This window comes from Oncorhynchus clarkii, chromosome 12 (genome assembly GCF_045791955.1).
Source record: "Oncorhynchus clarkii lewisi isolate Uvic-CL-2024 chromosome 12, UVic_Ocla_1.0, whole genome shotgun sequence".
NCBI classification, from domain to species: Eukaryota; Metazoa; Chordata; class Actinopteri; order Salmoniformes; family Salmonidae; genus Oncorhynchus; species Oncorhynchus clarkii.
The window spans coordinates 42473497-42761854 of record NC_092158.1 but is presented as its reverse complement, the minus strand read 5'-3'; the positions used below and the strand labels follow the sequence as shown (position 1 = coordinate 42761854).

The 288358-nt window shown below is 42.5% G+C and overlaps 2 protein-coding genes across 3 annotated transcripts in view; both read left to right on the top strand.

Moving 5' to 3' along the window:
• Positions 1-77427: 77427 nt before the first annotated feature.
• On the top strand, positions 77428-264248 carry LOC139422042 (protein turtle homolog B-like). Its single transcript, XM_071173178.1, has 22 exons — positions 77428-77629; positions 128856-129047; positions 140325-140471; positions 174897-175048; positions 192517-192634; positions 201973-202114; positions 207904-208049; positions 217651-217793; positions 218850-218990; positions 219141-219260; positions 220144-220294; positions 224962-225085; positions 236904-237079; positions 237500-237726; positions 245337-245421; positions 246304-246306; positions 248779-248943; positions 249098-249143; positions 253424-253510; positions 258124-259776; positions 262987-263117; positions 263946-264248. Exons 1-22 carry the CDS (start codon positions 77566-77568, stop codon positions 264158-264160), a joined length of 4428 nt encoding a protein of 1475 aa, XP_071029279.1. The 5' UTR covers positions 77428-77565; the 3' UTR covers positions 264161-264248.
• Positions 264249-281537: 17289 nt separating this feature from the next.
• Positions 281538-288358, top strand: part of LOC139423207 (Rho GTPase activating protein 32b) — a 210845-nt gene continuing 204024 nt past the window's right edge. For both annotated transcript variants that reach the window (XM_071174949.1, XM_071174950.1), the window contains exon 1: positions 281538-281980. The gene's annotated coding sequence lies outside the window, so the exon portion shown is untranslated. The remainder of the gene's footprint in view (positions 281981-288358) is intronic.

The window sequence follows — 288358 nt, the reverse complement described above, 5'->3', positions numbered from 1 at the left end:
ATGGCAAGCGGTACCGGAGTGCCAAGTCTAGGTCCAAAAGGCTTCTTAACAGCTTCTACTCCCAAGCCATAAGACTCCTGAACAGCTAATCAAAGGGCTACCCAGACCCCTCTTTTACACTGCTGAAACTCTGTTTATTATCTAAGCATAGTCACTTTAACTCCACCTACTTGTACACATTACCTCAATTACCTCACTAACCGGTGCCACCGCACATTGACCTTGTATATTGCCTCGCTATTGTTATTTTACTGCTGCTGTTGAATTATTTGTTACTTTTATTTCCTTTTTTTTTACTCAACGCTTCTTTTTCTTAAATCTGCATTGTTGGTTAAGGGCTTGTAAGTAAGCATTTCACTGTAAGGTTAATTCGGCACATGTGACAAATACAATTGGATTTGATTTGATTTACAGTGACATGGCCTTAGCAAAAGGCAGGGCATTCAAACTTCTTGCGCATCACGGAGCATTGCAGAGCTGTTGTCAAGGAAGTGAATTTGTATTTAAACAGGATGTACCGCCCCCACCTACCGTCAACCAATCATGTCAATGTGGAGCTACACAGAGCCCTCCGGGTTCGTACAAAATCCGCAATTGCAAATGCGTCACACCCTACATATGGACCACATTTTCGGATCAACAGTCTAGGACTCCGCAATGGATTAGTTCAGTGAGATGGACCCAAATATATATATATATCGACTTAAACAATCTCGGTCGACCAACAGCCTAACAACCAAACAATCGACCATTCGACTAATTAGGGTCAGCCCCAAATGGAACTAAGGGGCCTAGCCCAAACCATTATTCCTCCTCAAACTTTACAGTTGGCACTATGCATTCGGGCAGTTAGAGTTCTCCTGGCATCCACCAAACCCAGATTTGTCCGTCTGGCTGCCAGATGGTAAAGCGTGATTCATCACTCCTGAGAACGTGTTTCCACCGCTCCAGAGTCCAATAGTGGGGAGCTTTACATCACTCCAGCCGATGCTTGGTATTGCGCATGGTGATTTTAGGCTTGTGTGTGGCTGCTCAGACATGAAATCCATTTCTTGAAGCTCCCAACGAACAGTTATTGTGCTGACATTGCTTCCAGAGGCAGTTTGGAACTCGGTAGTGAGTGTTGCAACCGAGGACAGACTATTTTTACTCACTGTCCCGTTCTGTGAACTTGTGTGGCCTACCACTTCGAGGCTGAGCCGCTGTTGCTCTTAGACATTTACATTTCACAATGACAGCGCTTACAGTTGACCGAGGCAGCTCTAGCAGGGCAACATTTTTACGAACTGACTTGTTGGAAAGGTTGCATTATATGACGGTGCCATGTTGAAAATCACTGAGCTCTTCAGTAAGGCCATACTGCTGTCAATGTTCGTCTATGGAGATCGCATGGCTGTGTGCTTTCTACACCTGTAAGCAACAGGTGTGGCTGAAATAGTCGAATCCACAAATTTGAAAAGGGGTGTCTATATACATTTGAAAATATATTGCATCTGAGGTAACCATACCAAACGTAACAGTGACCCGGATTTACATTTGCTATGTTACATCTAGTCTATGAGACCAGTCTGCAAACACAGTCACACACCAGCCATCATCATTAAATACATCTACCCTGCTAACCCAAATTTCAATGGGTCTTATTACATTGTGTCTCTCACTGTTGTCCAAGTCTCCTAACCTGTAGTTAGTTGCCATTGCCGATATGTGTTGCCAGGCAATGCAATCCCCCTGGATCCCACTGTTATGAATAGAGACTTATGACCTTTCTCTCTGGGGAAGCGAAGTCTTCAACTACACACTTGTTGTGAGAACAACGTTGCCACTTAGTAGCTCCGAACAAGAGTCTCTTCATGTTCTCCATTGTTTTCCACGGGGCTACAACGGCTCTCAAAGGGGAACACTATCAATCCCGACAAGCCCCATTGTTCATTCACTGTCAGCCTCCATCCAATCATCAATGAGGCCTTGAACAGATCAATAAGCTCAAGTGCTTAGTAAAGCAGTTTGTGTGAATCGGGGCTTTCTTCTGAGCATGGCGCTCACGGCTCACATGGCTCTCCATTGTTAATGAAGTTCAAAAGCGTTGACTCATCACTTTTTAGGAAGCACACCTCTCTACACATTTTTCGGGCTGATTGTATGAAAATAGTAAGAATGTTGTAATTTGTATAGTGTTTATACAATTGATGTTCTTAGCTGGGTTTTTGCTAAATGCTTTATTAAGACCACTAATATGTGGACTCAGAGAGAATAGTGAAAAGAAAACTGCATGGAAAGTGACTCTTTCATGTGTCATTCCTCACTATGACTGTAAAGTGCGTAGGTAGAGTTGAGTAGAGTCTCCAACAGTGTGACAGTCATGGCCTTTACCTCCATGTCATCGACAGTGGGCCCGAGATTATTGACACCCTTGACAAAATTTGCAAAAATAATAAAATAAATTATTCACATAATGCGCTATATTGTAAGCTCCAACAAATGGGGAAATTACACTAAAATATAAATGCAACATTTATAGTGTTGGTTTCATGTTCCATGAGATTAAGTAAAATATCTCAGAAATGTTCCATACACACAAAAATGGATCTCAAATTTTGCACACAAATTTGTTTACATCCCTGTTAGTGAGGATGTCTCATTTGCCAAGATAATCCAGGTGTAGCCTATCAAGAAGCTGATTAAACAGCATTATCATTACATCTGTGCACCTTGTGCTGGGGACAATAAAAGGCCACTGTAAAATGTGTAGTTTTGTCACACAATGACACAGATGTTTTGAGGGAGTATGCAGATGGGATGCTAACTGCAAGAATGTCAATGAGAGCTGTTGACAGATAATTGTATGTTAATTTCTCTACCATAAGCTGCCTCCAATGTCATTTTAGTGAATTGGGCAGTACATCCATCCAGCTTCACAACCCCAGACCACGTGTAACCATGCCAGCCCAGGACCTCCACATTAGAGGTCGACCGATTAATCGGAATGGCCGATTAATTAGGGTCGATTTCAAGTTTTCATAACAATCGGAAATCACTAGTTTAGGACGCCAATTTTTTATTTTTTATTTTTTACACCTTTATTTAACTCGGCAAGTCAGTTAAGAACACACTCTTATTTTCAATAACGGCCTAGGAACGGTGGGTTAACTGCCTTGTTATGGGGCAGAACGACAGATTTTTACCTTGTCAGCTCAGGGATTCAATCTTGCAACCTTACGGTTAACTAGTCCAATGCTCTAACCACCTGCCTCATGAGGAGCCCGCCTGTTACGCAAATGCAGTAGAAGCCAAGGTAAGTTGCTAGCTAGCATTAAACTAATCTTATAAAAAACAATCAATCAATCATAATCACTAGTTATAACTACACATGGTTGATGATATTGCTAGTTTATTTAGCGTGTCCTGCGTTGCATATAATCGATGCGGTGCGCATTCACGAAAAAGGACTGTCCTTGCGCCAACGTGTACCTAACCATAAACATCAATGCCTTTCTTAAAATCAATACACAGAAGTATATATTTTTAAACCTGCATATTTAGCTAAAATAAATCCAGGTTAGCAGGCACTATTAACCAGGTGAAATTGTGTCACTTCTCTTGCGTTCATTGCACGCAGAGTCAGGGTATATGCAACAGTTTGGGCCGCCTGGCTCATTGCGAACTAATTTGCCAGAATTTTACATAATTATGACATAACATTGAAGGTTTTGCAATGTAACAGCAATATTTAGACTTATGGATGCCATCCGTTAGATAAAATACAGAACGGTTCCGTATTTCACTGAAAGAATAAACGTTTTGTTTTCGAAATGATAGTTTCCGGATTCGACCAAATTAGTGACCTAAGGCTCGTATTTCTGTGTGTTATTATGTTATAATTAAGTCTATGATTTGATAGAGCAGTCTGACTGAGCGATGGTAGGCACCAGCAGGCTCATAAGCATTCATTCAAACAGCACTTTCGTGCATTTCTCCAGCATCTCTTCGCAATGCTTCAAGCATTGCGCTGTTTATGACTTCAAGCCTATCAACTCCCGAGATTAGGCTGGTGTAACCGATGTGAAATGGCTAGCTAGTTAGCGGGGTGAGCGCTAATAGCATTTCAAACGTCACTCGCTCTGAGACTTTGAGTAATTGTTTCCCTTGCTCTGCATGGCTGCTTCGAGGGTGGCTGTTGTCGATGTGTTCCTGGTTTGAACCCAGGTAGCGGCGAGGAGAGGGATGGAAGCTATACTGTTACACTGGCAATACTAAAGTGCCTTTGAGAACATCCATAGTCAAAGGTATATGAAATACAAATCGTATAGAGAGGAAATAGTCCTATAATTCCTATAATAACTACAAACTAAAACTTCTTACCTGGGAATATTGAAGATTCATGTTAAAAGGAACCACCAGCTTTCATGTTCTCATGTTCTGACCAAGGAACTTAAACGTTAGCTTTCTTACATGGCACATATTGCACTTTTACCTTCTTCTCCAACACTTTGTTTTTACATTATTTAAACCAAATTGAACATGTTTCATTATTTATTTGAGGTATTATATTAAGTTCAAATAAGTGTTCATTCAGTATTGTTGTAATTATCATTATTACAAATACATTTTAAAAATCGGCCGATTAATCGGTATCGGCATTGAAAAATCATAATCGGTCGATCTCTACTCCACATCCGCCTTTTCACCTGCGGGATTGTCTGACACCAGCCACCTGGACATCTGACGAAACTGTTGGTTTGCACAACCAAATAATTTCTGCACAAACTGTCAGAAACTGTTTCAGGGAAGGTCATCTGCATGCTCGTCATCATCTACTGGGTCTTGATCTGACTGCAGTTCGGCGTCGTAACAGACTTCAGTGGGCAAATGCTCACCTTCGATGGCCACTGGCATGCTGGAGAAGTGTGCTCTTCACGGATGAATCCCGATTTCAGCTGTACCAGGCAGTTGGCAGACAGCGTGTATGGTGTTGTGTGGGCGAGCAGTTTGCTGATGTCAAGGTTGTGAACAGAGTGCCCCGTCGTGGCAGTGGGGTTATGGTATTGGCAGGGATAATCTACGGACAATGAACACAATTGCATTTTATCGATGGCAATTTGAATGCACAGAGCCACCGTGACGAGATCCTGAGGTCCATTGTCGTGCTGTTCATCCGCCACCATCACCTCATGTTTCAGCATGACAATACATTGCCCCATGTCGCAAGGATCTGTACACAATTCCTGGAAACGTGTTCCAGTTCTTTCATGGCCTGCATACTCAGACATGTCACCCACTGGGCATGTTTGGGATGCTCTGGATCAGCGTGTATGACAGCATGTTCCAGTTCATGCCAATATCCAGCAACTTTGCATAGCCATTGAAGAGGAGTGGGACAACATTTCACAGGCCACAATCAAAAGCCTGATCAACTCTATATGAAGGCGATGTGTCACACTGCATGAGGCAAATGGTGATCATACCAGATACTGACTGTTTTTTTTTATCCACGCCCCTACCTTTTAAAAAAAGTATCTGTGACCAACAGATGCATATGTGTATTTTCAGTCATGTGAAATCCATAGATTAGGGCCTGATGAATTTATTTCAATTGACTGATTTCCTTATGTGAACTGTAACTTAGTAAAATTGTTGAAATTGTTGCATGTTGGGTTTATATTTGTGTTCAGTGTATATTATTTTAGACCAATACAGTTGCTCAGAGAAGAGATTTGTTGAACAAGTAATATATCCTCGCAAGGTGAGGTATTGAAAGGTATTGAAAACAGGGGGGTCAATAATTTTGACCCCTACGTTTTTGAGAGAAAATAAAATATTACTTGTTAAACAAAATCTCTTTCTCTGAGCAATTGCATTAATATATAATAATGTAATTTCTCAATTTCTTGGAGCATAAAACATACAGTTTCTTCTGAAAATATTCAAACCCCACATTTTGTTACATTACAGCCTTATGCTAAAATGGATTAAATAAATAAATTTCCTCAGTAATCTACATACAAAATCCCACAATGACAAAGCTAAAACAGGTTTTTAGAAATGTTTGTACATTTATAAAACATAAAAAATATAATTAATTTACATAAGTATTCAGACCCTTTGCTCTGAGACTCGAAATTGAGCTTAGGTAGTTAATGTTTCCATTGATCATCCTTGAGATGTGAGATGTTTCTACAACTTGATTGGAGTGCATATGTGATGAATTCACACACCTGTCTGTCTATATAAGATCCCAGAGTTACAGTGCATATCAGAGCAAAAACCAAACAATGAGGTTGAAGGAACTGTCCGTAGAGCTCCGAGACAGGATAGTGTCGAGGCACAGATCTGGGGAAGGGTACCAAAAAATGTCTGCAGCATTGAAGGTCCCCAAGAACACAGTGGCCTCCATCATTCTTAAATGCAAGAAGTTTTGAACCACCAAGACTCTTCCTAGAGCTGGCCACCTGGCCAATCAGGGGAGAAGGGCCTTGGTCAGGGAGGTGACCAAGAACCCAAAGGTCACTCTGACAGTTCATCTGTATTTATTTTTTTAACCTTTATTTAACTAGGCAAGTCAGTTCAGAACAAATTCGTATTTGCAATGACGGCCTGCACCAGCCAAACCCAGACAACGTTGGCCCAATTGGGACTTCCAATCACGGCCTGTTGTGAAACAGCCTGGATTTGAACCAAGGTGTCTGTAGCGACGCCTCAAGCACTGAGATGTGTTGCCTTAGACTGCTGCGCCACTCGTGAGCCCCAAGTGGTGAGATCAGAGAACCTTCCAGAAGGACAACCTCTACTCCTCCAATCAGGCCTTTATTGTAGCGTGGCCAGACGGAAGCCTTACTCCTCAGTAAAAGACACATGACAGCCCGCTTGGAGTTCACCAAAAGACTCTCAGACCATGAGAAACAAGATTCTTTGGTCTGATGAAACCAAGATTTAACTCTTTGGCCTGAATGCCGAGCTTCACATCTAGAACAAACCGGGCACGGTCACTACAGTGAAGCATGGTGGTTGCAGTATCATGCAGTGGGGATGTTTTTCAGGGACTGGGAGACTAGTCAGGATTGAGGCAAAGATGAACAAAGCAAAGTACAGAAAGATTCTTGATGAAAACCAGCTCCAGAGCGCTCAGGACCTCAGACGGGGGTGAAAGTTCACCTTCCAACAGGATAACGACCCAAAGCACACAGCCAAGACAACAAAGGAGTGGCTTTGGGACAAGTCTCTGAATGTCCTTGGGTGGCCCAGCCAGAGTCAGGACTTGAACCTGATCGAACATCTCTGGAAAGACCTGAAAATAGCTGTGCAGTGACTGCTCCCCGTCCAACCTGACAGAGCTTGAGAGGATCTGCAGAGAAGAATGGGAGAAACTCCCCAAATACAGGTATGCCAAGCTTGTAGCGTCTTACCCAAGAAGACTCAATGCTATAATCACTGCTAAAGGTGCTTAAACAAAGTACTGAGTAAAGGGTCTGAATACTTATGTAAATGTGATATTTCTTTTTTTTATATACATTTAAAATATTTCTACCTGTTTTTGCTTCATCATTATGGGTTATTGTGTGTAGATTGATGAGGGGGAAAAACTATTTAATCCATTTTAGAATAAGGCTGTAACATAACAAAAATGTGGAGAAGTCAAGGTGTCTGAATACTTTCTGAAGGCACTGTATACACTAATCTTCCTTGGGTTGAAAAACTGAATGTGGCAATTTTCAGAATGACTCAAACCACAGTTTTCTTAACTGTTAAACCTAGACTGGGTTTCCTCTATAGTAATCGCTCCTCTTTCACCCCAGCTGCCAAACTAACCCTGATTCAGATGACCATCCTACCTATACTAGATTACGGAGACATGATTTATAGATCGGCAGGTAAGGGTACTCTCGAGCGGCTAGATGTCCTTTACCATTCGGCCATCAGATTTGCCACCAATGCTCCTTATAGGACACATCACTGCACTCTGTACTCCTCTGTAAACTGGTCATCTCTGTATACAAGACCCAATGGTCGATGCTTATTTATAAAACCCTCTTAGGCCTCACTCCCCCCTCTCTGAGATATCCACTGCTGCTCTCATCCTCCACATACAACACCCGTTCTGACAATCACATTCTGTTAAAGGTCTCCAAAGCACACACATCCCTGGGTCACTCCTCTTTTCAGTTCGCTGCAACTAGCAAATGGAACGAGCTGCAACAAACACTCAAACTGGACAGTTTTATCTCAATATCTTAATTCAAAGACTCAATCATGGACACTCTTACTGACAGTTGTGGCTGCTTTGCGTGACGTATTGTTGTCTCTACCTTCTTGCCCTCTGTGCTGTTGTCTGTTCCCAATCATGTTTGTACCATGTTTTGTGCTGCTACCATGTTGTGCTGGGTTGTCATGTGTTGCTGCCATGCTATCTTAGGTCTCTCTTTATGTAGTGTTAAGTTGTCTCTCTTGTCGTGATGTGTGTTTTGTCCTATATTTATATATTTTTATTTTTAATCGCAGCCCCCGTCCCGCAGGAGCCCTTTTGCCTTTTGGTAGGCCGTCATTGTAAATAAGAATTTGTTAATAACTGACTTGCCTAGTTAAATAAAGGTTAAATAAAATAAAATAAAGGCTGTAGTTTCACGACTCAGGATATGACCCAGATGCAGACACAGGATGCAGATAGTACAGTTCTCAGATAATTTATTATAAACACGGGCCAGGCAAAGGGCAGGTCGAGGACAGGCAGAGGTTCGTGATCAGGTCAGAGTCAGGCAGGTACAGGACGACAGGCAGGCTCGGAGTCAGGGCAGGCAGAGGTTCATAATCAGGTCAGAGCCAGGCAGGTACAGGACGGCAGGCAGGCTCGGGTCAGGGCAGGCAGAATGGTCAGAACCGGGAAAAATTAGAAAACAGAACTCGAGAAACAAGAAGACGGGAAAGCACGCTGGTAAGACCTGGCAAGAAAAGACGAACTGGCAACAGACAAACCAAACAGAGAACACAGGTATAAATACACAGGGGATAATTGGGCAGATGGGAGTGGGGTGGATACAAGAACAAAGACAAGTGAAACAGATCAGGGTGTGACATGTAGGCTATTTACGCCAGGGATAAGAAGCACTGGTTGACTTGGGCAGGAGCTCACTGGAGCTGAGTACCGACACCTCAAATGTTCTATTGCTTGAGCTCCTGTTCCTCTTATAGAATATAAGCTCAAAAGTATTGTGGAGCTCCTGCACCTAAATATAAACAGTACCAACACCCAAAATGAGTACCGTAACCTATTTCAGTCCAAGTCAAGCACTGATAAGAAGTAATCAGGTAGGCCAATTTTATGACGTTTCCACTGGATCAGGGCATGGAATTTTCCCTTTCATGCTGAGTAGTTATGGAAAGGGAGAGAGCTGGAATGACTTTTCAAATGCATTGAGAAACTATTGTAATTCTCAATGGATGTAAAAACAGACTTTGTTTGCTTGCTGTTTTGAGGTGAAGAAAACATTTACCCTGAGAAGCTCCACAGGTCATTAGTGGTGGTGCATTAAGCCAATCAGAAATACTATCAGATCCTCAAATGGGCACATTCATATGCCTATTTTAACACGCAGGCCAGGTAGCCTATAGGACTACTCCTATGTGTGCGCATCCAAACAAAAGACAATTACTAAACTGACAAAACTAGTAAACAGAATTAAATAAACCAAAACATGTTTCTCAAGTGTATTATAGGTTGTGCCCCTTGCAAACAATGTGTCCACTCCGACAATGAGATTGGGAAGACTGGAATAATAATATCAAATACATTCAAATAAATTACCATAACCAAAGTAACAAACATTGTAGATTAGAAATTATAGGAATTAATGTTAAATGTAGGTGATATATGTAATGGGGAATTGATATCCATTAGCAATCAAACGCAAACAATTCACACAATAAAGTTATGAAACAATGAATGTGCACAAATTGGCAGTTTAGAGTGCATTCTGGAGAGTGAAGTACATTGTGCATCTGGGCACATTGACAAACCGAAGTCTGCATTGGCCTAGGGCAGCAGGTAGCCTAGTGGTTAAAGCGTTGGACTAGTCACCGAAAGGATGCAAGATTGAATCCTGAGCTGAGAAGGTAAAAATCAGTTGTTCTGCCCCTGAGTTAAATAAAGGTTAAATAAAAAATAAATATGGCCTTAGTAATACGCAGGGCACTCATGCTTCATGGAGCAGTGCAAAGCTGTTGTTAAGGAAGTGAGTTTGTATTTACACAGGATGTACCGCCCCCACCTACCATCAACCAATCTATACAGAGCCCTCCTCAATGTTACAAAATCCTCAATTGCAATTGCGTCACAGCCTAATGTTACAAAATCCGCAATTGCAATTGCGTCACAGCCTCAATATGGAGCCTCTGACCACATTTTCAGATCAAGCATAAATTGGCTTATAAGTCTAGGTCTCTGCAATGGATTATTTCACTAAAATGGACCCAAATATATATATATATATATCTGTTACTGCTCGACTAAAACAATCTAAAACTAAAACAATCAGCCAACGCTTGTGTGCTGCTGCTCGGCCATGGAAACACATTTCAAGAAGCTCCCAATGAATAGTTATTGTGCTGACATTGCTTCCAGAGGCAGTTTGGAACTTGGTAGGGAGTGTTGCAACCGAGGACAGACAATATTTACTCTGTGAGCTTGTGTGACCTACCACTTCGCAGCTGAGCTGTTGTTGCTCCTTGATGTTTCCACTTCACAATAACAGCACTTACAGTTGACCGGGACAACTCTAGCAGGGCAGAATTGACGTGCCACGTTGAAAACTCGCTTAGCTTTTCAGATAGATGAACATTGCCAGTAGAATGGCCTGTGGAAATTGCATGGCTGTGTGCTCGATTTTATAAACCTGTCAGCAACGGGTGTGGCTGAAATAGCCAAATCCACTTATTGGGGTGTCCACATACTTTTGTATATATGGTGTATTTACAGTTACAGAAGTTTACATACACTTTGGTTGGAGTCATTAAAACTGTTTTTTCAACCAATCCACACATTTCTTTTTAACAAACTATAGTTTTGGCAAGTCGGTTAGAACATCTACTTTGTGCATGACACAAGTCATTTTTCCAACAATTGTTTACAGACAGATTATTTCACTTAGAATTCACTGTATCACAATTCCAGTGGGTCAGGCGTTTACATACACTTAGTTGACTGTGCCTTTAAACAGCTTGGAAAATTCCAGAAAATTATGTCATGGCTTTAGAAGCTTCTGATAGGTTAATTGGCATAATTTGAGTCAATTGGAGGTGTACCTGTGGATGCATTTCAAGGCCTACCTTCAAACTCAGTGCCTCTTTGCTTGACATCATAGGACAATCTAAAGAAATCAGTCAAGACCTCAGAAAAAACATTGGAGACCTCCACAAGTCTGGTCCATCCTTGGGAGGAATTTCCAAACGCCTGAAGGTACCACGTTTCTCTGTACAAACAATAGTACGCAAGTATAAACACACAAATATTGTACTTTTTGGAGAAATGTCCTCTGGTCTGATGAAACAAAAAGAGAACTGTTTGGCCATAATGACCATTGTTATCATTGGATTTAAAAGGGGGAGGCTTGCAAGCCGAAGAACACCATCCCAACCGTGAAGCACGGGGGTGGCAGGATCATATTGTGGGGGTGCTTTGCTGCTGGTGCAGACTGGTGCACTTCACAAAATAGACGGCATCATGAGGCAGGAAAATTATGTGGATATATTGAAGCAACATCTCAAGACATCAGTCAGGAAGTTAAAGCTTGGTCTCAAATGGGTCTTTCAAATGGACAATGACCCCAAGCATTCTTCCAAAGTTGTGACAAAATGGCTTAAGGACAACAAAGTCAAGGTATTGAAGTGGCCATCACAAAGACCTGACCTCAATCCCATAGAAAATGTGTTGGCAAAACTGAAACAGTGTGTGTGAGCAAGGAGGCCTACAAATCTGACTCCGTTACACCAGCTCCGTCAGGAGGAATGGGTCAAAATTCACCCAACTTGTTGTGGGAAGCTTGTGGAAGGCTACATTTGACCCAAGTTAAACAATTTAAAGGGAATTTTAACTTGGATTAAATGTCAGGAATTGTGAAAACTGAGTTTAAATGTGTTTGGCTAAGGTCTATGTAAACTTCCGACTTCAACTGTTTTTCACTACATAAAAGCTTTTCAACCCATTTATAAGAAAAGTCATCCTATATAAAGGGTGATATAGGCATTACATTCTTTCACATGTCCAGTCCTCTTAAATGATGTATGTACAATTGACAACGATGTGGTGTACAGACCATATCAAGCATGCAGGGAAGATTTGGACATAAAGTATGGACATGATAGATTGGAGACTATATCATTTGATCCGGTTCTCATGCAATATTTCATAAATGTATTATATTCTAACTCTTTATATCAGTATGTAAAAATGAATTCAGAACCTAATTAGGCCTAACATAAGTAATATTTCCTCTAAAATGTCAAAATAAATCAAAAAGAGGCTTGAGATGATATTGTTGGATAAAGCTGTTATCAAAGTTATGCTCCGCCCTGTATGACCTTCACCTATACTTCATAAACAGTGTCAGAGGATGTGTTTGGGACCACCTGTGTAGACGTACCCTTCATATACAGAGCTGTGTGTAAGTCCTCTCCCCCACACCGCTTGCTGTGGAGTCAGCAAACACGTAGACTGAGAGGGAGGCAGAGTTTGAGTAGGGAGCTTCCCGCACAATGCAGTGACGAACACGCTGGAAACCATGGCAACGCCGGGGAACAAACGTCAGTCATTCTTCATTCTCCATGTGACGCAGCCATACATTGACGGCGGGGCTGACCACCATGTGCCGTAGGTAGGTGGGTGGGCAGGGCTGCCGACTGATTCACCGTTGGGGGCTTCACGATGAGTCCTTTATTCCTACACCTCCTCTGTACACAACAAGGGGGTTGAGGGAGTATGGAGGAGGGGTATAGTGAATCACTCCTTGTGGATGGATTATAGTCCGAGCACATTACAGTAGGAGGCCGTCTGTTTTATTATATTTCATGTAGGAACAGATGGATTCAGTGGGTGGCTCACTATAAGACGTCAGGTAGAGTAGAGTACAGTTCACAATGTAGTGTGTGGGTGGGTGGTGGATACATGACGGGTTAAGGGAAGGCTCGTGCTGTAAGAGGTTTTGAAAGACAATGTCTGGCGTCGTTGTTATTCGGTGTGGCTCTGATGAAAAAGGCCATTAGTCTTCATCACTCATGGTCACAGCCCACTCATCAAAATATCATCCTTTGAGTCAAGGTACGTTTCTAGGAGGCTGCTATTTCAAATGGAGGAATACAAAATGTATTCATGCCCATGTGTTTCTCTGCACTAATAATGTAAACTTTTTTTTCTTAAGTAAACAACAAATGTACCTATTTGTTAATAGATGATGTACTGTATGTATTTATCTATTTCATAATGTAAACCTATAGTATTTATCTCCTACAGGATGAAAGCCTTTACAAGATCATTCCACAGGCTCAAGAAAGAAGTAATACAGTACCCAGACATGTACATCTTTTGCCAGAGAAAGAGAGCTGCAATTGGGACTCACACCATGGCTACTACACATGTATATTGTGTTACAGTATTCCCCTTCAAGAAAGAAGCCGACACTGCGCCTCAAACTCGTACAAGTGCACGCTCCCCAACTTGTTGTGGAATGATCCCTCCGCTGCCACCAGTGTAGCAGGAGAGAAAAAGCTGCAACAGGAACTCGAGGCAATAGTCCAATAGACTGTTCCACAAAATTCCAGGCCTCTGGGCAGAGGCAGTACAACTAATACATACTTTGTGTTACACAAGCAACTGAAAATTAAGAAAAAGAGCAAACATGGCATGACAGAGCTCACCCTCCTTGTTATTTTGTCTGCCCCCCAGGGCTCCATGTTCTACCACATGCCACCCTCCCAGAATATCAGAATCTGTCCCTCCTCTGAGTCCAGCGCGTTGGGGTATCCTGGAGTGTGCATGAGTGGGCCCTCCAGCATAGGTCAAGACCATGTGCTGGGGGTGGAGGAGGCCCGTACACTCACCCAATGACTCATGGGTATGGTGAATGGCAGTGCCTCTGACTCCCTCTACCAACCCCACTTTCTCCCCAGTTTTGTCCTTCAGGACTCATGCTGGCTGTGGTAACCGTGTGCCGAGGGCAAGACGAGGAGGAGGAGGTAAATCAATGCTCACCTGACATTCGCTTCACTGTGGAAAATGTACAGTATCCATGTAGAGTGGCATTACCTGGAATGGAAGAGAGGTATGCATAAGAGCATCTTCTAAATAGCTAAAAATGCAAATGTGTGAGGAGAAAAAAGATTAAGGAGGTGGTTTGTTGTCACAATTATAAAATGTAAACACAACTAGAGACAAGCTAGCAAAAAAAAAGTGTGAAAACAGTTCCTAGCTAACTGTAAACAACTTTGACTAGACAACCATTTTGTCTAACTGTGAGGCGAAGCGATTCACTTTTTTTTTTATTTTTTTTATTTTATTTTTTTAATATTTTAAATTTTACCCCTTTTTCTCCCCAATTTCGTAGTATCCAATTGTTGTAGTAGCTACTATCTTGTCTCATCGCTACACCTCCCGTACGGGCTCGGGAGAGACGAAGGTTGAAAGTCATGCGTCCTCCGATACACAACCAACCAAGCCGCTGCTTCTTTAACACAGCGCACATCCAACCCGGAAGCCAGCCGCACCAATGCGCCGGAGGAAACACCGTGCACCTGGCCACCTTGGCTAGCGTACACTGCGCCCAGCCCGCCACAGGAGTCGCTGGTGCGCGATGAGACAAGGACACCCCTACCGACCAAGCCCTCCCTAACCCGGGCGTCGCGGCCGGTTACGACAGAGCCTGGGCGCGAACCCAGGACTCTGATGGCACAGCTGGCGCTGCAGTACAGCGCCCTTAACCACTGCGCCACCCGGGAGGCCCTCGATTCACTTTTTTAATAAGCAGCAGCACCACCAGTCTTCGCTAGCAAATGTGATGCTAAACTGCAAGTTGTCTCCAGTAATGTTTACCTTTTATGACGTCGATTGTCACTCAAATGATACAATTCTCAACCAAATGTTAATCCTACCGGAATCAATGTGAGGAATTATCCACACACCTCCAATATGTAGCTATGGTACATTCCGCTGCTAGATTATCTTCTAAAGATAATAGAATGGTTCTGCCCTCCATTATCGTAGCTGTTCCTTTAAGATCAGCTGGCAAAGGAATGAATAGTTATAATGCAACACAAACCATGTCTGAACAGAAGTGGAAGTCATAAATTATTGCACCCTGTTTGCTTAATAACCCATTCAGGCATGTTTGAGACGGATTTATTTAGATTTATTCCACCCCAACTATGCTATTTACCCAGTGTTCAAAAAAATAAATGACATGCTTCCCTCGAGACTGACACAGCACATGGTGGCTAATAGAATATGGCATTACCATAATCACTCCAAGACAGCATTACTGTACAGCACAATACAACAACAAAAACAATTTGGCGTTCTACATCTCCCTGGTGAATATTCAGGCATTCAAATGAAGTGTGAGAGTTTAAGTTGCATTGGCCCATTTCAGTTCAAATGAAAGTTGAGTTGCATTGATCTCTGCTGTTCAAATGAAAGTTGAGTTGCATTGATCTCTGCTGTTCAAATGAAAGTTGAGTTGCATTGATCTCTGCTGTTCAAATGAAAGTTGAGTTGCATTGATCTCTGCTGTCCAAATGAAAGTTGAGTTGCATTGATCTCTGCTGTCCAAATGAAAGTTGAGTTGCATTGATCTCTGCTGTCCAAATGAAAGTTGAGTTGCATTGATCTCTGCTGTTCAAATGAAAGTTGAGTTGCATTGATCTCTGCTGTTCAAATGAAAGTTGAGTTGCATTGATCTCTGCTGTTCAAATGAAAGTTGAGTTGCATTGATCTCTGCTGTTCAAATGAAAGTTGAGTTGCATTGATCTCTGCTGTTCAAATGAAAGTTGAGTTGCATTGATCTCTGCTGTTCAAATGAAAGTTGAGGATTAATTCTTAAATGTTTAGGGCTATATTATCTTCTCAGATTCAGCCAAATGCTTCAAAACTCATTGGATGGCGCTTCACAGTGCAGATGGACAATGAAGAATCCTGCAAAAGCAACCCTGTACCTTTTTAAGGCAAATAAGTGGAATGTTATGCAATGGTCAAGTCAATCACCTGACCTGAATCCAATTGAGCATGCATTTCACTTGCTAAAAGCAAAACTGAAGGCAAACTCCCCAAGAACAAGCAGGAACTGAAGACAGCTGCAGTAAAGGTCTGGAGTATCACCAGGGAAGCAACCCAGCATCCAGTGATGTCTATGGGTTCCAGACTTCAGGCATTCATCGACTGCAAAGGATTTACAACCAAGTATTTGAACTCCCAATTTCATTTATGATTGTTAGTTTGACCAATTACTTTTGATCCCCTAAAATTGGGGGGACCACATATAAAAACTGTAATTCCTACACCGTTCACCTGATTTGAATGTGAATACCCTCAAATTAAAGCTGAAAGTCTTTCAACTCATCAAAGATGGTTCCCTTTCAAATCCATTGTGGTGGCGTAGAGCCAAAATAATAATAACTTGGTCAATGTCCAAATATTTATGGACTCGCCTGTACGTATGATATGACATGCCTTTTGCCTGAAACACAAACCTAATTATTCCCTCCCTGGTATCCATTCATTTTTCATTGACCATTAAGAACAATCATCCAAAATTTTAAACATTTATGGATTGTACTCGATAAAAGTGACAGGGCGATATTGTGGTCTAAAAAGAGCCTGGGTGGGAAACCAGAATGGCCGTAATGTTGAGATTTTAACATGGGGCATAATCTCCTTTAAAACAGTGGAATCCCTTATTGAGGGTGTGTCTCTGTTTAGGGAGAAATTAGATATATTCTCTCTTAGCAAGGTCAGACTGTACACTGGCTTTCACTTAAAAAAGGAGATAATTTGGTACAGTAGGCCTAATTGAGCAGTTTGTGCGATCTGACCTATAAGGACAACTGTATTCCCTCTCCTCAACCTGTCCTGCTCTGAATGAGAGAAAAGCAGTAGTGATAGTAAACTTTTTTTCTGATATGAAAATGACTTCTCTAATCATCAATACCTTAGGTCTCATCTCATATTTACTGTTGTGCCTTGTCAATGAAGCTGTTATTTTGTATTGTGTATTTTGGGGGTAAACAGTGGTGATCTCTCTGGGCAAAATCTCAAAGATCAACCTATTCCCTAAGTCATCATCACTCATGGTCATATCATTCTTGTCAGTGTTGAATGCTCTAAGTTGGAATATGTGAACTGTAATCGAATACTTCATTGGTTGACCTGTGTAGCCAACACTAATGTAACAATAAACAATAATACGTTTTTATTTTGTAATTTTATTTTCATATGCAAACATTGGTAATAGGCTACACTTAATGAAATGCCTTATCTTCTTACAGGAAAAAAAACATTGTGGCCCACCTCTGGCTAGTGATGCCTCCTACATTCCCTGACACTGGAGATGGTCCCAAATCGCCAGTCCCCTTACTTTTCTCTTGTCTGCACTTTTATTTTCCTTCAGCTCCCATCCCTTTATGGTAATACATGTGGACAGGTCTATGATTAGATTTGAAACTCTTAGCTCCAGCACCCCTACCCCTCTCCTCTTTGGTCAACCTGTTCTCAGAGCATTTAGTATTATTCTTTACGTAAATCCGAGACACTCCATTTAGTATGCTATGTTACGTTTCAGATTTACGTTTTATGTTTATGTTACGTCTAGTCTGTGAGACCAAGCTGCTTTGGTACATTTCTCCAATTCTCCCAATATAACTACATGGGAGCTGCGTCCTGTGCTGTGCCCTCCAATGCATCCATTCCAGAGAATGACAGTGTAATATTTGCACCTGGTTTGCCTGGGCAGCGGCGTCCCTTCAAGGAGGCGCCGATGGCCTCGTTGATATTCTGAGTCTTGCCTCGGATCAGCGAAGGATCAGAGGAGATTGAGCGGCCCAACTTGAGGAAGTGACAGGCAGGAAGCGGGCTCTGCTGGGATAATGAAGATGACTGCTCTCCTTGAGTGTCTGTCCTACCCTTTACTGCCCCAGGGGAATTACGGTAACCATTTTTGTATCCCCCCCTCAGTGCAGTGGTGTGTTCTGGTGTGTCCAGTTTTTCAGAGAGCTCCTATTGGAGCAGACGTCATGTCGACCCTCTTCCCCTGAGAAGGCCCTGAACCATGTTTGATGATGTCATGTATTACAGTGGGAGCATAGGTATCACATAGGTATCACATAGGTATCACATAGGTATCACATATAATAATTTGGTTTAGATTTGTCCTATTTCACACATGTACGAGAGACGCTTAGAGAGTGGGGTCACAGCCAGGGTCTGACATTATGAACAGCGACCCTGGAGCAATTAGGGTTGAGTGCCTTGCTCAAGGGCACATCATGGATTTGAACACTCTAACCATTATCATCAAGAGGTGGCTGATGTACATCTTTACCCCTTCAAACAACCTTAAAAAGGGCTGCAGAGTAGGGTGTATTTCAGTGCAGTTGACGTTGTGCATGCATTAACATCCTTTAACATTTGGAGAGGTATCCATCAATGTCACTATCTCAAGACTAATTGTCTTGGGAGCGTTGCACCTCCGAGTGACTTTGCAAAATTGCTTTGTTCACAAAGGTTCTCTTATCATACATTTCACAACACATTGTTCTTTATAAGATGAAGACTCAGGCCAGCGTAAAGGCATGGCTACAAAATTGCTGTAATGTTCAAGGTGGAATCAGTGTGATAGTCTAGTGGATATTGGGGATAGAATATTCCTACTGTTGAAGGTAGATACTTAATGCCTGCTGCACCAATCTAGGTATTTGCATTTGATAATTGCATTACTGAATAATTTATTGGACAGTCACTGTGTGATCCACGGCGTTTCGACACATTCTCAGTGTCATTACGGTGTGCACAGTTTGTAACAGGTTGAGGCTACAGCCACACAGAGATTAAGTGTCTGAAAAAGAAGGATTGAGATAATGGCTTTGATGATGGACAACCATGACCATTGTCCTTTTTAAACAAGCACCATATGTCCGGCTTTTGCTTTGGCAGCTCATCCGAATAGAGTTCACTCGAGTTCAGCTTTTTACAGACAATGATGAATGGGTCATCCAATTTCATACTGTACGTCTTCATTTGGGTCTGTGTGGCCGTGGTCTTTCAAAACCTAGCTGACATACTGACATACAGGATCATCCTCCATCCAGACGTTTCAACCGATACGGTGGTTGAACCCCAGTGAGGTAGATCTGTATCCTTCCGCGTCCACAGAGAGAGCTCTGATAATATCACTTAGGATCTATTAATGGAGAGTCCCAAAGTGCCCATATTTCATTTAGGATAAGTCACATTAGTCTTGTGGTTTGAAGATAGTGTGACTGTTGTCTTTGCAGGCGATCCAGTAGTATTATCAGTCTCATCCGTATTTGTGGAGTAGCGCATTGTCTGATTCTGAAACAAAACAAATGCATATTTTTGTGGATTCACTTTCAGCTCAAGAAATTGAGGCCGATTTTCAACCTCTTCGGCTCTTTCAAGTTTGATTAACTCACACAATCTGAGAATTAATTAGCTCGCTCAATCAAAGCCATCTCCCTCTTGACATTCTTTGTTAGCACTTAAAAGACAATCGTATACTGGAGAGGGTACCTCAGAACCACAACCACAAACCACTGGGCCCTATCCTACTTTGGTGATAGATTAACCTGACTGGGTGACAGTGCATAGCTACTCTAGTTTACCTTCCATTGAGATTGATGGTGTGCTGTAATAAACCGCTCCTCCACTAAAATACATAATTCCCACCCCGTAAACAAAATGGCTTCTTCACAGCCACTCTTAGCGTTGCCATGAGAGATGAGAGGACCCAGTGGCTCTTGAATGGAGATAGAGCACGTCAATTAGTCCCCAGGTAATTACTGAAGGAGATAGCAGCGCAAGGCCACAGATCATTCACATACACACTCTAACACGCACACACGCAAGCACACACACACACACACACTGCAACAATCCCGCTGCTGTCAAACGGTGTGTGGGGAGTTTGTGAGTAATAGAGTTTGTGGGAGTGTGGAGAGAATGTGAGTCAGCGTGTTGTGTGGATGGGTATTAGTGTTTGCATGAAGAATGTATGTGTATTGATCATCTGTTGAAGAAGGTGTGGTCCAACGTGCAGCGTGGTAGGTGTTCATACTTTTATTTCAACTGAACACGAAATAACAAACATCACAATGAACGAAAACCGAAACAGTCCTGTCAGGTGCAGAAGCACAAAACAGAAAATAACTACCCACCAAACCCCTGTGGGGAAAAGCTACCTAAGTATGGTTCCCAATCAGAGACAACGATAGACAGTATGTGTAAATGGGTGTCATAATAATGAATGGTCTTTCTCAATTCATGGCCTCTCTCAATTCATGGTCTCACTGTCTTATCTATGACTTGTGAACTTTCGAACCACTCATCTGTTGGTCTTCGCTTTAGTTTCAGCCCGTGTTGCCCTTCATGCCTCACAATCCTCCTGGTTCTATACAGGATTGCTTTGCTCAAACTCATGGTGCATATACCCACTGCTCCATTGCTTCTACTGTACAGCACAATACAGTCGTGTGCGATGAAGATTGTGAGTGATCCTACCAAGAGATGAGGACTGGTCAGACTTTGACGGAGGGGAAAGAAGAGGTCAGCTGCACATCCCTAACATCATTGCCTCATACCCGTTCAGAAGCCTCACTGTCAGAAGCAGCACCTTGAATTTGGGTGACAACACCGAATCGTTACGATTAGCAGCTTTAAGATGAATGAAATTCAGCCTCTCTGCGATCCCGCTCAGCATCTTGATGTAGCCTCATGGTAGCAGCTGTCAACAAGGCCCGCTCATCTCTTCTCCTGCCACCTTTGTTTTGTTTCATAAAAAAAGGAGGTAGAGCTTCAAGGCGTATGGACAGGTGGCAGAACATGTGAAGTCCAGCCGCCGATATTGGTCTGTGGCTGGACAACTGTCCTTGAAGATTGCTTGTCAAGCAGATTAGACGGTTTGGTAAGTCCGGTTTAGTGTTTGTCTGCGGTAAAAATCCTCATTGTAACACTCCAAAACCAGACTTCCTAGCTAGAAATAGCGTGCAAGGAGTTTTACTATAATTTCGGCAATGCATGACCAGACGAACCAAGTCTCGGGCCCTGCAAAGGAACATTTTAAAGGCCACACCACTTGTCATCGGAGAGAAAATGTAGCAGTTTTCAAGCTAATCTCCTGCAATTCTACATGCCTCTCTTTTTGGGGAAAAAGGGATGGGCTTGGAAAAATGTAACCACTTTCAAATTCATAGACGGAGCTTTGCATGCAAGGACTGATCATCCATGGCATCAACATTATCGTTTTGACAATGTTTTGAGGCTATATAGTGTTTGTTTACACTGTTTACAAACATTGGAGTAAAACAAATGTATATTTAGGATTCTGATGGGTACCCCAGTAGAACAAAGCAAATTTTATGACACCCTCTAAACTTATTCCACTGATTTATATTTGAGATCTGGCCGAGGACCCCCTGCAGTACCTCCGCGGACCCCACTTTGAGAACTCCTGGACTAGAGGACAGCCTCCTTAGTCCATAGCACATATGGACAAGAGCACAGCGTGGACTGACAGGGTAATGTTAGCCCGCTGTGTCTCAGGATCATCTTTTAAGCACTGTTTGTTTTTCTGCATAATTAAGCAGAGCGTTGCAACTGCCCGACGTTGTGGATCATGTGGAGTCAGTCTGTCAACACTCCATCTCTCACCAAACCATTTTGCCCTCCTCTAACATTGGCCATCTGGCCCAGGGGCCATTTGTCCACTTTAGTGTGTCCACTGCCAGACTGTGGACCTTCATTATCAAACTTTTGATATTAGTTGCTGGAAATGAATGTACTTTTCTGTGCTTTTAGGCAACTGTCAGAGATGACATATGATGTTTTCTGACTCTGACTGTCCTGGCTATACATAGACATATTGTATGATCATCATGACCATAGGGTTTGCTTACGTGCCATAACCAAAACCCTCTCTTGGCTCTTCGCTGAGCATGTCAACAATTCTGTGCATTGAGCATTTTTCAAAAGACACAACTTCCCACTTGTACGACCAGAATCACTTGAAGCTTGGCTGTGTATCACCTGCTTGTATTAGCTTGGGAAGTGTTATTAAGAATTATGATAATGTTATTAACCTACAGATACCCTGCATAAGAATATCATAACTACCCTGACATTGCCACCATAAGCTCTGGGCTTGGGACCAACGTCATTACAGGCATTACCTGTTGAAACAAGGACATGCACTCCATTCGCCCTGCTTGTGTAGAAATGCATTACCTTAGACTGAGTAGATACAGCAGACATTATATTTACAGTGCAAACAGAATTCCCATTTAAGCCATATCAAGGTTTTACTATCAACTGTTGGGACAGGGAGAAGCTGCCGTCCACTTTTGCATACAGTATTTTGTACTGCTAAATCTGCTAAATCCTCTTCCAGGCCATTAGCCTGTGACGAGACAGACACTGACATATTTCTCCTCCGCTGATTACGCATCGAAACTTAAGTAACTGATTCCATGCCAAGCCACTGCCAGCGATTAAGCCATAGTTCTGCCTGTCATCAGGAAGGACCTAGTTGGTTGGCTGTCTTATAACCTTGTCATGGTGGTCATCTGACTTGAGATCAGCCAAGATGATGAATGGCACCATTAGAGAATTATTATTTTTAAACCATCAATCACATTGGAAAGTATAATGCAAGAGTACGGTGACACAACTTCCATTAGCACACTTCCTAATATGGACACTGTATGAGAGTGAATATTCCTTTTGTGCTGATAGAAAGACTATAACTCAATACCAAATATTTTAAACTGTTTCAGGTCTTGAGATGTCTTCTGTTAAAGCTTAACTATGAGCTTAATTAACTGTATCAGTTATTTTTATGTTTTAAAGTCACTTTGTAAATCTATGTGATTTCTTGTATTCTACTTATACAGTATAATAAGATATCCTTCCTTTCAACTGTCAGCCATTTCTGTTGAGGGGACACAGTGGTAATGCTCACATTTAATAATAAGTCATTTTAAATTCTCTACTCCTCTTCACTATGAGACAGCTCACTGTCACCAAAACATATCACGAGCAGTGTGTGTGACCTATGCAAGACATTTATGTATTAGAAAATAGAGCTGCTCACAGACTGTGCAAAACAAATGCACCTGAGTTGTCCAGAAATATCTAATCGTGATGACATGTACAAAATATATTCAAAAGTATGTAGACACCCCTTCAATTGATTGAATTTGGCTATTTCAGCCACACCCATTGCTGACAGGTGTATCAAATCGAGCACACAGCTATGCAATCTCCATAGATAAACATTGGCAGTAGAATGGCATTACTGAAGAGCTCAGTGACTTTCAATGTGGCACCGTCATAGGACAAGTCAGTTCATCAAATTTCTCCCCTGCTAAAGCTGCCCTGGTCAACTGTAATGGTTGTTATTGTGAATTGGAAATGTCTAGAAGCAACAATGGCTCAGTCCTGAAGAGGTAGGCCACACAAGCTCACAGAACGGGACCGCCTGTCCTTAGTTGCAGCTCTGCCTACCGAGTTCCAAACTGCCTCTGGAAGCAACATCAGCACAAGAACTGTTCGTAGGGAGCTTCATGAAATATGTTTCTATGGCCAAGCAGCCGCACACAAGCCTAAGATCACCATGCGCAATGTCAAGCGTCAGCTGGAGTGGTGTAAAGCTTGCTGCCATTGGACTCTGGAGCAGTGGAAACACATTCTCAGGAGTGATGAATCACGCTTCCCCATCTGGCAGCCCGACGGACAAATCTGGGTTTGGTGCATGCCAGGAGAACGCTAACTGCCCGAATGCATAGTGCCAACTGTAACGTTTGGTGGAGGAGGAATAATGGTCTAGGGCTATTTTTCATGGTTTGGACTAGGCCCCTTAGTTCCAGTGAAGGGAAATCTTAATGCTACAGCATACAATGACATTATTGATGATTCTGTGCTTCCAACTTTGTGGCAACAGTTTGGGGAAGACTATTTCCTGTTTCAGCATGACAATGCCCCTAGGCACAAAGCGAGGTCCATACATAAATGGTTTGTCGAGATCGGTGTGGAAGAACTTGAATGGCCTGCACAGGGACCTGACCTCAACCCCATCGAACACCTTTGGGATGAATTGGAACTCCGACTGCGAGCCAGGCCTAATCGCCCGACATTGGTGCCCGACCTCACTAATGCTCTTGTGGCTGAATGGAAGCAAGTCCCCGCAGTAATGTTCCAACATCTAGTGGAAAGCCTTCCCAGGAGAGTGGAGGCTGTTATAGCAGCAAAGGGGGGACAAACTCCATATTAATGGCCATGGTTTTAAAATTAGATGTTCGATGAGTAGGTGTCCACATACTCTTGGTCATGTAGTGTATGTTGCCATTTAATCTTTTCCAAACTATTTTGACTGTTCATAACTTATGGAACAGGAGTGTTTTGGAAAATCCTAAATATACTCCAGGAAGTTGTGTTATCGAGGATTTTGAAAGGACAGCCTTTAAAAATCGAACACAAAGTATTTTTTTGCCCAGTAAATCATTTCTGCTTTGTTTGTTACATTGCTTTTATCTACCGACCCAATATCCATCCCCTTGTTTACCAGCCCCAGTCCCTCCACTCCTGTTACTATCATCACTGCGACCCTTCGGCTGTTCTGCACGGAAGTTCCCTCTCAACAAAAGGGATTTCTTAAATTAGTCAATGAAAATCTCTGGTCTGCTGCGATATCCCTCGCTATCCCTCCGATGCAAACGAGATGGCCACTCCAGCTTTCCCCACGGTAGCAATTAAGCCTAAGCACTGCCATAAAACATTAATCGTGGCCGCAAAGCATTCTGGGCCCTGATTTATAGGGCCGCTCTCCATTGAGAAAATGTGAATATTTTTGTCCTGGAAGTCCCCAGCTAAGATCCTAATAGAAGGCACTCTAGGGCTCTTAGCACAATGTTGACTATGACAGAGCTCCATCTCTTATATATTGTAAAATAATGTATATAAATAATGATGTTGTTGGGTCCAGAGTGATGTGTGGCTCCATTGTGCTGTGTAGGTTTTCTTTTATATTTTATTGAACCTTTATTTAACTAGGCAAGTCAGTTTAGAACAAATTCTTAGTTACAATGACTGCCTACCCTGGACGATGCTGGGCCAATTATGCACCGCCTTATGGGACTTCCAATCACGGCCAGATGTGATACAGCCTGGATTCAAACCAGGGACTGGAGTGATGCTTCTTGCACTAAGATGCAGTGCCTTAGACCGCTGCGCCACTCGGGAGCCCTGGGGGTGGTGTGCCAAGGGGTGGTGTGGGGTGTGGGTTGGGGAGGAGGGGGGTTAGGGGATGATGTGCATATAAGCACATACAATATGTATGTCTGTGGTGTACACAGTGTTCACGTATGTGCATACAAGAACACTGTGTACGCTACAGACAAATAAACTGATACTGCATTCATTCATACACATTATATGCTATCCCTGGTTTATTATATTACCATGCTAACAGAATATATATGGCACAGCGATTGTAGTGATAGATTTTTATATCAAATGTCATATATTGCAATGTGCAACCCTCTCACGGACCACTGACGATTGCGTTTAACATTTCTGCGATATGTTAAGGGTCGCCCACTGTCTCTGCCTTACTCAATTTATCTGGAAGTCGGAGAAATATAGTGGAATCCAATTATGTTTTCTGGGCAGTGTATTTATTGAGGAACCTTGAACACATGCTAACTACATGTCCGATTCGGTCCTTATCGGGAGTTTGCATGTGAAATCGCATAAATCCATGAAGTGTTAGCCGAAGGGGTCTGTCATTAATCACTTTGTTGTGGACCCCCAAGGGGACACACACACACAGCCCCTGACAGTGGAAGACAACTTAAACTGGCTGACTGGCATTCTGAGTCTGTCTGTAAGCTGCTTTGCAGTACAGGTATGCTTAGCTTGGACCTGCTAACATGGAGTTCATTCATGAATCCCCTTATCTTTGGTGTAAAGCATTGAGGCTTACACAAATCCATATCTTTCTAAGGTTTTCAGTACTTCCCCCAGACAAAATAGCCCCTACATTGAACTAAGCCACATTTAATTATGCTGCAAAGTGCACTTTGGGCTTTACAATAGCTCAACCAAATGGTGGTTTTAGTACCTATGAGTGAAAAGTTTTGTCAGGGCCAAATAAAACACATACTACATTAAACTGTAATTATGCGCTGGAGACATTGTGATAGTGCCTTCCAATACAGTGGACTGCAATGGTAATCACTCACGAAGAGCCAATGATAAACAGGCAGACAGCGTTATCAACTTTGCTGGTATCACAAGGCAGACCAACAACGGGAAAAAAAGGAAGGAGTGAAGGAGAGTACTAAACAAGGGATAGGTAAAGGAGGGAGGGAAAGGTGGGATGATTTCTATGCACAGGTGTTCTTAGCTCCAGGCACTACTTCTGAATTCCAAATCGACCCCTAAACCCTACCCCATAGGCACTCCTGTAGATCTGAAAGCGTATTGAATAGGTTTTATACAATATGTAAATTGCTTGCCTTTGCCTTATATGGGCTGGGTGTAATTTTGTGCCGTGTTGCTTCCATCTATCCAATTGTTTTAGATCTTCCAAGATGAGTAACTGGGAGTTGGAGTAAATTTGCAATTCTGCATATCGATATCAAAGATAGATGTAGATAGAAGCTGTTAGTAATAATCCATAGCGTTTTACTTTTCATCATTATAGGGGAATTCCAACCAAATCCCTATAATCCTGATAAACCAAAGAGACCCCATAGGGTGTGCATACCTTGGTCCTAACCAAGTAACACACTTGGTTCAGAAAATTGAGATTATTGAATCATTCAGCTTTTGATCCCAGCCCTTGATGAGGTGAATCAGGTGTGTTAGTTAGTTAGTTATTTATATTAGTCCCCAGGACTGAAAAACTCTATCCTCACTATCCTCAAGGCTGAGAGTTCAGCGGGTCCAGCAGAATTGAGATGTGCTGATAGTGCATCAGTAGCAGGGTGCTTGAGATTCACAGCAGCACTCGTCTGCCTCAGACACTGCCCCAAATGGCCAGCTGGGCTAAGGCAGCAGACTCACGTGTGATGAGAGAACTGTAATTACAATACCAAGGGCAGGGTGCGTCGTCACTCTCTCTGCTGGTGACCACTTTTGTCAACTCAGCACAACTGGAGGGTGGAAAATAAGAGAGGGAGAGGGCTCAGTCTGTAGGCTACTGTACAGCAGCAGTCTGGTGGTGCATATATTCCATCTCACTCTCCTTGCCGAAATTCCTTGAAGTGGTGAGAGTACTCACTACACACATATTGCTACCACCCTCTCCTCCTCAAACACTGATATTGTCCCCACGTGTTGATATGTGAAAAGGTAAGGTTAGAAGAAAGGTTCATTAAAAAAACGTGTGGTCAGGTGTATTTGTCGACTTAATTTTGCGCTTCAATGCAGTGTTAGACTACCATACGGTTCCTGTAGGACTTGACACAGTACTGCACAGGGAAGATGAATTGATTGGTTAATTGCATCATTCCAGATGCCTTTGTTGCAAACTTGCAAGGACTATGACAAACGTTTTACCTATTGAATTCGTCAGTGTTTTGAATTGTGGCGCCCAAAACCTTACAAAATCAAACAAATGTTGGTGTCTGTCAAAAAAAATAATATTTGGTCTCAAACATTCCTCAAAATATCTTGTTTGGTTCCTGATAATAGTATTTTGACAACAGAGTTTACACTTAAACGTTTTGTTTGTTACAAGTAAGTAAGACAGACAGACCAACAAGGACAGGTTCTGTAACCTACTGTTCGGAGTGCTGCACTAGATTTGGAGTGTGTGAAGTCCCTTTCTCCAGTACTGCAATAAGAACACCTGCCTCTCCCTATGGTATTTCATCCTTGAGCTACAGTTTGGTTTGCTTTAACATGGTGGCACATCACACAAAACATCAAGTTCTGACTCTACAGGGTTACTAAAGTCACATGGCATCCAAAGCAATGTTTTTGTTGTGCTAGAAAACAACACTGTTGAGTGCCTAACTTCTCACCCGGAATATAAGGGAAAGAACAAGCTTACTCGCATAACTTCATTCTTGCATTTTTAACAACATAGATAGATGTCTAATATTAGTTGTAGATTCAGCTCACACATAGTCAATTGTGTATATTAAGTAAAAAACGAAATATTTTGTTTCATCAACATATCAGTTGTGTGAAAGGAGACATTTAAATAAAATATAATCTGCTTCAATTCTGGGCAACTGTGACTCCAATGTAGCATGTCAGAGAGGACTTTATATCCCACAAGTTCCTGCCCCAAAACAGGAATCACCAGGTGTGAACGTTTAACAATCATCCTCATGCTCTGCTGCGGTCCACCCTGGTGAAATTGTTGAAAGAGCAAAAGCTTTCTGGATCAAGAACAAGATAGTGAGAATTGTTATTTAGTAGTTGAAGCATAAATAATTCTAATCACTTAGGTTTTGCAACTAACAAACAGAGATGATGTTTTTCCGAAATATCCAAATGATGCATACTTAAGTGATAATGCCAGAGAAGCCAGTGTTTTGAGGATATATTGGCATGGGTGTTGTTAGGCCCGAGACGAAGTTGAGGGCCGTCAAACCGTGCCAATATATCCTCCAAACACCGGCTTTGAGGGCATTATCACTTTTATACAATGAGTTACCAACATATTCAAATAATGATTGACATATTTTCATTAAAAAAACATTATTTTGATGAATTAATTCATACTATTTCATCCTTCCACAAGATATAGTAAATCTAGGTTTGCTACCCAAGCCAGAGACGCGACCCAGTCGTTCATACTTTTTGCTCTGTATCTATGGACGCGATCCAGTCGTTCATTTTAAATGTTCCATTGCCATATTGGCTGGTAATATTCTTATCCCTTGCTTGTTAGCTAGCCAACTACGGCTAACTTAGAGTCACATCTAACAGTGCAGCCAGAATAACAACGAGGTAGTTAAATTTGCATTTGTTTAAGCTGTTTTCTAGTGACATTTATTTGGATACATCCATTACAATGAGCTAATGATGTGCGATTTCACCTGGCATAGAAAATGTGCTCTCGTTAGCACACTGTTGTTCAGGGGAGCTGGCCAACACAGCTAACACTGGAAAGACTTCAAACTAGCTGCACTTAGTTTCGTTTGACCTGTTTTCTATTGATAGTTCTTTGTATACAGTGCCTTGCGAAAGTATTCGGCCCCCTTGAACTTTGCGACCTTTTGCCACATTTCAGGCTTCAAACATAAAGATATAAAACTGTATTTTTTTGTGAAGAATCAACAACAAGTGGGACACAATCATGAAGTGGAACGACATTTATTGGATATTTCAAACTTTTTTAACAAATCAAAAACTGAAAAATTGGGCGTGCAAAATTATTCAGCCCCCTTAAGTTAATACTTTGTAGCGCCACCTTTTGCTGCGATTACAGCTGTAAGTCGCTTGGGGTATGTCTCTATCAGTTTTGCACATCGAGAGACTGAAATTTTTTCCCATTCCTCCTTGCAAAACAGCTCGAGCTCAGTGAACAGCAGTTTTCAGTTCTTTCCACAGATTCTCGATTGGATTCAGGTCTGGACTTTGACTTGGCCATTCTAACACCTGGATATGTTTATTTTTGAACCATTCCATTGTAGATTTTGCTTTATGTTTTGGATCATTGTCTTGTTGGAAGACAAATCTCCGTCCCAGTCTCAGGTCTTTTGCAGACTCCATCATTCTTCCAGAATGGTCCTGTATTTGGCTCCATCCATCTTCCCATCAATTTTAACCATCTTCCCTATCCCTGCTGAAGAAAAGCAGGCCCAAACCATGATGCTGCCACCACCATGTTTGACAGTGGGGATGGTGTGTTCAGGGTGATGAGCTGTGTTGCTTTTACGCCAAACATAACGTTTTGCATTGTTGCCAAAAAGTTCAATTTTGGTTTAATCTGACCAGAGCACCTTCTTCCACATGTTTGGTGTGTCTCCCAGGTGGCTTGTGGCAAACTTTAAACAACACTTTTTATGGATATTTAAATGGCTTTCTTCTTGCCACTCTTCCATAAAGGCCAGATTTGTGCAATATACGACTGATTGTTGTCCTATGGACAGAGTCTCCCACCTCAGCTGTAGATCTCTGCAGTTCATCCAGAGTGATCATGGGCCTCTTGGCTGCATCTCTGATCAGTCTTCTCCTTGTATGAGCTGAAAGTTTAGAGGGACGGCCAGGTCATGGTAGATTTGCAGTGGTCTGATACTCCTTCCATTTCAATATAATCGCTTGCACAGTGCTCCTTGGGATGTTCAAAGCTTGGGAAATCTTTTTGTATCCAGATCCGGCTTTAAACTTCTTCACAACAGTATCTCGGACCTACCTGGTGTGTTCCTTGTTCTTCATGATGCTCTCTGCGCTTTTAACGGACCTCTGAGACTATCACAGTGCAGGTGCATTTATACGGAGACTTGATTACACACAGGTGGATTGTATTTATCATCATTAGTCATTTAGGTCAACATTGGATCATTCAGAGATCCTCACTGAACTTCTGGAGAGAGTTTGCTGCACTGAAAGTAAAGGGGCTGAATAATTTTGCACGCCCAATTTTTCAGTTTTTGATTTGTTAAAAAAGTTTGAAATATCCAATAAATGTCGTTCCACTTCATGATTGTGTCCCACTTGTTGTTGATTCTTCACAAAAAAAATACAGTTTTATATCTTTATGTTTGAAGCCTGAAATGTGGCAAAAGGTCGCAAAGTTCAAGGGGGCCGAATACTTTCGCAAGGCACTGTATATCCATAAAAATGATGCTGATTCCTTATTTCGACTGGCTGAGAAAAGCTGCCTGCCTGTGTGTCTCATCCCGACTCCCAACACATTCATTACTATGGGACAGCTGGAGATCGAATTTGAATATTGAAACAATGTTGCAGATGTCGGAGAGACAAACAGCAAGGATCGTTACAAATATCTGCTGTTGAAAACTAAATGTTAGTCTAAAAGAAATGAGACAAAGTCTAGATGCTTTTTATAGTGGAGATAAAGTTTATAAATTGCCTGGCTGGTCTGATGAGGCAGTGGATTGCGCAGTCAGATGGAACAGAGTCAATAGGCATTTGGTAGTATGACAAGCTAAAGAAAATATAAACGTTTATGAAATGTTTGTTTACTTTAAAAAAAAATAATATTAATGGACCAACACATCTCAAAATTGATAGGTAGATGCAAAAATGTAATTTCAGCCTGTGGTGCCTGGCCTTAAAGTGAAAAATCTGAGTCTCAGTGTCACTCTATTACCGTGGATTTACCCTTATTGAGACTCACACCATCGCTCTCTCTCGACGTTCACAGCTGCTGAGGAGGTGGGCAGCTGACGTCCTTTCTCATGTTCCATTAGCAAGACAGTTACACCATCAGTCACCGACACAGAATGAGTAACAGGTAAGAGTGGAGTACGGGCAACTTATTTTCATTAGTGTCCTTAACAGTTGCATTCCATGATGTCCGTGAGCGAATAATTTCCAGTGTCATCCATCATCATTGACAGTTGGCTGATATCAGAGAGCAATGTGACATTGGGACTTTTACGTTTAAAGACTGTATTCCGTTTAAAGAATGCACAAGCATTTCGCTACACTCGCATTAACATCTGCTAACCATGTGTATGTGACAAATAAAATTTGATTTGATTTGATTTGATTTCATATCAAGCTGCACCCTTTTTGATGTCATTTATCTTTTAAACTGTATTTGAACCTTTATTATAACCTCTTGTCATGTGAAGGTGTGCACTAAACCATTTCCATGTCAGTTTACAGGAAAATAACCACTTCAGGTCAGTTTTATTGTCACGGCCGTTGAAAGAAGAGGACCAAGGTGCAGCGTGGTAAGCGTACCTATTCCTTTTATCATTATGACGCCGACAAAAACAATAAACAATCCAAAAACCAACCGTGAAGCTAAAGGCTATAGTGCCAACAAACAAAGACAACTTCCCACAAAGAAAGGGGGGAAAGGGCTACCTAAGTATGGTTCCCCATCAGAGACAATGATATACAGCTGTCCCTGATTGAGAACCATACCCGGCCAAAACATAGAAATACAAAATCAAAGAAAAACAAAACATAGAATGCCCACCCCAAATCACACCCTGACCAAACCAAATAAAGACATTAAAAGGCTCTCTAAGGTCAGGGCGTGACATTTATTCTATTCACTGTAACAGCCAATCTGAAAACAGGCGGCTCATTTGATAGATTTTTCTATTGGGTTATTGACTGTACGTTTGTGTATATGTAACTCTGTGTTGTTTTTGTCGCACTGCTTTGCTTTGTCTTGGCCAGGTCACAGTTGTAAATGAGAACTTGTTCTCAACTGGTCTACCTGGTTAAATAAAGGTGAAATAAAAAAATTGTAAAAATGGCACCCTATTCCCTATATAGTGCACTACGTTTGACCAGAGCCCTATAGGCCCTGGTCAAAAGTAGTTCACCATAAAGGGAATGGGGTGCCATTTGGGACAAAACCAGTGTAGGAGATGCCCGAGATGACTTAACCCCTGATGCATTTATGAAGACAGAGGGGTATAGTACGAAGGAAGGTAGTGTTTTCTAAAGCTAGCCAGCTTCAGTTAGCTTCACATTCCAGCTTCGGCTTTATCCGTACTATAACGGTGGATATTGATTTTTCGTCTTCCACCAACTCTAGCAGGCTTGTAACTGCACATTCATGTTACACATGGCTATTCGATTGCCGAAATCTTAATTGAGAAAATGCTGAAAGATCCATCCATGGGTGAGTCAGTGACACATTTTTTGCCAAAATCAAAATGAAAGAAAAATGTCATTTCACAAGTGTCGTGTTTATTTTTATTACTTATCCGTTAATGGAGTCTTTGGTATGCTTATCAATGCACAGTCATCTTTTCTTTCCATTCATACAAAAGTTGTAAATGCATTCTGTCATTGGTAAATGTGTAATGTGATAAGTATTTTAACGTTGCTATTTTTTACACACAAAAAAATTGATTAATAAAATATTTATTCAGTCGTCTTCCTCAAATTAAGGGGATGATGACCAATCTTTGCAAGAGGGTGGGATTTTCACTTCATTCAGGATAAATGGATTTAGCCCAAAGTTAGCCTGCAGGTTAGTTCTGAAGGATTTGTTGCAATAGAAATGTACCTGGCTAAAAGGTGAGCCAATTTTGTGGTACTGGTTATCCCGAGTTGAACTCAGAGTTGACCAAGGTTACCTCAGTAACTTCTGAAACCTGATTTGTAGTATAGGGTCAATATAAGGTAATTTCCTGTGTTCACGGTAACACAAAGCGGTATCCAACCGTATGGACCACCATCGTGACGCCACAAGGGAGCTGCCAGATGACGGTGGGTGCAGTGCCAGAGTTGCCGGTACCTCTCCTAGTGGGACGGGATTGTCCTCTGTTCGTGGCCCTATGGGGGCACGAGTTGAGGAAGAAGGTACGAGCCGTCCGAAAAAGAGAGCGGGGACGACCAACAGCCTGTGCGGCCCGGAAGCAACCGGTTAACCAGCATGGATCTATGGCTCTGGAGTCGGAGTGGGCACCAGAACCCGAACCTCCTGGGGAACCCCTGGCTCCTCCTCCAGGGATTCCCCAGGGGGTTTGGATTCCGGCGCCCCACCCGACTCCGGATCCCTAGACCCATGCTGGTTAACCGGTTGCTTTCGCTGGTGGTCAGTTGAGGGGACAATTCGGGACAGCCCAGTGGGAGGATCCAAACTTGAAAGCCGCCGCAGCCCAAGTGATAGGGGTTGATGTATAGCTACTTCCGGGGGTAAGTGACTGGCGATACCCCCATTTCCAAATCAAGAATAACCTTTTGTATCAGGTGTCATGCCAACAGGGGGAACTTCAAGAGGTATTGTTGCTGCCCTGACGATACGTGGGAACTCTTCTTCAGCTGGCCCACACCCACCTGTTGGGTGTGCACCTGGGAATGGAGAAGACCCGGGAACAGATCGCCGCCCAGTTTCACTGGCCCGGGATGAGGAGGGCCGTGGAAGACTACTGTCGCAGCTGCCCGGAGTGTCAACTCATTGCCCCGAAAGCCCACTTCCGAAGTTCATTGGTCCCCCTACCGATCATCGGGGTGCCCTTTGAACACATTGCCATGGACATAGTGGGACCCCTGGTAAAAACAGCACAAGGACACCGGTACATCCTGGTGATAGTAGATTATGCCACCCGGTATCCTGAGGCCATTCCCCTATGGGCAGCGGTCTCCAAGGGAATCGCCCGGGAGGTGTTCCACCTCTTTAGCCGGGTGGGCATCCCGAACGAGATCTTGACAGACCAAGGTACGGAGTTTATGTTCCGCCTCATGAAAGATGTTGTGTGCCCTCCTGCAGATCCAGACATCCGTTTTTCACCCGCAGATGGATGGGCTCATCAAGCACTTTAATAAAATAAAAAAAACAGATGCTGCGGAAGGTCATTGAGCAGGACGGGAAGAACTGGGACCAGTTACTACCCCACCTAATGTTCTCAGTCTGAGAAGTACCCCAATCCTCCACTGGGTTTTCCCCATTCAAACTCCTCTACGCGAGGAGGCCATGTGGCCTACTGGACCTCACAAAGGAGGTGTGGGAAGCCCAACTGACCCCATGACGCAGCGTGATAGAGCACGTGGAGACGATGAGGGAGCAGATGACAGCCATATGGCCCGTCGTGAGGAAACATATGGAGAAGGCCCAATGCACCCAAGCCCAGGTCTACAATTGGGGAGCCCAGCCCCGAAAATTCCAGGTGGGAGACAGGGTGCTGGTCTTAATCCCCACGGCCGAAAGTAAGTTCCTGGCAACATGGCACGGACTATACGAGGTGGTTGAGAAGATGGGACCTGTCAATTACCGCGAACAGCAACCGGGGAGACGGAAACCTCAACAGATTTACCACGTGAACCTGTTGGAGAAGTGGCACGAGAGGACAGCCTTGGCCGTGTTATGGTCGGGACCCAGGACGCCAACAGGGACCAGTAGTGGTCCCGAGCTATGAGGACCTAGGACCGGCCCAGAAGCAAGAGCTCAGGGAGCTTGTAGATCGGAACACGGCAGTGTTCTCCGAGAAACGGTAAGAAAGAGGCCATATTGGATTCCGGAGGCCTGAAGGAAGGCTGTGAAGCAGGAAGTGGAGGCTATGCTGAGGATGGGGGTCGTTGAAGAGTCCCACAGTGCATGGTGCAGCCCCATCGTGTTGGTGCCCAAACCGGACGGTAGCCTCCGCATCTGTAAAAATTTCCGGGGGGTGAACGACATCAGCTTGTTTGACGCATATCCCATACCGAGGGTGGACGAGCTCATCGACCGATTGGGGAAGGCCCGGTACATCAGCACCCTTGACCTGACCAAAGGATATTGGCAGGTACCGTTGGCAGCCTCCTCCCGGTAGAAGACAGCGTTTTTGACACCAGAGAGGTTGTATCAGTACCGGGTGCTCCCATTCGGTCTCCACGGAGCCCCGCCCACATTCCAACGGCTTATGAACAAAGTACTTCGACCCCACCATCAGTATGCAGGGGCCTATTTGGATGACATCATCATCAACAGCCAAGGTTGGGAAGAACACTTGACGCGCCTCCAGGCGGTGCTGGATGTGCTCAGACAGCCGGGTTGACCGCGAACCCTAAGAAGTGCAAACTAGGTTTCGAGGAAGTGGAGTACCTGGGGTATTTGATCGGACAGGGGGACGTCAAGCCAAAGGAGAGGAAGGTTCACACACCAAGACACAGGTCAAGTGGGACTGGCAGGATACTATAGCCGATTTATCCCCAACTTTGCGGCTATAGCTTCCCCCCTCACCGATCTAACCAGGGCCCGCCTCCCGAAAACAGTGAAATGGACAAACGAGACAGAAGCAGCGTTCAGCCGTTTGAAGGAAGAACTGTGCTCCCATCCAATTCTCGTAACGCCCGATTTCCGGGTGCCGATGGTGGGCCAGACAGACGCGTGTGATATGGGACTAGGCGCCCCTCTGTCCCAGATACACGATGGGGAGGAGTACCCCATCATGTACATCAGCAGAAAGCTGGTTCCTAGAGAGAAAAAGTACTCCATTGTGGAGAAAGAGTGTCTTGCGGTGAAGTGGGCACTAAACACTCAGGTATTACCTGTTGGGTACCCACTTCACCCTGGTCACGGACCATGCTCCCCTGGTCTGGATGGCCAGGGGAAAGGACAAAAAAGATTGGGTTACCAGGTCGTTCTTGTCCCTTCAACACTTTTTCTGTTGCGCAGGAGGTCAGTGGCAAAGCATGGAAACGCAGATGCCCTATCGAGAAGGGAGACGTACGTCGCACTGACGACAGTCCCCTCCCAGACAGAGCTAAGGGGGGTGTGGCATACAGCAGGTCAGCCACCAGGGGGAGACTCGTCGAGGCCTGGTGACAGACGGAGTATACATCACGAAGCGATGGCTCCATCTGCTGGACATGCCAGGTCTCGACGGGCTCTCCGCCTAGGACTAATTGGGGCTGATTGGGGAGTTGGTGAGTAATCAAGGGCTGATTGCTTACCAGCTGTACAAGCCCCATAAAGCTGCTAGAAGGGCAGCACACAGGAGAGGACTGGGGAAGTATGGGGACTTCCGTGTAGTTGGAGACGGGGGCGCGAGCTAAGACGTTTGAGTTTGTGTGCCAAACAGGATACAGCAAGACCCGGAGCCCAGAAGACGGTATCCTGGAGAGGGTCTCATGGGGAGACCTATCCTTTTCTTCTTTTGATTTATTATTTAATAAACACCCTTGAAACCGAGCTAATCATACTCTGTCTGTGTCTGATCTGTGTAAACGTCTTGACCAAACCCCCTGGTCTGCCACAATATATATATATTTTACCTTTATTTAACTAGGCAAGTCAGTTAAGAACAAAATCTTATTTTCAATGACGGCCTAGGAACTGCCTTGTTCAGGGGCAGAACAACAGATTTTTACCTTGTCAGCTCAGGGATTCGATCTTGCAACTTTTCGGTTACAAGTCCAACATTCTAACCACTAGGCTACCTACCGCCCCAGATTGCTTTGTAGGTGACATTTTTCCTGTAGTCCTTTCGTCATTATATGCAGTAACACTTTATTTGGTTAGTCCATGTTACCTTATATTCTTTAAGTCATGAATAGTGTTATTCTCTTGTCCTTTCCTTCATGATCGCTGATCTGAAGGGTATATTTTTTACCTATGTCCCTTTCCTTGAATGACCAATCAACAGATATGGAAGTTAAAGGACAGGCTTCCATCCTTCTACTGTATGTCCATAGCTTATTGTGTAAAGTCTTGGACGTGGACGCATCACGGTCCTGTCAGTAACACATAGGCCTACTGGTGCACAACTCAGTCTGTCGACAGTATGTCAACGCCACACGGCCAGCTGCGACCTTTTGCTTGTTACTCATCCACCTCCAACCACCCAGTCAGCAGTGTGGGATCCCACCTTCTGGCTCAAACTGGCACCAAATATCAACCATATCAACTGACATGTATCAGCACCCATGCGTTATTAAATACTACTGGATGATTTGAAATGGGAACCAAGTGCACAGTGTCCATATTAGGACAGCCTCGGGTTAACATAACGTATATAATCATTGAAGCACCATTTTAAGATTTAAAGAGAGCAATCTCCAAAATAAATGGAGTGAATGAGCGTCTCAGGTGGACGGCAGTGGATTTGAAAGCAAACATTCTTTGTCACTGACAGAAAACCAGATATTTTGACTCCTAGTTGAGAAACTTAGCTTTGGTATATAAAAGACTTTACAATCGCAGTCCATTCTGGGTCACAGTATTCTCATTAGGCAACTGCGTCATGCAAGAATGATTGTCGGAGTTCAGTGTCTCAGACATCCTCAAATTAAACACAAGCTTTACCTTTGCCATGGTTTAGAAATGTCACTACTGAAACGAGACAGACCCAGATCTCTAATCTCAATAAGTTTACCCTGTTTCTCTGCGAGAGAAAACAAAATCAAGCGGCTTGCCTGACGACAGAAGAACAGCGGCTAACACATTGAACAAACTCATTTAAAACAAATCTATTCATGTACTATGAATGCACGAATGTGCAAATTGCAGAAATAAACAAGTTGTTGTGTACGCCTGGGGGAGGTAATAATTTCAATATCTTCAAATAACAACTGCAAGTGGGACAAAGAGGGCCACATGAAGCCTGTTTTGTTCCAAGTTAGGCCTGTGTCTGAAGAGATGGATTAAATTGGCACTGGCTATAGTCAACGTTGTGTGCTGCTCCTCTGTGATAACATGGAGTTAGAGGAAAGACACATGTTGATAGATATTACCATCCACTGTTGGTTTGTAAGGAAAGGATGGGGTATGAATAACACTGCAATTCAATCCAAAGAGCTCAACTCTGATGCTAGTGTATGTACTGTATTAGAAATGAAGGCTGTACTTCCAACAGTCTCTCTAAATTGCACTCAGTGGAGTCTAACAAACTACAGGAAATGTCCTATTTTGGGTTGGCCCTAATAAACTATGTCAATGAGTTTGTGTAAAGCTTGAGATTTTGGCGAGTTTCAGTTCCAAAACTCAGTTGGAACAGACTTGAATTTGTCGTAACTGTTACGTAACCAGGTAACTCAATATTTTCTCTGAGTTTTGTTTTTCTATTAGTTTCTACATTCTATTCAGTCCTTCTACTTTTTCAATGGGTTTGCCACTTTGATGCTTGTTTTGAAGTTCCAAGGGTGTCTTAATCACGTTCTACTGTAAATAGGGAGCTTGGCTGATCCCTTTTAAGGGGCCTAGTTGGCTGTGTTTAGACTCCTCAAAGTCCTCTTTGGCACTCTCTCCATTGCTGAGGCCAAAAGACAGAAACAGCAGTGCTGGAATTAATCAGCAGTGGGAAAATGCGGCCACTTGACCAAGGCTGAACATTATTTCTAGTACAACTAACTGGCAACCTCATTTGGAATGGCTGGAAGTTCTCTTTCCATGCTCTGTGAATTGTCCATCCAAGAGGATTTTATGCTTGATGGTGAAGTAAATTGAGCCAGTAGCTAAGTAGTTATGTTTCCCATTTTGAGGCCCAATGACAGTGTAAGAGGTTTTCTCCAAACAGCCCCAAGTCCAGTGTGTCTTCCTGTGAGGGGACAACTACCATGTGTATTCTACTCCCTTCCATACTGAATCATGGTTTGTCACAGAGAGCTCTCCAAGGACATTGCACGTCATTACAAAACCACTCGAGAACCCGACACACTCTAGTTAAAAAGAAATTGAAGACAGGTAATCCTATGCTCAGGGGCATAGCACTGCATGGCCATTTCCAAAGAGCAGGGCCGTTGGGGAATGAATGTGTCAGCGTTATTCAAGATAAGCAACAAGGAAATGGCAATATTACATGCTTCTTCACCTGCAAGAATATACTGTAGATATTATGGTGAGAGCGGAGAAACGGCTTGACAGGGCAGAGCCTGGACCGATTGCTATGAGTAAATCCTAAAGGTGAGCGGAGAAAGTCCATCTTGGGAAAAATACCATCTAATGCCACTGCTAGCACAATGGCCGCCGATGGCAAATCCCCTTGAAATGGGCTGAGAAAAGGTATCTTATCACCACAGAGACAGACATGGACTAATGACACAAGGGGAAGGAGGGGGAATTTTGTCCAGAAAATGTATTATTTATTAACTGAAAATCCACAGGAGAGGTCTCAGACCGTCTCAGACACATTATACTGTATATATATTTTTTTGTGGACTGATGGCCTGCATCTGCGTCTGAGGGGAGGGAGGTAGCAGGGGTGGGGCTGCCTCTCACCTGACTAACCATCCCTCCGCTCTCCCTCCATTGAGAAATGGGACACCGGCTGCATTCCAAACACTTAAAAGACACACCCTATCCCCTCAGCCCTCAAATTAAGTGGATACTTCTGATGACGTATCATGACGTCTGACGAGTATACACTTGCAGGGCAAGGGGCGAGGGAGGAAGGAAGGATTTTTAAAGGGACCTCCCTTGCCCGGATATTCGTCACTCGTTCATCCCGCGATGATTGTGTTTTCAGCCACCGGTGCTTTATATGCGCTACAGTCCATTATGATTGCATGTCTACTTACATAAACTATATAATTAATAATATACACTTACTGTATGATAGCTAGAAAATGAATTAGCTAACTGACGTTAGCCTGCCTAGCTGGAACTTCTGAAGAAGGAACATTTTTTATTTCTACAATTTCCAAAAACTAACCAAACAAAAACATCATTACTTTTAAGAGACGTGTCTGTGCCGTCATGTGCATTAGTAGCACAATTTCTTACCTTTTTACATTAGTTTTTACTTACACTTGTATGTTGACTTATCCATATTGACATGGTTTTAAGTGTCGGCCGACTTTTCTTAGCGGATGTACAATCATCGCTAATTGAATTATGGGGTCAGACCCCAAAGTGAACATAATTGTACACTCACAAACTCGATCAAAAACGAGGGCTGAGGGGCTTACATTGCGAACTTCCCTTGTTTGGCTAATTGTTCGGACCGACATCCAAGATGGTGACGGGGATTCCCCCAAGAGCATAAGGTGAGGGTAAGTAGACAAGGTTGTGTCTTTTATGAGTTTGAAACGCAGCCACTGTCTTCCAGCTGATGGTGAAACTCAAGTCACACTGCATTATTTCTGCCTCATGCACCAATTCATGTGGTTACTCCTATGATCAGAGAAAGTGAAATATTCCTTGATATTAAAAAAGACACACGCCGCCAATAATAACAAGCTTATCGGAACACTTTGCTAAACTCATTCATTGCAGCTGCAGTGCTGGTTGTAGGGGGAACGCGCATTTTATGGCTTATAAAAGTGTTGAACAAATTGTTGACAGTGCTGAATAACAACTTAAACATGAACTTACTCATAAAAACAGCAGCTCTTTGCTGTATTCGTTGACTCGCTCTCTAGCCATGGTTTTAAAAAACGTTTGAAATCTCACAGTATCAACTTTGATGTGTGTTTGAGGCTTCTTTTTACAGTCTACAGCTCGAGGAAACTGTGCAAACACGGTGATCTGAACAATCTGAAAATTATTCTGACAATTGCTATAGAATCGCTGGAATTTACTGATATAAGTTCATAAAGGAACTTACTGAATTGTTTCTAGAAAGTATTTAAATAAGCCGCCGAGCTTAGTACAGACTTTGTTTGACAGACGCTAAAAGCTACACACTGATTTTTGGGTTTTTCTATTCTATCCATATTTCCTAAAGATATATAATTATTCTGACAATTGCTATAGAATCGCTCGAATTTACTGATATAAGTTCATAAAGGAATTTACTGAATTGTTTACAGAAAGTATTTAAATAATTCACTGAACAACTCTTAGTTGTCTAGACATTCTATCTATATTTCCTAAAGGGCTAGAATTACTCTGAAAATTGTTATAGAACCGCATATATTCACTGATATATTGTTCCAAAAGGAAATCGCAGAATCATTTATAGAAAATACCTAAACGAATCGCTGAACAAATTCAAATAAAATACCGGTGAAATACACACATGGCGGGCGTCACATACTGATAACCCCCTTTGTCTCGACCAGGGACAGGCTAAGCATACAACGATAGAAATAAACACCACATAGTAAGGATTGAATATACCTAAATAACGCATTATACACATTATCAGACGAACTAGATAAAATGTCTGCAGCTACCACGCCCAAACTAAAATTCAATGAATATTTAGATCAGAGTATGATTGATAGAGCGGGAGGTAAAAAACAGTATGGGAAAGTGGAGAAAGTGTGGAAAGGATTACGGATAAGATGGACACAAGCAGGTTATTTTAGCGGAGGACCACCTACAGGGGGGAAACTCAAAGATATGCAGACAGAATTAGAGGACGCAGTAGAGCATGCAAAAGCGAGTGAGGCGGAGAGAAACAAGATACACAGGTTCAAAAAAGTAGGTACAAGAGAGAGAGAGAGAGCAGAGGGGGAGCTCAAGATAGGTACATGGGCCATACAGGAGAGTAGGAGGGTGCTGCCCAAAAACACACCAGACATGATGGGCGTGGCTATTGTGGCGTCGGGGGATGTTAAAGCTCCGCCTGAGAACTTGCCCACGGCTCCCCCAGTGGCCGTTTCTCCCTCACTATATCCACAATTGACAATGGAGGCAGTTCAGCCCCAGCCATACTCAAAGGGACAAAATCACCGGAGCCCGTCGCACAACCCATTCCTGCCCAGGGCACCTCCCACAATACAGGCTCCAGTTCTGAGAATAGACCAAGGGGAGTTAAAAGGGGAAATTACCCTGGGGATAACGGATGGCCATATGGTATGTGAACAGTTCGAAACTGGGATTCCAGGAGCAGGAGACCTCCCCCAGGAACGGAGGCCGCAATGCTCCTCTGTGATTGGCCAGCGGTAGGCCTATAGGTGCACTTGATTTTCTCTCTGGGCCTTCCGGGTATGCAGAGTTCTACCTTCAGATACATGAAATGGTTCAAAATGGGAACACTTTGCCTTCCCGGCACTAAGGCTGCTGAACCAAGTGCATCTACAGCCAACAGCGCAAAATTAATAATAAAAATAGGAACGTTAGGCGTTCTTTAGCGTTTTTTATTGAAATGTATGATGATCGACTAGGAATGCCTTGGAGATTGACCAGTAGATCAATATCGACAGGTTGGTGAACACTTCTATTGTCATTCACAGCCGATATAGATACTGTACCTATCAGCATTTTGTCTAGTGGTACATGTTAGTCGTTATCCCTTTGTATAGTGTCCCATATAAGACAGTCCCCTGACATGTTTGAAGAATACACAGGGTATCAACCACAGGGTATCAAGTATTTTAGTCAGGGGACTCCATGACAAACCTTCTCTCCTGTCCTCCATCTGTAGAAAATCAAGGTAGAGTTGATACACACAGCACTGCTTACATTATCAATGGTTGTTAGGTGAATTCCAAGAGAGACAAGTGATAGAATTTTGATCTATGACCAGATCAAATGTGACCAACATGAAGTGGGACTGGTGGCTGGCCACGTACTGCCTCTGCCTTCTGCTCCTGATTGTAAGGGGGTCCACAATGCTGCTGAACAACAAATCCACCAGGTTTTGTAAGTATCCTGTGAATTGTAAGTATCCTGTGAACAAAAATATAAACGTAACATGTAAAATGTTGGTTCCATGTTTCATGAGATGAAATAAAATATCACACAATTGTTCCATACGCACAAAAAAGCTTATTTCTCTCAAAATTTGTCCACAGGTTTGTTTAAATCCCTGTTATTGAGCATTTATCCTTTGCCAGTATAATCCATCCACCTGACAGGTGTGGCACATCAAGAAGCTGATTACAGCCTAATCATTACACAGGTGCACCTTGTGCTAGAAACAATAAAAGGCCACTCTAAAATGTGCAGTTTTGTCACACAACACAGATGTGTTGTGTCTCAAGTTTTGAGCGTGCAATTGGTACGCCAGGGCCTGAGTTATCGAGAGCAAGTGCTAAGTAACCCAAACAACATGCCTGTTCTCATAAAAGTAGCTAACTACCAAACTTGCAAGTCAGCAATAGTTATCAATTTGTGTAATTTAAAAAAAATTCAGAGTTGAAATTAATTGGCTAGCTAGTTAACGTTAGCTCGCAGAGATTTTCTTAGTGAGCCAGTTCGAGTTGAAACATTAACGATAGCAAGCTGGGTAACGTTACGTTCTATCAAATCTTCTCGTCAGGTGCAACGTTAGCGATACAAATCTTCATCTCTATGACATTCCATCTCATTACACATTAGGGAGAGGATACAGTATGTATTTATCTAGTTGCATCACAGTATCATAGTATCATAGCTAGCTAACTAGCTAGCTACTCAACACACACCAGTCACAGCCATCATGTCGTATGTTTATTGTATGTAATCCATTCCTTGCCGTCTTGCACAATATTGTTGAAGCCCATTTTCACTCCTATGCCGAGCAAGTGTGCGTGCGTTGCAGACTTGACAACATGTTCACAACACATGACAGCTGGGGGCAGACCACATCTTTTTCTCTGGGCATTCGTACATCCTTGGCAAAGTGGGCATGTAAGTAATCTATACCCAACCCATCCATACCCATCGTGACGCACACATACTCACTCGTTTTGGACGAGACTGACGTTATGACAGACATTATTCTATTAAACTGAGCAAAAATATACACACAACATGTAAAGTGTTGGTCCCGTGTTCATGAGCTGAAATAAAAGATCCCAGAAATGTTGCAGTTCGGCGTCGTAACCGTCTGCAGTGGACAAATGCTCACATTCGATGGCCACTGGCATGCTGTAGAAGTGTGATCTTCACAGATGAATCCTGGTTTCAACAGTACCGGGCAGAGTACCCCATGGTGGCAATGGGATTGTGATATGGGCAGGCATAAGCTACGGACAACGAACAAAGTTGCCTTTTATCGATGCCTACTTGAATGCACAGATATACCGTGACGAGATCCTGAGGCCCATTGTCGTGCCATTCATCCAGCAACATCACCTCATGTTTTACCATGATAATGCACGGCCCCATGTTGCAAGGATCTGTGCACAATTCCTGGATGCTGAAAATGTACCTAGCCTGCATAATAACCAGGCATGTCACCCATTGAGCATGTTTGGGATGCTCAGGATCGACGTGTATGACAGCGTGTTTCAGTTCCTGCTAATATCAAGAAACTTCGCACAGCCATTGAAAATGATTGGGACAACATTCCACAGGCCACAATCAACAGCCGGATCAAATCTATATGAAGGAGATGAGTCTCACTGTATGAGGCAAATGGTGGTCACACCAGATACTGGCTGGTTTTCTGATCCACGCCCCTATCCACGCCCCTCAAGTTATTTGTGACCAACATATGCATATCTGTAATCCCAGTCATGTGAAATCCATAGATGAAAGCTTAATGAATATATTTAAATTGACTGATTTACTTATATGAACTGTACAAACTCAGTATAATCTTTGAAATTGTTGCATGTTGAGTTTATATTTTTGTTCAGTGTAGCACTTCGTAGTCACAAATTCATGTTTCTGACTCATATAGATGCCACATAGGGTGTTTATAACCAGAGAAGTTGGCTCTAGGAGGCAGTTCCCCATTGAAGGGTTCAGTTTCTCATGTATTCAATCAGTATAGAAAGTTGTAAAAGCGTCACTTATCTGATATGTAGCTGGCTTCTGTGCTTTGGCAGTAAGGCCAATTCACTTTGCCTGTAAATTCAGCTTATTCTTGCACTAAAGTCCCTTGAATTCAGCCCCACTATAGGCATATTCACTCTGACCATTCCTTTGTGATGAAATCATTTGAAAGGCAATGCAGTATTTCATACATCCTCTGCTGGCACAGCCAAGCAATTACACTGCTGTAGTGATGGAGGGGAAAATATATTGGGGAATAGGAATACATACAGAGCATAGAGTGCCTTCGGAAAGTGTTCAGACCCCTTGACTTTTTCCACATTTTGTTATGTTACAGCCTTAACTCTAAAATTGATTAAATTGATTTTCTTTCTCAGCAATCTACACACAATACCTCATAATGACAAAGAGAAAACAGGTTTATAGATTATTTTTTGTTTGTTGTATTATTTACCATAAATTAGTGTGGAAGTACCCGGTCTGTCCACTAGATGGCACTGTTCCTGTTACTGCCGCTACGCCGTTTTACACAGAGACACACATACACAGACACAGCCACAAGGCAGTGCACAGACATTTCAGGGGGCAGGTGCAAAGAATATATATACAAAATAAAGAGTACCCACCATTTTTGAACATAGGCCTATTTATTTCTGCAACAACACACTGATTGTGATCTTCGATGCTCCTAAATAATAGTTTCATAATATAATATTCGGAATCTTCTAACTCATTATACAGAGCCTTCGGAAAGTATTCAGACCCCTTGACTTTTTCCCCACCAGGTTTGCCTCCGACTGGTGCTTTGGGCCTCATCAAGCAGCACTTTAGAAAGACCAGAGTGAACACTTTGTCTGAGATTGCTGGTGTTGTGAAAGACAACACTGTGACAAGGGTCAACATCCCACAGCTGGTTGGACTGGAGGATGTTACGGGGCTGGTGGAAAGCTATGGCTGGCAGCAACACCTGACTCCGTATTTCAGGCTGCTGCCACAGTTCAAGCAGTACCAGCACTTCAGGTGAAAATCATTTTCATTGCATTGTATAAGGGTCTTCTGCTTATCTAAACTTGGGAGATGAATTGATGTTGTGCAGGGTTGTAATGTCTTAATTGTTTGGGTTATTTCCTGTTTTACAGCTTCGATGCTCTTGAGCCTGGTGTTGTTGCCGCCAGGAAGCGTTCGGACTCAGTTCGGACCAAGTTTCAGCTGCTGCCCATCGCTGACATCCTTCATCCCATAGATGGTCTGCTGGTACAACAAGCACCACCTGGACTGAACACAGCTAGACAGAATTATGTTTTTGAGAAGATCAGGGAGTTTTGCGACGAAGAGGCTACGGACATCACATGCCCTGCACCAAAGTCAAGGGCAGGACAGAAACAGTCTCTCCTAATATAGATTCCCTTGTTCATGCGTGCTTCAGACAGACCAGTCATCAGCACTGTCAGCAGTGCCTCTATTCAAATGACTCTCTTCTAACACACACGCCACACATTGCTGCTACTTTTTTTTTATCCTGTGCTCAGCTACTTTACCCCTGATTGTATGCATATAACTACCTCATCTATCACTGACAGTGTTATTGATGTTGTTCTTGTACATGCTGTATTTTATTTTATTTATATTGACACTATCTATTTCTGATATTGCTACTATGCAAGTAATTATTTGGCGGTACCGTTTTCACCTTCTGTAGAGACCCATCCACTAGGCAATATGTGGCTGGTGGTTATAGTGTTTCTTTGACATGACCCATCAATTTAGACAAGTGTGTCTGTGTAAGCGTCATGTATTATTTCTGAAATATTTTTATCTGGACACTTTCTGTTTAGCTGGAATTTTTCCTTATTGTAGGCTACTACTTTTACCACTTTTAGTCTTAATCTTTACTACACTACTCACTGTTTAGCACATGACCTCATATGGGAATCCTTAAAGAGATGGGTGGGGCTAAAGCTTAAGAGGGTGTGAACAATGCTGAAATAGTGTAGACAAAGGAGAGCTCTCCAGTTGGTACCAAAACATTCAAAGGCGATTATCTTAAAAGTGAGTTTACAAGTTTGTCAACTTTCAAAGCAGAATTACTTTCCCATTGTTCCTTAAATGCAGTGTATGATATATCATTTAGTAGCTCTGTCTCTACTTTTATCCAATGTAAAAAATACAATTTCTAATTTTGGTACATAAGACCGATTGGAGCCGGTCGGTCACATCTTGTTACGTTAAAGCCTCATTCTAAAATTGATTAAATACAAAAAATTCCTTGGCAATCTACACACAATACCCCAGAATGACAAAGAGAACAAAGGTTTTTAGATATGTTTGCACATTTATTAAACAGAAAAAACAGAAATACCTTATTTGCATAAGTATTCAGACCCTTTGCTATGACAATCAAAATTGAGCTCAGGTGCATCCTGTTTCCATTGATCATCCTTGAGATGTTTCTACAACTTGATTGGAGTCCACCTGTGGTAAATTCAATTGATTGGACATGTTTTGGAAAGGCACACACCTGTCTATATAAGGTCCCACAGTTGACAGTGCATGTCAGAACAAAAATCAAGCCATGAGGTTGAAAGAATTGTCTGTGGAGCTCCGAGACAGGATTGTGTTGAGGCACAGATCTGGGGAAGGGTAGCACAATATTTATGCAGCATTGAAGGTCCCCAAGAACACAGTGGCCTCCATCATTCTTAAATGGAAAAAGTTTGGAACCACCAAGACTCTTCCTAGAGCTGGCCGCCCAGCCAAACTGTGCAATCAGGGGAGAAGGACCTTGGTCAGGGAGGTGACCAAGAACCCGATGGTCACTCTGACAGAGCTCTAGAGTTCCTTTGTGGAGATGGGAGAATCTTCCAGAAGGACAGCCATCTCTGCAGCACTCCACCAATCAGGACTTTATGGTAGTGGCCAGATGGAAGCCACTCCTCAGTAAAAGGCAGTCCGCTTGGAGTTTGCCAAAAGGCACCTAAAGACTATCAGACCATAAACAAGATTCTCTGGTCTGATGAAACCAAGATTCAACTCTTTGGCCTGAATGCCAAGCGTCACGTCTGGAGGAAAACTGGCAAAATCTCTACAGTGGAGCATGGTGGTGGCAGCGTCATGCTGTGGGGATGTTTTTCAGCGACAGGGACTGGGCGACTAGTCAGGATCTAGGCAAAGATGAACGGAGCAAAGTACAGAGAGATCCTTGATGAAACCTGCTCCAGAGCGCTCAGGACTTCAGACTGGGGTAAAGGTTTACCTTCCAACAGGACAACAACCCTAAGCACACAGCCAAGACATCGCATGAGAGGCTTCGGGACAAGTCTCTGAATGTCCTTGAGTAGCCCAGCCAGAGCCCGGACTTGAACCCAATCGAACATCTCTGGAGAGACCTGAAAAGAGGTGGAGAGGATCTGCAGAGAAGAATGGAAGAAACTCACCAAATACAAGTGTGCCAAGCTTGCAGCGTCATACCCAAGAACACTTGATGCTGTAATCGCTGCCAAAGGTGCTTTAACAAAGTATTGAGTAAAAGGCCTGAATTCTTACGTAAATGTGATATTGACGTTTAAGTTGAATAAATTAGCCAACATTTCTACAAATCTGTTTTTGCTTTGTCATTATTGGGTATTGTGTGTGGATTAATGAGGAAAAAAATATATTTAATACATTTCAGAATAAGGCTGTAACGTAACATTTTTGGGAAAAAGTCAAGGGGTCTGAATACTTTCCGAAGGCACTGTATAGTAGGCCTATGTACAGTGAAGAGAGAGTAGAGGACATGGTTGGATATCTGTTAACCTGTGCATATAGCATGGAGGCATGGAGACCTATGACAGTTTGAGATTGCCATACATTTGTATATCCTCTCATGAGCTCCTCAAGCCAGAATGTTGAATACAATTGAATTTCAACTTACTCTACCAGTTTTCTGTGCAGTTTGTCCTTTTGTGGGTAGGAATCTGAGAATAAATATCCACAGGAAAGTATTGTTAAACCGACTTTGCGTGCATTCCATGTATGTATCCCCGTCTTGTGTGTGTGTGTTTCAGGTGATGAGCAAACAAATCATGATAGTGACACACAGAGAACCGCGTTTTGCAGAGGTTTAATAATAATTTTCCTATGTCAAATGTCTACCCACAAAAGGGCTAAATCAGCTGACACCCGGTAAAGTCAGCTCAAATGGAATTTGGGGTTTTCGTCAATACAAATGAAAGTGATTATGTTGTCCAAGGGGCAATGCAGGCTTGCCTCGACGTACCTATGTTATGAGCAGGTGTAACATCAAAATCATATGCATTTTATGCATTCTTTAGTTATCCCTTACGGTTACTGCGCCAATGTTTAAAAAGTATGTTGACTAGTACGGCCTGTCAATCTCATTGACAGCTCTATTTAAAAAATGTATTGGGGTTGAAAACTTGAGCATTAAATACATTGTTGATACTGACACACATATTTCTAGCTGAGTGGAGAGAATTCCAATCTTCCGTGCAGATATTGGCTTTCTTCCTGTTCAAACAGATTAGAGAGAGATATTATAAACAATTAAGAATGTGTTGCTTTCTGCACAGCAGGAGACATCACTTTGTCATGCACTTGGATAAAATGATCTAATAAAGTCCAACGACAGCTTGATATTAGGTTTATCCCTCCACCCCAAAATAGAAAGCTTAAATCCTCTTTCGGCATGTTTCAACAGCTTTTTATGATCACTGATATTTGCCAAGTGATAGATCACGACCCAGGCTTACCAGTGCTAACCTCCCTACCCATGATTCCCCAGATTACTGCTTTCTAATACTCTGCAGTAAACATCAAGAAGCCCTTTAACTCTGGTGGGGGAGAAGGTTGGGGTGGCCGTTTTTTTTCCCAGTTGTCCTTTTTGGGGAAGTGCTTGAAGCCAAAAAAGCCAGAGTCAGCCACTCTACACTGTTGTTTTGGCTTCTCTGGGTATGATGAATGAGGTAGAGATGTATTTGTTAGACTGATTCTTTGAGGGAATTACCACTGACAATAGAGTCCACCTTATTGCAATATTCATGATACTATATCCCATCCAGAGGCATCTCAACATAGTCAGAAATATTATGAGTAGCCTACAATGTTACAAATAAATAGACCTACTCTCTATAGACGGGTTGGTTGTGCGCAACTATAGGGAAAAACAGACTGGGTTGGCTTAGATTGTTGGCAACATGTAAACTATATTGTCTCCAAATGTTTATTTGAAACATAAATACATTTGCACAATGAGCACTTGTCTCTCAAATACATTGTTACATTTGTTGGATAGCTAGGTAGCACATTTTTTGCCATATTAACATATTGTGAAGTTGGATGGGGAGTGACGGTGAAGCGCAAACTTCAAGTCTTTCCACAGATTTTAAATTGGATTCAAGTCCGGGCTTTGGCTGGGCCACTCAAGGACCTTCACATTTTTGTTCTGAAGCCATTCCAGCGTTGCTTTGGCTGCATGCTTAGGATCATTGTCTTGTTGGAATGTACAGTGGTATTTGATACACTGCCAATTTTGCAGATTTTAGATTCCGTCTCTCACAGTTGAAGTGTACCTATGATAAAAATTACAGACCTCTACATGCTTTGTAAGTTGTAAACCCTGCAAAATCGTCAGTGTTTCAAATACTTGTTCTCCCCACTGTATATCTTCCCCCCAGTCTGTCGTTTGCACTGTAAAGCAGGTTTCATCAAGGATCTCTCTGTACTTTGCTCCATTCATTTTTCCCTCGATCCTGACTAGTCTCCCAGTCCCTCCATCTGAAAAACATCTTGAGAATCTTGTTTCTGATGGTCTGAGAGTCCTTTAGGTGCCTTTTGGCAAACTCCAAGTAGGTTGTCATGTGCCCTTTACTGAAGAGAGGCTTCCGTTGGCCACTCTACCAAAAAGGCCTGATTGGTGGAGTGCTGCAGAAATGGTTGTCCTTCTGGAAAGTTCTCCCATCTCCACAGAGGAATTCTGGAGCTCTGTCAGAGTGACCAAGGCCCTTCTCCCCCGATTACTCAGTTTGGCCAGTGGCCAACTCTAGGAGGAGTCTTGGTTATTCCAAACTTCTTCCATTTAAGAATGATGGCGGCCGCTGTGTTCTTGGGGAACTTCAATGCTGCAGACATTTTTTGGTACACTTCCTCAGATCTGTGCCTCAACACAATCCTGTCTCGGAGCTCTAAGGACAATTCCTTCGACCTCATCGCTTGGTTTTTGCTCTGACATGCACAGTCAACTGTGTGACCTTATATAGACAGATGTGTGCCTTTCCAAATCATGTCCAATCAATTACATTTACCACAGGTGGACTCCATTGCACTGTATATATGACTAGTAATAATGTGACAGTAAACAGCAGCAGCAGCAAATGTGATGAGTCAAAGTTAGTTCAAAAAGGGTCAATGCAAATAGTCTGGGTTACTATTTGGTTAACTATTTAACTTACTATTTATCAATCTTATGGCTTGGGGGTAGAAGCTGTTCAGGGTCCTGTTGGTTCCATACTTGATGCATTGGTACCGCGTGCCGTGTTATAACAGAGAGAACAGTCTATAGCTAGGTTTTTCGTCAAATTGGTGACAGATCTTTATGCAAATGTTTTAATATATGGGTAATATCTGTGCATTTTCCTACCAGAGTTGAGTTTACATTAAATTGACTTGTTGTGGATAAATGGCTGTGCGTGATGACGTAGTGCACATAGAAAGTCCTAGTGCGGTTATTCCCATCTGCTGAATTCCCATCTGCTGAATAAAAAATAGTTACAGAAAAAATAATTAGTTCAAGTTAAATGGGTTTCCATTGTATTTTCAACTATCATGATGGTTTTCTCACAAAATAAATTGCGTTATACACCTGCTCTTTCCATGACATAGACTGGCCAGGTGAATCCAGGTGAAAGCTACGATCCCTTATTGATGTCACTTTTTAAATCCACGTTTGAGTGTGTCAAGAACTGCAAAGCTGATGGGGTTTTCACTCTTAACAGTTTCCCGTGTGTATCAAGAATGGTCCACCACCCAAAGGACATTCAGCCAACTTGACGCAACTGTGGGAAGCATTGGAGTGAACATGGGCCAGCATCACTGTGGAAAGCTTTTGACACCTTGTAGAGTCCATACCCCAACGCATTGAGGTTGTTCTGAAGGCAAAAGGGAATACAACTCAATATGTTTTGTTAATTCAGTGTCTAGCGGGTGTGCCCATTTTGGTATTGGCACATGCACTCTAGCTAACAGCTCGCATATACAGTGTGGGTATAGCCTACATTAGAATATTATGGACAAAAGCAAGATTATTTTATTTGTCAAATGGCAGCCAAGCCTCGATGATCATGTCACCAGAATAAGACCCTCAAAATGTATTGGAAAGGAGCATCAAGCTCATCACCTTGCACTTTCACCACCCTGTGAAGTTCATCATAACTTATTCCATCTGAAGCCTAATTGACGAGTCCTAGTTAGAGGACCACACAACATGTCATCACGTAACTCCAAGTTTACGTCAATATGATGGTTATTATATCAATATTTGCGCATAAAAGCATTTCCACTGACATTTCTTGCATAACTAATTTTACAGAAACCTAAAGATCCCACCTTATCTTGCATAATTAGTGTTGACGACATTTAGAAAGTTTACAGACACATTTTCTGTTTCCATCTGGCCTGTCATGACATGTACTTTACTCACATAAAAAGGATAGATGAAAACCTGGTTGGTGACATGGCAGTTTCTTGTCATTATTGCTAGCTATCTGACCGTTCAGAATCATAACACCACACATCCTTCTGCCTCATCGATGCACACACATCATTTTTGTGATGTTGTCAGCCAACCCAAAATACCCCAGGTTAATATATGTAGCTTAAGAAACAAGGTTCATTAAATTAATAACTTGCTAGTAACAGATGGCATTCATATTCTGACTATCTCTGAAACTCCCTTAGATAATACCTTTGATGATACAGTGGTAGCAATACAAGGTTATAACATTTACAGACAAGACAGAAATGCCAATGGTGGAGGTGTTGCTGTTTATATTCGGGAACAACACATTCCTGTGAAGCTTAGAGAGGATCTCATGCTAAATGCAGTTGAAGTAATATGGCTACAGGTTCATCTGCCTCACCTAAAGCTCATTATTGTGGGAAGCTGCTATATACCCCCAAGTGCTATCAATGTGATATCAACAGAAATGTATATTTTCTGGATGATTAAAATATTGACTAGCTTTCTTCAAGCTGCCCACTCAAGAAAAAGTTTCAAACTGTAGTGCCAGCAACCAGTGCCTGCAACCTGGTTCAGGTTATCAGTCAACCTACCAGGGAAGTTAAAACCAGCACAGGAATTAAATCATCAACATGTATTGTTCACATCTTTACTAATGCTGCAGAAATTTGCTTGAAAGCAGTATCCAGATCCATTGGATGTAGTGATCACAATATAGTAGCCATATCTAGGAAAACCAAAGTTCCAAAGGCTGGATATAGTGTATAAGAGGTCATACAATAAGTTTTGTAGTGATTCCTATGTTGTTGATGTAAAGAATATTTGTTGGTCCGTGGTGTGTAATCTGGAGCAAACAGACACTGCACTTGACACCTTTATAAAAGTGCTTATCCCAGTTACTAATAAGCATGCACCCATTAAGAAAATTACTGAAACAACTGTGAAATCCCCATGGATTGATGAGGGATTGAAAAATGGTATGGTTGAGAAGGATGAGGCAAAAGGAATGGAAAATAAGTCTGGCTGCACAACCAATTGGCAAATGTACTGCAAATTGAGAAATCATGTGACTAAACTGAATAAAAAGAAGAAGAAACTACACTATGAAACAAAGATAAATGACAAAGAAAGACAGTAAAAACCTCTGGAGCACCTTCAATTAAATGTTGGGTTAAAAAGGGAAACTCGGCTACATCATTCTTCATTGAATCATAAAAAACGTATGTGTTATGGCTTTACACCCCCTGCTATATTGTGGATAAAGAGTTATCTGTCTAACAGAACACAGAGGGTGTTCTTTAATGGAAGCCTCTCCAACATATTCCATGTTGAATCAGGAATTCCCCAGGGCAGCTGTCTATGCCCCTTACTTTTTTCAATCTTTACTAACAGCATGCCACTGGCTTTGAGTAAAACCAGTGTGTCTATGTATGCGGATGACTCAACACTATACACATCAGCTACTACAGCTACTCAACACTTAACAAAGTGCTGCAGTTAGTTTCAGAATGGGTGGCAAGGAATAAGTTAGTCCTAAATATTAAAAAAAAATAAAACCATTGTATTTCGGACAAATCATTAACTAAACCCTAAACCTCAACTAAATATTGTAATAAATAATGTGGACATTGAGTAAGTTGAGGTGACTAAACTGCTTGGAGTAACCCTGGATTGTAAACTGTCATGGTCAAAACATGTTGATACAACAGCAGCTAAGATGGGGAGATGTTTGTCCATAATAAAGCGCTGCTCTACCTTCTTAACAACACTATCAACAAGGCAGGTGCTACAGGCCCTAGTTTTGTTGTACCTGGACTACTGTTCAGTGGTGTGGTTAGGTGCCACAAAGAGGAACTTTGGCTCAAAACAGGGCAGCACGGCTGGCCCTTGGATGTACACAGAGAGCTAACATTAATAAAATGCATGTCAATCTCTCCTGACTCAAAGTGGAAGAGAGATTTACTTTATCACTACTTGTATTTGTGAGAGGTATTGACATGTTGAATGCACTGAGCTGTCTGTTTGAACTACTGGCACACAGCTCACCCATGCATTACGCCACAAGATATGCTACCAGAGGTCTCTTCACAGTCCCCAAATCCAGAACAGACTATGGGAGGCGCACAGTACTACATAGAGCCATGAATACATGGAATTCTATTCCACATCAAGAAACTGATCAAGAAACTTTTATTTAAAAAACAGATCAAATACACCTTATGGAACAGCGGGCAACAAAAACATAGGCACAGACACATGCATACACACAAACTATAACATACGCAATATACACACACGTAAACATGGATTTTGCGTTGTAGATATGTGGTAGTGGAGAAGGGGCATCAGGGCACACACTTAGTGTGTTGTGAAATCTGTTGTGAATGTATTGTAATGTTTTTAAAATTGTGTAACTGCCTTAATTTTGCCAGACCCCAGGAATAGTAGCTGCTGCCTAATTGGGATCCATAATAATTACAAATACAAATACAAACCTGTCTATGTATTGTTACATGTTTAGCAGATGGCAGTTAAATGTGCATACACCGCCACACCGTATTCAAATTACCACAAAATTAATGTCCATGTCAATGGACAATAAAGTATATTGTATCGTATTACACTTCAAGTCTATCGTGGCCTCTATTCATTGGATGTATTTAGTTAACGCTGCTCCCATTGATTTTCCAACAGCCCTGCTAAAGAGCTCTCCGCTGGTGTTAAAAGAGATGAGGGGAGTGTTCACATTTCTATTTCATAGGCCTTTTTCTCCTTGGTGTGAGGTCACAAGAGAGATGTTATCTTGTTCTGCCCCAGATTCCGCGCTTTAGGCTCTCATGAGGTAATCGCACTGCTTTATGCTTGCCAACCCCCTTCCTCTCTCTTTATGCCCTCTCTCTCACTTTCTGTCTCTGTCCTCTCCCTCCCCCTCTCTCCCTCTCTTTTCTTCCCCCTCTCTCTCTTGCTCTATATTGCAACCTCCCACGCACGTGTGCTATGTATCTCAGCCCCCCCCCCCCCTCTCGCTCTCCTCTATTTGTCCCGTCTCTTTCTCTCCTCTCTCTGCCCCCTTCTCTGTTCCCCCCTCTCTCTTTCTCTGTCTGACTTTTCATCCCCTTCAATGTGTCTACAGGCCCCTCTCTCTCACTTCCCCTCTTTCATGTTTCTGTGGCTCAGCATTTTTTGCGTTTAAAGATCCCTTCCTAAATAAACTCCAATTAGTGGTGCCTCCTCCAATAGATATATATAGGCCAGTGAGCTGGGAACCACCCATTAATCTTGGACTGGTGACAGCTCACTTCGTCCTGCAGCTGATTCGTAAAGTGCTCAGGCCAGGGGTGGGAGGTGTAAGTGTGGGTGGGGTGGGAAGTGTGTGTGTGTCGGTTATGGGTGGGAGTGTCAACAGAGAGACTAACGCTGCACTTCTCTAGCACAATGGCCACAAAAACAGGGAGGGACTACCTGGACTTGTCCAATAAGAAACACACATTTTCGTTTCCTTTTGCAAAACGCTTTTAATCATTTTCCGTTGCTTGTCCTAATGAACATGACCCTGGTCTACTCTCCATCATGACCACTGATCTGAAAGCACCTGATGACTGACAGCTCTATGGTTATAACCTATCTGCTTCTTTCATTTAACAGTGGATTTGATATCAGTGGATTCAATGCAAGGAGAGCAGGATTGTCCAGAGGAATAATTTTACATTGGGTAACAAGCTAGCTGAGAATTTGTAGGGTAAATAACAGCTTGCTTTTCCCATAAGGGACAGACTGCCGAGATATACTTTTCCAAAGGTTTCTGCCACGCAGTGTATTATTTCCATGTGAGCAGGTAAAGGAGGCCTGTGCAGAAGTGACATTGACATCCCTCCCTGTGCACTTTATCTTCCCTGAGCCATCATGTACAGTGCCTTCAGAAAGTATTCACACCCCTTGACTTTTTACACATTGTTGTTACAGCCTGAATTTAAAATTTATCCAATTTAGAGTGTTTGTCACTAGCCTACACACAATACCCCATAACGTCAAAGGGGAATTATGTTCTTATAAAATGTTATAAATTAACAAAAAATAAAAGCTAAAATGTCTTGAGTCAAGTATTCAACCCCTTTGTTATGGCAAGCCTAAATAAGTTCAAGAGTAAAACTTTGCTTAACAAGTCACGTAAGTTGTATGGACTCTGTGTGCAGTAATAGGTTTTCCAATGCTTCGCAAAGAAGGCACCTATTGGTAGATGGGCATAACTCAGTCCTTCATAACTCAGTTGCTGGAGAGGAAGGAAACCGCTCAGGGATTTCACCATGAGGCCAATTGTGACGTTAAAACAGTTACAGAGTTTCACCTGTTGTATTCGGTGCATGTGACCAATAAAATTGTATTTGATTTGAATACAAAGCGTTATGTTTGGGGTAAATCCAACACTACACATCACTGAGTACTACTCTTCATATATTCAAGCATAGTGGAGGCTGTATCATGTTATGGCTATACTTGTAATTGTTAAGGACTGGTGAGTTTTTCAGGATAAAAAAGAAACGGAATGGAGCTAAGCATAGGCAAAATCCTAGAGGATAACCTGCTTCAGTCTGCTTTCCACCAGACACTGACATATTCACCTTTCAGCAGGACAATTACCTGAAACACAAGGCCAAATATACATCGGAGTTGCTTACCAAGACGACATTGAATGGTCCTGAGTGGCCTAGTTACTGTTTTGAATAAGTAAAGGGGTATGAATACTTTCTAAAGGCACTGTATATGGTTTGTATACTGTATGTATACTCACATACAGCTTTCTCACTCTCTCTCACTCACACAAGAGAGACACTCATGGCTGTTAAGCAGTTTATACTCTGTCACGATACGTGTTCCCACACGCACACACATACACACACACACACACACACACACACACACACACACACACACACACACACACACACACACACACACACACACACACACACACACACACACACACACACACGCACGCACGCACGCATGCACCCAAGGAAGCATATGCGAACAGTCATGCAATACCCACTCGACAACCCTCTATTCCAGTTATCTGCTTGTACAGTAATGGCTTGGCCCACATTCTGTTGTCACAAACTAATAGTCCTCTTTTCCCTTGTCATTGTGACTTAACACAACATAATGCAGTGATGCTCGGGAAACCTCCAGCCCACATAACAACTAACCTGGGTCAAAATACTATTCACCCCATTTCACAAGAACCAAACATTTTTACAGAATCCTTTGGTACGGTTTCCCAGACACATGGTCTAGTCCAGGACTAGGCTTAATCTCTGTCCGGGAAACCGGCCCACTGTGTCTTTCTTGTTCACTATCTGTAGCTGGCTTCTGTGCTTTAGCCAACTCCTGTGACTTTTGTGGCTAAAGCACACACGGTTCTAGGACCAGTGGTGTCATAATAGCGCTGCCTTGGATGGTCTTTGGGGCATAATCTCTGCTCTGTCAGGTTGAGGGAGAGTGATGAGGCAAGGTTGTTGTTTTTATGTCTGGACTGATGAATATAGATTTTTGTAATATCTAGACTAAGTTTCTGCTGTTCCAACCTGGTCTTTTAGCATTTCGTATTATTCTGTAAGTAAATCCGAGACACTCCATTCAGTATGATATGTTAGGTTTCGTATGGTATGTATTCATTTGTGGATGTCCATCATCCATTTCGTACGATATGTTACAAATTACAATTAATATTATATGTTACGAATATGCAAAACGTACAATATCGCAAAACGTATATGTTACGAGTAAGTAACCACCTGTCTTATGTAACCATACCAAACGTAACATATATTACTAATTTGACTGTGATGGATTTACATTTACTCTGTTATGTCTAGTCTATGAGACCAGGCTGGCTGTTCTATATTATGGACTGGGCCCAAAGGGCTCTGTTCCAAAGGAGTGCACTATATAGGGGATAGGGTGCCATTTGGTATGCCGACACTGTTGTCAAAACAGACAGTAGTGTCTGTGAGAAGGGATAGGAGGCCTTTTTGACAGAACACTGGGTTCTGTGATCACCAAGTACACAGACAGACACTAAGATGGACACACTGTAGATCCATTCCTTTTGTTCATCCATACATTTGCATTTGTAGGAATTCAAGCATCATTTCAAAGAGTCAGGCACGCATAGTGAGTGGACATGCATACGCAAACCGTACACGCTAGGTTTGAATATTTTCCCGGTATTTTACAAATGTCCCATCCTGATAATAAATCACTTTTCTCCCAGGTAACACAAAAGCATTATAAAGCATTTAAATATGTCCGGATTTGACGCGGAGCTTTGATCAGCATGAAAATTCAAACCTGATGCTACCTGAGCCTGATGAGCCACATATTAAATACATTTTATGAGCCCTACATTAACAACATTTACTGAGCCCAAGCCCAAAAAAGCCCAAATGATTGTGTCGTTATCCAATACATTCTGTATATGATATAGGTTACTGCGCATTATGCACAACAGAAAAACAGAAAAGTCCATTGATAGCTAGCTACATGCTCTCTTGGGTAAATGAATGAAACTAGCTCTGGTCAGCTAATCTTTTTGAGTATGAACTGTATTACTGTACTGTATTGTATTATACTCGTTCAAACCATGATAAAGCAGAAGAGAACATGTGATTCTGGTGTAGAATGTGCGGCCTGCAAAGTTACAAGTATAGGCTAGAGAATTTGATTTTCATTTTGAAATATAACACGGCTTATTTGTATAGTCTATTTAGTAGGCTGACGCAGTTATCCCTTTCATAATATTTCCCCAAATGTTATTAGCCTACCTCCTCTTTCTCCTCTATTGTTGCCTCATTCCTTCCTAGCTTTCAACAGTTGAATGAAATACGTTTCATTGTCCTTATCTATTAGCTAAATATAAGGCTAAATATTAGGCTAATAAGGCTAATTCTGCATTGCATTTATTTTCTGAAAGAGGTAGGCTAGGACATATATACACTGCTCAAAAAAATAAAGGGAACACTAAAATAACACATCCTAGATCTGAAAGAATTAAATATTTTTATTAAATACTTTTTTCTTTACACAGTTGAATGTGCTGACAACAAAATCACACAAAAATTATCAACGGAAATCAAATTTATCAACCCATGGAGGTCTGGATTTGGAGTCACACTCAAAATTAAAGTGGAAAACCACACTACAGGCTAATCCAACTTTGATGTAATGTCCTTAAAACAAGTCAGAATTAGGCTCAGTAGTGTGTGTGGCCTCCACGTGCCTGTATGACCTCCCTACAACGCCTGGGCATGCTCCTGATGAGGTGGCGGATGGTCTCCTGAGGGAACTCCTCCCAGACCTAGACTAAAGCATCCGCCAGCTCCTGGACAGTCTGTGGTGCAACGTGGCGTTGGTGGATGGAGCGAGACATGATGTCCCAGATGTGCTCAATTGGATTCAGGTCTGGGGAACGGGCGAGCCAGTCCATAGCATCAATGCCTTCCTCTTGCAGGAACTGCTGACACACTCTAGCCACATGAGGTCTAGCATTGTCTTGCATTAGGAGGAACCCAGGGCCAACCGCACCAGCATATGGTCTCACAAGGGGTCTGAAGATCTCATCTCGGTACCTAATGGCAGTCAGGCTACCTCTGGCGAGCACATGGAGGGCTGTGCGGCCCCCCAAAGAAATGCCACCCCACACCATGACTGACCCACCACCAAACCGGTCAAGCTGGAGGATGTTGCAGGCAGCAGAACGTTCTCCACGACGTCTCCAGACTCTGTCAAGTCTGTCACGTGCTCAGTGTGAACCTGCTTTCATCTGTGAAGAGCACAGGGCACCAGTGGCGAATTTGCCAATCTTGGTGTTCTCTGGCAAATGCCAAACGTCCTGCACGGTGTTGGGCTGTAAGCACAACCCCCACCTGTGGACGTCGGGCCCTCATACCACCCTCATGGAGTCTGTTTCTGACCGTTTGAGCAGACACATGCACATTTGTGGCCTGCTGGAGGTCATTTTGCAGGGCTCTGGCAGTGCTCCTCTTGTTGTTGCCCTCCTACGGCCTCCTCCACGTCTCCTGATGTACTGGCCTGTCTCCTGGTAGCGCCTCCATGCTCTGGACACTACGCTGACAGACACAGCAAACCTTCTTGCCACAGCTCGCATTGATGTGCCATCCTGGATGAGCTGCACTAAATGAGCCACTTGTGTGGGTTGTAGACTCTGTCTCATGCTACCACTAGAGTGAAAGCACCGCCAGCATTCAAAAGTGACCAAAACATCAGCCAGGAAGCATAGGAACTGAAAGTGGTCTGTGGTCACCCCCTGCAGAACCACTCCTTTATTGGGGGTGTCTTGCTAATTGCCTATAATTTCCACCTGTTGTCTATTCCATTTGCACAACAGCATGTACAATTTATTGTCAATCAGTCTTGCTTCCTAAGTGGACAGTTTGATTTCACAGAAGTGTGATTGACTTGGAGTTACATTGTGTTGTTTAAGTGTTCCCTTTATTTTTTTGAGCAGTGTATATATATATATATATATACACATTAGGCTATATATCAATCTAGAACAGGAGTATCTATTTTGGATGCAAGTTGAAGGGAATTAATGGAGAGAGAAAGGCTGTGAGAGAGTGCTCGCGTGTGCACCGATTTAAAGAAATGATATTCAAGTGATAGGCTGTTTTAAAACTCTGCAGCTGCAATTAAAAACCGAGGTGACCCCAAAAAGCCAGATGGAGATGGGTAAATTTGACACTTATTCGTTTTGTATATTACTGTAGCATAGGCTGTGCTGCAGCAAATGTAGGCCTACCTGTCACAAGAAAAAAAAGTTACCATGATGAGATGATACATTGTGAACTGCCCTCCATACTGAGATGGGCTGTCTGTCCCCACCCTGAGCACTAGTGCACCGGGAACATTTACATGATGGACAAATTACATAGATAAGAGAAAAATAGACAAATCACCTTGAATGCTGGTGTGTTGAGTCAATTGAGTGATATCAGCAGTGTTCTGAGTGACAGCTTGTGGATTGGGAAGTGACGTGGATCCATTTTACAGCTTTGGGCCTTTGATTGACACTATTGATTGTGCGCATTGACAAATCAATCAATTTATTGTGTGTGGTTGCACCATTGACTGAATATAGTTTGTGTCTTGTGATTTAAGTCACATAAGGAGCCATTGCACTATGAATGAGACTAAAGTGATTAATTGCCCTTCACCTTGGCTCAGCATGGCTCAGGGTATAAAGTAGTTCAAAATGTGCAAATGATTATAAGATCCAGGATGTTATTGATCTTGGCCATTGGTAGCACTTTATAACTCTTTGCAATATTATCAGATGCCATAATCAACTAATGCTAGTTAATTACAACAGAGTTCGGCTTGTGAGTTAGCCGACCTTCTAGCTATGAGCTAGCTTGCCAACTGCTGAATTTGACCATATCAGTGTTAGTAGTCCATTTGACCTATGCTGACACGGTTATGATATGACATGTGTTTTCTCTGTAAGCTTATGACCGCGTAAATAAGGCACTCTGACAAACGATTCAAACCAAGTGAACAGCCTTTTTGAATATGGTAGGTGGAGGATAGAGAGAAGTTCCCCTTTGGCATGGTGCCTGTCCGAAAGCCCAGTGGCTTAGATGTCTGGAGCTCAGTGAGACTGAAGGAGAGTGATAGATGGAGAAAGAGGCCAATGTTTGGTTCTTGTATTTGTTGCTCTTTCACTCCTACTTTATTTAGTTCTGTCTTTGTTTCTTGTTCTCTTTTTGAAAATATTTTCCCAAACTATTCAGTTGTTCTCCTCTCTCCTCACATCTCTCTCTCTCTCTCCCTCTCTCCCTCAGTGTCTCCTCTGTCTGAAACAATGCAGCACAAGACGCATCAGTCAGCCAAGAAAGAGCCAAGACTAGGAACTAACCGACACGTCAAAACATGGCATGTCAAATGTTGACAGAGAAATAAGAGCTTTAAATGTAGCTTTGCACCCCACAGTGCTCCAAGACCAATTTGGCTCACTTCCGAGCCCAGTAGACAGACAGATAGTCATGGAGCACTGCTGAAAAACAGGACTCTCAAAGTTTCCCAACAGACATAGCCGTGTACTGTACAAAATTCCTAAATGGAGTGGCTTGGATTGTTCGATTGTTGACATGTGTACTAAACCAGACTATGTGGATGTCCCAATCAATTCAGATTTGAATTAGTTGAACTGGTGAACTGAACTGATGAACTGAGTTGCACTTGTCCAATGTGCACTTATCAGGAGTGGAGTCGTTGTGCTCAAGGCACTGAATTCCCAACGTTTCCCAACAGAGTGTACTAATCCAAAAGCGTCATTGGTGGGTAGGTGGCACACACACTCACCACCCCCACACCTCTCAACCCAGGCAACCCAGAGGGGGTAGGAGTGTGAGCCTGGCCCACTCTCTATTTGACCTATTTAACTCACTCCCCCACTAAAACAATCCAGTGCCACACAATGAGTGTTTCATGCTAGTCTATCCCTGGGTACAAAGAAAAGCTGTGCCAGGCAACTGCAGAGCAAAGTCAGCCATCAGCTATGTAATTATTTGTACAGCCCCAGACCGAATGAAGGGGGATTACTCAGGCTTGGCTTGTTCAGTTTGAAAAGTTTCTAAAAGGTGCCCTTTGTGTTTTCGGACAGAGCAAGAGATACCTGTTGAAAAGTCACAAGGCGTGACAGTACAGCAACTGACACCCTGAGATTTTCGGATTTATGACAATAAATCTTTAAAGGGTTACATGTATTTTTACATTTTTGCAATTAAAAAGGTTAGGTGACAGGAAATAATCTCCCCAAATGTCTCCCCTAAAAAGACGTCCTTGCAAAACGTCCTTACACAACAGCTGTATACAACTAGTATACAACCAGACCACTGTGTCATAAAATAAGTCATAATGGCATCATTGCAACCAGTTTTTCCCACTTTTGCATGGGAATAAACTGTGTTCATCGCAAACACTGCATTGGGCCTTCTTGGAATACATGTGTTTCTTGTTGAGCTCCCTGCTGTGAAAAGTGGCTAGTGGAACAGTTTTACCATACGGCTAGAAGCACGCATTCCAAAAAAAAGATCAATGTTCTTTCCCCCCCAGCAGAATTCCTCCTGCATTTTGTCAATGCGCTCCTAAAATGGTGCCAACACAGCACTCTCAAATTCCACAGCTCCTGTCTTCTCACAACAGTTTCCCCAGTAGTCCTAAATGCAAGACATTGAACTTGTGATTTTGCTGAAAGAGGTAGGTGAGGGTAAAAACATTTGTAAGCACAACTGTAATATGGCCTGGCTGTGATGCCTGTGTGGATGTTGTTTAATTAAGCAATAAGGCACAAGAGGCAGTGCTGTATCATGAAGAGCGGAGGGCCAGTCAACCCATTTGCCTGTGACTGTATTCATGACACAAGGGCTGTTCAGAGTACAAACAATGGCACCGAGTGTAATGACTAGTTCAATAAGAGAAAGTCCTGCATCAATTACATGTTGTGTATTTAAGCCTCTGTTTCCCCTCATGTCTTTGTCTGTGATTGTTTGTTGTATGTTTTGTGCAAGTCATGTTCTGGTGTGCGACGAGTTTTGTACCCTTTTATATTGGTTTACTGAGTTTTTTAGCATTTATTAAACTGCTCGGTTTATACAAGTTTATATAAGTCACTCTCCTGCGCCTGACTTCCCTGCCACCAGCACGCACCCATTACAGAATCACTGACCCATTTATGGAGTCAGCAGGACAAGGTACCCCGTCCATAGAGGTGGAGTAGCGCGTCCAGGAGGATGCAGCAATACTTCACCATCTTGGTATCGCCATGGACCGCGTTGTCCTGAAAATGGACCACTGGGAGAGACAGGGAGTTCTTCCAGCGCCTCCACCAGCACAACCGGGGTCTCTCCTGAGCACCCCTTTTCTACCTGGTTCCAGTGGGATTCGTCTCTCCCTGCCCCAGGAGTACGACGGAGAGGCTGCGGGCTGCCAGGGGTTCCTACTTCAACTGGAGCTATACCTGGCCACCGTCCACCCGGCTCCATCTGGCCGTGAGAGGGTGTCCGCTCTCGTCTCATGCCTCACCGGGAAAGCCCTGGAGTGGGCCAACGCTGTGTGGAGAGAGGGAGATGCGGCGTTGGACCAGTTTAAGGAGTTCACCCGCCGTTTCCAGGCAATCTTCGACCACCTGCCCGAGGGTAGAGCGGCGGGTGAACGCATCTACCATCTGAGGCAGGAGACGAGGAGCGCCCAGGAGTTCGCACTGGAGTTTAGGACCCTGGCTGCCGGCGCGGGATGGTACAACAGGGCCCTGATCGACCATTACCGCTGCAGTCTGGGCGAGGACGTCCGTTGGGAGCTGGCCTGCAGAGACACCACCCTCACGTTTGATTAGCTGGTGGACCTGTCCATCCGGCTGGACAACCTGCTGGCTACTCGCAGACGTTCAGATCGGGGTCTGGTGGTTCCATCCTCTCGCATGACCCCCTCTCCGATACACATGGAGCTGGGAGAGGCGGTGCGCAGGGAGACTGGAGGGGGTTCCCACTCATGCACCATCGTGGCCGCAGAGGTCACACTGCCGGTCGGTGCCAGGTTGGTTCCTCTAAGAATCGAGGCAGCAGGCAGGGCGCTCTGGCGTCACCCCAGGTAAGCCGGCACCATTCTCACCCAGAGCCCTCTGTTGCACAACTGTTTGTGTTTGTCACTTTTCCTGAGTTTTCCCCACATTCCCAGCATAAGGTGCTTGTTGATTCAGGCGCGGCTGGGAATGTCATTAATAGAGCGTAGGCCCATAGTTTAGGGATGCCCATTGTTCCTGTGGATGTGCCTTCCTCGTTCACGCCTTAGATAGTCGACCATTAGGGTCAGGGTTGATTAGGGAGGTCACCGCTCCTTTGGGCATGGTGACTCAGAGGCGTCACACGGAGAGAATTAGTCTTTTCCTTATTGACTCTCCTGCGTTTCCCGTGGTGCTAGGCCTACCCTGGTTAGCTTGTCATAACCCCACTGTTTCTTGACCACAGAGGGCTCTCACGGGGTGGTCGCGAGAGTGCTCAGGTAGGTGTTTAGGGGTTTCCGTTGGTGCTACTACGGTGGAGAGTCCAGACCAGGTCTCCACCGTGTGCATTCCCCCTGAATATGCTGATTTGGCTCTCACCTTCTCCAAAAAGAAGGCGACTCAATTACCACCTCGTCGACGGGGCGATTGTGCGATAGATCTCCTGGTAGATGCTGCACTTCCCAGGAGTCATGTGTATCCCCTCTCACAGGCGGAGACGGAGGCTATGGAAACATATGTCTCTGAATCCCTGCGTCAGGGGTACATTCGGACCTCCACTTCACCAACCTCCTCGAGTTTCATTGTTGTGAAGAAGAAGGAGGGTGGTCTGCGCTCGTGTATTGACTATCAGGGTCTGAATCAGATCACTGTGAGGTATAGTTACCCGCTACCGCTCATAGGCACAGCGATAGAGTCAATGCACGGGGCGCGCTTCTTCACTAAACTAGATCTCAGGAGCACTTACAACCTGGCGCGTATCCGAGAGGGAGACGAGTGGAAGACTGCTTTTAGTACCACCTCAGAGCACTATGAGTACCTCGTCATGCCGTACAGGATGATGAATGCGCCATCAGTCTTCCAAGCCTTTGTAGATGAGATTTTCAGGGTGTGGTGGTGTATATTGATGACACTTTGATATAGTCTTCTACACGCACCGAGCATATGTCCCTGGTGCGCAGGGTGCTTGGTCGCCTGTTGGAGCATGACCTGTACGTCAAGGCTGAGAAGTGCTTGTTCTTTCAACAGTTTGTCTCCTTCCTAGGGTATCGCATTTCCATCTCAGGGGTGGAGATGGACAGTGACCACATTTCAGCCATGCGTAATTGGCTGACTGCCACCACGGTAAAGAAGGTGCAGCGATTCTTAGGGTTTGCCAACTACTACTGGAGGTTTATCCGGGGTTTTGGTCAGGTAGCGGCTTCCATTACCTCACTGCTGAATGGGCTCTGTGCGCTTGCAGTGGTCAGTTGAGGCGGACAGGGCTTTTAGTCACCTGAGGGCTCTGTTTACCTCGGCTCCAGTGTTGGCCCATCAGGATCCCTCTTTGGTGTTCATAGTGGGGGTGAGCGCGTCCGAGGCTGGGATAGGAGCTGTGCTCTCTCAGCGCTCGGGTACGCCACCGAAGTTCTGCCCCTCTGCCTTCTTCTCGAAGAAGCTCAGCCCGGCAGAGCGAAACTATGATGTGGGGGACCGGGAGCTGTTGGCTGTCATCAAGGCCTTGAAGGCGTGAAGACATTGGCTTGAGGGGGATAGACACCCTTTTCTCATCTGGACTGACCACCGCAATCTGGAGTACATACAGGCGGCGAGGAGACTGAACCCTCGCCAGGCAAGGTGGGCCATGTTTTTCACACGTTTTGTGTTTCTTACATACCAGGCTCCCAGAACGTTAAAACAGACGCATTGTCCCGGCTGTATGACACAGAGGAGCGGCCCATGGATCCCACTCCCATACTCCCTGCCTCTTGCCTGGTTGCGCGGGTAGTGTGGGAGCTGGATGCGGACATTGAGTTGGCGTCACGTGCAGGGCCCGCTCCCCTCCAGTGTCCAGCTGGGCGTCTGTACGTTCCGTCTGCTGTCCGCGACCAGCTGATCTATTGGGGCCCACACGTCACCCTCCTCTGGTCATCCTGGGATTGGTCGGACAGTGCGCTGTCTTAGTGGGAAGTACTGGTGGCCCACTTTGGCTAAGAATATGAGGGTTTATGCTTCCTCCTGCTCGGTGTGCACCCAGTGTAAGGTTCCTAGGCACCTGCCCAGAGGTAAGTTACAACCCTTACCCGTTCCACAACGGCCGTGGTCGCACCTGTCGGTAGATTTCCTGACCGATCTTCCTCCTTCACAAGGTAACACCACGATCCTGGTCGTTGTGGATAGTTTTTCTAAGTCCTGTCGTCTCCTTCCTTTGCCCGGTCTCCCTACGGCCCTACAGACTGCGGAGGCCCTGTTTACACACGTCTTCCAGCACTACGGGATGCCTGAGGATATAGTGTCTGATCGGAGTCCCCAGTTCACGTCGAAGGTCTGGAGGCCATTCATGGAATGTCTGGGGGTCTCGGTCAGCCTTACCTCAGGTTTTCACCCCGAGAGTAACGGGCAGGTGGAGAGAGTTAACCAGGATGTGGGTAGGTTTCTGAGGTCTTATTGCCAGGACCGGCCGGGGGAGTGGGCAGTGTTCGTGCCCTGAGCAGAGATGGCCCAGAACTCGCTCCGTCACTCCTCCACTGACCGCTATCCCTTCCAGTGTGTAATGGGGTATCAGCCGGTTCTGGCTCCTTGGCATCAAAAGTCAGACCGGGGCTCCTGCGGTGGATGACTGGTTCCGGCACGTGGAGGAAAGATGGGACGCCGCCCATGTCCACCTTCAGCGCGCCGTGCTGCGCCAGAAAGTTGGCGCAGACCGTCACAGCAGGGAGGCCCCGGTGTTCGAACTGGGGGACCGTGTCTGGCACTCTGTCACGACTTCCGCTGAAGTTGGTTCCTCTCCTTGTTCTGGCGTTGTTCGGCGGTCGACGTCACCGACCTTCTAGCCATCGCTGATCCATTTTTCATTGGTTTTGTCTTGTCTTCCATCACACCTGGTTTCAATCCCATCAATTACATGTTGTGTATTTAACCCTCTGTTTCTCCTCATGTCTTTGTCAGTGATTGGTTGTTGTGTGTTTTGTGCAAATCATGTTCTGGTGTGTGACGGGTTTTGTACCCTTTTATATTATTTTTGTATATATTGGTTTTCCGAGTTTTTTAGCATTTATTAAACTGCTCCATTTATAACAAGTTCACACTCCTGTGCCTGACTTCCCTGCCACCAGCACGCACCCTTTACAGGCACAGGTCGGCCCAAATGGATCCCTTAGTGTGGATAAGGGACCGAGTCGTGCAAGAGACTCATTCGCTGTCCTTTTGAAATATGAAAACAGAACTTCGATCTATTGTACACGAAGAGACAAACGTTTTTCACATCTCCTCCTCCATAATGTTTTAATTGGCTCATTACCCGTGGGGGCTTCGTAGATCTGTATTTGCAATGTATGTACGTATTAAAACCTTTACTTATTATATCGTAATGCTAACATGAAGGTCATCGTTTTAGGTTTATGTTTGGAGATCTCATTTTACCAACATGGAACTTAGAGAAAATACTATGGCGAAATGCCAAAGCAGTATGAAAATGTTTAAGCTCCAACAGACATATAATGTTATGCAGGGTGAATATATCCAATACCTTGAAATCTCAGTTATGTATTACATTTTTTTAAAGACAAACCTTTGTATAAATTGACCTGAAAAAGGTATCCCATCTCAAGGGCAAAGTACTATACGCTTCTCTTTCTTATGGGCCTCCCATGTGTGTGAAACTTCAGATTGGGGTTGAGGTGAGCAATCTGGATTGTCTGCTGGCTCTCTCCCCCTGGCCAGCCCAAAACCCAGGAGAGCAGAGGATCCAGCTGGCAAGAGGCCGCGGCGAGGTACCCCCACTCTCATATGTCCCACTGCGGTGAGAGCACAGACTGAACAGCAGCTAACCCACACACACAAACACACACACAGACACATACACAGATTCCAAGTCACACACACACAAACACACACAGACACACACACAGATTCCAGGTCACACACAAACACAACTATGGCATGGTGACACATGGCTATGACAGACACTGGGATTAATTTCCATTGAGCCTCCCTATGTTGAGAGCAAACATAAGACATGGCCTGATTTCACATCCCCTGAACGTAGAGCCATATACAGTATATGAGCAAGTACAAAACCTGGTCTGTGGATCCTGTTTTGTAAGGGAGTGAACATTATTTATAATAAGGGTTACATGGAGAAAATCGGACCTCTCTGAAATGAAAAAGGATGATCCTTCCTTTAGCAAAATATATTGTTCCTAAACCCTCTTTGTACACTTAAAAAAAGCAAGTGACCCTCCCCTATACCCAAAAGAAAAATAAAACATAAAGTGGATAGCAGAGAACATGTTTACCCTCACTTCTTCGACAGACCAGAGCCTTAGATATGCAGTTTTAGGAACTGTTCTTCGTCCTGTCAGCATTACATGGCAACAAAGGAATGTTGATAGCATACAGGGCTGCGGGACAGAAGGTTGTGGGTTCGCAGACCACCTTGGACACATCTATATACTATATAGCCTAATAAGCAACTAATTATAAAACAGTGAGAAATATTGACATTTCATCAATTACAAATTACATGACCCTCCCCTGGACTAGATAACAAAAAAAATAACATTAAACCCTCCCCTTTACTAAAATGTAAAAAGCATGACCCTCAGCCATTTTCCTCCAGGTCCCCATAATGTACATTTCAATCCATCCCAAATGATGGGAGAGTATTGGTCCACACATATTTGTTGTCTCCCATGTTCTGTCTCGTACGTTTACACACAAGGCTAAGCAGTCAGGCTGTAGTTACAGTCCAATTGAAGACCATGGCTCAGCTCACAGCCAAGCACTTGTAAGGAACACAATCTCCAAAGTATGACCGCTGAACTAGTGTCTGTTGAAGCGGCTCATATGTTTTGGGTCTTTTTGGCATTCCATTTTCAACACGCTCGGCTACGGCTGAATAGACTTGGATGTGAAGTTAGGACTTGAGCTGTGTTGTCCTGATGAATCGTGTCAATGTTTCAGGCTCTGTGTCTGGAGTTCTTGTTAACCATAATGTGCTGGGAGTTTGGGCTCACGGAGATTAAATTAAGGGCTGTAATATTACTGCTCTTACCTTCAGGGTTGTCAGGGGAACGAGATTGTAGAGCGCCACCACTCAAAAAGAAAATGCTTTTTGCAAGTATTCTCCCACTTCAACTGCATGCAGATACAGTACAGAGACTTAGGCATGGGTGGAATAGCGAGAGTTGTGTTTTCATGGACTTCTATGTTTTTCAGGCTGTGTAACTGTACATCCTGAAGTTGAGTCATTTTCAACTATGTAAAACCACCCCCAAAACAATGCTTTTTAACCTTGGCTATTGCAATACAATATTGCAATACCCCTAATGAACTGTTGGAATTTACCATCTCTCACTTTGGCAAATGCCAATCATGTACTGTACTATATGTATTATGTATTATGTATTATGACTATTCATATTATTATCTATGTCATCTATTTTTATAGCATACAATGATAAATACTGAGTATGACTGTTAATGGAGGTGGGATGCAAAAACATCAAGCGAACAGTTGAAGCCAAACTCATGACTTTAAAAAAAATGTAAATTAAGGACGAGTTACAGATATAGAATCTTAATTTGAACCCACTGTTGCAGAAGCACTTTCCTGCAATACAGGACTTTTTAAACAATTGTACAATGGTGCCAGAGGGAATGGCTGATGTTTTACGGGCTCTTAACCAACTGTGCAATTTTGTTCGTTTTTCCACATGGTTTGTAACTTATTTTGTACATAATGTTGCTGCTAATGTCTCTTATAACCGAAAAGAGCTTCTGGACATCAGAACAGCGATTACTCACCTCGAACTGGACAAATATTTCTTTAATGAATCCGACGCAAAATATATACTGCTTTCCCGAGCAGGCACAAATCCCAGTCATTTACGCGAAGAAAAGACAGAGATGGGGGGGGGGGGGTCTAAAAAGTCTCAAGGTATTGCTCACATGAGGTAGAGTACCTCATGATAAACTGTAGACCACACTATCTACCGAGAGATCTGTATTATTCGTAGCTGTCTATTTACCACCACAAACCGATGCTGGCACTAGGAACGCACTCAAAGAGCTGTATAAAGCCATAAGCAAACAAGAAAATGCTTATCCAGAAGCGGTACTCCTAGTGGCCGGGGACTTTAATGCTGGCAAACTCAAATCTGTTTTACCAAATTTTTTTACCAGCATGTTACATGTGCAACCAGAGGGGAAAAAAACGAGTCCATATTTACTCCACACACAGAGACGCACTCCATTTGGCAAATCTGACCATAATTCCATCCTCCTGATTCCTGCTTACAAGCAAAAACTAAAGCAAGAAGTATCAGTGTCTCGCTCAATACGGAAGTGGTCAGATGACACGGATGCTACGCTACAGTCCTGTTTTGCTAGCACAGACTGGAATATGTTCCGGGATTCATCCAATGGCATTGAGGAGTATACCGCCTCAGTCACTAATCCGGATGCTTATAAGTAATTCCGCTATGTCCTCCAACAAACTATCAAACAGGCAAAGCATCAATACAGGACTAAGATTGAATCCTACTACACTGACTTGTGGCAGGGCTTGCAAACTATGACAGACTACAAAGGGAAACACAGCCGCGAGCTGTCCAATGACGCGAGCCAACAAGACGAGCTAAATCCCTTTCATGCTTGCTTCAAGGCAAGCAACACTGAAGCATGCATGAGAGCACCAGCTGTTCCAGACGACTGTGTGATCATGCTCTCTGTTGCCAATGTGAGCAAGACTTTTAAACAGGTCAACATTCATAAGGCTGCGGAGCCAGATGGATTACCAGGACGTGTACTCAGAGTATGCCCGAACCAACTGGCAAGTGTCTTCAATTACATTTTCAACTTTTCTCTTACCGAGTCTGTAATACCAACATGTTTCAAGCAGACCACCATAGTCCCTGTGCCCAAGAACACTAAGGTAACCTGCCTAAATGACTACCGACCCATAGCACTCACGTCAGTAGCCATGAAGTGCTTTGAAAGGCTGGTCATGGCTCACATCAACACCATCATCCCGGAAACCCTGGACCCACTACAATTTGCATACCACCCCAACAGATCCACAGATGATGCAATCTCAATAGCACTCCACACTGCCCTTTCCCACCTGGACAAAATGAACACCTATGTGAGAATTCTGTTCATTGACTACAGCTCAGCGTTTAACACCATATTGCCCACAAAGCTCATCACTAAGCTAATGACCCTGGAACTTAACACCTCCCTCTGCAACTGGATCTTGGACTTCCTGACGGGCCGCCCCAGGTGGTAAAGGTAGGCAACAACACATCTGCCATGATGATTCTCAACACTGGGGCCCCTCAGGGGTGTGTGCTTATTCCCCTCCTGTAGTCCCTGTCCCCCCACAACTGAGTGGCCAAGCACGACTCCAACACCATCGTTATGTTTGCCTGACGACACAACAGTGGTAGGCCTGATCACCAACAACGATGAGACAGCCTACAGGGAGGAGGTCAGAGACCTGGCAGTGTGGTGCCAAGACAACAACCTCACTCTCAATGTGAGCAAGACAAAGGAGCTGATTGTGGACTACAGGAAAATAACAACCGAACAGGCCCCCATTAACATCGACGGGGCTGTACTGGACTGGGTCGAGAGTTTCAAGTTCCTTGGTGTCCACATCACCAACAAACTATCATGGTCCAAACACACCAGGCCAGTCGTGAAGAGGGCACGACAACACATTTTCCCCCTCAGGAGACTGAAAAGATTTGGCATGAATCCCCAGATCCTCAAGAAGTTATATAGCTGCACCATCGAGAGCTGGTTGCATCACTACCTGGTAAGGCAACTGCTCGGCATTCGGCCTTAAGGTGCTGTAGAGGGTAGTGTGTGCGGCCAAGTACATCACAGGACCTATATAGAAGGCGGTGTCAGAGGAATGCCAAAAAAATTCTCAGTCACCCAAGTCATGTTCTCTCTGCTACCGCATAGCATCCCGGAGCGCCAAATCTAGGTCCAAACGGCTCCATAACAGCTTCTACCCCCAAGCTATAAGATTGCTGAACAATAAATAAAATGGCCACCAGTACTATTTACATTGACACCCCCCACCCCCCTTGTTTTTACACTGCTGCTACTCACTGTTTATTATCTATGCATAGTCACTTTACCCCTACTTATATGAATAAATTACTTTGAATAACCTGTACCCCTATACATTGACTCAGTACTGGTACTCCCCTAAACTTAAGTTTATTTAGTCAATATTTTCTTAACTCTATTTCTTGAACTGCATTGTTGGTTTAAGGCTTGTAAGTAAGGTTGTGTTCGGCGCATATGTGAAAAATACATTTTAATTTGATTTAAACGTATAGTGTATTTGAGGTTTTAAAAGGCTTAATTTTCCCCTACGAAACATCTATCAACCCCTACAACAATGTCTATTAATTATAATCCACATAATAATTCACATTTCCTGTTGTTGCAGGATTATTTTCCTGATGTAGCAAACTGGCTCAAATTAAGATCTGTCATCTGTAGACATAGCTCATTAGGCTACCAGCAGAGTATGAATCATTCCTTTAAAAGTTATGTCTTTGTATCTTGAGCTTGTTAAATTGCTTTATACTGTATAATCAATCACGTTAGGCTAACAGTGTGCGAAAATACATTTTACATTATGACATGTTTACATTTGTAACAGTACTCTGCTTGCGTTGTGTACAGTCAATCATCGACACAAACTCCAACGTGTAGCACCAGTCGTGGAGATTTATTCTGATAGGAACAGCACAAAATTGCACGTCATGCAATGCACAGCTCACCATCCAACTCTGCACTCACGCACGCTGATTTGGTGCTTGTTCACTGGGCATGTAGTTACCAAAATAATACAATTACAATATACAATATAATATCTTTAACAATGTACCTGATAGGAAAAGCACAAAATTGCACGTCATGCAATGCACGGCTCACCATCCAACTCACGCACTGTACAAAATATATGAAACCCCCCCACCAGACAGAGTAAGTTGCTAGCTAGTACTGGCAGGAATTCTTTACAACAAAATGCACAACAAATATTCTCCAAAAAACGCTGCATCTTATGTGTGATGTTCGAATAACATTTACAAACAAATTAATATAAATTGTACATTTAAATCATCACTTGGGAGTATAAAAATCACTTTTGACATACAGTGCTTTGCACTGGGACGATTCTAACTGAAACATCCTCCCTCGTAAGCCAGCTACGCAAACCAGCCAATAAGATGCTGAGTAGGTGAAGGCAAGACAAAACTAAAACCAAAAACCCATTGGCTTAACAATAAAGTGGCAAGGGGAATCACCATTATAACACATTGATTAGGCAAAATATTTAGTTTTGAAAGGGCTGTAGTTGTATAGGGCAATACAAATGTATTATATATTGTTATGCATTCAACTTTATTTGCAGAGTGCATTTTGATGCCAAATAACTTTTGGGCCCAGCTCGTAGAAATAAACATTGAAGATGAGAGCTACAGTGCATTTTAAGTGTCACCTGAGTGCTGCCCAGCTGTAAAATGTCAAATAGAGGCTGACATATTGAGCGTCAGAAAGCATTGGCGGTCCACCACTACTTCCATTAAAAACCTTGGCTGAAATGGATTGCATAGCAAACCATTCCCACTGTAGGCCTAGTAGCTGTGGAAGAAAGATGCCACAATTATCACTGAAGTAATGTGTATTTAGGGATGATTTTGATTTGTTGTTTGCATAGAACTCCTTAGCAAATCATACACAAGAACCTTTCCTACTTATTGTTTTAACAATTGTTAAATCCCAATTGTTTTTAAACTATTTTGTAGTTAAAATCCATCCATTGAACTAAACAAATATCCTTTACATGCTCTCATGATGGTATTTAAAACCTCATGAGTTAAAAAATAACAATTACTTCAGATTAGTTGGCACGTGCTAACGTTTCAAAGCGTGTTCTGCATGTAGGCTACGTTAAAGCCTTGTTTACACTGCAGGCCTTAATGCTCAAATCTGTTAGTAAACAATTAACACGCTAATTAGCTACCACATGTTCTTGTCAAACTGTCAACAGAGTAGCTAGCAAGCAACACTTGAGGGCAAATAAATCAGATTTGACCATTCAGACACAAGTCACATAGCCAGGAATCAGATTTGACCATTCAGACACAAGTCACATAGCCAGGAATCAGATTTGACCATTCAGACACAAGTCACATAGCCAGGAATCAGATTTGACCATTCAGACACAAGTCACATAGCCAGGAATCAGATTTGTATCTGACTTTAAACCAACTACTAAGGTGGTTTGAAATATCCTATTCCATGTGCTTTTTGGCTGTTCAGACTGCAGGGAAAAGAACAGATTCTAATCGGATATGCAAATAGGATTTGAGTCACTTCAAACTGCCAATGTGAACATGACTTAAAAGACTCCTGAAATATGCTGTCCACTTTGTTAACACATTAGGCTAGGTATGCATTCATAAAGCCTTTCTAACTGCCTACATAGGACATTAACCAATCATATTGTACACACTATAGTGCCTATACATAACACTATCAAAAGCTCATCAAATACATGTTGTTATTACACCGATGGTTAATAACTTATTACAAAAGCTAATACTATGCCTGGTGGGATAAATATTAATAGATATAATAACTATCATCTTGTCAACGATGTATGGTTGGGCGCAATGACAATTCGAACAACGGAAAAGAGAACTATCCTCAGAAAACATAAACCTACGAGATCAACTATAGAGACTCTTCTTCACGGACGTGTGGGCAGCCAGCATCGTCGGGCGTCGGTTTATTCTTTACACTAACATTAAGGCTAGATCAGGATGACGGATGTTGCATTTCGTTTAATGGCAATATTACATGTGTCGGTCCATGTTGGAAATAATCAATATTCCTGAACGCCAAGTATCATTAGAAACTATTTCAATGTATGGCTCTGTCAATAACGGATTACCGGTAGGTTAATATTATAAAGTACCCTATGCAGGATCGCTCACGTACACGGGTGTATGCGCTCGCGCTCAGGTTGCACCTGCAAGATGGCTCAAAGTGTTTTTGCATAAAGTCCTGTGAAGCTAGAATACATATTTGATTATCCTAATTTGTGACTGCAATTAGGGTTTGAGATGGGTCCTTGTAACGAAGATGTCATTGCGGCTCCGATGCAACTTCACGCTCCAACTCACCTTGAAACAGGGCTTGTCTGGTAGTGCCTCCAAAGCGACAGTGGAGAAACCAATCCACGCCCCAAAGCCTCCTACACTCACCAATGAAAAGAGTGCGGAGGCGGATCTAAAATCTAAATTGTCATGCCTGGTTTCATGTTGGATTTACCATCTGACGTCGTCTGCTCTCCTCTCACTGGTGCAGGTGCTCTGTCTCAGCGAGAGAGGATGCGAAGGAGAGCAGGGGAGGGATAAAGCGAAGGGCGCCGGTGAAAAAGTGTGCAGGGCATGATTTAAAGGATATCAACCGCAGCAGATAGCGCGTTTATCGACCCGGGGACTCAGCAATGAAAGGTTTATTGAAAGGGGCACTTTGAGATATGATGAGGTTTCTTTCTGGTTGGCAATAGTACTATGATTTGGTATGTGGCCACTTTGATAGCAAGTGTATTCAGCACCCGAGGAACGGCAGCTCAAGGTGAGTTGAAGTGCAATATTTTATACTGCTTCCTGCTCAAGTTTTATTGTGGCTATGTTTACTAGGCTATATGGCTTTCGGATCATTGCTTGTTTGCCTGTTCACAAATGTCTAACAAAAGTAGGCAATTTTGTTTATTCAATTGTGTTTGAATTGCTTGCACCTGTTTCAAAGTGTAATGATAAGACGAGCACAAATTAGGAGGAAAAGTAATAAAAATGCATTTTATTATGAAGAATTTCCACCCCGTGCCCTGTATCTACATTGGAATAAGGGGGTGGATAATAAGAAATTAAGAGCACTAATCCTGATTTACTACTGTATCTAATAATACGGTTTGGGAATGGATTGTCATGCTGCTATAAACTAATTTGAATAACCTTTAGGTAGCTGCAGAGGCGCGTGCCAAACACCATCCTGATTCTCAGTAGTGCTGTTAGCTATATTCCTGACTCGACAATAGCTTTTTGTATGTTTAAAAACGCAACTCAAATTCTTAGTGGTTTTGTAAATGGTTCGTTTGTGTTATACCTTAAGCACTTGTCGTAGAGTTTTCTTTTGACACTCTACTTTCTTGATCGCGAAACGCAGGCCTACTTATATGTTTGTGTCCCCAACTATGGTTATACATAGTGTCATGCAATACAGGTGAGGTGATCAACTGATACGTTTTCATCCCAATTTACCCGTCTCATATTATGGATTCAGTTTGCCCCGTACTTCCATCTATGTCCACTGGAGGGAGTTTATTTTAATTGTATAGTATCACTGCTGCAACATATGCATAAGAATGGTCAAACATGCTCAGTTAAGTTGATACTGCATATATCCAATGATGGTGTATTTGGATTGGTAATCAAGGGGTTAAGTTTAGATTGATAGTTAGTCTTTGCTGCTATGTGCAGAATAGTTGCATGTAGCCTACAGTATATACTACAGTGTAGTACAAAAATTCTTATTTTTCCACATTTTGTTGTGTTACAGCCTGAATTTAAAATGGTTTAAATATAGATTCATTTTTACGAATGGAAAAAAAGGAAAAGCTGAAATGTCTTGAGTAAATAAGTATTCTTCCTTTGTTATGGCAAGCCTAAATACGTTCAGGTGTAAGAATTTGCTAAACAAGTCTCACAAGTTTCATGGACTCACTCTGTGTGCAATAATACTGTTTTTGAGTGACAACCTCATCTCTGTACCCCACACATACAATTATCTGCAAGGTCCCTCATTTGAGCAGTGAATTTCAAACATAGATTCAACCACAAAGACCAGGGAGGTTTTCCAATGCCTCGCAAAGAAGGGCTCTTATTGGTAGACGGGTAAAAAAAAAGAAGCAGACATTGAATATCCCTTTGAGCATGTTGATGTTATTAATTACACTTTGGATGGTGTATCAATACACCCAGTTACTACAAAGATACAGGTGTCCTTCCTAACTCATTTGCCAGAGAGGAAGGAAACCGCTCAGAGATTTCACCATGAGGCCAACAGTGACTTTAAAACAGTTAGTGTAATGGCTGTGATAGGAGGTAACTGAGGATGGACCAACAACATTGTAGTTACTCCACAATACTAACCTAATTGACAGAGTGAAAAGAAGGAAGCCTGTACAGAATAACAATATTCCCAAACATGCATCCTGTTTGCAACCAGGCACTAAAGTGATACCGCAAAAATGTGACAAAGTGTAACCGATGTGAAATGGCTAGCTAGTTAGCGGTAGTGCGCGCTAATAGCATTTCAATCGGGTGACGTCACTCACTCTGAGACCTGAAGTAGTTGCTCTGCAAGGTGGCGTGGCTTTTGTGGCGCGATGGGTAACGATGCTTCATGGGTGTCAGTTGTTGATGTGTGCAGAGGGTCCCTGGTGCGAGCACGGGTCGGGGCGAGGGGACGGAAGTAAAACTGTTACATTGATGCTGTTGACCCGGATCACTGGTTAGCTATACTGTTACAAAAATAATGCGCCGAATACACTGAAATGCTTACTTACAAGCCCTTAGCCAACAATGCATTTTTCAGAAAAATAAGTGTTAAGTAAAATATAGATAAGTTAAAATAACATAGTTAAAGAGCATCAGTAAAATAACAGCTTGGCTATATAAAGGGGGTACCGGTACAGAGTCAATGTGCGGGGGCACAGGTTAGTTTAGGTAATATGTACATGTAGGGAGAGCTATTAAAGTGACTATGCATAGATGATAACCAGAGAGTAGCAGCAGCAGCAATGATTAGCTGTTCAGGAGTCTTATGGCTTGGGGGTAGAAGCTGTTTAGAAGCCTTTTTGACCTAGACTTGGTGCTCCGGTATTGCTTGCCGTGCGGTAGCAGAGAGAACAGTCTATGACTTGGGTGGCTGGAGTCTTTGACAATTTTTAGGGCCTTCCTCTGACAACACCTGGTATAGAGGTCCTGGATGGCAGGACCCAGTGATGTACTGGGCTGTACGCACTACCCTCTGTAGTGCCTTGTGGTTGGATTCTTCCATACCAGGCAGTGATACAACCAGAATGCTCCTGATGGTGCAGCTGTAGAACATTTTGAGGATCTGAGGACCCATGCCAAATCTTTTCAGTCTCCTAAGTGGGGATAGGCTTTGTCATGCCCTCTTCACGACTGTCTTGGTATGTTTGTACCATGATAGTTTGTTGGTGATGTGGAGACCAAGGAACTTGAAGCTCTCAACCTGCTCCACTACGGCCCTGTCGATGAGAATGGGGGTTGGCTCGGTCCTCCTTTTCCTGTAGTCCACAATCATCTCCTTTGTCTTGATCACATTGAGGGAGAGGTTATTATCCTGGCACCACACAGCCAGGTCTCTGACCTCCTCCGCATAGGCTTCCTCATCGTTGTCAGTGATTAGACACTGTTGTGTCGTCGGCAAACTTAATAATGGTGTTGGAGTTGAACGTGGCTATGCAGTCATGGGTGAACAGGGAGTACAGGAGGGGACAGAGCACGCACCCCTGAGGGGCCCCCTTGTGTTGAGGATCAGCGTGGCAGATGTGTTGTTACCTACCCTTACTACCTGGGGGCGGGCCATCAAGAAGTCCAGGATCCAGTTGCAGAGGGAGGTGTTTAGTCCCTGGGTCCGTAGCTTATTGATGAGCTCATCTCATATGTATACACTGTATTTTATACCATCTATTGGATCTTGCCTATGCCGCTCGGTATTCCATTCCTTTACTTATATTTGTGTGTATTAGGTAGTTGTTGTGGAATTGTTAGAATTACTTGTTAGATATTGCTGCACTGTCGGAACTAGAAGCACAAGCATTTCGCTACACTCGCAATAGCGTCTGCTAACCATGTGTATGTGACCAATAATAACATTTGATTTCATTTGAGCTTTGAGGGCACTATGGTGTTGAAAGCTGAGCTGTAGTCAATGAATAGCATTCTCACATAGGTGTTCCTTTGTCCGGGTGGGAAAGGGCAGTGTGAAGTGCAATAGAGATTGCATCATATGTGGATCTGTTGGGGAGGTATTCAAATTGGAGTGGGTCGAGGGTTTCTGGGATAATGGTGTTGATGTGAGCCATGACCATCCTTTCAGAGCACTTCATGGCTACTGAGGTGAGTGCTACGGGTTGATAGTCATTTAGGCTGGTTACCTTAGTGTTCTTGGGAACAGGGACTATGGTGATCTGCTTGAAACATGTTGGTATTGCAGACTCCGTCAGGGACAGGTTGAAAATGTCAGTGAAGACACTTGCCACTCGGTCAGCGCATGCTCGGAGGACACGTCCTGGTAATCCATCTGGCCCTGAGGCCTTGTGAATGTTGAACAAGCTGCAACAAACACTCACATTGGAGAGTTTTATCTCAATCTCTTCATTCAAAGACTCAATCATGGACACTTTTACTGACAGTTGTGACTATTTTGCGTGATGTATTGTTGTCTCTACCTTCTTGCCCTTTGTGCTGTTGTCTGTGCCTAATAATGTTTGTACCATGTTTTCTGCAGCTACCATTTTGTTGTCATGTTGTGTTGCTACCATGCTGTGTTGTCATGTGTTGCTGCCAATGCAATGTTGTCTTAGGTCTCTCTGTATGTAGTGTTGGGTTTTGTCCAACATTTATATTTTATTTATTTATTTTAATTTTAATCACAGCCCCTGTCCCCGCAGGAGGCCTTTTGCCTTTTGGTAGGCTGTCATTGTAAATAATCATTTGTTCCTAACTGACTTGCCTAGTTAAATAAAGGTAAAAACAATTATTTTTTGACCTGTTTAAAGGTCTTACTCACATCGGCTACGGAGAGCGTGATCACACAGTCATCCAGAACAGCTGATGCTCTCATGCATGCTTCAGTGTTACTTGTGTCAAAGCGAGCTTAGAAGTAATTTAGCTCGTCTGGAAGGCTCATGTCACTGGGAAGCTCGTGGCTGTGTTTCCCTTTGTAGTCTGTAATAGTTTGCAAGCCCTGCCACATCCGAAGAGCGTCGGAGCCGGTGTAGTACCATTTGATCTTATAGGTGGTCCACAGTTTTTTTTTTCTGTCTGGTTGGACATTTAACATGTTGGTGGAAATGAGGTAAAACAGTTTCCCTGCATTAAATTCCCCGGCCACTAGGAGCGCCGCCTGTGGGTGAGCGTTTTCCTGTTTGCTTATGGCCTTATACAGCTCATTGAGTGCAGACTTAGTGCCAGCATCGGTTTGTGTTGGTAAATAGACAGCTTTGAAAAATGTAGATGTAACCTCTCTTGGTAAATAGTGTGGTCTACAGCTTATCATGAGATACTCCACCTCAGGCGAGCAAGACCTCAAGACTTCCTTAATATTAGATTTTGTGCACCAGTTGTTGTTTACAAATATACACAGACCGCCACGCCTTGTCTTACCGGAGGCAGCTGTTCTAACTTGCCGATGCAGCATAAAAACCTGGCAGCTGTATTTTATCCATGTCGTCGTTCAGTCATGACTCTGTGAAACAAGATATTACAAATTAATGTCCCGTTGGTAGGATATTCATGATCGTAGCTCGTCTATTTTGTTATCCAATGATTGTACGTTGGCTAATAGGACTGATGGTAGATGCAGATCACCCACTCGCCATCGGATCCTTACAAGGCACCCCGACATCCGTCCCCGATATCTCCGTCTCTTTCTCCTGCGAATGACGGGGATGTTGGCCTTGTCGGGTGTTTGTGGTAAATCCTTCGCTTCTAACTCGGTAAAGAAAAAATCTTTGTCCAGTACGAGGTGAGTAATCACTTTCCTGATATCCAGAAGCTCTTTTCGGTCACAAGAGATGGTGAAAAGAAACACACACAATAGCACAATTGGTTAAGAGCCCATAAAATGGCAGCCATCTCCTCCGGCACCATTCAATCAATACACTTCAATATGAAGTGTATTGGATTTGCCCCAAATATAACAACACATTACAGAGTACCATTCTCCATATTTTCAAGCATAGTGGAGGCTGCATCATGTTATGGGTATGCTTGTAATCGTTAGGGACTGGGGAGTTTTTCAGGATAAAAAAGAAACGGGATGGAGCTAAGCATAGGCAAAATCCTAGAGGAAAACCTGGTTTGGCTGTTTAGCAATGATCAACAGCCAATTTGACAGAGCTTGAAGAATTTAAAAAATAATAATGTGCAAATATTGTAGAATCCAGGTGTGCAAAGCTCTTAGAGACTTACCCAGATAGACTCACAGCTGTGATTGATGTCAAAGGTGATACTAACATGTATTGACTCAGGGGTGTGAATGCTTATGTAAATGAGATTTCTGTATTTTATTTTCAATCAATTTGCCAACATTTCTAAAAACATTTTCACTTTGTCAGTATGGGGTATTGTGTGTAAATTTGTGAGAAACAACATGTATTTAACCAATTTAGAATTCAGGCTGTAACACACCAAAATGTGCAATAAGTCAAGGGGTATGAATACTTTCCAAAGGCACTGTATATCCTCCTCAAAGTATGTAGTCCCATTCAGCCAGGAGGGCAGAAGACTGTTGTTATTGCCAAGGAGATGAGGACAGTACAGTGAGTGACGCTGTGATGCTGGTGTCATATGCCTCTGGGCGACTGAGAACTGACTGTCACCTTGCTCTGCCGCTCATGTGCTCCTCTGCATATGTTCCCCATCTCCGACGTTACGGACGGACATCACAAAGCTCTAGAGACCATATACACACACCCACAGAGACTGCGCTGTACTCTGTTCTCCTGCTGTCAGCTGGCAAGCGCCTCGACTCTGGCCAGCGATAACCCTGGACACGAGCCAGAGCGCTCTCTCTCTCTCTCTCTCTCTCTCTCTCTCTCTCTCCCTCCCTCCCTCCGCATCTTAACTCTCATCTTCTGTTTTTGTCTGCTCCTCTTTCTGTGTGTACATCCTCTTTATACCCTCCATCTCTCCCGAACTTTGGTCTCAGGTCCTTTCTCTAATGTCTTGCTCGCCACACAAACTCAACACCCCCACCACCATTTAAGTTGGCTCTTAGCAATATGGGATGGCAGAGTGGGGGGCATGGGAGCATGGAGAGCGACGTTAATGGAGGCCTGGAGGAGTGCGCGGCAACCGTCTGCTCCCATCCACACTCCACTTATGTCCCCGCCCAGGGGAATAGTGCGTCTTTAAACATGATATGAGCATATGCCCACTAACAGGAAGGCGCTCTCCCCCTGTTAAACTGATTATGACTAAGCTGTGCGTTAAATGCCACTCTGGTGCCTGACCGTAATGCACATGGCACGGGTACAGAGTGGGCAGGTTGTGTTGAGGCAAGGGGTGGGTTTTAGCATCATTGCCCCCCCAGGATAGTTTGTCAGGACTGTGTGCGTGTCTGTGCGTGTGTGCATGTATGTGCGAGTGCATGAGTAGGCTATATGTTTTGCGTGTGTGTGTGTGGACCATGGAGGGAAAATAATGAAAACACCAAGGAAAATATTTAGTTAAAGGCATAGAGATTTCAGTAATACTTTTTCTGCCTCAAAAAATTCTGTGGAATACATATTACAAAAGAGCAGGTTGGCGACTGATGACCACACAAAAACCTGCAGAGTAGTTACTAGCTAACCACAGATAGGAATGCTGAGACAGCCAATTCAAAGCAATCGATTTCATTGTCAAGGTTCCAAGTATTTTTGGTGTGTGTGTGTGAGAGAGAGCGTGAATTATTGTATAATTAACTAAAATACATATTAGTCCAGCAGTATAGCTTCTTCCTCATTAGTATATGATATGGCAGCACAGCTCCTCACTTTGTAATATGTTGGACGGGCTAGGCTATCTTGTCTGGCCCCAATTCCATTTCTAAGCTCTCAGCACTTCAAAGACGTCTTCCTGTCTGCAATGTACTTCCTGCAGAATGCTCTCTCTAGCCCTCAGACTGGTATCATTGCCAGGAGTGTGTGTGTACATGTCAGAGAGCGAGGATCCTTACTGGATATGAGGGTGGAAAATTGGGGAGGAAATGTGGCTCAGAAGTGTCCCTGTTCCCTCTGATAAAGTATTCCTCTAATACCTTCCTTCAACTGCCCTGGTTTTGAGGTCGCACTTAACAGGAGCGCTCAAAGAGTGAGATCTTGACCAGTATTTGAACCTGCATAGGTTCATAGGTTATTCAAACCTTTTATTAGTCATTTTTGCATGTGGTTCTTTATTATGCTATCTAATGGATGTCTTTTCTAGTAGTTAACCAGTACGCTGTTAGGAAAAAAAAAAGGTGCAATCTAGAACCTAAAAGGGTTCTTCTGTTGCCCCCATAGGATAACCCTTTTTGGTTCCAGGTTGAACCTTTTTGGTGCCAGGTTGAACCTTTCCACAGAGTGTTCAATATGGACCCAAAGAGTGTTCTACCTTGAACCAAAAATGGTGCTCCTATGGGGACAGCCAAATAACCCTTTTGTATGAGAAAGAAGTCAGTTATGGAGAGACGTGGGTCACTGCTTATTAAGATATTCTTGATATTGTTCTTAAATAAAATGCACTAAAGCTTTAGTTTGAATCTTTCCTCTGCTTCATGGTGTGCTCGTCGGCATGGTAATCCTCTCGCCCGGGGCAAATGGCACGCTCCATAAGTCACCAACCTTCATACGTCTATCAGCTGGTATTTGGACTAGGGAGGATTGACTCAGGGGTCCATCTTTCACCAGGGCTCTGATGCGAGAGAACGCTGGTGAAAGATGCTCCAGATATACATGGATGGGGGCCTTGTGGAACATCTTCAATTATGCATTCTACTCCACAAAGCTTTAGTTTAGAAGTAAGGTCAGTGTGTTACTATTTCAGTCTTGTCAACACTGAAAAATAGCCAGTTCATGTTGGCAACATAGTAAATGGCTGTTTTATTCATGTTGCAGGAGTTGATACCACCCACTTTTTACATGTCTGTTTCCTCTCACCATGTCTGCTTAGATGTCTGGCCATTTTGAGTAGAGAATTACTAATTGATCGATCTAGTAGCCAGAGGTGATTGTTAGCATGTAATTCTTGGAGGGGCAAACTCCCCCAATTTGTTTTAAATGCATGCCAGCAAAGGCACAACACTAAACAATACATGAATTGCACTATAACAGTGACAAACAGTGCCCGCAAACTGTTAGGGCGTACATAAAGCTATCCCAACAGCAGTCCCAACACCTTACTACTGCTACACCTGACTATCAGTGGAGCCTTGTCAGGCAGCGAAATAGTTAATTCAGCCTCATTTACAGCTCTAGAAAGAGGCCAGAGTTCCCGACTTGGAATTCAGAGTTGGATGACCGCTCAATATGTATTTTCCCAGTCGGAGCTAGTTTTTTTCATAGTTCCCAGTTGTCTTGAAAGTGGCAGAAATCATGCTGGATTGACAGCATGGCCAATGTTGAATGTTTATCCTTTTAAGCTTGGAAAAGAGACCCTTAAACCCAGACTTGGACAACACACCCGCTCCACTGAATAGCAGGCTAGTGATTGCTTTGCAATGCTTGTAGTTAAATCGAATCAAATCTTATTTGTCACATACGCCAAAAACAACAGACCTTACAGTAGACCTTACAGTGAAATGCTTACTTACAAGCCCATATTCAACAATGCTTTAAATAAGTGTTTTTCTAAAAAAAAAAAAAAAAAAGTAACAAATAATTCAACAGCAGCAGTAAAATAACAAGTGACGGTATATAGGCAACAACACGTCTGCCACACTGATCCTCAACACTGAACCCCTCAGGTGTGTGTACTTAGTCCCCTCCTGTACTCCCTGTTCACCCACGACTGCGTGGCCAAACACGACATCAACACCATCATTAAGTTTGCTGATGACACAACAGTGGTAGACCTGATCACCGACAACGATGAGACAGCCTATAGGGAGGAGGTCAGAGAACTGTCAGTGTGGTGCCAGGACAACAACCTCTCCTTCAATGTGAACAAGACTAAGGAGCTGATCGTGGACTACAGGAAAAGGGGGGCCGAATAGGCCCCCATTATCATCAACGGGGCTGTAGTGGAGCGGGTTGAGAGTTTCAAGTTCCTTGGTGTCCACATCATCAACGAACTATCATGGTCTAAACACACCAAGACAGTTGTGAAGAGGGCACGACAAAACCTTTTCCCCCTTAGGATACTGAAAAGATTTGGCATTGGTCCCCAGATCCTCAAGTAGATTATACAGCTGCACCATTGAGAGCATCCTGACCGGTTGCATCACCGCCTGGTATAGATACTGCTCGGCATCTGACCATAAGGCGCTACAGAGGGTAGTGCGTACGGCCCAGTACATCACTGGGGCCAAGCTTCCTGCCATCCAGGACCTATATAATAGGCGGTGTCAGAGGAAAGCCCATAAAATTGTCAGACACTCCAGTCACACTAGTCATAGACGGTTTTCTCTGCTACCACACGGCAAGCGGTACCGGAGCGCCAAGTCTAGGACCAAAAGGCTCCTTAACATCTTCTACCCCCAAGCCATAAGACTGCTGACCCACCTCCCTCCATTTGTTTTGTATACTCGCTGTTTATTATCTATGCATAGTCACGTCACCCCTACCTACATGTACAAATTACCTAAACTAACCTGTGCCCCTGCATGCTGACTCGGTACCGGTACCCCCTGTGTATAGCCTTGTTATTGTGTTACTTTTATACATTTTTTAAATGTTCTTTTAAAATTTTCTTTGGTAATTTTTTTCTTAACTCTTCTTGAACTGCACTGTTGGTTAAGAGCTTGTAAGTAAGCATTTCACAGTAAGGTCTACACTTGTTGTATTCAACGCATGTGACAAAGTTTGATTTGATATACAGGGGGTACCGGTAAAGAGTCATTGTGGCACTATGGTGTTGAACGCTGAGCTGTTGTCAATGAATAGCATTCTCACGTAGGTGTTCCTTTTGTCCAGGTGGGAAAGGGCAGTGTGGAGTGCAATACAGATTGCATCATCTGTGGATCTGTTGGGGCGGTATGTAAATTGGAGTGGGTCGAGGGTTTCTGCAATAATGGTGTTGATGTGAGTCATGACCAGCCTTTCAAAGCACTTCATGGCTACAGACGTGAGTGCTACGGGTCGGTAGTCATTTAGGCAGGTTACCTTAGTGTTCTTTGGAACAAGGACTATAGTGGTCTACTTGAAACATGTTGGTATTACAGACTCTGTCAGGGACAGGTTGAAAATGTCAGTGAAGACACTTACCAGTGGCGGTTCTAGCTTGTATGGCTCCCTGGGCGAACCCCCCCCACCCCCCCATTTAAAACTATATAAATAGAAAAATATATAGAAAAATAAACTCAGAAATTTCAAAAAGAACTAACAAAAGACAAATGGAAACAAATTGTAGTATATAAATAGAAATAAAAGATAATCGAATTATTGCAATATTAGCCTATTGCAAACAAAAACCACAAATAAAACTAAATTGCACAATCCTATATCACACAAATACACAAATAGAATAACACACTTATAAAGAAGAGAACCTGATTATTACACTATTGCACTTCAAACAAGAAACGCAAACTAAATTGCACAACTTATAGCATTACTAATTGTAATTGTAAGAAGTCACAGAACTATTTGAACCTATCTCAACCTACCCACGCCCCCCTCCCCATCTTGTCCTTCTGAGTGAGATACCTTCCCAGACAGTAGCCTGTCCAGCTCACAAACTAGAATCAGGGCGCCCACTCCAACAAGTTTAACTGACCCACAGTCCCACACGGTGACATATCATTGACGTGATGTGCAAATGAGCGATAGAAAACTGATTGCGCAAATGTCACCATTCCGAATCGTTTGTTTTATACTGTAAAAAAAAAAATTGTGCGGGTGTCTCCTGCCACCCCCGGCAAGATGCCGCCCAGGGCGGCTGCCCATGTCGCCTATGCCTAAATCCGTCACTGCTCGGAGTACACATGGCAATCCGTCTGGCCCTGCGACTTTGTGAATGTTGACCTGTTTAAATGTCTTACTCACATAGGCTACGGAAAGCGTGATCACACAGTTGTCCGGAAAAGCTGGTGCTCTCATGCATGTTTCAGTGTTACTTGTCTCGAAGCGAGCTTAGAAGTAATTTAGCTCATCTGGTAGGTTTGTGTCACAGGGCAGCTCATGGTTGTGCTTCTCTTTAGTCTGTAATAGTTTGCAAGCCCTGCCACATCCGACAAGCGTCGGAGCCGGTGTAGTGCGATTCGATCTTAGTCCTGTTTTGATGCTTTGCTTGTTTGATGGTTCGTCGGATGGCATAGCAGGATTTCTTATAAGCTTTCGGGTTAGAGTCCCGCTCCTTGAAAGAGGCAACTCTACCCTTTAGCTCAGTGCAGATGTTGCCTGTAATCCATGGCTTCTGTTTGGGGTGTGTACATACGGTCACTGTGGGGACGACGTCACAGATGCACTTATTGATGAAGCCAGTGACTGATGTGGTGTACTCCTCAATGCCACCGGAAGAATCCTGAAACATATTCCAGTCTGCTAGCAAAACAGTCCTGTAGCTTAGCATCTGCTTTATCTGACCACTTTCTTATTGACCGAGTTACTGGTGTTTCCTGATTTAGTTTTTGCTTGTAAGCAGGAATAAGGAGGATAGAATTAGTCTTTGCCAAATGGAGGGTGAGAGAGATTTGTATGCGTCTCTGTGTGTGGAGACGCGTACAAAGGTCTAGAGTTTAAATTTTATTTTTTTTTACTTCTGGTTGCACATTTAACATGCTGATAGAAATGAGGTAAAACTGATTTAAGTTTCCCTGCATTAAAGTCCCCGACCACTAGGACTTCTGCCTCCTGGATGAGTGTTTTCCTGTTTGCTTATGGCCGTATACAGCTCGTTGAGTGCGGTCTTAGTGCCAGCATCGGTCTGCGGTGGTAGATAGACGGCTAAGGAAAATTGGTAAATAGTGTGGTCTACAGCTTATCATGAGAAACTCTACCGCAGGCAAATATGCATAGCCCGCCGCCCCTTGTCTTACCAGAGGCCGCTGTTCTTTCCTGCAGAAAAAGCTTAAAACCCGCCAGCTGTATGTTAATCATGTCATCATTCAGCTGCGACTCGGTGAAACATAAGATATTACAGTTTTTAATGTCCCGTTGGTAGAATATACGTGCTCGGTAGTTAGTCTATTTGATAATCGATTGATTGTATGTTGGCTAATAGGACCGACGGTAAAGGATTATCCTCTCGGTGACCGATCCTAACAAGGCACCCGGACCGTTGTCCATGATACCTCCCACTTTTCCTCCTGCGAATGACGGGGATGAGGGCCTTGTCGGGTGTCTGGACTAAATCCTTCCCATCTGACTCGTTGAAGAAGAATTCCTTCAGTACGGGGTGTGTAATCACTGTTCTGATATCAAGAAGCTCTTTTCGGTCATAAGACACGGTGGCAGAAACATTATGTACAAAATAAGTTACAAAATAACGCAAGAAAACATGCACAATTGGTTACGGGATCGTAAAACAGCGACCATCTTCTTCGGCGCCACTGATTCCTTCCAAACCACTCATTGTTGAATTTGCGATTTCCAACTTGTTGTGTAATGTCCAATGGGCGATGAGCTCCGATCCGTTATTATCTATAATTTCTCTTCATATGAAGGATTGAAAAGGATTTGCCAGTAGAGTGTTGACTTGATTCATGATGATGAATGCTAGCTAAGATTTTGAAATTCTGATGTTGACATGATCAGTCCAATCAAAACTACGGTAGATATAACGTGATTTTACATCATTTTATCTGTGGTCAATGACATTGAGCACTTCTAATTGAACTCTGAGGCAGCACCCAAGGGGTGGAGGGCGGCGTGGGTAGGTTTTGCAGTATCTCACTCAGTATCTCACTTCTGAGTATCTCACTCAGAAGGACAAGATGGGGAGCAGGGCGTGGGTAGGTTTTGCAGTGACGTAGTTTTTCCATGAGTGACAACTTAAGAACATTACCAACCCTTACATGCTGTCCAAACCGGAAGTGCACACTTTCATTTTGTTCACCCACACCAGAAGCAAATCAGGACACGCAGGTTGAAATATCAAAACAAATTCTGAACCAAAGATTAATTTGGGGACAGGTCAAAAGGTATTAAACATGTATGACCATTTAAATAGCCAGCTTGCTGTTGTTAGCTCATTTGTCCTGGTATATAAACATTGGGTTGTTATTTTCCCTGAAATGCATAAGGTCCTCAACTCGGACAATTAATCCACAGGTAAACCGAATACATTTCTCATCTCTCCTTTTTCCTTAAGGCTTCTTTTTCTTCTTTGGACTTTATATGGCAGTTGGCAACGAACTTTACAGCATAACTACAATCTACCGGAGTGTGGACCTAAGTTCATCTTTCAATCACCCACGTGGGTACAGTATATGCTCCTTAAAACTAATGAGGAGATGGGAGAGGCCGGACTTGCTGAGCGTCACTAATAGAACCAATTTCTATTTTAGCGCCTGGCCACCCAGACGTTTGCTGACGCCCAGGAGCAGTGTGGGTGCAATGATCGAATAACATGTATGTGTACATTTATTTTGCAACGTGAGCGGTGTGGTCAGCATGTTACACTCTGTATTTTCCATTGGTTGCCCTACCACCACAGAAAGCACTGAGCTAGGCTGAAACACCTGCATTTTGGAGCTGTCTTACTAAAGAAAGCAAATAATAGACCATATTTGTACGTGGCTTTATTAACTAAATTATTTGTTTACATTGTTTGCAAATTGATATGTGACACGCAGACAGGAGTGCCAGGACAAATTGCCAAACTGCCTGAAGGTCAAGCAAGTGTCTTGTGTATCAAAGGACAAGCTGTGGAATTCAATGTCCTAAAAATATCAAAGGCTTTCCACAGTAAAAGAGAGATCTGAATCCACAGAGTTCTACAGCTGCAAAATCAGAAGACAAATATGTATATTAAATTATAGCTTACTCCTACCGAGGCGCATTTTTCAAGATGCTAAAGAGCTCCACATGTAGCCTACAAGTCTGTGTGTGAGCGTGATGTGCTCGGCAGTGGCAAGATGAGAGCATAGTGCAGTAAGATGGACAATTCGAACCATTGCTTGTAGCTTGGCTAGTTAGCTCACTCGTTAGCTAGCCTGTTAACTATTTAGCGATTTTAAATTATTTGGTCAAACAGTAAGGTGCATTATCTTTATGACTCCAGAAATGGAAGTGTCTGCCCTGCCCATATGCCTGTTTCTCTGTGGCCTGTTGCAGTGATAATGAGTGAGCCACTTTTTACTGCCTTTCCCACTGCGCTCCTGTATATTTTTTTGTTGTTCATCTGATTCTCGTTATAAGAAAAATAACAGCTATCCTGTGTTATACTCAGGGCCTAAAATTATCACCCTCCACCTGCCAAACCTGAGTAGATTTTGGCATTGGCTCGTAAGAATGTCTAATTCACCAGCCACATTGGTGCATGGTAACACTCTGGGCTCAACAGTGTGATCATTTAATAAAATTGTCAAGTATGGGTACATGTGCGAGTTGTGATTTATAGCAATGTAAATGCTGTCATAGCTGTTTTCAAGGTATTTCTGACATTTTGTTTCATTTCTGGTAATGCACAAAGAAATCTGAATCCTAACATTACAGCTATTCCACATCGCGCTGCAACACTGCCTGTCTGGTGGTATGGGAGCAATGTCAGTGCTGAAAGAATCATTTTTAGAAGCAATGGGCACAAGCATAACATTTGGTCTAATTTCCTCGACAGTCTACTAAACTGAAACTTTGTTGAAACTAGGTTGCTTTTCAATGTTTTATTTTGTATTATTAGAATATACACTAGTTTGGGGTCACTTTTGAAAGAAAAGCACATTTTTTGTCATTTAAAAAAACATCAAATTGATCAGAAATACAGTGTAGACATTGTTAATGTTGTAAATGACTATTGTAGCTGGAAACGGCAGCTTTTTTAATGGAACATCTACATAGGCGTTCAGAGGCCCATTATCAGCAACCATCACTCCTGTGTTCCAATGGCACGTTGTGTTGAACTTGGACTGGCTATCATTTTAAAAGGCTAATTGATCATTAGAAAACCCTTGTGCAATTATGTTAGCACAGCTGAAAATTGTTCTGATTAAAGAAGCAATAAAACTGTCCTTATTTAGGCTAGTTGAGTAAATGGATCATCAGCATTTGTGGGTTCGATTACAGGCTCAAAATGGCTAGAAACAAAAAAACGTTCTTTTGAAACTTCAGTCTATTCTTGTTCTGAGAAATTAAGGCTATTCCATGCAAGAAATTGCCAAGAAACTGAAGATCTCGTACAACACTGTGTACTACTCCCTTTCACAGAACAGCACAAACTGGCCCTAACCAGAATAGAAAGAGGAGTGGGAGGCCTCGGTGCACAACTGAGCAAGAGGACAAGTACATTTGAGTGTCTAGTTTGAGAAACAGACGCCTCACAAGTCCTCAATTGGCAGCTTCATTAAAAAGTACCCGCAAAACACCCGTCTCAATGTCAACAGTGAAAAGGCGATTCTGGGATGCTGGCCTAGGCAGAGTTGCAAAGAAAGCCATATCTCAGACTGGCCAATAAAAAGAAAAGATAGGCAAAAGAACAGACACGGTCTGAATCGCCATGTCTCCAGCTCACCTAGCTACTCACTGGACCCTATGATCACTTGCATACAGATGCCTCTCCCTAATGTCAATATGCCTTTTGCAATGTGTCTGTTGCTGTTTTGGTTTGTGATTATTGTCTTATTTCACTGTAGAGCCTCCAACCCTGCTCAATATGCCCTTTTGTTCCACTCCCCACACATGTGGTGATCTCACCTGGCTTAAATGGTGCCTTTTGAGACAAAACCTCTCATCATTACTCATTGCCTAGGTTTACCTCCACTGTATTCACATCCTGCCATATCCTTGTCTGTACATTATGCCTTGAATCTATTCTTCCGCGCCCATAAGTCTGCTCCTTTACTCTGTTCCGAATGCACGAGATGACCAATTCTTATAGCCTTTAGCCATACCCTTATCCTACTCCTCATCTGTTCCTCTGGTGATGTAGAGGTTAACTTAGGCCCTGCAGCCCCTAGCTCCACTCCCGTTCCCCAGGCTCTCTCATTTGTTGACTTCTATAACTGTAAAAGCCTTGGTTTCATGCATTGTCAACATTAGAAGCCTCCTCCCTAAGTTTGTTTTATTCACTGCTTTAGCACATTCCGCCAACCCGGATGTCCTAGCCGTGTCTGAATCGTGGCTTAGGAAGGCCACCAAAAATCCTGAAATTTCCATCCCTAACTATAACATTTTCCGACAAGATAGAACTGCCAAAGGGGGCGGAGTTGCAATCTACTGCAGAGAGAGCCTGCAGAGTTCTGTCATACTTTACAGGTCTGTGCCCAAACAAGTCGAGCTTCTACTTTTAAAAATCCACCTTTCCAGAAACAAGTCTCTCACCGTTGCCGCTTGTTATAGACCCCCTTCGGCCCCCAGCTGTGCCCTGGACGCCCCCCATCTATCTTCAGAGTTCGTACTGTTAGGTGGCCTAAACTGGAACATGCTTAACACCACGGCCGTCATACAATCTAAGCTAGATGCCCTCATTGTCCTGTTGAAAAACAAATGATAGTCCCACAGAGCACAAACCAGATGCGATGGCGTATCACTGCAGAATGTTGTGATAGCCATGCTGGTTGCTGGCTACAGACAGCGTCACCATCACAGCACCCCCACACCATCACACCTCCTTTTTCATGCTTCACGGTCGTAACTACACATGTGGAGAGCATCCGTTCACCTACTCCGCATTTCACAAAGACACGGCAGTTGGAACTAAAAATCGCAAATTTGGACTCATCAGACCAAAGGACAGATTTCCAACGGTCTTGCTTGTGGTTCTTGGCTCAAGCAAGTCTCTTCTTATTGGTGTCCTTTAGTAGTGGTTTCTTTGCAGCAGTTCGACCATGAAGGCCTGATTCACTCAGTCTCCTCTGAACATTTGATGTTGAGATGTGTCTGTTACTTGAGCTCTGTGACGCATTTATTTGGGCTGCAATTTCTGAGGCTGGTAACTCTAATGAACTTATCCTCTGCAGCAGAGGTAACTCAGGGTCTTTCCTGTGGCAGTCCTCATGAGAGACAGTTTCATCATAGCGATGCTTTTTGCGACTGCACTTGAAGAAACTTTCCGTTATTGAAATGTTCTGCATTGACTGACCTTCATGTCTTAAAGTAATGATGGACTGTCGTTTCTCTTTGCTTATTTGAGCTATTCTTGCCATAATATGGACTTAGCCCTATTTGGTAAAATACCATCTTCTGTATACCACCCCTTTCTTGGCAGAACACAACTTATTGGCTCAAACGCATTAAGGAAAGAAATTCCACAAATGAACTTTTAACAAGGCACACCTGTTAATTGAAATGCATTCCAGGTAACTTACCTCATGAAGCTGGTTGAGAGAATGCCAAGTGTGCAAAGCTGTCATCAAGGCAATGGGCAGCTACTTTGAAGAATCTCAAATATAAAATATATTTTGATTTAACACTTCTATATAGTACTAGTCAAAAGTTTGGACACACCTACTCATCCAAGGGACTTTCTTTATTTTTACTGTTTTATACATCGTAGAAAATAGTGAAGACATCAAAACTATGAAATAACACACATGGAATCATGTAGTAACCAAAAAAGTGTTAAACAAGTCCAAATATATTTGAGATTCTTCAAATTAGCCACCCTTTGCATTTGCCCACTGAAGTCAGTTACGATGCTGAACCTCAGACAGGTTAAGACTGTTGAGGACAACGAGCACACAGATGAGCTTCCTTGAAGGTTTCTGACAGTTTGTGCAGAAATTCTTCAGTTGTACAAACCCACAGTTGGTGGACATTCCTGTAGTATGCGTGCCAATTGCACACTCCCTCAAATTGAGACATCAGTGGCATATTGTTGTGTGACAAAACTGTACATTTTAGAGTGGCCTTTTATTGTCCCCAGCACATGTGTAATGGTCATACTATTTAATCAGCTTCTTGATATGCCAAACCTGTCAGGTGGATGCATTATCTTGGCAAAGGAGAAATGCTTACTAACAGGGATGTAAACAAACTTCTGCACAAAATTTGAGAGAAATACGTTTTTGTGCTTATGAAACATTTTATTTATTTATTTATAACACTTTATTTAATCTCGTGAAACATGGGCCTGACACTTTACATGTTCCAATTATATTTTTGTTTAGTAAAGTTACCACCACAACCGAAGCCAGGAGTAAACGAAGCACACAGGCCAATTAGGTAGAGAACAGTAGCGTGAAATTCCAAACACGGCCCTTCAAATCACGGGCATGGAGGATAAGATGTCTTAATCTCCTTATTCAGCGTGTGGACAGCTGCCGCAGAGTTGGCCCAAGCTGCCAAATAACCCCAGGCTAGGGGTACTGGTGGTGACTGGCTGCACATACAGTGCCGTGAAAAAGTGTTTGCCTCCTTTCTGATTTTCTCTATTTTTGCATGTTATTTTACATTGAATGTTATCAGATCTTCAACCAAAACCTAATATTAGTTGATGGGAAAAAATAACAAACATTGGATACTTATTTAATTGTTTTAATAAACAACATTATGCAACACCCAATGTCCCTGTGTTGAAAAGTAATTGCCCTCTTACACTCATTAACTGGTTGTGTCACCTTTCGCTGCAACCAAACACTTCCTGTAGTTGTTGATCAGTCTCTCACATCACTGTGGAGGCCCACACTTCTATGCAGAAGTGATTTAACTCAGTGACATTAGTTGGTGTTCGAGCATGAACTGCTTGTTTCAGGTCCTGCCACAACATATCAAATCAGGTTTAGGTCTGGACTTTGATTAGTCCATTCCTCCACAGCGATGTTAGAGACTACAGGAAGTGTTTGGTTACAGTCATTGCAGCGAAAGGTGGTGCAAACAGTTATTGAGTGTTACAAAACTTTGTTTATAAAAAAAATCTAAATTGTTGTAATATTTATAATATTTGTTCAATAAGGTTCCCTTTATCTAATATTAGTTTTTGCTTGAAGATCTAATAACATTCAGTGTCAAACATATGCACAAATGGAGAAAATCAGAAAGGGGACAAATACTTTTTTACAGCACTGTACATACCCCCAAAAACAGGTAGTGTGTGGAAATGCATGTACAGTATGATGGTGAGTAATACATGGTTCTGGATAGAGGCGAAGCCGCTGCCAAAGAGGTGTAGATTACAAGCAGTTATTGGGCTGCTATGCTTGGGGCCCTGTGTTTCTATCTGTGGCACATATGCCAGCCTCCACAAAAATGCAGATGGAGGCTTAAAGTTGAGGCTTTCCATCGCCATGGATGCATATGAACCCTCACACATATGCTCTAAAACACACACTTCACGAAGGCGTATGCAATACAAATCTACAACAGTCACTCCTCCACACACAAACCCATGTACCCACTTCCGCATATACCAACACTCATGCACACATTTTTGTATGCACACGTCATAAAAACATATGCACACACCAACAGAAACACATTGGGACAAGTGCACACACAGTCAACACATTCTTGCAATCACTGGACTGTGTCCTCCTGTATTATTCATCATATACGGCAGATCGTAGACAAAGAACTTGGCTGAGGGACAGACGGACAGAATATAGAGAACTAGGCTTATCAGTTACTGGCCAGACATTTCAGCTATATTACATTCAGCTCCATTACCTAGACTATTTGCTTGTATTGAATACTTTAGTCTTAATCAGCAGATGTGGTTTTGACACTAAATGGGTCCAATTCATCCCAGCTGTTCCTGCCAGGTACTATTAATCATTTCCACCTATCTTTTTGAGTGGGTTATAGCACTGATCAGAGGCATATTGTAATTAATTTAACATATTGGAATGAATCTAACATTAAAGAGATATTTTGGAAGAGCTACTTCCCCCAGTCAGATTAACTTGTGGATCCCATTGTTATGTATCTGTGTCCAGTATGAAGGAAGTTAGAGGTAGTTTTGTGAGACAATGCTAATGGTCGTTAGCCAATGGCTGGAAGTCAACAGATACCATAGACATCTAGTCATTGCGCTAGCACTAGATATCAACTACCTTCAAACTGCACGCAGACACAACTTGTATCCACAATTTTATCTGACTCTGGGGAAGTAGATAATTGGCATTGCCAAAATGTCTAAATATCCTTTTAACAGGCCTATAAACTGTAATTTATGCCATAAAACACATTGCAGTACAGTGATGAAACTCAAGATGTGGGCTACTTTGGTCTCTGCTGGAGAACCTCAACATTTTAACCCATGCACTTCTCTGACAGTCAGTTTCTGGTACTGGGTAGGCAAATGCTATTCACTTGGGTCTATGGCGCCAACAGAGACAATGAATCAATGATCACCTTTGTGAAATCGACAAGTCAGTCAGAGGAGCGGTACCGTACCAACCTGAGGGCCTGGGGAGTATTCTCATGGTTCAAATGAGTTCAAACAAATCACTACAGCATAGGCAGGATGGCCAACCACCAGCGGGCATGGCGTTTAACCGCATCAAGCTTGTGTCCATCAAGACAGGGCAGTTCAGCAGGAGTGGGGGAGCCATCCTCACGCCGTCGACAGCCAAGCTGTGAACTGAAAAGCTAGGAAAGATGTTTAGTTCAAACAGCGTGTGGGACTTCTCACCATTGAAAAAGCCACTGCCACAACAATTGATATTCTGGACAATCTGCCTGATCTGTATTCTCACTTTGCAGCCTTTGACCCAAGTGATTACAAGCTTGGACAGCTCGAAGCTGACTGAGCTGTGACAAGAGGACATGCTTCGCAAACATATGAGGGCACAATTGCGCCTCTAAACAACACCCTTACAGTCGACTGCGAGTCAGGTAATAGGCCGGAAGCAACTGTGGCTCAGAGTGCGATCCCTCTGCAGGTATCTGTGGGCCATGCAACAGGCCGGTTGATGCGTATTAGGCCAAGTATAACGTGAACACACCGATCAATGGCTACAAACTATCAGCTCCTGTCTCCATCCTTTAGGAGATCAGAGTGTCTGCAGCTGTGGCAGAGTAGAAAGCAGACATGTTGTTTGTACACAGGCCAAGAGACTACTCGCACACTACCGCGTCTCCCTCCACACTCAAAAACGCCAGCAAAGGGCTGGGCAATATGGCCAAATTATCATATCACAATATTTTGGACGTTAGGACTGTATTTAACGGTATAAAAGTTCTAAATATGCTTTATGAGTAGTTCATGACCCTAAGGTGGAAACACACATTTTAATTGATTTTAAATGGGGCTTTCACCATTCTGAATGTTTTATACTGTTCAATCCAACTTAATTTTCAGCATTTTCATAGATTTCTGCATTTCCACAATGTGCCTCATAGAGCTACATTACATGGGCAAAAGATCTAGGCCTAGGTAATTGGTGAACTGTTGGAATCATGGAAATGGAATGATTCATATAATTTTATAGTTCGAATATAGTGGGCATTTTTTTTATTTTTTTTAATCCGTTATTTTACCAGGTAAGTTGACTGAGAACACGTTATCAGGCATCACCTGGAATATATTGAGTATGTTTAGGTGCACAGGAATAATTCAACATTAAACTGATTATGGCAGTAGGCAGATTATGCCATAGTCATTTAAACACCTTACTCTGCTTATCTTAATCGGCGTCAGGTCAAAATGGAACTAAGCATACGCCGATTAAAACACCAGTTTTTTTCTGAGAAGTCTTTAGAATTATTGGGACATGTAAGCACCTTAAAACGGCGTTCCAGCGGTGTATTTGATTTGCACATGTACTAGCACCAGCCGACTAGCACCAGCCGAGGGGGTCTCCCTCTTTTCAGCGAGTTTCGGAACAACTGAATGTATGCATCTTCAAAGTAGTTTTCACATACAAACTTTATATGTCCGTAAGAATCAGATATATGCTTACTAAAAATAACATGGTCGCTGTGGAAGAATGTTTATTTTGATTGGAGATTTTCAGCATTTATCAGAGAGCCATCAGGTAGCCTGATTTCAGATGTGTCCATGTAAAAAGGATTATTAGGGAAATCGTTCTTGCAAAGCATGTAAATGTTTTAATCATTTTACATTAATCTGACAGAGCTGTTGCCAGAGATTTTAATGTTCATTTCTCTACCATAAGACGCCTCCAACGTCATTTTAGAGAATTTGGCAGTACGTCCAACCGGCCTCACTATCGCAGACCATGTGTAACTACGCCAGCCCAGTACCTCCACATCTGGCTTCTTCAGCCTACCAGAATGAGTTTTTCCTCACAAAAGGGCTGTATTACAGACAGAAATACAGTTTCATCAGCTGTGAGGCCACTCGGACAGCTGATTAAACTATATTTCTGCCTGTAATACAGCCCTTTTGTGAGGAAAAACTCATTCTGATTACCTGGGCCTGGCTCCCAAGTCTATGCCCTCCCAGGCCCACCCATGGCTGCGCCCCTGCCCAGTCACGTGAAATCCATAGATTATTTTATTTATTTCACCTTTTATTTAACCAGGTAGGCAAGTTGAGAACAAGTTCTCATTTACAATTGCGACCTGGCCAAGATAAAGCAAAGCAGTTCGACGCATACAACAACACAGAGTTACACATGGAGTAAAAGAAACATACAGTCAATAATACAGTATAAACAAGTCTATATACGATGTGAGCAAATGAGGTGAGAAGGGAGGTAAAGGCAAAAAAAAGGCCATGGTGGCAAAGTAAATACAATATAGCAAGTAAAACACTGGAATAGTAGATTTGCAGTGGAAGAATGTGCAAAGTAGAAATAGAAATAATGGGACCGAATGAATTTATTTCAGTTGACTGATTTCCTTTATATGAACTGTAATTTTTGTGAGAACAAAACTTCCAAGGCAATCCTATTTCAGAAACAACTTGCAATGTGCTGTCTGTGCACAAACTCGTGCCAATATGAGGCTGTTGGAGGGAGCTGTGTTGCACATTACAATGTTGGATTTACAGTAGGACCTGTCTCTCCTCAAACAAAAAGAAGGAAATCAGGGGCTAGAGGGCTTTGGTGTTCTGCCACTGATGACCTGTTCAATTTAAATTTCACCTGAGAACTGACTATTGATCAGTCCCTCCAGGATTTAGCAATTGACATTTTTTTTTAATTAAGTCGTTTTAACTATTTTATTTAGCTAAATCAACAGTTCCCATATTATGCGTAGGCTTGAAAATGTGTCCTATCACTGCATTAGCCCAACATAAAACAGTCAAATCATCATAATATAACTGTTCGATCAATACAAAAATAGAGCTCTCAATTTTAACCAATCACCACACTTTTACAGAATAAAATGGTTCAATCAAGAACATGTCAAGAAACGTTTCCCCAGTCAGCACATTTGTGAAAGTCATCGCAAATTGCCATATCTGAATTGCTGCAGACAATTCAAGCGTTTTGGGCCTCAACCATCACAACAAAATGCTGCGGAATCCTGGAAGGAATGAAACTGATGTCGGATAACTACGGTATCTGATGGACCAGTCAGTAACGTCCCACAGAACACTGGTCCTGGGTGGCGCAACAGTCAAATGTACTGCACCGCAGTGCTGAAGCCCACAACCGGCCGTGACCGGCAGCCCCATAGGACGGTATACAATTGGCCCAGTGCCGTCCGGGGTAGGGGAGGGTTTGGCCAGTGGGGCTTTCATTGGCTCATCGTCCTTTAACAACTACTTGTGGCAGGGCCGGGTGCCTGCAAGCTGACTCCGGTTGTCAGTGGAACAGTGTTTCCTTTGACACATTGGTGAGGCTGACATCCGGGTTAAGCGAGCAGTGTGATAAGAAATATGCAGCTCGGCAGGTCATGTTTTGGAGCACGCTTGACTCGACCTTAGCCTTTCCCGAGCCCATTGAGGAGTTGCAGAGATGAGCCAAGCGACGAATTTCGGGGAGAAAAATAGTGTAAACATTTTTTGGTGGCCATACCACCCTGAACACGCCTGGTTAGTACTGGGACGGGAGACTCCCTGGGAATACCAGGTGCCGTAAGCTAAAAAAGATAGGACACTGTTACTGGTCCATGTACAGGAGTGTTTAAAAACAGTCATAATTATAAAAAATACAATATTTTGTATTTATTTTCCAGTTTTATTGATAGGGATAGCCTAGACAGAAATTAACTGGGAGAAAGAGGGAACATAGTGTAAAGACCAAAGGGCGGGGATCATATTAGCCTGAACCAACCTCAGGCATGACGCTGTCATGATTTTAGACGTTTGTCATTCAACACTCCAGATTGTGACTCCAGACTGTGAATCTCCTCAATGCTGAACTTTGTCAGTAGGAAGCAGACAGTTTGTTCCCCGATACACGGTGTCCTCCTTTAAAAGGTTGACAGAAGCTGGAGGTTTGTCTCAAGCACATTTTTTGCTCAGAGGAAGCACTTTGCCCGGGTTGTCAGTGTTCTTGTTCCCATCAGAGCCCTGGCCAGACACAAGGAGAGAACACTGCAACGCTGCTTGCTCTGTCATCACTCTGTGAGCCCAGTCACTCACACAGACAGAAAGGCAGGCAGGCAAAGCCGTTAGAAGGGCCTATGAACTGCCTTGCACTCACTCACTCACACTCCGATAAATGCTTGAATCTATTTGTTGAGCAATGCACAGTCTTTGGAGTGTGTGTGTGTGTGTGAGCCCTGAGTGTATCTGCATGTTTGCACTGTAAAGTGTCTGTGCTAGTGTGCAGCTTGCACAGTGCATTTTGGTACTGTCTTCCCATACGCAGAGCGTGTGCTTGCACAGAGTGCTGTGCCTCCGCCTCTGCACCTAACCCCCTTCTGGCGGGCCCACTTCCTCCCCCGTCTCATCTTACAGCCGGCCACTGATGCAGTGCAGTCAGCTTCCTCCGCGCCGGCTCCTCCAGCCCCATTAAACATTCATGGGACCCAGGCCATGAGATACTGTGGCCCATCCCAGCTGCACCGCACTCAGCCCAAGAAATTATCTCCCCTCCCTCCCATCAGCAAAGTACCGGAACCAATCCACCCGTAGACAGTCTGGATTGAAGAGACGGTTCTGTGTTCCAGAAAGAGACACAATTTGACGGGACATCGTAGAATTTGGCCCACAGGTGGTTTTATTTAGCCCACCTGTGGTGAGCCAGAAAATCAGCTTCAATTGATTAACATTTTGGAAATGTTTTCCCCACGCATAATAGAGAGACACGTGATCGTATACAAATATAAGCAAGGTTTAAAATTGTTTTAGTCAATAATTATATCTATTTGTAATTATGTTCCGGCCCCCCGATCATCTGCTCAAGAAAAAAACGACCCGCGGCTGAATCTACACTGAACAAAAATATATACGCAATATGTAAAGTGTTGGTCCCATGTTTCATGAGCTGAAATAAAACACCCCAGGAATGTTCCATATGTTCTAAAAGCTTATTTCTCTCACATCCCTGTTAGTGAGCATTTCTTCTTTGCCAAGATAATCCATCCACCTGACATGTGTGGCATATCAAGAAGCTGATTAAACAGCATGATCATTACACAGGGGAACCTTGTGCTGCGGACAATAAAAGGCCACTCTAAAATGTGCAGTTTTGTCACACAACATAATGCCACAGATGTCTCAAGTTTTGAGGAAGTGTGCATTTGGCATGCTGACTGCAGGAATGTCCACCAGAGCTGTTGCCAGACAATTTAATGTTCATTCTCTACCATAAGCCACCTTCAACGTCATTTTAGAGAATTTGGCAGTATGTCCAACTGGCCTCACAACCGCAGATCACTTGTATGGAGCAGTTTGCTGATGTCAACGTTGTGAACAGAGTGTCCCATGGTCGCGGTGGGGTTATGGTATGGGTAACGGACAACGAACACAATTGCATTTTATCTATGGCAATTTGAATGCACAGAGATACCGTGGTGAGATCCTGCAGCCCATTGTCATGCCATTCATCCGCCGGCATCACCTCATGTTTCATCATGATGACACATTTCCTGGAAGCTGAAAATGTCCCAGTTCTTCCATGTCCTGCATACTCAACAGATGCATATCTGTATTCCAAGTCATGTAAAATCCATAGATTGGGGCCTCATTTATTTATTTCAATTGACTGATATCCTTAGATGAACTGTAACTCAGTAAAAGCTTTGAATGTTGCGTTTTATATTTTTGTTCAGTATATTTGTTGATCCCTGTTCTACAGTTTAGAAGCAGTAGTAGAGCAGCACTTAGATTGATTCACCTTGCAGTGCATTGGTGAATTAATGCGTGCAGTAAGCAATGCACATCTTCCTTTCATCCATCCTTGCTATAGGCTCAGTAGTTGAATGCAGAGCCTCCTCTGGTCCACGTGCTGAATGAGAGTACACAATAACATCATCAGTCGTTCCCAGCCCCGTCACCGGCTGTGACGCACTCCAGACGCTCCCCGTCACTCCCAGATGGCCACCGCTGATGGATCAGCCCCTCACATCCGGTCCATCCCTCCTCTTTTCTCCCCCTCCCTCCCTTGTCTTTCTTTGCTTCCTCTGTCCAGTTCAATCTCTGCTCTCTGTATTGAAAGCACTACTACTGTCTTCTCAGGTCCCTAACCTCTTTGGCACAGCGCTTAACTGGACATAACTGCACACACCACAGCTTTTGGACACTTCGAGCACACACACACACACACACACACACACACACACACACACACACACACACACACACACACACACACACACACACACACACACCTGTGGAAGTGCAGGTTGGCTTTTGGATACATGAGCTACTCTATCATAAGTCCCAGAGCACCAACAGGAGCAGACCTCTCATTCTGTTTACACGGACCCTCAACAAGCTCACAGCCAGGGTCAGAGCCAGAGTTAGAGGAGTATGTGCATGTTGGGCTTGATTTTATGGGTGCCATTGGACGTAGCCAGTTACCATTTTATTTCAGAGTGCTTTACTTAGTCAAAATCCAGGGCAACCTTTTCACTGTAAGGTCTACTACACCTGTTCTATTCGGCGCATGTGACAAATAAAAGATTGAGTATAAGATTGTAAGGCAACATTTAGAATGATAGGCTGTCTGGTTTGTGGTGCTGATTTCGATTGCTTTAATTGGGATGCTATCCTCAGTACTGGTATCCGTTTGCCTTAATTGTTTTGATTACCCTGAACCAAAAACATGGATAATGATCGGCCCGAATCCAAATTAACCCTAGATCCTACGCCATATGCTCTTATGGAGATCAGACAGGTTTTGATTGGTAGAGGCAATATGGTGGAACTTCCACTTACTCTATCAGAGAGCAAGGTGGAGCTATTACCATATTGATTGCACCTGTCAAATACTCTCAGATCACAGGTGCATAGGGCCCCGGCTTAGGGGTGTATTTGGGATTGGGCCAAAGAGTTCCACGCCGAGTCAGAGACATCCCTTCCCCTTGCAGTAGAAGGTAAACTTAGTGGCGGCTAGCAGAAGAACACAATGTGCCACTGAAGGTATGGGCACACCAGTAAGTGCTGCTACAAGATGGCTGAAGCCAGCTCCATATCACTGAGCAGCCGCAATGGCCTAAAGGCTAAACAACAGCCGTTTGAAATAAAGATATGGAGAGAGCAAGAGAGATAATCCTTTGCCATGTTATTTAGGGCTGGGAATTGCCAGGGATAACCAGATATTTATGTACCGATACACTATGTATTGGGATTCTCAACATTCTCCATGTATTGCGATTCGATACTGCGATTGTATTGCCTTTTGACGTTCCAAACATATTGCACACTATACACTGAGTGTACAAACATTAGGAACGCCTTCCTAATATTAAATTGCACCCCCTTTTGCCTCAGAACAGCTTCGATTTGTCAGGGCATGGACTCTACAAGGTATCAAAAGTGTTCCACGGAGATGCTGGCCCATGTTGACTCGAATGCTTCCCACAGTTGTGTCAATTTGGCTGGATGTCCTTTGGGTGGTGGACCATTGTTGATACACATGGAAAACTGTTGTGTGTGTGAACACAGCAGCATTGCCGTTCTAGACACAAACCGGTGCGCTTGGCACCTACTACCATACCCCGTTCAAAGGCACTCAAATATTTTGTCTTTCCCACTCACCCTTTGAATGGCACACACACAATCCATGTCTCAATCGTCTAGAGGTTTTAAAATCCTTCTTTAACCTGTCTCCTCCCCTTCATCTACACTAATTGAAGTGGATTTAACAGGTGACATCAATAAGGGATCATGGCTTTCAACTAGATTCACCTGGTCAGTCTGTCATGGAAAGAGCAGGTGCTCCTAATGTTTTGTACACTCAGTATATGTCTGCTGCAGAGTGACGAGAAAATATGTTTTGATCAGTCATGGAAATAAAAGTGCTGAAAACCTGTTGGCTCAGTTTTTTTTATAAGTACTGAAATATCATCCAAAATTATACCACCATATGTAACTGTATTGATTTTCTCCCCTATCACTAATGTTAATGTAGTCCAGCCAATGCGCTTAAAGGCTATTTTAACTTCCTGGATGATTATTATATTTTGATAAACTCATGGTCAGACTGGGTGAATCAGGGTTGAACAGTAAAAAGGTGGAACTGAGGCGAACGAGGGAATAACTGTCAGTTATAAAAAGGGAGATCTATTACCTGGAAAGGAAACTGCAACTTTCGGACATATGGACTTTACTGAGAGCTTGGGTTTTTGAATCACAGCTATTTTGGATTATACAGCAGTGCTCTATCTACCAAAACCAAAGAGTGTATTACTGATGTGAAATGACACACATTCTTCACAAGTTGCTAGTACCTGATATTACATATTGTGCCACCATGTTGCTCTAGTACTGCAGTTGGTCTGCTATATGACCGTATGAAGTGGCAGACCATCAGTAATATTTTAGATTCAAATAACACCGATAGAGGAGAGTTCGGTAAAGAAAAGGAGGGGGTTGGGGTGAGGGGGGGGGTAATAGTTATGACTGGGTTCTACTTTTATTCCAGACTACCAGTAACACACCAGACTCATGATGTTCTTTTCTCTCCAGAACCCTCCTCTATCCTCTATCATTGTTTCTGTCTGTTCATCTCTGGGCGGTGTTGTCTGACCTCAGGCGTGCTGATTATGTGGTCCATGTATCTGCAGGGCCTACTGCTATTGCCGCCGAGCTAAAGTTAGAAAAGTTGTTGCCATGGGCCACGTGGGGGGAGGATTAAAAACTAGCTTCTCTTCCTCCAAGCAAAAGTTACAGACGAAGAGGATTGGACGCTCAACATTTTGCGAGCAATAATGTATTTGTGTTTTTCGTCTGACATAGATCCAATCATGTTTTACAATCTCATTTAGGAGAGCGTGTTTTATCTCTGCCGTTGTGAGGTTTGCAATCCCCTCCTCCCTTGACGCTGGCCGAGAGTGCATGCTGATGAGGCACACTTTTAGTTGTTTATGACTGGGAAGTAGGCTCGGCGTGTGACATGGCGTGTGCGTATCGACTGAGTTTTGACTTGAAGTGAAAGAGAGAAAGCCAGCGAGGAAGAGTCTGAAATGAACAGAGAGTGTTAGAGAACAAAATCACTCTTCAACCGGGCTGTCCATTTGGCTTCCATTGTTTCCAGACTGCCTCTCTTCCCTCGTCTCGTTCCGCCCACTGACGTGACCTTCACAGAGGCGCAACAGGTACTCCATTATGGCCCAATCAACAGCCGTGACCAGCCAAGCTCATGTCCTTGAGTGGGAGACCCCTTTCTCTACCGTTACGGAGACCGCTGGCCGGTGGTGCCCCTGTTGGAGCACGGGCAGTGTGATTAATATGACCAGTGTGTCCCTGCTGCCCGCTCTTGCAACGCCATGTCTTGATATACTGTCTATAGATTCTGGGCTGAACAAATACTAGTAATTTCTGAAGAGAAGGGTTGCACTTGGGTTGCCATACAGATTTATATTTTCCCTCTCCCCCTTACAGTAGAAATGCTCATCCAGCCAATTTTGTGGTTGACCACCTACATTTCTCAAATGGCTTGTTAGAAGGGGATTGCTGTTAAATTACAGGTTTTTGATGGTGATGTATTAGCATGGCAACCACAATTTATGTGGTGCCCCTCTCTCTATATTGACAGTCATATGCACTTCCATGGTTAACAGTGACAGTGCAATGTTTGAAATTCCTTTTCATGTTTGTCTAAGAAAAATTATTTCCTCACTAAACTCATCTGCTAATCAGTTGTCCATTGGACATGAAAAACATGTGTACCCTTCAAAATAGTTGTACAGTAATGTTGGCCTGGTCTCTAAATTTGTTGATGACTTCATGCACAAGGCCTTGCATTACTCTTTAGTGCAGTGAACTCAAGGGACTCATGTCCATTGGTTTCCAATTGCTCCGACATCAATTCAGCATCTGTTACCTCCATTCGCACAGCCCTGGACCTTTTTAATTAAGCACAGTGCAATTCACTCGTGCAAGAACCACATCTGTCCCGGATGAGCTTATAGAAACTGATTGATTCTGAAAAGCAAATGACATTGCATGAGTACTAAGAATGTTGCTGTTCTGTTCTGGATTTCTTAACTGCTAACAGCAGTTGACTCGTATCTATGATTACAGAAGGAACTGTAATTGAATTAGAGAAAGGATACACTGGGAACAGGCTCCTCTTTCTGAAAACGACTTTTCTCTTATGTAACGCAGTGTAAACCCCCTCTACTGTACATATTTTGCATTTTGGCAAGAACATCAGGACATGTTGTCTTTTTTTTGTCTCAATTGAATATCAGTTACAAGACAACAATTAAAAAGAAAATTAGACCCAGCACAAAAGCTATAAGTGAAATCCAATATTTTTGTTTCTCTCTAACATCATTCGTGAATTGAACCATTACGGCATGTGCAACCGCGCTCTACAGTACGAGTCAATAAGATTGGGGCCTGTGATGCTGCATCTTAATCATAATACACAGTCCCCCATCTGGAGCCGAGACAGAGGCACACAACAGCTGGAGGGAAGACCGTGATGGCATTGAGATATGAAAATGTGGCTATCCAGAGCGTATAGCGATATACAGGGAATGTTTTCTTTCATAATTTCTCCATATTTTCTGTGAAGTGTACTTGCTTCAAGTTAATTGTTTTTGTCACGTGCACAAGTACAGTGAAATGTGTTTCTTGCTTTCCCAACAATGCAGTAATCAATATCAGTAGTACGATATCAAAAATAAATAGAGGTAGAACAAAAACACACCAGAAATAGAAATAAGAACACAAGAAAGTAAGTAAGCTGCACAACCTTTCAAAAGTTTTAGAACACCTACTCATTCAAGGGTTTTTATTTTACTATTTGCTATTTTACTATCTTTTACTATTTTCTACATTGTAGAATAGTAGTGAAGACAACCAAACTATGAAATAACCCATATGGAATCATTTAGTAACCAAAAGTGTTCAAAATATATTTAAGAAGGAAAGAAATTCGACAAATTAACTTTTAAGAAGGCACACCTGTTAATTGAAATGCATTCCAGGTGACTACCTCATGAAGCTGGTTGAGAGAATGCCAAGAGTGTGCAAAGCTGTCAAGGCAAAGGGTGGCTATTTGAATAATCTCAAATATAAAATACATTTAGATTTGTTTAACACTTTTTTGCTTACTACATGGTTCCATATGTGTTTTTTCATAGTTTTGATGTCTTTACTATTTTTCTGTAATGTAGAAAATAGTTTTAAAAAATAAAGAAAAACCCTTGAATGAGGTAAGTGTTCGAAAACTTTTGATCGGTAGTGTATATACAGGGTCAGTTCCAGGGCCAATAACATATTTACATTGTTCAGGAATACTGGACTGATAGGGTTAGGTATTTATAGATGTAAGGTGACTACGCAGCAGGATGTATGATTAACAGAGTAGCATCAGTGTACAGTATATGATGATTGTATGTGAATGTGTGAAGGACTGTTGCCGTGACTGTATTACCTCCACACTGGCAGTCAACCAGCCTGTTTTTCCCATACTCCTTTTGCTATTCTCCTTTTTCTAGTCCTCTCGGTTTTGACCCTTACCTGTTTCTGGACTCTGTACCTGCCTGCCTGCCACTCTGTACCTCCTGGACTCTGATCTGGTTTTGACCCTTACCTGTTTCAGGACTCTGTACCTGCCTGCCTGCCACTCTGTACCTCCTGGACTCTGATCTGGTTTTGACCCTCTGATACCTGTCTGTACCTCCTGGACTCTGTACCTGTACCTCCTGGACCTGTACCTGCCTGATCTGGTTTTGACCCTTACCTGTTTCTGGACTCTGTACCTCCTGGACTCTGATCTGGTTTTGACCCTTACCTGTTTCTGGACTCTGTACCTGCCTGCCTGCCACTCTGTACCTCCTGGACTCTGATCCTGGACTCTGATCTGGTTTTGACTGGTTTTGACCTGTACCTTCTGATCTGGTTTTGACCTGTTTCTGGACTCTGTACCTGCCTGCCTGCCACTCTGTACCTCCTGGACTCTGATCTGGTTTTGACCCTTACCTGTTTCTGGACTCTGTACCTGCCTGCCTGCCACTCTGTACCTCCTGGACTCTGATCTGGTTTTGACCCTTACCTGTTTCTGGACTCTGTACCTGCCTGCCTGCCACTCTGTACCTCCTGGACTCTGATCTGGTTTTGACCCTTACCTGTTTCTGGACTCTGTACCTCCTGGACTCTGATCTGGTTTTGACCCTTACCTGTTTCTGGACTCTGTACCTCCTGGACTCTGATCTGGTTTTGACCTTTATAAAAATAATGCTGTTATACAACACATAACCTACCGCATATTATGTACGGCAGAAAAACATAACAAAATAAAAGATGTCTTTGGTACATAATTGGTCTAGCGGATACTCCAGAATTAAACAAATTCTAGTAAACGCCTTTTGAGTGTGGACTGTACCATTATTCATACTGGGTGGACTGGTTACATTATACTACACTCCAAACATTATATCCATGAGTCTGGGAGAGAACGTTTAGGCCTAGGCAATGCTGTTGGTTCTTTGATTGTGCAGGGCGGCTAAGCCTCCAATTATAGTGAATTTGATTTTGAATAGCCGAGTAATAGGACATTTAAAAAAATATATTTTCATAATTAATAGGCTGACCCTTTTACCTTAAGCTACAGAATATCTCACCACTGTGTGTTTCCATCTCTTTCTCCTTCATTCCTTTCTCCAGCGTGCAGAGAGAAGGGCTGTCAACAGTTTCATTAAATATGTTTTGTTGTCAAAACATGGTACTATCGATGTTCCCGAACAGATTTCACTTGGTTTCCCGAATTAAGCAAGAACAGATTTGGAGAGCTCATGGCATGCAGAGTTTGGTGGGAATATCACCTGTTGCTCAGCGAGGCTCGCTATCTAAGTGCATACGGATGGCATGTTTTTTCCCCCTGACCCTGTTCCTGCCCATTTGATAATGGGCCATTCTAAATCAAAACTAATTTGACATATTAGTAAAGACCAGATTAAATTGAGAATAATGAAAATAGGATCACTTGATGAGAGAACAGCTGTCCAGCCTGAGGCAAGGAACAAAGCGCAAGCTTTGTTTGCGACTTTCTCAAATCATCAATCGCTTAAAGTCGCATCATGCACCTCATATATGTTTTGATTTCTAAGACGTTCTAAGGTTTGTACCATTCACGAATGAAGTTCCCAAATAACTCTAAACCTAGCGTATAGGACCTGTTTCAAATGATTTTATTCAGCTAAGCTCAATTATATTCTTCTTATTATAAAATCATATAAGACAATGGAATGTAGGTGTTCCAAAGGCGTGCATCAGCGGCTTCTATGTGTGGAGGCCTGGAGATGCTACACTTATTTATGTTAATTAACGGTCAATTACCATGAGACCGACAATCTTTTGCATGACAATAACCGGCTGACAAAAGTGAATGACCGCCACAGCCCTAGTGTGTGTGTGTGTGTGCGCAGAGTCAGTGCAAAAATAAAATAGAAGGGTCAATGCAGATACTCCATGTAGCCATTTTGTTAGCTATTTAGCAGTCCTATGGAATGGGGATAGAAGCTGTTCAGGAGGCCGTTGGTGTCAAACTTGATGCTCCTGGGAGAACAATCTATGGGTTGGATAGCTGGAGTCTAACAATTTTCCGGGCCTTCCTTTTACACCTCCTGTTATAGAGGTCCTGGATGGCAGGGAGCTCAGCCCCGGTGATGTACTGAGCTGTCCGCATCACCCTCTGTGGCGACATGCGATCGAGGGTGGTGCAGTTGCCATAGCAAGCAGTGATGCAGCCTGTCAAGATGCTCTCAAATTACTTTTTGAGAATTTGCGTGCCAATGACAAAGTTGTTCAACCTCCTTGCGAGGAAGAGGACACCGAGGACCTTAAAGCTCTCGGCCCGCTCTACTGCAGTCCTTTAAATGTGGGATGGCGGCGTTCTCGCCCCCATGTTTCCTGTAGTCCACGATCAGCTGCTTGGTCTTACTGATGTTGAAGGAGAGGTAGTTGTTCTGGCACCACACTGCCAGGTCACTGACCTTCTCCCTGTAGGCTGTCTCATTGTCACCAGTGATCAGGCCTGTTGTGTTGTCAGCAAACATGATTATGGTACTGAGTGGCCACGAGTGGTCCTGAGTGGCCACGCAGTTGTGGGTGAACAGAGAGTACAGGAGGGGACTAAGCACACACCCCTGTGGGGCTCACGTGTTGAGGGTCAGAGTGGCGGAGGTGATGTTGCCTATTCTCAACACCTGGAGTTGGCCCGTCAGGAAGTCCAGGATCCAGTTGCAGAGGGAGACTATCAGTTCCAGGGTCCCAAGCTTGGTGACAAGGAGGGGACTATGGTGTTGAACACTGAGCTATAGTCAATTAACAGCATTCTCACATTGGTATTTCTCTTATCTAGGTGGTGTTACGGCTTTCTTCGGTAGAAGGAGAGTCGGACCAAAATGCAGCGTGGCTATTGCGATCCATGTTTATTTAACAATGATGAAACATGAACTGTACAAAAACAATAAACGTAATGTGAAAACCGAAACAGCCTAAACTGGTGCAAACTAACACAGAGGACACTAAGGACAATGACCCACGAAACACTCAAAGAATATGGCTGCCTAAATATGGTTCCCAATCACAGACAACGATAAGCACCTGCCTCTAATTGAGAACCAATTCAGACAGCCGTAGACTTACCTAGAAAACCCCACTAAGCCACAATCCCAATACGTATGAAAATCCCAAGACAAAACACCCCACATAAAAAAAAACATGCCACACCCTGGCCTGACCAAATAAATGAAGATAAACCCAAAATACTTCGACCAAGGCGTGACAGGTGGGTGAGGGAAGTTTGCGTCGCCTATGAATCTGTTGGGGCGGTATGCAAATTGGAGTGGGTCTAGGGCAGGGGACTAGCATGACATTTTCTAGCATGAAAGCTACTTTTAAAAATGTAAATATGTTGTGGGCTACTCGTTTGTTTATAGCTTTCAAAGAGGCACATTCTTCTCTTGTCTCCCGTTCAACTCTCAGGTCCTTAGTGAACAAGATAAAGTAGTGCACTATGTTTTCTGTCAATTTACTATATAAGCGGGGCTGAAAAAAGGTGTTTTTTTTTTTCTCCCAAATTCTGTTTTATATTTTTCCAAATGATGTTATATTTTTCCTGGATTCAGATTTATTTCGTTTTTCACTCTCCAAATTGCAGTTGTTCCCAGAGAAACAACGAAATTGGATGTTCTGTAGATTTTTAAGTGAAATTGCCCTTATTTGTGCATCTAGAGAGTGAGGAATGTGCAGTCTGTACCAGTCTAGTGATTGGTTCTGTACAGCTGCTGCTCATTTGATGACAAAGTTTGCAAATAATAGATACAAATGATATACTTACTCATGAAATACTTCTGCCAGGTAAGCCTACTTTGCAGTTAACATTTAATTGAGAAGGTTTTGGGGAAAGTATTTGTCAACCCACAAGATTGTTATCTCATCAACTGGCTAAAGTTAACACATAAACTGAGTGAAGTGCAAACATATTGCTGGAAATTACTTGGCAGATATTATGTTAGGTTTGGCTTTTTAAGCCCAGGGGTGGGATAATGTCAATGTTGCGTTTGATTAGATATTAATTGGGAGCTTGCGGTGTCTGATACTTGTGAGATTTGATAATGACAGTTTGTAATGAAACATATGAAAAATTACGGCAAGCTACCCACGTCGGCCTCGGCGAGTGAGATCACCCACTCCCCTGAGTCAGTGAGCCCTCATGCAGCCCTCATGCACGGCTAAGTGAGCCCTCATGCACGGCTCAGTGTGATTTTTGTCGAAGTGCGCTTAAAATGTATTGAGTTCGTCTTGAAGAGAGACATCGTTGGGCAGATCACGTATGGAATCCATAATGGACTGTAGCCCGTGCCACATGCGATGGGCGTTGGAGCTTGTTTATAAGGATTCCACCTTCCTATATTGTCCTTTTGCTTGTTTGATGACTCGTAGTGGGACTACTTGTTCATGTCCTCAGCCGTAGCATCGGGGTTGTCTGCGAAAGGCCTGTTTGCGGTAGCCTTGTCCTTTAATTAGCTACAACTTCGGTGTTAATCCAGGACCTTCCCTGTGAGGACAACGTCAGCGATGCATTTCCTAATGAAACCGGTGACTGAGGGGGTTAGCTCATTGACGCTATCGTCGTAGTCCCGGAACATATTCCATTCTGTGCGCTCCGTTGAAAAATAGTCCTCCGAATCTGAGGCTATGCTACAAGCCTCAGATTCAGAAGACCATTTTCCAACGGAGTGTGTCAGGGGTACTTCGTTTTTTGAGCTTCTGCTTGTAGACAGAAAGAAGGAGTCATAATCTGTTTTTCTAAAGGGGAGATGAGGGAGGGCCTTGTATGCTTGCTTGTGGGTAGAGTAATAGTGGTCTAGGACTTTATCGCCCCAAGTGGTGAAGGAGACGTGTTGATGGAAGTTGGGCATTAAGTGTCCTAATGACGGGGAATTAAAATTACGGCAACAAGGAAAGCAGACTCTGGGTGCACAGCTTTGTACAGTTTAAGTGGCAGCTTGTAGTTGTTCTTGTCCTGTGGTGGAATATATACAGCACTCACAATAACAGCTGAAAAGTCTCTCAGGCTTTAGAAGGGTCTGCATTTGACCATCAGGTATTCCAAGATGGATAGGTTGAGACTTCCACCGCGCGCGCTACAGTCAGCACACCATTTGCTGTTGATGGAGGCATACCCCTCCACTGCTCGATTTCACTGAATTCAATGTCCTGTCTGCTCTGTGTTTTGGCAGCAATTGGCAATTTTTTATGCCATACATTAGACTAGTCAGTAGAGAGGAAATAATAATCCTTTGCGTTCCTCTTCTTGTTTGTGTGTGTGGATATCCTCTGGGCTCTCTCTCCATTGAGGGTCATGGCATGTAAGCCTTTGGTCCCATGGAGAGGTCCCAGTGATGATGCCCTCCAGAACACAATGTCCACACAGTATTAGTTACACGTACTACTCCAGGCCTGGAGGAAGCACCAAATTAAGTCATTTCCTCTCATTATACTTTGAGTGCTAGGTCTTTAGTGTTTGTTGTTAGCATGTAATGAGCAAGAAAAGCAGCATTTTGCCTTTGTAAGAGTTAAGTAAATATAACCCAGGATGTCAGTCCTAGACATGCCAAGGGGAATACGATATGACCGTTTACCAAAATGCACTTCATAATTGCACTCTTAGTCATTGTTATAAAACAGTAGGCAGTTAGGTCAACATTTATCTCAAGCCTAATACTTCAGTGAGACAGTAGATCTGTTCATTATATTTGAAGCCATTTCTTTGTTGTTAGTTACAGTTTAGAATTCATGTTTGTCCTCACAGATTTTGGTCCAGATTAGGCTAACATTTTGTTGTTGAATGCTAAAATGCTAAGCTAGCTTCTTCAGAAAATAGAGTACTCTAGTCAACTGAACTCTGGTACATTTTCAAGGATTTTCCAAAGCATGCGATTGATTGCATCTGTTCTCTTTCAGTCTGAAAAGTGTGCATGCTTAATCAAATAAAGTGGATTAAGTCCCCCGCATAATAAAGCTGCTTTAAGTGGTAGACACAGACGCTAACTGTGCCCACCAGTCTACCAGTCGCTATCCTGTGCCAAAAATCACAGGTCCATTTGAATGTAGAGACAGAAGCCTAACAATAACCGTCACAAGTCTAGTACTCCCACAGACATATTTCCAGACATAACATTCAGTATTTTACCTCTGCATGATTGAATTGAATGTAGTAGATAGTATCACTGTTTTTGGTGAAGCAAGAGATTCCTCACCACCTATTTTCGGACGTTTGCGGATTACGTTTTTCATTAAACCTCAAATACCAACAAACCATCTGGATTAGCTGTACTCACCCTAAACCCTCTGCTGTGTTGTCTTTGAAGAGAGCATATGCAGATATAGTTTCTGTTTGGCCTTGGAGTTGCACTGACTGTGGTTCTCCAACATTTTTCAGAAGTGTCCACTTGCACACTCATCATGGATTTAAAAGCACAGGAATTGTGCAAGCTTTTTTGTAAAAAAAGCCATGCAAGAAAGTTTGAGTGCACACTTCTGGAGAATGGTGGAGAATCGGGACTTAGCCACTGTCCTGTGAGTATCCAACCTTAGTGGAGTAGAGGCCTGCTGATCCACCCTCCGCCATCTGCCCTTAATTCTGGCCAGACACCAGGGGGTAAGAGGCTCAGAATCAGACCCAGTTTCTTTGACCTCTTCAAAGACATTCCATGGTGGGATCTTAAATGGAAGCTGGCAACCAGTTCAAATACTACTTTCTCCAAAATCTCTGCATGCAAGTTCCCTGTTGCCTCATGAATACAGTTGACTACTGACAAGTGTATTTTCGATACAGTGCCTACAGAAAGTATTCACACCATTATATTTTTTCCACATTTCGTTGTGTTACAGCCTCAATTTAAAATGGATTACATTAAGATTTTTGGGGCACTGGCTTACACACAATACCCTATAAATGGAAATATGTTTTTCAAATATTTTACAAATGAATTTAAAAATGAAATGCTGAGATGTCAATCTCCTCTTTGTTATGGCAAGCCTAAAAAAGTTCAGGAGAAAACATTTGCTTAGCAAGTCACATAAGTTAGACTGATAATAGCAATAATAATAGTGTTACATTTTTTTTATAGGTCTAAGCCTACCTCATCGCTCTACACCACTCATACAACACATACAATTATCTGTAAGGTCCCTCAGATTCAACCACAATGACCAGGGAGGTTTTCCAATCCCCTGCAAAGAACACCTATTGGTAGTTTGGTAAAACAAACCAAAAAAGCAGACATTGGATATCGGTGTATCAATAAACCCAGTCACTACAAAGATACAAGCGTCCTTCCTAACTCAGTTGCCGGAGAGGATGGAAAGCGCTTAGGGATGAGGCCAGTGGTGACTTTAAAACAGTTACAGAGTTTAATGGCTGAGATAGGCGATAACTGAGGATGGATCAACAACATTGTAGTTAAGAAAGGGGGATACCTAGTCAGTTGTACAACTGAATGCATTCAACTGAAATATGTCCTCTGCATTTAACCCAACCCCTCTGAATCAGAGAGGTGCAGGGGGCTGCCATAATCAACATCCACTTCTTCAGCTCCCAGGGAACAGTGGGTTAACTGCCTTGCTCAGAATAACAGATGTTTACCTTGTCAGCTCAGGGATTTGATCCAGCAACCTTTCAGTTACTGGCCCAATGCTCTAACCACTAGGCTACTAACCTAATTGACAGAGTGAAAAGAAGGAAGCATGAACAAAAATATAAACACAACATGTTTTGGTCCTATGTTTCATGAGCTGAAATAAAATATCCCAGGAATGTTCCATATACACAAAAAAGCTTATTTCTCTCAAATTTTGTGCACCCATTTTTTGTATATCTCTGATAGTGAGCATTTCTCCTTTGCCAAGACAATCCATCCACCTGAACGATTTGGCATACCAAGAAGCTGATTAAACAGCATGATCATTACACAGGTGCACCTCATGCTGGGGAAAATAAAAGGCCACTCTAAAATGTGCAGTTTTGTCACACAATGCCACAGATGTTTTGAGGGAGCGTGCAATTGGCATGCTGACTGCAGGAATGTCCACCAGAGCTGTTGTCAGACAATTTAATGTTAATTTCCCTACCATAAGTTGCCTCTCACGTCGTTTTAGGGAATTTGGCAGTACGTCCAACCGGCCTCATAACCGCATACGCATCGTGTGGGCGAGTGGTTTGCTGATGTCAATGTTGTGAGCAGAGTGCCCCATGGTGGCGGTGGGGTTATGGTAAGGGCAGTCATAAGCTACGGACAATGAACACAATATTATCTATGGCAATTTTAATGCACAGAGATATCCATAGGGACCATTGTTGTGCCATTCATCCGCCGCCATCACCTCATGTTTCAGCATAATACATGGGCCAATGTTGCAAGGATCATGTTTGGGATGCTCTGGATTGGCTTGTATGACAGGGTTTTCCAGTTTCTTCCAATATCCAGCAACTTTGCACAGCCATTGATGAGGAGTGGGATAACATTCCACAGGCCACAATCAATAGCCTGGTCAACTTTCTGTGAAGGAGATATGTCATGCTGCATGAGGCAAATGGTGGTCACACTAGATACTGACTGGTTTTCTGATCCACGCCCTTACCTTTTTTTTAAGGTACCTGTGACCCACAGATGCATATCTGTATTCACAGTCATGTGAAATCCATAGATTAGGGCCTCGTGAATTAATTTAAATTTACTGATTTCCTTATGTGAACTGTAACTCAGTAAAATATTTTAAATTGTTCCATGTTGTGTTTATTTTTGTTCAGTATAATGTTACAAAAAAAATGTGGCAAAGCAATTCACTTTTTGTCCTCAATACAAAGTGTTATGTTTGGGACAAATCCAATACAACACATTACTGGTGATCATCTTCATATTTTCAAGTATAGCAGTGGCTGCATTATGTTATGGGTATGCTTGTAATCATTAAGGACTGGGGAGTTTTTTTAGGATAAAGAAACATAATGGGGCTAAGCACAGGCAAAATGCTAGAGGAAAACCTGGTTCAGTCTGTTTTCTACCAGACACTGGGGGATTAATTCCCCTTTCATCAGGACAATAACCTGAGGGGAAAAAGGGGGAAAAAAACGCACACTGCTCTTGATAGTATCACTGATCTTTAATAAGCTTACGTATCGGCCTCACGGCCTTCGTCCAAGCTTTTGTGAGTTAAAAAAAAAAAATCGAACCCGAATGTAGACCTAGCCCTACCCACATACGTTCCACGCATCGAAAGGGGTTGGAGGCTAAGGAAAAACAAAAAAGTGCTACCAAATATAAGAATATGCATTTCATAAATATTAGAATAAAGTATGTAAATAAGACGCTCCACCGCCAATGTTATTTACAATGTTAAATGTCCATGTGCTATGTAGGTAAAACCTCTCGTTCTCTCAAACAGAGAATCAGTGAACATAAAAGTTCAATCAGGAGAAATGATAGGGATTATCAAGTCGCAGTACATTTTAATGACCTAAAGCAAGACATTTCTACCTTTTTAGATTTTGCGGCATAGAGAAAGTTAAGATATCAGACAGGGGAGGTGATAATAATACTAGTAAAAGAGAATGTTTTGGGATTTTCACCCTCCAGACATTATTTCCTAAAGGTCTTAATGATGAAATGCCTATGTATGTTATGAATTTGAACATGAATTATGCCCCTATTTCAGATTACTCTGATGTGTTTCGTACGATGTACCCAATGATTTATGAAAACTTGCTCGGTAGGTCTATGTCCTCATTGTAGTTATACAGACGTGTTTAATACGTCTTATTTACATACTTTATTCTAATATTTATGAAATGCATATTGTTATATTTGGTAGCACTTATTTGTTTTTCCTTCGCCTCCAACCCCCTTCGATGTGTGGAACGGATGTGGGTGGGGCTAGGTCTACATAAGGGGGCTAATTTTAAAAAAAACTCACAAAAGCTCTGATGAAGCCATGAGCCCGATACGTAAGCTTATTAAATATCAGTGATACTATCAAGAGCAGTGTGCGGTTTCCTTTTTCCCCTCATCTTGTCCAACTGTTACCATGCACCTGCAAAAAAGATTGCTCAGATGTGCGAGTGCCCTATGAATTTTGAATCAGGACAATAACCTAAAACACACGGCCTAGTTACAGTTTTGACTTAAATTGGCTTGAAAATCTATGGCAAGACTTTGAAACTGATGTCTAGCAATGATCAACAGCCACCAGCGATTTCATACTCACAGCTGTAAATCGCTGCCAGAGGTGCTCTACAAAGTATTGACTCGGGTGTGAATGCTTATGTAATTTAGATATTGATGTATTTCATTTACAATCAATTTGCTAACATTTATAAAAACATGTTTTCAACGATGCTTTGGTATTGTGCATGCCGTCTCAACTGTCCCAAGCCTTAATACTGTTCACTGCCTGCAATTCCCAAAGCTTTATTGTGATAAATAGCACTGTATGCAAATTCGAGTGGGGAGTAAGATTACTATTTTACTGTCAACATACTGTTTATTTCAATTAAATTCTCCTTTGTTGCAGTGTTTTCTGACCTGCTGGCTTTACTGTAAAGTTTCAGATGGTCAGTAAAGTTTAGAAACCAGCACAAGCACCCTTTCCTGAACTATTAACAACCCCTTTGTCTGACCTTAGTCCAATAACATAGTTTGTTTTACTCAGTATCAACAGTGACCAAGGTCCTCTGAGAATTGTAGGCCACCATGAATCAACAGGTCAACTGCAAAGTCATGCACACCATATAAAAGCATTATAGTGTAATGAGATGGCAGGGGCAAAGTGGAGGGAAGAGGGCCAAGGAGATAGCATTAACAGAGCTGTCAGAAGCAATATCCATCATAAAGGATGCCCCTGCAGAAGTCGTGAACTGGTTAAGGTGAAGCAATCAAGCCACACAAACGAGCAGCCGCTCATTGGGCGCTAAAATGCTAATCAACGCTGAGTGGCTGAGTTGTGCACTGCTTCCTCCTCTCCTTCGTAATTTGAGGTCCATCAACGCTAACATGCTACTCTGCGGTTATTACTATGGTTATTTATAGGCGCTTATGTGAGATACGATCTGTCCACATTCGAAGAGCAAAGGAGCACTGCAAAATAGTGTCAATTTTTATTAGCGAAGTTGTTAGGGCAGAGATAATGAGCATCAATACCATCAATACCACCCTAGTCAAAGAACAGTCTATGACTAGGGTGGCTGGAATCTTTGACAATTTTTAGGGCCTTCCTCTGACACCGCCTGGTATAGAGGTCCTGGATGGCAGGAAGCTTGGCCCCAGTGATGTACTGGGCCATTCGCACTACCCTCTGTTGCCAATCCAGGCAGTGATGCAACCAGGATGCTCTCGATGGTGCAGCTCTAGAACCTTTTGAGGATCTGAGGACCCATGCCAAATCTTTTTAGTTTCCTGAGGGGGTATAGGTTTTGTCATGCCCTCTTCACGACTGTCATGGTGTGCTTGGACCTTGTTAGTTATGTGGACACCAAGGAACTTGAAGCTCTCAACCTGCTCCTCTATAGCCCCGTTGTTGAGAATGGTGGCGTGCTCTGTCCTCTTTTTCATCTTCTTTGTCTTGATCACTTTGAGGGAGAGGTTGTTGTCCTTGCACCACACGGCCAGGTCTCTGACCTACTCCCTATAGGCTGTCTCGTTGTTGTCGGTGATCAGGCCTACCACTGTTGTGTCATCTGAAAATTGAATGATGGTGTTGGAGTCGTGCCTGGCCGTGCAGTCGTGGGTGAACAGGGAGTACAGGAGGGGCTGAGCACGCAACCCTGAGGGACCCCTGTGTTGAGGATCAGCGTGGCGGATGTGTTGTTACCTAACCTTACCACCTGGGGGCGGCCCGTCAGGAAGCCCAGGATCCAGTTGCAGAGGGAGGTGTTTAGTCCCTGGGTCTTTAGGTTATTGATGAGCTTTGAGGGCACAATGGTGTTAAACGCTGAGCTGTAGTCAATGAATAGCATTCTCACATAGGTGTTCCTTTTGTCCAGGTGGGAAAGGGCTGTGTGGAGTGCACCAGAGACTGCATCATCTGTGGATCTGGGGTTTCATCATCTGTGGATCTAGGGTTTCTGGGATGATGGTGTTGATGTGAGCCATGACCAGCCTTTCAAAGCACTTCATGACTATAGATGTGAGTGCTACGGGTCGGTAGTCATTTAGGCTGATTACCTTAGTGTTCTTGGGCACAGGCACTATGGTGGTCTGCTTAAAACCTGTTGGTATTACAGACTCGGACAGGGAGAGGTTGAAAATGTCAGTGAAGACACTTGCTAGTTGGTAAGCGCATACTTGCAGTACACGTCCTGGTAATCCGCCTGGCCCTGCGGCCTTCTGAATGTTGACCTGTCTAAAGGTCTTACTCACATGGGGTGCGGAGAGCGTGATCACACAGTCTTCCGGGTACAGCTGGTGCTCTCATGCATGTTTCAGTGTTACTTGCCTCGACGCGAGCATAGAAGTAGTTTAGCTCATCTGGTAGGCTTGTGTCACTGGGCAGCTCTCGGCTTTGCTTCCCTTTGTAGTCTGTAATGGTTGCGGGCCCTGGCACATCCGACGAACGTAAGAGCCGGTGTAGTACGACTCGATCTTAGTCCTGTATTGACACTTTGCTTGTTTGATGGTTCGTCTGAGGGCATAGCGAGATATCTTACAAGCTTCCGGGTTAGAGTCCCGCTCCTTGAAAGCGGCAGCTCTAGCCTTCAGCTCAGTGCGGATGCTGCCTGTAATCCATGGCTTCTGGTTGGGGTATGTACGTACGGTCGCTGTGGGGACGACGTCATCGATGCACTTATTGATGAAACCAATGACAGATGTGGTGTACTCCTCAATGCCATTCAAGGATTCCCAGAACATATTCCAGTCTGTGCTATCAAAACAGTCCTGTAGTTTAGCATCTGCTTCATCTGACCACTTTTTTTATTGATCTAGTCACTGGTGCTTCCTGCTTAAATTTTAGCTTGTAAGCAGGAATGAGGGTGAGGGAGAGCTTTGTATGCATCTCTGTGTGTGGAGTAAAGGTGGTCCAGAGTTCTTTTCCCTCTGGTTGCACATTTAACATGATGATAGAAATTTGTTAAAACTGATTTAAGTTTCCTTGCATTAAAGTCCCCGGCCACTAGGAGCGCCACCTCTGGGTGAGCGTTTTCTTGTTTGCTTATGGCGGAATACTGTGGTGGTATGTAAAGAGCTACAAAGAATATAGATGAAATGTCTCTCGGTAGGTAATGTGGTCTGCAGCTTATCATGAGAAACTCTACCTCAGGCGAGCAATAGCTCGAGACTTCTTTAGATATCGTGCACCAACTGTTGTGTACAGTAATACATAGTCCGCCGCCCCTTGTCTTACCAGATGCCGCTGTTCTATTCTACCGGTGGTTGAAAAACAAGTTTTAATGACTCCAACCTAAGTGCATGTAATCTTCCGACTTCAACTGTATGAACTAGGGCTATCCATTCTGGGGTAGTTGGCAACGGGGCAGAGCAAGTGTAGCAGGGGTGAAGCTCTGCAGAGAGACCGACAGCTAGCAAGCCATGTACACAAGACAGACTCAACTCAAGGTTTCCTCTAAGGTACTATCAAAACGTAACTCGAATAACAATCTCTCACTTGGTCCTGTGAATGTATCTCACAGGTATCATAACTCACTGTGATGTTACAAGCAGCACATTACCATTTTCTTTAGCTATGTAGACTTGGATAGACAAATGCATAGCATGATAATATGGATATGACTACACTGCAGCAGTAATGGTGGAGGGATTAGATGCTCTCTGTGCATCCCGGCAGGGTCTCCTTTGAATTGAAAATGAGTGAGTGATTCTCGTTGGAGGGCATGTGAGCCGAAGTAGATCAAATCATGCCCTTCCCGCTGCGCTTCATTAGTTTCTCAAGCCAACATGATATTTGGGTTTTTGATCGTGATCTTGTAAAAGCCAATTTATGCTTGATCTGAAAATGTGTTCAGAGGCTTCGTATGGAGGGTGTGACGTAATTGCGTTGCCTACGGATGCATGCAGAGGCCAAATCGAGCTCCGTACCGCATCGCCATGCACTTCACAAATGTTGTAACAATGCCGAGGGCTCCGTATAACTCCGAATTGACATGATTGTCATGGTAGGTGGGGGCAGTAGGTCCTGTATAAACAAACACACTTTCTTGACAACTTCCTTCACAATAGCTCTGCTCCACTAAGCGCAAGAAGTATGAAATCCCTGACATCTGTGGAGGCTGCATCTTAGTAAAACATTTTATAAAAGCGACGCAATTGCATATTAAATTGCCCGGTGTCCTTCCCATTTGATGAACTGGACAAGCTCAACACCGCAAACGGACTGTTTCACGTCTGATTCCCTTTCATGGCGCCTCCCGCTGGATTCCTTGACCCTGCAAGTGATAATCGACAGTCCGGCACAATGAATCTAGTGTGCGTGGTTTTGCACATTTTCCCTTTTCAGCTAAAACGGCTTCGTGCTGTATTTGATATTCAAGTACTCAGCCTGTAAAAAGTAGCTCTTTATTGGCTGGCACGACTCCTCTGGCAGTTTTGGGTTCGGTAATAAAGAAGCCATATTTAATAAGTTTTACTACCCTTTGGGGTATTCTAGATGAATATATTTTGACTGTGCTCCATCATCAAATTAGTTGAACATTTTTATGTTAATAGATACTTAATTTTCTTTCTTTTTGAAATATCCAAACCAAAGTATTTTCGGTAGATTGTAGAATTTACATTTCAGCTCAACTTCTCTGCAATCTACGATTTATTTCTGCTTCCTGAAATTAATAATTCTTTAGATTCAGTGAAAGCTAGCTAATGGACTTTAGAATTCGACTATGGTACCGCTCAGTGAGTTGGGAAAGTCTTGCATAACAGGGTCAGGATTAAAGGGATGAGCACGGGTGTTCGCTCAATCAGCTTGTTAACCTGAAAATAACCAGACAAACATCAATCCGAGAGCACATTCAACGCAGGAGCAACACTTAAAATGACTTACTTCTTGTAACAGGGCAATCCTGACCCTGTTACACTTGCTGCATATTTAATATATACTTCTAATCTCTCGAGGAGTGTGATTGAGGGTGCTTAAAACTGCAGGCACAGTTCAGTAACAGTTCAGAAGCAGAGCATGTGAGTTGAGCGGTTGGAAATCCCGCTCATCGCTCATGGAGTGTTCCGGTGCGCCATCCATCCTGCAATCACAGGAAAAAAAACTCCCACTGCAAATTCTCTCCATTAATTAAAATCACAATTTAACCAACACCCATCTATTTTTGTGACTACCTGGACCTACCAATTGGTTTTTAAGTATTGAAAAATTGCAAAACCATACGGATTTGAATGAAAAGTATTTGAATAAACATGAAAATGTGAATGTAAGAAGCAAACATCATTTCAAATAGGCTACATCTCATATTAAACAGCATATAAACACTCTAAGTAGGTCAGAGTATATTATTTCAATTATTTCAAAGCTATAGCCTAAAACGAAATACATTGTGAAGCATTTGCAAATGCAACACAATAAGCTGGTAGGGACAAAGTGCTCAGCATTTAAACATTTTCATTGTATTTAAATCATTATTTTTTATAAATTGCGCATAGGCTGTGACATAGGCTGTGTGAATTAAATACACATTAAACAAAACATTACTTGTTAGTGACTTTTGAATTCATTTTTAGAATTCTTACTGCTTACTGAGGTATAGCCTACAGCAGGGGCGTGCCCTGAGCTCGTGGAGTGAGCGCTACTGGAGCGAAATTGGAGTGGGCGAGAAGGCCGACACTCCAGCCTTTGGGAATCTCGCTCCACACTCCAGTCAAATTGGGCACACTTCGCTCACATGCTCTGTTCAGAAGTGAATGGTGTGCTGGATAAATAGTTATTGATATAATGACATAATGTACTCAAAAAATGGTTAGATGCTGATAAAGAACATTTGGGTTGGCTCATTGACTTCAAACACCGTTGAGTGACAGCTGTCCAAATGTCGACCTTACAGCTGAGAGTGATAGAACGTTGGAGTAACAAAAATGAGTGGCTTGTCAGTTAGATTAGTAATTTTAGTGGTATTCCTTGAATATTTCTGCTAAAGTCACTGATGATGTGCATGATTTTTTGCAGCTTTAAATGGATGATTGCAGGACTGTCTCATCTGTTCTCTCCGATCGGGTGAATATTCTTGAAGACAGCGCACCATGCTCAAACATTAGAGCCCCCTCTATATGCGGTCTGTGAACATCTTTGGAAGGATATGCAGTACTCTTCCCTCCTGCAGCTCAGAGATTAAAGCATTTGATCATTCCACTGTGTCATTCTTTGTAAAATCCTGGAGATTTTGCTTACTGAGGAGATGATTACCTCTCGTTTTCCTCCCTCTCTCCCTCTCTCTAATCAGTATAAACAGTGAAGTCATACCTTCCAGGGACCTGTTTTCGCTCTCTGGTGATGTCACCGGCAGCCAATCAACACATAGCGCTGGGCTAGGTAGAGGAGGCAGGGAGAGTCTCTTTCTAGGCCCTGGGTATATGTGTGGGGACACACTGCTGGGAGCAGTGCTTTCCCTCAGCCCCCATTATTATCTGCCTCTGTCGCCGCCAAGCAATGAAGAATACACACACACAGATCCATATAGCAAACCACCATCCAACATTACAGCAATGTTTTGGTAACTGTAAATATGACTGTTGTCATGTTAATAGTGTTCAATGTAAGTGCCTGATTTCTCTGTACTGTAGTACAGGGGTTTGAACATCCTCCGACTGCCCAAAATGAAGCTGTTTTGCTTTCAATGTAGAATTAGACAAATGCAACGTAATTATATGATAACCATCCTCTGTTGAGTGCAAAGTGAGGTAATTAAGCCAATTAAGCTATTATTTCATGTTGACCTCCAGCCAAGGTGAGTCTGAATAGGGGCTTAATATGCACTTGAAAAGCTTGTGCAGTTTTCCTTTGCTTCACACCCATGAAATTGAGCCTCTTGCTGTAAACGTGAGTTAAGTAATTGTCACATATCTTTTGAGTACATATTCCTGAGTGGCCGAGTTACAATTTTGACTTATCTGTTTGAAAATCTATGGCATGACTTGAAAATGGTGATCTAGCATTGATCTACAACCAATTTGACAGAGCTTTAAGAATTTAAAAAAATTATAATGTGCAAATATTGTACAATCCAGGTGTGCAAAGCTCTTAAAGACTAACACAACAAAGTGGAATAAGTCAAGTGGGATGAATACTTTCTGAAGGCACTGTATATACAATACATCTGGTGTTAGGATTGATTTGCCAATAATTTCTCTTCTCAACAAGTGTCCTTCACTTAGTTTTCCTGGTTGCTGGCATTCTTTCACCCTACTGTTTGCATGCAGTAGTGCAGAATGTGATGTGTGAAGGTTTACAAGCATCACTGTCTCTGCTGCTCCCTGACAGAGATGGAAGAGGAAGCGAGACACTCCACATTTTTTCCAACGGTTAAAGGCTGAGTGAACCATCTTCATTTATCCACAATCTTTGTCTTTGATTTGTCCTATTCACAGAGGTTCTTGCTAGGCCCCTGACTATAGGCGTACCTACTCTAGCCAGGCAGTTCATTTCCTCCCTCCCAGTAGCGGAAATTAAGAGTTGGTGAGACATTGGTCATTAAGTTACAATAACTGATCAATGATCAAATATCAGGGCAAAACAAAAACTAGCATACAACGGCTGGAGGGCACCATGCACATTCCTATAGCAGTACACTGGCAGTGGGTCATCCTCATAAAGACAAACCCAATAATCCCAAACATCCCTATGGGCCACGGGGGTGAGCAGAGCACCATTTAATTAGCTGTATTGACTGGTAAAATGAAAGCACACTTCTCTTCCGGTTGTAAAGCCAAGCCATGCGTGAATTAGTAGAGGATCAATGCTCTGGTAGAATGGATAGCCCTGTGGTCAACATGTGGACACAAAGCTTCATCGTAGTGAAACCAACAACATCACGTCCTTAGTTTGTGTCTGCAGACTGATGTATTGTCAATAAGGCAGTTGAGATGTGTTCCATCCAAGTCTAGGACATGTAAGGAAAGTGCAGTAAATAAACGTACACACTGTCTGACTCGTAGTAAAGCCTCATGTCACGGCAGCTAGGGAATATAGTGTCAAGACAAAGTGCACTGTTTTTGTTTGCTTTCCACTCAGAGTTATGACCTTTTATCTTTCATTCCTCGTACTATTGGCTCAGGATGGAATTTGTTGTCGCCAATTTGAATAATGACACCCGTAGTTCATGATTCTTTGTCATCAAAAACAGGCTGCTCTATGTGAGAGAAAAGTAAACCAGGGTGGTGGAAGTGGAAGAGGCTACTAAAAAGGATGATATTCCAACTGAAAAGAAGCCATGGTTGAATATGGTTCCGTAATCCTTACACTGTTTTTTTAGGTTGGGTCCTCTTTTTTTTTGAAGAAGAAGATATACCACTGTGTATATCATGTTTTGTTTTGTGATTATTGTACTTCATTAACATTTTTCAAGAAGGCTTTCTAATCTTACATTTCTCTGTGAAAAACAAACAACATGTTTGTGGTTGATGCTGGCACTCTAAGACACAATGTAGATGATATGCTAATGAAAGATGACTCTCTTGCTTCTAGGTTGCTTTCGGTTGGTTATTTCACCACAATTAAGTAACGTCCCTAGCTGTTTCCTAGATACTCACAATTCACTCCCCCTCTCCGTTTCTCAGGTGCCCACGGCGTGCGAGAGGAGCCCCAGTTTGTGACGGTGCGCGCTGGAGAGAATGTCATCCTGGGATGCGATGTGGCCTACCCGCTGAATGGCCAGCCCTACGTGGTGGAGTGGTTCAAGTTTGGCGTGCCCATCCCCTTCTTCATTAACTTCCGCTTCTACCCGCCTCATGTGGGCCCGGAGTATGCCGGTAATAGGACACCTCTCCCTCTTTATTAGCCCAAACCATGGATGTCAAAGTCGTTTTGGCGTTGACAAAACCAATGTAATTTTGTACACCTACAGTTGAAGTCGGAAGTTTACATACACTTAGGTTGGAGTCATTAAAACTAGATTTTCAACCACTCCACAAATTTCTTGTTAACAAACTATAGTTTTGGCAAGTTGGTTAGGACATCTACTTTGTGCATGACACACAGTCATTTTTCCAACAATTGTTTACAGACAGATTATTTCACTTATAATTCACTGTATCTTAATTCCAGTGTGTCAGAAGTTTACATACACTAAGTTGACTGTGCCTTTAAACAGCTTGGAAAATTCCAGAAAATGACGTCATGGCTTTAGAAGCTTATGATAGGCTAATTGACATCATTTGAGTCATTTGGAGGTGTACTTGTGGATGTATTTCAAGGCCTACCTTAAAACTCTGTGCCTCTTTGCTTGACATCATTGTAAAATCAAAAGAAATCAGCCAAGACTTCAGAAAACAAATTGTAGACCTCCACAAGTGGTTCATCATTGGGAGCAATTTCAAAAGGCCTGAAGGTACCACGTTCATCTGTACAAACAATAGTAAGCAAGTATAAACACGATGGGACCACGCAGCTGTCATACCCCTCAGGAAGGAGACGCGTTCTGTCTCCCTGAGATGAACATACTTTGGTGCGAAAAGTGCAAATCAATCCCAGAACAACAGCAAAGGACCTTGTGAAGGTGTTGGAGGACAGGTTCAAAAGTATCTATATCCACAGTAAAACCAGTCCTATATCGACATAACCTGAAAGGCCGCTCAGCAAGGAAGGAGCCACTGCTCCAAAACCGCCATAAAAAATCCAGACTATGGTTTGCAACTGCACTTGGGGACAAAGATCATACTTTTTGGAGAAATGTCCTCTGGTCTGATGAGACAAAAATAGAACTGTTTGACCATAATGACCATCGTTATGTTTGGAGGAAAAAGGGGGAGGCTTGCAAGCCCGAAGTACACCATCCCAACCATGAAGCACGGGGGTGGCAGCATCATGTTGTTGGGATGCTTTGCTGCAGGAGGGACTGGTGCACTTCACAAAATAGATGGCATCATGAGGTAGGAACATGTTGCTTCAATATATCCACCTCATCTCAAGACATAATGAAGTTAAAGCTTGGTCGCAAATGGGTCTTCCAAATGACCCCAAGCATACTTCCAAAGTTGTGTCGCAAAATGCCTTTAGGACAACAAAGTCAAGGTATTGGAGTGGCCATCACAAAGCCCTGACCTCAAACCTATAGAAAATGTGTGGGCAGAACTGAAAAAGTGTGTGCGAGCAAGGAGGCCAACAAACTTGACTCAGTTACACCAGCTCTGTCAGGAGGAATGGGCCAAAATTCACCCAACTTATTGTGGGAAGCTTGTGGAAGGCTACCTGAAACGTTTGACCCAAGTTAAACAATTTAAAGGCAATGCTACCAAATACTAATTGAGTATATGTAAACTTCTGATCCACTGAGAATGTGATGAAAGAAATAAAAGCTGAAATAAGTAATTCTCTCTACTATTATTCTGACATTTCACATTCTTAAAATAAAGTGGCGAGCCTAACTTACCTAAGACAGGGAATTTTTACTCTGATTAAATGTCAGGAATTGTGAAAACTGAGTTTAAATGTATTTGGCTAAGGTGTATGTAAACTTCCGACTTCAACTGTATGTAGCCTCTTTACTTACAGTAGTAATTGCCTAAAATCTTTTCTCTGAATTTGTGCCCAAGGCTGGTCTAACTGGTAAACCCTCCACCTGCAACACCTGCAGTATTCAGGCACATTTACTTGTATTTTACCATAAAGGCCTATTCTAAAAATGTATGAAATACATGTTTTTCCTTATCAATCCACACTCAATACCCCATAATAACGAAGCAACAATTGTTTTGGGGAAATGTTTGCAGATTTATTAAAAATATAAACAGAAATACTTTTTTTTACGTAAGTATTCAGAGCCTTTGCTATAGACTTGAAATTTAGCTCAGGTGCATCTTGTTTCCATTGATCATCCTTGTTTGTACTACTTGATTGGAGTCTGTGATACATTTGGAAAGGCACACACCTGTCTGTATAGGGTCCCACAGTTGACAGTGCATGTCAGAGCAAAAACCCAGCCATGAGGTCAAAGGAATTGTCCGTAGAGCTCCGAGACAGGATTGTGTCGAGGCACAGATCTGGGGAAGGGCACCAAAAATATCTGCATCATTGAAGGTCCCCAAGAACACAGTGACCTTTTTTATTTTATTTAACCTTTATTTCACTAGGCAAGTCAGTTAAGAACAAATTATTATTTACAATGACATCTTACTGGGGAACTGTGGGTTAACTGCCTTGTTCAGGACCATAACTACAGACTTTTACCTTGTCAGCTCAGGGTTTCAACCTTCCGGTTACTGGACCAGGGCCTTGGTCAGGGAGATGACTAAGAACCCAATGGTCACTCTGACTGAGCTCCAGAGTTCCTCTGTGGAAATGGGAGAACCTTCCACGAATCAGATCTTTATGTGATCAGACGGAAGCCAATCACCAGTAAAAGGCACATGACAGCCTGCTTGGAGTTTTCCAAAAGGCATGTAAAGGACTCTGACCATGAGGAACAAGATTCTCTGGTCTGATGAAACCAAGATTGAACTCTTTGGCCTGAATGCCAAGCATCACGTCTGGAGGATACCTGGCACCCTCCCTACCGTGAAGCATGGTGGTAGCAGCATATTGCTGTGGGGATGTTTTTCAGCGGCAGGTACTGGGAGACTAGTCAGGATTGAGGGACAGATGAACAGAGCAAAGTACAGAGACATCCTTGATGAAAAACTGCTCCAGAGCGCTCACGACCTCGGACTGGGTCGAAGGTTCACCTTCCAACAGGACAACGACCCTAAGCACACAGCCAAGCTAACGCAGGAGAGGCTGCGGGACAATTCTCTGAATGTCCTTGAGTGGCCCAGCCAGAGCCCGGACTTGAACCCAGTTGAACATCTCTGGAGATAACTGAAAATTGCTGTGCAGCGATGCTCCCCATCCAACCTGACAGCGCTTGAGAGGATGGGGGAAAACTCCACAAATACAGGTGTGCCAAGCTTGTAGCGTTATACCCAAGAAGACTCTAAGCTCTAATCGCTGCCAAAGGTGCTTCAACAAAGTGCTGAGTAAAGGGTCTGAATACTTGTGTAAATGTGATCTTTCAGGTTTTGTTTGTTGCCAATTGTTTTTTTTTTAACTGCTTTTGCTTTGTCGTTATGAGGTATTGTGTGTAAATTGATGAGGGGGAAAACAATTTAATCCAGTTTAGAATAAGGCTGTAAAATGTGGAAAAGGTGAAGGGGTCTGAATACTTTCCAAATGCACTATAAATCTCGGCCCCACCGCTACTCTGCATTTCCCTCCCTTCCTCCCATATCATTCATATGTCAATACAAATTGACATAATGAAGTTGGGAGACCAATGTTCTTTCAGATTCACAAGGTCAAGTGTGTGTAAGGAGGGAGCACGTTTGAGATTTTCACTGCAGTCCAGGGGAGGTTGTCTCCCCTAACACCCACAGTGGGAAACAAATGTCTGGTAAGAACTATGCCTTCAGGTGCGAGAAGTGCGATACTGCTTGTGAAACACTTAACTGACTGCCACAGGAGCTTTAACTATGCGACCAAGCACACTTACAGTAATGGATGACATAATAAAGTTGTTTTTTGACAGGTGTAAATGGATATAATGAATGGGAATTAAATATGTTTTAAATTCCTGTTGATAAAATGGATTGATGTATCATGATGGTAAAGAGATAAGGGTGTCTTCCTTTAAAACTGGACAATAAACAACACTAGGTGACCTCTTTAACTATAAAAAAGTATCCTGCAATGATCACAGTACATCTTCACAGTGGATAAGAAAACAATCCGCTTCCCTTTGAGTTACATCCTGTGGAAATGACATCACTCCCATTCGATGCATTATACTGTTAATATGCCATATATAATTAGCGCACTATAATCCCTATTTGGTCAATAGATTAGCTGCAGTCTGCATCAGATAAACACGTTCCTGTTAAAGCGTCTTTACAATGCAGAGCCGGGCTCCCACAGCAAAAGCTTTCGGATTTGGAGTTGGAGGCAGTTGCTATGAATGTCCTCTTTATAATGTATTATAAACAGATGATTATGACCGATAATCCAGCGATGTAGCAGAATGGGGAATACTGTGGCCGAATAGCTAACTGAGCAGCCAAGTAGCTAGTCACTTGTGTGTTGTGTCTGGGAATCGGGACTCTTTATAATGACAGGGAACAAGAGCAGAGGAAAGGAATACATTATCATGAGAAACAAGCGAGAAACGTGTTCCCTCAAAGGCGATTTCTATTTGTCTGAATCATGTATATAAGAAAAATATTCTGTTTTGACTCAATTTTTTAAATTTTTTATTAAGTCATTGAAACTCATCAATAGCCTTCAGACAATCCCTGGCCTTTGGGAAAAGAACAGACAATCTCTCAGAATAGCGGTGCTGACTTGAATTAGCTGTGGACAATCAGTTGTGGGAGAATACCCACCCAGGTGTTATGCCATTGCACTTCAAACAGAAGTTGAAGTTGAAAGGCAACCTCCAGACCAAAGGTGCGTATCGGTAGAGGTGACGGGTCAAAAGTGCTTTGGACTTTTTTCCCCCTTCGAAATTTGGAACATTACAGCATCGATACGGAGCGGAGACAGAAAGGGGATGTGGTCATTTTACTGAGCATGTCAGTTTTAAAAAACAAAACCAAACTCTAAAAAGGTATCAGACGTTGCCAGGGGCAGGATATGCAATTTTTATGGTCGGTCCTGACAGTGAACGTTAATTAGAGAGCGGCTGAGGATTTCTACCTTTGGCCAAAGTCAGAGCAGTTCTGTCGGTTAGGTTACATCAGCATCTACTGTACAACAGGGTACACCACACTCTGGAGACACAGCATGGATCATATGTATTGCTCCTTATTTTATTAGGTTGAAGCTGCAAACTAAATCCCAGTTTAGAGAATCCTAATCAACAAAAGTATTATTATATGGGTAATTCATTCCCCAAGGGATTGTTTCAAGTTTTTTATCAAGTTTAAAGCTGTATTTGTCACATGCACAAGTACAGTGAAATAAGGCATGCAGGCAGGGATTAGGAGAAAGTGACTGGTAGCAGGATAAATATAATAACAGTAAACAGTATGGCAGCAGCATAAGTGGTGTGTGGATGTGTGTATTGTGGTGAGTTTGTGTGTGTGCAACAGTGTAAGTGTAGGCGTGATAGTTGGAAATACATGTAGACAGGGCTGAAAGTTGACTGGTAGCAGGAATATATAAATACTTATGGTAATATACTAATAAACAGGAGTAATAATGTAGCAGGATAAATGTATGGATACTAATGGTAATGGGAATCAATAATCATTTTAGCAGCAGCGTAGGTGTGAGGGGGAGCAGTAGTTGTTAGCCATTTAACAGTCTTATGGCCAGGGGATAGAAGCTTTTTAAGAGTCTGTTGGTCTGAGCCTTGATCCACCGGTACTGCCTGCCAGATGGGAGCATGGAGAACAGTCCATGTCTCGGGTGGCTGAAGTCTTTGGCAATTTTTTTTATACCTTTCTCAGACACATGCACGTCCTGGATGGCTGGCAGCTCACCCCCAGTGATGCCCTGAGCCGTCCCCATCACCCTCTGTAGGACATTCTGGTCGAGGGCTGTGCAGTTGCCATACCAGACGGTGATACAACCAGTCAGGATGCTCTCGATGGTGCAGCTGTAAAAGTTCCTAAGGATCTGAGGGGCGGTGCCAAGTTGTTTCAGCCTTCTTCACGGCTATGCTGGCGTGAGAAGACCTGGTTAAGTCCTCAGTGATGTGGACACCGAAGAACTTGAAGCTCTTGACCCTCTCCCCTGTGTCCCTGTCAAATGTGGTTGTGATTAAAAGCATTTTACTCGATCAAAGATGCCAATCATATAGACAGTGTTTTACTGCGCCAAGGGACAAAGAATTGAAGGTGGTAGAACCATTTTCAATCTTCTAAAATAGCTTCCAGCCTTTATCTCTAGATGGTAGGTGTCTTTTTTGTTTTGAATACCTTTCAAGGGATATATGCTGCTCCTTTAAAATCTTCCCTGGTGCTGTTTTTAGACTGCTCCTCGTACCCTGGTACAAATTACATTTGACAGTCCTCACTACCGCCAATTTCTCCCTGCTGCGCTACAGTAGCTACAGAACAGGGGCCTTTTTCAATTTGTGCTACTGCGAAGCTCTAGTCGTCGCTCGCTAACTGACAGCCACCTCCCACAGTGAGGATGGAACAGCGCCAGAACAGATTGATGGTCAGTGTCAAGGCTAGGGTTCAATACCATTTCTTATTCACACAGTGGCCTGAGTTGTGCCCGTTGTAGATTGGACTGGTGCTTTTTTTTGCCACAGTGAGCACTGAGGGGGCACTGCTTCCTCTGGTTGAGAGACTGCCCTCTGCCTGTCGTGCCAACAGAGTGTGGCTTTGTTTCGGGGTCGTGTCATAGCCACCCCAAGCCAATGAAAAGGGTGTGTGTACTGGCAGCATGGCATTTCCACTTTGTCCGAGAGTGGAACATTAATCACTGGTGTTTGGCTTGTCCCATTAGGAGCTACAGAGTCTGTTTGTCACATGCCGTACTCTGGGCCTAAATGAGACTTCAATTCAAACACCATCGACCTGGGTCATGTCTGCATTTGACTGTCTTCATAAACAATGTGATACACTGCCTGCCTTTGACTGCAAATGGATTAAGATTGCTTCTGAAAGGAACTTTGTCGTTGCTGATGGTTAATGTAGCAGAAAAAAAACGGATCCCCCAAAATAACCTAACATATGGAATGTTCCAACCTTCATCCCCTTGCAATTCCTGAGAACTTTGCTGTCAAAGATTGCACATGGTAACCTTAGAAAAACATTGACCCTGGTCTATCAGAATATCAATGGGAACCCCAAACTGATGACTTTCCTTACACTTGCCCTAATACCAAGCCAAACCTCATAGTACTGATATCTCTCCCTAGACTCTCTGTTTCTGTAAAAACAAACACATTTTTGGATCAGGCATCTTTTGCTGAATCCAACAGATTGTGTTACTCTTGTTTCAACCAAAAAGAGCCACAGTAACGGTTACATTTACTGTAGAAAAGAACCAAGGCAGTCCACCGAGCAGAGGGCTGTACTTACCTATACCTACTCTCCCAGCATGTCCCCCAAACTTGTTACTATCTTTAACCTAAATATCTGTGTAGTTGCCCCTCTGTCCCTTCCCCCCCCTTTATCACCCAAATAAAAATACAGCTGAATTTTAAAGCTCTCCTTCCTTTCTAATGGCCCGGCAGGCTGTGGCCCAGTTCTCCTTCTGCAGTATCGATCTCCAACACTGAACAAATATTTGCTACTTTGCTCAGAGGAGAGAGCCAACCGCAGCGGTTTAAGGCACATCATCAGTGCTAGAGGCGTCACTACAGATCCAAGTTCGATGCTGGGTTGTCGCAGCCTGCAGTGACCGGGAGACCCATCAGGTGGCGCACAATTGACCCAGCGTCGTCCGGGTTAATGAAGGGTTTGGCCAGCCGGGATGTCCATGTCCCATCGCAGTCTAGCGACTCCTGTGGTGAGCCGGGCGCATGCACGCTGACACGGCCGCCAGTTGGCGGATGGTGGATGGTGCTTCCGGGTTAAGTGAGCAGTGTGTCAAGAAGCAGTGCGGCTCGGCAGGGTCGTGTTTCTGAGGATGCATGGCTCTCAACCGAATCCGTACAGCAGTTGCAGCGATGGGACAAGACTGTAACTACCAATTGAATATCACAAAATTGGGGAGAAAAAGGGGTAAAAAGTTTAAATGTCTTTCAAAAAAGTTATTTAGCAGAACATGTTAGGAGTCATTGGAGCTAGTGTGAATCATAGATGTCTCCTTTCACGATATCACCCCGTATGACAATCACTAGGTGTGTCAGACTGCCATGCACTGACAGATGTGATGTAATGAGAGGAGAGAAGCGGGTAAGGGGGGTGTAACAGCTGGACTTGTCATCATTAGCTCAGAGAAGAGGGCCCACTTGAGTGGTATTCTAGACCTGAGGCTTCATGATGCGGCCCAACTTGTACACACACACAGTTAAATAAAGATAAACCGATATATACATTTAGACATACGGTAGATACAGATATAAACATGTGCATGTACAGACACTGACAATCAGACCTGGGTCAAGACACACATGCTATTATGATGACAAAAACTGATGGATAGACACTGCATACTTGCACACAGTCTAGGAAAAAAGTCGGTGGTTCTATTAATAATTATTTCCTATTCACCCTGTTTCTCACTTTACTTCACTTGATATAACCTGGTGTGTTGCATACAGGGGATATAGTCGGCCCAAATGGATGTCACTCAAACACATTGACTCTGGGGACCGCGTAGTGAGCTGTGGAGCGCTTTGATAATGTTGCTGTTGTGGGCCGTTGTGCCCTCAAAGCCCTTTGTTTTGCCCATATCGTCGGCCACCATCTGTTATGAGCGGTCGCTAGATTGCAGAGAGCAAATCATAAATCCCCCTCCCCCTCCCTTTCCCTGCTTGACCCGTAAAGAGTGAAAGCTGCTGTGACACTCTGGGCTGCTACTCAACTCCCGTAGTCTTAAGGCTTGGACCCACAAAGGATACTGACTGCCAAGAGGTACTTGGCATCTCTGCCTAGAGTGTCGGCAGTCAACTTTTTGTTGTTCACATAGCACAGATTGCGCCCACCGATCAGCCTCGTTAAAATACTCCAGACCGAGGCCTCCCGGGTGGCGCAGTGGTTAAGGGCGCTGTACTGCAGCGCCAGCTGTGCCATCAGAGTCCTGGGTTCGCGCCCAGGCTCTGTCGTAACCGGCCGCGACCGGGAGGTCCGTGGGGCGACGCACAATTGGCCTAGCGTCGCCCGGGTTAGGGAGGGCTTGGTCGGTAGGGGTGTTCTTGTCTCATCGCGCACCAGCGACTCCTGTGGCGGGCTGGGCGCAGTGTACGCTAGCCAAGGTGGCCAGGTGCACGGTGTTTCCTCCGGCGCATTGGTGCGGCTGGCTTCCGGGTTGGACGTGTGCTGTGTTAAAGAAGCAGCGGCTTGGTTGGTTGTGTATCGGAGGACGCATGACTTTCAACCTTCGTCTCTCCCGAGCCCGTACGGGAGTTGTAGCGATGAGACAAGATAGTAGCTACTACAACAATTGGATACTACGAAATTGGGGAGAAAAAAGGGTAAAATAAAAAAAAAATAAAAAAAAATTACAAATAAAATACTCCAGACCACAAGGTGGCAGTAGCTTTAAGCTATCGATTTGTTTGGCTTGTACCTGCTGTAGATAGCTAATGCTAGCTAACTAGCAAGCTGCACTAATGTTGTTTCTAGCGAACTAGAATGTGTACCAAGCCCTTGTTGATTCTAGCCAGACGGCCACAACTACACTACAGTATGTGGACACTTTCTTGTCGAACACCTTTTGCTGCTATAAAAGTTTCCACTCTTCTGGGAAGGCTTTCCACTAGATGTTGGGACAATGCTGAGGGGACTTGCTTTTTCCTTGTCACTCTTGTCAGCTCCCCCAGGTTTGTCGGTACCAGGTTGGTACACAGCATGTGCATCTTTTGTTCTAGCAAGAGAAGGAATGGCCTTCTACTCAGGGCCGATGCCAGAACGAATCAGTTGGATGGGCATTTGATTTCCATAGAGGGGCACGTTTCTTACACGTTTGTTTTTTTAATGGGTTTTATAGTAAGCACATGTCATTTAACTGTAAAAAAAAAAAATGTACCTTTTAATGTGGCATTAACACAACCAATCATGATGTTTTCATCTGATTGTCAAACAAATATCAAGATGTAGGCTACCTTCGCATGTTCGTCACAAAAAATCTTCCATCCAAACAAACTGTGCCCTCGCTGACTTTCCTTTCATTCGCAAGTGGCTGAAACACCGGAGAAAACATCAGAGCGAGCTAAACAGCGCCCCTCTGCCTTACTATATGTATCACATGTATTTGATGCTGTCTGGCCAAAAATGCTTCCTCTTTTTGGACAGACAGCATCAGATACATGGGCTACATATACTGAGACAGAGGGGCGCTGTTTAGCTCGCTCTGATGTTTTATCTGAGATTGATGTGTCTTTCTGTCAGCGGGCGTCTCAGTCAAATAAATGATCAATATTAAAATATTTTTGTTGGATGGGTAAGGAGGTACGGTAGGGCGAGCCAGGCCCCCTAAGGCTGACACAAAATGCTTGCCCTGCTCCTACTTTGCTAAGTACTAATTGGCAGTCAGATTTCTCGTGTGTCTGACCCCTTAGTGTTATGATGGATTCAGATGGGGCAGACTCTCGTGGCTCTGTGCTCTGTTTCTATGGGTCTGGTAGGGTGTTGGGGTTCGGAACCGCACCCTGCTTGCGCGACCCAAAATTAAACAAGTCCATCTAACGGCATTCCTTCCGCTTTTATAGACCAAAACGGGAACTTGTTCTCAACTAGCCTACCTGGTTAAATAAAGGTGAAAAAAAATATAAATATATATATATATATATATATATATATATATATATATATATATATATACACACCGGGTCACTTCTTTTCATCTGGCATGCAAACCTAATTGCTATCTAGCAGGCAAACTTCACTTGGGAGAATACTAAAACCATTTAATCTCACCAATCTTGGACCCCTGGGAGCTATGCCTTATGCTAGCTGGCTGAATAATGAGGGGATTTTATTATTATTCTAGTTATTTCACCAAAGGCTATTTACTCACTTCACTTCTGTTCAAACTTCTCATGTAAATCGGGGTTAGTTCGTGTGCTAAAATGGCTGTTATTATTACATATCATGTCCATGTACGCTTGCTACTGTAACTACATAGGGTGCTCTCGGACTGGCATTGAACAGTTTGTGGCTACTGTCATCATATCAGAGATGCCTGTCCAGTCCATCCAGTCGTGTACTTTTTTCACAAAAATGCTTCAGTGAGTAAGAGATGCCCTACTGGCTCACAGACTGGGCTGCGCTGAGTTAATTGATTACTCATCCTTGCGCTAGGAAAATTTTTAAAAAAATGTATTTTTATGCCAAGCCCAGTGGCCCGGTAAAAAAAGTATACTGTATACTAGCTATGTTTCCTTGTTTGACCCCTCTTATTCATCTCTCCCTCCTTCCTTCCCGTCCTTCCCCCAGGCAGAGCCAGTCTGCACGGCAAATCTTCTCTGCGGATTGAGAAGGTGCGTTCAGACGACCAGGGCTGGTATGAGTGTAAGGTCCTGATGCTGGAGCAGCAGTACCACACCTTTCACAACGGCAGTTGGGTGCACCTCACAGTCAACGGTGAGTTAGGTGGATGTCACACACTTACACACACACACACACACACACACACACTTGCATGCACACATGCCCACACACACATGCACACCCACACACTCTTTCTCTTTGTCTCTCTCCATCATTCACTCGTACACACACGTACACATACTCCATCACTCTCTCATACACGTACATGCAACCCCCCCACATGCAGACACCTGTTGCTGTGGCAACAGACACCACAGACAGACACACGGCCTCCCCCGGTCCCTGGTCACAGCACATTAGCTCAGTGTCATCAGTGCTGTATGACTTACCCGGAGCTCTGGAGAGGAGCCAGTCATTTAGGCCCCGGGCCCCTCTGCTTTGCCACTGTCACGCCTCTGCTAGACTAACCAAAATGGATTCACTGCAGCAGCTGTTGGACTGGCTGGACACCCCAGCCCTGACTGCTTTGGTTGGGATGAATGTCGTATAATGAGACTGTAGTTATCAACATAGCAAGTCAGTTTGGCTTCGTCAATGGGTCTTTGATGCAGCTGATTCTGTTTTTTTGGAGCGAGTGGTTTCATTCGGTACAATGGATTCAGTCATGGGCTGTTTTGTCTACAGAGTAGATTTACTCTCTTGTGGTGGATGTTTTGTGTGGGACAGGCTTGGGTTGTATACTTATTCCAAGTATTATTTGAGAAAGTTGAGGGGCACTTGAGTTAGTTTGCCTGGCCTGCAGAGTTGCACTTTTTGGACTCCATTGCTTCAAGTCCACCTCAAGTACATGTAATGTTTGCAATATGTTTTCAACTTGGTAATATGTCTGACATGTGATACATGTAGGAGTCCTACGTAGTACATGGTAGCTGGGTTGCTGAGATAAGTAAAAACATTGTTGTCCACTACCAGAATGCACGTTGAGGATTTGTGCTTAATAAAGTGTTGCGCTGTGTGAAACAAAAAATAAACTCAGTTCAATCATGCCTCCTCTGTGTGCTGGAAGAATGGTATTTTTAACTGATCCGGGAAACCAGTTTTGATAGAACAGAGCCCTTGACTATTGCGGCTGTCCTTGAATTCTGTGTTTGTCTAAAGCAAAACTTACCTGAGCATAAACTCCTCTTGACCCTGATCAGTAAGATTAGTTCCAAGATCGAATCAATGGATTAAATGTGGACACTGCCCTAACCGCAACTGTAGCCAGCCACTGTGTGTGTGTGTGTGTGTGTTTGTCTGGGCATGTACTGTATGTGTATGCACGTGCCTGTGCCTGTTTGCAGTGACGGCATGCCTATTTGTGTACTCGGAGGCCCCTCTTAAATCTGTCTGCTTAGCATAGACATAGTGGATTGTTGCCAGGTCAGTGTACCAGCTGAGTCCCTTTTGACTAGGCACTGATAGCAGGGGCTCCGTTTAGCCCTGGCAGCAGGTTTAGAGAGCCTCACCTTATGAGAGAGAAGGTATCGATTGGTTAAGCCGACGTCACACCTCTGCAACTTTATGCTAACGCTAACCCACGCTGGTCAAGTTCATGTGAAATCTGGTAGTTGGTCCAACTAGTTGGCTAACCTGTCAATGGATAATGTATATCACTTTCAAATGCAATTTCCATTTCTTGAAGTGCCATTAGCGTTTCATTAGATACCACGTGTTTCATATGCAAAATCCTCAAAGAAGATACGGTATGAAAAACTAACAAACCCAAAGGAGTCGTGTAGTCGAGCAGCAGTGTCGAGTTCCACGTTTGATGTCATTGGGACTAGACAGAGATGTCAATCTTCAAGTAGGTAAATGGAATCAACTCCAAGCCCTTCAATCGGCACCGTGGCGACAGCCCTGTGTTCTAGAATTTTTTATGAGATGCCACTCAAAGAACTCATTACCATCACTTCCAACATTGTGACTGCCTGCCTCCTGCCTGCCTGCTTCCTGCCTGCCTCTTGCCTTCAAATAACACAGCAAAATGCCTTATGTAATGCCATGAATATATTTATGGCGCCTCGTGCTGCCAGAACTCTCTCAGGGTTTGGGCCAGGCGCATAATGATGATGGATAAAGCAGCAACCTTTGCTTGTTGTGCTTTGGTCGTCTCGGTTGTCAGGACGCTATTTGGGGAACGTTGTTAATTAGCAGTTAGCTTCAGTAGCGTTGAGGGAGTGAGTTACAATTGGTTGGGCAATGGTTGAGTCTGTTGTGATGCTGATGTAGACACTGCTGTTCAAGTTCCTGTGATATTCCTCGCCCCTCCCGCACCCTGTCAACCAAGGTGTGAGCCACGTGACATATGAGGGAAGGGGAGAGTGGTTGGTGGGAATGATGTCATGGCTAGCTTCTCTGTGTAGAGTTTAGGATTTTAGGATCCAGATAAGCTGATCCTAGAACTGTGCTTGCTGTGCGCATACATGGGGGACATGGGGTGACTTGAAGGACATAGGCTTCACTTCAGTCACATTGGGTCTGATACAGTATGTGCATAACCCAACAGTGCTGTTCAGTGATCTGAAGCTCCACCGGTGCCTCTCTTTCTCTGACAGTGCAGCCTCCTATGCCCTTTAGGTGATTCTCTCTGGTTCAGATCCCCAAGGCTTGGTCCCTACACCCCCTAAAATAGCTCTCATCCCTCCATCCCTCCTTTGCAGCAGAGATCTGCAGTGCATATAAGCTGCACAGCTTCTCTATATCCTGTCTCTCTCCATCGCACCATCGCTCCGTTGCTCGCTTTCTCTTTCTCGCTCTCTCACGTGCTCTCTCACTCTATCGCTCTCTCGCTCTATTTCTCTCTCTGTTGTGTTCACTTTATCTCTAGTTCTCTCTCACACAGCACTCTAGAAAAAAGGAAAAGGGGATGAAATGTTTTTTTTTTAAATGTCTCCACTCGTGCTCTGAAAACAGATTTACACATGACCCCTAGCCACTGTTTATCCCTATAGGATTAAATAAACAACCCAGACTGGAGGAGCAATGGCCCAATAATCTGCATAATGTTCCTTGCAACTTTGATGCAAAGAATGAAGACTGAGGAATCCAAAATGATGATAATAACCTACTTTATTTCAGTAGCACTTGTCCTATACTAGAGGAGACGTATTCACTTTGGTACAAGCGACATGTGAGGAGCTTTTACAATGAAAAGGGACCAACTGCACAAAAACACATTACTTTTCAAATGTGTAGAACAACTTGAAAGGAAGGATGAAAAGAAAGAGGAGGAATGAAAAGTAACAGGTATTGGAGTGGGCTTGGAGCAGTGCTGCCACATCAGAACATGATGCCTCGCACAGAGTGGGAGGTTTTTCAGTACTGTCATGCTTCAAAGTGGAAGGGACCATTACTCACAACAACCCACTTGCATCAGTTCTCCAGGCACACTCGACAAACTACCCCTCTCATCCAAACAAATGGTTCCTTCCTTCCTCCTCTGCAGCTTAATTATGAAAGCATTACCTCAGCACACTTCGAGATTGTACCACCCTCTAACTACCTCTTAAAGGGGTAGTTCACCCAAAATCAAAATTTGTCCAATTTTTCTATTGTATTTGGTTAACTATCCTTTCAATTAAGAGAACTGGGAATAGATCTGAGAGCGTACACTTTTTATTTGCTTCTCGGGCAAATAGAGGAGTTCTGTGCCTCCGCATTAGACTAGAAGTTCAGTCATGCATATGTGGCAAAGGAACAGTGAAATATTTCATGTCTGTGCTGTCCGATGAATGAAAAATATTTCCGGGTTTGATCTCATAGAGCTAACTTGCCAAGCTTCTTCCCCTTTTCTTTGGTTGCACCCCTTCCATACTAGGAAATTAGGTTCTGTTCTGGGAGGACATCCTTCATGGATAGCTCCTCTAGTAGTTATTTTTATGCTTCTAGCAAACATTGAGAACCAACAGTGGAATTCTAGTGCATCCAAACAGTTTTTCCTACTATATTCTACACTTGTGTTTCTCGGTTACCCATTATAGCCTATCATATTGTAGTAGAGTTTTTTTCAATTACAGTGCCTTGCGAAAGTATTCGGCCCCCTTGAACTTTGCGACCTTTTGCCACATTTCAGGCTTCAAACATAAAGATATAAAACTGTATTTTTTTGTGAAGAATCAACAACAAGTGGGACACAATCATGAAGTGGAACGACATTTATTGGATATTTCAAACTTTTTTAACAAATCAAAAACGGAAAAATTGGGCGTGCAAAATTATTCAGCCCCCTTAAGTTAATACTTTGTAGCGCCACCTTTTGCTGCGATTACAGCTGTAAGTCGCTTGGGGTATGTCTCTATCAGTTTTGCACATCGAGAGACTGACATTTTTTCCCATTCCTCCTTGCAAAACAGCTCGAGCTCAGTGAGGTTGGATGGAGAGCATTTGTGAACAGCAGTTTTCAGTTCTTTCCACAGATTCTCGATTGGATTCAGGTCTGGACTTTGACTTGGCCATTCTAACACCTGGATATGTTTATTTTTGAACCATTCCATTGTAGATTTTGCTTTATGTTTTGGATCATTGTCTTGTTGGAAGACAAATCTCCGTCCCAGTCTCAGGTCTTTTGCAGACTCCATCAGGTGTTCTTCCAGAATGGTCCTGTATTTGGCTCCATCCATCTTCCCATCAATTTTAACCATCTTCCCTGTCCCTGCTGAAGAAAAGCAGGCCCAAACCATGATGCTGCCACCACCATGTTTGACAGTGGGGATGGTGTGTTCAGTGTGATGAGCTGTGTTGCTTTTACGCCAAACATAACGTTTTGCATTATTGCCAAAAAGTTCAATTTTGGTTTCATCTGACCAGAGCACCTTCTTCCACATGTTTGGTGTGTCTCCCAGGTGGCTTGTGGCAAACTTTAAACAACACTTTTTATGGATATCTTTAAGAAATGGCTTTCTTCTTGCCACTCTTCCATAAAGGCCAGATTTGTGCAATATACGACTGATTGTTGTCCTATGGACAGAGTCTCCCACCTCAGCTGTAGATCTCTGCAGTTCATCCAGAGTGATCATGGGCCTCTTGGCTGCATCTCTGATCAGTCTTCTCCTTGTATGAGCTGAAAGTTTAGAGGGACGGCCAGGTCTTGGTAGATTTGCAGTGGTCTGATACTGCTTCCATTTCAATATTATCGCTTGCACAGTGCTCCTTGGGATGTTTAAAGCTTGGGTAATCTTTTTGTATCCAAATCTGGCTTTAAACTTCTTCACAACAGTATCTCGGACCTGCCTGGTGTGTTCCTTGTTCTTCATGATGCTCTCTGCGCTTTTAACGGACCTCTGAGACTATCACAGTGCAGGTGCATTTATACAGAGACTTGATTACACACAGGTGGATTGTATTTATCATCATTAGTCATTTAGGTCAACATTGGATCATTCAGAGATCCTCACTGAACTTCTGGAGAGAGTTTGCTGCACTGAAAGTAAAGGGGCTGAATAATTTTGCACGCCCAATTTTTCAGTTTTTGATTTGTTAAAAAAGTTTGAAATATCCAATAAATGTCGTTCCACTTCATAATTGTGTCCCACTTGTTGTTGATTCTTCACAAAAAAATACAGTTTTATATCTTTATGTTTGAAGCCTGAAATGTGGCAAAAGGTCGCAAAGTTCAAGGGGGCCGGATACTTTCGCAAGGCACTGTATGTTTGTGATGGTCCTTGATTCTTCCTGTGCAGACTTTTATCGGCCAGAGTCCACTTGAGAGTGCTTTCTTTTACCACAAGGCTATTTGAATCCAGAGGCGTCATGCCCATAGGGGGCACGTGATTTTTTTGTCTTAAGAAAATAAATAAAACAATTATTTTATGAAGTTGACTTTAGGTAACCCAGATAGGTTCTCAATCTCCCAACCTTATAACTAGCTACCAAGAACCCATTTCAGGCTAGAGTAGCAATCAAATTAGATTAGCTAGCTTGTCTAACTATCTCAACTGGCATGCCTGCTGGCAAGGTTGGTAGACCTTATGAAAGCAATCAATAACTAAATGTACTGAATAAGACTCACGTTCCTTTCAATATTTTACCCAGATTTTAGCAGAGATGCAGAAAAGCATGTTTCGTTTCTTTAAAAAAAGAACCACCAGTCAGGAGGATACAGACAGCTTTTACGTATAATTAGGCATAATGATTATGACTCGAGATTGCAGAAAAAACGTTCAGGTGTTTGAAAAAAAAAGAAATTCTACAACTTAAGGATGGGGAGCCCCTCCGGACCACCCCACAGCCATCTTCATCTACTTTGTGCCCCCTCAGGCCTTGAGGGTGCATGACGCCGGTGTTTGAATCCCTCTTAATTGTGCATTTGTGGTTTTCAATGCGATACAGTCATTCAGAGCATTGAGTTATTGAGTACCACAATCAAAACACATTTTATACGTCACATGCTTTGTAAAGTGTGGACTAACAGTGATATGCTTACTTAGCAGTTAGCTTCAGTAGCGTTGAGGGAGTGAGTTACAATTGGTTGTCGACTTCACACACACCTAATCTTACCAACAATGCAGAGAGAAAGAAAATAGAGAAATAATAGAAAAATAATAACATTTAATAATAAATATATGGGGTACCAATACCGAGTGTTCCTAGACGTTTCCACTTCATAATAACAGCGCTTGAATTGACCAGGGCAGCTCCAGCAGGGCAGAAATTTGACGAACTGACTTGTTGGAAAGGTCCTATGACGGTGCCACGTTGAAAGTCACTGAGCTCTTCAGTAAGGCCATTCTACTGCCAATGTTTGTCTGTGGAGATTGCATGGCGGTGTGCTTGATTTTATACACCTGTCAGCTACGGGTGTGGCTGAAATTGCTGTATCCACTCATTTGAAGGGGTGTCTACATACGTTTGTATACAGTTGGAAGTGGACATACACTTTAGCCAAAAACATTTAAACTCAGTTTTTCAAAATTCCTGACATTTAATCTGAGTAACAATTCCCTGTCTTAGGTCAGTTAGGATCAACACTTTATTTTAAGAATGTGAAATGTCAAAATAATAGTAGAGAGAATGATTTATTTCAGCTTTTATTTCTTTCATCACATTTCCAGTGGGTCAGAAGTTTACATACACTCAATTAGTATTTGGTAGCATTGCCTTTAAATTGTTTAACTTGGGTCAAACGTTTCGGGTAGCCTTCCACAATGTTACCTCAATAAATTGGGTGAATTTTGGCCCATTCCTCCTGACAGAGCTGGTGTAACTGAGTCAGGTTTGTAGGCTTCCTTGCTCACACACACTTTTACAGTTGTGCCCACAAATTTGCTATGGGATTGAGGTCAGGGCTTTGTGATGGCTACTACAATAACTTGACTTTGTTGTCCTTAAGCAATTTTGCCACAACTTTGGAAGTCTGCTTGGGGTCATTGTCCATTTGGAAGACCCATTTGCGACCAAGTTTTAACTTCCTGACTGATGTCTTGAGATGTTGCTTCAATATATCCACATGATTTTCCTACCTCATGACGCCATCTATTTTGTGAAGTGCACCAGTCTCTCCTGCAGCAAAGCACCCTCACAACATGATGCGTCACCCCCGTGCTTCACGGATGGGATGGTGTTCTTTGGCTTGCAAGCATCCCCCTTTTTCCTCCACACATAACGATGGTCATTATGGCCAAACAGTTCTATTTTTGTTTCATCAGACCAGAGGATATTTCTCCAAAAAGTACGATCATTGTCCCCATGTGCAGTTGCAAACAGTAGTCTGGCTTTTTTATGGCGGTTTTGGAGCAGTGGCTTCTTCCTTGCTGAGTGGCCTTTCAGGTTATGTCGATATAGGACTTGTTTTACTGTGGATGTAGATACCTTTGTACCTGTTTCTTCCAGCATCTTCACAAGGTCCTTTGCTGTTATTCTGGGATTGATTTGCACTTTTCGCACCAAAGTACGTTCATCTCTGGAAGACAGAACGCTTCTCCTTCCTGAGCGGTATGACGGCTGTGTGGTCCCATGGTGTTTATACTTGCGTACTATTGTTTGTACAGGTGAACGTGGTACCTTCAGGCATTTGAAAATTGCTCCCAAGGATGAACCAGACTTGTGGAGGTCTACAATTCTTTTTCTGAGGTCTTGGCTGATTTCTTTTGATTTTCCCATGATGTCAAGCAAGGTGGCACTGAGTTGTAAGGTAGGCCCTGAAATACATCTACAGGTACACCTCCAATTGACTCCATTTATGTCAATTAGCCTATCAGAAGCTTCTGAAACCCTGACATCCTTTAAAAAAAAATTCAAGCTGTTTAAAGGCACAGTCAACTTATTGTGTGTAAACTTCTGACCCACTGGAATTGTGATGCAGTGAATTATAAGTGAAATAATCTGTTTGTAAAACAATTGTTGGAAAAATTACATTTGTCATGCACAAAGTAGATGTCCTAACTGACTTGCCAAAACTATAGTTTGTTAACAAGACATCTGTGGACTGGTTGAAAAACGAGTTTTAATGACTCCAACCTGTGTATGTAAACTTCCGACTTCAACTGTACATAATAATGCACAAGCACTGAAAAGACTTGGAATTCCAGGAATTTCCAGTGTATGTTAATCGTTTCCAATACGAACTGTTACATGTTGTCTTTATCTCTTTCGCTGTTAGCAGCTTCCCACTGTTATTCCTTTACAATAAGCCAACGCTTGACAGAGTGGCAGTGTGGAATAATCTAGAGTCTTCTGTGTCTAAAGTGAACGTACAAGTTGGCAGTTTCCAGATAGACGGAACGCCACTTGTCGCCTAACCATGTCGACTTCACACACACCTAATCTGATAAATAGCGTTTCTCCTCACCATTTAGTTTGACCATCGGTTCAGTCACACTGCCTCAATTGCTGGCTACAAATATAAAGGACGCGTCCCATGTCAACCGAGGTAAAAGGTTGTCGTCAAGTGAACAGTTTCCGCAGATCCAATTCTCACTTTTCTCCCCAGACCCTGTGTCAAAGAGATCCAGATCACAGTTAAATGATTTACCCAGGACTGTAAGCCAGGACTAAAGTGCTTGTCAGGGAAACCGCTAGATTTGATGCTGCTGTTGTGATGTGGCTGTAGATAGAAAGTAGAAGAGACCATTTTCTAGCCTGGTCTCAGATCTGTTTTTGCTCTTGCCAACTCCTTATCTCTCAATGACACACAGCAGACATGACAATTCCATAAGGATTTGTCAAGAAAGCAGAAACAGACTGGCAGCCAGGCAAACCATTTCCATCAAATAACAGACACAACTCTATGAGCGAAGTGCAATGGGGGTAAAATGCCACAGGACAGGTGAATGATATCCACTGATATATGTTTTAAGGGCAGCATCATACTTATTGTCAAGTCATGTTTGGCGTAGAACCTGAACTACCAAAGACATAATCAAACATGGTTAAGACATTTTGATGTTTATGGCCTGCCATGCTAATCCTAACGATCCCACAAGATTAGCACAATAGGATGACACTCAAACATGAATTGTAGCATTATTTCTCCCTGAACACTCTAGCCTCACTATGTGATGTCATTGTCAGGGCAGAGAGGTGCTAAATGAATGGTAGACTGCTGAGGACATATTAGAGACGGTGTTGTTGGGATGTCAGTGTCGGTTCATTCTGCTATCGACGACAGGTAAAATGAATAACCTTTTTTAGCACATCATGGGGAGGCTGTGAAGTTCTTTAGAATGACATAATTGTTTTAAGATAGTGCATTTCAAGGCTTGCTATAAGCACTTATTAGAGTTCATATGTAAGGCATACAGACATTCCTAATGTATTGGATGCAGTTGTTTCAGAGTGTTGCCCTAAAGATAAGTGTGTGTTTTCAGATGGACACAGTGTGCCATAGTATAGCAGCAGTGAGCCGTGGTGCATGCAGCCCAGGAGCTGTCCATGGCTCTAACCAACTCTCGCTCTGCTGGTGTTGGTGCTGGAAAAACAGGGACTTCAGTAGCACAGACTTCATCATTAGCCAGCAGCTGAAGGATAGCTAAATGCACAACCCGATTGGTTGGAGAGACTCTGCAACACAACCCTATTGCAGTGTTTCCCCAGGATTTTCTTCAGAAGCGGTGGCAAAGTGACCTTGGGGTGGGTGCGTGGTAGTGGGCATGGCCAATGGCACTGTCCACGACCTAAGATTTTAGAGACCCTCCTCTTGGCCGCAGAGTCAAAACGTTGCTGTTTTAAAGATAATTTCCTGCTGCAATTCTACACATTTTGCCATGGGTCAGAGAGAAAATGTGCAGTTTTAAAGGAAATGTTCTGCAATTCTATTAATTTTGCCATGTATTATACTGTGTTCTTATGCTATCTGAGTTACTCAAACATTATAACAAAATCAATAGGGACTCGGGTGCCATGCCATTTTTTGAATACAAAAAAAAAGCATAATTATAATGTTGTAAACATTTTAATTCAATCATATTTTTTGGAGTGGTGGCCTGCCACTGCTAAATGAATATAGGGGAATCACTGCTATAGGTTGGAGAGACTTTTAAGCAGTGGTAAGCATTAGAATAGATTAAATGGAAGGACTATGGTGTGCTTGTGTGTTAGTATGGGGGGGGGGTAGAGCCCACAAGATCCATCTCTAATGCAGTGACTTATTGATCATTCAAACTAAGTGACAGTGAAGTATTCATACCCCTTGACCTGTTCCACATTTTGTTGGTAGCCTGAATTCAAAATTGATTAAATATATTTTTCTCACCCATTTACACACAATACCCCATAATCTCTTGGTATAAACATGTTTTTTTTTGCAAATTGATTGAAAAGGAAATAGACATGTGCGGCCCATTTGCAGTGCCTTTAGGAAAGTATTCAGATCCCTTGAAATAGTTTTTCCCTTATCAATCCACACACAATACCCCATAATGACAAAGCAAAAATAGTTTTTTTTAGAAATGTTTGCTAATTTATCTCAAATAAAAAAAAGTATATATTGCACTTACATAAGTATTCAGACCCTTTACTCAGTACTTTGTTGAAGCACCTTTGGCAGCGATTACAGCCTCTAGTCTTCTTGTGTACGACGCTACAAGTTTGGTACACCTGTATTCGAGGAGTTTCTCCCATTGTTCTCTGCAGATCCTCTCAAGCTCTGTCAGGTTGATGGGGACCATGACTGCACTGCTATTTTCAGGTCTATAAGCCAGTCCTGCGTTGTCTTGGCTGTGTGCTTAAGGTCGTTGTCCTGTTAAGAGGTGAACCTTCACCCCAGTCAGGTCCTGAGCACTCTGAAGCAAGTTTTCATCAAGGATCTCTCTGTACTTTGCTCAGTTCATCTTTGCCCCGATCCTGACTACTATCCCAGTCCCTGCCGATGAAGAACATCCCCACAGGATTATGCTGCCACCACCATGCTACACTGTAAGGCCAAAGAGTTCAATCTTGGTTTCATCAGACCAGAGAATCTTGTTTCCTATTGTCTGAGAGTCCTTTAGATGCCTTTTGGCAAACTCCAAGCAGGCTGTGATGTGCAATAAAGGCCTGATGGTGGAGTGCTGCAGAGATGGTTGTCCTTCTGGAAGGTTCTCTGGAGCTCTGTCAGAGAGACCATTGGGTTCTTGGTCACCTCCCTGACCAAGGCCCTTCTCCCCCAATTGTCCAGCTCTAGGAAGGGTATTAGTGGTTCCAAACTCCCATTTAAGAATGATGGAGGCCACCGTGTTCTTTGGGACCTTCAATGCTGCATAAATATTTTGGGACCCTTCCCTAGATCTGTGCTTCGACACAATCCTGTCTTTGAGCTCTACAGACAACTCCTTTGACCTGATGGCTTGGTTTTTCTTTCATGCACTGCCCATACAGTGGGGCAAAAAAGTATTTAGTCAGCCACCAATTGTGCAAGTTCTCCCACTTAAAAAGATGAGAGGCCTGTAATTTTCATCATAGGTACACTTCAACTATGACAAAGTGAGAGAAAAAAATCCAGAAAATCACATTGTAGGATTTTTAATGAATTTATTTGCAAATTATGGTGGAAAATAAGTATTTGGTCACCTACAAACAAGCAAGATTTCTGGCTCTCACAGACCTGTAACTTCTTCTTTAATAGGCTCCTTTGTCCTCCTCTCGATACCTGTATTAATGGCACCTGTTTGAACTTGTTATCAGTATAAAAGACACCTGTCCACAACCTCAAACAGTCACACTCCAAACTCCACTATGGACAAGACCAAAGAGCTGTCAAAGGACACCAGAAACAAAATTGTAGACCTGCACCAGGCTGGGAAGACTGAATCTGCAATACGTAAGCAGCTTGGTTTGAAGAAATCAACTGTGGGAGCAATTATTAGGAAATGGAAGACATACAAGGACACTGATAATCTCCCTCGATCTGGGGCTCCACGCAAGATCTCACCCCGTGGGGTCAAAATGATCACAAGAACGGTGAGCAAAAATCCCAGAACCACACGGGGGGACCTAGTGAATGACCTGCAGAGAGCTGGGACCAAAGTAACAAAGCCTACCATCAGTAACACACTACGCCGCCAGGGACTCAAATCCTGCAGTGCCAGACGTGACCCCCTGCTTAAGCCAGTACATGTCCAGGCCCGTCTGAAGCATTTGGATGATCCAGAAGAAGATTGGGAGAATGTCATATGGTCAGATGAAATCAAAATATAACTTTTTGGTAAAAACTCAACTCGTCGTGTTTGGAGGACAAAGGGACCAGGACGACTGATCCGTGTAAAGGAAAGAATGGATGGGGCCATGTATCGTGAGATTTTGAGTGAAAACCTCCTTCCATCAGCAAGGGCATTGAAGATGAAAAGTTGCTGGGTCTTTCATCATGACAATGATCCCAAACACACCGCCCGGGCAACGAAGGAGTGGCTTCGTAGGAAGCATTTCAAGGTCCTGGAGTGGCCTAGCCAGTCTCCAGATCTCAACCCCATAGAAAATCTTTGGAGGGAGTTGAAAGTCCGTGTTGCCCAGCAACAGCCCCAAAACATCACTGCTCTAGAGGAGATCTGCATGGAGGAATGGGCCAAAATACCAGCAACAGTGTGTGAAAACCTTGTGAAGACTTACAGAAAACATTTGACCTCTGTCATTGCCAACAAAGGGTATATAACAAAGTATTAAGATAAACTTTTGTTATTGACCAAATACTTATTTTCCACCATAATTTTAAAATAAATAAATAAAAAATCCTACAATGTGATTTTCTGCCCCACTGTAGACAGGTGTGTGCCTTTACAAATCATGTCCAATCAATTTAATTTCTCCAATCAAATTGTAGAAACATCTCAAGGATAATCAATGGAAACAGGATGCTTTGTCATTATGAGGTATTGTGTGTAGATTGAGCATTTTTTAATATTGAAACCATTTTAGAATAAGTCTGAAATGTAACAAAATGTGGAGAAAGCCGAGGGGTCTGAATACTTTCCGAATGCACTGTATATACAGTATATATATTTTTCTATATAAACTCAGCAAAAAATGTAACGTCCCTTTTTCAGGACCCTGTCTTTCAAAGATAATTTGTAACAATTCAAATAACTTCACAGATCTTAATTGTAAATGGTTTTAACAATGTTTCCCATGCTTAAACAATTAAGCCATAAACAATTAATGAACATGCACCTGTGGAACGGTCGTTATGACACTAACAGCTTACAGATGGTAGGCAATTAAGGTCACAGTTATGAAAACTTAGGACACTACAGAGGCCTTTACTGACTCTGAAAAACACCAAAAGAAAGATGGACGGACAGCTGATTGTCCTCGCAGTGGCAGACCACGTGTAACAACACCTGTACAGGATCGGTACATCCAAACATCACACCTGCGGGACAGGTATAGGATGGCAACAACAACTGCCTGAGTTACACCAGGAACGCACAATCCATCCATCAGTGCTCAGACTGTCCGCAATAGGCTGAGAGAGGCTAGACTGAGGGCTTGTAGGCCTGTTGTAAGGTAGGTCCCCACCAGACATCACCAACAAACCCACCTTTGCACAAACCCACCTTCGCTGGACCAGACAGGACTGGAAAAAAGTGCTCTTCACTGACGAGTCGCGGAATTTTACGTAATTATGACATAACATTGAAGGTTATGCAATGTAACAAGAATATTTAGACTTAGGGATGCCACCCGTTAGATAAAATACCGAACGGTTCCGTATTTCACTGAAATAATAAACGTTTTGTTTTCGAATTGATAGTTTCCGGATTCTACCATATTAATGACCAAAGGCTCGTATTTCTGTGTGTTATTATGTTATAATTAAGTCTGATTTGATAGAGCAGTCTGACTGAGCAGCAGCAGGCCCGTAATCATTCATTCAAACAGCACTTTCGTGTGTTTTGCCAGGAGCTCTTTGTAAGCACAGCGCTGTTTATGACTTCAAGCCTATCAGCCTAATGGCTGGTGTAACCAATGTGAAATGGCTAGCTAGTTAGCTGGGTGGTGTGCGCTAATACTGTTTCATACGTCACTCGCTTTTAGATTTGGAGTAGTTATTCCCCTTGCTCTGCAGGGGCCGCGGCTTTTGTGGAGCGATGGGTAACGATGCTTTGAGTGTGGCTGTTGTCGATGTGTTCCTGGTTCGAGCCCAGGTAGGGGCGAGGAGGGGGACGGAAGCTATAATGTTACACTGGCAATACTATAGTGCCTATAAGAACATCCAATAGTCAAAGGTTCATGAAATACAAATGGTATAGAGAGAAATAGTCTTATAAATACTATATTAACTACAACCTAAAACCTCTTACCTTGGAATATTGAAGTCTCATGTTAAAAGGAACCACCAACTTTCATATGTTCTCATGTTCTGAGCAAGGAACTTAAACGTTAGCTTTTTTACATGGCACATATTTTACATGGCACACATTTTTACATGGCACACATTTTTACATGGCACACATTTTTACATGGCACATATTATTACATAGCACATATTGCATATCGGCACATATTACTTTCTTCTTCAACACTTTGTTTTTGCATTATTTAAACCAAATTGAACATGTTTCATTATTTATTTGAGGCTAAATTGATTTTATTGATGTGTTATTTTAAGTTAAAATATGTGTTAATTTAGTATTGTTGTAATTGTCATTATTACAAATAAATAGCAAACCAAAAAATTGGCTGATTAATCGGTATCGGCTTTTGTGGTCCTCCAATAATCGGTATCGGCGTTGAAAAATCATAATCGGTCGACCTCTAATCCAGACATGACCCTCCAGCATGACAATGCCACCAGCCATACTGCTCGTTCTGTGCATGATTTCCTGCAAGACAGGAATGTCAGTGTTCTGCCATGGCCAGCGAAGAACCCGGCTCTCAATCCCATTGAGCATGTCAGGGGCCTGTTGGACCCCCAGAAATGTCCGGGAACTTGCTTGTGCCTTGGTGGAAGAGTGGGGTAACATCTCACAGCAAGAACTGGCAAATCTGGTGTAGTCCACGAGGAAGAGAAGCACTGCAGTGCTTAAAGTATCTGGTGTGGCCACCAGCTGCAGACTGTTACTTTTGATTTTGACCCCCCTTTGTTCAGGGACACATAATTCCATTTCTGTTAGTCACATGTCTGTGGAACTTGTTCAGTTTATGTCTGTTGTTGAATCTTGTTATGGTCATACAAATATTTACACATGTTAAGTTTGCTGTTTCTTTTTTTGCTGAGTTTTATATAATTTTCGGGTATGGAAAAACGTTTAAGTGTAAATATCAATAACTAAAACCAGATATAAAGCACGTAGAAAAGGTAATGGACCTCTTTATTTAAAAAAAATAAGACCGTCTTTGAGATCTAACAATCACCAAAATAAAAGCTAGACAGTCAGGTAGAATCTAAAATTCTAAAAATTATGCATTCAGGAGTATTTTTGTCATGGCATGGGGGGCCCCCAATGATTTTGTTATAATATTTGAGTCACTCTGATAGCATGAGCCATGGCAAAATGTGTAGAATTGCAGGAAATTAGCTTTAAATCTGCAGATTTTCTCTCAACCCCATGGCAAGATGTGTAGAATTGGAAGATATGTGCTTTAAAACAGCAAAATGGTGTCACTGCGGTCAACAGAAGAGCCTCAAAGTTTTTGGGCCGCGCATGGCCACACCCCCACCATGCCCACCACCTGAGCCCAATTTTGATTTTGAAAAAACCCTGCTTGCTATTCAACACATGGAGCAGACAAGCAGCAGTTGATGAGGTTATCTGGTGTTCTGTCGCTCTCTGTCTGTGGTTCAGTCTAAAGTTTGTGTGTACACTGCAGTACACTGCAGTACAGTACTCAATATCATTCTGCAATGTAGTGCCTACAAATACATAATTTTATATTCCTTTGATTAATTCAATCTTAACCACCTTTGGGAAGTTGGTACAATTCTAAGCAAATAATGTTTATGACACACTACAAATGAAACCTTTTTAATTAATCACCTGTTCCTTTGGTAGCCCATGTCAACCACGTTGACCCATTGACCTACAATTAGCCCCACTATGGTTCTTGGTGCTGATGGTAACCGATTGACATGACTGGGACAAAGCTTTTGGGTTACACATGTAAGCAGATAAGTTATGTAATAAGGTGGTCATAGATGTGTAGACTATGAAGAAAGAGGAATTGAAAATTAGTGAAAGCTCTGAGTCATTTACTCTCCCCTCTATAAGCCAGTGTGTGTGTGTGTCTCTCTCTCTCTCAGGTAGGGATGCTGGGGGTCTGTTTTGTCGGGAGACGGGCCAATTGTCTCAGCAGATGATCTGTCCCGATCCCCATCATCAAGTCCCGGGGCAAAGATGATTTTATTACTGAGAGAAAATTGGGAGAAAAGCACTCCAAAGCGATCTTTTTGTTTTTTGTTTTTCTGTAATTAGCTGCAGTGGCATATCAGCACATTGGTTTGTTCACGTTTAAATGTGCTTCTCCCTCTCTCTCTCTCGTTCTCTCATTTCGGCTCATTTTTGTAGGAGCTTCCCGGCTTGTCTCACTGACAAAGCTTTGGTAGATAAAGGCTCAAACTTTCCTGGTCTCTTCATACCGTTGTCTCGTAATGCTTGCTGTCCGATTGCATTGAAACATACACCAGACAGTTCAACAATGCGTATTGTCCTACACTGTGAGTGTGCATTTCAGACAGATATGTATTCTATTCTATCTGCAAGGTCAAAAATATGAAAGTAGTATGATACTATTTACTGTATGATGCAGACAGGCAGCACTGGAACACTACAAAAACAGCTGTTAGCCTTTCTGAGATTCATACAGTGCATTGTCACCATTTCACTAACTCAACCTTCCAGCCACTAGCAACCGCAGGAGCAAAACTACTCTTTCTAGCGACTAGTAGGTAGATATTGGACTATTAGCCAAGATCTGATAGTCTAATGTGTATGGTATTGGTTCAACATTAAGTAAGCAAGTACATATCAAAATCTTAACATTAGGATTTTGTTTGTGTATTTGCTTCACTGGAGGGGATTGCCACGACAAGATACTTTACATAATTTCTCAGGGAAAAGCCTGTCTTGAGATTTCAAAACGCTCATCATTTATTCAAGGTCACATTTGCAACGAAAGGGGGTCTGAGTGACTTATGCTTCTTGTGATTTTGAAGTGGCCCCGTTGCTGCTTCATAGGATCTGTCGAGCTTTGAGTTTTGCCGTTGGGATGATCCCCAGATTATAAGATTAAATGCAAAATTCCTGTTTACCTCGGTTTGACTATGTAAAGATACTTTCTAACATTTATCTAAAAAATACCTGGATTGTAGAATATTTGCCCTTTTATTCTCGTTTAAATTCTTCAAACTCTGTCGAGCTGGTTGGTGGTAATTGCTAGACAGGAGTCTTCAAGTCTTGCCATAGATTTTCAAGACAATTTAAGTCAAAACTGTAACTAGGCCACTCGGGAACATTCGATGTCGTCTTGGTAAGAATCGCCAGTGTTTATTTTTTACATTTTATTTAACTAGGCAAGTCCGTTAAGAACAAATTCTTATTTACAATGACGATCTACCCCGGATTTGCCCCAAACATAACGCTTTGTATTCAAGACCAAAAGGTAATTTCTTTGCCACCTTTTTTGTAGCATTACTTTAGTGCCTTTTGCAAACAGGATGCATGTTTTGGGATATTTTTATTCTATGCAGGCTTCCTTCTTTTCACTCTGTCATTACAGTTACTACAATGTTGTTGATCCATCCTCAGTTTTCTCCTATCACAGCCATTAAACTCTGTTTTAAAATCACCTTTGTCCTCATGGTGAAATCCCTGAGTGTTTTCCTTCCTCTCCGGCAACTGTGTTAGGAAGTAAACCTGTATCTTTGTAGTGAATGGGTGTATTGATACACCATCCAAAGTGTAATAAATAATTTTACCATGCTCAAAGGGATGTTCAATGTCTGCTTTTTTTGTGTCCTTTGCAAGGCATTGGACAACCTCTGGTCTTTATGGTTGAATCTGTGTTTGAAATTCACTGCTTGATTGAGGGACATTAAAGATAATGGTATGTGCGGGGTACAGAGATGAGGTAGTCATTAAAACATCCTGTCAAATACTATTATTGCACACAGTGAGTCCATGAAACATATTATGTGCCTTTTTAAGAACGTTTTTACTCCTGAACTTATTTAGGCTTTCCATAACAAAGGGGTTAAATACTTATTGACTCAAGACATTTCAACTTTTCATTTTGTATTTGTTAAATGTTATTTTTTATCCACTTTGGAGTTATGGGGTTTTGTGTGTAGGCTAGTGACACAAAATCACAATTTAATCAATTTTAAATTCAAGCTGTGTAACACAACAAAATGTGGAAAATGTCAATGGGTGTGAATACTTTCTAAATTACGCATTATATTCAGATAGAGAGAGCTAACCCTAGTTCATCAGGGACATAAGACCAGTTATCCTTATGTCTGGCACAAGCTTGATTTTGGGTTTATGGGTCAACAATGTTATCGTCACCCAGCTTATGTTTTTTATTTTCTTGAATATGACTTCAAACATTATAATTTGCCCTTGTTTAGATTGTGAATAATAGTGAAGACATCAAAACTATGAAGAAACACATATGGAATCATGTAATAACCAAAAAAGTGTTAAACAAATCAAAATATATTTGACATTTTTCAAATAGCCACCCTTTGCCTGGATGACAGCTTTGCACACTCTTGGCATTTTCTCAACCAGCTTCATGAGGTAGTCACCTGGAATGCATTTCAATTCACAGGTGTGCCTTGTTAAAAGTTAATTTCTTAATGCGTTTGAGCCATTCAGTTGTGTTGTGACAAGGCAGGGGGTTTAACAGAAGATATCCCTATTTGGTAAAAGTCCATGTTATGGAAAGAACAGCTCAAATAAGCAAAGAGAAACGACAGTCCATCATTACAGAAATGAAGGTCAGTCAATACGGAACATTTCAAGAACTTTGAAAGTTTCTTCAAGTGCAGTCACAAAAAGCATCAAGCGATATGATGAAACTGGCTCTCTTGAGGACCGCCACAGGAATGGAAGACCCAGAGTTACCTCTGCTGCAGAGGATAAGTTCATTAGAGTTACCAGCCTCAGAAATTGCAGCCCAAATAAATGCTTTACAGAGTTCAAGTAACAGACACATCTCAACATCAACTGTTCAGAGGAGACTGCATGAATCAGGTCTTCATGGTCGAATTGCTGCAAAGAAACCACTACTAAAGGGCACCAATAATAAGAAGAGACTTGTTTGGGCCAAGAAACAAAAGCAATGGATATTAGACCGGTTGAAATTTGTCCTTTGGTCTGGAGTCCAAATTGGAAATTTTGGTTCCAACCGCCGTGTCTTTGTGAGGCGCGGTGTGGGTGAATGCATGTGCATTTCCCACTGTAAAGCATGGAGGAGGTGTGATGGTGTGGGGGTGCTTTGCTGGTGACACTGTCTGTGATTTATTTAGAATTCAAGGCACACTTAACCAGTATGGCTACCACAGCATTCTGCAGCGATACGCCATCCAATCTAGTTTAGGCTTAGTGGGACTATCATTTGTTTTTCAACAGGACAATAACCCAACACACCTCCAGGCTGTGTAAGGGCTATTTTACCAAGAAGGAGTGTGATGGAGTGCTGCATCAGATGACCTGGCCTCCATAATCCCCCGACCTCAAACCAAATTGAAATGGTTTGGGATGAGTCGGACCAAAGAGTTAAGGAAAAGCAGCTCACAAGTGCTCATTATATGTGGGAACTGCTTCAAGACTGTTGGAAAAGCATTCCACGGGAAGCTGGTTGAGGGAATGCCAAGAGTGCGCAAAGGGTGGCTACTTTGAAGAATCTCAAATATAAAATAGATTTTGATTTGTTTAACACTTTTTTGGTTACTACATGATTCCATATGTGTTATTTCATAGTTTTGACGTCTTCACTATTATTCTAAAATGTAGAAAATAGTCAAATGAAGAAAAACCCTTGAATGAGTCGGTGTTCTAAAACTTTTGACCGGTAGTGTAAATATATTTGTTGATTCGGACATTGTTTTGTCCTTATACGCGTACCTTTATGCATTAATTAATCTTGTCTTCTCTTTATGATTCGGGTCCACAGTCAGCACACAGTTTCTGATTTTTGTGTGAGCAAGTCCCTCAAACAAATCGTTTGCACACAGTTTTCAAGGGTCTCGTTTCGTGTGCACCTGCCACTGTTGTTGTAAAAATCCCTCTGAAGCGATCGCGTGGCATGGTCTCTGCGAAAAAGTCCACCCCATACCTATCAAACCATAATGACTCCACATCCATACTCTTTCTGCCATCTGCCCCGCGGACATGCAAAAAGTACAATACTAACTTGATTTCATCCTTAGACATGTCCCACGTACTGTTTCCTTTTCTGTGTGCATGAGCAACAGTACAATTTCTGATGTGCTGCAACGTCTGCATTTTACATAAACTCGTCATAGAAACTGATAATGTGTTTATCTGATCGCCCGATCATCCATTGGCGACAGAATAGCATATTTTTGTTTTAAGTTCATTATGTTACAAGTTTTTTCTTAGTTGCCAGAGCAATGCTGCCATGTGAGTGGTCATGTGCTGAATGCATGGACAGCAGAGATATTCTTGGAAAAGGTGCAATTTGTAAATAGAGCTGCACCTCTTGAATTTTGAGAGTTATTTGACAAAGGATATTTTTTTTATCCTTATTTTACCAGATAAGTTGACTGAACACATTCACATTTACAGCAACAATCTGGGAAATAGCTTCAGTGGAGAGGAGGGGGGATAAATTAGCCAATTGGAAGCTGTCGTAGAAGCTGCAGAATATGCTTTTTCTGATACTATATAGAAATAAAATGTGACTCTGAAGGAATATTTGATAAAGTGATTCTCCTTTCCCTGCATCTGTCAATTACAAGATGTCCCCATCTCTTCATGTACAATTTGACAATTTATAGGCCTAATATTGTCACGGATTGTCAATTTAATCTAGTCTCCAGGCTTACTTTTATGTGTGAAATTAGTTTTGGTGTAGGTGTAGTTTCGATGGGCCGGCTATGCAGGTTTTTTCCTGCTCATCAACTTGGATAGAGTAAAGGATATGTTTTGTATTATTCTAAAAGCCTACTGCAACACGTAGCATGTTTTTTGTTTCCATTACAATACATTTGATTTGTAAAATAGTTACAGTAAGTAATACAGTCCCTTAACTGCCTCGTTTTACAAAGTAAAACGTAAAAGAGAAAAAAACTGGTAAAAAGGCTCAATACTTTTTTTGTTTGGGATTTCAAATGTCTGACAAATGATCCGTGTAAAATACAAACATTTAGAAAAAGTCAGGGAAGGAGCAGGACACAGCTTTTCTTTTTGCAGATTTTATTTTAAATTGACAAAGTCAAACATCAGTGGCCGTTGGCGTATGGCGCTTCTATTGTTAACCGAAAGGAAACTCCACCAGGGCTGTACAGCAGCTTGACGTCATGAGCCAGGAACTAGCTGGACTGGACCAAGATAGGCTAGCTAGCCTATCTTGATGTTTGTATTGTTATGTACACTGGATAGGTGCAGTGAAATGGGTTGTTTTACAGGGTCACCCATATTTGTTCAGATTCAGATCAACTTTATTTTCTCACCAGGGAGAAATTAATTTGGTCATGTGCTTAAAAACACAGTACATAAAACATGGAAGCACAGAAACTACACAATATAATTCATTCAAGTGAAAGTTTAATATGTTGTATACTCGAGGGACCAACACGATTTCTATTACACAGCCTTATTGCTGTTGGAATAAAAGAGTCCCCATATCTATCTGTTTTGATTTTCTTTTGAAGAAGTCTATTTCCCCTCCTGCTGTGACTGAGTCTTGAGTAAAGGGGATGAGTACTGTCATGTAAAATACTTTCAAGTTTTAGGAGGATAAGTTTTGTGTACAGTTGGTGTCTGATTCTTGATCTATACCAATTATCCTTCCAACCGTCTTAATCAAGCGCTGAATCTTGACTGGGTTTTGCACCTGCGTGTTTCCACACACTCTTTCAGACCAAAGGAAAAGACACTCTGCAGGACAGATTTGTAAGATATGGCGGTCGAAGAAAAAAAAACTTTTGCGTTAAAAAAGAAATCTGTTGCAATTTCTTTCTCTTTGCAAAGGTACAGTCATTGAATTTCAGTTTGTTGATTTCGATTCCTAGGTATTATGTGGTCACTCTATCGACTGATTCCCAATTGATCTTCGTAGCGGGTGATGGATTTTTGTTCCTTCTGAAATCAATTTCCATTTTGTTTGTTTTCTTAATGTTTATTTCAAGAAAGTTATCTGCCCACCACTGGACAAATTTCACAGTTTCTCTGTCAAAACCTTGAAAAGAGGCTTGGTCTGGGTGGAGGAAACCCACAACAGAGGTGTCATCTGCATACTTAAAGAATTTATGGGCTGAGCCAGAGGCTTGACATTCTTTTGTGTACCGTGTGTACAGTACCGGTGAAAGTACGCAACCTTGAGGGGCTCCGTGTTCACCGTTCTAGATGTAGGGATGGCAGAGTTAAACTTCACTTGTTGAGTATGGTTCACAAGGAAACTATTAATCCACTTGATCAGTAGAGAGTTGACACTCATATTCACCAGCGTATCCACCAGCAGGTGGGATTGGAGGGTGTTAAACGCACTACTGAATTCAATGACTACAATTTTCACTAGGTTATTTGCCTTTCCTAAATGTTTGGAGATATTGTTCAACATGATCAGTAATGCATCATCAACACTCCTGGAGGCACGGTGGGTGAATTGGATAGGATCTAATTGGGATGAGAGATCAGAGAATTTGTTTTTTAAAAAATTTTTCAAAACATTGAATAGGTACAGATGTCAAGGCTACAGGGCATAAATCGTTATTTTCTTTTGGCCTGTTGTTTGTATGTACTGGTACAATCAGCGACTTCTTCCATAAGTAGAATTATTCCACTTTTCAGTGCCGCTGGAACAGCTTCTGGAACGGTAATGCGAGCTGGTCTGCGCATGCCTGAACTGCCTTGCTGCTGACTCCTTCTGGACTATATGATTTTCGTGGGTTGACACGTTGAGAGATCTGTATTAGAGGTCGACCGATTAATCGGAATGGCCAATTAATTATGGCCGATTTAAAGTTTTCATAACAATCAGAAATCTGTATTTTTGGGCGCCGATTTGCCGATAAAAAAATAATAAAAACATTTTTTAAATTATTTTTATATATTTTTTTTTTATTCATATTTTTTATTTACACCTTTATTTAATCTTTTTTTAACTAGGCAAGTCAGTTAAGAACACATTCTTATTTTCAATGACGGCCTAGGAACGGTGGGTTAACTGCCTCGTTCAGGGGCAGAAAGACAGATTTTCACCTTGTCAGCTCGGGGGATCCAATCTTGCAACCTTACAGTTAACTAGTCCAATGCAATTAACAACCTGCCTCTCTCTCGTTGCACTCCACAAGGAGACTGTCTGTTACGCATTGCTCTGCATGGGTAACGCTGCTTCGATGTGGTGGAAGTTGTCATTGTGTTGCTGGTTCGAGCCCAGGGAGGAGCGAGGAGAGGGACGGAAGCTATACTGTTACACTGGCAATACTAACGTGCCTATAAGAACATCCAATAGTCAAAGGTTAATGAAATACAAATGCTATAGAGGGAAATAGTCCTATAATAACTACAACCTAAAACTTCTTACCTGGGAATATTGAAGACTCATGTTAAAAGGAACCACCAGCTTTCATATGTTCTCATGTTCTGAGCAAGCAACTGAAAAGTTAGCTTTTTTACATAGCACATATTGCACTTTTACGTTCATCCAACACTTTGTTTTTGCATTATTTAAACCAAATTGAACATGTTTCATTATCTACTTGAGGCTAAATTGATTTTATTGATGTATTATATTAAGTTAAAATAAGTGTTAATTCAGTATTGTTGTAATTGTCATTATTACAAATACATGTATTTATTTATTTTTAAATCGGCTGATTAATCGGTATCGGCTTTTTTGGTCCTCCAATAATCGGTATCGGTATCGGCGTTGAAAAATCATAATCGGTCGACCTCTAATCTGAATATCAACAGCTGGTATGCTGTCTATACTGTCCAAGGCCACTTTCTGCTGCGACGTAAAATCACAGTCATATTTACAATAGAAAATGTTCAAATCATTTTCAAAAGCAAGGTCATTTTCAACAGTCATACACTTCCTACTGTCCTTGTCTTTGTATGTTGACTTGCACTACTTGATTTTGCTTTTGAGTCCTCTGACATTTTACTGCCACCTGATTTAAACACTTGTTTTTTTCTGGTTAAGGAGTTCTTTTAATTCCCGAGTTACCCACGGTTTATTGTTGGGGAAGATGTTGACTTTCTTTTTGGGAAAACGGATGTACTCAGGAACAGTATCTGCTGCCTGTTCCAGGCTCCCTGGAGCAAATTAGGGTTAAATGCCTTGCTCAAGGACACATCGACATATTTTTCACCTCATTGGCTATTGGCCCAACGCTCTAGCCGCTAGGCTACCTGCCACCCATAGGCTATGCTAACTCAAGACAGGCTAGCTAGGCTAACTTTAAATGGGCTATTAAGACTAGTAAGTCAAAGTGATAGTGGGCTGGTATGTCAGCTGCTAAACTGTCATAGCTTTGACTGTGCTGGGTTTATGTACTGGACTGTGTTTGCCTCAATTCTGCCACAGTTAGCTGTGCTATATTTTACCTGGCAGGGTCAGTTAGATTCTCCAGGACAGGACACAACAGAATTGGGGATTGAAACCTGTGTGTGTGTGTGTGTGTGTGTGTGTGCTGTAGGAACAAGGGCTCTCTGCCAAGCATTGACTCTCCACAGTATTCCTGCCAAATTAGATCTCACCTGTGTGTGTGTGTGAACATCTGCACACACTTTGCAGGGCTCACAGCTACAAAGGCTTGTTATAGCATGCCTCCTCTCATGCTGTTTATTAATCCAACCCTGCGACACAAGCTTGCAATTTTATCACTCCCTCACACACAGACACACGCACACACCCTTTCTCTGTCACACTTGTTCTTCCTCTCGCACAAATGGTGTCATTCCTCCCTGCTGCCATTGAAATTGCTGTGACAATCCTCATGCAGCATTGATATAGGGCAAGTGTGTGAAGCTGCTCTTTAAAACACACGCCTAAGTGTGTGTGTGTGTGTGTGTGTGTGTGTGTGTGTGTGTGTGTGTGTGTGTGTGTGTGTGTGTGTGTGTGTGTGTGTGTGTGTGTGTGTGTGTGTGTGTGTGTGTGTGTGTGTGTGTGTGTGTGTGTGTGTGTGTGTGTGTGTCCCTAGTTTTCAAATGTACATTTTACATTTACATTTTAGTCATTTAGCAGACACTCTTATCCAGAGCGACTTACAGTAGTGAGTGCATATTTTTCATATGTAGCTTTAGAGAAGAAGAGGGAGAGCGAGAAAGCGAGTGATGGTAAAATGAGGTCAGAGCTCTTAGAAAGCGCCTTGCTGTGCTGGGATCAGGCCTTAACTCCCCTATCAGAAAGACTCCTAGCTCCCGGTGCAGTGTGGGGCCCCTAGAAGCTCTCGGTGCAGTGTAGGGCCCCTATGCCTAGCCAGGGCGTACTAACAAACACACACATACCAGGCTCCTTGGAACACATACCAGGCTCCCTGAGCTTCAAGGACCTCCCTCCACAAAGGGGGCTTTGATTCCTACCCACTGCCTGGGCTCGTCAAGTGGGAAGATGAGCCAGTGATGTTCCCCTTACCTCCTGCAGCCATTCCAGGTGTTCCAAGTCTGAACACTGACAGAGAGAGTAGATGGTAAGGCCTGCTGTGGACCAGACTATAAAGCTTGCCGTTATCCTGCTACAGACCAGACCATAAAGCTAGCCTTTAGAGTCTAATTTAAAAACATTTTGGGGATCTAACTAATCAACTACTCATTCAATTTAGACTTAAATCAGGCTAGTTAGTACTGGGCTGGAATAAAAACCTGCATGCACCTTTGTCCTCCAGGACTGGAGTTGCTCACTATAAAACCAGTTGTAGGTAAAGTGGTAAAGCCATGGTATTGTTCCAAATCCTCCGTATGCAGCAGGCTAGTGGAGATGCAGTGGATGGACAGATGCTGAGCGTTCTTAATTACCTGCTTTGATAGCGCAGGGCCAGGTGCTGTTAGTTGTATTAGAACATGAGGCACAAGTCCTGCAGGGACAGTGGGATCCAAATGATGTAATGGAATTGAGCTCTGTCTGAATAATAATATAGCTAAAAGCTGTGATACTACAGCTACAGTACCTGTGATGTGGACTGCCTAAAGTTAGTCATTCACGGATGTGTAACGTGTCTAAAGCTGTGTTGTCTTTGGCAAAATGGTATGATTACAACACAATATTGAAAGATACAGTGGGGCAAAAAAGTATTTAGTCAGCCACCAATTGTGCAAGTTCTCCCACTTAAAAAGATGAGAGAGGCCTGTAATTTTCATCATAGGTATACTTCAACTATGACAGACAAAATGAGAAAAAAATGCAGAAAATCACATTGTAGGATTTTTAATGAATTTATTTGCAAATTATGGTGGAAAATAAGTATTTGGTCACCTACAAACAAGCAAGATTTCTGGCTCTCACAGACCTGTAACTTCTTCTTTAAGAGGCTCCTCTGTCCTCCACTCGTTACCTGTATTAATGGCACCTGTTCAAAGCATAGGGGTGGAAACATCATGCTCTGGGGCTGTTTTTCTGCAAAGGGGCCAGGACGACTGATCCGTGTAAAGGAAAGAATGAATGGGGCCATGTATCGTGAGATTTTGAGTGAAATCCTCCTTCCATCAGCAAGGGCATTGAAGATGAAATGTGGCTGGGTCTTTCAACATGACAATGATCCCAAACACACCGCCCGGGCAACGAAGGAGTGGCTTCGTAAGAAGCATTTCAAGGTCCTGGAGTGGCCTAGCCAGTCTCCAGATCTCAACCCCATAGAAAATCTTTGGAGGGAGGTGAAAGTCCGTGTTGCCCAGCAACAGCCCCAAAACATCACTGCTCTAGAGGAGATGTGCATGGAGGAATGGGCCAAAATACCAGCAACAGTGTGTGAAAACCTTGTGAAGACTTACAGAAAACTTTTGACCTCTGTCATTGCCAACAAAAGGTATATAACAAAGTATTGAGATAAACTTTTGTTATTGACCAAATACTTCCACCATTTGCAAATAAATTTGCAAATAAATTCCTTTTTTTTTTTCATTTTGTCTGTCATAGTTGAAGTGTACCTATGATGAAAATTACAGGCCTCTCTCATCTTTTTAAGTGGGAGAACTTGCACAATTGGTGGCTGACTAAATACTTTTTTGCCCCACTGTATGGGCAGTAGCCTGCTGTATAACGGACAGCTCATGGGCCGCCTTAAGCTTGATTAAGACACAAGGCATCCATTTTGGCTCTGATACCCGCAAACCTGAGAGTTACCTCATGGTACATCTAAAAGTGTGGTCACTGGGAGAAACTGTCGCAAGTGTTCCCGAGCAGTAGAGTCAAGGTCAGATGACGGTTTCAACAAATGCATTATTGAACTAAGGTTTTGACTAGTGTCAGGCCCTGAAGTACACTACCTCCGATCCCATAGCGGTACACTGACAACTGTTTTTCCTCGAGCGCACTGGCCTCTCGTCTAATGAAGACTGCAATCTTTCTGTAGGAGAGTGCATTGCACTTTGACTGTTTGTCTGTAAATATTTAACTATATTGAGGCCCCAGATATTTCCTTCCCCGGTCCCGTTTTCATCGACTGTGCTTTTTAGGTATTTGTTACTTAGCCAACATCAGAAAGACTTTCCTTTTTTTGTGCAATATAAATCTTTCAAATACACAATGAACTTGGGCTTTTCTGAAATGTCAGTGGATGAAGCATTCCTCCTCAAAATGTTGTACATGTTTTAGACTTTGGCCTGGAACTGATCTAATTTCAACCATGAAATATTTTGAATAGAATTGTGTTGACCATTAAAATACACAGTAAAGATGCTAATTCTAGTCATTGCCATGGTGTAATGGAAATTGAGCTTTTCAGACAATGTTATGTGTTTCCTTCCTCAGTTTGCCCTGTTATTGGATATTAGAGAAACCCTGTGCCAAATAATACTCAATGCTGTAGTTGCTAGTCCAATTAACAATTTATGTTTGAAGCTGCAGCACAGGAAACTGAACCATCTCATCCAAAAAGTTGACTCAAGTTTGCCAAAAAGCATCTGGAAACTCCTGGATGATCATCAAGACTCTTGGAAGAATGGTTTATGGACAGATGAGTCAAAAGTATAACTTTTTGCCTCCCGGGTGGCGCAGTGGTCTAAGGCTGTGCCACCAGAGACTCTGGGATCGAGCCCAGGCTCTGTCGCAGCCGGCTGCGACCGGGAGGTCCATGTGGCGACGCACAATTGGCCTAGCGTCTTCTGGGTTAGGGAGGGTTTGGCCGGTAGGGATATCCTTGTCTCATCGCGCACTAGCGACTCCTGTGGCGGGCCGGGCGCAGTGCGCACTGACCAGGTCGCTAGGTGCACGGTGTTTCCTCCGACACATTGGTGCTTCCGGGTTGGATGCGTGCTGTGTTAAAAAGCAGTGCGGCTTGGTTGGGTTGTGTTTCGGAGGACGCATGGCTCTCGACCTTCGTCTCTCCCGAGCCCGTATGGGTGTTGTCGCGATGAGACAAGATAGTAACTACTAACAATTGGATACCATGAAAAAGGGGGTAAAATGAAATTATTATTAATATTTTCTTTAAGTATAACTTTTTGGACAACATGGGTCCCATTTTGCCTGGCAAAATCCAAACACTGCATTCCACATTAAGAACGGTCAAGCATTGTGGTGATGGTGACGACATGCCTTAAAAGAAGTAACCATGAATTCTGCTCTGTATCAGAGAATTCTACCGGAGAATGTCATGAAATCTGTCTGTGAGCTGGCTAAAGCTGAAGTGCACCTGGGTCATGCCGCAAGACGATCCAAAACCCACAATCAAATCTACATGAAAATGGTTAAATAGACTCCCTAGTGGTGCAGCGCTCTAAGGCACTGCATCGCAATGCTTGAGGCGTCACTACAGACCCGGGTTCGATCCCAGGCTGTGTCACAGCCGGCCGTGATCAGGAGACCCATGAGGTGGTGCACCAAATTATCCATGAACCTACCAGGTACAACCTCAAATCCATAAACACCCTCATAGATATCAAGCTAACTAACTTGTTAGTTACACCTCTACTGTTTTCTTTTTCTTTTTTAATTTTTTTAAAATTTTTACCCCGTTTTCTCCCCAATTTCGTGGGATCCAATTGTTGTAGTAGCTACTATCTTGTCTCATCGCTACAACTCCCGTACAGGCTCGGGAGAGATGAAAGTTGAAAGTCATGCAACCTCCGATACACAACCCAACCAAGCCACACTGCTTCTTAACACAGCGCATATCCAACCCGGAAGCCAGCCGCACCAATGCGCCGGAGGAAACACCGTGCACCTGGCCACCTTGGTTAGCGTACACTACGCCCAGCCCGCCACAGGAGTCGCTGGTGCGCGATGAGACAAGGACACCCCTACCGACCAAGCCCTCCCTAACCCGGGCGACGCTAGGCCAATTGTGCGTCGCCCCACAGACCTCCCGGTCGCGGCCGGTTATGACAGAGCCTGGGCGCGAACCCAGGGACTCTGATGGCACAGCTGGCGCTGCAGTACAGCGCCCTTAACCACTGCGCCACCCGGGATCATACAATGTGATTTTCTGGATTTTTGTTTTAGATTCCGTCTCTCACAGTTGAAGTGTACCTATGATAAAAAATTACAGACCTCAACCTGCAAAATCGGCAGTGTATCAAATACTTGTTCTCCCCACTGTATATCTATCCTACCCTGCCTTTCTAAGGTCTTCAAAAGCCAAGTTAACAAACAGATGACCGACCATTTTGAATCCCACCGTACCTTCTCCGCTATGCAATCTGGTTTCCGAGCTGGTCATGGGTGCACCTCAACAATGCTCAAGGTTCAAAATGATATCATTACTGCCATCGACAGGAGACATTACTGTGCAGCCGTATCCATCGACCTGGCCAAGGCTTTCGACTCTGTCAATCACCACATTCTTATCGGCAGACTCAACAGCCTTGGTTTCTCAAATGACTGCCTCGCCTGATTCACCAACTACTACTCAGAGTTCAGTGTGTCAAATCGGAGGGCCTGTTGTCCGGACCTCTGGCAGTCTCTTTGAGGGTGCCACAGGGTTCAATTCTCGGACCGAATCTCTCTCTGTATACATAAATTATGTCGTTCTTGCTGCTGGTGATTCTCTGATCCACCTCTATGCAGACTAAACAATTCTGTATACTTCTGGCCCTTCTTTGGACACTGTTAACTAACCTCCAGACAAGCTTCAATGCCATACAACTCTCCTTCCGTGGCCGCCAACTGCTCTTAAATGCAAGTAAAACTAAATTCATGCTCTTCAACCGATCACTGCCCTCCTGTCCAGCATCACTACTCTGGATGTTTCTGACAACTACAAATACCTAGGAGTCTGGCTAGACTGTAAACTCTCCTTCTAGACTCACATTAAGCATCTCCAATCCAAAATTAAATCTAGAATAGGCTTCCTATTTCGCAACAAAGCATCCTTCACTCAGGTTGCCAAACATACCCTCTTAAAACTGACCATCCTTCCGATCCTCGACTTTGGCGATGTCATTTACAAAATAGCCTCCAACACTCCACTCAACAAATTGGATGCAGTCTATCACTGGATGCAGTCACTGTCACGTTCTGACCTTTATTTCCTTTGTTTTGTCTTTATTTAGTATGGTCAGGGCGTGAGTTGGGGTGGGCAGTCTGTTTGTTTTTCTATGTTGGTTTTTGTGTTCAGCCTAGTATGGTTCTCAATCAGAGGCAGGTGTTATTAGTTGTCTCTGATTGAGAATCATACTTAGGTAGCGTGGGTTTCACTGTTGGTTGGTGGGTGTTTGTTTCTGTTTGAGTGTTTGTCGCCACACGGTACTGTTTCGGTTTTCATTTTCATCACATCGTTTATTGTTTTGTATTTCAGTGTTCAGTTCATTTTTAATAAATCGTCATGAACACTTACCACGCTGCATCTTGGTCCGATCCTTACTCCTCTTCAGACGAAGAGGAAATCTGCCGTTACAGTCACCAGCTGTCAGAGCAGCTCACAGATCACTGCACCTGTACATATCCCATCTGTAAATAGCCCATCCAACTACCTCAACCCCATACTGTATTTATTTATTTATCTTGCTCCTTTGCACCCCAGTATCTTTACTTGCCCATTCATCTTCTGCACATCTATCACTCCAGTGTTTAATTGGTATATTGTAATTACTTCGCCACCATGGCCTATTTCATTGCCTTACTTTTTCTACTGTATTATTGACTGTATGTTTATTTAATCCATGTGTTTTCAACGAGCCTACCTGGTTAAATAAAGGTTAAATAAATAAAAAACTATTGGCCCAGCATCGTCCAGGTTAGGGGAGGGATCTGATAACATCCATTATCAAAAATATGCAAAAGGAGATTAAATTACAAAGGGGCAAATACTTTTTCACAGCACTGTAATTGATTTCCGAGGAGTCCTCTCTCTCTCTCTCTCTCTCTCTCTCTCTCTCAGCAAATTAAGGCAGCTTGTACAATCACCTTGAAAGAGTTGAGGGGGGCAGCAGCTAACCCATAAAACTAATGAAAACCTATGAGAAAGTGTTATATCCCAATACCATAGTAGTGACAAAAGCAGAATATAAGCCCTGTAGCATGACCCACCTCCATAGTGACAATATTAACGTTATAACTAGGGCGTAACCGAGTTCTCAGTCCGTAAATGGTCACAAAAGAAATGAGCTGGTGGGAGATTTGGGTTTCGTCTAGGCCACGGTGTTGGTCCTAAATCAGAAGCAAGGAGTAGGCCCTGGAGAAATGCAGAGAGGAGTAGAGAGGAGAGAGGAAAGAGGGAGATCAATTATTCACACTTAAAACGGCCCAGAGGAGTGGAGGATGGGGAAAGTGAGTGGAAGTGGCTAGCGGTAGCGGCTCATATGCAGTACACTTAGAGGCTATAAATGCCTGGAGATGGTGTACACAGAGGATTCATTGATGATTGAATGAGTGGCTCTTTGGCACCATGTAACTAAGCACAACTGCCGTAGATTCCAGCAGTACATGATGCTCCTTAAAGTGGAACTGACTGCGTTTTAACTACTTTACAGATATGAAACAAACAGAATAATATCAGTCAAAAATATCAAATTGCCAGTGTATGCTTCAAAACCAACTTTATAAGAGGTTTATATTTTACTCATGACGTACAGTAACGCATTGTTGGCAGAATAGATGGATGCAGTTCAATGCATGATTCATATAAATCACCAATACATTTTTTGGTAGTCAAAAATATATTGCTATCAAGTTGTAAACCACAGCTGGCATGGTACATTGTTTGCTGCCTCCACCACTTTGGGATGAAGTGTTTCAATTTCAATGACTGTAACTTAGGCAGGGAATGTCAACACAATCCAACTAGCAAGGGCAATGATCACAAGTCAGTCATAACATGGCTAATAGGCTAGCGCCCATGTGTCAAACATAAAGGCGAGTATAAATTAGTCAATAGTTGCTAGATGGTGCACAAGCGAGTATAAATGAGTCGTCAGTAGAAACTTGCTTGTGCATCAGCAGTTTTTACTCTTGTTATGTCCGTCTGTAGTCTGTCAATTAGCCCATGTCAGCTAAATGTTTTTAGATTGCTAAGTTAGTTTAGCGGCTGTTATCTAAACTATCTGTTAACTGTTATCATGGTCAAATTACCATTCATCGGGCCCCTATTGATTTTGTTAGTCGGTCTCACTCAAATATCATGTTAAAAACTGCAAAAATGTCTTTCCACCTATGGCAAAATGTGTAGAGTTGCAGCAAATTAGCTTTAAAACTGCAAAATTGTATTTTCACCCAAATGTATAGAATTGCACGAAATTAACTCTAAAATGAATTGCTGTCAAGAGGGGGGACACATGTTTTTGCTCGCAATGTGGGGAGATGGATGTGGGTACACAGACCCGTGAGCTAACTTCGGCCCCTCATGATGGCTTCAGATTTTCTTGTTGCCCACACCCTCATCAAAGTTGCCCATCCCTGGCCTAGAGTAACATAAACAAATACAAATGCTATTATGTTCTTTACCTTCATAAACACAACCAAATGATTATTCTTCAGATAGCATATATGAAATGTATTTATTAGACTGTTAGAATGTTGACCTGTCATTGGCTAGAAGGGGAGTTACATCGAGGCCAGCCGTGTGCTAATGGCGCCATTCGACAACCATCTCTCGTGGATACTTCTAGGCTGAAAGGCCCGGTGGTTCAAGTGTTAAGTTCTCAATGACCTAGATAAACACATATCAGTGGTAACATAATAACCACACAACACAAGATGTTTAATATAATGATCATTTTATATAAATGTGTGAATAACTATCTTACTAACATTTACAAATAATGGGAGTAATGATTCAATGGTGAGCAAACTGTTTTTAAATACCTTACAAATGGTTTATTATTACTGAATGTTAATATAAAGTGATACCCTGGTTTGGCCATATTTCTAAGTAGTTTATTTGCTATTTGCAGATATTAAAGGTAATAAATGCATTGACATTCTTTGTTGGAGCTCTCTCACATACACTACAGCACATACATAGTAAAATGAACAGAAAACACATTACTTGTGTGTGGTAATGGATACATCGTCCAAGCAAAGTCCGTAAACATTCACTTGACTATGCACCTTTCCCAGCCACACCTCGGGTTTTCTAGCTAGAACTTGTAGTAGTGGATCCCAGGATTAATTGATATTAAACAGAATAGGACAAACTTTGTCCACATAACAGCTTCACACAATGTTAGACAGACATAAAAATGCAAATATCGCACAGGCATTGGAAAATTAGAGATATTGTTCCCTTTTGACATTTGACAAATACATTTTACTCACCATTTCTTTTCATCATCCTTTTCACAGCTCCCCCCAATTTCACAGACACGCCACCGCAGTATGTTGAGGCCAAGGAAGGCGGCAGCATCACCCTGAGCTGTGTGGCGTCCGGCAACCCCAAACCTTCTGTCAGCTGGATCCGGGAGGGCGAGCCTGTGGAGGACAGCGACAAGTACAAGGTAGACCCCCGCATCACCATTTCCTATGTTTGCTCCACCCACTTGGTAATCACGCGATAATGTCCCAATGAAGTCCAAGTAGTTATACTAAGCACAGTGGGGATGGCCATGCTAGAAAGGACAACATTGGCTATATCATGCAAACTGTTGAGCAAGTCCAGGAGCGGTGGGGATAATGTGTGGGGATAATGTGTGGGGATAATGTTAGAAGATAGATTACTGGTTAACATTACTGGTAAACATTTGACCTGCCCCATCTGTCTAGTCTATGGCTCTATTCATGGGATTGCATAGTCTGCTAGTTATCTGGAGACGTTCTATCCAATTCCATTTACAACTTTAAAGGGGAATTTCACCCTGGGGGACCCTGGGTTTGTTTTGATCATGTCCGAGGGATTCCCAGGTCAGTGAGATGTTTCACACATAATTGGCCACAAAAAGGGCTGGACTGGGCTTTGCGTGCCGAACGATACACCCTATGGCGACTTACGGTGTATGGGGGGAGATCTGAAAATAAATGTAGTCCTGCTTTGAGGCATTTAGCGAAGCCGTCTGTTATACCGAACACAATATATATTTTTTGGTGTGTAGATATGGTTGTCCTTGGTTGATAGAGCCAACGGGCGTCTTTCAGCGATGTTCCTATCGGCGGATTCATTGCTAAATATACAAGGTGACACATTTTTTCCAGTCTTTGAAAGTCTACAAGGGCGGTGCTTCCTGCTCTGGCCCCGTCCCTTCCCCAAGATGGGCTTTTTTGAAAGGGAGGTGGATACAACACAAAATACTCTTGGCAAAACTGAAAGAGCTTCAAGTGATTCAACACGAATTCAACCATGGAGCATTTTTTAAATGTTCTATTAGCTACATGGTGACATTCAACCATGCATGTTTCAGCCGGAATATAGCAAAGAGGATTCGAAACAAAGAGTTTGATTTAGCTCAGCTACAGCTGATGCCAGCACCAAGAGTAGGGTGTTAGGTTACGCAACAAACAATGGACACTATGAGAGAATTCTACAACAACAAAAAACGCAGTAAACAAATCTGTTTTCACTAAATATCAATAATGTTTTTGTGAGAATACATTTTAAATAATTTGAAAACATTAATGTGGCAGTTGTTACCAATGTCAAAAAAAACTGTACGTTATGATATTTACGCGAAATGAGCCCAAATGTAAAGCAAGTGCCGTGCTAAGAACGTTCAAATCTATGGGACAGCCCTTTTTGTGAAACCCGCAAAAAAGCTGTGTTCATATTTGCTCTTTGCGATGGGTATTCCTCAACCTATCAGAGTAAGATCAATGTGACATTGTATTGCCAAAAAGTCCTGAGTGTGTTTCACGGTCATCGGAGGTCTTTTGTCTTAAATATAACGTCAAACGTTTTTCCTTCGCTTCTGTCATTCAGATGTTTTCCGAGACACCAGAAAACATAACATAACAAAGTAGGGCTTCTTAGCTACGTTTTGATGTATGGGTTGTCAGGGATTCATGTTTCATGACGAGTGCTAGCTTGCTAGCTGTGTGAGAGTGCCTTACTCCATTCGCTGAACCAGGTGAGAGGCAGTGCTGTGCGGCATTTACTGTATTGCGCCAGCAGCAAATTTTGTGATTGATGGTTGCTGTGTGTGTGACTGTAGGGGTGCTGTGTGAGTGTGGGGGTGCTGTGTAGGGGTGCTGCGTGTGAGGGGTGCTCACTCTATCCATTTGTAGCAGTAGGATTATGTCACAACCCGCCCATTTCTTGACAGATAGCTGAACTAGCCTATTGAGTTATTTTAAATGTCATCATGGCAACGGAATTGTTTAGTCAACTGAATGTATTTTTTCCCGACCACAGAAAATGACTACCAATTCCATGATCATGATCACAAATCATGACGTTAAGTTGGTCCCATTTGCATTGAATAGGTGCTATTTTATATTCTCAAACTAACAGCAGTGCCTATATGATGTTCTTCCATACAGGCGTGACATGCTGGAGTAATACTTCTATGCAAATGGTGTTGATCAGTAGGCAAAAAAAATACAAAAAACTCCAAAATGGAAGGCAAACAGATTGTTTGTCATCTGTAGCACCATGGACTCCACTGATCAGCCAAAACAAGCTCAATAACTCAATGCATGCACACACACACTCCTATTGAATATGCATTCATGCATGCATGCATGAATGCATACATGATATTGAATATCGGCCTCCATGACCACCAAAAATCAGTATCGGCCCTAAAAGGTCCATATCGGTCGTTCTCTGAAGCAAAGTATCCAACATCTATTGCTTGCACACGTCCTGTTTCTTTCCATATCAGTGCAAATCAGCTGCCACTTTCCTCTACCGTGATCCGTTGCAAGAGAAGAGACAGCTTACTACCTTGTTTGTCCTCCTTCTCCCCTCAGGGCTACATAGCCATCATCCCTTTCCACTCTTTCATCCTTTTTCCATTTCATCCTCCCTTCCACTCTTTAGCAATTTGGAATCTGTGCCTACACCCATCACCCATCCACCCATCACCCATCCACCCATCACCCATCCACCCATCACCCATCCAATCCTTTGATGTACAGTACGACAAAGTGCCTAGGGCAGTGGTCACCAACCGGTCGATCATGATCAAATGGTCATTCTCCAAGGCATTCCTAGTCAATCACCAAACATTTCTGTAAAAACAACAACGATAAAGCCTTGCGTTCCTATGTTTTGTGGGTTTTACGCTGTTGGAGGTAGGTGCACTTGATTCAGCAGCCCTAGTGCCGGGAAGGCAAAGTGTTCCCATTTTGAACCATTTCATGTGTCTGAAGGTAGAATGCCTAATATTTAGCTTGTCTGGTAGGCTCGCGTCACTGGGCAGCTCGCGGCTCAGTATCCCTTCGCAGTCTGTAATAGTATTCAAGTCCTGCCACATCCGACGAGCGTCAGAGCCAATGTAGTAGGATTCAATCTTAGTCCTGTATTGTCCCTTTGCCTGTTTGATGGTTTGTCTGAGGGCATAGCGGGATTTTTTATAAGCGTCCGAATTAGTGTCCCTTTCCTTGAAAGTGTCAGCTCTAGCCTTTATTTCGGTGCTGATGTTGCCTGTCATCCATAGCTTCTGGTTGGGATATGTACGTACGGTCACTGTAGGGACGACATCGTTAATGCACTTATTGATGAAGCCGGTGACTGAGGTGGTATACTCCTCAATGCCATTGGATGAATCCCGGAACATATTCCAGCCTGTGCTAGCAAAACAGTCTTGTAGCGTAGCATCTGCATCATCTGACCACTAGGAGCGCCGCTTATGGATGCAAATTTTCTTGTTTGCTCATGGCCTTATACAGCTCGTTGAGTGCGTTCTTAGTGCCAGCATCAGTTTGTGGTGGTAAATAGACGGCTACGAATAATATAGCTGAGAACTCTCTCTGTAGATAGTATGGTCTACAGCTATCAGGAGGTATTCTACCTCAGGCGAGCAATACCTTGAGACTTCTTTAATATTAGACATCGCACACCAGCAGTTATTGACAAATAGACACACACCCCCGCCCCTCGTCTTACCAGACATAGCTGCTCTGTCCTGCCAATGCACAGAAAACCCAGCCAGCTCTATATTATCTGTGTCGTCGTTCAGCCACGTCTCGGTGAAACATAAGATGTTACAGTTTTCAATGTTCTGTTGATAGGATAGTCTTGATCGTCCTGTTTGTTTTCCAATGATTGCACATCGGCCAATAATACGGAGGGTAGTGGTGTTTTACCTACTTGCTGGAAAATTCCTACAAGGCACACCGCACTCCTCCCCCTTTTTCTCTGTATTTTCTTCACGTGGATGATGGGGATTTGAGACTTGTCTCGATAAAGCAGGATATCCTTCGGATCGGAAATCTTTGTTCAGTTCGAGGTGAGTAATCGCTGTTCTGATGTCCAGAAGCTATTTTCGGTCAAAGGAGACAGTAGCAGAAACATTATGCACAAAATGAGTTACAAAACTAATAAAATAGCACAGTTGGTAAGGAGCCCGTAAAACGGCAGCCATCCCCTCCGGCGCCATTATAGGTGAGACGAGAGAGAGACTCAACGAATACAGCAAAGAGCTACTGTTATGTGTAAGTTCTTGTTTAAGTTGTTATACAGCGCTATCAACACTTTTATAAGCCATAAAATGCTCATTCTTTCTATTTCCACTCAGCACTACAACAAGCACTGCAGCAGTAATGAATGAGTAGGAATGTGTATCGATAGGCTTGTGTTATAAATAGCAGCTTGGGTCTTTTTTTAATATCGAGGAATATTTCACTTTCTCTGTTCATAGGAGTAACGACATGAATTAATGCGGTGCGACTCAAGTTTCACCATCAGCTGGAAGACGGTGTCCTTTTTGGTTAGTCTGCTGCTCTCTCCCTCGCTGAGACGGACCATCAGATGCAGGCACCGTTAGCCCAGTAAAATAAAAAGCAAATTATTTAAATGTATGCTACCTCAGCTGTACCTCACAACTAATGCAGCAACGGATCTATTACTAGTGTGATCACATAGCCTACCTCAAAAATGTTTTTAAAATGGCCTGAACAACTATGCATTGGCAGGGCAATTCAAGCAAAGCCAATATGGGGTGATAATGTACAGCTTACTGCACAAACCTAATTGCTACAGTACAGTTGTTAATTGGCTAATGTTGCATAGGCTTACGTTCTTAGTCATGTTAAAAAAAAAAATATCTGAGCGGCTTGCATTTTGACTCAGAAAGTGATCTTGACTCAAGAGTTCAAGAGTTTTCCCTGTTGACAATCTCAACATTTCCCTTTACTGTGGCAAATATTGTGAATCAACATAATATTAGACACTTTCAGTGCAACATACCGAAAGAAAACTAACTATGCAAGAGATTTTGTTGTAGGCAGAACTCATCGGAGTAGGATTCTATTGCATTGACATGCACAAATCAGCCCGTACTCTAAACAGACCAGTGCAGCATAAGCAGAGCTGCAGTAGGCATATACCAAATAGACCATTGCCATATATAGATCTGTGCCATTTTCATTGAACTGGACTGTGTTTACAGCATGAGCAGTCGTGAGTAGATGTGTTTGTTTTGAGATCAAAGCGAGAGCTGCATGAAGCCACATGTGTACATTTCGTTCATATCCTTTGCTAGTTCGTGAGTTATTAGTCCAGTTATAAATAATTTGTTGTCAGCAATAGAGGAGTGATTGCCTCCTTCAAGAGCACAAAACGTTTACATTTCTAGACATCTTTGAAAAGTGAGTCATGTAAAGAGCTTTATTTTGTCTTAAAGGGGAAGCATTGTATTTTGAGACGGGCTTGAATAATCTAAGTAGCCAATAGGCAGAGGGTAGCATAATTTGTCTGATTCGCTGTAATAATGGTATGGGAATAATAATTGTTAACATTTTGTAAAGTGGTTTCTTGCATCAAACAACACAACAATATTTTCAGTCACCTCCTTGTCTGAGTGGATAAACAGGTTAATGTCAAGCTCTGCATGTTTTTGCAAAAGTCTCATGGAATGTTGGCCTCATTGAACACCACATTGACTGCTACTGTAGGTTGCCACTGTTAAAACAGCAACTTAAAGCAGATACAGACTGTGTTCACAGTAAATGTGCGCTGGAAGTTGCACAGAATTTTCTGAACGTTCAAGTTTGCGCTCAGCAGACCTGAAATTTGCTCAGTGGACAACATTTTTTGAGGGAACATTGCATAGGAGTAACAACATTAATTGGTGCATGAGGCAGAAATAATGTAGTGTGACTTGAGTTTCGCCATCAGCTGGAAGACTGTCCTCTTTTCTTAGTGGAGAGAAGGAGGGCGTAGGGACTGGGAGTTGGATGAGAGGCTAGCTTCACCGCTGCTCCGTCCCTCCCCTCAGACTGACCATCAGCTGGAAGACTGTCCTCTTTTCTTAGTGGAGAGAAGGAGGGCGTAGGGACTGGGAGTTGGATGAGAGGCTAGCCTCACCACTGCTCCGTCCCTCCCCTCAGACTGACCATCAGATGCAGGTCATCAGTCCAGTTTAAAAAAATAAAGTAATACAATGAATTACCCATTACCATTGTGATCATATACCAATAAATAAAAAACATATATATATTTCAAAATGCAGGGCAATACAAGCACAGACAATATGCACTGATAATGTATTGGGCCTCATTGCTGCAGAACTGTTTTAATTGGTTAATGTTGCATTGGCTTACGTTTTTTTAAATTCATGTTTAAAAAACATCTGAGTGGTAAATCTCGACTTACACCCACCCCTCAGTGTAATCGCTGCACACCTTAGAATGGGTTGACTGTAGTAAGTCCTGTTGAAACATAATCTTCTGTAGTTAGATGCACTTTTCAGAAAATGCTCTGCCATTTCCTGGTTGCTAAAATGATATTAGTTTGCTTTATTTCAGTTTACAGTGCATTCGGGAAGTTTTCAGACCTTTTGTTACGTTACAGCCTTATTCCAAAATGTATTAAATAAATACAAATCTTCAGCTATCTACACACAATACCCCAGAATGGCACAGCGAAACAGGTTTTTAGAAATGTTTCAAATGTATTACAAATAAAAACAGAAATACCTTATTTACATAAGTATTCAGACCCTTTGCTATGAGACTCGAAATTGAGCTCAGTTGCATCATGTTTTCATTGATCATCCTTGAGATGTTTCTACTTGATTGGAGTCCACCTGTGGTAAATTCAATTATTAAACATGATTTGGAAAGGCACACACCTGTCTATATAAGGTCCCACAGTTAACCGGGAATGTCAGAGCAAAAACCAAGCCGTGAGGTCAAAGGATTTGTCCTTAGAGCTCCGAGACAGGATTGTGTCGAGGCACAGATCTGGGGAAGGGTACCAAAAAATGTTGGCAGCATTGAAGGTCCCCAAGAACACAGTGGCCTCCGTCATTCTTTAAATGGAAGAAGTTTGGAACCACCAAGACTCTTCCTAGAGCTGGCCGCCCGGCCTAACTGAGCGATCGGGGGAGAAGGGCCTTGGTCAGGGAGGTGACCAAGAACCCGATGGTCACTCTGACAAAGCTCTAGAGTTCCTCTGTGGAGATGGGAGCACCTTCCAGAAGGACAACTATCTCTGCAGCACTCCACCAATCAGGCCTTTATGGTAGAGTGGCCAGACCGGAAGCCACTCCTCAGTAAAAGGCACATGACAGCCTGCTTGGACTTTGCCAAAAGGCACCTAAAGGACTCAACAAACAATATTCTCTGGTCTGATGAAACCAAGATTGAACTCTTTGGCCTGAATGCCAAGCGTGACGTTTGGAGGAAACCTGGCACCATCTCTACGGTGAAGCATAGTGGTGGCAGCATCATCCTGTGGTAATGTTTTTCAGTGGCAGGGACTGGGGGACTAGTCAGGATCGAGGGAAAGATGAACGGAGCAAAGTATTGAGAGATCCTTGATGAAGTGACTGCTCAGGGCCTCAGACTGGAGCAAAGGTTCACCTTCCAACAGGACAGTGACCATAAGCACACAGACGAGACAACGCATGGAGTGGCTCCGGAACAAGTCTCTGAATGTCCTTGAGTGGCCCAGCCAGAGTCAAGACTTGAGCCCGATTGAACATCTCTGGAGAGACATGAAAATAGCTGTGCAGCAATGTTCTCCATCCAACCTGACAGACCTTGAGAGGATCTGCAGAGAGGAATGGGAGAAACTCCCCAAATACAGGTGTGCCAAGCTTGTAGAGTCATACCCAAGAAGAGTCGATGCTGTAATAACTGCCAAAGGTGCTTCAACAAAGTACTGAGTAAAGGGTCTGAATACTTATGCAAATGTGATATGTTTTTTTATTTTTAATGAATTAGCAAACAATGTATTTTATCCCCAATTTCATGGTATTCTATTGGTAGTTACAGTCGTGTCCCATCATTGCAGGTCCCGCACGGACTCGGGAGAGGCAAAGGTATAGAGCCGTGCGTCCTCCAAAACACAACCCAACCAGGCCGCACTGCTTCTTGACACAATGCCCACTTAACCCGGAAGCCAGTCGCACCAGTGTATTGGCGGAAACACCATACTCCTGGTGATTGTGTCAGCAAGCATTGTGCCCGGCCCACCAAAGGAATCGCTAGAGCACGTTGGGACAAGAACATCCTTGCCGGCCAAACCCTCCCCTAACCCGGACGACGCTGGGCCAATTGTGCACCTCCCTATGGGTCTCCCAGTTACGACGGGCTGCCTGGACTCGATCCAGGATCGAACCAGGATCTCTAGTGGCACAGCAGACCACTGCGCCACTCGGGAGGCCATTAGCAAACATTTCTAAAAACTTGTTTTTGCTTTGTCATTATGGGGCATTGTGTGTAGATTGATGAGGTGGAAAAAACTATTTCATCCATTTTAGAATAAAGCTGTAACATAACAAAATATTAAATAAGTCAAGGGGTCTAAATACTTTCCGAAAGAACTGTATGTGACAAAACAAGCAGGTATAGTGTAGATAATCATTGTGCAATCTTAACTGTTGTGAAATATCTTTTCCATAACCAAAAATATTGTAATTTTAGCTGTTTCAAGCTGGTGTACAAAAACGAAAGTAAAAGACACAAAAACTAAACTTAAAAACAGGAAGCATAGGAATAGCTCAAATAGAACAGATCTCCTCTTCTTAGACTTGCTTTCAATGAGAATGACAGATCGATAACACACATTCCTATGTGAATTTGGTCAGGTCGCCCGAAACACAGCACTTACTGCAGCTTTAAATTTGGAGCTAATTGCCACAATGTTTTCCTTCACACGCTATTTACTCCTGCAGTATGGGCTGTTCATCATCCAAATGGATAACACCTAGAGGCAGTCTTCTTCACTGCATATGATGAAGTCGTATATTCACTTCATATCATCACTTTAAACTTGTATTATTCATATCTTTTGAGCATGAAAAGAGACCAGTGTGTTTATAATATTAATAGATATGGATATTTCCATAGTCCCTGTAAGACATCTGTTGATGTCTCCATACTGTGGTGTTGCCTTGAAGACAAAGCACATCATAATATGCCGAAGTGACAAGCCTCAGCTGTCAAGATGTCACATTTCAAATGCAGCACATCAAACGGTAGCTTTCATTGGCTCAATACATCAAACGGTAGCTTTCAGTATGTGATGTATGCAGAGGATGCAGCTCTACACTTCTGCTTGTGTACATGTTGTGTGCATGTGTGCTTGCCCCTGTGTGCGTCTGTGTGGATCAAAAAGGGGCAGGGGGCACGGTCGACCCTCTGGCTCTGCTGAATTCCAGAAAAAATATTTAGAGGCCCCCATTTTGGTGGTGTCGTAGGGCTGTCCCCGACAAAGAAAAACTTAGTCGACTGAAAGTCATCTGTTCTTTCGACCAATTAGTTGGTCTAAATTTTCACGTCTATGTTTCCATATATAGACACACCCTTGTGTTTTAATAAAATCAACTATATATGCATTACGCGTCCAGTTTAATGAATTAAGACAGATGACTCAAGAGAGCACCAGAGATCTAGATCACCAGAAGTAAAAAAAATCTTATCCTGACCCAACTATTCTCCTCCCGCTCCTGCTGACTTTTGCATATTCTGCCATTATGCTCCTGAAGATGCCGGTAATAGGCTACATGATGGTTCGGCAACCTTTCTCATGTGGAATGTCAATTTTTTTTACCGATCTGCGTGACAGTTATAGTTTTCATATGTACATTTTCGTGAAACAGTTTCATTTAATTTATAATAACTTATTCATATCTCAAAATCATTGTAATGTGGTTAACCTGTTGCGACGACCAAACCCGGATCCGGGATTCTATTTATAGACCTAAGCTCATTACCATAACGCAACGTTAACTATTCATGAAAATCGCAAATGAAATGAAACAAATATGCTATCTCTCAAGCTTAGCCTTTTGTTAACAACACTGTCATCTCAGATTTTCAAAATATGCTTTTCAACCATAGGAAAACAATCATTTGTGTAACAGTAGCTAGCTAGCGTAGCATTTAGCAGGCAACTATCACAAAAACAAGTAAAGTGTTACGAATCCCTTTTGGCCCGACAGTCTAGGGGGGGATGGTAATGAGACCAGTAACATAACTCATGCAAATTATAGTTGTGACAAAGTAAGTGTGAACGAAATAACCACGACAACTGAAATAATACCGTCAAACTCAGGGTTTATTTATAAACACACGGTAATGGGGGGAGCAGGAAAAGGGGCTGAGCTGGACCCAAGGAAAGAAACAAATATGCAAAAACACCCCTAAGCTAGACTAGCCTACTTTAACAACAGCTAACTAACCAAAAATACAGTGGGTGGTCCGCCCAGTTCTAACTAGTGTGTTTAACAAAGTTTACCTACGGGTAGTGTATGCCCATGGGCGACTTGTCTTGTTTTCCCCTTTTCCCACCAGCAAACACCATAAGCAAAACAATACTCACAGGAGATGACAAAGTGATTTGGAGGTGCTCAAACAAAAGAGAGGTTAATTAATACACAGAGAGCGAGTGAAAAACAGAGGTCTACAAACATGGCATTTACAAAGATATTGAGCTCCTGAAATCTACAAAGAACAGAGATCTACAAACATGGCATTTACAAAGAGATTGAGCTCTTGAAATCTATGAAGAACAGAGATCTACAAACATGGCATTTACAAAGAGATTGAGCTCTAGAGCAAACAAATGATGGGGTTTTTAAACCATGGGGAAGGAACTGTGATAGGGTAGGAAACAGGAGGAGGTGTGTCTTCTGATTGATGGGTTGATTGTTGACTGATTGGGGAGTGATGATGTTCACCTGTGAGGGGAGACAGAGAGAAAAGAAACACACACAGGTACACACACACACAGGATAATGGTATCCGTAACAAAAGCCTTCAAATAAAATAACTTACCTTTGAAGAACTTCTGATGTTTTCAATGAGGAGACTCTCAGTTAGATAGCAGATGCTCAGTTTTTCCAAAAATATTCTTTGTGTATTAGAAATAGCTCCGTTTTGTACATCACATTTGGCTACCAAAAAAAAAAAAAAAAAAAAAAAAAAACGAAAATTCAGCCCTCAAAACGCGAACTTTTTTCCAAATTAACTCCATAATATCGACTGAAACACGGCAAACGTGGTTTAGAATCAATCCTCAAGGTGTTTTTCCACATATCTCTTCGATGATATATCCTTCGTGGAAGCCTGGTTTCTCCTTGCTCTCAAATGGAAAAATAATTGGACCTGGCTTTGCGCTCCAATTTCGACGCAGGGACACCAGGCGGACCCTTGGAAAATGTAGTCTCTTATGGTCAATCTTCCAATGATATGCCTACAAATACGTCACAATGCTGCAAATACCTTGGGGGAACGACAGAAAGTTTAGGCTCATTCCTTGCGCAATCACAGCCATATAAAGAGACAATGGAAAACAGAGCTTCAGAGATTCTGCTCATTTCCTGGTTGACGTATCATCTTGGTTTCGCCTGTAGAATGAGTTCTGGGGCACTTACAGACAATATCTTTGCAGATTCTGAAACTTCAGAGTGTTTTCTTTCCAAAACGGTCAATAATATGCATAGTCGAGTATCTTTTCGTGACAAAATATTGCGCTTAAAACGTTTTTTATCCAAAAATGAAATAGCGCCCCTAGAGATCCAAGAGGTTAATCAAAATTCAATACAAATCTAAATGAAAATGATACAAACTTAAAAAGTAACTTCTATTGCCATTGCCAACTACTATGTAAAAAATTGCCTACATAAAGCCAACAAATAGAAACATTGTAGCCTGCAGGTGGAAAATATCCTGATAAAAATAAATATCCCAGAAATCACATTGGCTACACATGGCCTGTCTTCAACGGCCCTAAGCTCACGCTAGCGAATTTGCGTCATTCATATAAAATATTCTGGGCAGTTTCCCTCGCCAGTGAGCTCGAGACACACAGCTGTAGGCTATTTGCGCAACAGATAAGAAGCAGTGATTGACTTGGGCAGGAGCTTACCGGACCTGAGTACCGACACCTCTAATGTTCTACTGCTTGAGCTCCTGTTCCTCTTATAGAAAATTAGCTCAAAATTATTGTGGAGTTCCTGCACCTAAATATAAACAGTAGCAGCACCCAAAATGAGTTGATAAGTAATCAGCTAGGCCTATTTTATGACGTTTCCACTGGAACAGAGCATGACATTTTTTCCCTTTCACGCTGAGTGGTTATCGAAAGGGAGAGAGCTAGTGCGTTAAACCAATCAGAAATACTATCAGATCCCTAAATGGGCACATTTATATGCCTACATTTAGGCGCAGGCCAGGTAGCCTATAGGACTACTTCTATGTGTGTGCATCCTAACTCAACATTGACAGGAGCGCTGCAAACAGAAGACAATGACTAACTTGACTAAACTCGTAAACGTAATGAAATAAACAGTGGGTCCACTACGACAATGATAACGTGAAGACTGGAATAATAATATTGAATGCATTAACAGAAATGACCGTAACCAAAGTAACAAACGTAGATTAGAAATTATGGGAATTAAAGGTTAAATGTACTACTGGTTACATATGTAATGGGGAATTGATATACACTAACAATCAAATGCAAACAATTCACACAATGAAGTTCCCAGCTAGCAACGAGGAAGCGGCCCTCTTCCGGGGGCAGAACTGATTGAATCGGGTGTCGGGCTCAAAATGAATGACTGCCCAGAATCGGCCCAAGTACATCGGGCCGTTTCCATCTACTGGAATTCAGCCAACTTTGCCTGCATCTTACCAGAATCCCCCCAGAAGCGGGCGATGCAAATTTAAATACAGTGCATTGCGAAAGTATTCGGCCCCCTTGAACTTTGCGACCTTTTGCCACATTTCAGGCTTCAAACATAAAGATATAAAACTGTATTTTTTTGTGAAGATTCAACAACAAGTGGGACACAATCATGAAGTGGAACGACATTTATTGGATATTTAAAACTTTTTTAACAAATCAAAAACGGAAAAAATGGGCGTGCAAAATTATTCAGCGCCCTTAAGTTAATACTTTGTAGCGCCACCTTTTGCTGCGATTACAGCTGTAAGTCGCTTGGGGTATGTCTCTATCAGTTTTGCACATCGAGAGACTGAAATTTTTTCCCATTCCTCCTTGCAAAACAGCTCAAGCTTAGTGAGGTTGGATGGAGAGCATTTGTGAACAGCAGTTTTCAGTTCTTTCCACAGATTCTCGATTGGATTCAGGTCTGGACTTTGACTTGGCCATTCTAACACCTGGATATGTTTATTTTTGAACCATTCCATTGTAGATTTTGCTTTATGTTTTGGATCATTGTCTTGTTGGAAGACAAATCTCCATCCCAGTCTCAGGTCTTTTGCAGACTCCATCAGGTTTTCTTCCAGAATGGTCCTGTATTTGGCTCCATCCATCTTCCCATCAATTTTAACCATCTTCCCTTTCCCTGCTGAAGAAAAGCAGGCCCAAACCATGATGCTGCCACCACCATGTTTGACAGTGGGGATGGTGTGTTCAGGGTGATGAGCTGTGTTGCTTTTACGCCAAACATAGCGTCTTGCATTGTTGCCAAAAAGTTCAATTTTGGTTTCATCTGACCAGAGCACCTTCTTCCACATGTTTGGTGTGTCTCCCAGGTGGCTTGTGGCAAACTTTAAACAACACTTTTTATGGATATCTTTAAGAAATGGCTTTCTTCTTGCCACACTTCCATAAAGGCCAGATTTGTGCAATATACGACTGATTGTTGTCCTATGGACAGAGTCTCCCACCTCAGCTGTAGATCTCTGCAGTTCATCCAGAGTGATCATGGGCCTCTTGGCTGCATCTCTGATCAGTCTTCTCCTTGTATGAGCTGAAAGTTTAGAGGGACGGCCAGGTCTTGGTAGATTTGCAGTGGTCTGATACTCCTTCCATTTCAATATTATCGCTTGCACAGTGCTCCTTGGGATGTTTAAAGCTTGAGAAATATTTTTGTATCCAAATCCGGCTTTAAACTTCTTCACAACAGTATCTCGGACCTGCCTGGTGTGTTCCTTGTTCTTCATGATGCTCTCTGCGCTTTTAACGGACCTCTGAGACTATCACAGTGCAGGTGCATTTATACGGAGACTTGATTACACACAGGTGGATTGTATTTATCATCATTAGTCATTTAGGTCAACATTGGATCATTCAGAGATCCTCACTGAACTTCTGGAGAGAGTTTGCTGCACTGAAAGTAAAGGGGCTGAATAATTTTGCACGCCCAATTTTTCAGTTTTTGATTTGTTAAAAAAGTTTGAAATATCCAATAAATGTCGTTCCACTTCATGATTGTGTCCCACTTGTTGTTGGTTCTTCACAAAAAAATACAGTTTTATATCTTTATGTTTGAAGCCTGAAATGTGGCAAAAGGTCGCAAAGTTCAAGGGGGCCGAATACTTTCGCAATGCACTGTAAATGTATATTAAATTAACCGATATAGTAATTTTAAATATTACTATTATACATACAAATGATACCCATCCACAAAAAAATAATTGTCTCGGAGGAAACACCATACACCTGGTGACCGTGTCAGGGTGCATGCGCCTATCCTGCCACAGGAGTCGCAACAGCACGATGGGACAAGGACATCCCAGCCGGCCAAACCCTCCCCTAACTCGGAACGATGCTGGGCCAATTGTACGTCGCCTCATGGGTCTCCCGGTCGCGGCCGGCACAGATCTTGAACCAGCATCTGTAGAAACGCAGTTTGCACTGTTCCATCCACAAGGTTTTTAATGCTTATCAATTGCCTTCCACAAAGAAGCAAAATATTAAATACTACCCAGGTTTCTTAAAGAATTTCATTTACATGTTAATTGTATTTTATGATCACAGAAACAATGAGGAAAATAAATAATGGGTAAATAAATAATGAAATGTCAATTATATAAAGCAGCCCGTGTAATCATCTGCCAGAGAGTAGCCCCAATCAGGCTGAGCCACAAGTAATACAGTGGGTTATTGGCACCACTGACTGGCAATGCACAAACAATACTTTAAAAAAGTATAAACAGTATAATTATGGAGATAAACTCAAAATACCAACATGTTAGAAATACTGTACTTTATTTGTGTTTCAATGGAACCAACCAAAATCATACAATTATTTAATACAAAATAAATTTAACCAAAATCAAGGTTTCATAATTATTGGCACTCCTCATTTAGTACTTAGTACAACCACCTATGGCAAGGATAACATAATGTCTTTTCCTGTAATGTTTGACAAGGTTAAGGAACACATTTGGAGGGATTTTGGACCATTCCTCTATGCAGATCCTTTCAAGATCCTTCACATTCTTGGATTTGCGCTTATCAACTGCCCTCTTCCACTCAGCTCACAGGTTTTAGATTGGATTTAGGTCCGGCGACTGAGATGGCCATGGCAGAACATTGATTTTGTTGTCACAGAACCATTTCTGTGTGGATCTTGAGGTATGTTTCGGGTCATTGTCTTGTTGGAATGTCCACCTACGGCCAAGTCCCAGCCTTCTGGCAGAGGCAACCAGATTGTCAGCCAAAATTGCCTGATACTTGGTGGAATTCATTATGCCATCAATCTTAACCAGTGCCCCTGGACCTCTGGAATTAAAACAGCCCCAAAACACCAGTGACCCCCCTCCATATTTCACTGTGGGTATGAGGTGCCTCTCCTTGTATGCATCTCTGTTTCGACGTCAAACATGCCGATGCTGTATCTGACCAAAACGTTCAATTTTGGTTTCATCTGACCAGAGCACCTTCTTCCGGTCATAATATAAATTACATTTGGCAAACTCCAAGCGCTTGCGTCTGTGTCTTGGGGTCAGAAAGGGCTTTCTTCTGGCAACCCTTCCAAAGAGCCTGTGGTTGTGGAGGTGGTGTGCTGATGGTGCTTTTTGAAACCTGGTGACCCTAAGACGCCACCAAGGCCTGAAGTTCTTTCACAGTGATTCTTGGGGATTTTGTTGCTTCTCTCACCATCCTCCTCCCTATCCTGGGGGGCAAAATGCAGTCCTCTACCCATGAGGTTTTCAACTGTTCCATATCTTTTGAATTTTTTAATAATTGCCCTGACAGTGCTCAGTGGTATATTCAATTGTTTGTGGATCTTGTAGTCATTACCAGATTTATGAAGGTCTGCGACCATCTGTCTCTTTTGAACTGCCAGTTCTTTTGTTTTCTTCAAGGTGTTGGATGACAGCATGTGTGTTACCTCATTTTTATACCCTAGTGAATCAGGAAGTGATGTAATGGCTCAATATAGTTCCTTAAGACTTAGATAAACTTAAATAAGTGGATTTTAATTTGTGGTTTAATTTTGTTAGATGTTATTTACAATAATCTTTAAGGGTGCCATTAATTGTGAAACCTTGTTTTGGAGGACATTGATTTTTTAATTAAATCAATAAATTATTTTGGTTGGTTCCATTGAAACATTAATAAAGTACATTATTTCTCACATGTTGGTATTTTGAGTTTATCTCTATAATTATATTGTTTATATTTGTTTAAGCATTATTTGTGCTTTGCCAGTAATTTTTGAGCCCACTGTATATGCATTTGGGCCAAATAACTCACACCGGAATCGGCCCGAGCTCAATCCCCGCATCCTAGCCATAAGAAATACTGCCGAAGGCCACATGACGTCGGCCGAGTCTGACACTCAGCCGAGTGCCCCGACTCTCAGCCAGAATTGGCCCAGATCCACTGTGATAGCTGGGTTATGAAACAATGAATGTGCACAAATTGTGTATTGGTCATCTGGGCGCATGGTCAATCAGTCGTCTGCATTGGCCATGCAGCATTTACGATGATATATTTTAAAATCAAAATCCCTAACCGAAAAACTGTTTTTTTCCCCCTTACAAAATTGAAATCACAGTGCAGTTATCATTAAACTACCACTAACAGGTCTCGATCATCATCATCATGAAGGGAAAGACACATTTTTGTTGCTACTTTATTAACTGGAGCTGTAATGCACAAGGGAGAGAGAAGCAAAGCAACAGCTCAAGCAGGGAGTAGGGGAGTGGCTGTGGCTGTGCTTTTGATGAGTGACAAGCACTGGAGTAAAGTACTTAAGATTTTTTGGGGGGTATCTGTACTTTACTATTCATATTTTGGGTAACTTTTTACTTTTATGTCACTACATTCCTAAAGAAAATAATGTACTTTTTACTCCATACATTTTACCTGACACACAAAAGTACTAGTTACAAAGTACTTTTCGATTGCTTAGGAAAGTGGTCCAATTTAGCACTTATCAAGAGAACATCTCTGGTCAACAATAAGCTACACGCCCCACTCCTGTGACAAGCAAAAGCAGCAGTAGCATAAATTAAACAATTGTTTTTCTCTCTCCGCGGGAAGCACGATGTAGACCATCTGCATTGTAAATTCACATGGAACTTTATTAATTTTTCTTATTGTTTTAACAGAACTCCCCCCTCACTTTTTCTATGGTGTCCTCTCCCTCCCCAGGTGTCTGATGGGAGTCTGGCGGTGCTGTCGGTCAGCCGCAAGGACAGAGGGGCGTACACCTGCCGAGCCTACAGCATCCAGGGGGAGGTGGTTCACACCACACGCTTGCTTGTCCAAGGTAGCCCTGCCACAACTCAACATCTGTATGAGTGCATGTGTATATGTGTACATGTGTGCAGCAGTAGAGTTGTGTCTTTGTGTTCGTTTTCTGCAGGGTGAATGTTTTAATAGGCAGGTGTACATACAGTTGAAGTCGGAAGTTTACGTACACTTAGGTTGGAGTCATTGAACACTCGTTGTTCAAACACTCCACACATTTCTTTTTATTTGTTGTTTTTTTGTACCCCTTTTTCTCCCCAATTTCGTGGTATCCAATTGTTTAGTAGCTACTATCTTGTCTCATCGCTACAACTCCCGTAAGGGCTCAGGAGAGACGAAGGTTGAAAGTCATGCGTCCTCCGATACACAACCCAACCAAGCCGCACTGCTTCTTAACACAGCGCACATCCAACCCGGAAGCCAGCCGCACCAATGCACCGGAGGAAACACCGTGCACCTGGTTAGCGTACACTGCGCCCAGTCCGCCACAGGAGTCGCTGGTGCGCGATGAGACAAGGACACCCCTACCGACCAAGCCCTCCCTAACCCGGACAACGCTAGGCCAATTGTGCGTCGCCCCACGGACCTCCCGGTCGCGGCCAGTTACGACAGAGCCTGGGCGCGAACCCAGGGACTCTGATGGCACAGCTGGCACTGCAGTACAGCGCCCTTAACCACTCCACACATTTCTTGTTAACAAACTATAGTTTTGGCAAGCCGGTTAGGACATCTACTTTGTGCATGACACAAATTTTTTCAACAATTGTTTACAGACAGATTATTTCACTTCTAATCCACTGTATCACAATTCCAGTGGGGCAGAAGTTTACATACACTAAGTTGACTGTGCCTTTTAAACAGCTTGGAAAATTCCAGAAAAGTATGTCATGGCTATAGATGCTTTTGATAGGCTAATTGACATCATAAGAGTCAATTGGAGGTGCACATGTGGATGTATTTCAAGGCCTACCTTCAAACTCAGTGCCTCTTTGCTTGACATCATGGGAAAATCCAAATAAATTGTAGACCTCCACAAGTCTGGTTCATCCTTGGGAGCAATTTCCAGATGCCTGAAGGTACCACGTTCATCTGTACAAACAATAGTATGCAAGTATTAACACCATGACCCGCCATACCGCTCAGGAAGAGACGTGTTCTGTCTCCTAGAGATGAACGTACTTTAGTGTGAAACGTGTAAATCAATCCCGAACAACAGCAAAAGACCTTGTGAAGATGCTGGAGGAAACAGGTATAAAAGTATCTATATCCACAGTAAAACAAGTCTTATATCGACAGAACCTGAAAGGCCACTCAGCAAGGAAGAAGCAACTGCTCCAAAACCATCATCAAAAAGCCAGACTATGGTTTGCAATTGCACATGGGGACAAAGATCATACTTTTTGGAGAAATGTCCTCTGGTCTGTTGAAACAAAAACAGAACTGTTTGGCCATAATGACCATCGTTATGTTTGGAGGAAAAAGGGGGAGGCTTGCAAGCCCGAAGAACACCATCCTAACCGTGAAGCACGGGGGTAGCAGCATCATGTTGTGGGGGTGCTTTGCTGCAATAGGGACTGGTGCACTTCACAAAATAGATGGCATCATGAGGTAGGACAATTATGTGGATATATTGAAGCAACATCTCAAGACATCAGTCAGGAAGTTAAAACCTGTTCGCAAATGGACAATGACCCCAAGCATACTTCCAAATGTATGGCAAAATAGCTTAAGGACAACAAAGTCAAGGTATTGGAGTGGCCAACACAAAGCCCTGACCTCAATTGCATAAAAAAATTGTGGGCAGAACTGAAAAAGCGTGTGCGAGCAAGGAGGCCTACAAACCTGAATTTTTGGGCCAAAATTCACCCAACTTATTGTGGGAAGCTTGTGGAAGGCTACCCTAAATGTTTGACCCAGTTAAACAATTTAAAGACAATGCTACCAAATACTAATTGAGTGTATGTTAACTTCTGACCCACTGGGAATGTGATTAAATAAATAAAAGCTGAAATAAATCATTCTCTCTACTATTATTCTGACATTTCAAATTCCCTAAAATAAAATGGTGATCCTAACTGACCCAAGGGGCATTTTTACTCATTAAATGTCAGGAATTGTGAAAAGTTTAAATGTATTTGGCTAAGGTGTATGTAAACTTCCGACTTCAACTGTGTGTGTGTGTGTGTGTGTGTGTGTGTGTGTGTGTGTGTGTGTGTGTGTGTGTGTGTGTGTGTGTGTGTGTGTGTGTGTGTGTGTGTGTGTGTGTGTGTGTGTGTGTGTGTGTGTGCGTGTGTGCGTGTGTGTGCGCGTGTGTGTGTGTGCCTATGAGGTCTATGACCATAGAAAAATATTCCAGTAATAATTGACAGACATGCCAGGTCCAAAAAGGTCCCTTTATCCATACTGTCTAGTCTGGCCCCTTTGGTGTTGGTAGATCTAATGGAGCCGGGTAGGTGGAAGCAACAGGGTGGAAGCTCACCTTGACGTATTAGAAGCCTCGATCGAGTCATCACTAAAGATGGAATACATTTTCCTTTCTGTCACGGCAAATACTGAGTGCAGACCTTCCTAATTTTTCTCTTCATGATAGATTGAGCCATCACCATATTGCCTTGTACTTATCCAATCCCTTCAGATCTATCAGGAAACACCACGGGAGTCGACGCTAGCTAGAGTATGGACTAGGAGTTGTTTGAGAGAGAGCGAGGATTGGTTTGATTTCCAGTTTTTAAGTATACGTTTTTTCAAGATGATTGACGATAAAAGTACCATCTAGTCCATTGGGTATCTCACTGCACCCTCATATACCATGTCTTGAAATAGGCAGACAGATGGATTCAAAATAAGTTTACATTGTAATACTTCTGACAGACAACTTTAACTCCACCCATAACTTTTGGACTTCATAGCATTATGTATTATTGAGTAATTTATAGTTTTACACTTAAGCCATGACTTGCCCATTGTGCTGTGGAATTTGTGAATTTTGTCTGTTGTGTAATAAATTCTATACATCAGTTTATGCTGGATTAAGTGTACATTTTCATTAACTGTCATTTTGTTAATGATGTTCCAACATTCCCTTCATCTTGTGCCAACATCAGTTATTTTCAAGTCTTGGTTCCAGTAGTTGATATTGTTTTCTAAGAGATTGTCAGTTGGATAGGCTTTCTTGCAGGTTTTGTATATCTTACCTATCATATGAGCATCCTTTTCTGTCTCACATAAGATTCCCTCAAGGTTGTTCTGATGTCCAAAAGACTTCAAATCTAAATTTAGTGATATGTTTCTTTTACGTTACATGTATTTGAAAATATCTACATTGGTCAGTCTAAAATTGCTTTTTAATTATGTAATGGACAGTGGTGTAAAGTGCTTAAGTAACTGTACTTTACAGTACTATTCATATTTTTGACAACTTTTTTTCACAACACCCAAAAGTACTTGTTACGTTTTGAATGCTTAGCAGGACAGGAGAATGGAAAATCACGCACTTATCAGGAGAACATGGCTGGTCAAACCTACTGCCTCTGATCTGGCGGACTCACTAAGCACAAATGCTTCATTTGTGAAGGATGTCTGAGTGTTGGAGTGTGCCTCTGGCTGTCTGTAAATTAAAAAAGACTTATACTTTGACTTGCAATTACATTTACTTTTGGTACTTAAGTATATTTAAAACCAAACACTTTTAGACTTTTACTCAAGTAGTATTTTACTCGGTGACTTTCACTTTTACTTGAGTCATTTTCTATTAGGGTATATTTACTTTTATTCAAGTATGACAATTGGATACTTTTTCCACTGGTCATGGAAATACATTTATTACCTGTTGCCAAGTCATTTACGATTTCCATGCCTTTAGTTTTCCATGTGACCAATTTATCGGTGGATTCTGAAAATCTATCCAAAGATTGTTCCCTATGGTTTTTAGGGAGTGATATTGGTTCTTGTAGAATATGTTTCATTTTGTTCCATATTGTTATAGTGTTCTTAACTATGAAGTTGTTAATGTTCTTAGCTTTGACAAACATTGTTTCCATTTGGACCTTAGTCGGTTTCTCTGTTGGTGCGTGTTTAAAAAGTGGTAGCTTTTGATTGGCAGATGACGCTGGGGGTAAGGATTATGGTAATTCAGTGTCCCTGTTGGTAAGCCACTGAATCCGATCGTCACTAGATCAACTAAGTAAATCTGCAGCGGGCAATGTTTCCAGCTGTGCCAATGCTGCACACGCGCTCACACGGACACACACACACTGGGTTTCCAGATAAGAACTCTCCTACTGTTAGAGGCTCAGGCCCTGGGCTCTGGATCAGAACTACCATACTGCCAGTCAATATCACCAAGCTGGCTAAAGGAGAGGGATGGACTCTGTGGGTGGGTGGGTGTGCTTGTGTGGCTTCTGTTATGCGATCAGCTCAAAATTGTGTGTGCGCATCTGCTAAATGATTAAAATGCGTGTGTGTTTGTGTGTGCACGTTATGACGTGTTTACGAGGATTTCCCACCATTGGTGCAGACAGATTTAAATGAGCTGATACGACTGATGAAATGTCAGACTGAAAAAGAGCAAGATGGCCCATCTTTCCTTCTCACCACTATTGCACCAAAGCTCACTTAAACCACTTCCCAACCGCTTACACATGTTAACATACATGCATCCTTACCTGTAGGTACGTACCCCATTTATTCCTCATAATGACATAGAGCACATCTCTCTCCCTATACTTAGTCATGTCCATGAAACATTATCCTATTATTATCCCAGACATCAAAGTTCCCGGAACGTTTCTATGACACATTATCATGCCTGATTCACAGACAAAAGCGTTCCCAGAATGTTCCTGTTGGGCTAACAGTGGAGCGGCAGTCTCCTCCTCTCTTTGCAGGGGATGGCAGGCAACAGTTAAGCACATTAGGCTGTGGAGAAGAACTGGAGGGACATGAAAAGAATAGGAAATGAAGACTGAGGCATACATTTATCTGCACTTATGCAATCCACACAGACCCAGACTTTGCGTCGTTGTGCATTTAAAAAAATATGTTTTTCTTCTGGACTGGCACTGTAATCGTGATGGGTGGTGTCGCTTCCCTCTCGTCTGTTTTGTTTATTTACATGTTTTGTAATGTTTTTTTCATATTTCATGGATGAAATGCATGGAGACTATCCGAATGGATGATGTAACTAATTGGAGGGGCCGCAATGTTTGCTCGCTCTACAGACGGCTATATTTGTCCCCTAATACAGGACTAGTAAAGGCCCAGTGCACTACTTTTAGGAAAAACGAATTATTTCCAAAAATATATATTTTTATTATATATATTTTTTTTATTAAGATTTTCAGGAGGTACTGCAAAACCCTCAGTGCCCCTACTATGCTGGTATCCATGGAGACCAAGGTTGCAACTGCCAGCCAGCCGAATGGAGAGCCTAGCAGCTAGTTTGCCCTCTTGATAGAAGTAGCTGACGGGCAAGGACAACAACTACCAGCTGCCAAGCGGGCATAACAACAAAAGGTCCATATTCGGCGGGGTAGGAAGCAAGAATGTATTTGTCACATGCAACGAATCTTACAGTAAAATGCTTACTTACAAGCCCTTAACCAACAATGCAGTTTTAAGAAAATACCAACAAAAAAGTAAGAGATAAGAATAACAAATAATTAAAAGCAGCAGTAAATAACAATAGCAGGGCTATGGGTACCGGTACAGTCAATGCGCGGGGGCACCGGTGTCGAGGTAATTGAGGTAATATGTACATGTAGGTAGAGTTATTAAAGTGACTGCATAGATGATAACAGAGAGTAGCAGCAGCATGGGGGGGGGAGAAGTCTTAAGGCTTGAGGGTAGAAGCTGTTTAGAAGCCTCTCGGACAATGTTTTTTCATTTTTATTGTTGAACCCCACCAGACAAATTCCCTCACGGGAAAATAAAGACAGGTGGTCAGTCAACCCTACCGGGAGAGCTACTGGGGGTAAATAATAGATATTGTGGTTTCACAATAAAATAAAACTGCGAGAGCATTCATTAGTGTGCAGGTATTCTTCATTAGTTTAGTTTTGATACTGTAGGTCTGGATGTGCGTACACTGCTTTAGCGCTACTGTGTGTACAGGCTTTTGCTCCAGCACTGCTCTAAAACCTCTGATTCTGTTGGTCAGCTGCTCCTCGGGACCTTAATTAGCTGAATCATGTGTGTCAACATGATCTCTGCTCCACCTGCCTTAATGAACTCCTTGCGTGGAGGTGTGTGAGACTCTATCTGTGTGTATCACCATTGTGTGTGTACACTGTGTCTATCTTCACTGTGCGTGCGTGTCCACTGTGTATACTTTCCTCATGGCCCCTGCACCATGGGCAGGGTAATCCTTCCTCATCTACAGCCTGTGTGCCATTATGATGTGACGTGGTCAGGTCGGAAGTTGTGATATCTGTGGAAAGCCTCTTTCTGTCTCTCTCTCACACTGACCCACTCCCCCTGTTGTCATCTTATGTCATAACGTGCCCCAGTTTAACAGAGATTGCGATAGCATTAGCTAGTGTTGCACGGTATACCAAGGCTTCTGTACTTTTTCCGATAATAGTACATGAAAAACTGTTTGTTTCTAAGATTTTTGTTACTGTCTGAACTTCTGTCCAATATGTCTCACGTTTTATACTGATTGAGGATCAAGTCTGTCTATCTACTCAATCGATGGCCCCTTTATTCGCTGAGCGCAACATGCATACTTCGTGCCTGCTTCACTCATTGCTAGAGCTTGCTCCCCACTCATGGTGCACAGATGTTAACACATTGGAATAATGCAACACGACATGTAGAACGGTTGAAACTGTTAATTACTCTTCACAAAACAATGTCCATACAGGCTAGAACACTTTACAATGTAAGATGATACCGATAGCTTCCAGCTTTGTAAGCTAACTTTGCTTGCTAGCTAACAGCTGAACGTCAATACACAAAATCGTCACCACTTAATTCTCCCTCGAACTGACGGTGTATGCATGTGCCTCGTTAATTACTGGGTTTTAAAGAGACAGCGCACACTTCTATTAAGTAAGAGATTGCTACTTCTCTGTAAATGTTGTTCATCAGTACAATAAAATAAGTTCCAAATGCAAGGGAAAGAGATTTTTTGTAATCTGTAGCCCCATGAAATCAGCCTAAACAACCTCAACTCAATGGATGCACACACTCCTATTGAATATGTATTCACCTGTATTGTGAATAGACCAAGGCTACATATTGATTAACCCACTTTATCAATAGAGATTTACCATTCAAATAAATTACCGTTATGTTACATAGTTATATTCGTAAAACAAAGTCTTATTGATTGTATGATTGTATAATTTATTTATTACCAAATCAAATCAAATCAAATTTATTTATATAGCCCTTCGTACATCAGCTGATATCTCAAAGTGATGTACAGAAACCCAGCCTAAAACCCCAAACAGCAAGCAATACAGGTGTAGAAGCACGGTGGCTAGGAAAAACTCCCATGAAAGGCCAAAACCTAGGAAGAAATCTAGAGAGGAACCAGGCTATGTGGGGTGGCCAGTCCTCTTCTGGCTGTGCCGGGTGGAGATTATAACAGAACATGGCCAAGATGTTCAAATGTTCATAAATGACCAGCATGGTCGAATAATAATAAGGCAGAACAGTTTAAACTGGAGCAGCAGCACGGTCAGGTGGACTGGGGACAGCAAGGAGTCATCATGTCAGGTATTCCTGGGGCATGGTCCTAGGGCTCAGGTCCTCCGAGAGAGAGAAAGAAAGAGAGAATTAGAGAGAGCATATGTGGGATGGCCAGTCCTCTTTTGGCTGTGCCTTGTGGAGATTATAACAGAACATGGCCAAGATGTTCAAATGTTCATAAAAGACCAGCATGGTCGAATAATAATAAGGCAGAACAGTTGAAACTGGAGCAGCAGCACGGCCAGGTGGACTGGGGACAGCAAGGAGTCATCATGTCAGGTAGTCCTGAGGCATGGTCCTAGGGCTCAGGTCCTCCGAGAGAGAGAAAGAAAGAGAGAAGGAGAGAATTAGAGAATTCACACTTAGATTCACACAGGACACTGAATAGGACAGGAGAAGTACTCCAGATATAACAAACTGACCCTAGCCCCCCGACACATAAACTACTGCAGCATAAATACTGGAGGCTGAGACAGGATGGGTCAGGAGACACTGTGGCCCCATCCGAGGACACCCCCGGACAGGGCCAAACAGGAAGGATATAACCCCACCCACTTTGCCAAAGCACAGCCCCCACACCACTAGAGGGATATCTTCAACCACCAACTTACCATCCTGAGACAAGGCTGAGTATAGCCCACAAAGACCACACCCTGCATACCACTGCTGGCTTGCTACTGAAGCTAAGCAGGGTTGGTCCTTGTCAGTCCCTGGATGGGAGACCAGATGCTGCTGGAAGTGGTGTTGGAGGGCCAGTAGGAGGCACTCTTTCCTCTGGTCTAAAAATATCCCAATGCCCCAGGGCAGTGATTTGGGACACTGCCCTGTGTAGGGTGCCGTCTTTCGGATGGGACGTTAAACGGGTGTCCTGACTCTTTGAGGTCATTAAAAGATCCCATGGTGCTTATCGTAAGAGTAGGGGTGTCCTGCTAAATTCCCAATCTGGCCTTCAAAGCATCACGGTCACCTAATAATACCCAGTTTACAATTGGCTCATTCATCCCCCACCTCTCCCCTGTAACTATTCCCCAGGTCGTTGCTGTAAATGAGAATGTGTTCTCAGTCAACTTACCTGGTAAAATAACAGATAAATAAAAAATAAAAATACATGACTGTCTCTGAAAAATGGATGATATTGAACTCAAAAGATGCCCAACGATTGAACAGAGCAGTAGCTTAGTTTATCTGTCTGAATCAAGTGCCATTCTGTGACTTTAGCTAATACGTTGTGTTTACTTTTGCCGTGGTCTTGCTTTGGTATCGAGTATCGTGATGGTATCATGATACTAAACCTGGTATCGGTATTGAAGTCGAAATTCTGCTATCTTGACAACACTAGCTAGCATGTCACCTTATTTCTGCTGAATAAGAAATTGGCCATTATGTTAATTGGAAAACTTGTGAAAAACTTGTGAAAATGTGTTTATAATTTAAATTTGAAAGTGAATTTACCAACCAATCAGGTGAGGTTTTCATTCAAGCCTGCGTTGTGTTTTCCATCTCACACTTTTGCATGTACTTCTGATGTATTCTACTTATATTCTGTCAATTCTTTTCTCATATCTTCTCTTATTAAAATCAAATCAAGTCAATGTGTTTGAGTACATGCAAATAAAGTGAATGTAAGTAATTGCCTTTTTTTTGTGCTTTCTGTTCTCCCAGGGCCACCGTTCATTGTGTCCCCTCCCCAGAACCTGACGGTGAACATATCCCAAGACGCCAAGCTGGACTGCCTAGCTGAAGCCTACCCCGGCAACCTCACATACACCTGGTTCTGGGAGGATGACAACGTCTTCTTCAAGAAGTAAAGTTATGATCGGGTTCATTACTGTTCCATCCCCCATCCCCCACCCCCCACCACCCCACACACTGTACAACCGCTGGCCACATTGAATAAGCTTCCAGGCAGCATTTGGCTCTCGTGGCTATAGTTTGAGACCCCTGCTATACATAGTCTGAGTTTTATGATGCATTGTTGCTATGAAATGTGTTATCATACTATATTCTGTACCATCCCGCCACTTTCATAATTGTTTGTAATGTGGACTATTTTGGGGCATTTTGTCTAATGTAGAATATATTGAGGAGATTATGTCAGGGATATAATGTGTGTGTGTGCTTGTGTGCATGCGTGCATCCATCCATGCATGCGTTTAGCGTGCATGCGTGAACCTCAGGGCACAGGGTCTTGAACAAGAGCCTGTAATCTGATTGGGCCCATCACTGTCTGACCATATTCATGTGTGTGTTTTTACATTTTTTACCTTTATTTAACCAGGAAGGGCTCATTGATATTTGAAGTCTCTTTTACAAGAGCGTCCTGGCCAAGATAGGCAGCACCTAGTCTTTACACAATTACAGACAGACAACATGAAAAACTACAGGTAATCTAGTAAAAAACAACAGAATTCACAAGAGTATAACAAAATCATAAAACAGCAAATTGAAAACATTCACAGGTCAGGGAATCAGCCTCAATGATTTAAAAACATAAATCGGGACAAGTTCTTCCAGTGTGTGTGTGTGTGTTCCACTAAAAAGGTCTTCTAGAATAGGCACATCTCCTGCTACAGGCCATGACATCTTCATTGTCTATCACAAAGTGCTTCAGACAAAGAAAATGTAGTTGACAGTTTATTTTAAACATGTTCCATAGCTAGCACAACAAGGAACAGCAGCAACCATTCATGGACTGAGTTCAAAACTCTATAAGGATATGTCAAAATGTGTTGTTGTCATGTCAATGTGGACATCCTCTAATACACTAGCTTACATTTATGGGTCCATGTATACATTAGTGTGTTTGGTCATCTATGTCCTACTTGTGCATGCACGCAGTGACATTTGAGAGACATTGAAGTACTCTGAAATAAAATCCTGCCCCAACTCACATGCACAATAAATATGGAATGCGCAACGCATTCAAGTTCTCTCATTTGAGACCCTGACACAGAGAAGGTGATATGAGTTTTTGGGTTACCCGCGTTATTGTGCTTTTCTTCCTCCTCACATGAAGTGATGATGCAGTGGCATAACACCAGCAGTGCCTGAAATAGTGTCTAACAGAGAAGCTTAAATGCAAGGGAAGCTAGCCATCAATACTTGATAATGCTGTTTCCCCTACATGCCCCTTGCTCAATGTGTCTTCTCTCTAGGACAGAAAGCTAGAAGTAGTAGTCTTCAATAGCGCATACACTGGAACACTTTCATTCAGTTTCTTCAGATCCACCATGCTTAGGGGATGGGCCCAGACGCTTAGCAAAAATATATCCACAGGGAAAAGCGCACACAGAATATAAAAGGTATATGCTTAGAATTTTCATTTATTTAGAGCCAGCACATAAACACCCAATGTTTCGACTAGGTCATTTGTTTTGCCCCACAGAGATCAATTCCTGGGTGTTGTGTCCTCTTACAGCCTAAGCCCTGGTACCCCCTGATGTAGTAGGTAGGGAATGAGGATGGGGGGGTGGTAGGGAGCAGAGAGGTGTTGAAAAATATTGAAAGAGAGGCAGGTAAAGAGGTACATGCACAGTGTAGCTTATGTAAGCAAATCAGGGAATGGGGGGGAGAATGTCAGAGGGAAACTAGTTAGACTGAAGTGGAGGGAGGTCAGGAAGGAGTAGAGATGGGACGAGGAACCGAAAATGACTGACACTAGCATTCCCTTCCTCTTACCAAAGCATTTTGCTTACTTCTGTCATTTTCTGTGATTTTGCTATACAACGTTCCTGTAGATTGTGGGCTGCTGACTCTCACTCTCTCTACCAAATGTGCACGTGGAGGAGGGAGAGCTGCATTCTGAGAAGCACAAGCATATGACCGTTGCTCAAAATGCTATTGCGGGAAAAATATATTTTTTTAAAGCAACTACTGTTGTTTTAGTTACAGAGAGGAGAGTCAAAGCTTTCTGTGAGTATGTCATGTATTTCTCATGTTCAATGCACCACTTTACAACCGGAGTAGTCTGTGGTTAGTATGGTTTTGAGCCGAGCGGAGCGCACCATTTGCAGTGAATAGGCCTACAGTATATCAAGTAGCCTAGGCCTAGTGTTGGAACGTTTTTGTAGGACATTAGCCTACATTTACTGATTAATCAATTTGCCTACATGGCTATCTAACAACACTATCATATTTAGAGTTAGCAACATAGCTTAGTGTTTTGAGTTCTCACTTCCTCAGGTGGTGAATAATAAAACCTATAGACCATTATGAGCAAAGATGTGTGCAAATTCTCTGAAGAGCCAAAAATAAATCTGATCATTCTGCATCCATTTTGACAGGTTGCCTACCAAAATATCAATCAAGCATTTCCTGGATATGTTTGATGAAATAGCTTACTTTCTGAATCGTAGGCTACCTTCTCAGTTGTTTTACTTGGCACTGGAAAAAGATTGTCTAGAGCCCTGCCCGAAAATGTAAAGTAACTTTCAGCTCTAGCACCTTGCGGAAAAAAGGTATTTCATGTCATTTAGCGCTGATTTATCGTTATCGCAGAAGAATAGGTCAATTTATCTGTCTATATCGCCCAGCTCTAGGAAGGAGGTAGAGCGACACGAGAGAAGGAAGATAGAGAAAATAAGAGTCAGTCATGGAAGGTGGAAGAGGATTGTAAGGATCATAATGTAGACAGAAATACAGTGAGCAGATAAAGATAGAGATAGAAAAAGGTAGAACAACATACTGGCTCTACGTACTCACACACACACATCACACACGCACACACACACACACACACAGTGCCTTCAGAAAGTATTCACACCCCTTGACTTTTTCTACATTTTAGATTTGGTTTACACACAATAACCCATAATATTGTTTTTAGACATTTTTACAAATGAATGAAAAGCTGAAATGTCTTGACTCAATAATAATTCAAACCCTTTGTTATTGCTAGATGGGTAAAAAAAGAAGCAGACATTGAATATCCCTTTGAGCATGGAGAAGTTATTAATTACACTTTGGATGGTGTATAAATACACCCAGTCACTACAAAGATACATGTGTCCTTCCTAACTCAGTTGCCGGAAAGGAAGGAAACCGCTCAGCGATTTCACCATGAGGCCAATGGTGAATTTAAAAAGTTACAGAGTTTAATGCCTGTGATAGGAGAAAACGGAGGATGGAACAGCATTGTAGTTACTCCACAATATTAACCTAAATGACAGAATGAAAAGAAGGAAGCCGGTACAGAATAACAAATATTCCAAAACATGAATCTTGTTTGCAACAAGGCACTACAGAAATACTGCGAAAAATGTGGCAACGCAATTCACTTTATGTCCTAAATACAACGTGTTATGTTTGGGGCAAATTCAATACAACACACTATCCATATTTTCAAGCATAGTGGAGGCTGTATCATGTTATTGGTATGCTTGTAATCGTCAAGGATTTTTTTTTAAACGTAATGGCGCTAAGCACAGGCAAAGTCCTAGAGAAAAACCTGGTCTGCTTTCCATCAGACACTGGGAATGATGAATTCACCTTTCAGCAGTACAATAACCTAAAACACAAATATACACTGGAGTTGCTTACCAATAGGACATTGAATGTTCCTGAGTAGCCTAGTTCCAGTTTTGAAATAAAATCAGCTTGAAAATCTATGGAGAAAAAAAAAATCTATGAAAATGGCTGTCTAGCAATGATTAACAACCATCTTGACAGAGCTTGAAAATGTAAAACAAATCCAGGTGTGCAAAGCTCTTAGAGACTTACCCAGAAAAACTCACAGCTGTAATCGCTGCCAACAATGATTATAACATGTATTGAATCGGGTGTGATTTGCAAAAATGTCTAAAAACATGTTTTCACTTTCATTATGGGATATTGTGTGTAGATAAGTGAGATTTCTTTGTAATCCATTTTGAGTTCAGGCTGTAACACAACAAAATGTGGAATACGTCAATGGTTATGAATCCTTTCTGAAGGAACTGTATGTTTATGCCACACACGCATCACAACTGCTGCTACCAGACTCTTATTTGCTATTGCTAATACTGCACAATTTAAACACTTCCCACCTTCCCTGATACATGTGTAAATATTGGAATATATATTGTGCCTTCTTGTATTCTACTGATGCTAAAATGTTTATTCAATTCTATTTACTTTATGTTTTCGTATTCTTATCTTTTATCATTTCTTATTGTTGTTGCATTGTCGAGAAGGAACCTGCAAGTAAGCATTTAGTTGGACAGTTTATACCATGTGTATCCTGTACATATGATACGGCTAATAACACTTGAAACTTGATAGAAGACCCCCCCCTAACCACCACCTCTTGTCCCTAGAGACAGGAATATCTAGTGACACAGTGCTTGTGTCATTCCACGCTCCACTAGCTATGATTATGGGCCACCCACTGAGCCCCCAGCCATCCTACGTCCACTCATGCGTGGCCTGTACACTCTATAGAACAAAATAGGATCTTATGGGCTTTTTCAACCCGCCCAGAGAAGGAACGTCCTAAGTGGAAGGGAGATGGAGAGCAAGGAGAGACAATGGAAGAGCCCTCATTTGGCTATAAGGAGACGGTTTCTCTGTTATTGTAGGACAGCGAAGTTGAGAAAATTATATTAATGCTAATGATATTTGAAAATGATTCAACACTCTATGCCACCTGGGCACTGTCCTGAAGAAGCATTGTGAGTGAAGCCACATAATTTCAGCCTCACTATTCTGTGTTATTTTTCATAGTCACACGTCTGTCTTAGTCATTAGCCAGGTTTCCATCCAACCATTTCATGCTAATGAATTACCAGATGGCTGCCGCTTGAAAAGATTCACGACAGGCCTGATGGAAACCAGGAATTATTGGTAAAATGTCCTTATTTCGACAAAACAAAATACGCAAGGGTGGATAATTATTTTGTCTTTGAAATTGATTATGCAACAATTTTGGTGGAAACGCCTTTATGTGCAAATATTGATATAATTACCTTCATATCGAAGTAAACGTGGAGTACGAAACGTGGATGACACGTTACGTTGTAGGACTACCATCATGACTTGGAAAAGCATTGAGTTTGTGGGTAGATGAAATAAGTTATGATGAACTTCAAATTGTGGTTAAGTGCATGATGATCATTCACATTTCCTGAATGCTGGTGACATGATGATTGGTGCTTGGCTGCCAATTATCAGGTAAAATGATCTTGCTCTTATTCATATCTCATCAAATAACCTACCCTGTCCACTTTACCAGCGAACTCTTGTCTAGAGAGAAACCGTTTTTATGACAAATCCATCGGTAGAGTTGAAAATGCAGTACAAACACATTGATCTTCTGTTTTTTGTATTCAGTACATGGGAATTAAGAGCAAAAGTGTTTTTTATGTGCACCAGTCATCACCTTTTTATCCGTAACAAGTCAGTTTGATGGAAACACACCTCTGGTAGGAAAATGGGCATATTGTAGTCAGGTCGCCAATTGGATGGAAACCTAGCTATTTGGGCATATCTTAACTTCCACTTAAATTGGATTTTCACCTAGTCTCACCTAGTTGCCGTTAATGCATAATAAAGTGACATTTGTACTTGTGGAAGTGGTTATAGGCTCTATATTGATGCTCTTCCCTCCCTTCTCTGCAGTGGCCTGAGGGACAGAGTCAGTATTCTGGTGGACGGCTCACTCATCATCGGCGGTGTGAAGCCTGAAGATGCTGGGAGATTCACCTGTAGCCCCAGCAACAGCCTGGGCCAGCCCCCGTCCGCCTGGGCCCAGGTCACAGTGCAATGTGAGTGTCTGGCCCTATCCTCTACAGTCAACCCCTACCCCTTATGTACTTGTGTTCATTAGAACACACAGAGCTACTGGGTGTACACTACAGCAAGATCCATCCTAACGAACATACCTAATTCTGCTCATCAGCCATACAAAGGACATTGGCTGATCCTAGATCTGTACCTATAAGATCGAGCGGTCCCACTGCAACTGAGTACACTCAGTCCTGCTGATGCTGTTCTCTGCTGTTCTCTACCTAATCTACTTAATGAGTGTTATACTTTACCTACCCACCCTAATGTGCCGCAATGAGAGCTTGGGATTATAAAATATAAAAGTTTCCTGCATTTTTACACAATCCAATATGCCGTCTCGAATTTAGAACAAAAAGTAAGCAAAAATGCCCAAAGTCATCAAGCTAGGTAAGAGATCATTATTAAATATGTTTAAGTGATTAATAAGACTGAAGTAGATCAAAGGTAATTCAATAATAAATATTGTTGCACCTTTAACCAATAGCCTAACAAAATAACAACTCTCAACACAGACTTTTGATTGTTGATTAAGACGTCCTCTATATCAAATTTCAGCCTGACCGACCATCCAGCTCGAGCCGCCTGCAAGTCCGACCCCCACCAGTCTAGTCAATAACTCAACTCTCTCCGAACACAATTTCCTTCCCAGTTCACATATTTACGTTTTTTTTTTCATTCACAAGGGAAAGGTTTGGAAACACAAAACAAAAGAAAAACCACATACACCTCAAATATACATTAACAAACAGAAACAGCAAATCCTCCTTGTAAATACTATCATAGGACTAATAGTACTGTAGAGCACTTTTTACTTGCACACAAGAAAGCTGCCCCGTCCTGTCCTTAGGGGTCCACCACCCTGCAGCAGAGCCCTGTTAGGCTCTTATTTCTCAGAGTAAATAACTCAGACACTAGAGAAGCTTAACCAAGTTGAATTCTTCCCAAAGGGTCGTTACAGCTGTAATTCAGACAACAACAAAAAATATTCACACAAGCACTGATATTTAACCCTTTCTCCTAGGCTGAGTCTCCTCCTCCAGTGATATATGTTCTTCCTCACTTCATCTAACCTGACCTCTACCCCAAAGTGCTCACTCCTCCCCAACTCAAGGCTGTCATGGTTATTTATATAAGACTGTCTCCTCTCCTCCCAGAGTATCCCTGATGGCTAACAATAACATATCCTGACAATGTAAACGTTATACATTACCCAGTCTCCCTCAGTGGCATTGTTAGTTTCCAAGATCTCCACCCAACACATTCCAAAGCCATCTGTCTTTCCACAGAAAACCATTCACTTCTGACATAAAACCCAGTCTTTTTCACTCCTCATATTCTATGCTTTTGATCTATCATGTTTTTAATATCTCAATGTTCAAAGTTTAGCCTGAATCCAACAGTCCCTCCTCTTGAACAATAGCGTCCTAATGTTCAATTTATATGAACTTGGAAATTACTTCTAAATGGACAAACGATGATAATAAAACATGAATTAAAAAAACTGACAAATGATTATAAATGAACAAACAATGATGACAAACATTCAACGTGAGGTTTACAAACTCAGAGACTTATGGCCTCTGTACTATGATCACATCATACACACTTTTATTTCCATCTCTCATCACATAACAAAATGCCATTCCAGCTGAATCTGCTGTCTTGTTCCATGTCAGATGGAACACTTTTTGTTTCTCCACTTTCTCCTTGTGGTTCCTAAGAGAGTGATAGCATAAGACTTGGAGAGCAACAAAAAGACACAAAACATAACAGTATTAACAATGTGATAAGCTATGCATAATTATATATGCATGACAACCCAAAGTTTGAAAACATGACAATTCCCACTCTGTGTTGGCCTGACTATGTCTTCAGGATACTTTTCTGTTGAGGTTGGCAAAAAATGAATGCTCTAAAAAAACTTCCTCATGCTTTCACCCAGTCTTCCCCGTCAGACTGCAGGATCCAAGAGGTGTTCCCAAGCCATGTCGTTCTCACTTTACTCCCCATCATCTTTCTCCATAGCCACCAGATATATAGTTGAAGTCGGAAGTTTACATACACCGTAGCCAACTACATTTAAACTCAGTTTTCACAATTCCTGACATTTAATCCTAGTAAAACGTCCCTGTCTTAGGTCAGTTAGGATCACCACTTTATTTTAAGAATGTGAAATGTCAAAATAATAGTAGAGAGAATGATTGATTTATTTCACCTTTTATTTCTTTCATCACATTCCCAGTGGGTCAGAAGTTTACATACACTTAATTAGTATTTGGTAGCATTGCCTTTAAATTGTTTGACTTCGGTCAAACGTTTCGGGTAGCCTTCCACAAGCTTCCCACAATAAGTTGGCCTATTCCTCCTGACAGAGCTGGTGTAACTGAGTCAGGTTTGTAGGCCTCCTTGCTCGCACTCACTTTTTCAGTTCTGCCCACATATTTACTATGGAATTGAGGTCAGGGCTTTGTGATGGCCACTCCAATACCTTGACTTTGTTGTCCTTGAGCCATTTTTCTACAACTTTGGAAGTATGCTTGGGGTCATTGTCCATTTGGAAGACCCATTTGCGACCAAGCTTTAACTTCCCGACTGATGTCTTGAGATGTTGCTTTAATATATCCACATAATTGTCCTACCTCATGATGCCATCTATGTTGTGAAGTGCACCAGTCCCTCCTGCAGCAAAGCACCCCCACAACATGATGCTGCCACCCCCGGGCTTCACGGTTGGGATGTTGTACTTCGGTTTGCAAGACTCCCCCTTTTTCTTCCAAACATAACGATGGTCATTATGGCCAAACAGTTCTATTTATTTTTCAACAGACCAGAGGACATTTCTCCAAAAAGTATGATAGTTGTCCCCATGTGCAGTTGCAAACCATAGTCTGGCTTTTTTTATGGCGGTTTAAGAACAGTGGCATCTTCCTTGCTGAGTGGCCTTTCAGGTTATGTCCATGTAGGACTCATCTTACTGTGGATATACTATTGTACCTGTTTCCTCCAGCATCTTCCCAAGGTCCTTTGCTGTTGTTCTGGGATTGATTTGCACTTTTCGCACCAAGTACGTTCATCTCTAGTAGAGAGAGCATGTCTCCTTCCTGAGAGGAATGAAGGCTGTGTGGTCCCATGGTGTTTATACTTGCGTACTATTGTTTGTATAGATGAACTTGGTACCTTCAGGAGTTTGGAAATTGCTCCCAAGGATTATCCAGACTTGTGGAGGTCTACAATTTATTTATATTTTCCCATGATGTCAAGCAAAGAGGCACTGAGTTTGAAGGTAGGCCTTAAAATACATCTACAGGTACATCTCCAAATTGACTCAAATGATGTAAATTAGCCTATCAGAGGCTTCTAAAGCCATGACATCATTTTCTGGAATTTTCCAAGCTGTTTAAAGGCACAGTCAGCTTAGTGTATGTAAACTTCTGACCCACTGGAATTGTGATACAATGAATTATACGTGAAATAATCTGTCTGTAAACAATTGTTGAAAAAATTACTTGTGTCATGCACAAAGTAGATGTCCTTACCGACTTGCCAAAACTGTAGTTTGTTAACAAGAAACTGGTGGAGGGGTTGAAGAACGAGTTTTAATGACTCCAACCTAAGTGTATGTAAACTTCCGACTTCAACTGTACATCAGCCATGTTCTGCTCTGCTTGCTTTTACAAAGAGCGCAACTCATACACACTGACCTAATGCTCAACTCCCCCCCCCCCCCCCCCCCCCCCCCGTTATGCCACTGGCTGACACTATTCAAGACATTAAGGGTTTGGAACTTTAAGTCCAATTATCTCAGAATCATATTTTTGCAGATAGAACCTTATAGTCAGTCCCAAGCTCTCAACAAGCCAAAGACAATTTTCCATCTTACTGTATGTACATTTGATGTAAGCTAAAGCCTTTTGAATCTGAATACAGGAAATATGGCACTATATCTGGCCATGGTATAGAATAAGTTAGATAGAAACCCTCTCTCTCTATCCACTGCACTGTGTAATTGATTGGAGGTTACATTGGACTCCAAGCCAATTCCAGACCTCCCAAGCTCGGCCAAGCGGGCATATTAGCCCCAACCCTGATCCATCCAACCACTACACACACTCTGTGTCTCTTAACCCCAACACATGCACACCAATGCCGGGAACCGTGCGGGTTAGAATTGAAACTGTGACCTTGAAGTCACTCTTCTTCCAGGTCACTCGAGTCACTTTCACATTCAGCAATATTCTCCTAGCATGATACGCTCTATTTAGTTTTCGGTCACACTGGCATTGATTAATCAATATTATTCACAGCCCGCCTTTCATTTATGAGTCGTGACTTTCAAGTACGCCAGCCTAGTCGTTCCCCTGAGGTAAATCAGCCATATTGTATTCCAAATGAATGGAGGCAGGGATGAGCGTTGAGCACCAGTAATATCCATCCACCGGCGAGAAATGTGGCCCCGCGTCTGCGGGTAGTGATGACTCGTTTGGGTAGCCAAGGCAACAGACATTTTGCATTCCCCCACTCTCTCCTCCTCTACGGCTCCAAATTGGATATTTATTTTCTCAAGCGCCTGAGGAAGGGCAGGAGGGGCAGGCAGCACCAGTCAGGAGGGAGGGTAGCGAGCATTACATCATCGCTTTCAGAGACCAGACACTTTTTTGACACAGGCTGCGGAGAGAGAGGGAGCTTTTTTCTCTCAAGTAGCGACCAATTTCCCAAAGCAAGTCACTGCCTGAGCCAGAATGCAGAGAGGTAGAGACATTTCTAGCTAGCCAATGCTGTTCTATTTTTAGAATTTGAATGATATTCTTGTCTTCTGCCTGCCACTGAGGTCTTTTGACAGCTAACGGACTGCTGAGCGATTGACAATTAGGGCTGCGTAGTAGGTGTATAGTGTGATTATAGTAGGTGTATAGTGTGATTATAGTAGGTGTATAGTGTGACTCTCTGGTTTCTGGGGGCGTGGTGATGTACAGCCGCTAGTGAAAGTCTACACACCCCTTTCTCAGGTTTATCGTTTTGCTGCCTTAAAATTACATCTAAAAAGGGATTAAACCATTTTAAAAAACAACGATGTCTAGATTGCGTATGTCTTCACACCCCAGAGTACATTTTTGGTAGAAGTACCTTTGACAGCCATTACAGCTGTGAATAATTTTTAACAAGATTCTACTAACTTTGCACAACTCTTAGGGCTACAAATATGCATTGTTTTTGTCAAAATTCCTCAAGCTAAATAAAATTGTTTGGGAATCATTGATAGACAGTAGTATTCATACTTTGTTTCTGATTTTCAAGCATATTTAATTCCGCACTGAGACTGGACCATTCAGGAACACTTAACACCTCTTGGAAAGTAATTCTGGTGTGTCTTTGGCATTGAACTTTATGTTATTGTCCTGCAGAAAAAAGGCTTAGGTTTTCAGAAGACTTTCATATTCATTTTTATCCTAACAAACTCTCCACTTCCTGCCGATGACAAGCATACCCATAACATAATGCTGCCACCACAATACTTGAAAATATAAAAAATGAAAAGAAGGAAGTCTGTATTAAAAGAAATCTACTCCAAATCAACCATTCTGTTTGCAGCAAGGCCGTTAAGTAATACTTCAAGACAACACAAAATTAAGATACAGTGCATTCAGAAAGTATTTAGACCCCTCAACTTTTCAGCTTTACTCTAAAATATATTAAATACATTTCCCTCATCAATCTACACACAATACCTCATAATGACAAAGCAAAAACAGTTTTTTATGCATTTTTGCAAATGTATTACAAATAAAAAACAGAAATAGTATTCTCAGACCCTTTGCTATGAGACTCGAAATTGAGCTCAGGTGCATCCTGTTTCCATTGACCATCCTTGAGATGTTTCTACAACTTGATTGGAGTCCACCTGTGGTAAGTTCAATTGATTGGAAATGATTTAGAAAGGCACACACCTGTCTATATAAGGTCCCACAGTTGACAGTGCATGTCAGAGCAAAAACCAATCCATGAGGTCGAAGGAATTGTCCGTAGAGCTCAGAGAAAAGATTGTGTCGAGGCACAGATCTGAGGAAGGGTCCCAAAAATGTTTGCTGCATCAAAGGTCCTCAAGAACACAGTGGCCTGCATCATTCTTGAATGGAAGAAGTTTGAACCACCAAGACTCTTCTCAGAGTTGGTCGCCCTGCCAAACTGATAAATCGGGGGAGAAGAACCTTAGGGCCACTCCTCAGTAAAAGGCACATGACATGCTGCTTGGAGTTTGCCAAAAGGCGCCTAAAGGACTCCCAGACCATGAAAAACAAAATGATCTGGTCTTTTGAAACCAAGATTGAGCTCTTTGGCCTGAATACCAAGCGTCACGTCTGGAGGAAACCTGGCACCATCCATACGGTGAAGCATGATTGTGGGAGAATCATGCTGTGGGGTGTTTTTCCGCAGCAGGGAGATGAGTCAGGATTGAGGGAAAGATGAACGGAGCAACGTGCACAGAGATCCTCTATGAAAACCTGTTCCAGAGCGCTCAGGACCTCAGAATTGGGTGAAGGTTCACCTGCCAACAGGACAACGACCCTAAGCACAAAGCCAAGACAACACAGGAGTGGCTTCGGGACAAGTCTCTGAATGTCCTTGAGTGGCCCAGCCAGAGCTCGGACTTGAACCCGATCGAACATGCCTGAAGACACCTGCAAATAGCTGTGCAGCGATGCTCCCCATTCCAACCTGAGAGCTTGAGAGGATCTGCAGAGACGAATGGGAAAAACTCCCCAAATACAGGTGTGCCAAGCTTGTGAAGTCATACCCATGAAGACTCGAGGTTGTAATTTGAATGCATATGGTCTGAATACATATGTAAATGTGATATTTCCATTTTTTATTTAAAAATACAATTTCTAAAAACCTGTTTTTGCTTTGGCATTATGGGGTATTGTGTGTAGATTGATGAGGGGGAAAAAACGATTTAATCCATTTTAGAATAAGGCTGTAACCTAACAACATGTGGAAAAAGTCAAGGTGTCTGAATACTTTCCGAATACACTGTATACTGCATAGGCACTGCATTGTCTGAGGTACCCGGACACTCTTTCACTCTCTGTCTCTGTCTCCTCTCTCCGTATTTATTTCTGTCTATTCCTATCATCATCTTATGCCTTTCTGAAGCCAAATTGTCAACTCCATCTCTTTCTCTCTCTTTCTCCTTCCATTGCGCCTGTTCTCACTCATCCCCCTCCCTCTTCCTTTCTCTTCTTCCGTCTCTCTCAGGTGTATCCCCCCATCACTGTGCCCTCTTTGGGTTGGTTGGGCTGCAGGCTACCATGCTTCCATACCTGCCCCAGGAGAGCAGCCACACACACACTCAAACCCTTATATGCCACCACACGCACACACACTCACACTCAAACACACACAAAATTAGATCGGCGCGACCGTGACCGGTTGTTTCTGTACTGTGTGCGTGTGTGACAGGCGCTGCAAAAGTGAGGGAAAGGGAGCGCAAAAGAGGGAGGAGGGGGAGAGGTGACATCATTCTCTGTGGAAACCCTTTCCTCTGCAGTGACGTCAGCTACAGACGGTCGGTGGGCTAGGCAGCGTGGGCGATAGCGGCCCCACTAGTCCACTGATTGCAGTGCAGCACTACGCCAATATTTCAGGCAGTGTGTGTGTGTGTGAGAGAGAGCGAGAGAGAGAGCGAACACCTCTGCCCAAGCCAGTACAACTTATCCTGTTTCAATTTCAGTCCCCTTCTCTTCTTCCCTTTCACTGGTGAATTACCCATAATAATCAGCTTTGGTACATGTGGTAAAGCGAGACCAGACATAAAATAAAGATGTGTGGATATGTGCATGTTAGAGAAAGTGTGTATGCGAGCTATAGCGAGCCTGGCACTACCCCACCTCCTCTCTCCCCTTCTATAAATAGACTGTGGCACTTCGCCAAAGATTAAGATGTTGAGAGGGATTTTTTTCCAAACCGCTCCTTTCCAAGCAGCACTGGCCTCTTGCAGCCATTATCACCTGGCTCTGACTAGATAACGAAGTCTGAATCTGTCCTTTATTATTCACATCAGACATGACACACTGAAACCTGTCTGCTTAAAAGGTTAGCCAACACAGAGGAAATTAATGGGGAGTGCAGACAAGTTTGTTGGTTTGTGTCATTGTGGTGTAATGTAACGTCTAGTGGCAAATCTGTCATCTCTACCACATAGTGACACTGAACAAGATACCATGGACACTCTCACAGAATACACTACTGAGCCAAATAAAGTTGGACTGAGCTAACCTGCTTACACTTCCACCAATTTGTGAAAATATGTGGCAAAAAACATGCAAGCCAACACAGTTTTCTTCGGGTTGGCAAGACATCGTGCAAACACCTCTTTGAAACAACCTACTTTGACCTTACTTCGCTAAGCAGCCCTACTATTCTAATGCTTCCGAGCTTGTTCAAAGTTATAGGCTAGGGCATTGACTTTAGTGTCTTTCCTCTTTCCTCTCGTCTATCCGTGCTGCCAGATAAAGTTATATCAGCCGTGACTCCACTCAGCCACGGACGCCTCTGTCTGAATACTGAAGAGGTCATCCTGCTCTATACTCATTTTAATCCACACAATGCCATTCTATATATTTGTCTAGGATTCTCCTTCCTTGAAAAATTAATTGACATACTCAAAACATATTTCTCTGTTTACTTGTCAGTGTTTACCCATCCACTCCAAACACACACACAACCTCCACAGCTACTGCTCTCAGACCAGCTGCTACCGAAGCACAGTTTATCATGTAATGACAGCCCGTGCTCATAAAACCTGTTATTTCCCCTGTCTCCTGCTGCAGTACTGGTCCCATAATCACTACCAATGTTACTCCACCATAAAGATATTTATCTCGTGGCCTGGGCGATCTAGCTAGCGGTTAGTGCCGCTGTCTACACCTTGTACAAAACTTTTTCCATAATAGACCAGATGAATGCTGTGATCCCTTATTGATGTCACCTGTTAAATCCACTTCAATCAGTGTAGATGAAGGGGAGGAGACACGTTACAGAACGATTTTTAAGCCTTGAGACAATTGAGACATGGATTGTGTGTGTGGCATACAGAGGGTGGGCAATGGGCAAGACAAAAGATTTAAGTGTCTTTGAACAGGGTTTGGAAGTAGGTGCCAGGTGCACCGGTTTGTGTCAAGAACTGCAATGCTGCTGGGTTTTCCACACTCAACAGTTTCCTGTGTGTAACAAGAATGGTCCACCACCCAAAAGACATCCAGCCAACTTGACACAAACTGTGGGAAGCATTGGAGTCAACATGGGCCATCATCCCTGTGGAAATGCTTTGGACACCTTGTAGAGTCCATGCCCTGACGAATTGAGTCTGTTCTGAGGGCAAAAGCGGGTGCAGCTCAATATTAGGAAGGTTTTCCTAATGTGTTGTACGCTCAGTGTATATTTGCCCATGTTGGTTTGGTTTCGAATCCAGCCCACTGCCTTTGTGACAAACTCTCTACCTTTCCCACCATCTGTCCTTTGTCCAATAAATACAGAAATAAATACAATACAAATGAACTGTATTTCTCTCTCTCGCCCCAGACCCTGCCCGTGTCAAAGACATGCCACCTGCCATCTACGTGGCCATTGGCCTGCCAGGCTTCATCCGTTGCCCTGTAGACGCCAACCCGCCTGTCACGCTGGTCAAGTGGACAAAAGATGGCAACCCCCTCCGGATAGAGAAGGTGAATCAAGGGTTATATTCATTAGAACACACTGTAGCAAAATGTTTTGCAATAGAAAACGAAAATGTGCATTTTGTTATTGGACACGCTCAGGAAGCCCCTCCCGGTTTAAGTCCCTTTTCTTATGCCTTATGAATATGACCTATAACATTCAGAGATAAATGTATTGTGTAAAACCGATATGATTGTCTGTTAGGTAGGAATAGGGAATGGTATCAGTTCTATTTGTTCTATTTCTATTGGCAATGTTCAGAACAGACAGACAGAATGGACAGACGCACGTAACATAAGATGGTATCGTAGCGTCTGTCAACAGATTGTGGGATGCGACGAGTAACGAGGAACTTTGTTCTGCGCTCAGATTTTTCGTCAATGATCATTTGGACAAATCACGATTTTGCATCTTTTGAATTTCGGAAGAGGAGGGGACATTTAGCCCATAGACTTGCCCGAAACTTCCGTTTAGGGGGGTGGAGACATTATTAGTCTTATTTTCTTATACATCTTCCCCCAGAACTGAATTCTTAGTGGAGTAGGGTGAAGTTGCCCCGTCTAGACATTGATCTAAAGTCAGTTTTGTGTTTTTCCCCCCTAATGGTTAAGTTTAGGGCTAAGGGGTAGGCTGATCGTAGATCTGTGCCTAGAAGGGCAACTTCTACCTGAGTTTGGATGACAGACTGTGAAATCTCCTCAGGCTTGGAACTGCGACAAAGGTGATGAACTAAGCTCTTCACATGTGCATTAAAGAGGACGTCCTAGTGGTTAAGTTTCCTAGTTTAAGGCTTCTATGGGTGGATCAATTGTTGTGTATATCCCAGACAAAATCTAGCTGTTCTTTCTGTTTCCTTCCCCTACTTTTTGCCCTTGCTTTCAGTCCCTTTTGATTCAGAACTTTTAACTAGTGAGAACATTTGGGGACTGACCGCACCTCTCACTTCCTTGAAGCCACAGTCTCCTCTGCTCTATGCAGGATGACGGGATAGTGCTGTGCCACTGGTGCGCCCAGCCATACAAACATTGCAATGTCATAGCGTTAGCCCCTCTTTGTTCCCACAGTACCCTGGTTGGAGCCAAATGGAGGACGGGAGCATCCGCGTGGCCGAGGTGACGGAGGACTCTCTGGGCACCTACACCTGCATGCCTTACAATGCCCTGGGCTCTGAGGGATGGTCCGCTCCCACTCCTCTGGTGCTAAAGGTACGCAGGCTGATACTAACAGTAATTAGCGTGCTAGTTAGTATATCAATCATTATGCATTTTCTATGCTTTGAGTTAGCCTAACGGCTACACCCATCTCGGTCTGTTACTCTAATCTCACCCCCATTGGGGAACACTCTCTCTGGGCAGGATCCCCCTAAGTTCTCGATTGTTCCCGGAGGGGAATACAGGCAGGAGGCTGGGAGAGAGCTGGTCATCCCCTGTGCGGCTGAGAGAGAATTTCCCTATCCCAATATCACATGGCGGAAGGTAAGTGAAGCGACCCTCCCACCATCCAAAAGACTCATGGTCTGGTCTGACAGTCTTTACTTTATAATAGGACAGAGCTACGGCTCCTCTTCTCCATCCTTTCACTCTAAAGTTATGGGTATCAGGTAGAACATTGCTGTACACTCACACAGTCTATTTGACAAAGCTCCTCGCTACTAGTAAATCCCCAAATGATGTAATGTTAAGTGATAACGGGTGGTTATTACTACCATGTAATTTCTAAACCAGACGCCGCCAAATGTGGTTCGATGGTGATTGTTGATATTGGAGTCATCTTTTCCATCTTTGCCACAAGGAATGAGATGAGGTTGCAATCAAACTGTCTCCTAGAAATCACAATGTTTTAATTGCATTTTAATGGTGGCGTTATCAGCTGAAACAATCAAGGCAAACACATTAGCGTTAGCCTTCAATTGTCTCTTGATTATGGAGCTTCTTAATCTCTCCCAATGAAAACAATGTGATTTGCAGTTGTTTGTCTCCCTTTACCGTCGCCTTGATGCCGATGCTGAAATGTTTTGTTATATGAGTAGCGGAGGAAGGACAGTCTCTTCCAACAGCCACAGTGACTGAGGAAGCACAAGTTAATCTACTAATCTACCTGTCTGTGTGTGTCTGTCTGTCTGCCTTCCTTTTTGTCTATCTTCCTTGTTGTCTACCTGTCTCTGTCTGTCTGCCTTCTTTTTGTCTGCCAGTTTGTCTATCTGTCCTGTTCTCGGTCTCTGTCTCTGTCTATCTACTAATCTACTGTCTGTCTGGAGGCTGGGTGGGTGGGTGATAATTACCTTCCTTGCCAGAACCAATACAGTATGTGCTGTTCTGTGAGATGTAACTCCTCTCTCTTCCCCTCTCTCTTTTTAAGGTAGGGAAGCCCAGTAAAAGCAAGCACAACGTCCTTCCCACCGGCAGCTTACAGTTCAAGTCCCTGGGCAAGGAAGACCACGGGGAGTGGGAGTGTGTCGCCACCAACGTTGCCACGAGCATCACTGCCAGCACACACCTCCAAGTTTTTGGTACAAGCCACTCCGCCATACACATGCACAGGAACATGCATGAACACTCATGCACACACACATCGAACACACACAGGAACAGGTACATACACACACGCAAAGGAACACGTAATCAAATACAAGTAATAGGAAGCTGAGTAGCACTGGGTTGTATTCATTATGCGACAAACGGAGGAAAGCAGACTGAAAGAGAGAGGGACAACCTGGTCTTGTCCAATCAGAAATGTGAATTTTCATGATCTGTTGCAAAATGTTTTAAAATGTTTTCCGTTGCATACCTTAATGAATAGGACCCTTGTGTGATCTAAGGATAGTGAAGAGAGGCGGGGCTGTGCAGAGCAGCATCAACAGCTTGACAGTTTGCCAAAGCTCAACACGTCAGCCAAAGCACCTGGGGGACATGTGCAATGAGCATTTTGCAAGGTCAATGAAGTCGCGCCAGCATTCGCAAATCACAGATGAGCGAACTGGGCTGGGCTCGCAGCATTGGGGAGGTAGACACAGAGACTGTTTCCACTGCTGAAAGCTCTACTGTCGTGGCCAAATGTTTTGAGAATGATACAAATATTTCCACAAAGTTTGCTGCTTCAGTGTCTAGATATTTTTGTCAGATGTTACTATGGAATACTGAAGTATAATTACAAGCATTTCATAAGTGTCAAAGGCTTTAATTGACAATTACATGAAGTTGATGCAAAGAGTCAATATTTGCAGTGTTGACCCTTCTTTTTCAAGACCTCTGCAATCCGCCCTGGCATGCTGTCAATTAACTTCTGGGCCACATCCTGACTGATGGCAGCCCATTCTTGCATACTCAATGCTTGGAGTTTGTCAGAATTTGTGAGTTTTTGTTTGTCTACCCACCTCTTGAGGATTGACCACAAGTTCTCAATGGGTTTAAGGTCTGGGGAGTTTCCTGACCATGGACCCAAAATATCGATGTTTTGTTCCCCGAGCCACTTAGTTATCACTTTTACCTTACGGCAAGGTGCTCCATCATGCTGGAAAATGCATTGTTCGTCACCAAACTGTTCCTGGATGGTTGGGAGAAGTTGCTCTCGGAGGATGTGTTGGTACCATTCTTTTTTCATAGCTGTGTTCTTAGGCAACATTTTGAGTGAGCCCACTCCCTTGGCTGAGAAGCAACCCCACACATGAATGGTCTCAGGATGCTTTACTGTTGGCATGACACAGGACTGATGGTAGCGCTCACCTTGTCTTCTCCGGACAAGCTTTTTTCCAGATGCCCCAAACAATCGGAAAGGGGATTCATCAGAGAAAATGACTTTACCCCAGTCCTCAGCAGTCCAATCCCTTTACCTTTTGCAGATTATCAGTCAGTCCCTGATGTATTTCCTGGAGAGAAGTGGCTTCTTTGCTGCCCTTCTTGCCACCAGACCATCCTCCAAAAGTCTTCGCCTCACTGTGCGTGCAGATGCACTCACACTTGCCTGCTGCCATTGCTGAGCAAGCTCTGTACTGGTGGTGCCCCGATCCCGCAGCTGAATCAACTTTAGGAGATGGTCCTGGCGCTTGCTGGACTTTCTTGGGCGCCCTGAAGCCTTCTTGAAAACAATTGAACCGCTCTCCTTGAAGTTCTTGATGATCCGATAAATGGTTGATTTAGGTGCAATCTTACTGGCAGCAATATCCTTGCCTGTGATGCCCTTTTTGTGCAAAGCAATGATGACGGCACGTGTTTCCTTGCAGGTAACCATGGTTGACATAGGAAGAACAATGATTCCAAGCACCACCCTCCTTTTGAAGCTTCCTGTCTGTTATTCAAACTCAATCAGCATGACAGAGTGATCTCCAGCCTTGTCCTCGTCAACACTCACACCTGTGTTAATGAGAGAATCACTGACATGATGTCAGCTGGTCCTTTTGTGGCAGGGCTGAAATGCAGTGGAAATGTTTTTGGGGGATTCAGTTCATTTGCATGGCAAGGAGGGACTTTTCAATTAATTGCAATTCATCTGATCACTCTTCATAACATTCTGGAGTATATGCAAATTGCCATCATACAAACTGAGGCAGCATACTTTGCGAAAATTAATATTTGTGTCATTCTCAAAACTTTTGGCCACGACTGTCTAGTTTGTTTGATAAATAAGGACAACCGATAGATAAACTGTCACTTGTTGTGTATAGGTCGTCCAGTTCCGATTATGCTTTTTTGGAGTAGTGTTAGTGTCCATAGCTACAGCTGGCTAAGGAAAAAGACCACTTAGTCTTCAGTTAGCTGTCTGCTGATATTGCCTGTATGGAGGTCTTTGTGCGTGGGGGCAAGATTCACAGACGGGGTTATTCGGGACACTGTTAAACTGTGGTTTGGTGTCTGGCATTCAACAGTCAAAGGAACAATTTGCAGGCGTTCCATTTGCCAATGGATTTCTCTCTCACAGCCAATTGGATGATTGTGTTAATGTATACTGAACAAAAATATAAATGCAACATGCAATAATTTCAATGGTTTTACTGAGTTACAGTTCATATAAGGAAATCGGTCAATTGAAATAAATAAATTAAGGCCCTAATCTATGGATTTCACAAGACTGGGCGGGGACGCAGCCACGCACTGAGGAGCCAGGTCCAGCCAATCAGAATTTGTTTTTCCCCACAAAAGGCCTTTGTTACAGACAGAAATAATCCTCAGTTTCATCAGCTGTCCGGGTGGCTGGTCTCAGACAATCCCACAGGTGAAGAAGCCAGATGTGGATGTCCTGGACTGGCGTGGTTACACGTGGTCTGCGGTTGTGAGGCCAGTTGGACATACTACCAAATTCTCTAAAATGACGTTGGAAGTGGCTTATTGTAGAGAATTGAACATTAAATTACCTTGCAACAGCTCTGGTGGACATTCATGCAGTCAGCATGCCAATTGCATGCTCCCTCAAAACTTGAAACATCTGTGGTGTTGTGTGACAACTGCACATTTTAGAGTGGCCTTTTATTGTTCCCAGCACAAGGTTCCCCTGTGTAATGATCATGCTGTTTAATCAGCTTCTTGATAAACAAGTTTGTGCATAAAATTTAAGAGAAATACACTTTTTGTGCATATGGAAAATTTGACACTTGACATTTTTGTTCAGTATATTTGGTGGATGATCAGAATATGTCCAACTCCTTTACATTTCAGCACATTTTCGTGTTTAATTGGTAGGGGAGACTGTAATTGGCCAGAGATTTCTCAAATCATCTACTAGAGATCTTCTACGGTTACTATGTCAACTAATTAAGATATTACATGACAACTGTATATTTAAGGCTTAGGCGTTACACCTGTCGACAACATCAGGTGAAATTGGAGGGCATGCAATTCAATTTAAAACATTTATGAACATACAAGATTCTTATATTGTTTAAAAGCTTACATTCTTGTTAATCTAACTGCTTTGTCCGAATTACAATAGGCTTTAAAGCGAAAGCATACCATGCGATTGTTTGAAGACGGCGCCCCACATCAACATATTTTTCAACCATCACAGGCTTCATAAAATCACAAATAGCGATTAAATAAATCACTTACTTTTGAAAATCTTCCTCTGTTTGAAATCCCAAGGGTCCTAGCTACAACATCAAGGTTGTTTTGTTAGATAAAATTCTTCTTTATATCCCAAAGGTCTGTTTGGTTGGCGCCATCGATATCAGTAATCCACTCGTTCAACATGCAGACAAAGGAGTCCAAAAAGCTACCACTAAACTTTGTTCAAACAAGTCAAACTACGTTTCTATTGTAAATAAACTATAATATTTCATACGGAAAGAAGTATGTTCAATAGAAAAGTAAAATTAGCAGGTGCGCCTTCATCGCGCGCCGATAGACTGATTTTCCACTGGGACTCGTTGTGCCAAAACTCCAACTTATTACTAGTTTTGGACGAAACAAGCCTGAAACCTTAAACAAAGACTGTTGACAGCTAGTGGAATCCATAGAAATGGCAATCTGGGAGCTAGAATAGCATAGGACCCATGGCTTTTCATTATAAGAGCCTGGGACCTCAAAAAAAAAAGATTCAGGTTGGCTTTTCTTTGGATTTTCTCATACCATATCAATTGTGTTATAGTCTCATACATTATTTTAACATTTCTACAAACTTCAACGTGTTTTCTATCCAATGCTACCAATTATATGCATATCCTGGCTTCTGGGCCTGAGTAACAGGCGGTTTACTTTGGGCATGTCAGTCAGGCGGAAATTCAAGAAAATAGACCCTAGCTCTAAGATGATGTTGTCTCGCTATCAAATGCTACAGTAAAATCTTTATCAGAGAAACGTTCTCACCCAGAGTCACCTATATGTAGTTGTAAAGAAGTTGGCCACACAGTGTTGCTCTGATTCAGGTCTAGTCTAGCTGGCTCAGAGGCCTAAGCTTGTTCTTTAGACACCATGCCAAGAGTTACTGTGACCCATAATCTCAATGCACATAGATACACAGATTGAAGATCTCTAATGAAACTCAGGCCTACCACCTCAGTATAGTCCTAACAACCACACAATGCCTACACATATGAGCAAGAGCTGACTTCCAACGTGTGTGTGTGTGTGTGTGTGTGTGTGTGTGTGTGATTTAAGTACGTGTGTGGTTTATGCTTCATGCTTTACTCCCTCTTTCACTCCCACCCTCCTCACTATCCCCACTCCCCACATGACTCCCCCTCCCCAGGCACAAGCCCCCACGCCCCGGCCAACGTCCACGCAGCGGTCTCCACCACCTGGGTCAACATGTCGTGGGAGGCAGGCTACGACGGTGGCTTCGAGCAGACATTCTCAGTCTGGTATGGCTATGTGTGAGTCATCCCAGCATGCTTTGCTTCCTGCTTCTTCCTTCTTCAAGTGTTTTTCCCTCTGAGGCTACGTCCCGATTCTCCAGCATTCTCCCTTCAGTCGATGCTTCTACACCAATCCAGTGTTTTGAAATAAATGACAAGGAGGAGTGTACACGTTGATACTTCTTGAATAGGGCGGAGAATGGGGATGCAGCCCAACTGTTTTTTTTGGAAACCTAAGCCCCTCTCTGCCCCCTTCTGTGCTCTTATTCCTAGGGGAGGCTGCTGCACTTTGGCTGGGGAGGAGGGCACTTGGATGGGGTAGTGGAGTAGAAGTTTCCACTTGACACTGGTCTGAGTTCAGTCTCAAGCTTTAAGGTTAGGGTTTGGGGAGGGGTGGGCTGTTCCTCAATTCAAATCAAAGTTTATTGGTCACGTTCACAGATTTGCAGATGTTGTTGCAAGTGCTGCGAAATGCTTATGGTTCTAGCTCCAACAATGCAGAAATATCTAGCAATACAATAACAATACACACATAATCCAGAAGTTAAAAAAAGAACAAGAAATTACGACACTTCAGAACGCGCAATGTCAAAGTCTGGAATATAAAAATACAGTGCCTTGCGAAAGTATTCGGCCCCCTTGAACTTTGTGACCTTTTGCCACATTTCAGGCTTCAAACATAAAGATATAAAACTGTATTTTTTTGTGAAGAATCAACAACAAGTGGGACACAATCATGAAGTGGAACGACATTTATTGGATATTTCAAACTTTTTTAACAAATCAAAAACTGAAAAATTGGGCGTGCAAAATTATTCAGCCCCTTTACTTTCAGTGCAGCAAACTCTCTCCAGAAGTTCAGTGAGGATCTCTGAATGATCCAATGTTGACCTAAATGACTAATGATGATAAATACAATCCACCTGTGTGTAATCAAGTCTCCGTATAAATGCACCTGCACTGTGATAGTCTCAGAGGTCTGTTAAAAGCGCAGAGAGCATCATGAAGAACAAGGAACACACCAGGCAGGTCCGAGATACTGTTGTGAAGAAGTTTAAAGCCGGATTTGGATACAAAAAGATTTCCCAAGCTTTAAACATCCCAAGGAGCACTGTGCAAGCGATAATATTGAAATGGAAGGAGTATCAGACCACTGCAAATCTACCAAGACCTGGCCGTCCCTCTAAACTTTCAGCTCATACAAGGAGAAGACTGATCAGAGATGCAGCCAAGAGGCCCATGATCACTCTGGATGAACTTCAGAGATCTACAGCTGAGGTGGGAGACTCTGTCCATAGGACAACAATCAGTTGTATATTGCACAAATCTGGCCTTTATGGAAGAGTGGCAAGAAGAAAGCCATTTCTTAAAGATATCCATAAAAAGTGTTGTTTAAAGTTTGCCACAAGCCACCTGGGAGACACACCAAACATGTGGAAGAAGGTGCTCTGGTCAGATTAAACCAAAATTGAACTTTTTGGCAACAATGCAAAACGTTATGTTTGGCGTAAAAGCAACACAGCTCATCACCCTGAACACACCATCCCCACTGTCAAACATGGTGGTGGCAGCATCATGGTTTGGGCCTGCTTTTCTTCTGCAGGGACAGGGAAGATGGTTAAAATTGATGGGAAGATGGATTGAGCCAAATACAGGACCATTCTGGAAGAAAACCTGATGGAGTCTGCAAAAGACCTGAGACTGGGACGGAGATTTGTCTTCCAACAAGACAATGATCCAAACATAAAGCAAAATCTACAATGGAATGGTTCAAAAATAAACATATCCAGGTGTTAGAATGGCCAAGTCAAAGTCCAGACCTGAATCCAATCGAGAATCTGTGGAAAGAACTGAAAACTGCTGTTCACAAATGCGCTCCATCCAACCTCACTGAGCTCGAGCTGTTTTGCAAGGAGGAATGGGAAAACATTTCAGTCTCTCGATGTGCAAAACTGATAGAGACATACCCCAAGCGACTTAGAGCTGTAATCGCAGCAAAAGGTGGCGCTACAAAGTATTAACTTAAGGGGGCTGAATAATTTTGCACGCCCCATTTTTCAGTTTTTGATTTGTTAAAAAAGTTTGAAATATTCAATAAATGTCGTTCCACTTCATGATTGTGTCCCACTTGTTGTTGATTCTTCACAAAAAAATACAGTTTTATATCTTTATGTTTGAAGCCTGAAATGTGGCAAAAGGTCGCAAAGTTCAAGGGGGCCGAATACTTTCGCAAGGCACTGTATATTAATATAGAGTTGAAATCGGAGGTTTAACATACACTTAGGTTGGAGTCATTAAAACTTGTTTTTCAACCACTCCACAAATGTTTTGTTAACAAACTATAGTTTTAGCAAGTTGGTTAGGACATCTACTTTGTGCATGACACAAGTCATTTTTCCAACAATTGTTAACAGACAGATTATTTCACTTATCATTCACTGTATCACAATTCCAGTGGGTCAGAAGTTTACATACACTAAGTTGACTGTGCCTTTAATCAGCTTGGAAAATTCCAGAAAATTATGTCATGGCTTTAGAAGCTTCTGATAGGCTAATTGACATCATTTGAGTCAATTGGAGGTGTACTTGTGGATGTATTTCAAGGCCTACCTTCAAAATCAGTGCTTTGCTTGACATTATGGGAAAATGAAAAGAAATCAGCCAAGACCTCAGAAAACAAATGGTAGACAAGTCTGGTTCATCCTTGGGAGCAATTTCCAAACGTCTGAAGGTACTACGTTCATCTGTACAAACAATAGTACGCAAGTATAAACACCATGGGACCACACAGCCGTCATACCGCTCAGGAAGGAGACTCGTCTCCTAGAGATGAACGTACTTGGGTGCGAAAATTGCAAATCAATCCCAGAACAACAGCAAAGGACCTTGTGAAATTGCTGGAAGAAACAGGTACAAAAGTATCTATATCCACAGTAAAACGAGTCCTATATGGACATAATCTGAAAGGCCGCACAGCAAGGAAGAAGCCACTGCTCTTAAACCGCCATAAAAAAGCCAGACTACGGTTTGCAACTGCACATGGGGACAATGATCATACTTTTTGGAGAAATGTCCTCTGGTCTGATGAGACAAAAATAGAACTGTTTGGCCATAATGACCATCGTTATGTTTGGAGGAAAAAGGGGGATGCTTGCAAGCCGAAGAACACTATCCCAACCGTGAAGCACGGGGGTGGCAGCATCATGTGCTTTGCTGCAGGAGGGACTGGTGCACTTCACAAAATAGATGGCATCATGAGGTCGGAAAATTATTTGGATATATTGAAGCAACATCTCAAGACATCAGTTAAAGCTTGGTCACAAATGGGCCTTCCAAATGGACAATGACCCCAAGCATACTTCCAAAGTTGTGACAAATGGCTTAAGGACAACAAAGTCAAGGTATTGGAGTGGCCATCACAAAGCCCTGACCTCAATCCCATAGCAAATTTGTGGGCAGAACTGAAAAAGCGTGTGCGAGCAAGGAGGCCTACAAACCTGACTCAGTTACACCAGCTCTGTCAGGAGGAATGGGCCAAAATTCACCCAACTTATTGTGGGAAGCTTGTGGAAGGCTACCCTAAAAGTTTGACCCAAGTTAAACAATTTAAAGGCAATGCTACCAAATACTAATTGAGTGTATGTAAACTTCTGACCCACCGGGAATGTGATGAAAGAAATAAAAGCTGAAATAAATAATTCTCTCAACTATTATTGACATTTCACATTCTTCAAATAAGGTGGTGATCCTAACTGACCTAAGCCAGGGAATTTGTACTAGGATTAAATGTCCGGAATTGTGAAAACTGAGTTTATGTATTTGGCTAAGGTGTGTGTAAACTTCCGACTTCAACTGTATATGGTGAATTGACAGTGTGGAAAGTAAATGAATCAAAGGTGTGTACAGCAGTAGTTATATAGAATGAGCCGTGACTAGAATACAGTTTATACATATAAAGTGGGTAAAACAGTATGTAAACATTATTAGACATGTGCCTTTAAAAAGGTAAACTGTTACCCAGAGGGATGGGGAGGGGTGGGGATAAAATGATGGTAGGAGAGAGGGGGATAGTCATCCCAAATTCTTGGAGGATTCAGTCAGCTGCATAAAATACATTGAATGCGCTGCCTATATAACTCTAATATGGTTGGATTGAGAAGCACAAGAAGGCCTCATTCAAAATATTTAAGACACCAAGTTACCAATATTTTATTTTGGCTATCAGGAAAATGCCCTGTAGCAACACACCTTTGTGTTAACGAGGCAAAAAGGCCTGGGAAACCATTTTAACAATAGTTTTACTTATTACCAACCCTTTCTGCCCATTGACTCCTCACTTAGTCTTCTTCATCATGCTTATAACATCTACCAAGACATGCTCAATTCCTAACATCAATATAAAAGTGTACATGATCCCATAGGATCTCACTTGTATTCATAAAGCGCAATGTAAGAGTGCAGGATCAGTTTAGCCTTTTAGATTATAATAAATAAGTTTACATGGAGAGAGGCGGATCTGATCCTAGATCAGCACACATTTTTGGGAAGACCCAGATGCAGACAGTGTTGCAGTAACAAAAGTGTATTACTAGAACAGGGGGCAGGCAAAACGACAGGTCAAGGGCAGGCAGAGGTCAGTAATCCAGATCAGAGTCCAAAAGGTACAGAACAGCAAGCAGCCTCAGGGTCAGGGCAGACAGAGGTTAAATAATCCAGATCAGAGTCCAAAAGGTACAGAACAGCAAGCAGCCTCAGGGTCAGGGCAGACAGAGGTTAAATAATCCAGATCAGAGTCCAAAAGGTACAGAACAGCAAGCAGCCTCAGGGTCAGGGCAGACAGAGGTTAAATAATCCAGATCAGAGTCCAAAAGGTACAGAACAGCAAGCAGCCTCAGGGTCAGGGCAGGCAGAGGTCAATAATCCAGTGTGGTGGGACAAGATACAGGATGGCAGGCAGGCTCAGAGTCAGGCAGAATGGTCAAAACCGGCAAAACTAGAAACAGACAGGAGCAAGGGGAAAAACGCTGGTAGGCTTGACGAACAGAACGAACTGGCAACAGACAAATAGAGAACACAGGTATAAATACACAGGTGATAATGAGGGGAGAGGGAGACACCTGGTGGGGGGTGGAGACGAGCTCAAAGACAGGTGAAACAGATCAGGGTGTGACACACTCTGAGATGCTTTGTGAATACAGACCACCAGCACATCACTCACAATCTAGACCAGACCTGTCACTGCTCGTCAGCCCACTCCCAAACAGACACACAGCCAATGGGCTCGCCCCTTAACAACCCCAGATAAAAACCAGCGAGAAGAACTGTATCAGACTGTAACAATCCTTAAACGGGCTAGTTGTTATTACAAAGTGAATATAAATCACCTTATTAAGAACGAGGAGAACAATTAGCGAGAAGAGCACAGCACAATTAGTCTGCTCTTTAAGCACTCCGGGCCTCTAAAAAAAGTAATGATATATAATGTGCTTTAAAAGCTGTGTCGTGCCCACCCCCTATGCCCCCTTATGCCACACCAACAGGAGCGTCATTAGACAACTTGGGTTTGCTTCGGAGTCTCCACAGCACCCTTTCTCGCCCACTTCCAAAGGCACTTACCATATCAAGTAGATTTTATTCATAGAATGCTGTACTACTGAAGTGGTTAGTTACTAAGTTAATTCATATGCCTGTGCTTCACACAATTTTGCGGTATTATCAATCAAATCATCATACTTTTTGAACATTTTCTTTTCAGTTTGAGATGACTGATTCCTTTAGAGGTGCTGTCTTTTAGTTCCTATATTATCACCAGGCAAGGTGTGTGATCAGATCTATTTATAACACACTGTAATTACTGCCACAGATCTCTGTGGCATTCTCTGGCCCCCATCGTCATCAACAACACAACTAAATCAGTTCAGTACGCTGCTGTACGTGTCATTCACGAGTTTGCTGATCACGCACAGAAGTCCACACATACTTCTGCTCTTTCAATGGATGTGTCCCAAATGACACCCTATTGGCTATATGGTGGGGCGTCAGGGTAGCCTGGTGGTTAGAGCGTTGGACTAGTAACCAAAAGGTTCATGTTCAAATCCCCGAGCTGACAAGGTACAAATCTGTCGTTCTGCCCCTGAACAGGCAGTTAACCCACTGTTCCTAGGCCGTCATTGAAAATAAGAATTTGTTCTTAACTGACTTGCCTAGTTAAATAAAGGTCAAATAAAATATAATGCACTACATAGGGAAAAGGGTGCTATTTTGGGGGGAAGACACACAAGGAGTAGGCTACAACCTGTCCTGTAAGAGGATATGCATCATACTGTGCTTAAGAAAACATGTTACAGGAATGTAATGTTGGGTTAGAGATCATCTCTAAAAGCAGCTCTGGGGGTTTCCAGGGTTTCTATTTTGCCAAGCAAGAGTGAACAGAGCTTCTGCCCAACACTGTCCAGCCAACTGTCCCCCTTTACCCTCTCTCTCTCATTCTCACTCTCTCTCGCCTAGTGCGTATACCTCCACCTAGTTGCTTTCCCTAACACTGATGCAACGCTGGCAAGTAGCAACCTTCCACTTTTAGTATTCCTGCCAAATATCTCTATTTTATGCCCTGCTTGGTCACTGTTGTTTGTTTATTTGTTTGATTATGTTTCAGGTGTGAAGGACTGATATTCTACTGAAACTTGGATCATGGCAACAAATGTGCCACAAACTCAGTGAACACCAGCCTCATATAACATTGCTTATTCTAACTCTGTCAGGTGTTGAGGCTGTTGTAACAGGTCATAAGCTTCATTCATAACCCTATGTATTCTGTATGTAGGCCCATAGGCCCAGACCACTAATTCTAACCCCATGTCAGGACATTAGGTGGTTATGGCAGGTTGTAAGCCCCATTGACAGCCCTATGTTTTGGATGCAGTCATTGTCTCTAACCATCATGTCAGATCTCTTTAGTTGGACTACTTTAACACCTTAAGTCAGGTCACTATGGTGTTATAACAGGATGTAAGCTACTCTCCAGAGTATAACAGCATGGCGTGTGAGACAGGTCACTGTGTGATGCAGAGCGCGCAGGTGTTGTCACGGATACCGCGGTGACTCGACAGGCAGCTGATGTTGGACCGCATCCCAAATTACGGCACCCTATTCCCTATATAGTGAACTATTTTTGACCAGGGTCTGCACCCTATTCCCTAAGTGCACTACTTTTGACCAGAGCCAGAGGCTGGTTTTTGGAGGACAGTGTCAGTATGCAGGGAGCACGGACCAAAAGCTCCCTGCAGCCGGCCGGGAGATCAACAATTCTCATTACAAGGTCCTCTAGCAAACATGATGGTCAGGCCTCCACCGTGATGCGTTTACACATGCGTGCACACACACATAGTCGCAGACAGACAGCCAAAGCACACACACACACACTCTCAAAAGCTTTAATAAGCATTGACATACTCATCAGCGCGTAAAACACGTTAATCTGCTCACACAAGACACCCGTGCACACATTTCCACACACTTGCGTGGACTGACACGTACACACGGTCTGGCACACGTGTGATTGACCTGCTATCGAACTAGTGTTAAGTTCCGCTCACCCACCTAAGATGACAGCGTTAACTCGCTGCTCTAAAGGTTAGCCTCAGTCAACAAATAATATCACACACAATGTCACACAGGTTTCATCTCTTTAGTATGTCATTATCAGCACTCAAGTCATTGTTCTTGGAAGACTGCTTTATATCAAATAAAAACAACTATTTCCCCAGAGACCTGAGATCTCAAGTGCTGTTCAATTAAAAGCCCCTTAAGTTGACTTATGGAAATTGTTACAGGATGTATCAGAATTGGTTAAAACTCAAATGTATGAAATATTCATAGTACCCTAAGTAGAGGTGCCCCACTTCTTGAAATCCCCCCAAAAATCCCAAATCCAGACTAAAATACTCTGCATGGTCAATCCGCTGTCTGCAGTGGCCTTAAAATCATGTCAATATGGCTATATGGAGCCCTCCGTATTGTTACAACATTTGGGAAGCGCCCAGCGATGCGGTGCTTAGCTCAATTTTGCCTCCACGAGCCTTGGAGGATCCACAATTGTGTCAAAACCTCCGTACGGAGCCTCCCGATCGCATTCCCTGGAGCAAGCATAAATTGGCTTTTAGCCTCAGCAAGTAGGATGTACCGTCTTTATTTGTTTCATGTGTCAATCAAAGATGGTATCATGACACAAGGCGGACCCAGATGCAGACACAGGAGGCAGATGGTTGGAGTCTTAGATGTTTATTGATCCAAAAAGGGGTAGGCAAGAGAATGGTCGTGGACAGGCAAAAGGTCCAAACCAGTTCAGAGTCCAGGAGGTACAGAGTGGCAGGCTGGCTCGAGGTCAAGGCAGGCAGAATGGTCAGGCAGGCGGGTACAGAGTGCAGAAACAGACAAGGGTCAAAACCGGGAGGACTAGAAAAAAGAGAATAACAAAGGCAGGAGTACGTGGAAAAACGCTGGTTGACTTGGAACATACAAGATGAACTGGCACAGAGAAACAGGAAACACAGGGATAAATACACTGGAGAAAACAAGCGACACCTGGAGGGGGTGGAGACAATAACAAGGACAGGCCACCATTTCCTATTGCAATGACACCCAACATATGATTTACTCACTGACAGCCAGTACATTATGGACACACTGACAGCCAGTACATTATGGACACACTGACAGCCAATGCACCGTGATATACACACTGACAATTAAAATATTGTGCTATATAGCTACATTTAAACTGAGAAGATCATATGCACCAAAAGTGAATATACGGTAATATATTCACTGACAAGCATAACAGCCAACCTAGCACAATAAACCCATTGACGGTGAAGTAATATACACACCCTCATAGTGAATGCATCATAATACACACACCCTCATAGTGAACGCATCATAATACACACACCCTCGTAGTGAACGCATCATAATGCACACACCCTCATAGTGAATGCATCATAATACACACACTCATAGTGAACGCATCATAATACACACACCCTCATAGTGAATGCATCATAATACACACACTCATAGTGAATGCATCATAATACACACACCCTCAAAGGGAATGCATCATAATATACACACCCTCATAGTAAATGCATCTTAATATACACACCATCATAGTGAATGCATCATAATATACACACCCTCATAGTGAATGCATCTTAATACACACACCCTCATAGAGAACGCATCATAATATACACACCGTCATAGTGAACGCATCATAATATACACACGTTCATAGTGAACGCATCATAATATACACACCGTCATAGTGAACGCATTATAATATACACACTGTCATAGTGAACGCATCATAATATACACACCCTGACAGCTGCCATGTCACTTAACATACATACGCACAATGGTGAAGACGAGAGAGTCACTAGATGTCAACGCTGCACAATGATTTGCCGGGATTGGAAACGGCGGAAAAACCGTCTGCGCTTGGCGTGTGCTGTAAATCACTGGGAGGCTTGTTGACAGACAGTCAGCACACAGTAATCACGTTGTGATTTTTCCCAGTCCCTATCATGTACACCATCACGCAGCTATTCATGCATGTCTGTCAGGGGAAGTCTTGCCTGCGTATCACATGGCACAGGGACATGCTATATGAAGATTATGATGCCCCCCTTAGGTTGATATGCATAGTGTATAGTGTTATCATTCTGACCCATTTACATTGCGATAAACCCATGGTCCCACAGTGGACTCGTCCATTGTTATCTATTAAGGCCTACACTATTCTACAATACGAATGGAGATTGATGCCATGCATACTGACTGGATGCAGACACGAGAATAGAACTCGTTCCCCAAAAATATTTTTGGGGGGAGATTTGTTGCATTCGACTTCAGAAATGTTGTGTTGTACCTAAAGCATGGCCCATCTTTGGCTTCCATGGGAATTTGCACGGCTGAGCGCAGCATGGGCTTGCCACCATCAACTGTATGACTGTGTAAAATGATTTGACTGAAGTACTGTGAAATTACATTCTGTAAATGAAACGCTGTAACAGAGATGATCTTACTGAAATGACACTGTCATAATGACGTCACTGAATTGACTGGACTGCAATGGTGTTACTGAAATCCTGTTACAAGTGGTGTTAATGAAATTACATACTATAAAGCCTGTTAATGAGATAATGAGGCATAAATCTTGTTACAGAACTGACCAGACATTTATCATGTTACAGAACTGACCAGACATTTATCATGTTACAGAACTGACCAGACATGTATCATGTTACAGAACTGACCAGACATTTATCATGTTACAGAACTGACCAGACATTTATCATGTTACAGAACTGACCAGACAGAAATCATGTTACAGAACTGACCAGACAGAAATCATGTTACAGAACTGACCAGACATTTATCATGTTACAGAACTGACCAGACAGAAATCATGTTACAGAACTGACCAGACAGAAATCATGTTACAGAACTGACAGGACATTTATCATGTTACAGAACTGACAGGACATTTATCATGTTACAGAACTGACCGGACATTTATCATGTTACAGAACTGACCAGACAGAAATCATGTTACAGAACTGACCAGACAGAAATCATGTTACAGAACTGACCAGACAGAAATCATGTTACAGAACTGACCAGACAGAAATCATGTTACAGAACTGACCAGACAGAAATCATGTTACAGAACTGACCAGACAGAAATCATGTTACAGAACTGACCAGACATTTATCATGTTACAGAACTGACCAGACATGTATCATGTTACAGAACTGACCAGACAGAAATCATGTTACAGAACTGTCCAGACATTTATCATGTTACAGAACTGACCAGACATTTATCATGTTACAGAACTGACCAGACATTTATCATGTTACAGAACTGACCAGACATGTATCATGTTACAGAACTGACCAGACATTTATCATGTTACAGAACTGACCAGACAGAAATCATGTTACAGAACTGACCAGACAGAAATCATGTTACAGAACTGACAGGACATTTATCATGTTACAGAACTGACCAGACATTTATCATGTTACAGAACTGACCAGACATTTATCATGTTACAGAACTGACCAGACATTTATCATGTTACAGAACTGACCAGACATTTATCATGTTACAGAACTGACCAGACATTTATCATGTTACAGAACTGACCAGACATTTATCATGTTACAGAACTGACCAGACATTTATCATGTTACAGAACTGACCAGACATTTATCATGTTACAGAACTGACCAGACAGAAATCATGTTACAGAACTGACCAGACAGAAATCATGTTACAGAACTGACCAGACAGAAATCATGTTACAGAACTGACAGGACATTTATCATGTTACAGAACTGACCAGACATTTATCATGTTACAGAACTGACAGGGCATTTATCATGTTACAGAACTGACCAGACATTTATCATGTTACAGAACTGACCAGACATTTATCATGTTACAGAACTGACCAGACATTTATCATGTTACAGAACTGACCAGACATTTATCATGTTACAGAACTGACCAGACATTTATCATGTTACAGAACTGACCAGACATTTATCATGTTACAGAACTGACAGGACATTTATCATGTTACAGAACTGACCAGACATTTATCTTGTTACAGCTGACAGGACTGAAATAACCGTTCCTAAAAAGACTGGGTGCATTGACTAAAAGTCTAGGTCCTCCACTCCCATTTCTATGTGTATTTTTCTCATCCCCCTCTCCCATGCCCATTCTCCTCTCTCCTTCCTTGTGTGCTCCTCTTACTCGCAGGGTGAAGAGGGAACAGCTGGGCCCACACGACTGGTTGTCTATGCCCGTGCCCGCTGGCCAGACGTGGCTGGTAGTGCCCGGCCTGGAGCCCCAGACAGCCTACCAGTTCAGTGTCCTTGCGCAGAACAAGTTGGGCACGGGCCCCTTCAGCGAGGTCGTCACTGTGAACACACTGGGTGGGTATTACGGTATTCACCTCTGACTTATGACCTATTGGACTGGGGAAGAGAGCCAAGCGTAAGGGACATTACCTGGCGGGCACATGACACAACTGTGTGGTGTGATTGCAAGATGCATTGAGAATTAATTGAATGATGTGTGGTTTTGTTGTTAATAGTGATGTAGGTACTGGTGTTGTTGTTAATAGTGATGTAGGTACTGGTGTTGGTTGCAGCAGATGTAGTAGTAATGTTTTGTGGTTTTAAAAGTTGACTAGACTTTCGAAATAACTAATACCAACAATTGCAGTTGTGGGCCACTACTACTGCATTTAAATACAGCTCTCTAACCCCTCATCTCTTTCCATCACTCCCTTCCTCTCTCTCTCTCTCTCTCTCTCTCTCTCTCTCTTGCCCTTTTTCTCTCTCTCTGTCCAGTATTTCCTATAAGTACCCCTGAACCATTGGTGCTGCTTACCCCACCGCGGTGCCTCACAGCCAATCGGACGCAGCAGGGTGTCCTGCTCATGTGGATTCCGCCGGCCAACCACACTGCTCCGATCGAGCGCTACGTCATGGAGTTCCGCCTGGGGGAGAGGTGGGACATCCTTGATGACGCCATCACCGCCGGAGAGACCGAGCTGTTAGCCAGAGACCTCATTCAGGTAACTAGCCTAATGTATATACACTGCTTCATACGGAGACCGAGCTGCTAGCCAGAGACCTCATTCATCTAGCTTACTGTATATACACTGTTTTATGCAGAATGGCAGATGGCCAGTTATCCGCAGGGCTGGTGTGGGCGCACGCTTTGTTTCCAGCCAAGCTCATTAACACACCTTGATCCAAGACTATGGTTATGACTATGATGATTGGGGATGGGAGTGAGTTGTAGAAAGAAGTATGTTCTTCAAAGAAAACCACTATTTAACATTATATTACAACAATAATGGTATCTTCCTTGTCAGACCCCAGTCTGTCTGATATCTCAATGAAGTCATAAAAAGTTTTAGGATGCATCTCCAATGCTACCCTATTTCCTATTTGTGGTCCACTACTTTTGACCAGTGGCCCATAAGGCACTGATCAAAGGTTATGCACTATATAGGGAATAGGGTACCATTTGGGACATATCCTGAGTCTTATGTAAGCACACCATCTGGGGAGAGTTACATGTTAAAGTATAGACATTTATTTTCCCACCAACATTGAAAAAAATCCATATTCTTTTGTTGTATGTCGGATTTCGCTCCTGGCGTGAAGTGTTTACTCTCATTCTAACCATCAGTAACAGGTTGCATCCCAAATTGCTCCCTATTTCCTTTATAGTGCACTACTTTTGTCCAGGTCCAAAGTAGTATACTTTATACCATATCAGCACTATAAATATAATAGGGTGCCATTTGGGATGTAGAGACATTCTATGCAGGTACATTATTCTAGCTTGACTCCCAACACCCACTCACACTTCTCTATCGCATGTTTCACATTTAGCAGTACAATTCACATTTAGCAGCACAATGTAGCACAATTCTGAAGCTGGCTTTTTACTCCAGCTATTGAGGTAATTGGACCACAAGGGACCGTGTATTTGGGGCTCTGTCTCCCTCTTCTTCAGTAACATACTGTTAGATGTGACACGTTTTCATGTCCACTTTGACAGGTCCATTTCCTTGTGGTTTTCCTCCTAAAACAAACAAACTTTGGTTTATTTTTTGTGAACAATAGTTTTTATTGACTGTAAGAAGTCTTACATGAATGACAGTATACAACTTTAAACAGATGTTGTACACACACACACACACACACACACACACACACACACACACACACACACACACACACACACAAACGCATGTATCTATATTTTATTGCATGAAATGTATCCGCTATCATTTCCTATGATCAACAATAACATTTGAACATCAGATCGTCAGTTACTAACTATCAACGGGACTATCATTACTGCAATATTCTCTGTTTTCTGAAATGTTGCCCTTCGGACAAGATACCCTCATGGCTATCCAACTCAACAGATTCTCTATTTACCGAGCGGACAGGACATCGGATTCAGGGAACTCCAGAGGGGGAGGAGTTTGTCTCTTCATCAACAGCAAACGGTTTGCAGACTCGGAAGTCTCTACCTAATTGTTTACCCATCTTGGATTACCTGATGGTCAAATGCAGACCCTTCTACTGCCAGAGAGAGTTTTCAGCCGTTATTGTGAGTGCTGTATATATTCCACCTCAGAACAACAACAACAACAAGCTGGCACTTGACAAACTGTACGAGGTTATAAATAAACAGGAAACCATGCAGCGGGAGGCTGCTTTTCTTGTTGCCAGTGATTTTAATTTCTGCATCACCAAGACACACAGTGGTGTAGTGCAGTTTTTTTAATGTAATGGAGCACCATCATTTCTCAAAGTTTGTAGCCTACTGACAGATCTAGCGTATTGAATATCATTGTACAAAAGGCCTATGCATGAAATGCATCATCCAATTGCAACGTCTGCCTAATGCCCACACATATTGTCTCAAGAAAATGCTATATTTTGAATATCCTCAAACACCAAGTTAGGCATACTTAATCTCTTAAATAGGCCGTCATCACTGTCAACCGTGAATGATACTTCTTTACGTTTTACCTGTGAAAGATCAAACTGTATTTGCAAGCCAATCATTTGATCTCAATCAGTTTCATGAGGATATGCATTTAGATCTTCTTGAATGAGAATTAAAGCAGATGGTGTTAAAAAATGAAGAATAGCCTTGTAGGCTTATTTTGTTTCAATCAAAACATGTATCCTGCCTGGTGGCGCGCGCTGAGTTTTAGCTACATGAGCTTTTTTACTATTCAGCTTCAGATAAGAAATGACTGAGGTGTATTTGGTGTAACATTATTGTCCTACTATGCTATAGTATATGCTATTCTTTTCAGTTCTGTTATGTAAAATACTAACTAATCATTATGTGATCTTGCAAGACAGACTTTGATTCCGCTCTGATCTAACTTTACTAAACATGCACAATTGTAAGAAGTGATCTTCTATTTGTAGTAATAATACAATAGTTGAACAGTTTTGAACAAATACATTTCTTCCGAAATGAAGGAAAAGCAAGAGAGAGAGAGAGAAAGGTTGTCATTTTTTTCAGTTTCACTGACTTAGCTAGAAAATGCAGCTAGTTTAGCCTACTCAAAGCACCCTGCTCAAACAGAGGGATGCTAGGCTATGACTATCCAACACAACACTGGAACTCTTCAAATACAATGTATGCTTTTGGTTTTACTCATTTATTGCCATCGAGCCCTGCCTGTGTAAGTGCTACACTGCTTACTGACTGTACACTGTAACATTACTGCATGATTGAAGCGAGTTTACTAACGCGAAGACAGGGAGGAAACCACCTTTTATCTACCTATAGGCTGCTATAGCGTACATGTTTATTTAGTTTGTCATTCTATCATTTTCATGGAATTTTTTGTCGTAATTAAATAGAATGTATTTAGAATTTATCAGAATATATTTAGATGCATCACTGACATTGTCCCCACAATGAAGGTTTTCTGCTTCCCCAATCAAAAGACCTGGATTAAAGGGCCTCCCGGGTGGCGCAGTGGTTAAGGGCGCTGTACTGCAGCGCCAGCTGTGCCATCAGAGTCCCTGGGTTCGCGCCCAGGCTCTGTCGTAACCGGCCGCGACCGGGAGGTCCGTGGGGCGACGCACAATTGGCCTAGAGTTGTCCGGGTTAGGGAGGGCTTGGTCGGTAGGGATGTCCTTGTCTCATCGCGCACCAGTGCACCAAAAGACCCGGATTAACATGACATGTACACTAAGCTTAAGAAGGACAGAGCTACTGCTCACATGGCTATCACAGCCAACCATGAGGCTACAGCTGAGGACACGAATGTGTAAAATAAGTCCTGCTATGACCACTGTAGAGCCATCAAACAGGTCAAAGGACAATATTGGAAACAAGGTGGAATCCTATCTGACACCCAACTCAGAGCTGGTACTGTAGCAGAGGCTTCAGTACAAAGTACAATAAGGACTACAAGGAGTCCCTAGCCGTGATCTGCCCAATGATACCTCTCTACCAGTCGAACTCCATGCACATTTGTTTTTATGCACACTTCGACGAAAACAACACAGAGTCCTGCTGATTCGGATGATCTCTCTGGGTGATCTCTTTTTCCGAGGCTGATGTGAGTAAGGGTAAATACTTGTAAGGCCGCAGGGCCAGACATTATTCCGGGGCGTGTCCTCAGGGCTTGTGCAGACCTGCTGGCAGGGGTCTTCACAGACATTTTGAGCCTCTCCTTGTCCCAATCCCCACATTTCAAAGTTACTACCATCATTCCTATTCCCAAAAACTCTAAGGCATTCTGCCATCCTAGCACTTGCATCTGTAATAATGAAGTGCTTTGAAAGGCTGGTCATGGCTAGGATTGCAGAATTATGTGAAATGTCAATAAATTCCCTGGTTTTCCTGAAATCCTGTTTGGAGGATTCTGGATTTCCTCCTTATTCCGTACTGATTCCGGGAATCTTCCAACTGGGATTTAGGGAAAAACAGGTTTTTTTTTTTTAAAGTTCCCTGATTTTGCAACCCTAGTCATGGCACACATCAACTCCATCCTCCCAGACAACCCACTCCAATTTGATCCACAGATGATGCACTCAATACTGCCCTCTCCCGCCTAGAAAAGAGTCATATATATATATGTGAGGATGCTGTTTATCGACTACAGCTCAGCGTTCAACACCGTAGTGTCCTTCAAGCTCGTCACCAATCTCAGGACCATTGGACTGAACACCCCGCTCTGAAACTGGATCCTGGACTTCCTGATAGGCCAACCCCAGGTGGTAAGAGTGGTCAAAAACACCTGCACACCATGCTAACCCTCAACTAGGGGGCTCCCAGGGGTGTGTGCTTAGCCCCCACCTTTACTCTCTGTTCACTCACAACTGTAAGGCCGAGCACGACTCCAACTCCATCATCAAGTTTGCTGACGACACGACGGTGGTTTTCCTGAATATTGATTATATTTATTTCTACCACCATGCTGTTGTTAATTGATTATTGATTTCCATAGATACTAATGTCAATCTATTTTTCAGATACTGGTCACAAAAACTCCTGTTTACATGCATATATTACCATTAGTATATAACCATAAGCATTTATATATCACCGCTACCAGTCACTCTTCAGCCCTACTCACACCCCTTGACTTTTCCCACATTTTGTTGTGTTGAGGAGTCCGCATGCTTCCCCTCTGGAACTGTTTGTGCATACAGTTTGGACACACCTACTCATTCCAGGGTTTTTCTTTATTTGTACTATTTTCTACATTGTAGAATAATAGTGAAGACATCATAACTATGAAATAACATATATGGAATCATGTAGTATCCAAAAAAGTGTTACATCAAAATATATTTTATATTTGAGAATCTTCAAATAGCCAGCTATATATGACGGCGTTGCACACTCTTGGCATTATCTCAACCAGCCTCATGAGGTAGTCACCTGGAATGCATTTAAATTAACAGGTGTGCCTTGTTAAAAGTTAATTTGTGGAATTTCTTTCCTTCTTAAATGTGTTTGAGCAGTTGTGTTGTGACAAGGTAGGGGTGGTATACAGGATATAGTCCTATTTGGTAAAAGACCAAGAAAATGGCAAGAAAATATCAAATAAGCAAAGAGAAACAACAATCCATCATTACATGAAGGTCAGTCAATGCAGAAAATTTCAAGAACTTTGAAAGTTTCTTCAAGCACAGTCGCAAAAACCATCAAGCGCTATGATGAAACTGGCTCTCATGAGGACCACCACAGGAAAGGAAGACCCAGAGTTACCTCTGCTGCAGAGGACATGTTCATTATAGTTACCATCCTCAGGTTGCAGCCCAAATGCATGCTTCACAGAGCTCAAGTAACAGACACATCACAACAACAAACAAATTCAGAGGAGACTGCGGGAATCAGGCCTTCATGGTCGAATTGCTGCAAAGAAACCACTTCGAAAGGACACCAATAAGAAGAGACTTGCTTGGGCCAAGAAACACGAGCAATGGACATTAGACCAGTGGAATTCTGTCAAATGGTCTGATGAGTCCACATTTGAACGTTTTGGTTCAAACCGCCATGTCGTTGTGAGACGCAGAGTAGGTGAAGGAAGGATCTCCGTATGTGTGGTTCCCACGGTGAAGCATGGAGGAGGAGGTGTGATGGTGTGGGGGTGCTTTGCTGGTTACACTGTCAGTGATTTATTTAGAATTCAAGGCACACTTAACCAGCATGGCTACCACAGCATTCTACAGCACTACGCCATCGCATCTGGTTTGCGCTTAGTGGGATTATCATTTGTTTTTCAACAGGACAATGACCCAACACACCTCCAGGCTGTGTAAGGGCTATTTGACCAAGAAGGAGAGTGATGGCGTGCTGCATCAGATGACCTGGCCTCCACAATCACCCAACCTCAACCCAATTGAGATGGTTTGGGATGAGTTGGACCGCAGAGTGAAGGAAAAGCAGCCAACAAGTGCTCCGCATATGTGGGACCTCCTTCAAGACGGTTGGAAAAGCCTTCCGGGTAAAGCTGGTTGAGAGAATGCCAAGTGTGTGCAAAGCTGTCATCAAGGTGGCTACTTTGAAGAATATAAAATATAAAATGTATTTTGATTTGTTTAACACTTTTTTGGTTGCTACATGATTCCATATGTGTTATTTAATAGTTTTGATGTCTTCACTATTGTTCTACAATGAAGAAAATAGTACAAATAATGAAAAACCCTTGAATGAGTAGAGTAGACTAGTACTGTATATTATGACAAAATGTTGTGATGTTTTTGTTCGTTTTGGTCTTCGGCAAGGGTTTTTTTCAGCTGTTCGTGCACAAAACATTTTTTCTCGAGGCAAGCCGAAGTTCGGAGCCGAAGTCTACGCCCCTTCGTCGTAGAGATTCTTCAATTAAGTGTTTGTTGTCATTCAACGATAGACAACTTGTTTTCATGCAAATAAAATATTTGAGAAATACTGCACCAAACATCTTTGTTAGATATAAAATTGTGTGACTTAAATCTCCTCTTCAAAAACATAAATTAATGACATACTTAGATTCATTCTGACTATTTTGAGGAAGTGTATACTGGCTACAGCGTCTCAAGATGGACAAACAGTACTATTGACGCTTTTTCAAAATTTTCAAGCAAAGGTCTTTCAAGGGAGTATGCGAGGACACTCGTTCTGTTTGCCGCGCCAAACCAATTATTTTGTCAACTATCTACACCAAATACTTGATTGTCAAAGTGGAAGAAGAAATCAAATGAGTTGAATTTTTTTATGGAAAATAAAACGCATATCTTGATTAGATAAGTTTTAAAAACCCCTGAGTTGTTAGAATAATATTTGGCAGTGATTACAGCTGTGCGTCTTTCTTGGTAAGTCTCTAAGTACTTTGCACACCTGGATTGTACAATATTTGCCCATTATTCTTTAAAGAATTCTTCAAGCTCTGTCAAGTTGGTTATTAATTTTTGCTAGACAGTCATTTTCAAGTCTTGCCATAGATTTTCAAGCCAATTTTAAATAAAAAATGTGACTAGGCCACTCTGGAACATTCAATGTCCTTTTGGTAATAACTCCTGTGTATATTTGGCCTTGCGTTTTAGGTAATTGTCCTGCTGAAAGGTGAATTTGTCTTCCAGTGTCTGGTGGAAAGCAGACTGAACCTCTAGGATATTGTGCTTAGCTCTGTTCTGTTTCTTTCATTTAAAAAAAAATAACTCCTTAGTTCTTGCCGATGTCAAGCGTACTCATAACATGATGCAGCCACGATCATGCTTGAAAATATGAAGTGGTACTCAGTGATGACTTATGTTGAATCTTCCCAGAACATAACACTTTGTATTCAGGACACAAATTGAATTTCTTTGCCACATTTTTTTTCAGTATTACTTTAGTACCTTATTGCAAACAGGATGCATGTTTTGGAATATTTTTATTCTGTACAGGCTTCCTTTTTACTCTGTAATTTAGTACTTTTGGAAAGTATTCAGAAGCCTCCACTTTTGTTGGGTTACAGCCTTATTCTAAAATGTATTCAATTGTCCCCCCCCCCCCCCCCTCATCAATCTACACACAATACCTCATAATGACAGGTGTTAATGACAGGTGACACTTATGGATACAGATAGCACCTTTGTTTCCACACAGCAATACTGCCCATGACCGCTGATGCGTGTGTGTGACTCTCTGTCTTAGGAGGCATGGTATGAGTTCCGGGTCATGGCGGTCATGGAGGAGCTGGTCAGCGAGCCCAGTAACACAGTTGGAGTGTCCAGTACAGGTGAGTGAACAACACACCTCTGCATACACATACAAGTCTATGGACACACCTTTATCACACAGAACATGTCTAAAATGAGAGAGACACAGGCATGGGATGGGGCAAGTTGCAGACTAAAATGTTGATATGGCAGACTTGTAAAGCTTTAAAACAGAACAAAGCAAATCGGAAATAATGTTAAGGGTTCATGTTTAAAAAATAAGTAAATGCTTAAATATAAAAGAGTATTGCCCAATGCAGGCATACTTCTAGTCTGGTCCCAGAACTGTTTATACTGTCTTGCCAACCCTTATGTGTCAACACAGCACAAACACATCTGGGACCAGAGATTGGGACTGTGAGCAACTGTGAAGGCATCACCAGAGCAGCAAAAAAATCACAAGAACAGCAAAAGATTCACGAGAGCTTACTTTCTAATATTGGAAGTACTTTACCGCCCCCTCCTGATGAAGTAGTTGCACTACAGCATCAGATTGTTTTATACAATATTTGGAAAGTCATTTAAAAAATATAAAAAAATCACCTTTATTTAACCAGGTAGGCTGGTTGAGAACAAGTTCTCATTTACAACTGCAACCTGGCCAAGATAAAGCAAAGCAGTGCGATACAAACAACACAGAGTTACACATGGAATTAACAAACGTACAGTCAATAATACAATAGAAAAAGTCTATATACAGTGTGTGCAAATGAGGTAGGATAAGGGAGGTAAGGCAATAAATTGGCCATAGTGGCGAAATAATTACAATATAGCAATTAAACACTGGAGTGATAGATGTGCAGAAGATGAGTGTGCAAGTAGAGATGGTGATGAGGAAGTTGGATGGCCTATTTACAGATGGGCTATGTACAGGTGCAGCGATCTGTGAGCTGCTCTGACAGCTGGTGCTTAAAGTTAGAGAGGGAGATATGAGTCTCCAGCTTCAGTGATTTTTGCAGTTCGTTCCAGTAATTGGCAGCAGAGAACTGGAAGGAAAGGCAGCCGAAAGAGGAATTGGCTTTGGGGGTGACCAGTGAAATATACCTACTGGAGCACGTGCTACAGGTGGGTGCTGCTATGGTGAAAAGTGAGCTGAGATAAGGCGGGGCTTTACCTAGCAGAGACTTATAGATGGTGCCAGTGGGTTTGGCAACGAATATGAAGCGAGGGCCAGCCAACGAGAACATACAGGTCGCAGTGCTGACAAAACGGATGGCACTGTGATAGACTGCATCCAATTTGCCAAGTAGAGTGTTGGAGGCTATTTTGTAAATGACATCGCCGAAGTCAAGGATCGGTAGGATAGTAAGTTTTACAAAGGTATGTTTGGCAGCATGAGTGAAGGATGCTTTGTTGCGAAATAGGAAGTTGATTCTAGATTGAATTTTGGATTGGAGATGCTTAATGTGAGTCTGGAAGGAGAGTTTACAGTCTAACCAGACACCTAGGTATTTGTAGTTGTCCACACAAGTCAGAACCGTCCAGAGTAGTGATGCTAGATGGGTGGGCGGGTGCAGGCAGCGATCGGTTAAAGAACATGCATTTAGTTTTACTTGCATTTAAAAGCAGTTGGAGGCCACGGAAGGAGAGTTGTGTGGCATTGAAACTTGTCTGGAGGTTAGTTAAGACAGTGTCCAAAGAAGGGCCAGAAGTATACAGAATGGTGTAGTCTGCATAGAGGTGGATCAGGAGAATCACCAGCAGCAAGAGCGACATCATTGATGTACACATAGAAAAGAGTCGGCCCGAGAATTGAACCCTGTGGCACCCCCATAGAGACTGCCAGAGGTCCGGACAACAGGCCCTCCAATTTGACACACTGAACTCTGTCTGAGAAGTAGTTGGTGAACCAGGCGAGGCAGTCATTTGAGAAATCAAGGCTGTTGAGTCTGTCGATAAGAATGTGGTGATTGACAGAGTCGAAAGCCTTGTCCAGGTCGATGAATACAGCTGCACAGTATTGTCTCTTATCGATGGCAGTTATGATATCGTTTAGGACCTTGTCTGGCTGAGGTGGCTGAGGTGCACCCATGACCAGCTCGGAAACCAGATTGCATAGCGGAGAAGGTACGGTGTTATTCGAAATGGTCGGTGATCTGTTTGCTAACTTGGCATTCAAAGACCTTAGAAAGGCAGGGTAGGATAGATATAGGTCTGTTGCAGTTGGGTCTAGAGTGTCTCCCCCTTTGAAGAGGGGGATGACCGCGGCAGCTTTCCAATCTTTGGGGATCTCAGAAGATACGAAAGAGGTTGAACAGGCTAGTAATAGGGGTTGGAACAATTTTGGCGGATACATTTAGAAAGAGAGGGTCCAGATCGTCTAGCCTGGCTGATTTGTAGGGGTCCAGATTTTGTAGTTCTTTCAGAACATCAGCTATCTGGATTTAGGTGAAGGAGAAGCGGGGGGGGGACTTGGGCAAGTTGCTGTGGGGGGTGCAGGGCTGTTGACCTGGGTAGGAGTAGCCAGGTGGAAAGCATGGCCAGCCGTAGAAAAATGCTAAATTCTCAATTATCACGGATTTATCGGTGGTGACAGTGTTTCCTAGCCTCAGTGCAGTGGGCAGCTGGGGGGAGGTGCTCTTATTCTCCATGGACTTCAGTGTCCCAGAACTTTTTGGAGTTACAGGATGCAAATTTCTGTTTGAAAAAGCTAGCCTTTGCTTTCCTAACTGCCTGTGTATATTGGTTCCTAGTCATGCTGAAGGATGTTATTTCAAATACAGTGATATAGTAAAAAAAAACTACAATTCTCCCCATGATAAAATGAGGAGGGTGGGAACATATCCTCTATCGAGTGCTCTCAAGTCTGTGTTCACGAAAGGAAAGTAGATAAGGAAAGGAGATGAGGAAAGGAATTGACTCATCAGTTTTGGAATGCATTCTCTTGACTCAGTCAGGTCCTATGGGGAGCTGCATCAATCCAGCAGAGTTTCCAAATCCATTTGTGTTTGGGTGTATCGATCGCTATAAGGCCATAAATGATGAGTCGCAGAATCAGGTGAATTGGACAGCCAGTTGCTGTGGTGATTGGCAGGGGCCTGCCAGGGACACACACATACGCAAACACAAAACACACACAGTTAGTGTGATGACTGGCAGTAGCCTGCCAGATTCGACCTGCCCTGTAGATGTCAGGCCCTCCCTTTTGTAATCAGCTACAAGCCTAGTTCAAAGGCTATGTAGAGTTACTTGAGTAATTTACACATAATGTAATGTTTTTTGCTCACGATAAATGTAGGTTTAAAGGCTAGCCTGGAAGTATTTGTTTTCAATATACCTATATACCTATTATTGTGTGTTGATGTCAGTCACAGTATTGTTTTGAGTCAAACACCTCTGTCCAAGCCTCTCTCACTCGCCCCCCTCCTCTGCCTCAGACTTTTTCCCGCCCCCAGAGATGGTAGATGAGGGGGGACTGACGCGGCCGGTGGTGGCTGGCATCGTGGCTACTGTCTGTTTTCTGGCGGCCGCCGTTCTCTTCAGCACACTGGCAGCCTGCTTCGTCAACAAACAGCGCCGACGCAAGCTCAAGAGGAGGAGAGGTGAGACACATACAGTATAGACACACACAAGGATTCACAGACAGACACACATAGACATGATTTGATAGCTCTCTATCGACATCTCATTGAACTGACATTGATGGCATTGATACATTAATGATGTCTTATTCTGTGTCCCCCACCTCTTTTTCAGACCCCCCTCTCTCGATAACACACTGCAGAAAAAGCATGGAAACTCCGTAAGTAACCCAAGCCAACAATGCTTTCATTTTTTCCCCCTCCTTCGCTGCAAATGATGCAAATCAAGGCTAGGGTGCACTGCATCACAATGGAAGGCTTCTTACACACACCCATCAAATAGAGAAAGCCTATTGGAAGGACCACCAATTACTGGCCAACGATTGGCCAAATATTGATGGACAGGGGGGTGTCACTGTTTAACTAGCTATTACCCATAGTTCATCTCAGCAAAACCAATACTTGGTCTTTAACGGTCCAATTTTGAACCAACACATTCTCAATTATAATCTGAGATAGTTATCGTGTACGGTAAAATTTCTATATATTGAAAAATAAAACTGATATTCTAACAAAATTGACCAAATTAAAAATAAATGTGGCAGACCCTGGAGAAAACATATTTGTCTACCTATTTTCTATAATGTAATTTTAATAGACCAGTAACTAGTAGAGCTGAGCTTGTACACATGCGTGCGTATGTCACGGCCCAGAAACTTAAATCCATCATTATTGACCTTGTTTTCCTAATTACAGTTGTTTCCCTAACTACAGTTGGATTGAAACATCAATACTCCAGGGGCACAGAAAGGTTGTCACGACCGTGTTCACAAACATTGACTACCAAGTCTTTGTGTGCGACCGAAATGACACACTATTCCCGATATTGTGCATTACTTTTAACCAGAGTCATATGGGGGCTCTGGTCAAAAGTAGTGCACTATAAAGGGAATGTGATGCCATTTGAGACATAGGCCAAGTCTTTTAGTAGAAAAACAAAACAACCCTACATGGAGACATCAATAAAAAAATCCCTTACATGAAATGCAGAACATTTGATCATTATTTGAGAGTGGCGCTTCAGATATCTGACAGAATATTGGATTGGAGAAATGTTTCTTGCTCAGTTCTCTCAGGGTCTTATTTGGCTCATGTGGCCTCATTAAAATAGCATCTTAATTGCATAGATTCTCTTTCTTACACTCATTCCTTCTCTGGGCTTTGAGGACTGAACAAGAATACACCATAGAGCTCCATTCCAATCTGTTTTGCTCCAATCTATAGCTGCTTTGCTCCAATCTATATCTGTTTTGCTCCAATCTATATCTGTTTTGCTCCACTCACTGTTTTTACAGAGCATGTTTTGTTGATCTCCTGGTGTGACGGTACAAACATTGCAACACGATGGACAACCACATTTTAGGGGAAGATAATATTTTTTGTCTGTAAAGTTATGTTGTTTTCAGTGTCATTTGAGAGGTAAAAACATAAACAAAGGTAGGTATCTGATTTGTCACCATAGCCTGTTATTTTTCCAAAAGCTTCCACTTGATTCGGATGTCTGTCTTTAGCCCTCGTCTAGGGGCTCCTTTTGACCCTTTTCTCACTAAAGTGCCAACCCGGACGGTACTGTCCTGGCTTGGATGTTATCTTTCACATTGTCCCATCTAGCACAGTTTCAGCAACTATGGTGGATGTGTAACCAAGCAAGCCCAGTAGAGCATGGCTCGGGTTGACATGGCTCGGGTTGGCATGGCTCGGCTCAGTAGTCGTGTGACAAGGGCAATAGGGTATCAAGTCCAACGTTTTAGGAACACCAAACCAGTTTTAGGCTATTTTGAATAATCCACCCTAGATGATGTGCAATGATAAATCAGACCACTAGGGAGGACACAAGAGCTAACATGGTATAGCAAATCCATATCTGAAGTCCATGGAGAAAATATGACCTCCTGTGAAAGCTATGATCAGAGACCAGCTCCAGATACTGAAAGGGGTTAAATCCCTCTCTCTCTCTCTCTCTGTGTTAGAATTGGTGTAGGATGAAATTGCCCGTAGACACTGATCTTGGGTCAGTTTAGCATTTACCCCACCAATGGTTAAAATTAGGATTGGGGAAGGCGAAGTTGATGCTAGATCTGTACCAACAGGAAACTTCACAACGTAACGTAAGTATTCAGCCAGGACTATGTTCTGTTCTGTCCCCTATCTCCTCTATGCTCACTTTGTCGATGACTATAGGTTAGCGGAGGCTGTGGCTGAAAGGCTGCGGTTGAAAAGTGGCTCACTGGCAAAGTACGGCTGGTACATGTGAGTTTCTATGGCAATATGCCCCCGGGGCGAGGGTCTTGATATTTTTTTGCCTGATGAGCGGCATCGGTGGCGAAACGTGCCGCATCATGTGTACAGGTGCACATTTACCGTGTGGTGAATGTTGCGCTTACACATGGAGCTAACCCCTCCTCCCCTCCCCCTTTCCCATGATGCAGTATTAAAGGCACAACTACGGCAAGGATGATTTCGACCTGTCGCGTGTTGACTTGTCTTCTCAGTAGACAAAAAATATCCGTAGGATACTTTTTTCATTATTTCTCTTTTCTACCCCGATGTCGAGAATACTTTTTTTGGCGCTGGCAGGAACTTGAGCTGTAAACAAATCCAATTGAAGTTTACCATGGTAAAAAAAAACATGCATGCTGTGAATGATGTTTCCTAGCTGGCTATTTTCATTTGGACCCAGGGGCTTCCCTCATGCTTCTACTCCACCTGGCTTTACTATCCATGCTTCTGTGGCAGGCACTAACTTTACTCTGCTCAGCAGTTTACCATGGTACACTAAAACGGTTTACTTATCAATGTTATCATGGAGAGATTTTTCTACTTTTCCCCACACTTCAAAAGAACAACGGACCAAACTGCTGACTGAGCCTAATTCATTTTTTTATTTTTATTTTTTTAAATCTCTTGTTCTTCAATGAATTATTATTTAATTATAACCCCTCTTTTTTTGTCTGTTTTCTTCTCCCAGTTCTAATAACTGCAACCTTTGATGACTTTTGGATATGGCTTTTGATGATTTACACACCGTGTCAAGCAGCAGCACTCTCTTGTATTGGATGATCCTATTAGTTTTGCAATATGCAGTACTCATCATCAACAACATTGCATACTTTCCAACCACTTGTCAATAAAGTGAAAGTGAAGGAGTTTGCATTGACTGACTATGGATATGCACTTGAACGTTATCCTCCAAATCTCTTTTGTCACTGTTGAACCATGTAAGAGTTGAACATAGTCACAGCAAATAGAGAACAGCAGTACAAAAACGTCCATGCATTGTTTTCAGTGTGGTATTTTTTATCCAATACCCCATTTTACATGGAGGCCAAGCTGTCATTATTGGTGTCTGTAAATGTTGACCCAAGCCAATTGCACTCCAGCTCACTACATATCACGTTAGAGTACGTACTTCAATGACAGAGCCTCCCAACGGTGTTGCACTAAAAGTGATGTTAAAACCTCTTCTGACTCTAAGAATAGAGCATAGGTGCTAAGACATGCAACTAAGAAATTGCTGTTATGTTTTTGGTACCACTTCATCATCGTATGTGTCTGTTCTACAGTTAAATCAATTACTAAACTATCTCCTACTACTAACTAGTAAATTGTGTCAACAGTTACATGTACACACCATGCTGATGTTAACGTAACAGCTGTATCCTTTCCACTTGCTCGTAATCAGTTAAATATACTATTTTGCTTACTCCATCCCACCACTATGAACTATTAACTGCCGATAGGTTTAGGGTTGAAAGTACAAAAGGGGAATGTCTCCCAGAAGTCATAGGAACAAAGGTGTGCATGTGCTGCTACCAAAGTCAGACAGAGGGTAGGGATACCCCCGTTCCCTCTGAAATGCATGACTTCCACAGTAATCAGTATTTCTTCCTGTCATATGTGGGTTTCTAATTGTACGCTGTATGACTGTGCCTAATAAATGGAGAACTTGTCAGACGTGCACCGGCCAAATCTCTTCTTGTATCTCTCGCTCCTTCCCTGTCTTCTCTTTTCCCCTCTGTTTGTTTCTGGCTCTTGCTCTATATTTCTCTCTGTCCTCTCCTCCCCTTTCTCTGTCTTGCTTACACCCTTTTGCTTTCTACTTATGTTTCTCTGACTCAGCTTCTCGCCATCGTTCTCCTTCCTTTTCTTAGTATCTTCCTCATGCCCCTGTTTCTCTGACTCTCTCGTTCTCCCCCTTTCTCTGTCTTTGTATCTCTGTCCATCTTTCTCTCCCTACCCAGCCTTTTATTTTGGACTCTCTCACACCTTCTGTCCCTCCCTGTTCCTCTTTCTCTCTTTCCCTCCTCTTTCTTCTCTCTCTCTCTTTCTGTGTTTGGACATGTGGAAGCTCTGGAGCCTCATTGACTGCATTCCTCCTCCTCCCTCTTCTCCCCTCTTTCTCTTCCTTCTCTTCCCGTCTCTGTTGTTTTTTCCACCGCAGGACTCCTCTTAGCCCCTTGCCCGGCATAGAGCCCTACTGCGAGGGGCAAGACGCCAGCAGCTACCGGCCCCCGCCCTCCAGCCCTCAGTGAGTGTGGCTACCTGCACCTTGTTCAGCCCGCCCCTCAGTCAGTATGCTGCTGGCTGGCTTGGCCGCATGCTTCCTGTGCTGGGCACGGTCACACGCCGGTTCGAGCAATTGGGGCCCTTAAGCACCCTCGCGGTCCACTCACAGGAGATGCAAAATGATTGAAAAATTACAGCTGTAAAAAGATATGCACTAAGCAACCTACCTGGGGTCATAGTGTTTTATAGTCTCCAGAGATGTCATAGTCTTAGGTGTTCAGCTGGGGGTGATGTGTGTACAGCATTGTCGGGTACAACGTGCCCTTCTTTGAGAAACCTGTTAAGCTGAATTTAAATGCATTCAAATTGGGATGAAAGCCCTAGATCCCGATATCTCAGATTTTTTCCTGAAATTGATCAAATAGCAATTTGAACCAGTACGATTAATGGTATCCCCTGAGGCGTGCACAAACGTAGCGCGATATTAGCCGGGACTGACAAGGGTTTTCAGATTCAGGGGAAAAAAGGCATCTGACTCGCGATCAGACTGCTCCAAACTCTAATTGACATATAAGCCACGGCATGTGGTGTACACATGTGTACATGTGGTCAATATAAATAATTAATTCATAAAAGTGCCTGATTCAACATTGCTCAGGAGGCAATGTATTCAGTTCTCCAGAGATGGTAAAAATTGCCCCCGATGTTGACCGCCATGCTGTACATGTAAGATGAAACCACTCCAGTGTTGAGAATGATCCAAAATCCCATTTTGCCTATAATTTGAGTCGACAGCCAACCTCGTCCCATTAAAGGTTTCTACTGGGCGTACATACCCAGAATCCTCCTCTCTCTCTTCCCATCTTGTGGGGTTCATTGGTCGGGCTGCTGCTGCTTCTTCACACGCCCCAACCCCTAACTGCCCTCCTGTACCATGCACCGGGAGTAGCCCATGCTCCGGCCCGACCTGTTTAAAACCTAGCACAGGTGAGGGAACAGGTCTGGTGTACAACAACTGGAAAGCAATTGATTTGGTTTATTGATAACATCGGCAAGATCGATATTCAAGAGAAGCTGACAGTTATTCACGAATTATGACAATGTGTTATTACTGCCCCATTATCTGTAACCTTCTTTCCCTGTCAAAAGTGCAAATTACTCCCAGAGTTATTTGAAGTCTGGGCTATCCGGCTCCAAAACCACAGTTTTAACACATAATTCAAATAACTCTGTGGCAGTTACCAAGACCCACCCACACAGTTTACAAACAAATGTAAGGACAGCACTTTTGACTGGGAATGAATGTTAGATTAGTCACAGAGTGTGACTTTAAACATAGCAAATATGTTTCCCTAAAAATGTTATCATTCAGTACCGGTAACACTTTACATAAACCGTGCAGGTGTAATGCATTATGCTGTTATAATGCATCATAGGACTTCTTTCATAGCTAGACATATTATAAGCGTATTATAAGACAAAGGTTCATACATGCTTATAACAAACATGCATGTTTTCAGTAAAGTGTTACCAAAGTATAAAAATGATTATTTTTACAGCATAGATTTGAGACTTTTGGAAATGTTCATGTGGCTGTCAGCAGTATGTAGTCACACAATACGTAGTGGTTATACGCTGAGTGTACAAAACATTAAGAACAGCTTCCTAATATTGATTTGCATCCCCCCTTTTGCCCTCAGAACAGCCTCAGTTTGTCGGAGGATTGACTCTACAAGGTGTCAAAAGCATTCTACAGAGATGCTGGCCCATGTTGACTCCAATGCTTCCCACGGTTGTGTCAAGTTGGCTAGATGTCCTTCGGGTAGTGGACCATTCTTGAGACACACGGGAAACTGTTGAGTGTGTAAAACCCAGCAGCATTGCAGTTCTTGACACAAACCGGTGCATCTGGCACCTACTACAATAACCTGTTCAAAGGGACTTAAATATTTTGTCTTGCCCATTCACCCTCTGAATGGCGCACATACCCAATCCATGTCTCAACTGTCTCAAGGCTTAAAACCCTTCTTTAACCTGTCTCCTCCTCTTCATATACACTGATTGAAGTGGATTTAACAAGATACATCAATAAGGGATCATATCTTTCACCTGGTCATTCTATGTCATGGACAGAGCAGGTGTTCATACTGTTTTTTACACTTAGCGTATGTCAGATCTAACATAAATACTTAATCCCAGGTCATTTCGCTGTGGTCTCACTAGTTTGTCTCATCTTCAGACAAGCAAGTTTTTTTCACTGTTCCTTTGTTGTCATTAACAATAACTATTTTTGAGGCAGAACGGACAACATACTGTAGAAATCTCCCTCAGGTTGGTATGTCACAAAAAGTCTTAGCTGAATGTACCTTGTGTCCTTCCAGATTGTTTGCAGCCAAGCAGCCCCTGAATCTCTTTGTGACGACCCCACCCCTGCACACCTGATTTTCTCCTGGCAGTTACGTTGTCACATCCTAGTAGAAACGTTGTCCCTCTTTTCTATGCTTTTCTGTTTTACTCTCAGCTATTCTGTCGAGTATTTAATTGTTAAGTTTAGTAGCGTATGTGTAATAGTAAGCATACAGCGATGGTGCCAAATGGTGCTCATGGTACTGTACAGAACATACAGTGACATACTAGAGGTGTACTGTTTCATTCCTAAGCACCTGTAATTCTACAGCATGGTATTCAAATCAGAGATGATCAAGAGAACCCTCATGAGGTTGTCACTCTTACATGCATGTATTGTCCTCATCTGCTTTACTGCTAAAATTCATTCTATAACCAGTGTGAATACATCTTTGTCTCATAATAAATTGAGCGGTGAAAATCTTACCATGAACAATGGCACATTCAGCAGATGCCAAATACTCTATTCAAAAGTGATTTTTATAGAAACAAATAAACAAGCCAGCGTACAGTATAACATTTTATAGCTGTGACGAGTTCTATCAAGACTGAAATATGTGTATAGATAACATTGCTTCTGATAGCTATTTTCTATGTATTGAACTTGTTGATGTAGTTTTAGATGTTATGAACCACATGAGTAGTAGATATTGAATATTTAGCTGGAAGTGTCTTGAATGTGGGTGTGCACTGTGTCCAGTGGAGGCAGATGTGTTTGCCTATGTCACGCACTATACTTGAAGAGCCTGCACCACGACAGACGGTGCCTTCTGCAGCTTTCCATACGTAGCAGAGAGCGAGAACGTCATTGTTTTTCAATACGGGTCATCGACTGTCAGTTGCCTTGGAAACTCAGCCCCTCCATTGCCACCGCAGCCATTACAAGCACAGCTAAGCCTTAGTGAAATACTAAAAAGCCTCAGCCCTGCATTGTATTTTGGTACTCAGAATAAAGTATTATTAAAACGTCCTGATTTTGCTCTCTTCTTTTCTGGAAAATGCTTGTTATTCCTCATTTCTTGGTGTAACATAAATACTCTCTTGACTAAATGGTATTTCACATTTCTTCCAAATGAATAAAACCCATACTAATAAAATACAATATAGTCTGATTTCTACAATGATGCCCTTAGAATTGACTGTTTTCTAAGTTGATATTCTGAAAATTTTGCCTTACATGCAAAGCACAATTTGAAATTCAGATAACATGTAAATATAGCCACCACAAATACATAGTGTGAATGAGGCTCGAGAGTTTGTGGTCCAGGGAAGTTGGAGTAATGACAAGACTTTTTTGGAAAAAATGATGGAAAAAGGGACGGATGCCCACGGCTAAAGATGGTCACCTGAATCCTAAGGATGGCAGTGTCTGGGCAATGGGAATGTGTGGATGGGGTGAGGGCATGTTAGTCATTGCCTATGGTTGGCTCTATCATAGGTTTATGAAAAGTCAATGGCAATGTCAGGTGGTACTGAAAACACATTAAGCATTGTTATTCCACTGAAATACACTTTATTGTTGTGACTGACTTCAAATCAATTACACTACCATGACTGAGAAAAATATACTGCACAATGGAAATGTATTACTCAATCCGACATGATTCGTGATCAGCACAGTCTCCTCATGAGCTGTTCAAGTGATGCAGTTGAGCAAATGGAATGTTAACAGACAACATAGGTCTGTTAACCATGTACACCAAGGAGACTTTACTCAGTGTATCATCTGACTCCCTGCCAAGACCATGCACCTACAGTATAACTCAATAGTGTCTGCATATCAAGTAATGTATGACGTTGCGTAGGAGAGCAGTCCAAAACCCTAAAGTTGCTGCTGCACATGGTCCCTCCATATCCATCCTCTATTCATAACAAAATGATAAACATCCAATCCCTGTTTTGTCAGATCAAATCATTGGTGCATGGTAGCAGTGCCTGAAATCCCCAATTGAACTTCAGGCTCAAACTAAACTTGTAACTGCACATAATCTGATATTTATTTTGTTACCTAAAGCATGGCTCTTTGAAAAGCCTTTTTTTGTGGATGAATGGCTTGTCATCTCTTACTGGAGACTTTATTTAATATATTTGATCGTAATTTTCAGCTAAAATGATGCCTGACAGTAAAAGCATCGACTGATGGGCTTAGCTTGGGTGTTTGCCGAGTCAAGTTGAAGGAGGTCGTTGAGCAAACATTGACTAGCCTTCTGTCTTTCCATTGTTTCTCAGGTCCTCCTCTGGTAAGGTGAGTCCGGAGAGTATGCGTTCCATGGAACCACCATCGGAGGGTTCAGAGGACGGCCATGGCATGAGCATGAAGAAAATCCCTCAGAGTCCTGCGAAGAAGGATGAACTCTCCCTGTACAAGAAAACCAAGCGAGCAATAACAAGCAAAAAGTACAGTGTCTCCAAGTACGAAGCAGAGGCAACCACACCCATCGAGCTGATCAGCCGAGGCCCCGACGGACGCTTCGTCATGGACCCCAGCGACATGGAAATGATGTCTATCAAGCCCAGGCGAATCGAGGGCTTCCCCTTTGTTGAAGAATCGGACCTCTATCCCGAATTCCGCCAGTCGGACGAGGAGAACGACGATCCCGGGCCCATGCCCCCTGTCATGGCAACCCTTCGACCTCACCAGATCTCCCCAATCTCCAGCCAGGAGTCTTACCTGCAACCACCGGCCTACAGCCCCCGCTTCCAGAGGCCCATGGAAGGTATGACCATCATGGAGAGCAGTCGGCTCCAGGCCACGGGGCAGATCCGAGGCTCCCTGCACCACAGAGCCTTCTCCCATGGCCACGGTCACTTCTACGGTTACCTTAGCAGCCCTGGGGAACCCGAGCCTCCACCCCCTTTCTACATGCCTGACACCAGCCCTCTGAGCTCTGTCATGTCATCACCCCCTTACCACACCGAAGGGCCCTTTGGTCACCCCCGCATCCCTGAGGAGATGGGGGAAGGAGATATTCTACACTATGGCGTCTCAAGCTTCCCTCTTCCCCTGACGCTCACCTCTTCCTCTCGCTCCCCGGAGATCTGGCACAGACCCGATTTCCCCTTTGCGAGTCTGGAAGGGCCCCACTTCATTTTTCCACCCCACCACCCTTTGCATCTCCACCGGGAACCCTTCTTTCCTCCTCCCCATGTTCTTCCCCCTGCTTTCCAGCCCTCCTCCCTCCAGGTGCCCTCATACCCCGGTGTCCTGCAGCTTGAGGCCCCAAAGAGCCATCCAGGCAAGTCTCCCAGCACGTTCAAGCCTCGGGGCCTTCCAGCCAAGCGTTTAGCTATGCAAGAGGCGCAGAGTCTAGGGCAGCTAAGACACACAAGCCACGGTATGGGTGTGCCAGTTTTGCCTTACCTCGACCCAGCAGCCCACATGGGTGGCCCTAGCACATTCAGTAGCTTGGACACCCGGTGGTTCGAGCCCACCCCCCGGCTCAGTCCCAGGCAGGCTCGTAGGATGGAGCCTAGCATCATGGTTCTCCAACCTTCCCGCCTCTCGCCCCTCAACCAGAATCCCCTTAGTTCCCACGAGGGCTCCCCAGAGATTGTAGTGCGACCCCGTCCCCGTCCCAGCATTGTCCAGCCCTCCATACCTTCAGAGATGTCTGAGATTACCCTGCTTCCCCCCTCTTCAGCCAGCTTCTCCTGGAGGTCCTCTCCCTCGTCCTCTCCCGCCCATGGCCAAGGTAGCAGAAGGGCAAGTCCCAGCTACCGCTCCCACATGGCCTTTGCCACCTCCGCCACAAGTTACCCGTCCCAGTCCCCATCACCCCCCGTGGAAAGCAGCAACATGTTTGGGCAGATGCCATCCCAGAGGAGAACTGAGGAGGAGGTCCTTCCGTGTGAGCCCTCTCCACCCCAGTTGTCAGCTTCAGGGTAGGTGCACTAGGCCTTCAGGGAGGGATTACTTATCTGCGCCAGTATACATTTATTAAAATTGTTAGGTTGCTTTATGTTCTGAACACAGTGACATTGAGGACCATTATGGTTCTACTAAATGCACTTGTCAGGACAATTGGGATAATTAGGGTCAAATTGGGGTTGGACTTTATATCAATGTAAACATTTTTTAAGTAAAGATCGATTGATTCTAGTTTTTAGACTTGAGATATGATTTCATCAAGGGATCGAGTTCTTGACGACAAATTGACCGGGGGACTCTTACATAATTGATTGCAATGGCATTTTGCTGTATAGATTTATTTGATGGGTTTAGGAGTTCTGTCATTCTCAAATCGATTAACGCTGCTTTTCATATCAGAAATCAACTTTCAAATATCCATCCATGGAATCTGTGAAGCAAGTGCTGTACCAAACTTGTCTTTTAACAAATCACAATTTGCACATTTTCCTCTAAATTTGGACTCGGTGGAACAACTACTTTGTGACCTGAGAAGAGAAATGTTTTGCTTCACAGATTACCTTACAGACCTTTCGGGGCTACAGCAAGTCTTTGGAGAAAATGCCATTATTATCTAAACCATTTAAAATGCATTGCGCAGTTTGTTTGATACACGCCCCTAAAAGCCTGGAATCAGAGGGACATCACCACAGGATCCCTGGTTTTCCATGTGTGTCATGCTTTACCCTGCTTTCACCCAACAGGAGGAATCCCATATGTGCATCCCAATTGACTCTCAGACAAAACAAATGCCATTGCTGTGTATAACTCTTAGGCCTTTTAGGACTCCTTATTTATAATGCAGAGGGTGCTTTTAGGAGAGTCCATCTCAGCAGGCACAGGGGGGCCCATCTTCATCCTTAGTAACCTGACTGCATGAACCGCCTCTTCCCTGAACCTTTCACCCCAACCCCACCCCCACCCCTCCATTGCCCCCAGGACACCCCCAGGTCTGACTGCCAGGGGAGGCTTGTTGGGCGAAGTGTGTTGCAGGGATCTGTCCGCTTTCATGTGTTGCAATGTCTCCATCATTATTGATTAGGGGCAGTTGGTCGTTCTTGATGGCTCCTGGAGTCTTACCTGCTTTGTTTTTTATTGATCTCAGCTATCTGGGCAGCGTTGTTGTGACCAGGTCCTCTACACCACAATAGGTAAGGGTTGGATCCATGTCTGAAAGGGGGGGGGGCAGCAGGTGGGGCTTTGAATCACCTCGTCCTTTAAAGGGGAATACGAGTCATTGGGTCTTGCTTTGTTAAGTTTGTTACTCCAGTCAAGTTCATCTCCGTTTTTTAGTTTTTCCTTTTTTTCAAAGTAGCTATGCATTTTGAGTTCTGCAGTATTCAATAATGTATGCATTCTGACATACGTATGCATATGTCACCTTTTATGATAATTGATTTGGAGATTAGACACGTATCCCTGACACAACTTCATGCTTGAGAGATGTATGCTAACAACACTTGTCATTTTTCGATGAGGATTGTTTTGATTTACTACCATGACGGCTGACATGTACACAACAAAAGCTGCAAGAAAGTCCTTGCACAAGCAGGCCCCAGACAAAATGTTTCTGTTCTGATGTACTGTATGATGGTGTTACCTTGGCAGCTTAGCTGCACTTCTCCTTTTTTTGTTCCTTCTTTTGTGTCTTCAGTAAGAATGAGTAGTAGATATCAGAGGAAAACAATATTTATCTGACAAATATGATAACAATTGTAACAGCATTTTTCTAAGCCTACCCAAGTGTATATTATAAGTTGTCCAGGCTGTACACACTTAGAAAAAAGGGTTCCATTTGGCTCCAGGTAGGACTGTTTTTGGTTTCAGATAGAACCCTTTTGGGATCCATGTAGAACCCTCTGTGGAAAGGGTTCTACATGGAACTAAAATGGTTCTATCTGGAACCAAATAGGGTTCTTCATAGGGTTGCCCTACGGGGACAGCCAAATAACCCTTTTAGGTTCTAGATAGCAACTTTTTTTCTAAGAGTGTAGAAGTATAACTCTCTCGTCTGGTCTTATGGCAATGGGCACTCTGTTAGGTCCTCTTTAACATATACATTCTTGGCATTCCTCTCAAGCAGGAGACATATTATCCTTTCTTATTCAGGGTGTTTTTGTATGATGACACCAAAATGAAAATATTTTGGACCTATACTCTTAGGAAATATTTGATGTGATTAGCCGTCTGAACTCCCTTCGCTCCAGTCAGTATGAAACAAAGCACGCAAATAACCTAATTACACTTGTAAGTTTGGACTACAGAACAGTTCTCACTACCAAGTGAAGCAAGTGTCCTTCCAAAACTGTTGATGCACTTCTTTGATATTGTGGGGAAAGTAGAATTTTTAGGTCCACACCACAGCCCTATGAAGTGCTTTTCACAGTATTCCCCTTTAAAGTCCTGTTCCATGTGCAAACTGCCATGCATGCCATCGCTAAATATTGCTATTCATTATTTTATTTTTAAGAACAAGTATCTGATTAAACTCTTGTTACATTTGTTGTCCGAGTGCTTAGTTTTGGTTTTGGCTTACCTTTCGTTATGTGACTGTTCCCAAGTAGCCATTTCCCCTCCCGCCATCTCTCCCCCTGTCAGCATGGTGAAGCCCATTGTAGACAGTATCCATGTCTATGAATACATATTGATGATGCTTTGTCGCTCAGCTGTGATTTCCCTCCTCCACTAACAGCCTTCCATTTCTCTCTGCAGCCACAGCTGGAGGACAGCCCCTTTGTGATGCTATTTGTTTTCCGTGCCTTGTGAGAACCTGTTGTGTTTGTGCAGAATCTGTGGGCTGCCGTTTTAAAGTGCCTCAGTATCTGGAAGACTGCAGACAAAAGAGATGGCTGAGAATACTCATTCATGTTCTACAAATTGCAATATTCTTTCAAATTTGCACCTGTTATTTTCAGATTCAACAAATCATAGGACAGATTGTGTAAAATACAGCAACACTGTAGATTCAAGTCACACAAACATTCCTCTTGATTTTGTTTGACCAAACTATTAGCTTGGTTCAGTCAAAAACCTCAGGTGTGTCACATTGCTCCAAACTTTAGGTAATGTGAAGCTGACTTCAGAAGGTTTGGTTCTTGAACTTTTAGTGCCTCATGTAGAAGGAAAGGCCCACTTGACAGAAGTTCGTCAGGGTTACATGTGTTCTCTCTCCTTTTTTTGTTCAGAAGTCGTCGAGGTGCGCCGAGTGCCCCTGCGGGGTCTGAGAGGTTTGATGCACTGAGATACCAACGTATTAAAAAGGCCAAGAAGACGATGGTGGTCAACAACAACAACTCCAAGTCCAGAAGAAAAACAGGTGAGGCCTCTGACATTGTGGATGTATGGTCCTGATGTAAGACGCTGGTTGATTAACATGTACATTTAACATACCACACATTTGACAGATATTGTGTCTGGCAGACTCAAATTTGTTTTCAATTGCCATCTATGTTTTGAGAGACTTCATCACAACAGGATTATCAAGGACTTCCTCTTTCACAGGCGTCAATCAGATTACATATATGCATCATACTATGCTATCTACTCAGCGGCACGTCACCATGGTGTGATAAGGTAGTATGGTGTGATACTTTTCTCATCTCTATTACTCTGCCGTAGTGGTGGGAACACCAAGGTAGTTCCCTAATGAGTTCTGCAATTCTCCAGAAACCTAACTTTGACACCAACTTTCTCCATAATCATGACAGAAATTATAGTAATACTTACACCGGTATCAAATGACTGTAGATGATCAGTTAACAGCATTTATCTTTTGAATCATACAATTCAATGTCTCACTTATTCACGTTGCATTTCCATGAACTTAGTTGAACCCTCCTAAGATAAGTATCCACTTTCCAAGGTTATTGTGCACAAATAACCATACATGGTGGTATGGTATGGGGAGTGGTACAGTGTAAAGTATTTACCCTGGATTGGAACTGAGCTCATTTTCTAACTCAACCACCCTGTCTTTTGACTCATTGTTTCCTGTGTGTTTTGCATTCCTTACCTTCCCGCCCAATGTCTGTCCGATAGCAACCAGGACCCTTATTCTCTACCTCTGCCCTCTTATCCTGACGCTCTTATCCTAAGGCTCTCTCACCTCTGACCTGCCTGTTGCTATCCCCCTCCCATCCTCCAGGTGTCTCCACCTCTCAGACCCAGCAGGACTACACCTCTCAGGTACTCCAGCCCGAAGAAGTTCTCTACCTCCGCAAGAAGAAGAAACGGCCCATCAGACAGGACCCGTATGCCCGCTTCTCCGCTCTGCTGTTCCGCCGCCCACCCCAGGAGGACCAGAAGGCCATTTTGGCCAGCATGGACAACATGGACCCAGACCATGTCACTTTCCTCTGAGCCTGTGGGGGAGTCAGGTTACACTCTTCCCCAACATGCCACATAACCCCACCTGGAAAATGACCCCTCAGTCTAAATGTTTGCTCATTCCCCAGCATCAATCAATGGTTTACATTTGTTTTTTTAAGAAATTAAAACAGTGGCTACCCAATGTCTTCAAAAGTTTTACTCCAGTGCAAAACATTTAATTTGTGGAAAGCAATATTGTGTGCTTCAACATTTATTATTTTCAAACACATTTTCTAACCATTTAGATAAGGACCCATCTGTCTGACGTTTTCATTTTCTATCTCATCTTTATACTACAGTATTACTTTGTTGTTTGCAGAAGAGGCTTAGCTCATGGCCTCAGTGTCAAAACAGCCCATGAAGCCTAGTTAGGTCTCAGTTTACAGCACCTTGCTCACCCTAGTCTCCTCACCTGCCTCACTCTGCCAGCCCTCTATCACTTCCCAGAGACTCATCCCATCCACACAAGGTTCTCAATTACGTCCTACAAAATATACCTCAGAGCACAGGACATGGCACCACAATGACAAGGCTCAGCTAGCTGAACACAACTGTATGTTTTTGTTATTCTTATTACTTATTTAAGCATTTTATTTGTTCAAATTTGACACAATTTGAATAATTCTGAATGTAAAAATCAAATTGGTCACAATATATACAGTGCCTTGCGAAAGTATTCGGCCCCCTTGAACTTTGCGACCTTTTGCCACATTTCAGGCTTCAAACATAAAGATATAAAACTGTATTTTTTTGTGAAGAATCAACAACAAGTGGGACACATCATGAAGTGGAACGACATTTATTGGATATTTCAAACTTTTTTAACAAATCAAAAACTGAAAAATTGGGCGTGCAAAATTATTCAGCCCCCTTAAGTTAATACTTTGTAGCGCCACCTTTTGCTGCGATTACAGCTGTAAGTCGCTTGGGGTATGTCTCTATCAGTTTTGCACATCGAGAGACTGACATTTTTTCCCATTCCTCCTTGCAAAACAGCTCGAGCTCAGTGAGGTTGGATGGAGAGCATTTGTGAACAGCAGTTTTCAGTTCTTTCCACAGATTCTCGATTGGATTCAGGTCTGGACTTTGACTTGGCCATTCTAACACCTGGATATGTTTATTTTTGAACCATTCCATTGTAGATTTTGCTTTATGTTTTGGATCATTGTCTTGTTGGAAGACAAATCTCCGTCCCAGTCTCAGGTCTTTTGCAGACTCCATCAGGTTTTCTTCCAGAATGGTCCTGTATTTGGCTCCATCCATCTTCCCATCAATTTTAACCATCTTCCCTGTCCCTGCTGAAGAAAAGCAGGCCCAAACCATGATGCTGCCACCACCATGTTTGACAGTGGGGATGGTGTGTTCAGAGTGATGAGCTGTGTTGCTTTTACGCCAAACATAACGTCTTGCATTGTTTCCAAAAAGTTCTGAAATGAAATGGCTTTCTTCTTGCCACTCTTCCATAAAGGCCAGATTTGTGCAATATACGACTGATTGTTGTCCTATGGACAGAGTCTCCTACCTCAGCTGTAGATCTCTGCAGTTCATCCAGAGTGATCATGGGCCTCTTGGCTGCATCTCTGATCAGTCTTCTCCTTGTATGAGCTGAAAATTTAGAGGGACGGCCAGGTCTTGGTAGATTTGCAGTGGTCTGATACTCCTTCCATTTCAATATTATCGCTTGCACAGTGCTCCTTGGGATGTTTAAATCTTGGGAAATCTTTTTGTATCCAAATCCGGCTTTAAACTTCTTCACAACAGTATCTCGGACCTGCCTGGTGTGTTCCTTGTTCTTCATGATGCTCTCTGCGCTTTTAACGGACCTCTGAGACTATCACAGTGCAGGTGCATTTATACGGAGACTTGATTACACAAAGGTGGATTGTATTTATCATCATTAGTCATTTAGGTCAACATTGGATCATTCAGAGATCCTCACTGAACTTCTGGAGAGAGTTTGCTGCACTGAAAGTAAAGGGGCTGAATAATTTTGCACGCCCAATTTTTCAGTTTTTGATTTGTTAAAAAAGTTTGAAATATCCAATAAATGTCGTTCCACTTCATGATTGTGTCCCACTTGTTGTTGATTCTTCAAATACAGTTTTATATCTTTATGTTTGAAGCCTGAAATGTGGCAAAAGGTCGCAAAGTTCAAGGGGGCCGAATACTTTCGCAAGGCACTGTATACCATAGTATGTTTGGGTTGATGTAGGTCTACTTACAGTTGTAGAATGATATCATGCTCATCAAAAATCTATCTCTGGTCTCTGGTCTTTTGACACACCATAAATGAGGTGTTCATAATGACTATTAGGGAAATGGAGCATGTTATGCTTTACAAATAGTATATGATATATTGTGGACGTACAGTTGCCGCCATCAATCATTCTCTTGGAATCATTTAGAAGTTGATTGTACATTTTAGTTATTCTGTATAAACTTCAATTCCATTTCATTATCACTTAACCCCATAAAGGAATGGTCATTAATTCCCCTTGTGGGGAAGATCTGTCGTAAACTAAGCACATAGGCTCATAGATCTATTTTGAATAGAGCGAGGGGAAGGGATTAAGTTGGGATTAGGCTCCATTTAAACAGAAGTGTACTGTACTGTATGCCACTCAAGGCATGCAACCACACACATGCAACCTCACACATTCTATACAACACATGCTACTGCCCTAGTTACTATTCAGGTTGGACTTTGGGTCTGTCGCATTGTCTGGGAAAGGGTTTTGCACTGGAGCAAAATCTTGGCTTTTACTGCTCTTTATTTGATACCATCTTCACTTCTACTAGCACACTTTGTAGCCTTGTGTAGTAGTTCTGAGGGCTCCATCTCCTATTTAAAAAGTACTATAGTAATGCCAAAAATACTACAACTTCCTTAATCAATAAAAACAACGTGTACTGTACTGAGAGGAGGATAGGATTTTGTGCCATAGTATACTATAGTATTTTTTTCATTCATATGGGAGGGCCTGACTCAATGAACAAAAGGCTTATGATGGCCTTTATAGGGCTTCTTCTGGTTGCCTGCTTCGGTTTATTTATTTTTATTTTTTTCTATTTGTTTATGAAAGTAACTGCCTTTGTTGGCCATTTCCTGTATTTGTAGCCTTGGCATTTTTTCTCTTCATGTGCTTGTATTAATGTTGTCTATTCCCCTATAGAAAGATCAATGGAGGGGCTTCTTGTGGCATAACAGGGCTACGCAGAGCTGCTAAAGTTTTTATTTTCTCAAATGTGTTTTTCTGTCATTGAAGGGTGCTTCTTTTTTATAAATCGACATATTTCATTATCATATAGATATAGACATATTAAATCTGAACTCATTAAAGCTGAACCATGTGAGTCATGACAATGGGGGGTGATCTGGTGATGGTCAGAGAAGGAGAGGGGTGTTAGGAATGGTTTCACCCATACATGTAGGAACACAGGTGCTACTGTGCACTTGAGACCTATTCATATATTTTGGTTCAAACGTTTGGTTCACTGTTGGTTTGAAATGTCTCTGATTATGGAAAGCTAGCACTTAGATTCGGGTATATTAACAAATCTCCAGCAAGCCGATACTTTCCAGCAAAGTCTCTCATTGGGTATCTTATTGATACTGTACAATAAAGGCACTTAAGAGTTGCAACTTCAGGTGCTAACAAGGTCATTGAATCTGAAAGTGGTATTGCTACTTTCAGAGGAATGACAGCTATACCACCAATCTGAAATGATACTGTAATTGATCATACTTGATGTTTTAAGGTTGGTGCAGTATAACCATTAAACAACATGCTCTGTACATACGCCTTTCAACATCCATCTTGGTGCTTTTTAAGCAGGATGTGTAGATTGAGTCCGAATCATGGATGACAATGCTCATGTTTATTTAATGTTTTCATATGTTGAACTTTTATACTTTGTCTGCGTATGTATTTTACAGCATAAACATATTACATATTGTGAGGGCTAGATGCCAAGTCGTGTACCTTAAACATTTAAATGAAGACAAAAACGTAGCTAAAGAGGAATGTCTCAAAGTTATACTGTGGTTTTATGGAGCCAGGTTAGTGTGTTCGGTTGGACTTTTTTTGTGTCAAATGGCCACCATTTCTTAATTTTTGTTTGACAGTACAGGACTTGGCTGGTTTATTACCAATTTGTGGCTAAACTGAACCCGAGAGTTACCTTTGGTGCAGACAGCAGAATCAGGATATTGTAATAATCAGTTAATCCCCAACATTGCACCTGTAATCACAATGACACTGTTGTCAGTATAGGATGATACTTTCACTAATTAGCATACTATTCTCTTCTGAGTCTGGTGATCTTGAAATCTTCCTTAGTTTGTGTTGATCCAACAGGATTTATCGAAGCTGTAAAGCTTTAATCAATTCAGCTGTTTGAAAGGTAGATATTTCAACACAAATTGTACACGTGAAGTCAACATCAAGGTGGTTTGTTATGGCAGTAGCATTCAGAAATATGTCAAATGTTTTACAAGAAAATATGTAGCTGCTTATTATGTCACGGCCATTCATTTTCAAACCCTCCGTCAAAAGAATTATATCAAAATGAAGATCCAAAATGCAAGGAACATGTTCTATAATATGAAATATATTTAAATATATTGTACATACAATTATAGCATATATTGCCCAATGTATTATGAAATTATATATTTTAAATAAGTTGGACAACATATGCAGGCAGTTACATAATATTTTGGATTTCATAAATGAAAATCGTATTTATGTAGAACACTTTTTCCACAAGGGTGACTACTTGCGCCAAAGCAATTGGCAGTGGTTCAGATAAGGAACAATTCATGTCATTGTCGAGGTAATTCACACTTTAAAGAGTATCATCTCTCAACTATTGTCCAGTTCTAGTAAGAATATGTAATATTTAATGCTACATGCAATGTTCGTTTTAAGATGCTTTTGTTGTGAAAATGGTCAAGCTATTATTTAATGTAATACTTTCAAAGGGAATATTGTTATAGTTTAATTCATATTCTGGCTATGAATCCTTATTATTATCACAATTTGACAAGTTTGTTAGGTCTAGTTGGGCTGTGTGATTTTGATACTGGAAGCTTATGGCAGATTTGATCACCCATTGACTTAGTATTGACTGTATTTCTAGCTTGCAGTGTCACAGTACTGTCATCAGTATCAGAGAACTACTCCGGGCAAGTCATTCATTCTGGTGAAATAACAGCGTTGATATTGGTGCTGAATTTAGTGGCTGGTGAGGACCGAGGGACATGTGAATAATTAGGACTCACAATAAAAACAAAACATTTTGTTCCATGCAAGAAAATAGGACACTCTGTGGGCTCTTTGTTAGCCTGTGCCAGGTTCTTTGAAAACGTAAGCCTCTTTCATAAACCCATTTCACTTTGACTCACTTAAATGTGAGTAAACTTAAGTTAAGAGACATACACTGCCGTTCAAAGGTTTGGGGTCACTTAGAAATGTCCTTGTTTTTGAAAGAAAAGCCAATTTTTTGTCCTTTTAAAATAACATCAAATGGATCAGAAATAGTGTAGACATTGTTAATGTTGTAAATGACTATTGTAGCTGGAAACTAAATGGAATATCTACATTGGCGTACAGAGGCCCATTATCAGCAACCATCACTCCTGTATTCCAATGGCACGTTGTGTTAGCTAATCTAAGTTTTCAGCTGTTTCAGCTAACATAATTGCAGAAGGGTTTTCTATTGATCAATTAGCCTTTTAAAATGATAAACTTGGATTAGCTAACACAACATGTCCTTGGAACACAGGCGTGATGGTTGCTGATAGTGGGCCTCAGTACACCAATGTAGAAATTCCATTAAAAAATCAGCCATTTCCAGCTACAATAGTCATTTACAAAATGTTTCTGATCAATTTGATGTTATTTTAATGGACAAAAAAATGTGCTTTTCTTTCAAAAACAAGGATATTTCTAAGTGACCCCAAACTTTTGAACGGTAGTGTATATTATTGAAAATTTACTTTGTTTCTGAGAGAAACCAAGTCCCATTTAAAATGGAACAATTCTATCACTGAATTTAACCATCATCCCAGTCAAACACTTTGTCAGCCAAAAGAAACCTATTGAATGACCATGGTCATTTTAGACATTTGCCTATATTGGAACATGAACCACAGCAAATATATTGATACATTGTTGCATTATTTACACAGTAACTCTACAATACATTGTGGCCCTTGAAGTACCAGCAGAATAATGTAGAAATCAGACGAAAATGCAAACTGGCCTTTTGCAGATATTTGTAGAATATCCCCCTAAAGCTAGCAAGGGCTCTGTGTGTCATATTCTGTTTCTGTACATGTGTCTGCTATGTTAGTCGCTGACTAAACTCAACTCAATGGTGAGGGAAGTTTCTGAGGACAAACATATGTATAAGGCAAGCGTTTCAGTATTGACTTTGGGCAAATCAATGTAATCAGAGCTGATTTCCACAAATCCTGGGCTCTTCAACTGAAGTGTTGAATAACATTAGTGTTTTTGCTTTCAGCGAGCACACAAAAAATCACCAACATTCAAAACATTTAAAATGTTTAAATATTGACCATAATTATCCAGATAGGGCGAGTTACCCCATTGCTTTTTTTCACAATGTAGTCATTTAATCATTAATGGCCTTCACAAGAGATTTCCACAGAGTCAAATTATTTTGATGTTTAAAATTAAGAATATACAGTAAAGCATGAGGGAAGTGGAGCAGTAGAATGTCCCTCTTGAAAATTTTTATTTTTATTTTTTTTATTTTACCTTTATTTAACCAGGCAAGTCAGTTAAGAACAAATTCTTATTTTCAATGACGGCCTGGGAACAGTGGGTTAACTGCCTGTTCAGGGGCAGAACGACAGATTTGTACCTTGTCAGCTCGGGGGTTTGAACTCGCAACCTTCCGGTTACTAGTCCAACGCTCTAACCACTAGGCTACCCTACAAATATATACAATTTAATGTGCAATGTATATGGATTAACATGTACATAGTGTATAGCAGAGAGATCATTGCATGGTGAAGTGTCTGATTGCTGCTGTGAAAAGAGAAAGAATGCATATACGATACTCAAAATATATATATAATGTGTGTGTGTGTGTATGTATATATATATATATATATATATATATATATATATATATATATATATATACATATATATATATATATATATATATACATATATATAATACATGTGTTTGTGTATATATATGTATATGTGTGTAAGAGAAGAGAGGATGTGTAAAAACAAACACTCATTTAGAGGTCATTATAATCAATATTTTGGGGAATATTATACATTTGCCCATATGCTGAGTCACTGGATATAAGACAGCTTTTGATATTGAGTATGGAATTCTGTCGCAGGAGAGGGATCTTGATATCACAAAACTGACAAACCTGAACATTTGAATGAAATAATAGCTTTTTTGCTAACATTAAGATGCAATCAAAGCACATACATTGATCCACCTCTCCCACAGTTGGGATTTGAAGTAGAGCCTGTTATTGTATATCACAATGGATAGTGTCACTTCCCATTCAAGGGAATGTGGACCAATGATTGGTTGTCTTAGGCGAAAATATGATGCTTGCCTAATATTTTTGCTTTAATAATGAGTTCAGTTGCTGCCTAATCATGCCACGGACTAAAGCAGTGGAATGTATTGTACCATTTATAATGCTGAAATAAGTTATTTAAGTTCAAGTGAAGTCTAAACATTTTCATAATAATATATAGATATAGTTTTTGAAATTTCAAGACAATGCACTGAATATCACATGTAATAACCAAGCTCTGTGTGTTGTGTGTGAATACACTCCGATACACTCCGATCATAATAATAATAATATAATATATTACATTTATCAGACACATTTATTCAAAGCGACTTAGTCATGTCAAAAACAAAAAAACGTGTGGTCCCGGGAATCGAACCCACTATCCTGGCATTGCAAGCTCCATGCGCTACCAACTGAGCTACAGTGTATTATTTCACCCACTTAATCATGTGTAACTGGGATTGTCCTTATGTTTGGGGCATTTGTGTACATGACTTTAGTCACAAAGGAGATATACAAGCTGTTATATGATATAGAGGAGCACATCTGAACTGTACAGTTGAAAATTGTACAGTTATTAATGACATGATACTGTCTGTCATTAGCAATAGCTATTTTTGTGGTGTATCTGGACCATTCTCAGAGGTCGTCTGATATCGGTCATATTGGGTTAGTAAAATAACTCCGGTAACACTTTACTTGACACCCAGCGTCATAACACGTTATGACACGGTCATCATTTCATAATTTGTCATAACCCATATATTTACACCTGTTGTGACACATATTTCATAATTTTATGGCTGGTTATGACACCTACATAAGTGTCATAACCCACATGTATTCAAATGTGTTTTTCCCTGCCAACAAGTTTCCTTTTATTTGAAAGTTTGTTAAGTCCTTTGTTGTTATTGTAATTCATTCTTAACAGTCATGTTTTATTTTTTTTATTTTTTTTTTCATCTTTTAAATAACTTGCAGAAAATGCCCTTTATGACACTGTCAAAAAGCATTATGACCCTCCTGTGTCACTTTACTTGGAATAAGAACATACACTTTACGACACTGTAAAAAGCATTATGACCGTCATAAGCCAGATAGGCCTATCACGTACATGCCCTTATGTCAGTCATCAGTCAAAAAGAGGGTGTCTTGTCCTGCTGAAATCTGCTCCTGCATTCATCCCAGTCATCAGCAAACCAGAGCATTGGGGTAGGTGCATGTCTGACATCAATTTGTGCGCAATTATAATAATTTAATATCGTAAATTTCAGAAAATTGAATATAACATAAACATACTGTTGACATGTTGGCTATGGTGTAATGGAGTGTTTTGCCATGTGTGGTAGGTTTTGTGGGTTTTGACACTCTTATGTAGGTGTCATAACCAACCATAAAATAATGCAATACTGTCACAACAGGTGACAAGTTAATGTCAGCTGTTATGACATGATTATGACTGTGTCATAACGTGTTATGACGCTGGGTGTCAAGTAAAGCGTTACCATCACTATGTAACAGGAACTGTCATCATAATTGTTTGCTCTATGGAAGAGGATTTGTTCGGTCCTTATTTCTTATAGTACTGGCTTGGTTGGTTTGAACTTAGATATGAGCGCAATTGTGGTTTGCTGTCCCCAAGGATTGATGTTACTACTTGATAGCAAAACAGATACCATTAGAGAGCATTGTAAAGCTATGTCTTTTGATACTTGTTGTATGCCTAATTCATTAAATAAGTCTGAAGAGTAAGAACATCTGGTGCTAAAACACAAGTTTTCAAGGACTGTGTTATTTGAGTAATTATTTTTGTCATTTTACTTAATCTGGTAAAGCACACTTTGTTGTTGTTTTGAATATATATCGCTGGTGCTCTCCCATACTCCAATCTCTGAGTTCCACACTACATTTTGTAAAACCAAAACATAGCCGTATAACAAAATGCCAAACCGTTATGCCTCCCCAAGGAAATGACAGTATGAGGAATTTGAAGACACTGCACAGTACAGTACACAGTCAAGTCGAGGCCTAACAAGATATACGGTATATGATTATACAATTATACCTTATGGGTTACTAGTAAACAAGTAAACACAAATGTGCTAATGTGCTAATACTCAAAAGACTACAGAAGATGCAAGAGGAAGCATACACTTTTGTCACACAGTATAAATAATGTTTAAAAAAGTATACCTTGTCATATTTTTTGTATATGAGAATATGATGCACACCGAGTATATGGCTGAGTGAGTAGGAACTGAGTAGTGTACGGTCTGTTTCAGTGGGACATTGTAACATGAAGCAGACCAATAGATCTCTGTGAGTGACTGAATTCTTCTAAAATCTACAAATTAGTTTAATATTTAATGTTATAAATCAAACCAATATAGAATACAAAAATATTAAATACAGTATGTACCAAAGTGGATGGTCGAATCCACATTTGGGGTTAATTGTTTTCACTGTGTATTATTTTGTTTTATTTTTTTATACCCATTTGTTTCTTTTTTAGCAAAACAGAATCATACAAGTAGAGAATATTTATATTCCACTGACTCATAAATGCCTTTGAGACAAACCATTTCAGTTCTGTGCAAAATAAATATCAAAAAAATTGTGCAAGTGTCATCAGTTTATTACAGACTACGATAAAGATACAGAGTTTTGCATCTTGAAGCATAACTGGAAAGCACCAGAATGAATTATTCACTTAATTTTACCCGCAATGAATCGTTCCTGTCAAGTTGATCTTGGGATATGCTAACATGGCTAGCTTGGCCAATGGGGATCATGTCGGACTATGTGGCTCTACAATAGGTCCATCATTATACCAGTCAGTTCCCAAGACCACCACAGATCCTCAGCTCCAAATGTTGCTGCTGGTCTACTTAAGAACCCTGTATGTTGTCTTAGACTCAATTGGCTTTTGGAAAGAGGGAGAGTACAATGGTTTTCATGCAGGTGCTCCTTTGCATTCTGTATAGCAGCAGAGTACAAACTGTGTAATCTATATTCATCTAGTCAACATACTGTGCAAGTAAGGTATTTTACAGTGCATGTGTACATATTTTCAGTGCTGCTTTGAAAAACATTTTTTGTTTTGATTCCAACGTAGCCACATTGTTTATTGTGTAATGTATATTTGTCTGCCTCGAACTCTCAATAGTTGCAAAGGTTTGATTTGTAAAGTTGCAGCAGACTATAAACATGCTATGGAATTTGGAGACCGTACATGACAGTAACATTTTCTAGAGATCCATAAGTGGAGCATATTGACATTGAGATTATATCAGGACAACAACTGATGCTATTATCAATGCATTCTGTGGTGCTTTAAGTGGTGAGTTAACTTCTTGCTTCACACACATTGTGAGCACCCTGCTTATTTACCAACAAATGATGTTGTAGTCTATTGTAGAACCGTCCTGAAATGGTATATTGTGGTTAGACCTTTGGGCAGTAAACAAACCCTTCTTGGTGTTGTACGGGAATTATATTTGATATGGTATTTGACATACAAAGCAATTTCATTGAAAGTTTAGTAAGGTATCAACTGAGGTAAACCTTTAGAAGTAGGGCCATTGTTAGAAAAATTAATTTGCGTCATAGTTATTTGGCAAAGATTCATTGTTTTTGTGTGTGCGTATACTGTATGTAATGGATATTACTGTGTCAGAAGAATTTGTGTTGATGCACCAGGGAATAATCCGATGAGATGAACTTACATCCTCAGCGTCCATTTTATGAGAAGGCAAATTGATGTGGCATAAATTTGAAACACATTTCATTATTATGACCCCAAGGGGTTCTTGGTACAGAGTACATTGGGTGTTAATGCCGGACAACATTAGACATCGATTGCTCTGTTTTATATGTCAAAGTATTGGTCGTCATTATAAGGGGTTTTACATGTTTGTACAACACTGCTTGACAAGTCAGTTGACAAGCACTCAACTGCAGTAATGTTAACCCTTTTGGTGTAGCCTCTGTGTATGATTTAAGTCCACGCCATCCATCCGTCTTCTCTCAACATTATGTCTCACTAAATGCAATATGAATGTTCAAAGGACTGTTCAGATGTACTTTGCTAAATATTGTTCCATCCTCATTTGGTCTTCCTTATAGCTCTCTGCATTTTTGGGTAATGTTCAATTCTATCTCCAATAGGATTGTGTTATCGGGCTTCTTAAAAAAGCCGGAGACAACTCAGTACCTCAGAATGCCTCATCGTGGATATCTTCACATAGAGATGTTATGTTACTATCAAATGTTCACCTTCATCTGGCCATTTGAGTGCATTGTGTACTCACAATCATCATGCTGTACACTTTTTTACATCTGCCAGCACAGACACAACAACCAGAATGTATTGTCATCATCATTCTAAAGCTTTCCATAAACTGGCAGAAAGAAATGTTGGAATTTGCAGTAGGTTTACTGACCACTTTTTTTTCTTATTGTCTTGTGTTTTATAAAATCATTTTTGAGTGATTTCTAAGCAAATGGATCAATGTCATTTAATGCACCTGTCCATTCAGAAAATATTTTATAGACCATTTTTATATTTATTTTCAAAGTGACTAAACTCAAACCATTTCAAACTTTTTTCTTTGCTTTTCTACATAAATAATTTACAAATACAAGAGGCACCACCCAGGGGGTTAATTGTTCACCATCTTCTGGTATTATTGTTGTATGAGAAAGAAAAACACATGTATATGGTGCTGAAAGCCTTATGTGTCATACTGTTTTTCAGATTTTCCCACCATTTCACCCGTGCTCTCTGGGCAGACCAATGCCTCCCCCAGGAATTTATGTGAAGCCTTAGAAAGGGTATTCTACTAACACATGCCGTCGCAAATGACAACTTGTCATCCTGCTTCACTGACTTTTACATGAATTGTGATGAATCAATCAGTTGTGTTCAGAAATGCACAGAGTGAAAGAAGTCATTCTTTTGGTGTGAAACTATGATTCAGTCACTAAGGAACGAGACAAAAAAATGGAGACTGTAACAGCCCATGCAGCATTACAGGGGATGCTTATGTACTGTAAAGGGGAAATGTGACCATGCAAACAAACATGTTTCCTGTTATCTGTGGTTGATAGTGGAGCAGTATGGCGAGGAGTCTCATCCAATCTCACGTCAACCTCTAGCCCTTTATCCCCACCTGGCACGTGTAGATATCAAAGGATTGGATAGGTGCAAGCAGGCGCAGAGCTTGTGTTTCGCCACAGGGGGTGGGGTTTAAAACATTAGAGAGGAACACTAACCCTAACCCTATAAAGGCGTGTATCAATTTAACCTTTTTTATTATTATTTATTTTTTGCTGATATGAAGGATAAGGTCCTTATGCTTCCAAAACCATACCGCAAGCGATGCGTGTTAATGTTCAGACCGAGCGTCAGGGCTTGTAACAAAACTCCCCCATACAGAAGACGCCTTCGTCCAATGACTCTTACAGTATGTGTAATGTAATGGAACTTATGGTCATGATTAAGGGCTACAGTGCAACCTAATCATTCGATACAGAATAGCCTACTTTTTCTTTCTCGTGCCATTCAAAAACACGTTTTTAGTTTCTTAATGTTAAGACCTGCCTCAATACAAACAATGGATTATTTATGTGATGGTATACAGTGGCTTCGGAAAGTATTCAGACCCCTTGACTTTTTCAAAATTTTCAGAAAGAACACAGTGGCCTCCATTATTCTTAAATGGAAGACGTTTGGAACCACCAAGACTCTTCCTAGAGCTGATCGCCTGGCCAAACTGAGCAATCGGGGGGGAAGAGCCTTGGTAACGGAGGTGACCATGTACCCAATGGTCACTCTGACGGAGCTCCAGAGCTCCAGAGTTCCTCTGTGGAGATGGGAGAACCTTCCAGAAGTACAACCATCTCTGCAACACTCCACCAATCAAGCCTTTATGGTAGAGTGAGCCACTCCTTGGTAAAAGGCACATGAAAGCCTGCTTGGAGTTTGCGAAAAGGGACCTAAAGACTCAGACCACAAGAAACAATATTCTCTGGTCTGATGAAACCAAGATTGAACTCTTTGGCCTGAATACCAAGTGTCACGTCTGGAGGAAATCTGGCACCATCCCTACGGTGAAGCATGGTGGTGGCAGCATCATGCTGTGGTGATGTTTTTCAGTGGTAGGGACTGGGAGACTAGGACAACGACCCTAAGCACAAAGCCAAGATAACGCAGGAGTGGCTTCGGGACAAGTCTCTGAATGTCCTTGAGTGGCCCAGCGAGTGGCCCAGCAAGAGCTTGGACTTGTACCCGATCGAACATCTCTGGACCTGAAAACAGCTGTGCAGTGACGCTTCCCGTCCAACCTGACAGAGTTTGAGAGGATCTGCAGAGATGAATGGGAGAAATTCCTCAAATACAGGTGTGCCAAGCTTGTAGCGTCATACCCAAGAAGACTCGAGACTGTTATCGCTGCCAAAGGTGCTTCAACAAAGTCCTGAGTAAAGGGTCTGAATTCTTATGTAAACCTGTTTTTTTCTTTGTCATTATGGGGTATTGTGCGTAAATTGATGGGGGGGAAACTATTTAATGAATTTTAGAATAAGGTTGTAATGTAACATAATGTGGAAAAAGTAAAGGGGTCTGAATACTTTCTGAAGGTACTGTATTTTACATTAATTTATTAGCTGTTTAAAATGTAGACAAAAGGCGTCATTTGGCTGTTCCTTGTGTAGGTATATCTCAAGTCCTGGCAGGGTGTTAACTAAATTAAAACTATTAAAAGTACTAAAAATCTTAAACCATTTTTTTATGAATAATAATTTTGAAGATCCTGGTTCCTTCGGCAGCCGGCAGGCCGAGGCCAGGGGGGCCCTCAAGGGGGAATAGCAACAGACAAAGCTGTACATAGATTTATAAAATAAGCAACACCTGGTCGGACCAATTCCAGAATTTAATGAAATCATAATATATATAAATGTAGCCTTGTTTTATAGTGTTAAATGTTTTTTATTTGGTACATCATCGTTTAAATGATTATTTAAAGATTTTTAAGGTGGGCCCTCTAGGTACCACACCCTTCGCCCCACTTCTGGCTCCACTTCTTTGCTCCACTTCTGGCAAAATGTCCAACTAGCCCATCAGAGAACAAGGTGGAGCTGTTACCATATTGCTCTAGCTATCTGATGCTTTCAGACTTACACAGGTGCCAGGAGGTAGGGCCAAGGGCTCAATTTGGGATTGGCGTCCGTTTTCAGTCCGTTTAATCGCCAGAGAGGCTCATGAGAAATAGCAAATCATGTCTACTGAGATGTTTGCCCTGCTGTCCAAGGTACTGTAGCGCTGTATTGGATAATAGTACCAACTATAGGCCCCTTTCCTTCTCACCTACATACATACACATTTTATGATGGTTCTGCTGAACTTATTGAGTTGACATTTTCAGAATGCTAAAGTCTCATGTAACCTTTACTCTGCTTCAGATATGTTTTGTATTTTGATATAATAAAACTTGTCAAAAAAATTGCATTTTGTTTATGTCATTTGTACAGTAGCTTGCCTCTTATTTACCCCAGGCACCAAAATGCTACTGTACTGCCTTTGGGGACACAGACGAAGCCAAGCCTTTCCTGAGCCAATTTGGTGTGGTGGCCAAAACAATGTGTGGCACTCTATCTAAACAGGCTGCAATCAAGGATTGATTGACGTTTAGGTAGAGTGCCAGACTGCGTTTACCCATTACCACGCGACAGATGTAGGCCTAGTTGAAGGCTCATCTACTGTCAATGGAAAGCATTGACAAGTCCATATAGGCAAGCGGGGGCATCATGCATTCCAAAAATCTGTTGGGGCACAAAGTACTTGAGGATGGCTAGGCCCCCCTGTCTGGAAGTTAGAGAATTGTGCATTTTTCAAACACCCCAAACAGCTTTTCATCTAGAGGCATAATCATTATGATTAATTCTGTGTAAAATGTCAATTTGTCTGCATATCTAAGCATATCTATTGAGCTGTCTAGCCTGAATGGACTACTGAATGGTAGTTCTGTTTTTAAAGAATCTAAATATGCTTTTCCGCATCTCTGTTAAAATATGGGTAAAAGATTGAAAGGAATGTGAGTCTTATTCAGTACATTTAGTTATTTCTTGCTTTTCTAAAATCTATCAACCTTGCCAGCAGGCATGCCAGCTAAGATAGTTAGACAAGATAACTACTCTAACTTGATTGATAGCCTGAAATGGCTTATTGGTAGCTAGTTATGAGGTTGGGAGATCGGAAACCTATCTGGGCTAGCTAAATCCAACTTTGTAAAATTGCTAGGTGGCTAGCAATATTACAGAGAAACAACAACCATTTAAAAATCTATACTGTACCAGTCAAAAGTTTGCATACACCTACTCATTCAATGTTTTTTCTTTATTTTTGACTATTTTCTACATTGTAGAATAATAGTGAAGACATCAACACTATGAAATAACGCATATGGAATCATGTAGTAACCAAAAAAGTGTTAAACAAATCAAAATATATTTTAGATTTTAGATTCTTCAATGTAGCCAGCCACCCTTTGCCTTGATGACAACTTTGCACACGCTTGGCATTTTCTCAACCAGCCTCATGAGATAGTCACCTGGAATGCATTTCAATTAACAGGTGTGCCGTGTTAAGTTAATTTGTGGAGTTTCTTTCCTTCTTAATGCGTTTGAGCCAATCAGTTGTGTTGTGACAAGGTAGGGGTGGTATACAGAAGATAAGCACTATTTGGTAGAAGACCAAGTCCATATTATAGTAAGAACAGCTCAAATAAGCAAAGAGAAACGGCAGTCCATCATTACTTTAAGACATGAAGGTCAGTCAATCATGAAAATATCAAATACTTTGAAAGTTTCTTCAAGTGCAGTCGCAAAAAGCATCAAGCGTTATGATGAAACTGTCTCCCACAGGAAAGGAAGACCCAGAGTTACCTCTGCTGCAGAGGATAAGTTCATTAGAGTTACCAGCCTCAGATTGCACCCAAAATGTAGAAAACAGTCAAAATAAAGAAACCCCCTTGAATGAGTAGATGTGTCCACATTTTTGACAGGTACTGTATATTGTTATCATTATTTATTTTTTAACAGGACAAATCTTAGTGGGCATGTGCCCCTGTGCCTTCCATGGGCAATATATCTCTGTGGGCAAGCTTCTTCAGTCATTTTGAAGCAAACTATGAAAGGAGACTTTCCTCTCACAGTCATACCTGCCATTTTTCTGACTTTTTCTGGCTTATGTTTCAGCTCAATTCAAGTACATGTAGGCTATTCTCCAAGGCAACATCTACAGTAACTACCAGTGTAAATTATGCTAATCTAGATGGTGCCATTTAGACAAGCTCCAGAGGATGGCAGAGTTGTCGGGTAAAAATACACTACAAAGATGATAGTTTCAGAGCTGGGTTTCCAACCTAATTAGTGTATGTAGTGCATAAAAAAGAATGCATAAAATGTAGCCAACCAGACTTTCCCAACATATTATGAAGGAGTATCCTTGAGGATTATATATGTTTCATTTAAACAAACCTCTTCAGTTCATACAATATTTAGCCTACACCTTGCAGCCTAGTAAAATATGAAGTGGCTTTTTTTCTCATTTTATGTATGTTTTAAAAAATTGCAATCTGATTGATGCGCAATGTCCTGTGACCGAGCATGCTGGTCTACATACGCTCATTCCACGAGAGCGCGCACACGGTCACGAACCTCTGCGCGTTCTCAATCACGATTCACTCCGCAGCAGATTCTCTCTTGGAAGTGGCGTTACAAATCGTTTAGCGAGAGGCTCCAGTTTGATAGCAAGTTTAGCTATACAACTGCCCTTACAATAGCTGTAAAGGGAATTTCAGTCAACGTTTTCTCAATGAATGGACTCTGAAGTACCATCACATTTGAAGGAAGTTTAGATTTACTTACAAAACACGATAACAGCTGGTTGAACATTGCACACGAGTCGTGTCCAGCGGGAGTTTTTGAACACACGGACAGCGAGGTTGAGGCGATTTGGTTTATGGAACGTGCCAGTTCAGGAAAAAATGTAGCTAGCTAGCTTAAGGTTAGCTATTAGGCTATACACATATCGCGTATCCTTTTGTTTTAGCTCGGAAGGATCAAGCTGTGTTTATGCAGCTGGCGTGGAAGACACCGGCAGGAGGAGAAAACAGTGGTGAAAAGCGACAGTGATAACCCGAAAAACATCTCACCACCAGACACCGGTAAACAGACATTTCTCTCACATCAGTTAAAGGCTATCTGTGTGGTTCCGTAGTCTGATAACATTACGTGCATCAAAACTAGCAATAAAAAAAAGCATACACATGCGCTAACACATCATGACATGCATGTATTGTCTAGTCAACCGCTGGCAATGGGGCTAATACTATGCCGCTCAACATAACGATTTGCCCAGCGTTTCCCAAACTCGGTACTGTAGTTAACGATTAACTAATTGAATCAGCTCTACACGGGGTAGTGCTTGGGCAAAACCATGGCTGTGTTTTGGAAACGCTGGTCTAGTTTATCCAGCAATGGCATTACGCTACAGCCTAGCTAACTAACCAAGAATATACGCTATTAGGATGCTAACTAGTAGGGGGGGTTTGATTGCTAATGGCTAGCTAACGTTACCTGCTTTGCTGGAGCCTAAATTAACAGAAATATTTACAAAAATGATAAGACAGCGAGGTAACTAAATAGATAATGCCATACAATTGATCCTAGCTATCGAACAGCATAATTGGTAGGGATATGAAGTCATTCTCAGGAAAACAGAAACTATAGCCTAATCCAGTCCTAATCCTTAGGTGTTGCAGGTAGTCTAGTGGTGAGTGTTGGACTAGTAACCGAAAGGCTGGATCGAATCCCCGAGCTGACAACGTAAAAATCTGTCGTTCTGCCATTGAACAAGGCAGTTAAACCCATTGTTCATAGGCCGTTCAAGGCACATCACTAGCTGTTCACAAGACCCGAAAGACTATCTAACTGGAATATTCACAAAAATTATAGTCGATTTAGCTAGGTCCATAGCCTAGGCTTAGAGTAGACGTAGTTGAATATACAATTATTTCTTACTGCACATCTCTTGCTATCCATCTAGTTATCAGTCAAGTTTACATTTGACACAAAGATGTAAAACAATTGTCAAGTTATTCAATAACAAAATCATGGCGATCTAACAGGGTACCAACATCAGTCTAAGAAGCTGTCACCAATACCCTTGCTCTCCAAACTCTCAAGCAAGGCCAGTCTCGCCCGTTTAGTAATTTCATGTTCGCATCAGAAGGATTTTTCTGGAATTTCCCAATGACGGATAACAACATTGTCTGTTTTGTCTATATGCAAAGTTGCATTAATCATCCAAAACACCTCTGCTAATTCGAGGTAATGAATATAAAGTACACTTTTTGCTCATGATCATCCTTTGATTCATATGGTGGTGTATATTCCATTATTACCACTGTATACCTATTTTGATATTACTACGGGCTTCCATCTATAGCCTACAGCTTCAGCTTGTCCATGGCACCAATCTGTCTAACCCTAAAAGCATGTCAGCCTTTAAAGCACTTGAGAGTGGCACATCAATGTTTTACAGAGTAAAACTTTATTTGTTCAGGATGTAATGAAAAGCTTCAGGCTCTCCAACGTGTGCCTTTATTGACAGAATTTTAAGGAGACAAGTGCATGAGAAATGGTAAGAGAATCCTTGCATTTCTATGATTAATGTGTGCACAAAAACAGTGAGTCTAATGGGCCTCATTAAGATTGTTACATGATGCACTAAAATTAGAAACTGTTCGATGTAGGGCTACATCCTAAAACAACTGTGCAGTCTTGTGGAAACTGATATCAAATCTAATGTGGTCCTACAAATTGTTTTCAAATTGTTTATAGCCCATAATTTACACTATGAAGCTAGAGATAAAATGAGTTACTTACAGTGCTTTAAAGTATTCACACCCCTTTACTTTTCCCACATTTTGTTGTCATAGCCCGATACCCCATAATGTAAAAGTGGAATTATGTTTTTAGAAATGTTTACAATCTCATAAATGTAAAGCTGAAATGTCTTGAGTCAATAAGTATTCAACCATTTTGTTAAATTCAAGAGTAAATATGTGCTTATGTCGCATGCAGTGCATTCGGAAGTATTCAGACCCTTGACTTGGTCCACATTTTGTTACCTTACAGCCTTATTCTGAAATTGATGATCTTTTTTTATTTAATCAATCTACACACAATACCCCGTAATGACAAAGCACATTGTTGCAAATGTATTAAAAACAGAAATAGCTTATTCACATAATACCTTATTTACATCAGAACCTTTGCTATGAGACTCGAAATTGAGCTCAGGTGCATCCTTTTTCCATTGATTATCCTTGAGATGTTTGGCGTCCAACTGGATTGTAGTCCACCTATGGTAAATTCAATCGATTGGACTTGATTTGGAAAGGCACACACCTGTCTATATAAGGTCCCACAGTTGACAGTGCATGTCAGAGCAAAAACCAATCCATGAGGTCGAATGAATTGTCCGTAGAGCTCCAAGAAAGGATTGTGTCGAGACACAGATCTGGGGAAGGGTAACAAAACATGTCTGCAGCATTGAAGGTCCCGAAGGACACAGTGGCCTCCATCATTCTTAAATTGAAGAAGTTTGGATCAGACACTTCCTAGAGCTGGCTGCCCACCCAAACTGAGCAATCGGGTGAGAAGGGCCTTGGTCAGGGACATGACCAAGATCCCAATGGTCACTCTGACAGAGCTCCAGAGTTCCTCTTTGGAGATGGGAGAACCTTCCAGAAGTACAACCATCTCTGCAGCACTCTGCCAATCAGGCCTTTTATGCTAGAGTGGCCAGACGGAAGCCACTCTTCGGTTAAAGGCACATGACAGTCCGCTTGGAGTTTGCCAAAAGGCACCCAAAGGATTCAGACCATGAGAAACCAGATTCTTTGGTCTGATGAAACCAAGATTGAACTCTATGGCATGAATGCCAAGCGTCATGTCTGGAGGAAACCTGGCACCATCCCTACGGTGAAGCATGGTGGTGGCTGCATTATACTTTGGGGATATTTTTCAGCGGCAGGAACTAGGAGGCTAGTCAGGATCGAGGGAAAGATGAACAGAACAAAGTACAGAGATCCTTGATGAAAACCTGCTCCAGAGCGTTCAGGGCCTCAGACTTGTCCTTCCAACAGGGCAACGACCCTAAGCACACAGCCAAGACAACGCAGGAGTGGCTTCTGGACAAGTTTCTGAATGTCCTTGAGTCCGGACTTCAACCCTGCAGCGACGCTCCCCATCCAACCTGACATAGCTTGAGAGGATCTGCAGAGAAAAACGGGAGGATCTCTCCAAATACAGGTGTGCCAAGCTTGTAGTGTCATACCCGAGAAGACTCAAGGTTGTTATTGCTGCCAAAGGTGCTTCAACCAAGTACTGAGTATAGGGTCTGAATATGTATGTAAATAAGGTATTTCAGTTTTATTTTACTTTTGCAAATGTATAAAAATAAAAAATAAAAAATTGTCATTAAGGGGTATTGTGTGTAGATTGATGAGGGGAAAAAACTATTTAATACGTTTAGAATAAGGCTGTAACGTAATATGTGGAAAAGTTAAATAAAGGTATAAAAAAATATATAATTTTCAATAGATTTGCACACATTTCTTAACATGTTTTCACTGTCATTATGGGGTATTGTGTGTTGAGGGTTAAGAAAAACATGTAAATTGAATTCAGGCTGTAATACAGGAACATGTGGAGTAAGTTAAGAGGTATGAATACTTTTGGAAGGCACTGTTTCTCACTGCAAAAACAAGGGAGGCCATCTTTCCAATTCCTGTTTTCCACACAGACTGAGTCATGCCAAATAGCTGCCACTGTGCCAATGACAAAGCAGAAACCTTAGTCACCATAGTTATTTTAGTGGGATTTATGTATCCATTAGTGATGCGTGGTTTGACTCATAACCGTGGGGCGGGCGAGTTTAGGGTAGGGTTGGGCACGAGTACTCGAACAGTCGTCAAAACTCTTCTCTTTAGAACATTATTTTTCTCAAATACTGTAGTACTACATTTTTTCCTCCCCCCTAAAATGTAAATGTTGTCTTGAAGACGTTAGTTTTCTTTGACTCTAGTGTTCCATTTGTACATGTGCCTTTGCAGGGCACAACATAAAAGCAACCATGCCAAGCATCTGTTTTTCCTGAATTCCCTTTCCCCACAATGTCGCACTCAGTCAATTGCGTTCTGACGGCTCCTTCTACACACACGTGCTGTGTGCACACAAACTAGTGTTAAATGTGTTAATCAATTTAGAAAATTCCATAACAGGCAGAAATAAAGTATATTGAACGTCTGTATATTGAAAAGAGATTTTGTTTTGTAACCCTGAAAAAACGATTTCAACTCTACAAATTGAGCCGCATATCAGATAATGACTTTTTGAGGTGAACTGTAACAGATGCGAGATGCGCACTGGCAACTTTTTTTCATTTGGAAAAATATTCTGTTCGATTCCATTGTTATATTCATTACTAGGTGTGTCTTGACTGATAAGGGCTCAGGAAATAAGTGTCTTGTAATCTTTTTGTTGTTGTTGAAGTTTGTGTGTGTGGACACCTACTCGTCAAACGTCTCATTCTATAATCATGGGCATTATAATGGAGTTGGTCCCCCATTTACTGCTATAACAGCCTCCACTCTTCTGGGAAAGCTTTCCACTAGATGTTGGAACATTGTGTCGGACTTCCTTTCCGCCACAAGCGCATTAGTGAGGTCGGAGGCTGATGTTGGGCGATTAGGCCTGGCTCGCAATCGGAGTTCCAATTCATCCCAGAGGTGATTGATGGGGTTGAGGTCAGGGCTCTGTGCAGGCCAGTCAAGTTCTTCCATGCCGATCTCAACAAACAATTTCTGGTTGGACCACACTTTTTAGCGATGTCTGCACGTTAACTTATAGCCTATATTGATACTTTTCCCCCCAGTGTTCTCCTTTCTCTCACTGTGACTGGATTGCGTCATCACAGAAAAATCTACGGTGGTTGGCGCATGCCTCTTGTGGAATGTGGGACTTGTAGTTTTTAAGCAATTAGCAGCGGGGGGGAAAATGTATTATGGTTGGTTGTAGTCTTTACTCGCACGCTGTGCTCGTAAATAATTTTTCTGGTTCGACATAACTATTTTTAGGGGCAAATGCTATTGAAATACTCACACTGTAGAGTCCTGCTGATGTGACGCTTGACATTTAGGCCAAACAGTTCAATCTTGGTTTCATCTGACCATAGAATCTTGTTTCTCATGGTCTGAGAGTCGTTTAGGTGCCTTTTGGCAAACTCCAAACTCCATGTTCCTTTTTATTGAGGAGTGGCTTCCGTCTGGTCACTCTAGCATAAAGGCCTGATTGGCGGAGTGCTGCAGAGATGGTTGTCCTTCTGGAAGGTTCAGAGTCATCGTCGTGTTCTTGGTCACCTCCCATACCAAGGCCCTTCTCCCCCGAGCCGCAGGAGTGGCTTCGATTGCTCAGTTTGGCCGTGCGGCCAGCTCTAAGAAGAGTCTTGATGGTTCCAAACTTCTTCCATTTAAGAATGGTGGAGGCCACTGTGTTCTTGGGGACCTTCAATCCTGCAGACATGTTTTGTTACCCTTCCCCAGATCTGTGCCTCCACACAGTCTCGGAGCTCTTTCCAAATCATGCCCAAGCAATTGAATTTACCACAGGTGGACTACAAGTTGTAGAAAACTCTCAAGAATGATGAATGGAAACAGGATGCACCTGAGCTCAATTTCGAGTCTCATAGCAGTTTCTGAAGACTTAAGTAAATAAGGTATTTCTGGCTTTTTTTCTGAACCTATTTTCACATTGTCATTATGGGATATTGTGAGGTAGGTTGCTAAGGAAACACATTTTTTTAAATCCGTTCTAGAAAAAGGCTGTAACGTGACAAAATGTCTGAATAAGGGGTCTGAATACTTTCTGAATGCACTGTATGTTCTCAATTTCAAAACAATACTAGTAGACAATGTATATGAGCCTAATTATTATACTAGATTTTGTACATGCCTTGTGCTGACATGACATTTTTGGGTGCAAATCCAACCCTTGTTTCCGAGATGGTGAAATGTCTGGAAGCAGGAGATTAGATCCTTAGCTGAAAACATACACACAACTACCTCTACCAAGTTCAATGCCAGAAGGTCTGATTGGCACTTGGAAATACAGTTAATTGCCTGCATTGACTGTTCAATGAAACCAGTGGTAAGTGCACCGCAGACTTCTCATTATTATTGGCCAACAACTATGAATGTCAATGGTTAACCGTCAGTTCTCACGGAGTCTCAAGTCATTATGGCTATTGGTCCTTTTCCCATTACCAGAATCTGCCTCCCAGACTTGTGGCATCTTTGCCTCAATTACCCATTGCAAATTGCTCTGTTTGACCTCCTCGATAGTTAGCTCTTGTGCCTAGCGTAGCGTTAGCCCCCTGGCCAACGGTCAGATCTTCAGTTGTAATAAGTACTCCAGTTAAGTCTGTTTCAAACACTTGATTGGTGGATTAAGGACATTTTAGCAGACTTTGAACTAAG

Excerpts from the sequence above, each read along its gene's own strand:
- LOC139422042 (XM_071173178.1), top strand. The coding sequence starts at position 77,566 with ATGATTTGGTATGTGGCCACTTTGATAGCAAGTGTATTCAGCACCCGA. Across the intron at positions 219,261-220,143 it reads CCAATATCACATGGCGGAAG|GTAGGGAAGCCCAGTAAAAG; the intron begins GTAAGTGAAGCG and ends TCTCTTTTTAAG. Across the intron at positions 263,118-263,945 it reads CAAGTCCAGAAGAAAAACAG|GTGTCTCCACCTCTCAGACC; the intron begins GTGAGGCCTCTG and ends CCCATCCTCCAG.